The sequence below is a fragment of the Balaenoptera borealis genome (assembly GCF_965194805.1).
Source record: "Balaenoptera borealis genome assembly, contig: HAP1_SCAFFOLD_960, whole genome shotgun sequence".
Lineage (NCBI taxonomy): Eukaryota > Metazoa > Chordata > Mammalia > Artiodactyla > Balaenopteridae > Balaenoptera > Balaenoptera borealis.
In genome coordinates, this window is record NW_028123247.1 from 49,400 (window position 1) to 278,866 (window position 229,467).

The following is a 229,467-nucleotide window of genomic DNA, read 5'->3' on the forward strand; positions in this document are numbered from 1 at the left end:
CAAGGCAACCTACAGTGCAATCTACAAGGCAATCTACAATGCAATCCCTATCGAATTACCAATGGCATTTTTCACATAACTAAAACAAAAAAATTGAAAATTTATATGGAAACACAAAAGACCCCGAATAGTCAAAAAAATCTTGAGAAAGAAGAACGAAGTTGGAAGAATCCGGCTCCCTGACTTCCAACTATACTACAAAGCTACGGTCATCAAAACAGTGTGGTACTGGCACAAAAACAGACATATAGATCAATGGAACAGGAGAGAAAGCCCACAAATGAACCCATGCACTTACAGTCAATTAATCTATGACAGAGGAGGCAAGACTATACAATGGAGAAAAGACAGTCTCTTCAATAAGTGGTGCTGGGAAAACTGGACAGTGGAATCTAAAATATGACACAAATGAACATATCCACAAAACAGGAACAAACTTGTGAGAACAGACTTGTGATTACCAAGGGGGAGAGGGGTGGGGGAGGGAAGGATTGGGAGTTTGGGATTAGCAGACGCAAACTATTATATATAGGATGGATAAACAACAAGGTCCTACTGTATAGCACGGGAAACTATATCCAATATCCTGTGATAAACTATAATGGAAAAGAATATGAAAAAGAATATATATATGTATAACTGAATCACTTTGCTGTACATCAGAAATTCACACATTGTAAATCAACTATACTTCAATAAAATTTAAAAAATTAAAATAAAAGATGCCTTCTTCTGTATTTCCTTAGCCCTAGAGTCAAAAGAGACTTTTGCTTTTGAGTGGCAGAACCCTACACGCAATAAAAACAACAATACTGCTGGACAGTCCTGCCCCAAGGTTTCAAAAATTCCCCTACCATCTTTGGGGAAACTTTAGCTAAAGACCTAAAAGAGGTACATCTGGAAGAGGGAGCCCTCCATCAGTATGTAGATGGCATCCTGATCGTCAGCCTTACTAAGGAGGTCTTTGACAAAAATGCTATAACTGCTCTGAAACACCTAGCCCATAAAGGATCTAAGGTGTCCAAGAAAAAGGCTCAAATATCACAGACTTGGGTGACCTACCTAGGCTTCATTCTCACAGAAGGTCAGAGAAGCCTACCCCAGAAAAGAGAAGAAGCCATTTGTAGCCTCACCCCTCCTAAAACTAGAAGACAGCTTAGAGGTTTCTTGGGGATAGCCAGGTTTTGCCATATCTGGATCCCTAAGTATGGTATAATAGCTAGGCCTCTATATGAAAAGTTGAAAAGGAAGGATGATGATCCTTTTGAATGGAATTCAGAAGGCAAAGGGGCCTTTCAAGAATTCAAAAAGCAATTATTTCAGGCCCCTGCCCTGGTCCTCCCAGATTTAGCTAAACCCTTTGACCTTTACATTCATCAGAGAAGGGGAATCGCCCATGGAATATTAGCTCAAAAACTGGGACCTCTTAACTTGGGTGGTGTTTGTTTTTCTAAACAGTTAGCTTGAACCACTAAGGGATGGCCTCCTTGCCTACGAGAAGTAGCTGTTACTACAACCCTGCTAAAGGAGGCTGAAAAGTTAATGTTTGGTCAGCCAGTCACTATATGGACTCCCCACCAGGTTCGAGTAAGTTCTAAGGGAGCAGAAGGCCATCCCCTGGAAGGTCTATTCAAGTTCAGACTATGCTTATAGACAACCCAGTGGCTACAATAAAAATATGTCACATGATAAATCCTGCCACCCTGCTACCCATGGAAACAGAGCCCCTGGAGCATGACTGTATAGAAACCACAGACATGATCTATTCCAGTTGCCCAAACTAGGAAGCGAGCCTCTCCTGAATGCCAAAGAACAATGGTTCACAGATGCGAGCAGTTTTATGAGAGAGGAAAAAAGGTTGGTGGGATACATAGTGACCTCCCAGACCCAAGTCACAGAGGCAAGAAGCCTAACCCAGGGGACTTCTGCCCAAAAGGCAGAGCTGATAGCCCTCATCTGATCAGAGGTCTCATCTCTGGACCAAGAAAATCTTAAAGGTTTACACAGGTTTCTCGGTATGCCTATGCCACCTTACACATATACTGGGTTATTTGGAAGAAAAGAGGTATGCTTACTGAAGAGAATAAACAGGTATAACATGGCTTAAGCATGGCTTAAGCTTAAGTTTAAGCTCTTAGATGCAGCACAGCAAAAAAAAGGTGGCAGTGATTCATTGTAGGAGTCTCAAAAGGGGGATGCAGAGTTATTAAAGGGAAAAAACAAGGCAGAAGCAACTGCCAAAAAAGTGGCCCTAGAACCAGTCAGTAACTTGTCAACTACCCTCATACCTCGAAGGCTGGATCCATTCAATTATTCCCCAATCTACACAAAGGAAGAATTAGACAAAGCCCCCAAAGGCCATGGATGGCTAGTTAAGAACATGGGCCATGATTCTTCCCCCAAACTGAAGCTTGTCAAACCATCAGGGAAGCTCATCAAGGAACTCAGTATAGGAGGCAAGCCCTTAACAACTGGTTAGCTGAGGTCATCGTAACTCCTGTCATGAAAAGTATAATTAGTTGCATAGTTGAGACGTGCTTCATCTGCATAATGACCAACTCCAACACCAGACCCCCACCCCCACCCCCTCAGAAGCTCTCAGATAAGGCCCATTCAAACCAGAGGGACATATCCTGGAGAAGGTTGGCAGACAGATTTCACCATCATGCTGAGAGTACCAGTCAATTTCAGGTATCTCTTGGTGCTAGTAGACACATTTTCTGGGTGGATAGAAGCATTCCCTGCTAGAACTGAAATGGCAGCTGAAGTGGCTAAGGCATTAAAAGAAGTGGCTAAGCCTTAAAAGAAATAATTTCCAGGTTTGAGCTCCTAGAGTCCCTACAAAATGATAATGGTCCAGCATTTGTGTCTCAAGTGATGAAAGAGATAATGAGTATCCTGGGAATAAAATGGAACTTTCACTCAGCCTGAAGACCCCAAACATCAGGGAACGTAGGGCAATGCAATGAGATCTTCAAATGGGCCTTAGCCAAGCTATGTTAGGAACTTCAAGAAAATTGGATTAAGTTGCTTCCAATTGCCCTAATCTGCATGCAGTTAGCCCCAAGAGATAAGTTAAATCTAAGTGAATTTGAACTCATGTATGGTAGACCCATTCCCCAAGCCTAAGGGACACCTTAGCCCCCTTGAGCCCCCTATACCTCAAGTATGCCTACCAGGTAGGTGAAACCATGAAAGCTCTCATAGAATATGGTAACTTAGTGCTGCCTGCACCCACTGACCTGGCCCAACACCCCTTCTGGCCAGGAGACTGGGTGTACCAAAAAAACCTGGAAAACTGGCAGCCCACAATCAGTTCACTCCTAAGTGGAACGGACCACACTTCGCGATCCTAACCACCCATTCTGCCCTGGAATTGCAGGGGATTATTCCATGGGCACATCACACTCAAGTGAAGGGGGCCCCTGAGCCCCAAACTCCAGAGTGACAACGTGGGGCAATGGACTCCCTTGACTACTCATGTGAACCTCTCTCTGGCCTGAAGCTTCTTTTCCAAAAAACAACAAAAGTGTCACCAGAGATATTCAGTCCTTGGCAGTGAGCCTCAACATCAGGGCATACTTTTGCCTACAGGCAAAAGATCTAGATACCCTCATTTTTAAGAAAAATTTGACATATGACCATTATTCTCTTGCTAGTATTTGGGCTATGTGTCTTAAATTGTCTGGTGTCCTTTGTCTCCAAAAGGTTAGACAAATGGTAGTCCCTCAGGGGTAAGAACAGTTAGGGCTGAGGCCTGGTGACAATCAAACATATCTAAAAGTAGCTGGAGAGAAGTTCTGCTTCTCTACCCGAGGTTATGAGGACGCCCCAGATCAGCAAGAAGCAGATACAGACGACAGACTTCGCTCCCTCAGAGCTCCTCAAGAATGAGGAGCAGGACAAAAGACACAGGAGGGACTTTTCACCAACAAAGCCCATTAAAATTCCTGGGAAATAAAAATAGAATCTGGGTAATAAAATCTAACCTTTTTTTTTTTTCCTTTTCCTTTGTGCTTCATCCAGTTTTACTAGCTCATAGGGGGCCACATGCGGAGGCCTCACACCTGGCACCTCAGACAGGGTTCCTAGTGTGAAACGACTATGCTGACACGTCAGCTCAGGCTGGGACCTTGTACAAAAGTGCTGAGCACAGCACGGCAATTCAAGATGGCGGTGGCAGGCCACGTCAGAGACGCCGTGCTGGCACCGCCACGTGGAATGTGAGCAGTGCAGCGGTGCCCATCAGGAGAGAACTCTGCTCCCTCCTCTCCCCTCTGACAAGAACCCTGTAAAGCAGCCTGCTCACAGCCTTTCGGGGAGAGTGTGTCCTCTAGAGCTCAGGCTTGCACCTCTCCACTCTTTGATCAAAGAATAAAGCTTTCCTTCTGAACCAAACTCTTTCTCATTCTATTGGTTCTAAAGACACCAAGCAGGAGGACACTTTTTGGGGCCTGACTCAAAAGGGTTGGTAACAATCGCACTTATTTGCTCTTGCACTTATACCATCACCATGAGAAGAACATGGCTGGGCTAGCAGCCTGATCTCTCCCGGTATGGATGGATCCTCCTCGGAATAAAGACATGTGGAATGAGACATGTGGATGAAAGAGACATCCAGGATCACCCTAGATCAGGTGACCTAAGCCAGCTGTAAGTATGAAAATTATCTTAACCAAAATCATCAGAGCTGCCCAGCTGAGTTCAGACTAGATCAGTAGACTCTCCACCTATCAGCAGAGGCATGAAAAATGACTATTTAATGTTGTATGCCACTGAGATTTTGAGGTGATTTGTTATAAAGCAAAAGCTAATGAGTTCAGCAACATTTAATGACCAAAATTAGTGGAGTAACATCTACAGCATTCTCATGGGAATAAAGAAATTAATATCCAAGCTATTTGTCTTTTACATAAAATCACTACAGACAAATTACTTGAACATGCAATATCAAAGAGAATATTGTTAATATGAGACTTCTAAGAAAAGACAAAAGGAGTATTTCTTGTCATTCAAGTAAAACTTTGGAAATTTTAGCAAAATAAATGCCACAGGTTATTTAATATATTTAATTAAAGATCCTAGGTTCTCTTTTAGTTTTTTAAGGAACCTCCATACTGTTTTCCACAGTAGTTGTATCAATTTACATTCCCACCAACAGTGCAGGAGGGTTCCTTTTTTACCACACCCTTTCCAACATTTATTGTTTCTAGATTTTTTGATAATAGCTATTCTGATCAGTGTGAGGTGATACTTCATTGTAGTTTTGATTTGCATCTCTCTAATGATTACTGATGTTGAGCATCTTTTCATGTGCCTCTTGTCCATCTGTATGTCTTTCTTGGTGAAATGTCTATTTAGGTCTTCCTCCCACTTTTTAACTGGATTGTTTGTTTTTTTGATATTGAGTACCATGAGCTGTTTGTATATTTTGGAGATTAATCCTTTATCTGTTGTCTCATTTGTAAATATTTTCTCCCATTCTGAGGGTTGTCTTTTTATCTTGTTTATGGTTTCCTTTGCCGTACAAAAGCTTTTAAGTTCAATTCCCATTCCAAATGTAGAATAGTTGGCTGGTGGGAAGCAGCAGCATAGCACAGGGAGATCGGCTCAGTGCTTTGCGATGACCTAGACGGGTGGGATAGGGATGATGGGAGGGAGAGGTCCAAGAGGGAGGGGATATGGGGACATGTGTATGCATATGGCTGATTCGCTTTGTTGTGCAACAGAAACTAACACAGTATTGTGAAGCAATTATACTCCAATAAAGATCTATTAAAAAAAAAAAGATCTTAGGTTCTAAAACCAAAATGGGATAGGATGAAAGAATGAAATGCATACATTACAAACACTGACAATGTGGAAATGATATGTCTAAAAGAAAGAGGGAGAAAAATAAGAAAAATATATAGGAAAAAATAAAAATGCTTAATGCATGTCTCATTTATAATAACTGAGTCAAAGCTGACAAAACAAGTAGTAGAAATCTAAACTTATTCAAGAATACAGAAGTAAACTCTAAGAAATATAATACTAGCGGCAAAAATTAGGAGACGAAGCTAATTTTATTTTTCTTGTAGCAAGGATCTGATAGCTACTGTAAATAAAAAGGAAGAAAGTAGATCTATAAAATCCTAAGTCTAAAGTTATGGAAGACATCTCTCTTGCCCTGTCTCACACTTTCTGAGCCTATATTTTACTCTAATTATTGCTATGACAACTAGTTTAATGCCGTTGTAACCAGATAGGGCCTTTTCCTCAGTTTTACAACTATTTCTTTCTTTCTGTTCCAGCACTGTCTCTGAAATCTACAGTTGTGTTGTGATTTTTTGTTAAACTAACATTTATTAAGTAGAACCCTGAGGTGGTGGAGGGTGAGCCAAGTTTCAATACAAGGGAAAGTAAAATAGAGAAGGTTATTACTCACAGGTCCTGGAGGAGGTCCATGGCCTCAAAGGACCACACAGAAGGTAAAGGCAGGGTGCCGACAAGAGAGCTAGCAGCTGTACCTAAGGCACACATCTTTATTAGGATCCCTATTAGGTGGAGTGATTTGGAGTTTTCTGACTAAGAGTGAATTGGTTAATTCAAGCCCCAAAGAGTGGGGTTTTGGTAAGCTCAGTGGGGGTCTTTTTTTTTTTTTTAAGTATCTGTTGGGTGTTTTCAAGAACGTTCAGAAAGGAACATTGACAGTTACTTGTGTTTTAATTCACATTCATGTTTTAAACTTAAACTAGATGTTCTTGTAGATCTTTTTATCTCAAATCTATTTTGTGAGTGAGGGTCTTCTTTAAGGGGTGCACAAGAGGAAGGAGTCAGAAGGCAGGAGAGACTGTTTATCACCAGGTGTGCTGGGGAACTCACATCAGGAATTTACATTTACTTATGGCTCTGCCAACTGGGATCTAGGGAATGTGGGAAAGTCCCACATTCCCATTCAAGGCCCCTGCATTACTCTTGGCCACACAGAGTGGACGCCAAGGCAACAATATTATAGAGTAGTTTAACTAAACTCTAAACAGGTTGGGACTCCTGAGAAGTCACAGGACTCTCACTCATTGAAAATCTGGAAGTGTTCAGAGGTTAACAGTTAGCACACCCGGAAGCAACTGCTTGACCAGTAGGGTTTGAGTGTTACTAGATGTATCTTCAGAACACCCTGGAGGAACTGAGCATCACTGCCCATTGCTGTGTGTATTCTTCCCGTCACTCCTTGTTTCACTCTTCCCAAACCCCCACTCTTGTTCCCTAGGATCAATTTCCAAAACAAACCTGCATGGGAAGCCCTTGTTTTATATGCCAATTTCTGATGGGAATCTAGGCTTAAAAAAATCAAAAGATAAGCACTAAAACAAATATATAAATATGAAAATTTTGTGATTATATAGGGAAAAATGTGACAGTTGCTGTTTATGCTACTGTGGTTTGTTACCTACTTTTGTAATTGAAGGAAATGCTAAATTTAAGATCAAGGTTAAGAAAAACTAAAAATATTTTACTCCCATCCAATTTCATGGACTCACTGAATTCCATCTGTGGAACTCTAAGTTAAAAACTCCTGGTATAATAACTATTTGATTTTCATAACAAACCAACTCATGAGTTGATATAAACTTTAATACTATTAAAGAACTTAACATTGCTCACTCTAAGACAATTTTTATTATGTAGGTAATTTTTAAAGGACTCTGGTTCATCTTTTTAATAACATTGATCATATATACAAAGTGCATCTACGTATTTTCTTAAGTATATACGACTTTGAAATTTACATAGGACAGGTTTTGCTGTTCATTATTTACAGAGGGAGGAAAAGGCAGCAAATGAATTCAACACTTGTCTAAAATGACTTGTCTAATAAGTGCAGGAAGCTGGCATAGACCCAGGTTAGCAGAAAAATTCCTTGCCATAGGTGGGTACAGCACGCTATGGCGTTTTCACATCTGGTATAATATCCTAGATAACCCACTTAACTATATATACTCTTTGAACCTTATTTACAAATTGAAGATGATATAATCCTTTTACAAAATCATGTTGTAAAGATTAAATGAAAAAAATCATTTATCAGAGTGTTTTTATTTATGCAAGACTTCTGAGAGTATAGAGGTGGTCATTGTTTTAAAGAAAATATTTTATTGGTGAGATGAGAAACCTTTACATGAAGCAAATGGAGGACTGGAATTTGTATAGACACTGAATGTGAAAAATGTGAATAGCTCATTAAATAGCTAGTCATAGTCAAGTCTAGACAAAGGAAACTATCTCCACCTTCTCCCCAAAGAACTAAAGTAGCCTAGAGAATGTCCTTACTGGAGAAAGTTAGATAATCCCTCCTCCAAATAAAGAGAGGAATGGGAAAAATGGGCTGACAATGCAGGCTGAGTTCCCCCACATTCACCAGTCAGAAAAGTTGTTCCTTCTCCTCTAAAAAAGATGCCCTGAATGGAATACTCTTCAAGTTAGGAAAATGCAGAATTGGGGAATAAGCACGCCATCTATTAAAAAATGGGAATTTTCAAGTCACTTCACATATGTAAGAATCAGATCAGCATTACAAAGTGAAGTAAAACATACTAATATATATTAAATAGCCGAATGAAACAGGAAATGAGACACAAGAGAAAGAATTGGTAGAACATTAGTATCATAAACCAAGATCAAAGCAAAACTCAAGTTCATTATTTCAATCCAGTCATGGGTAGAAGAGGAAGATAGGGAGGACTTAAAGAAAGAGGTAAACTTGACATACAGAGGACATATAAACTATTAGTGTGATGGTGAGTTCCTAAATGATGATAAAATAAACGTCCTGATGGAACAGTAATTTCACTGTAGTCTGAGCAGGGCAGTGATTTTAGCATGCAAGAGAAATTAGAAAACATAGAATCTGGACAATGCAGTTAATGAACTAGGAATTTATACATGAGATTACAAATGTCACAAACCCAACCTCTGATAGTTTACAACACAAGAGCCAGATCAGATAAACAGCAAAGTCGAGTTGATTCAGAGTCAGTGAAGTATAAAGAAAGGCTCCTTTCCAAGAGCCAGAATTTTGACCATATTTTTGTAGAGCTAGGGTTTTGTTTAAGAGTTAAATTGGTATCCTTTGTAAGATAGGGCAAGGAGAAGAAAACAAGCATCTTTGACACTAAATAACACATTTATATTTTAAAATCAAAGAACTTCAGGTTTGGAAATGTCTTTAAAGGGCATATTCAATTCTTGCATTATGCAGGACTGACTCCAAGTTAAAAGAACATCATTGTGAATTGAAGTCTAGAGAAGGCATGAAATGAGTTCTTAAAAATAAAAACCTTTGGCTACATTAAAATAGCTTTTGAGTTATTTTTATATCCTGACTTAGCCAAAGAACTTCCAACATCAATAGATATAAAGGACTCAGGTTGCCATCTAACATTTTTACCAATTGAATATGCAATGATAAATTTCCTTTTGATAAAAAGTTAAGATACTTTCTTAGATATGCTCCATTCTTCATAAGGTATAACTTACTAATCATTTAAATAGAACAACATTCCCATCAATCCATGTCATTTTAAAAAATGAATTATGTCAGCTGCTCTCAGTAAAAGGGACATTTTACTCAAATTTGTGTTTTTATATATAGGCAAAGTAAAATGAACAAGGCTCAATTATATCTATGCAATCCATTTTCCTTAAAGTGGAGGATTATGAAGGAAATGAATGTCTAGTCATATAATATCTTTTATGTTCTGTATTCAGAACAGTAGAACAAAGACTTAATAACATTATAATGGTTGATCAATTGCAATTATTTGATATTTTCATACAAGCACTATTCAAAAGCAGAGTATAAAGAAAAGCCGGAATTTCTTGGGTTATTATGTTATTCATTGTGATATAATAAATATTGATAATAACTGTGTTCTTTGTCCCTAGTTCCTGACACAGAGCTTCAAAATCCCTTGGAATTTCCTAAGTGATAGGAGTTCTTTTGTTTTTCATAATGAGCCCCTTTAGATCATACTTGAATTTATGCTAAGAGATGACTCATGGTGAAACTTAGTTTCAATAGTTTTGAGGGAAAGGTTGGCCATGCCAGAAAGACCAAGCACTTCATTAGAGGGTTGAAACTTTCACTTTTATTCCTCAAACTGTAAATAGGGGAGTGGGACTAGAGATTAAGTTCAATCACATGGTCAATGATTTCATCAATCATTTCTAATTAATGAAACCCAAATAAAATCTCTGAATACTGAAGCTCAGTAGGTTCTGGCTTGCTGAACACATTGATGTGCTGGGAGGGTGGCATACCTGGATGCTACAAGCAGAGGGGATGGGAGTTCTGCACCACCTTCCTCCCTTGAGACCTTGCCTTACTGATTTCTTCCATTTGGGTGTTCCTGAGTGTATCCTTTATAATAAAACTATAGTCATAAGTGTAGCACTTTTAGTGAATTTTTTCTAGTAAATTTTATCACCTGAAGCAGGGTCATGGGAATCCAAGAATTTGTAGTCTAAAGTAAGTGTAGTCTTGTTGGATGCTTTGCCATTTAACTTGTAGGACCTGACACTAACTCCAAGGTATTTAGTGTCAGAACTGAATTGACTTGCAGGACACTCAATTGATGCAAAGAATTGGTGACAGTATGTATTCATTAATGTTAGATCATATACCAATATTTTATTGTTGGCAAACAAATATATCTTTGTAGGCATGCCAGCACTTAACAATTAATTTTTTGAAAATAAAATTGCAGGTGAAGAAATTAACTCTGTACTTGGCATATCATAAGAACACAGAAATAATGACATTTTTATGGGTTGGAGGAAAGTCCAAAGACCTCACATGAAAGAGCATAAAATGGTCTCAATAGGATACATAAGAGAAAAAAAAAAAGCACAGCTAGTGGAAGAGGGAGACACAATGTTAATGGCTTCCATGCATTGTTTTACATGCATAGCTTTATATTAGCATCACCTAGGGAATTTTAGAAATACTGCTTCAAAGGATGCACTGAAAATCAAATACATTGATTCCATGAGAACTAAACATGTTTAAAATGTCCCCTAGTGATGATTCTAAAAATTCAAACTTGAAAATAACTGTTCTAGAGGCAAAATGTATATCCTATAAAAATCAAGAATTATACTTCATCAATCATCTATCTAAAATACTGGATGAAAGAAGATTATTATATAAACCAAATATTGAAGAAAAACAACTTTGAACATAAGTTTCTATAATAAATCTTATGTTAAACTGGATACATACTTTCTTTAAAGTGCACAAGACTCAAATACATTATCTCATAGAAACATGCTCTGAAAAAAATTGCAAAAAGTACTTCAGCTGAAGTAAAATTAATCTAGGAGGAAGACATTATATGGGAAGCAAGATTAATAAAGATTTTATTTAGATTTACTTTTATCTAAATTGACAGAACACATATTTAAGTTTAAGATAATTCTTAGATTGGATTTCAAAAAGCACTCAACAATGTGTTGTTTGGAAGTGACACAAAGCAAAAGGAAAAAAAATTAAGCTTAAAAAGATGTATACAGAGATATAAGGCAAATGTGGAGCAGATACCCCAAGAGGGCAATTTCATATCAGATAAAATATAACTCAAGATTAAGAATAACATAGAAGATTAAAAACAAATAGCTAAAAGAATAATTTAGTAAGAATATATTACATTTATAACATAGTCTTGATATCTGTAAGACAAAATTTGTTAGAAATACAGACATTAATTATCCTAAAATAGTGGTTTCATCATAATTATCTTGAGAACTGATAGATGTAACTGATCAGAATAATCAAGGTGTTAAAAATGTGACTAAAAGAATAAAAATAAAAGAACTGTTTTTTTAATAAGATATGTACTATGTACTGCCTTGGACACATAGATTATTAACATTGACATTAAAAATAAAAACATTGTATAAGAAACACAGAAAGTCTCAATAAATCCCACAAAATCATTATAATCAATGATTACAAAGAAACTGAACTCATAAGCAGAAACATAATAGCTTGCAATATATGTTAATGTATAGATATGCTAGTGTCATGTTTTTAAATAACTCATAGCTTATACAGGACAGCAAGAGAAATTATAAAATATTTAAAACAAAAAATATTAAAAGTAATAAATTCCAGATTTCCAGACTGAATCCAAAGGGGTCATTGAAGAATACTGAGAGAGAGAAAGGGAGGGGGAGAGAGAGGGAGAGAGAAATTGATTTTAATGCTTTCATGAGAAAAGGAAGAATGAAAATAAAGGCAGTAATAGTGCACATTAAAAAAAACTTAAAAAGATGAGTATATCATATTCAAATAAATAAGAAGAAATGAAATAGGAGAATAATTTAAAAAATAAAAAATGATTATGTGATAAAACATTTTTTCTTTAAAATCTAATAAATCTTTGGCAAGACTGATAATGAAAAAAAGAAGAAATAATCATGTATCAGAGTTGCCTTTTTTGTTTGTTTTTGCAAGGATGAGAAATTAACAATGAATGAATTAAGTATAAAATATACATTGAAAAATATGGGAGAGTTCACAGAATTTACTTAAAGCACAAAAGAACAAGACTTAGAAATGAATGGGATAGAAGAGTCTAGATAGCAGGCAGGCCCACAGATTCGATTCTGCTGCTGTCAACACTAAACCCAAACAGCTACAGCTTGTATCACTGGTGCCAGTCCAAGATACTGGCACAACTGCTAAAGCCCTAACAGTTTGCCCCTCAAATTAATCACTTGGAGAATGAATCCTTTGCTTAATTTACTCCCTTGGCTTTCTGGCTCCTTATTCATAACCTACAATTAATGCTATTGATTGGATGAGGCTTCACTAGGTCAGGTTCACATGAAGGAAGGGCAAGCAAGACTGAAAATGAAGTACCTGGAATTTCCAATATCAGTAGTAAATGAAAGAGGTTCTGCTTTCCACCTTATCAAAAAATAGTTTTTCCATAAACCTCACGTCTACGCTTCATTATCTAACAGAAAATATGTTTCCCAACAAAATATATTCAAAATTTCCTTGCTTTCAGTATCTAGAAACAAATCTCGGATTTTTAGGTAAAGGAAAGTCCTTTTCCCATTCTGTCGTGATTTCAACTGGATTATTTGTAAACAGTAGCCATGTGATATTGTGATTTATAATAAGACATACATATTTGGTCTTTGTTCCCTTTTCTGGCACAAAGCTCCTATATCCCTTATAATTTCCTGAGCACTGAGAGAGACAAAGGTATCTTTTGTTATGTTAATGAGGTGACTAAATGTTGGGGGCTGGTTGCTAGGAGAACCAAGCACATGATTAGAAACTTGGAACTTTCAGTCCCGCCCCCCGACCTCTGGGGAGGAGAGGGAAGAAGACAGGGAGATTGAATCAATCTCCAATGGTCGATGATTTAATCTATCATGCAAATATAATGAAGCTTTCATAAAACCCCAAAGAGAGTTTGAAAAACTTCCAGATTTGGGGATTTGGTGAACACATGGAGATTTGGGGAGAGTGGTGCCCCTGACAGGGCATGAAAGCTCTGAGTCCTTTCCCCATGCCTTGCCCTGTGCATCTCTTCCATCTGGCTATTCCTGAGTTATATTCTTTTATAATAAACTGGTAATCTAGTAAGTAAATATTGCTCTGAGCTCTGTGAGCTGCTCTAGCAAACTAATAGAACCCAAGATGGGTTGGTCAGAAGCACAGGTGACAATCTGCACTTGCAACTGGCACCTGAAGGGAGGAGTAGTGGCAGTCCTGTATAATTGAGCCCTTAACCTGTGGAATCTGATGCTATCTCTTGGCAGATGACATCAGAACTGGAGTGAACTGTAGGATACCCAGCTGGTGTCAGAGAATTGCTTGCTGGATGTGCTGGAACCACCCCCCCTTTCCTCTCTACCCCTGCCCACGCCCATTGGCATTGGGTGCAGAATAGGAAGCCAAAATTGGTAATTTATATACCATGAACATATTTTATATAAAACTGTGTATACAAATGGGAGGAAAGAAAAGTGAAATTTATTTTAAATATATAAATATATTTTTATTACACACTTTGGAAGGAAATATATTCAGATAATGCTGTCCTTGTTTTTACGTATTTGTCAGGAGGCTGTAGGTAGTACTAGTAATTTTCCTCTTCAATTGTCCCTCAAGGCCACTCTTGAGGTTAGCCATAACACCGACACACTAACATACCTCTCCACATCTGAGTATGCCAGCATATTTACAGAATTCTCTGTAAAGCAGGCTTGATTTTTTTTTTTTCTTCTCTAACAGATATTCATAGAGGGAACATCCCATGTGACTATAGATAAATGCTGAAAACGCAGTAGCAGTATAGCAGATGTAAGCATACCAATAGTTAAGCCCAATGTCTGTGCACCTTCTTTTGCATGGCCCTTTGTGATAGTGGAATCTGCTTGTGTGCCCTACTTTTTGGCTTGATGATAAAAAAGCACTAGTTTATAAATAGAAACTTGGATTATACGGTCACCTGAATTTCCATAATCAGATCTTTGTTGTTTAACTGGAAACAGAGGAAGAACATTCCTCAGAGGTGAAGCAGTATATTGTCAAAGAGGGTATCATTTTGCTCAAAACCAAAATCCAAACTGGATTTTAACTAGGGATGCTCTAAGGGTCCTCACCCTTGATGATCTGGAATCTTTAATGCTGGCACTAGTATTTGTGATTCCCAATCTGCTTCTCTCCATCCCCACTCCCAGAATATAATAAATTTTTAGTTTAAATTTTGGTAGAGATGTAGCTTCATATTCTTGGCCCTTCACATAATAATACTCCTTAGTCTAAGGGCTGGAGTTGTTCAACATATTTATTCTTACTTTCTTAATCCCACCACCCTTCAAATACAGCTCCCTTTTTCTGCTCCTCTTTAGAAAAATATTTTTTGAAATAGTTGTCTGCATTCACTGTTCCTGATACATCTTCTATTTTCTCCTGAACTCAGTTTAACTGACAACAAAAAGAGTAAATTTAAGGATTAGGAATTAATTACACACACTCATCTGAAAAACTTTATATTGTTCAGGTATTAAAATACTTCAATGACTCCCATTAATTTTAAGATTAAAGCCAAACTTTTAAAAATGACATTTCAATGCTCTTAAACTTTGCTGCCCAAAATATATATCAAAATCAATTTCTTCCCATTCTTTCAATTGTTCTATGAACTTGCTATAAACAACCACCTGCCATACATTTCGAATGCTAACCTTATTACATTCTCTGCCATCATGCTTAATTTCTATAATTCCTATTTCTCCCTAAAGTTACAATTTATATATTGCAATTTATAATAAGAAATATATCTTTGATCTTCATCCCCATTTTTTGCAGAGCTCCTAAATCCCTTGTATTTCCTAAGTGATAACAGCTATGAAGGTATCTTGATATTTATAACCCCTTTCAACCACACCTGAGTTTATGTTAATGAGGTGACTTTTGGTATGCCCCTAAGGATAGGGGTTGGTTACAGTGATTAGAGGATTGGAATTTTCAGTTCCACTCTCTAATTTCTGAGGAGAGGAGAGAGACTGAAGGTTGAATCAATCACTAGTGGCCAATGACTTAGTCAATCATGTCTGTGTAATGAATCCTCCATAAAAACCAAAAAAAAATGGGGTTCTGAGAGCTTTTGGGTTGGTGAACAAGTGGAGATTTGGGGAGAGTGGCATATTCTGAGAGCATGGAAGCTCTGCGTCCCTCCCTATATAATTTGTCCTGTGCATCTTTTCCATCTCTCTGTTGATTTGTGTCTTTTAATATCAGTTGTAATAAATCAGTAATTTAGTGAGTAATTTGCTTTCCTGAGTTTTGTGAGATGCTCTAGCAGATTAATCAAGCCTAAGGAGGTGGTCATGAAACCAAGCAGAACCCTGTGGGGCTCCTGGACATGGAAGCCTTTCTGTGTTCTCTGTTTCTTGTTTGTAGGGAATAGACTCCAGCCTCCATGAACTTCCCTGAGTTCTGAAGGGCAGATTTGAACAGTTGCTAATCAGGGAAGGGAGGGATGCAGAGACAAGAGAGGAGCAGCCAAGAAACAACAGTGCAGCCTTGGGGCAGGGTCCTGGTTCCTCCTCAAGTGATGCCCATAACAATATCTTTAAGCTCTTCTGCAGAACTAAAACCCCTATCAAATGGAGGATGTTAGCATTCTTCATTCCAGAGAAAAGGTCACAGTTTGATAGCCTCAAGAATCAAAGAAGCTCATCAAGAGATGACCTGAGGACAGATTAAAGGAACCAGAAAAGCTCATCAGGAGACTACTTGAGACCAGATTAAAGGAGTGCAGGCCCTGCCCACACCCTGATCCTTATAAGCAACCCTGCCCTTGAACCATTGCTATAAAACTCCTCATCACATCCTCCTGGATTGGGACCCACAGTTTTGAGAGCATGAGCTCACTGTGTCCCTCTTTGCCTGGCAAAGAAATAAAGATATTTTTTTCCACTTCACCCAAAACTCTGTCTCCGAGATTTGATTAGGCACCATTGCACAGAGGCCGAGTTTTCAGCATCAGTCATGGGAACCTCTGATTTATAGCCAGTCAGAAACACATGGACTTGAGACTGGTATTGTAAGCAGATAGGGTAGGGTAGGGGGTCCCCAGAGAAAGAGAACCAGGTATGGCTTTCCTGACAGAAGAGAAGCCATTTTTGGCCTAAGCCATTTTGTGATCTAAGCCTGCCTACAATGCTTGTCCTTGGACAGGTCTCAGTAATTAATGATCTTAAGAGAACAAAAGAATGCAGAAACAAACAACTGTTGTCATGCAAGAGAAGTAAAAATAGCAAAGATAATATATCAGTTGTAAAGACTCTCAGTTCTGTTTCAGTGGTAGAGATTAGCCTGAAGCACTCAACCACCAGATCAACTGGAACTTAAGGGATGATGATGTTGACCTTTTCTGACCCTCCTGACTTCAATCAACTAAAGCTTGGACTCTGTCCACAGCCCAGGTCCCTCCATGAATATGCATGTACCTTTAGCTTTAAACTTCTCCAATTTTGCTGTTCAGGGAGACACTGCTTTAGGAAAGATTCCCAGTGTTCTCCTTACTTACTTCAAGTAATACATCCTTCCTTATCCTGATCTTTGGCTTGGTTATGTCTTTTGGCTCAACACCCACCAAGAGGTAAACCCAGTTTTTGGGTAACAGTAACTGAAGTGGAAGACAGTCCTGTGGTACTGAGCGCTTAACCTCTGAAATATGATGCTATTTCCAGGTAGATAGTGTCCAAATTGAGTTGAATTGTAGGGCACCCAGCTGGTGATGGAGACTTGCTTGGTGGTGTGGGGAAAAAAACCCACACATTGGAATTGGAATCAACATTGTTACATATCTAACTTAAAGCATATGTTTCCATAGAAGCCTGTAGTAGCCCTAACCCTGCATTAATTATAATTTCTTGTTTCCATTTTTATTTCTCTCCATAACAACAATAGCAACTATAATTATAAATAAAATCTTAAGCTGGGGTTCAATGTCAATCAATTTTCATTGCATGAACTAAGGAATATATTTGAGAGGAATTTGATTCTTTGATTCATCTCTTTAATTACACATTTGTTCATACTGGTTTCATGTACTAGGATATATACTACATATAAGAAAACCAATACTGTAAAAATTAAATCTGTGTGTATTTTGAAATGCCACCTTCTACCTTGATGTGTGTGTTTGTGTGTGTGTGTGTGTGTGTGTGTGTGTGCACATGATTATATAGAATGTGGTGATCCTCAAGGCAGGGGAAAGCATTTTAAGTCTAGAGGAGGGGTAGGTGCCTTCTTCTTGATTCTACTGTATCTTTGTCTCTTGTCTTGGGGAATCTCTGTTTTCAAAACTGATTTGGAATCTAGTTAACATGAAAATCTGATATTCAAAATAGGGTTTTTCAATTGCAAAGTTCCAGGGGACATGCAAGTAAATACACATACATATCTCCTGCACACCTCCCATAAAGAAGTTTATCTTAACAGTTTTGTTGTGGTCAGCTTTGCTTTTAGTAAGAAAATCAATAAAATCTACAAAAACAAAACTTACACACTAAACAAAAATGACAACAGTTAACAAGCACTTAACTAGTAGCTAGGCTCTGTACTAAACACTCGACATTTATATTATTGTAAGAATAATTGAGATAGTAAATGTATTATATATATTTAGGTTTTAGTTTGAGGAAATTGAAGCTTTCAGGTTGAGAAACTTTCCACAGATCACTCTTTTAGAAGGTAGTGGAGTTAAGTTTCTAATTCAGGCAATTTACCTTCAGAGCCTGCAAAACTGGTAATCGTATTGTGTTCTCTCCTATTAGACAAGACAGAGCATAGTTTCAGGTACTAGGAACAAAGCTGGGAAACCTTTATGAACAGTGAGTACTGAACAAGTGAAAGGGGAGGCATTTCCAACGGTGTTTCCAATTGAATGAGTGCCATACAACAAGTTTTACAGTTCATTAGACAATACATCCTAGCTGATTTAATTATCTCCTCCCTGATCATTTATTTTTTCCATCATGTTTTCACCAGAAGAGAATATATTTGATCTTGTATGAATAAACCATTTTATCAATAGGATGTACTACAGACAAAAGGTTTAGTTGATCTAGAAGTAGTGCATTTATTGGAATGTTAACTTTCATCCAAACTTGTCTTCAGTTAAGTACATGTAAAACTGGATCTGCAGATACTCTTTGTCAGCATTTCATTTGTGAGTCAGTGAATCTATAGAAAACATTTATGAATTCAATGTTCAGTGTTTATGCATTCACTTAATTTTATATTTTACCCAATTTATCATGATATACTAAAGGAAACAGAAGAGTATTAGCTTCTGTTCCAGAGGAATTAGAAATGTTAATATATAATTATAATGCAGTGTGATGAGAACCATAAAAGAATAAACACAAATAGATGAGTAGCTAAAAACATCTGCTGGAGAACAGAAAGTAAGTCTAATTTTTTAACAAATAAATTGGCATCAATTTTCAATGAAATGCTACACACGTACAAGTTCCCCCACTACCTCTCATTCCACCTGGAATTCAACTGATAAATAAAATATCTGATAAATATAGGAAATGTTTAAGAACTACTGGGCAAATATTGAGTTTATAAAGACAGCATTTCTTATTAATCCTGACTCATTTTCTCTCTCTTATAAATCCTAGTTAGCAAGATAAGTTACACTTAATTCTCTGTCTGTTCCTGAAATCTAGGTGGAAACGTGGACTGAAAAGGAAGTATTTATTTTGAGTATTTGGATGACTTCATTAGAATAAGAATCTGTTTTTTCGATGCACAACTTAGAAAAATAGGTGAATTTTTAAGTCCAAAGAGAAAGAACTTACTTTTTTAACTTTTTATTTTATATTGGAGTATAGTTGATTAACAATGTTGTGTTAGTTTCAGGTGTATAGTAAAGTGATTCAGTTTTTTTTAAGTGGCTGGTAATTTTGGTATCTCTATAGAATGACACAATCAAGATATTGTTTTGTTAAAGCTAAAAAATCATTTGGCAGAAGCCAAGAGAGGTAATTAGTGTAAGTTCTCTTTAAACTAACAAATTTATAGGGTAATGGTCTTTTTGTGAAAGAAGTTCCTTGAGTGATATCTGAAAGCATTTGACTGAAAATATGTACTATGCAATTTATCAATTTATGTTAATTTATTCAGCATATATCAAATATAGAGGTTGTTTCTGATTAGTTTGCATTATAATTACAACTTTTGATTTGTATAGACTTTAAAAGCCTTAAAAATAACTTTCTCATTAAACATTCTGATATACATGAAAAGAAATTGCAGTTTAAATTATTTTAATGCAGTTTGAAAAAATATAATAATATTTATATGAATATTACTAAATAGTGATTTAATACTACTTATTTGAAGGTATGTAAACTACAGTCTTACCATGAAATATTATCTTATTAAATTATGATAGACTAATAGTTTAAAGAATAAATCAATACTGTTTTTATTTTAAAATTTTGATCAGTTAGCAATGATGAAATATTTTTTTCCTTTTCATTGGTTATTTATTGCTCTTTCAAGAATTGTCTTTATATATTTTAAAAATTATTTTGTTGGGGTGATTGAAGGGTATTTAATTGATTTATCATGTCTCTTGTAATACTAAGACCATTAATGATACTTTTCTAGTATTTCTAGAAAGTATCTAGTAATGATACTTTTCTAGTATGTATCTTTCCATTTGCCACTTTACTATTTATCATTTACTGTTTTAATCATTTATATGGTGCTTAATCTAGAGATGTTTTCACTTTACATAGTTAACCCATCATTTTTTAGTTTGGAGTATTTTTTAATCCTTATAATTTCTTATTCTATATTTAGTTAAATTTTCACTAAAAGTGTCCTCTACCTTCAAATTTAATTTAGTTATATGTATTTTTATTAAATATTTAATCTATTGGAATACTTTTAGTGTCTGGCATAGCAGAGACATCACTGTTTGGGTTTTCAAACTTTATTTTTCTATAATTTTGATACCTTACAAATATTTCTTCTATTGCTTCTGTTTTCTTCAATCCGCTATTCCTACATGAGATCTTCTTCTTATCATTTCCCATTGCTAATATGCCAACTGCTCTCTTGCTGCAAATCTGTTTATACACATGTTGACTTTTCCCACTGTTAGGAGGGTTAACTTCTAGAAAATCAAATCAGATCATTTAATTCCTCTGGGGAAAATGTAATAGCACCATTGGCTCTTCATTAGCCAAAGAATAAATAGCCAAAGGGCTTATCTCTTAACATGGAATGTAAGGTTCTTCACAATATGATTATTCAATTACCTCTCTGGAGAATATTATTTCATTTTTGTACCCTATATAGCAAACATGATACATATAATATCATTCCAAAATGTGCAAATGCTACTCCATGTTTTTGGACATTGTCTTCCCCCTGCTTAAAATGTCTACTACAACCCATTTACAGCTTTCTTTTCTGCTTGCAAAAGGCTACTCATCTTTCAAACCTGAATAAAATATCACCCCTTTTGTTAAAACCAATAGCGACATTCTTTTACCCTTAAGTAGTGCCTATTCCCTTTAAGATATCAACTAATATTTGTTTAGCACACCATGCTATATGTGGAGCATTTTGCTAAAAGATATAAAAAACTGAAGGTAATTCTAATATATTGGCAATGGCATACATGGAGCATGACAATTTCCAAAATCAGTTGACCCTTACTTTCCTTATGAGGTATTCTTTTCAAAGTATAAGTGAACTTAATATATATCTGGCCTCCATTAAGTTGATTCACTTCTTTCATGAATGTAAATGTAGATACTGGCTAAGTTCACCAATTCTATAGAAAAAAGTTAGGTTGATATTAGCCTATGTTTAAAATCTAAGTTTCTCAGAAACAATGATTACAATTTCTCATTAAAATTCTATACCTCAAGAATGTACTTAGGCCCATGTTCCCACACAATCTCTCTTTATATGTTGATAGGCAGACCACATACTTATATGCTTATTTTCTTCATAATGTCTTATTTGCTGGATATTCTGGAGATACTTCAAATTCAACATACCCCAAATTGAATCTAGTCATTTTAAATCTCCAACTACTTCTTTTCTCTTTTGTGTTTGACATCATGAATCACAACATCATTTACCCTTAGACACCAAATCTTGAAACCTTGAAAGTTACTTATATTTGACCCATTTTCCCTCCCTCTCATCTTATACAACACAATCAAATAATCACCAAATCTTTACATTTTCTCCAGTAGTATCCTTCTAATTGCTTTCTCTGCTTTAAACCCTGCACCCTTACATAAATTTCCTCTGAGTAACCAGAATTGCTTTCCTAAATGACTAGCCCTACCAGTTCTTCTTAATCCTGTGGTGCTGTCAGGACTAGGTCTTTTCCATCTGGATACTCTCTATACTCAGAAGAACACCTGTAATATAGGAATAGTTTACAAGGGGCATTGGAGGTATACTTAGTATCAGAAAAGTATACTTTAGGAGTGTAATTGCATAAGACAAACATTTTATGAATATTAAGAACCAGCATGGACTGTGGGGAACCTCTGGAAAATCTTGGCTATTAAAAAAAATACAACTCACAGTAAGCAATTATCCAAAAATCTTCTCTCAGTGTTATGTTTGGTGAGGATTTCAAATCACATTCCCAGAGGTGGGACAAAGATGGTGGAGTAGGAAGATCCTGACTGCACCTCCTGCCCAAGACACACCAAAACTACAACTACATACAGAACAATTTTCTGAGAACAACCTGAAGTCTAGCAGAACAACTTTTCTACAATTAAGAATATAAAGAGAAAAACATATTGAGATGGGTAGGAGGGGCAGAAACACAATCGAGTAAAGACCCACACCTCCAGCAGATAACCCATAAACGGAGGGGATATCACACATTTGGAGGTCCTACCTAAGGAGTGAGGGGATTGAGCACACATTGAGTACCCCAGACTTGGGGACTGGCACTGGAAAGATAAGCCCCCTTAACTGGTTTTGAAAACTAGTGGGGCTTATGACTGGGAGAGCTGGAGAGCTATAGGACCAGAGACAGCGCTCTGAAAGGGCTTGCACACAAACTTACCATCCCGAGTTCCAGCACAGAGGAAGCAGAATGAAAAACACCTCATAATCTAGCTAGCCTGCAAAGACCACCCTAATATAACCGCCAGCCCATACCAAGCTCTGGATCCAGCCCCCACCCCAAGGTGATGGCCCCCAGCATACCCTGGAAGAGGCTCTGACCCACACCTGCTTCAGCTCCAGCCCTCCCACCAAAACCATTGAGCACACGTGGTGCATAGGTACAGTCCTACATAAGAATTCACCTTCAAGACTGAAGCTGTTTTGCCTAATTCATAGAAAAAAACACAGAAAGTCAAACAAAATGAGAAAACAGAGGAACCTTTTCCAAAGGAAAGAACAAGATAAAACCCCATAAATAAAACCTTAATGAAATGGAGGTAAGTAATTAATCTGATAAAGAGTTCAAACCAACAGTCATAAAAACGCTTACTGAACTCAGGAGAAGAATGAAGGAACAGAATGAGAACATCAACAACAAATAGAAAATATAAGAAAGAACCAATCAGAGCTGAAGAATACAATAACTGAAATGAAAAATACACTAGAGTGAATCATTAGCAGATTAGATGATACAGAAGATCATATAAGCAACTTGGAATACAGAATAGTGGAAATCACCCAGTCAGAAGAGCAAAAAGAAAAAAGAATTTAAAAAATTTGAGACTAGTTTAAGGAACCTATGGGAAAACATCAAATGTATTAATATTCACATTATAGGGTCCCAAGAGGACAAGAGAGAGAGAAAGTAGAAAACATATTTGATGAAATAATAGTTGAAAACTTTCCTAATCTGTGGAAGAAAACAGATCCCCAGTCCAGGAAGCACAGAGAGTCCTATACAAGATAAAACCAAAGAGATCCACACAAAGACACATCATGTTTAAAGTGTTAGAAGTAAGGGATAAAGAGAGTATTTTAAAATGGCAAGAGAAAAACAAAAAGTCACATACAAGGGAACTCCCATAAGGCTATCAGCTGATGTTTCAGCAGAAACTCTGGCCTGAAGGGAATGGCAAAATATATTTGAAGTCCTGAAGGAAAAACCAAAGACACATGGAACACTGTCCATGTAGATCACGTGCAAGGCCACAGAACAAGTCTCAAGGATATTCAGCAAGTTTATCATTCAGAATTGAAGGAGCTGTAAAGAGTTTCCCAGACAAGCAAAAACTAAAATACCTTATCACTAGTAAACCAGCCTTACAAGAAATGTTAAAGAAACTTGTCCAAGAGGAAATAAAAGACCACAACTAGAAATATGAAAATATATAAAAGAAAAAAAATCTCACTGCTAAAAGCAAATATATAGTAAAGGCATTGGATCAACCACTTAAAAAGATAATATGAAGGTAAAAAGACAAAAGTGACAAATTCAATTATAACTACCTTAAGTAGTTAAGGGACCCACAAAAAAGATGCACAATATGACATCAAAAACAAAATGTGGAGGGTAGGGTAAAAAATGTAGAGCTTTAGAACAGGTTTAAGTGTAAATGACTATCAACTTAAAGCAAATCTATCATCTATCTATCTATCTATCTATCTATCTATCTATCTATCTATCTATCTTTCTCATGGTAACCACAACCACAAATCAAAAACCTACCATACATACACAGAAAAACAAGGGAAAGGAACTCAAAACTAACGCTAAAGAAAATCATCAAACCACAAGGGAAGAGACTAAAAAAAGAAGAAAAAAAACCAAAGAACTACAGAAACGACCAGATAAAAAGTAACAAAATGGCACTGAGTACATACATATCAACAATAACTTTAAATGTAAATGGACTGAATGCCTCAATCAAAAGACATAGGGTGGATGAATGGGAAAAAAAGAAAACAAGACCCATTTTTATGCTGCCTACTTCAGAGCTAAAGACACACACAGACTGAAAGTGAAGGGATGCAAAATGATGTTCCATGCAAATGGAAACAAAAAAGAAAGATGAGATAGCAATACTCATATCAGACAAAATAGACTTTAAAATGGACACTATAACAAAAGACAAGGAAGGGCATTACATAACAATAAAAGTCAAACCAGGAAGAGGATAGAACATTCTTAAGCATATATGCACTTAACATAGGAGCATGTAAATATATAAAGGAAATATTAATAAAGGCAGAAATTGACAGTAATACAATAATAGTAGGGGACTTAATGCCCCACTTACATCAATGGATAGATCATCCAGACAGAAAATCAATAAAGAAACATTGGCTTTAAATACCATATTAGACCAAATGAACTTAACAGATATCTACAAAACATTTCATCCAAAAAGAGCAGAATATACATTCTTTTCAAGTGTACATGGAACATTCTCCACAACAAATCACACACTAGGCCCCAAAACAAGTCTCAGTAAATTTAAGAAGATTGAAATCATATCAAAGCATCTTTTCTGAGCACAATGGTATGAAACTAGAAATCAACTACAAGTAGAAAACTAGAAACAATACATTTGGAGACTAAACAACATACTACCCAAAAAATGGGTTAATGAAGAAATCAAAGAGGAAATAAAGAAACATACTGAGACAAATGAAAATAGAAACACAACTTTCTAAAATCTATGGGATGCAGCAAATGCAGTTCTAAGAGGGAAGGTTATAGAGATAAAGGCCTACCTCAAGAAACAAAAAAAAATGTCAAATAAACAGCCTAACTTTATACCTAAAGGAATTAGAAAAATAACAAACAAAGCCCAAAGTTAGTAGAAGGAAAGAATTAATAAAGATCAGAGAGGGAATAAATGAAATAGAGACCCAAAAAACAACGGAAAAGATCAATGGCACTAAGAGCTGTTTGTTTTAAAAGATAAACAAAATTAACAAACATTTAGCCAGACTCATCAAGAATAAAAGAGAGAGCACCCAAATATATAAAGTTAGAAATTAGAGAGGAGAAGTTACAACTGATATCACAGAATGCAAACAATCATAAGAGAATACTATCATGCTCCCTGACTTCAAACTATACTATCCATACAAAGCTATGGTAATCAAAACAGTATGATACTGGAACATAAAAATAGACACATAAATCAATGGAACAGAACAGAGAGTCCAGAAATAAACCCACTCATATATGGTAAATTAATCAATGACAAAGTAGGCAAGAACATACAGTGGGGAAAAGACCATCGCTTCAATAAGTGGTGTTGGGAAAACTGGACAGCTACATGTAAAAGAATGAAACTGGACCATTTTCGCACACCATATAGAAAAATAAACCTGAAGTGGATAAATACATCAATGTAAGACCTGAAGCCATAAAACTTTCAGAAATAAACAAAAAACACAGGTTTTACACTGTTTGACATTGATGATAGCAAAATTTTTTTGGATCCCTCTTCTTGGGCAAAGACAACAAAAGCAAAAATAAACAAATGGGACCACATCAAATGAAAAAGCTTTGGGATGGCAAAGGAAACCATCAACAAAATGAAAAGGCATTCTACTGAAGAGGAGAAGATATTTGCAAATGATATTTTTGATAAGAGGTTAATACTCAAAATATATAAATAACTCATATAACTCAATATGAAAACAACAAATAACCTGATTTAAAAATGGGCTGAGGACCTGAATAGGCATTTGCCAAAGAAGATATACAGATGGCCAACAAACACATGAAAAGATCTTCAACATCACTAATCATCAGGGAAGTGCAAATCATATATTACCTTACACCTGCCAGAATTATCATCATCAAGACAACAACTAAAAAGTGTTTGTGAGGATGTGGAGAAAGGGGAAACTTCCTGTTGTTGGGAATGTAAATGGGTGCAGCTTCTGGAAAACACTATGGGGGTTCCTCAAAAAGTTCAAAATAGAACTACCATATGATCCAGCAATTCCACTTCTGGGTATTTATCCAAAGAAGATGAAACACTAATGTGAAAAGATATATTCACCCTTACGTTCATTGAAGGATTATTTACAACAGCCAAGATATGGAAACCACCTAAATATCCATTGATAAATAAATGGATAAAGAAGAAGTGGGGTGTGTGTGTGTGTGTGTGTGTGTGTGTGTGTGTGTGTGTGTGTGTACTCAGCCATAAAAAAGCATGAAACGTTGTCATTTGCAACAATGGATGGACCTAGAGGGTATTGTGCTAAGTGAAATAAAGACAAATACATACAAAAAAAGACAAATACTATGTTTTCACTTATATGTGTAACCTAAAAATACAACCAATGAACAAATATAACAAAACAGAAATAGACTTATAGATACTAAGAACAAACTAGTGTTTGCCAAAGGAGAGTGGTTTGTGGGGATGGTCAAAATAGGTTAAGGGGATTAAGAGATACAAACTACTAGTTATAAAATAAGTCACAGGTAAGTCATTTTCAGCCCAGGGAATATAGTCAATAATATTGTAATAACTCTGTATAATCCATATTAAAATGTTGAATCACTATATTGTGCAATTAAAACTAATATTATATTGCAAGTGAACTATACTTCAAGAAAAGTAGAATTATTTTCCCACCCAGTTGCCAAGGCTATAATAATTGCATATTTGTTATCAAAGAAACATTTTCTCTTTTTAATTCTAAATTCAAATTAGTTTTTGTTTAGTAATGCTATCATCTTTTGTCAAATATGGCATGATTTAACATACCCTCTCCCCACTAACTTTAAATTGGTTGCTAAAGCAATACAATAGTTTGTATGGTGGATTTTTAAATTTATAGCTCATTAATATATTCTATTTATATAGCTATTGTTAGAAAGAATACATTTAAAATTTTTGATAGCTTTTTCATTTTTTTTTTACTTTCTTATATTTTATTTTATTTGTGCCATTTAGACATATTCAAAGGCAAATCCCAGAAAATATTAAGTTAAATTTGAAGTCTCAGTGGGAAAAGCATTTTAAAATTTAAAAAATTGAGGAATTAAGTCAGATACCCTTTGTTTCTCTCTCTAGTTCTTTTATGTTTAAAAATATGAGACTAATGAATGAATAAAAACTGTAGTTTAGTTTATGATTTAGCAATATTATTATTAGCAATAATATTATATATTAGCAATATTATTATTATTAGCAATTAGCAATATTATTATTAGCAATAATATTATGATTAGCAATATTTTTCGTAATGACAATATTTGATATCAAGTAACAAAAATAGACAGCTGTAAGCAAATGCATGTATACATACATGAATATATACACATAAATTATATATAACTATATGTAATAGTCCAAGAAAGCCAAAATAAAAATAAAATCAACATAGACTCCACTCAGTTTTTAATTTTGCACCTGTAGTTACATTGCTTTATTTTCAGCTTCTTCTCGTGGTTTTCTTTTAATTAAAAAAAAAAAAAAGTATATGTATTTTATATTCTCTGAGGAAAATAGAGAGATTGAGAAAAAGTAATCATCCACAATCAAACCACTGTAAAGATTTTGCTGCCTTTCTGTCCAGTATTTATCATACCCTTTCATTGCAATCTTTGAAAATTCCTTTGGTGTCAATTTGCTCACAACTGAGTGGCAACCTCATGGGTAAATTCAGCTTTCCGTAACAATTCATAGAGTTGAATTTGCTTTGTTTGGGCTTGCAATGTCCTACAGACCAAACAAGATTGAGAAATGAAATATTCTAATTGCATTGGTTTTGGATGTGTGCTAATGATGTATCTCCATTGATTTTACTTCTGCTTCAGGTTGACACCAGCTGTGCTTAATTGATAGACATCTAGTGCATTATTTGGGTACACTAGAAAAGAGATGCTTACCCCAAATAAAATGTTTAGGTGTTTCCTAAGAGTAATCCTAACATCTGGTCATTCCTAAGCCAGAAGGAGGTGTACTTCCAATTCTAATTACAGAAGTTCAATGACTTCTATTGTTTCACCACCATAAACATAGCTATATCCAATTTATCTTCCCTCCCCGTTTTTTTGCTACTCTATGTCAACACAGATTGTGACCTAGAGTCGGTGGCAGTAGAATGTAACACGCTCTTTTATTGAAAAATGATATCGTTTGTTTATGTTATATCCAACTAAATGGAATAATTCCTAATTATTTCTTAATGTCAATAAATGAGTAAAAGAGCCCAGTGGTTCAGTTAGGAACATACATATCTTCAAAGAGGAAAACAGACTCTACCTCATAGATGGTTAGAACAGCATGTCTGTACAAAGAGGGAAGGGATTGCTGGCTGCCCTCTTTAAAGACAACCTGCCTTTTGTTCTTTTAAAACACCAATGTGCCATCAATAGTTGTAAGTGCTTTATAAATATTGATTAATTTAATCTTTCTGAATACACTGTGGTAATTATTATTATCATGAATCAAGAATATATACATATACAATAAAATGGAAATAATGTTTAATTATATTTATCAGCTACTTTTCCAGCTTCTTCCCTTTTGGAATTGATTTTCTATATAACCCCAGGACCATCAAAACATCAGTATTGGCTATTAGAGAGAAAGAGAGGGAACAATAGGCATTTTTTTCTCGTAGGCTTAATAGCAAAGAGTAATGAAAGGGAAAATACATGGAGTCACTGGCTTTTGAGATTTTATCTAAAACACACCACCAGATTTTATTTATGTCACAATGTTGACAATTAGACTTTGGATTTATTTTGTTTTCGTCTAACTGAGCCTTTTTAAGTCATTTCAGGTCAAGTCAGAGAGAGTATAACATCATTCCAACATCACAGCTATATGATGTGGCTGTGTGTATGAGGATGTGTGTGCATGCGTGTGTGTGTGTAAATGTGCTTTCAGCCTCTGGTGCTATAGCCTCTGGAAGCAGTAATAATACATAGTCAAAGGTAATCTAGAAATGTTTTATGTTTCCACAACTTCTTATATTGAAAAAAAAGGAATTTTTGAATTTTGTAGTGTATTGTAGACTAATTCACATAGTGTCGGGATTGATGGACAATACCCCAACATGCACACATACATACATACACACACACATGCAAACACACACATACCTGCTGGGTTATTTCCTAGGAAGGGTAATTAAACATATTTTCTCATATTTAAAACATACTAGACCTATATTGAAGTCAGCAAAGAAAATGTGTGCAAACTGATATACAAAGTTTTACCAACTATCCACCAGAGATTTATTAGAATTTTGGACACCTAAATTTAATGCATAACATGTATTTGGAGAATAACCACAATGGTTTGGAAGAAGATTCAAAAAAATAAACTTAATAGAAATGATTTCTTTTAGCCTCAAGAATATAGGGCTTTGAAGTTTAATAATAGTTTTATATTGTAAAAACCCAAGTGTTTTTTGAAACATAATAGCAATAGATATTAATTGTCATAGGCACTTCAAAAACTTCTTTGTCCACATGCTGTCTATTGTTCTTTTTGTATCATCCAATGTAGTTCAGTTTATTAAGTAACATTTTTTTAATTGTATAGAATAAAAATTTCTTAGATTCAGACAACTCTCATCATAAAAACCTGACGATAACACCCAAAGTGGGTTAGTCTTTGACTGCAAAGAAGGTCCTACGTATATTTAAATTTGAGGAACTATCTTCTTTACTAAGTAAATCAATTTAATAATACAATATGCTACAGTGGTAATCAGGACCTTCTCCTGCCCAGGGAAATGGATTTGCCTTTGTGATGGTTAATTTTATGTGTCAACTTGTCTAGGCTACGATACCCGTATGTTTGATCAAACACCAGCCTAGATTTTGCTGTGAAAGCATTTTTAAAAACATGATTAACGAGTCAGCTCTACCCACCACCAGAGCCTCCCATCAAGCCTCTTAGATAACCTCAACCACCAGAGGGCAGACAGCAGAAGCAAGAAAAACTACAATCCTGCAGCCTGTGGACCAAAAACCACAGTTACAGAAAGATAGAGAAGATGAAAAGGCAGAGGGCTATGTACCAGATGAAGGAACAAGAAAAAAACCCAGAAAAACAACTAAATGAAGTGGAGATAGGCAACCTTCCAGAAAAAGAATTCAGAATAATGAGAGTGAAGATGATCCAGGACCTCGGAATAAGAATGGAGGCAAAGATTGAGAAGATGCAAGAAATGATTAACAAAGACCTAGAAGAATTAAAGAACAAACAAACAGAGATGACCAATACAATAACTGAAATGAAAACTACACTAGAAGGAATCAATAGCAGAATAACTGAGGCAGAAGAACGGATAAGTGACCTGGAAGACAGAAAGGTGGAATTCACTGCTGCGGAACAGACTAAAGAAAAAAGAATGAAAAGAAATGAAGACAGCCTAAGAGACCTCTGGGACAACATTAAACGCAACAACATTCACATTATAGGGGTCCCAGAAGGAGAAGAGAGAGAGAAAGGACCAGAGAAAATATTTGAAGAGATTATAGTCGAAAACTTCCCTAACATGGGAAAGGAAATAGCCACCCAAGTCCAGGAAGCGCAGAGAGTCCCATACAGGATAAACCCAAGGAGAAACACGCCGAGACACATAGTAATCAAAGTGGCAAAAATTAAAGACAAAGAAAAATTATTGAAAGCAGCAAGGGAAAAACGACAAATAACATACAAGGGAACTCCCATAAGGTTAACAGCTGATTTCTCAGCAGAAATTCTGCAAGCCAGAAGGGAGTGGCATGATATACTTAAAGTGATGAAAGGGAAGAACCTACAACCAAGATTATTCTACCCGGCAAGGATCTCATTTAGATTTGATGGAGAAATCAAAAGCTTTACACACAAGCAAAAGCTAAGAGAATTCAGCACCACCAAACCAGCTCTACAACAAATGCTAAAGGAACTTCTCTAAGTGGGAAACACAAGAGAAGAAAAGGACCTACAAAAACAAACCCAAAACAATTAAGAAAATGGTCATAGGAACATCCATATCGATAATTACCTTAAACGTGAATGGATTAAATGCCCCAACCAAAAGACATAGACTGGCTGAATGGATACAAAAACAAGACCCATATATATGCTGTCTACAAGAGACCCACTTTAGACCTAGGGACACATACAGACTGAAAGTGAGGGGATGGAAAAAGATATTCCATGCAAATGGAAATCAAAAGAAAGCTGGAGTAGCTATACTCATATCAGATAAAATGGACTTTAAAATAAAGAATGTTACAAGAGACAAGGAAGGACACTGCATAATGATCAAGGGATCAATCCAAGAAGAAGATATAACAATTATAAATATATATGCACCCAACATAGGAGCACCTCAATACATAAGGCAACTGCTAACAGCTATAAAAGAGGAAATTGACAGTAACACAATCATAGTGGGGGACTTTAACACCTCACTGACACCAATGGACAAATCATCCAAAATGAAAATAAATAAGGAAACAGAAGCTTTAAATGACACAATAGACCAGATAGATTTAATTGATATATATAGGACATTCCATCCAAAAACAGCAGATTACACGTTCTTCTCAAGTGCGCACGGAACATTCTCCAGGATAGATCACAATTTGGGTCACAAATCAAGCCTCAGTAAATTTAAAAAAATTGAAATCATATCAAGCATCTTTTCTGACCACAACGCTATGAGATTAGAAATGAATTACAGGGAAAAAAACGTAAAAAAGACAAACACATGGAGGCTAAACAATACGTTACTAAATAACCAAGAGATCACTGAAGAAATCAAAGAGGAAATAAAAAAATACCTAGAGACAAATGACAATAAAAACACGACGACCCAAAGCCTATGGGATGCAGCGAAAGCAGTTCTAAGAGGGAAGTTTATAGCTATGCAAGCCTACCTAAAGAAACAAGAAAAATCTCAAGTAAACAATCTAAGCTTACACCTAAAGAAACTAGAGAAAGAAGAACAAACAAAACCCAAAGTTAGCAGAAGGAAAGAAATCATAAAGATCAGAGCAGAAATAAATGAAATAGAAACAAAGAAAACAATAGCAAAGATCAATAAAACTAAAAGCTGGTTCTTTGAGAAGATAAACAAAATTGATAAGCCATTAGCCAGACTCATCCAGAAAAAGAGGGAGAGGACTCAAATCAATAAAATCAGAAATGAAAAAGGAGAAGTTACAACAGACACCGCAGAAATACAAAGCATCCTAAGAGACTACTACAAGCAACTTTATGCCAATAAAATGGACAACTTGGAAGAAATGGACAAATTTTTAGAAAGGTATAACCTTCCAAGACTGAACCAGGAAGAAACAGAAAATATGAACAGACCAATCACAAGTAATGAAATTGAAACTGCGATTAAAAATCGTCCAACAAACAAAAGTCCAGGACCAGATGGCTTCACAGGTGAATTCTATCAAACATTTAGAGAAGAGCTAACACCCATCCTTCTCAAACTCTTCCAAAAAATTGCAGAGGAAGGAACACTCCCAAACTCGTTCTATGAGGCCACCATCACCCTGATACCAAAACCAGACAAAGACACTACAAAAAAAGAAAATTACAGACCAATATCACTGATGAATATAGATGCAAAAATCCTCAACAAAATACTAGCAAACAGAATCCAACAACACATTAAAAGGATCATACACCATGATCAAGTGGGATTTATCCCAGGGATGCAAGGATTCTTTAATATACGCAAATCAATCAATGTGATACACCATATTAACAAATTGAAGAATAAAAACCATATGATCATCTCAATAGATGCAGAAAAAGCTTTTGACAAAATTCAACACCCATTTATGATAAAAACTCTCCAGAAAGTGGGCATAGAGGGAACCTACCTCAACATAATAAAGGCCATATATGACAAACCCACAGCAAACATCATTCTCAATGGTGAAAAACTGAAAGCATTTCCTCTAAGATCAGGAATGAGACAAGGATGTCCACTCTCACCACTATTATTCAACATAGTTCTGAAAGTCCTAGCCACGGCAATCAGAGAAGAAAAAGAAATAAAAGGAATACAAATTGGAAAAGAAGAAGTAAAACCGTCACTGTTTGCGGAAGACATGATGCTATACATAGAGAATCCTAAAACTGCCACCAGAAAACTGCTAGAGCTAATTAATGAATATGGTAACGTTGCAGGATACAAAATGAATGCACAGAAATCTCTTGCATTCCTATACACTAATGATGAAAAATCTGAAAGAGAAATTATGGAAACACTCCCATTTACCATTGCAACAAAAAGAATAAAATACCTAGGAATAAACCAAAAAAAAAAAAACTGGTAAATGAAAACAACATTTAAAATTGTGTTGTCATTAGAGTATACACAAAGTAATTGAAGCTGTAGGTATAGAAGTGGTTGCCTTGAGAAGACATGTATAATAAGGAAAGGAAGAAAGGAAGGAAGGAAAGAAGGAAGGAAGGAGGGGAAGAAGGAAAGCAAGAAGGAAGGAAGAGAAGGAAGGGAAGGAAAGAAGAGGTCTTCAAAAATAGGGAGATTTAAGTGGCATTTAAGTAAACCTGCCAAAGGGAGCAGTGGCAATCAAGGGACCTGAGTATTAATTAGGAATGACTGATCACGTGAGTCCCATGAGGGTAGGGATCACATCTGCTTCTCATTTCTGGAGCAGAGCACCTAGCACAGTACCTGGCCAGTAGATGCTCCATTCGCAATTGTCCAGTGTTGTCCATGGGGCAGGAAAGCTACAAATACCATTGGCTGCGGCAACTGGGTGACTGGGGATGTGTGCAAGCTGGATGGCAGGCAGTGAGTAAAGAAATGAATAGGGAACAGAAGTGCCCTTGACCGGTGGGGAGGGCCGCGCTGTGCACCCCTCTGCTCTCGCTGCAGGGAGATGGCTTAGCGACTTCTCCTGGGGAGGTTCCTGGCCTCCATAATCTGCAGGAAGCCCTCTCAGAGTCAGTGGGCGCCCCTTGCCTCCAGGGCCCTGCAGACCCCACAGCGCAGTCCTAATAACCTGACAGTAACACCCAGCCAAGCTCAGTCAATATACACCACCAGAGTCTGTACAATGACCTTTAACATCCAGGATGGACCAGACTTTCAAGACTGAGTTGTCAACAGTGAGACACCAGTGGTTGTGGATTTCCATGCACAGTGATGTGGTCCCTGCAAGATCCTGGGGCCAAGGTTAGAGAAGGTGGTGGCCAAGCAGCATGGAAAGGTGGTGATGGCCAAGGCGGATATTGATGACCACACAGACCTCGCCATAGAGTATGAGGTATCAGCTGTGCCCACCGTGCTGGCCATCAAGAATGGGGATGTGGTGGACAAGTTTGTGGGCATCAAGGATGAGGACCAGCTGGAGGCCTTCCTGAAGAAGCTGATTGTCTGACAAGCAGGGAAGCGTCCTGACTGCCCCTGCCCACCTGGGCCCCGTGGTCCCAGGGGACCCAGATGGAACTCATAGCCCTTCTGTGCCGGCCCTTCCTACCTCCTCCCTCTGCCTGGCCCCTGTGGGTCCGTGCTTTGGAGACCAGGCCTCCAAACACAGGAGCCTCAAGTGCTCCCAACCTGGTTGACCGCCAGGGTGGCCGCCCAAGGAGCGGTGCCGCCACCGAGCTGGGACAGCCATCTCCTCACCCACTCTCTGCTCCTTCTAGGGCTTGTTGCCGTGCTCCCAGGATGCTGGGACAGAGTCCCGGGGCCAGCCTGCAGTAACAGCTTGGTCTCCCTGCTCCCTTCTGATCTGAACCCCGGTGCCTGGCTCATCTGCCTCCTGCATTTTTCTTTCCTGCTGCTGTTTTGTAAAAAAAAAAAAAAAAAAAAAAAAAAAAAAAAAAAAAACAAACAGAAGAAGCAAAAAAGAAACCCAGGGCTTCCCTGGTGGCGCAGTGGTTGAGAATCTGCCTGCCAATGCAGGGGACACGGGTTTGAGCCCTGGTCTGGGAAGATCCCACATGCCGCGGAGCAACTGGGCCCGTGAGCCACAATTACTGAGCCTGCGCGTCTGGAGCCTGTGCTCCGCAACAAGAGAGGCCGCGATAGTGAGAGGCCCGCGCACCGCGATGAAGAGTGGCCCCCGCTTGCCACAACTAGAGAAAGCCCTCGCACAGAAACGAAGACCCAACACAGCCATAAATTAATTAATTAATTAATTACCAAAAAAAACAACCCATAGAATACAGTACCAACAGCGGACCGTAATACAATCCACGGTCGTTGGTGATAATGATGTGTCAATGTAGGTCCATTTATTGTAACAAATGTACCACTCTGGTGTGGGATGTTGATGATGGGGAAGGCTGTGCATGTGTGAGGGCAGGGGGAGTATATGAGAAGTCGCTGTACTTTCTACTCATTTTGCTAATGTTTTGTTATTTGTAATTTCTTCTAAAAAAAAGAGGATATTAAAAAAAAAAAAGAAATGAGTTATCAAGCCATGAAAAGACACGAAGGAACCTTAAGTGCATATTGCTAAATAAAAGAAGCCAATCTGAAAAGGCTGCATACTGAATGACTCCAACTATATGACATTCTGGGAAAGAAAGTAAAAAGATGTGATAGTCAGGGGTCAAGGGTCAAGGCGGGGTGAGGAAGTGATGATTAGGTGAAACACAGGAGATATTGAAGGCAGTGAAACTATTCTGTAGGATACCGTATTGATGGATACATGACATTATTTGTCAAAACCTACGGAACTGTACAACACAAAGAGCGAATCCTAATGCAAACTATGGACTTTAGTTAGTAATGCTATATGAATATTGGTTCATCAATTGTAATAAATTATAACTGCACTAAGGCAAGAGAACTAAGAGAGAACTAAGAACCGCACTAAGGAGAAACTGTGAGTGGGAAAAGGAGAGGATATATGGAAACTCTCTGTACTATCTGCTCAATTTTCTTTTTTTTAATTTTATTTTACTTTATTTCTTTATTTCTTTATTTTTGGCTGTGTTGGGTCTTCGTTGCTGCACGCGGGCTTTCTCTAGTTGTGGTGAGCGGGGCCACTCTTTGTTATGGTGCACAGGCTTCTCATTGTGGTGGCTTCTCTTGTTGTGGAGCACAGGCTCTAGGCGCACAGGCTTCAGTAGTTGTGGCATGCGGGCTCAGTAGTTGTGGCTCACGGGCTCTAGAGCGCAAGCTCAGTAGTTGTGGCACATGGGCTTAGTTGCTCTGTAGCATGTGGGATCTTCCCAGACCAGGGATCAAACCCGTGTCCCCTGCATTGGCAGGAGGATTGTTAACCACTGCACCACCAGGGAAGCCCTATCTGCTCAATTTTCTGTAAACCTAAAACTGCTTTAAAAAATTGTTTATTAATTTTGTAAAAAGTGCAACCCATGGCTTGACCAGTTCTGTATATACCACTTTCTTAGGCAGTAAGTTATCTTTGCAGAGCGCCTTTGGGCAACAAGCAATGATGCAGCATAGCCCACATAGACAGAAGGGTTTTGAAGACAACAAGCCTTCAAACTCATCCCCCCACTAGAGTGTGAGCAGGAATGACAGAAGGGGGAACAGAATGTGGTGTGTGGAACCCTGGGTCCCCCTTTTAGCTACAATCAAGGAGTCACTGAGCACATGAAGGCAGCCTCGCAGGGGCAGCACCGCTCTAAGAAACAAGCGACACTTCTGACTTGTTTTACCCAAATAACTTAAACAAGCAGATAATAACCAAGTGATTCATCCTACATGATCTTCAGTTTTCCCATTGATACAACTGACAGTATTATGCATTATAGATGCTGCTGTGTTGTTTTCAAGCCTTCCTTGAAAGCCTTAACAAAAACGTCAAAACATCCTCGCATATGATACTGATGATAAGGAAGTGGATATGTGTGATCACATATGAGATATCTTATTAAGGAAAGTGTGGGAGGGTTCTTCTTTAGAATATTTTCAAAAAGCTCTTCTAAACACTAGATATATTTTTTATTACTTTTACTGCTGTTATTCTCCTACTTGTTACCTGAAGTTTTGTCTAAGGACCGCAGGGGTTTTCTTAACCTTACAAGTAAGTTTCTGTTGAGTAGAACCTCGTCATGCTACTTGTTGCTGTTGATAGAGTTTGTTAAGCCAACAGTGAAAGCAATCTGTCCTCTCAATGCATGGTAGCACTTCAATACTGGAGATTCTGTAATGAATTTTAAAATCAGAGATGAGAAGCATTTCCCCCACCCACCTGGGATTGGAAAGAGAAAATTCAGTAAGACAAAACAGGATGCAGAGCTTAAGAAGTGGGTTAGAGCCCACGACGTTCTAAGAATCACAACTGTTGAAGAAATATTAAGCAGACCAGAAAATTAGTGAAATGAGTCCAGGTTGAGTGAGACTGAATGCTTTCCCCAAGTCCCACGTGGTAACTGCCTTTTTTCTTCTGTAGGGAGAGAAAGAATTGGGAAGAGATTTCAGATTTCTAGAGATTCACTTGAATAGTTCCTACTGCACTGCTCACTGGGACAATATTCTTTCTCCTCCCCAAGGTGGCCATATGCAGCAGCAGTTCACCCCATCCATTCACTCTCATCACTTAGAATGGAGTTGTCCCCATGCAAACATCGAGCAATGGCACCGTGAGAATTGATAGGCTCATGAAAGCAAGGCTGATGGGAGTCCTGGGGTGCACCCCCAAACTAAAAGGACTCAGGTTGCAAGACCTGTCACTTAACAGTCACAGCAGGATATATTTTTGGTAATTGAAGCCTAATTTGGATTGTGTTTTTGGAAAATGATAACATTAGTTTTCTAAAAACTAGAAAATTTTTTAGGGGGGAGTGGTGGTTCTCTCCAACTCCACTTTGAAGCTAAAATGGCAAACTGTTTAGAATACAAACTTTTTCTTCCCGTGGATTTATGTAGTAGATGTTTCAAAATGACTGGCAAATACATAGAATTCATACAAAGTTAGAGGCAAAAGGGTGCTCCAGAACCCTCTGGTTGAATCTCTTCACTCTACAGTTGAGGAGAATGAGGTCCAGAGAGGCTAAGTGTTATGCCCAAGGGCACACAGCTGGCTCACAAGATGAGACTTGAATCCGGATTGCCTATGTACTGGCCAATGCTCTTCCCTTTCTACTGTGCTCTACTTCCCAGCACCACAAGAGGACACCTACTGTGTCTTGCAGAATCTAGACTATTTTTTGAAAGCTTGGAACTAAACTTGTGACTAATTAGAATACCGTGTGCCACCACCTTTAAGTCACCAGCTAAAATCCACTGCTCCCCGTCGCAGCACGCCCGAGGCCTTCTGGGTAACCAAAGAAAGATTATTGTCTCAACTCAGTTCTCTGTGTCTAGGTACCCACAAAATGGAAATCACTTTACTTGGGGAAGAGCAAGAGGACAAGATGAGATGAAAAGGAAGCATGTTTAAAATGGATAGAAGGAGGCACTTTTTTCCCACTACACACAATTGAACTGGGGAACTCACTGCAGCAGGATATTAAGATCAATGGTGAAGATTTGTGTTTTAAAAGATTAGACATTTCACATGCATATCATCAACAGCGACACTCAATGGGATGAAAGTAAGATGGATGAAAGTTCTCAAGCTTCAGTGCGTAAGCTGATCACCAACTGGGTCAGGTGAAAAGAAAACAAGTTGTCGACTGGATTAAAATTTCACAGAATGGCAGATCTGGGGGGTTCCAGTCATTGCTGCTGTGTAACAAACCACTCCAAAGTAGTGGTGTGAACCAACAGGCATTTTATTATGCGCATGGATACGGTGGGTCAGGAATTTGGAGAGGGCACAGCAGGGATGGCTTGTCTCTGATTCATGACATCTGGGGCCTCAGTTGGGAAGACTTGAACAACTAGGAATGACTTGAGGTTGGGGGCTGGAATCATCTGGAAGCTTCTTTACCTAACCTGGGATGACTTGAAGGCTCACTCAGCTGGGACTGTCAAGTGGAGCGTCTATATGTAGGTGTCAAGAGGGAGTGTCCCAAGAAAAAGCACTTCCAAAAAACAAGTGTCCCAAGAGACCCAGGTAGAAACTACACGGCCTTTTATGACCTATCCATGGAAGTTTTAGAGCATCACTTCCAACACAGTCCATGGGTCAAAACCGTCACAAGCCCCCTGAGATTCAAGAGGAGGAGACTTAGGACCTCCTACATCCCTCCCCTATGGGGAATGGCAAGATCACATTGCAGAAAAACCTGTGGGATGGGAGAGGTTTTCGCAGCCATCTTTGGAAAATGCAATCCCCCAGGGAAGTGGTGGGTGATGTGAGGTTACAAGAACACACAATCTAGTGGAAAAAACTGACATATGAACAGAGAATCACAGTACAATAAAATAAATTTCAAGGTAGTTATTTCCCCCTCTTTTACAAGAATTCTTTTTTTTTCCCTTTGATAAGAGTCATCACATTAAAATTTTTACATTCATTGTCTGTCTTCTACTAGATTGGAATCTCCATGCATTTAGTTTCCTACTGTAACCCCTGTGCCTAAAACACTACCAAGCCCAAAATAGGCACTCAATAAATATTTGCTGAAAGAGTATATGAGTAAAGTGCTGTAATAGAGAAGTAGTGGGAGGGCTGTGGGAGTACAGGCAATAACAAAGCACTCAGCTTGACAGAAATGACATTTGAGTGGGTCTTGAATGCTCTTGAAGGATAAACAGCAATTTTTCTGGTGGAAAAAAAAGGGAATAAATTTTTCTCCGTAAATCTCCTCCAGAGACTTCATTAGCCAAGTTTAAGTGGGCAGATCTCATCCTAAGTGTACAGACTGCATGTAGTAGTTACAATGTTCTTGGTTGCAAGTGAAAGAAAAGAGGGACTCAAATGTATTAAAAAATAAGCAGCGTATCGTATCACATAACAACAAGTCTGGAGGCCAACAGTTCAGGCAGCCTCAATGCCATCCTTCTTCACTGGGTCCACTTAGCTCCTTTGTGGTTGCAAGATGGTGCCCACAGTGGTAGGCATCACAGGCAGACAAAACAATACCCAGCAGGGGAGAGGACTACTTCTCCTTTGGAGTAAGATCTTTCCCGTAAGCCCCTGACAGACTTAGCTCACACTGGCCCCCACACCACGCCTTATTGGCTAGGACTGTGTCCCATGCATGTAGGTAACCTAAACGCTGATAAGAAGAAGGGGAGAAACACGAGCGGTTAGACTAATCACGTGTTACTCCTTGGGGCTTGACCTGAAGCTCCTGCCTCTCCTGAAGCACAGGGCTATGCAGAAAAGGGTGGATTCCCCAACAAAACAGAACAAAACAAATAACGGGGGTTTTGTTAGGAAGGAAAAAGGGGAGATGACTCCTCGGCACATAATCAACAGTGTTTGCAACATTAGGCTTGGGGAAGGTTAATGTTCTGTTTTCTTTGTGGATGACTATTACCTAACAATTTTATTTATTCTTTTTCATGCTTTTTGCTCCTTTCCTTTCTCCTCTGCGCTAGTAGTCAGTTGAATAAATCAAGCGCTGTATCAACAGGAAAGAGTGTCATGTGTACAGTGTACATACGAATCTAATTAATCAAAAATATGTTGATTAGACGTGAGTGCACTTTCAGGTAAAAACCTTGATTCAGATGCTTCTGATAGCATAGCCATGCCCAGCTGTTCACCACTTGAATCGTGCTCTTTCATGGCCTTGTGCCCGTTACTTGTGCTGATTCCTCTGTCTAGGAAGTCCTTCTCAGTTTCCTTACCTATAGTGGATACTAGTGATTGCCTCTCCAGCGTCCATTCTATCCTTCTAGTAATTTGCTTGAAGAGATGGCGAACTGCCAAGCTACTTTTTTCAGACTCCCTTGCAGCTAGGGTCTTGATCTGAAATAAGTTCAGTCAATCAGGTGCACTTGTGTAAGATTTGGAGGCAGATGCAAGGAGAAGGCATCATTCTGTTGCTGTTGCTGTTGGCCAGCAAGGTTTGAGCAATAATGTTAAGAGGCATTTAATGCTGTTGGACTCAATGTCCTGTTTCAGTGTCTAGTCACCAGTTTCATGGGTGTGAAGAGCCCTTGCTGCAGCACCATCCCAACTTCTGGAACATAGCTACTGTGGTAGGCCCGTGAACTCAATAGCCCAGGGGTACCCCCCTGACTTCTGCCCCTCCAGCTCATCAATTTTGTAAGCCTCTGTTTGGTTCTCAGTATTAAATATTTCTCTGTTTGAAACACCTAGAGTGGTTTCTTCCTGTACTAAACCCTGACTCATAGATCACCTAATTCATATTCAGCCTTCCAGGCACAGCCTGGGTCTTCCCTGAGCCACCAGGTTGGGCCAGGTGCTTCCTCTGTGCTCCCACCACGTCCTGCCTGGTAAGCCCATGCCTCTTCATCTTTGCACCCCTGGCACCAGTGTTTGGCTCACAGCATGTGCAGCAATCAATATTTACCGAACTGAAGCTCCCTCTGCCAAGATACCAGACAGGTCCTGAAATCTAGTCTAAAGGGTGCCCCACCTCATGCCTGGTCTGCAAAGCCCAAAGAACAAGTGGCTCTAGACTTACACTGGATTCTAGATGAATCCAGAGCCCTCAGCTTTTCCGTACTTTAGTCCCCCACACAAGAGGCCACACCAGAATTGAAAATTTGACCTGGTCCCCAGGAAAAGGATGATAAGGAACAAGGGAAGTTGCTTATCTCAAGAGTTACCATCTGGTGGTTTTCAGGACCCTCTACTGCTGGGCCTACAACGAGGCCTGCCATGAATGGCAGCATAGTCTTTGGAGCGAGGAAAACCCAAGTTGGAAGGTGTGTGCCGTTGTGTAGCAAGTTACTTTCTGAACCTCAGATTCTTAATCTATAAAATGGGGTTGATAATATCAACCTCACAGGATTCTTGGGGGTAAAAGAGATTATATATGTAAAATGCTTAGCACAGTGCACGCACATGGGAAATGCCCAATACCCATCAGTTACTGTTACGGCCACCATTGTTGTTGACTGTGCCATCCCTGTACCACAATTCTGTTACATATTTTTTACTTCATATACATATACTTTCCTTCAGCCCAAACAGACTCACATGCAGTTAGACTAGAACGTACTTCTCTATACTTTCTCCCGAGGTGTTCCATTTTACATCATGATGTGATTAACCCTTTTCTGCAGAAGATCCAGCTAGGCCCAAGTTTGGGGCTGTGCTGAGGAAATAACAAAACCATCTATGTCAGTGGCTCTCGACCCTAGCTGAAAATCAGGATCACCTGGAGAGCTAAAAACAAAACGGCAACAAAAATAAACAAATAAAACGAAACCAAGAAACAATGTCTGGGTCCGTCAACCAGAGATTCTGATTCAGTAGGGCCCAAGCATCAGTAGATCTTAAGGCTCCCCAGGTGATTGTAATGTGCAGCTGAGAGCCATGGCTGAGAGTGGGAAAGATTAGCGCTTCCATCGCCTCTGGGAAAGAAGAAAGAAGCTCTTACTTTTCTATAATCGCCACCACAGTGGAGGAGGGGAGAGGACTAAAGATTACAGTTGAATGATTCCACTTATAATGTGAACAAGGCATTCTTATTATGAACCTGGATAAATGACTCATCATGTTAATCCTCTGATTAGTGTCTGGGTTTCTCATCTAGAGGTGTCTGATCTGATGAGAAGAGGAGTTATCAGAAATGCTCTAGGACATGGAAAAAGCTAGCCTGGAAATACCTGTGAGGGATTTCAAGTTGGCTTGTGGGTGTCTGTCCTGTGCCAGCCCTGTGCACACTCGCACACTTGCGGGCTGGTTGCTGATGTCAGGTGTACGCACTTTGATCCAGGGCAAGTGAAATGATCCCTGCTTTGGCATAAAATCTAGCTAATATCTAAATGCTAGAGATAGCTGGTGACAGCTGGGAGTGTGCTCAGACATAAAGTACAGGCATAGCTCATTTGATTGCGCTTTGCAGACTTTGCTTTTTCACAAATTGAAGGTTTGTGACAACCCTGAGTTGTCAGATGATGGTTAGCATTTTTTAGAAATAAAGTATTTTTAAATTAAAATATGTACTTTTTTTAAAGACAGAATGCTCTTGCACACTTAATAGACTGAAGAATAGTGTAAACATAAGTTTTATAGACATTACTGGAAAACCAAAAAATCCATGTGACTCACTTTATTGTGATATTTCCTTTATTGCAGTGGTCTGGAAGCAAACCCACAATATCTCTGAGGTATGCCTGTACATCTAAAAAATGTAACTTTTTTCCCATTATTAAAGTGATACACAAAAGAAAATAGAGTGAGAAAACAGAAAAATAGCATGAACCCAGTAGAAACTAATAACAGACTTACATAGAGTTTCGAGGTGCTAGACATGGTTTTAAGCTCTTCACCATATAAATTCATTTACCCCTCACTACAACTCTATGAGGGGTAACTCCACTTTACAGATGAGGAAAGAGGACCTGGAGCTGTTGTGTGACTTGTCCAAAGTGGCAGCTAGTAAAGGAAGAGCCAAGGTTTGGACTCATGCTGCATTTAACAGGGTAGGGTCAACCTCAGAGATATATATAGCTCATAAGGTAAGCTTTATCCAAGGATTCAATGCCACTTGCTAAAGTTTAAAAAGTTAATCTCAGTTGCCATTTATTCACCCATTTATTTCACAAATATTTACCAAAGGCATCTATGGGCAGCACACTGTTCCAGGCTTGATTATCAAGATACTGAAGAGTATACAGAGGCTACCTGTCCAGTCATTCCTAGAGCATTGAACTCTCAAGTGTCTCAATATGTATAATCAATACAAGTATAGTAAGATTAGAAATGCAATAACTATTCTCTGATTACAAAATCCAAAACCAATACTTCAAAACTTTCAAAATGTCACAGTCTTACTAGATGGAATGTTTGGCACGATCCTCCGTATTTTCATCAATTAATAAGTACACCTTGGACAGTAATTTAAGTTGAACCTCATGAATTCCACTTTGTAGCAACACGTTTAATATAACAGTAGTGTCTTCAAGTCAGAAATTTGGTGTTTTTGGATGGATGGATGGATGGATGGATGGATGGATGGATGGATGGCTAGATGGAAGGATAGATGAGTGAATTAATAGCTAAGAATGCCTGGCAATGTTCTGGTTGCTTAAAAATTGCATCTTTAAAAATAATTCAGTGTTTTCCAGTTTGTTAAACAATAACTATGACTCAGAAGAAAATTGTGATTTCTGTCCTTTCCATGGACTAAATATGTAACTTCAAGGAAGCCATTATGATGCCAGTCCCATCTGATTGTTGTGAGGATCAAATGAGCTAACTGAAATGAATTATGTAGCACCCTGCCTAATACATGTTAAACAGCATATTTTAAACTGCCTTTAAAGTGAAATACTATATGCAGAAAAGCAAAAATTCAAATGATACAAAAAGCTATACAATGCAAAATACGTTTCTTTTGGCCAAGTTTTCCCGCTATTATTACTACTATTATTAGAGATCTCCAAGCAAAAATAACATCTCCCTGTTGATTAAGAAGGGAGAGGTTTACAGACTAGGAGATAACATCCTTTGAGTCAGAACCAAGTGAAATAACACATGTATTCTGGTTAAATTCCAGCATGAGTGATTAACATTCTCCAACTTCAAATAATTTTTATTATTAGCCAACACTTGTCCATCCCCAATAATACACATGTTGCATACAGGCCACAGAATGAGGCAGCCTCTCTTGGCATGTTCACAATCTGTGCATACTTTCCACTGAGGGTTTCCCTTTCTTTTTGATTGCTATTCCATAGCTTTCCAACTCCCACTACTTTCAACCCTGGGATGTTTGCCGACACTGAGTGCCAAGTAGTTCCAAAAACACCAAAACAATATAAGCACCTGTAGAATCCCAGGGAATGAAAGAGGTAAAGTACATTTTAAACATATTTATTAACGGTTTTAATGTTTGTGAAGAGATTTATATTTATTTCTTTTAACTTTGAGGCTGGGATTAATACACGTATTCCTCATTATTTCTCACAAAGTCTTGTTGATAAGCAGGAGGAAGAGGGCTATTCTGCAATTTTGTCTCCCAGTCTGTGGAAGTGGGATCCAGGACACAAGAACGACTCAGCCCTAAAGTGCAGTCCTGAGTCCCTCAAGAACTCAGGCCCTCCTGCCTTTTTCCCGCCTTCTTCCAGTAGAAGGAAGGGGTGGGGGGAGCGGGAAACAATTCAAACCCTCTTTGTAAGCATGTGAATGAATTTCAAGAATGTTAAACACCTCAGTCTTCCAACCTAATTAGAACATGTAGAAAAGAGGCATTTTTAGGACATTTAAAACTTGCAGAGTAATAACCCATCTGGAGAGCGCCACAGTGCGTCCCAGTGGTCGAGGCGCCCAGCAGGTCTTCGCGCGGGCTCCCGCAGCTCCGTGCGCTCCGGATCCCCGGCGGCGCGCGGGTGCGCAGCTAAGCAGCGGGTAGCCCCCGGCGGTGGGGGTGGGGGGGCCGGCCCCTGCCCATCACAGAGCCCGGAGCCAGTGTTGCTTTTCTCTGCGGGCGACTTCGAACTGCCTGGATTTTTAACCCGATAAACTGATAAAGGACTAACATGTCTGGAGTCTTCCAAAGACAGAAAGAAAATCACTTTCTTGTCGCAACAGTAAGATTTTGTTACGAAATGCAAAAGTAAAGGTTAAAGCCTGGGAGATAACCGGTCGCATATGGGGGGAGGGGGGAGGAGGTGGTAAAAACTGTGGCTGTCGCGTCCCAACTATCTCGGTTCGAATCCCGGGTTTGCCATTTGAGAGCCTACTCTGTGCTAGGCGGTCGGAATACCGCGCTGAACAAGATTATCTAGGTTGTGGCTTTCTTGGGGGGAACTATCATTAGCTCGGTTCCCTTGGTATGCTTCTAAACTCTGTTTCTTCACCTATAAGAATTGTTGTAAGGATCTGAGACATCCTGTATTAAGATGAGAATGATTAACGCGCCGTCTGACACACAGTAGGGGCTCAGTAAGCATTTGTACTTCTCTCAATTTGAGCTCACCTGGTGAGGGCAGCGCAGAGAGGAGACAGGTGCCACGGTTAAGAATGATTCTTTGAGCAGTTCTTTTAAACAAGCGCTGGACTCTAAGGATGCTTAGCTGCAGATAGGAGAGCTGGTAGGTGCCCTGGAAGCTAGGGTTCATAAGCTAGAACATTACGGGAAAGTGAGCCCCGCACCAGTGGACGCCAGCAGAGAACTCAGGAGGGACTTCTAGCTAGGGTTTCCCGCTCCGGGTCTCAAGAAGGCGTGATTAGCATTCGCCCCGCCCCCCCATAGCTTCCCGGCCGGCGATTGGCCCACGCTCCTCGGCTGCCAGCTCCAGGCGGGGCCGGAGGGCGCCTGGGGAGAGGCTGAGCCCGCGGGGCAGTGGGCGGGGACGCGCGGAGAGCGTGGCGGGGCGGCCCACCAACCGAGCCCCAGCGCGAAGGGGCGGGGCCGGGGCGGAGCCTCCCGGCAGGCATTAGAAGCAGGTGACCCAGGCTGGGCGGGAGAGGCCAGTCAGTCCGAGGCCGTGACTCCACTGCGGCCAGCGCGGCTGCCGCCGCCGCCGCCGCCGCGCGCAGTTCAATACCCGCCGGAGGTGGGCCAAAGGGTGCTAGAGCGCAGGGGAGGAGCGGAGCCCGGCGCGTCCCGGGAGAACCGCCACCGCCCCCAGGAGTCCGCTGGAGCGCGGATCCCCCTGCAGGGGAGGAGAAGAGCGGCGGGCGGGACGCGGCGGCGGGCGCGCACCATGCAGTCCTGTGAACAAACACTGGCAGCGATGGGGGAAAATAAGTGTCCCTGGACTTTGGACTAGATTACAGCCAGATATTCCAAAAGCATCGAGACACTGCTCTCTGCGGCCTCTGAAAACAAATGAGACCCATAACACCCTTGCATAAGCTTTTAAAACATGGATCAGTGTAGCAAAAGGAAAGCTGTTCCCCCCCCCACCTCAATATATTTTTCTCTTCCTCCTCTTCTGAGAAAGCCTATATAGTGATGAGCACACACTTTACTGTTAGAGAATTCTGTTTGCTTTTCTAATCTGTTGAACCATTCCCTCATTTATATATGAAAGCCTATGTATTGATGAATACACACGTACACACACCACGCATACATACTTTACTGTTAAAAATTCCGTTTGCTTTCCTAATCTATTTAACCATTCATTCAAGAAGAGTGTGAGGCCATTACTGGGGAAGGGGGTGACAGTGCATTGGCCAGCAGAATACCAGTGACCAGGACTGAGTGGGGACTAAATTTAAGAAGCTAAAATGGCAAAAACAATTAAAATTTGAGGATGTCTCCCTAGAAAAACAGCAAGTGTAGGGATTTGCGCTTCATTTATACCAAAGTTGGAAAAGTCAGATTTAAGCCCAGGTCAGTTTTTACATTATGGATATTAAGTAAACAAGTGTATAGTTTCCATAGTGTATTTAAGCACTTTGCTGGTGGAAAGAAGCCTGGTGTTATAGTTTTCATGGACTTTCAGAAGCTATTCACGTTTATAAAAATGCACTGCTCTTACACACTCATCCTCTGAATCAAAATTTCAGTATATTCGACAAAACCTTGTACACAGAGCTCCAGAACTTTTTGCACATCTAATTCCTCTACTTGTTCAGAAGCTTCTTAGAACCTTGAAATAGATCCCCTGCCTGAGGGCCAGTTCCTCTCTTGTTTTTCAAATGAGGAACTTTTCTGATCACCTTGACCTCTTCCCTCAGTTAACATGTCTTCCCAGAAAGTACATAGATTATTCTGCTGCCTTAGGTCATTGTGCCTAATTTGGGTTTGTCCTCTTCCTTTTTTTTTTTGTTTGTGGAGGAGTGTAAAGATGATGCAGAATGTATCTAAAAGTCGTGGGATGATGTGGTTGAAGTGATTTAATTCTTCCTGTTAAAACAACTATTTTTCATTTTGGCAACATACCAAACCTAAAAAGAACAACCAATTTACTTTAAAAAAAAAAAAAAAAGACAGTTAAGACAAAGGATACTAAGCCAAGGAGAGGCAATACAGGTAATGCATTTGGAGGTCTAGGTCCAGGCCAACTCTCAGAGCTGCCTCTGTTTTCAGCCTCTGTTCTCACCGCTGCTCTCCCCCTCCCTTCCCTCAAAGATGAAGCCCACCTGCTTCCCTCAAGTCTTACCTCAGCCACCCCTCCCGCTACCCAGGGCAGAGAAGCCCATCTATTTATGGTCGCCCCCTATTTCCATCTCATATGCTGTTTTCTTCTGATTTTTATTTTTATTAGGCAAACAATCCACACTCATGAAAACAATTATAAAATGGAAGGTTGTGGGGTGGTTTAGCAGCTTCTTCACAGCCAGCTCTGTGATTTTAGTGAGGATTTAAGGCCCAGTTTAGTTTCACATGTACAGCTTTTGGGCTGTCCCTTTCATGGTTCAATTGTAAGCAACGTCTCCCATCACAGATTAGGGGGTAAAGATTTAGAAGGAACTAATATGTGACCTCTCAGTAAATCAGTTGATAAGACTTAGGAAGTCATTTTAATTTCTATTATTAACCTCACACTTTGAAGTTGTCTAAATTGGCTGAAAATAAGTATTCTTGGTGCCTTATTGGTTTATCCTTGCAAACCTTTGTCTTGTTTTCTCGTAGTCATTTCCAGTGATAAGCCTGTGTGTGTGTTGTGTGTAATTGTGAGCAATGTACAAGCTTAAGTAACGTGCTGACACCACTGTTTCCAAGTTGGTATTCATTAGGCCGTTTCCTCCTGGGCTAGGGCTGCACTAATCCTGACACCGGCTGCCAGGAGAAAACCTCATGGATCCCACACCGCACCTTAATAACAGCATCCGTGACCTGCAGTCTCAAGTACAGAATGGGAACCCCAGAGCTAGGAAATGTAGTTGTATATTTTAATGAACTGCTACCCCTGCTAAAGAGGCTTCTTTCACTTTTGTGCTCTACAGAAAGACCAAGGGGGGTAGGAGGGACAAAGCTTTGAATAACTGCTTTCTAACACCGAATGTGGCCAACAGGACAGAGAACATCACAAATCTAGGCAGGTGTGAGGTACAGTGGCTGAGGATTTCCTGCTCCCCCTGCATGCCCTTTCTTGCCTCCAAAGTCCGATCAAGTGATCCTGGGAAAGAAATACGCCTGGGTTGAGGAGGGTGGTTTTGAAAGAAAAAGCTACCAAGACATTAAAGCAGGGTGAATGAAGGGTAGGCAGGATGAAAGTAACTAAGTAACCTGGCTCAGAACTCTCAAAAGCTTCTAGCAGCTTGATGACAGTTACAGGATTTATTTCAGTCTGTGGTACATCATTTGAAGACAATATTACTTCATGTTGTTCCAAACTGTATGTATAGTGTGTATGTGTTGTGGGTGTGTATCTAAATAATATCTATTATCTATACGAGAGATTTAGTGACTGTTGATTCGGGTCTGGTGCAGGTGACTTTATTACTGAGCCGAGCGAGGCACATCCTGCGTCAGTAGTGCGAGTCCAGGGCGTTCAGCGCTTTTTCTGACTTCCACGTGTGTGTAGTGCCTGTCCCACGCGGTATTGTCAGTGTCACGTCAAACCCAGAACTCTCAAAGCAGAGCCAGCGATACTTTCTTTGTAGACAATCAACTAGAATCTATAAAATTATTACTGGCAGGTGATTATAATTCCAGATCCCTAACACTAGCAAAAGGAAACCCAGAGCACCTTGATAAGAAGTTTTCTGTTTTTGTTTTGTTCCTGGAAGTCAGTAGAATAGCAGTTGTATGTGGTTATATTAGTGTCAAGATACTTAATTTGCTGACCTTATTATTTCAGAAAAAAAAAATTGTATGTATTATATTTGTGGGAAGTTAAAATAATGCTTTGAGATTTTTATCAACTCTGGAGAGTAGTTATTTATGAAAAACAAAGAAATGTCTATTTTTGTTTCTTTGTTCCCAATTACTGTAGATAAATTTTAAAGTGCATTAAAGCAATGGTAAAGCAAATAAGATGCTGTACAAGTATTTTTCTCATGCTTTCATGGAGAGACACTGTTTTCTAAGAGTATCTGAAGGAGGTATGTGCATTCTAACTTCATGATCCGATTTCTCGGATGTACTTTGAATATAAGTGGCAACGTTTTTATTGATAATAAAATCAAAGAAATTCCAATCACCAGAAGGAGAACTAATGAAAACATGTTTTACCTGAATATACTTCCTAGGTTTCTCCTGCTGATCCTGTGATTGTTTCATGATTCACTTGAAGAAATGAAGGAAAATACACATAAGAACAGAGACATTACCTGAGATTGTGTTCTATTTTATCAACCCTCCATCTATACTCTGTACTGAAGCAATTTGGCTAGAAGTGCTGCTGTTGTTGTGTGTGTCTGGTTTGCAGTCAGAAACTCCCAAAACTTCATCATTCAGCAGTTAGATCCACAACTTTGTATTAAGGTCTAAATACAAGTCAGGGAACCCAGATAAGATAAGAGGATATATGGTTCTCCCTCTGTATTTGTGGGTAATTGGTTCCAGTCGTCTCCCTCCCCCCCGTGCCACCCCATACCAAAATCCATGGATGCTCAAGTCCCTTATATAAAACGGTGCAGTATTTACATATAACCTACGCACAATCCTCCCATCTTCCCCCGCACCCTCCTTTATACTTTAAGTCATGTCTAGATTACTTATAACACCAAGTACAAATCCTAAGTAAGTAGTTGTAAATATAATGCAAATGGTTGGTGGTGTGCAGCAAATTCAAGTTTTGCTTTCTGTAACTTTCTGAAATTTTTTTCCCTAAATATTTTCAGTCCATGGTTGGTTGAATCCACTGATGCAGAACCTGTGGATACGGAGGGCCAACTGTAAATTGATTTAGAGTTGGCACTTCCCTGACAATCTGGACAGATGCTTAGTAAACCTGAGATAATTAATTTAGCATCAAAGTGAGTACTATGAGCATTATTAGATTGGTACATGTTAGGGCATTTGGGAGAAGAGAAAATACAGCAGTTGAGCTGGATCCTGGTGCAAGAGCCACTGTGCCTTACCCGTACAGGTCTCTAGTTGGCACATCTTCCCAATGCTTTCTCATTGTTCATTCCCCCCAGTGGAAAAGGGGGGCACTGTTGGACTTAGGAAGTTGGAGAAATAGGTAATAATGCTTCTTTTAGTGATTTAGTTACAGAGCTCTTACGTGCAACAGAATGAGAGGAAGTAGAATGGTTCTGTGCATAGATTTGGGAGCTAGACTGATTAGGGATTCAACTCCCAGCTCCATCATTCATGGGCTGTTGATCCTGAACAAATTACTTAAGCTCTTAGTACTTCACTTGTGTCCTGCATCTGAGTACTTTCTCATCTGTGAAAGGGGGATAATGATAGTACTTATATTTTAGGGTTGAGAGGATCTAAAAGATTCAATCAGGTTAAGGTAAGTAAAACAAGGAGGAAGCAGCCATTCAGGCATGGAATGGAAAGGGAATTGAAAGACTAGTTTTCAAATTTGTGTCTGCATAAGAATCATTTGGGGTTCCTATTAGAAATGTAGATTCCCAGGCTTCAGCTCCAGGAATTGAGATTAATTTGGGATCCAAGAATTAGGTCTTTTTGTTCTGTTTTAGTAAACTTTTAGAATTATTTTAGGTTTACAGAAAAGTTGCAAAGATATATCCATTTTGCCCTAATACTAACATATTATCATAGCACATTTGTTAAACTAAGAAGTCAACATTAACGCACTACTGTTAACTCCAGACTTCATTTGGATTTCACCAGATTTTCCACTGATGTTCTTTATCTGTTCTAGGATTCCACATTGCATTTAGAGAAGCTTCATTTCTTACAGGGACTTTCAGCCCATGAGAGGCAGGTGGTCTGGAGACCACATCTTGAGAAACACTAGGACATGTCAAGGGCTGAGGAAGGTCAAATTGCCCCATCCTCACCACCATCCTGGTGGTGGGGGTGTTGGATATAGAAATTTGATTTGAAGAGTTGGGATGGAATCCTCTCCCTTAGATGAGAGGGGTTACCTTAAGAAGTGAGGCATCTATTCCTAACGCCAGATGAAATGAGTTTTGGAGTTTGGAAGGTGGGGTTGCTGCCTAGCCTGAGGAGATACATCTAGGGTTGTGGGCAGATCAGGGGAGTGAGTGCAGCAAATTGGGAACACCTACTTTGTGGGAACACAGGAGGGCTCAAGTAGTTGATTAAAGGGGATTACAAGGGGCCAGTTAGCCCGTGAGCCATATAAATCCTGTATTTCCTGGAACCTGGTGATAGTGTTTTAGAAATGGCTCATAGTAGTAACCAACATCAAGCACTGCCACATTGGACACGAGCAGAGAGTCAAAGGGTGAAGCTGAGATGACCTTGTTGAGAGAGGGCAGTGGGAGGTGGACAAAACACTGATGCCCTGCGTTTGGAAGAGTCGGTTCCCACAGTGAGGAGATAAAGGGCCACCATCTGGGGAGCTAGAAGTAAAGGTCAGTAGAATTGAGAACGGTAAGATGAAGGAATAGATGTTGTAAGAAAAAGCTAGCAGAGTAATTTGAGGTCTTGAAGTAGAGATCGACATATTCTTGAGGACCTTAGGTCCTGAGGCTGTCACTGACTTTCTCTAATCACATTCAAATTATTTAGCTGCCCTCACAGCAGTTAAGTAATCACCTAACCTGTTCCTTTTTTTTTTTTTTTTTTAAAGAACATTAACCTCTTCATTTGACTCTGGATTTCTCTTAATTTCTATACTACTTCACTTTCCTGGTTCTTTCTGCATGTTAGAGATCCTAAACCATAAACCGGTATTCATAACATTTCTTTCACATGAAGTACATGTTATCTCATCTGCCAAACCCATTTAAAATGGACTAGTGGAAATTGCCTCAGAAGCCAAACAGATTGCACCTGTGTACAAGGGACCAGGTGTCTCTGAAGGGCTCCTAGATCTTTTGTATTCTTGCTGGCACGGTGTCAGGCTGGCCAGGCTGGTGAGTGGCTAACAGTTAAGATTTTAGGTGATCTAATCCTTAACTTGATAGATGCTGGGTGTAATCTACAGATTCTGCATAGAAATTAGCACTTACCCCTGGGAGAGCCCCTACCAGCTGTCAAGTGCTTTACCAAATAGCTCTATACTCAAGAATGCGGCTTCTGGGTGAGGGAACAGTCGTAGTCATTTTACATGTGGTTAGAGAGAAGTCTTGGGTGATGAAAGATTTTAGCTAACCTACACGCTATAGGTAAACATTTCCAAAAACATTGCATAACTTGAATACAGAGTGAATTGTTTTCCAGTAAATACTGGCTTCAGCATTTTTCAAAAATCAAGGAATGGTATATTTTCTAGAATGGGAAAACTAAGAAATGAAATTTGACCTGTTGTAAAACTAGGATTTAGTGCTGTTGAATTTCAATAATGGGCATACAGGGTACATTAGGAGTAAATGTGAAAGAATAGGGTCATGATGGAATCTGATACAGGGTGGAAAACATTTCTCTTAACCAGAAACACTGGGCCCTAAGAAGTTGTCTTAGGGTCAACCACATGAATTTAACATACAAAAATGGCAATTTAATTTGGTTCAAACATACATTTCAAACTTTTGTCTTTTCCTTGTAAAGAATAAAGTTCAGTTCACGGTATACCAGAGTTAAAATTGCACAGATGTCAGTATTCCAATAGAGAAAAATCATTTTTTTTAAAAAGCGAAAAAGTAAAATTTGAGTTCAGGTAGTCAGATATCCTTTTATAGTCTTACTACTTTAGGGAACCAACCCTTCCTCGGTATAAAAATCTGGAAAAAAATGCCATAGTTGCCACCCTCTTAATAACTAGTTTCCATGCCCCATATTTGTTGGAGAACCTACTTTGTGATGTTTAAATTTTTACCTTAAGTTGCCTCAATTTCCCATTTATTAAAATGGCTGTATTGCCTCTAGAATTAAAGCTGAAGGGGAAAAGCAATTTTTAGCGATTCCCCTTATTCTACCAACTTGTTCTTGAAGCTACAGTCATGCCCAGTGTTCCTACCCCCAATTTTTTTTTTTTAAACCTTCGACCACTCGAGATATGTCAGCATTTCTGCTTAGTAACTGGCATATTACTACGCGGTGCAAACTATTGATATAAACAGTGACTTGTGATAGATTTTTTTTCCCTTCTGTACTAAATCAGATCATTTCTCCTCATCAGCAACTTAACAAGAACAAAGTTAAAGATGTGACCTCAGGAAGGTAACTAAGGTGGATGAAATACTACGGCAATACTATCAGGACTGATGGAATATTGCTCAAGTGCAGTGGCTAGGGTCTAAAAGAAACTTTAGAGATCTGGTATATTTCCAACTGAATGTTAAGTGAAATAGCATGTTAAAGTCAAATTACGTGGCTTGTTTAAAAGTCACCCTCTTAACAGCAACCACAATTCTACTGCTTCCTGTTCTTCCATTTTCTTTCCTGTTCAATTGCTTGAAACCCTCAAACAACAAGTTCTGATTCTACAGTATTCCTGTAATTCCTTTCTCTGTGTATTTACCTACTTTTATCTTTCAATGTGCATTTCCATCTTGGCACCATAACAAACAATTCAAAAATGCCATCTAATGCATTATGCCACTGAGCACTGTAGCCAGTGATTTTAAGTGTACTAGATTATCTTCAGGTTGAAAAGAGCGTAAGCTGAAGAAATAAATGTCTACATCTTAACTAAAGGCAAAACAACTTATGAATGGTTAGTTTGAAAATGCTTTAAGGCCCGACTATCAGAGCTGACTGAAAACATTTGAGTTAGGCAGAGTTGTAATGTTATGTGAATAGTGAGAAGTGTTACAAACACAGTAGCCATATATTTTAATTAAAACAGAGTTTATTAGCTTTTCTTTTAATATAAACATGAGGAAGAAAAACCACATAAGTTGTAGCATTCTTTTCAAAATAAAACTGCAATCAGTACTTGAATTTCCAAGCTCCAAACTCCATAAACAATATTTTTTGAGGTGGTAGATTGTAGTATTTTATATACCATAATTTATCATTTATGTCTCTGTCCCTTAAAAATGATGGAACCTGCAGCACTCAGTATAATGTGAAGCCTTGCTATAAAGAGAGAAAGTACTTCTGGCCCAGAAATGCTTTGTTTACAGGCAAAATTCCTAGGATTACATTTGAGAAGGTAGGAGGAGAAAGATTTCACATAGTTGAGAACACTTTTTTTTTTTTTTTTTTTTAATATTTCAAGTTTAGGTGACATCGTTACCAATCTCCAAAAAGACTGATTACTGGACCTCCCTGCCTTTTAAAGCCTGAGGTAAGGGTTCCTAAGGTTTATATGCTTCCTCTTAAATAGAACTTGAAGTGAGACACCTACAGCCAGGTTAACACACAGGATAGAAAAGCTGTTTCGTATCACTTGCTCTCCTGTCCCTACTATTAGGGTCCAGTTCCTTTCAATTTATTACATGTGAATTAACACTGTTGTTCATAATTCCTTTACCAAATCTAGAAAAAAGAAACTTAAGTGATCAAGCAGGTAAGCAGCCCAGCCTTGCAAAGGACTATTTTAAAAAGAGGAGGGGAGGTATCCCCTCAAGTCTTAGTGCAATTTTAAGCTTTGATACTTGTAGAAGTATAAATGCCACAAACTTACAAAACATCATTTGAAAGTTTAATCGAATTTCTTCTAAACTCATTTAGTTTTGTAAATTTTAAACGTTAAGCGTTTATTGTTTTACTTTTTATTTTTTAAAATTTATGTATTTATTTATTTATGGCTGTGTTGGGTCTTCGTTTCTGTGCGAGGGCTTTCTCTAGTTGTGGCAAGTGGGGGCCACTCTTCATCGCGGTGTGCGGGCCTCTCATTATCGCGGCCTCTCTTGTTGCGGAGCACAGGCTCCAGACGCGCAGGCTCAGTAATTGTGGCTCACGGGCCTTCCCAAGCCAGGGCTCGAACCTGTGTCCCCAACAAGAGAGCCTGCGACAGTGAGAGGCCCGCGCACCGCGATGAAGAGTGGCCCCCGCTTGCCACAACTAGAGAAAGCCCTCACACAGAAACGACCCAACACGCCATTAAATAAATTAATTAATTTAAAAAAATAAAAAATAAAAAAATAAAAGCTTAATGTTTAAAATGTACAAAAGTAAATGAGTTTAGAAGAAATTCGATTAAAGTTTCAAGTGATGTTTTGCCAGTCTAGCATTTATACTTCTGCGACAGTGTTCTGGAGTATCTAAGCACACTATATTAAAGCTTAAAATTGTTGTAAGACTTTTCGGACACCTTCTATTTCATCACCGGCTTGTTAATTACTGGACCACCATGTTGGCTGGAATTATGAAAATATCCTTTAATACAAGTATATAACAAAGAGGAAAATCATCACAAAATCAGAAGCACCATTATAGTTAACAAGAAATGCAGCACGGACCCAACAGAAGGAAATAACCTACTTTCTCTGTTTATGATCGCAAACATGCTAATACGCTAATAAGTACTGCCTGCAAAGAATTTGGATGACATGTGTTATTCAGCAGCTTTTTGGTTTAAATTGATTGCCAATAATGACTAGCAGCTTCAATGATATAGTAGGGAGGAAGAACCCTGCAAAACCTAACGATGCTACGACAGTCTGTTCCGAAGTTTGGCTTTATGAGTTGTTAGGAGTCCCATTTTTTTTATCGTTTTTTTTTTCTTTCTCTGTTTATGATCACAAACATGCTAATATGCTAATAAGTACTGCCTGCAAAGAATTTGGATGACATGTGTTATTCAGCAGCTTTTTGGTTTAAATTGATTGCCAATAATGACTAGCAGCTTCAATGATATAGTAGGGAGGAAGAACCCTGCAAAACCTAACGATGCTGCAACAGTCTGTTCCGAAGTTTGGCTTTATGAGTTGTTAGGAGTCCCATGTTTTTTTTTTGTTTTTTTTTCTTTTTTTTTTTTTTTTTTTTTGTTTTTTTTTCTTTTTTTTTTCTTTCTCTGTTTATGATCGCAAACATGCTAATATGCTAATAAGTACTGCCTGCAAAGAATTTGGATGACATGTGTTATTCAGCAGCTTTTTGGTTTAAATTGATTGCCAATAATGACTAGCAGCTTCAATGATATAGTAGGGAGGAAGAACCCTGCAAAACCTAACGATGCTACAACAGTCTGTTCCGAAGTTTGGCTTTATGAGTTTTTAGGAGTCCCATGTTTTTTTGTTGTTGTTGTTTTTTTTTTTGTTTTGGTTTTTCTTTTTTTTTTGTTTTTTTTGTTTTTTTGTTTTTTTGTTTTTTTTTTTTTTTTTTGTTGTTTTTTGTTTTTTTGTTTTTTTGGTTTTATTTTTCTTTTTTTTTTTTTTTGGAGTCCCATTTTTTGATGGTAATACTGCACTGATTCTAAAGGAATATGCAGCAGTATGGGACAATGAGGTAAGAAAAACATAAAAGTTATATAGTTAGTGTCTTTAAAGTCTAAAAATTTAAACTATTAATTAAAAAACCTCACATAGTTCACAGCTATCAGGTATCTGTAAGTGGATTGGGAGCAGATATCTGTGCGTGGATTGGGAGCTTTTAGCTTTGGAGTGGTTTTTGTAACTCTGTTTACAATAAAAAGGACAGACGAGCGTGTTACATTGACGAGGTCCCGTTCTTTCCTATGAGCATAATCTTTGCTTGTCCATGAGTCTCTTGAATTCAATGTCTTTCTTTAAGGTGAAAATACTAACTTTGCTGGTTTCTGAGCAGGAGAGGTGACATTTCTCCAGTCCTTGTTTCGAGGGGTTTATGATGTTACAACCCCTCACTTCTCCCTTAAGAGAGGATGGTATTGGAGCGCCGAATACCAATGAAATGATCAGCGCTGAAAGACCTTCTCATAGCAGCTCTACACACGTCTTTGTATTTGTCGTCACACAATCTGGAAACGGCCTAGGAAAGTCAATCAGGTAGAACATAGGTATAATTAGGGGGGAAAAAAAAATGTTCGGACCTTAAAAAAACAAAAAAAGCATCATTGATAAGCCACACATCTACATTCGTTTAGATAGTTCATAGTTACTGCTACTTTGGATAGCTGATATCTACACTAACTGACAATTCCCTAAGGTAATAACCTTTAAGGGCTATGATTAGATTGCTGGGGCAAGGGGTAACTTGCCCTAATAACTTAGAGTTACTTAAAAATTGGGTTCCTAATGATAGGCTCCTAATAGCAATATCATCTGTTACCTACACACGTGATCCTTAAACGTAATGGACATACACTTGGGCAAAATCAGTGTTTACTCAGCTATTCAACTTCTATTCAGTTTTCATTAGTTATTACATACTCTAAGAAAATTTTAATCAGGTAGGTATGTGCTGAAGGTAGGAGAGGTCTAATGACAAGCGCTGAAAGGTGCTATTTCACTTGCACATAAATTATGGTAGAAAAACATCTTATTCTAAAGTACCACCAAGGTACCACAGAAAGTATCAATTTTAAATGTGTTCATTTCAGTTGTGAATTTTGCTGTATACCCACCAAAAAATCATAAGCCATAAGTATTACTTTGTTCCATGTACGTTACCATTTATATTAAAAACTCATGTACTTTCTACATCCAGTATCTGAATCCACATTATACCTTCCAAGTATAGGTCTCTCAGGTTAGCCACGGATGCTTTGTCTAATAAACTCAGGGGACTGAACTGTGATACACATACACACACACACACACACACACACACACACACACACACACGAACTGCAAGCTGAGTAAAAAACAGTTAAGAGGGAATTCCCTGGTGGCGCAGTGGTTAAGAATCCGCCTGCCAATGCAGGGGACACGGGTTTGAGCCCTGGTCCGGGAAGATCCCACATGCCGAGGAGCAACTAAGCCCGTGCGCCACAACTACTGACCCTGCGCTCTAGAGCCCGTGCTCTGCAACAAGGGCAGCCACTGCAATGAGAAGCCTGCGCACCGCAATGAAGAGCAGCCCCCGCCCGCCGCAGCTAGAGAAAGCCCGCGTGCAGCAGCAAAGACCCAATGCAGCCATAAATAAATAAATACATTTCTTTATTTATTAAAAATATCAAGACAGTAGAAATAGTCCAAAACATCAATTATAAAAAAAAAAAAAAAGACAGTTAAGAGTGGTAAGTAGATTATGTAGGTACATATGATTAGGGATACAATTTTAAGAAATTATTCATGTATGGTTATATGTAAGTGTAGAGGTTCAAATGGAAAACCATTAAGAACAGATTAAATATGATTTAAAGTATTCTGAATTATGGTTACAGAAGAGACAATTTTTTTCTTTATAATGTGGGATCCCTGTATAAACCATAAAAGACACAGGAAATATGATGCCAACGGGTCAATAAGCTCTTCAAACTGTTAACAGCTTTCCATTTTCCTAATCACTGCTTAATATAATTTAGCTACAGATGTGGCTTCGGTGGCTGACAGAAAACCCCAGTTAGTGATTTCACAGCCTTACCTGTAAGTTCTGTGCTCTTTGTTTGGTAAGAGGAGTGAATAGAACATTCAGGTTGTTGTCATGTGCTAAGGAGCGAAGGTCAAAGTAGTATTTGGCATACACACTGACAGGAACACCAATATTAAACTGAAGTAGCTCCAGGAAGTGCCTTTCCATCTCATTCCTGGGGGAGGAGGAGAAGACAAAACCAACACAGGACAATTTTAGTCAACTGGGCTATCTTCAAAAATACCATTCTGAGCTACTAGGATGGCTCTAAATACTGTTTTGAAACAAATAATGGCTACCCAGCTGGATTAATACCCTAATGTTCCAACAAGGTACAGCTATTTGTGGTCCTTTCTGCGTCCCAGCACTTTGAGTCTGGGACAAGGGGGAAGAGGTTATGGCCCTCTTATGCACTCATGCTGCTGACTCAGGGGCTCATTCTTCAGAGTTCCATTAGTGCAGCTGTACGATTCATGCTCCACACTCACTCACAAGGCCCCGCTATAGTGATCAGATGAAAGGAATGATGTATGCTGTTTATTAGCTCTGAAGAACTTGCAGACATTTTCACCGGGCTGATGACACGAAGGGGCTTACTGAAGTAGAGACGAGCCAACAAAAGGAGTGGGCACATCACCACGGCAACAAATGGATCCATCGAGAGCCACTGCTATTATCTCTGAGGGGGGAAAACTCTTGAGGCAACAAGGATTCATCTCAAGTAAATAAATAAATAAGCTACATTCGATGGGAAAGGGAATCCCCCCACCCCCACCCCGTGCATGGGGCTGTGTCAAAGGGCATAATGCAAGTTTCTGTTCACCTTAAAACCTTACTAGGGTGAGTTGTCACCATGACAGGACAGGATGCACTTTTTAAGCTTAGGAAGGCAGTAAGATTATGTCTCAGCTAGACTAAACCCACTTTACGATACGACCTCTGATAGAGCAGTTGTTTCCCCCGGTGTTAGGAGAGCAGCCCAGAATGTTCAGACCTACCGCCCCTTGCCAGGACAGACTGCACACGCCCACAGAGGGCGAATTCAATGAAGTGGGAAAGTAGAGTGCTGGGAGCAGGCTTCTGCTCTATGACCACATCCAGCCATTTGCTTGCCAAATGTTTAAGTAAATAAATATAAAATTAGAGTAAATCTTACCACTTTTCACAGCAATCACTTTAGAGAGTTGATTATATAAAAATGATAAATACCCAAACAAACATGCAAGTGGCTTATTTTACAATACATTTGGTTTCTTGGTTTTAAAGTGTTAATATTTTATCCATTGGATAAATCAACAAATGCTCCATGTTCTCCTGCATGGAGAGCAGAGTATGAGCAGAAATGAGGTTTCTCATTTGTTGAACTTTAAACCTAACTGAACCTACTTCCAAAATTCATTTCCTGTTCATACGGCCAGAAGTCTATAGAAATGTAAATCAGATAATGTTTTGATAATCAGCTAATCAGGACTTAATTTACTACAGGAATAAATGCACTTCACTATCCCTTTTATATTTTCTCCACTAATACATTTTAATTGTGTGGAAATACAGTACTTCATAGGATTAACATGTCTATTCATAGAACTTTAATCACTGAAGAAAAGCATTATGCCTACAGAATATGCATCTTCTGTGTTTTTTGCTGTTTTTAAATGGCCAGGTGGCTGAAGAGCCTACCACTTACAGGCGCAGCAAACTGTCTGAACAGCAGCTGCTCAGTTTAACTTACTCTTTTGAAGGGAAATATATATTTAACAAGACACAGAGATGTTAGAAAGTTTTAAGGAAAAGCTGATAGACAGCAATTTTTCAATTCAGACTCAAAATGAGACCATTACAAATAGTAGTCAACAGCAGAGGGATGAAACAAATGTGTATTAAACACTTTGTTGTAATGCTTTCCAACTCCCAAAGATCATAAACAAAAGCAGCCTATTATAAACATAACTCCTGGTGATTCTCCGTTCTACACAGAAAAGCGTTGTTTAGAATTAGTTTCTTCATAGCTGGACAGTGCCGCCAATGCTCCTGGGCTCCATGTCTATGAACACCCACACGTTTCCCTGCATGTTCTCGGATGTTGTCCCTGGAACCAGAGCCCCAGTCAGCTCAGTTGCAGATTCTGAGAAAATTTCAGCTGCCATCATGGCAGGGGTGGTGTTCACGATTACAAATTTTCCTTCCTTCAAGGGACCAGTTTAAAGACTGATGATAGTGTTGGTCAACGTCACTTTAGTTTCTGCAAAACTTCCAAAAGTACTTCTATTCATTTCAAATTCATTATCTGCTGTTACACTGTTTGCTAAGATTGCTACCAGCAATATCACCATGACCACCTGGTTTACATGATCACCAAAGTGGGCATTTTCACCAAAAGCCACTTTGACAGCTACTGACAGTCACTGGTCCCTTCTCTTAGTCACAACTTTCCTCGCTTCAGCTGTAAATATGCACTTTGGTAACTGTGAATTATCTAGAGTAAGGGGCAAAGGTAACAAAAACAAACTCTTGCCCCTGCCTGCCATCTTGATCGGCCTCTGCTGTCCAATATAATCAAGAGGTGTCCTTTCCCATTTTCCTGAATGCCACCCACAAAGACAGGTTCACTGTCAAGCGGGCACTTAGAGAGTCTGCTGGAATTACCTCTCTGGCTCATCCTGCTTCCCACCCTTGGGGCCCTTCACCAGAGCCAGATTGGAAGCCTGGCGTTTCATGCCAATGTGAGCGTGCCATCTGTGAGGAGAACCTGCCTAGTTAACTCAAGGCCCCACAAAGTGCCGCTGTGTTTGCTGAGTGCCCTGGGTGAGGCCCCAGGGATGCTTCCCGGACTACCTGAGAGGTAGGTGTTTCCTAACTCAGCAGACTTTAGGGGAGGAGACAGGAACACAGGGATCTGAAACCTTTATATGTGGCTACCTGTACATCATAGTTTCTGTAACAACAGAACCTCAGATAAAAAGGAGAAAAAGACCAGCAAAAGCAAATACACAATGTGTGACTCAGGTTGAAATTATAACCTGTCAGTAGTCTAGAGGCCCTAAGACCTTAAGAGTGGCCACTTGCTTCAAAGACCAGGCATGTGCCCCTTAAAAATGGACTGGACCTGGTAGACAGCTTTAAGAAAGCTGTCAAGTTACTGACTGTACCATGTTGTTCTGGTAGTGAGCTTGTAAAATGTTTGGCAAAAACCACCAGAAAAATAATTTCAATTTATCAAGCAGAATATTACAACAATAACACATCAAGACCTACCAATTAATGAGGGGAAATACAAATTGTTATACTACAGCTAGATAGAAAGAAGTCTGTACTTTTATGTCTATTTCAGCTCTCTGCACAAGGTAACCTTTCTTAAAATGTAACATTTCTTAAAAATGTAAACTTTATGAGAGCAAATGAGGTATTGGGAAATGGTTAGAAAGTTCACGGTAACCTTACAAACTCACATGTCCTCAACTGTAACGTCCTTGAGGATCTGGCTGTAGTCCACATTCCGTACAGCGTCATCGTCCCAAAGCTTGGAGGCAAGAAGAATGGCTCCCAAAACAATTCTTTTCCAGTTAGTGGGGCAAATGTCGATCTCAGCATAAGTTAAAAGCCTTTCTAAGTAAATCTGCAAAAGTAGAGCACTGATCTTTGATTTTAGTTCAGTTTAAGTGCTGTGATAAGAATTGTTAGGAATGACAGATTTCATCTCTTCTTGACACCCCTTTTATTCCTAGGTTCTACAAAGACTTTGCTCAGCCAAGCCAAGGCCAGAGGCCAGGTCACAGTTGTAAGTCAGATATTTCTGTTAGTCTGATATTTCTACTCTGCCCGTGTGAATTTCCAACCCAATTTTGGTCACAGGAATGAAAGGACATCTCAGCAAAGGGCATTCTAAAGACACGCATTGTATTATTACCTTCCCACTTGTCAAGGGCAGCACATACAGCCCAGTGTCGACTTCAACTGTTCAGTAAATGCTTGAGTGCCTATCACGTGCAATGTTAACTACAAGACTGGTGGTGGTTGCATGGCGATTTTACATAACGCTTGAGTGTGTAAAATTCTGGTAAGACTGAGCACATCTTTACCTTCTCTTCAGAGTCACCAGTCCTTTTGTGGCATGAACTTGAAGATAAAAACTGGTGGTCAAGAGAGCCTCCCAGTGGCTGCTGCGTGGCACAGCAGGACAGGCAGTACAAAGGGGCTTTGCAGCTGTCAAGTATTCCCATATTTGAGTGCCCTTTTCAGGAACACACATGCATACAAAGGGTAGTCCTTTTCATATCCCCAATTTTTCACATCTCCATTATCATTTCATTATTCATTTCTGTCTTACATAATCTGCAGCTTAGTCAATTCTTTTGGTTTTAAGGTGGGAAGACCTGCCTGTGTCTGTATCCCTGGGGCTCCTCTAAACCTGCCGGTTTGTGAGATGATTTCATGGTTTCTTTTACATGTATCAAATGTCTACCCTACAAAGAACTGGATGGAGTTAACAGCTGAGCGAAGATTAGAGAGGTAAGCTGTGATTTGTTGTTACCTCTGTAGAAGAGTGTATATGCCATTTGACAAAAAGAAAAATGTCCAGTTTTAAAGAGTCTGTTTACTCTCTGAAGGGTTATCAGATTGACAGCTCAGATTCGCCCATGCCCTCCAAACTCTACTGTGTTTTCAAACACGGGTATTGAGATTATATGTTCTTAGTGAAATTCGGCTCCCATTCCCCAAAGAACTCAGCACTCTCTAGTACCCTAAGAACGACTCTCCCCGCAAGGTTCAAATCTCTACTTTATGGGACTAATCAGAGGCACTGAAACGACACTGGCAATCTCTCAACTTCCTCTCACCTTTGTACTGGCAAACTTGGTACACGTGCCGCTATTCATTTACCCCACTTGCCCTCCTGTCTCGGAGGAAGCGAGATGTCTTTCTTTTCACTGAAGCTCACTCTCCTGTGACGTTGATCCCACCTCGCTTCTGCAGAGCACTGTGCCCACAGTTAGTCTCTTTTGGAACAACTTCTCCCTCTCTGTCAGAGGCTTCCTCCCGTGTGAATGCTTCCATGTCCCCAGCCTGTCCCCCACTGCCCCTCGACGGCGTCCTCAGGGCTGAGGCCAGCTCCTCATCTCCCATCCTCTCCTTAACCCACTTCAGTCAGCCTCCTGCTGCTACCACTCTACAGAGACTACTCTTGCCGTGGTCACCGGTGCCTTCACACAAACCACCCAGAGCTCTTCGTCCCAGAGCTCCACTCCCCAGGCCTTCCCTCATAAATGAAAGAGCACTGCCACACGCCCAGTCGCTGAGACCAAAAACCTGCACTTGAGTGTATCCTGCTCCAATCTGTTAGAACTTCTTGTTATCTCTACCTTCACTGGTACCCTGACCGCTTTTCTGTCTGTCACTTCTGACTTGTATCGCTGCCACTGCCTAACTTCTCTGCCTCCCAACAGACTACAGTCTGTTCTCCCCAAAGCAGCCAGGAGAGCCTCTTAAATTAAGAGTACTTTATGCGCCTGCTCCAGATCTGCCAGAGGTTTCCCATCAAACAAATACCTTCTTCCCGTGGCCTGCAAGTTACGAGGCCCTGTGCGGTACGGCCTTGTCCTTCCGTGACCTCATCACCTCTGCTCTTTCCCTCATTCCCCGCTCGGATCACAATGGCCACCTTGCTTTTCCTTGAACACACAGAACAAGTTCCTGTCTCAGAGCCTTGCACTTGTCCCCTCTGCCCGTAATGCCAGCGTACCTGATCTTCCTCAGTTCAGCCCGGTCCTGGGTTCAAACATTACCTCTTTAAAGAGGCTCTTCCTGAGCTTTCTAGTAAGCCCCTCTAATCACTTTATCCCTTTACCTTGCTTTCTCTTCATGGTTTTTACCACTACTTGAAATAGTCATCTTTTAAAAAACACTCATTAAAAAAAAACACTTATACTTTGCTATACACCTGAAACTAACACAACACTGTAAATCAACTGTACTCCGATTAAAAAAAAAAAAAAAAAAAAAAAATTTACGTCTTCCACACTTGCTCCATAAAGGCAAGAACTTTATTGATCCAACTTGTTCTCTCCTCCGCCCCCCAACATGTAGAAAAGTGACACAGAGTAGGTATTCAGTGACATGGTATTTATGACATGAGCAACTTCTTGGTAGCATTTAGCGTTTGGACCATACTCTCCTTCTTGAACCTCTCCTGGTGTCTCTTAGGGTTCTCTGCTGGGTTTCCTACCACTGTAGCCACTCCTCTGGGGGTCTGTCCCTTAAGTGCTGACAGTCCCTACAGATCTATCTTCTACCCACTTTTTATTTTACATACTTTCTCTGCATTTGAACAGCTACACTTAATTCCCTCCCTCTAGCTCAGATTCATGCTCCAATCCCATATATTCAAATGATTACTAGACACTGCCATTCTGCTGTCTCGCAGGTACATCAAGCTTAACTTGTCTACAAAGAAATGCCCCTCTTCCAACCCAAATACTCTCCTTCCTGCAGTTCCTAGCTCTCCATATGCAAGCACCATTCCTGCCTCTCTCAAGCATGTGCTAAGCACTCCAAGTGGCCTGTAGCTCCAAGAAAAGGCCTGTGTCTGATCCAGTACCCGCTGAGGGGTCTCTTTTCAAAAGGACACGCCTCCCGTCCTCAATTCTGCCTTGACAGGCGCCGGCAGTGAGGGGCCTAAGTATTCCTTCCCTGCAGACCACGCAGCTGACTTCCCCCCACAGGTTTGCTATAGGGAGGAGTAAAACAATCCCAGCTACCTCTCACTTGAATATGATTTAGTATTCAAATGATAAAATCTTACCATAGGAAATAGGAATGGATGACAAAAAGGTCCTTACACAGCTGTAGCTTAGCAGGCTAACTAGAGGAAAGCCTTCTGAAGTCCTACTGGCACCCTAGTCCTGGGCAACTTCACATGCAGGCAATAAGAGGACAGCAGGGATGGTTAACACCGTTATCCATTACCCAAGGAACAGAGAACTGAGGGCAGTAGTTCTCAATCAGGACACACATCAGAACTGCCTAGGCAGTACAGTCTGGGACTCAGCTTCAAACTACCCGGAACCTGTTTCTGCCTGTGGACCAGAGCGTTCAGTTATGGCCCCGCCCTAGCACCACAACATGCGTCGTCTGTGTGTGCGTGTGTGCACTGTGCGTGCATGTGTCCCCTCAGGTGTGGAAGGAGAAACCAGAAATCTCTCCTGCTGCCTTTAATAGCAATTGTTTTGTGATGAGAAAAGCAATGGCAACATTGTAAATCATAATGATTATTAAAGCTCAAATGTGTATACTTTACTTTCTTTTGATAGGTTTCTCTTAATAAAGTTCTAATGATCATTTCAGGAACCTACTTTCATTTGGGAAAAACAGGACCATACCATGTGTACAAGACAGAAATTTCTACAGATGCTTTATGAAAGAAAAAATATCTTACCAAAGTTACTATTGCACAGTCAGCAGTTAGCAGTGCGGCACTAAAAACAGTATGAACAAATCTGTAAATGAATTCGTGTTCAGGATCATGCTCGAAGTATTCCTCTGGAATCTTTTCTCGCTGAAAGGAGAAAAAATGCAATTTAAGTATCCATGGAAGAAAAATACTTAAAAGTACCCTTAAGATAGCAGTCTTCACACTTGGGCCCACGTGCCCCTTAAAATAATTTTGATTGGGTGACATGTCTTGTAGTCTTTTAAATATAAACAATGGGATCCTAAAATACCACAGTGATCCAGTACTCACCACCATTCATTAAAGAAAAATACAGGCACAACCGCAGAAAATTTATGTATTTCCACGTTCCTCCCCACAGAATTCTAACCAAATGTAAACTATTGGGTTGGCCAAAAACTTCATTTGGTTTTAAGTAAAAATAAAAGACACAGTTTTCATTTTCACCAAGCACTTTATTGAACAATATATTCACTAACCAAACAAACTTTTTGGCCAACCCAATATTTTTAGGCTCAAAAGTCTTGCTGATCACCATATGTCATACTTTTCTGTAATCAACTTTGAAAACACATTTCCAGTGTCCTGTAACCATAAGGCTCTAAGAATGTGCTGTCCTGTACAGCAGTCGCCAGCCACGTGTGGCTACAGAGCACCCGAAGAAGCGAATTTTAAAACTTTGTCATTTTAATTCGTTTAAAATTTAAACAGTTTTCTAATTTTCTTCTTAGAGGCCTTATCATATTAGGTTTATTTACAAATATTTATATTGTTTGATGCTATGGAAAATCATCCTTTAAAAAGATCCATTTTCTGTTACTTGGGTATGTTTACTTACCTGCTCACTATTCATACAAAGTGCAACTCGGTTCATATCCATCAACCCCTTATACAACACGCCTTCGGGAAAATGACTAGACACAACATGGCGTGGGGAAGAAGACTTAAAGGAAGATGAATTTGACTTCGAGCTGGAGGAAGTAATTTTCTTCTAGTAATTAATTTCAAAGCAAATCAGCATGAAATAAACACAACTGTATAAGAGAAAAATACCACTTCAATAAAACTGACACTCACTGTGAGTGGATGTAATCTCTCATCAAAAATATCCAAGGATCTATCTGCATCTCTATAAAATAAGAATGTGCATTTAAAAAATTAATTCAGGAGTTACTATCTTAGTAAAATATCTGCTAGGAGTAGAGAGAGGGGTAGAGGAAGCTTAACCTTCAACAAAGCAAACAGTTTTATAAATTCTTCTCCTGGATTCCACCCTTAGAAAGGTTTCCTGACCTATTTTTACTCAGCACATCAAGTTCTGTGAAATCTTTTCTACAACAACCAGCCAGAGTTGCCTCTATAAGCACTGACCCTCCCTAACAGGCAATGCTAGTAAACCAATATATTTTCACTCCTCTAACCTCACACTGGAATATGCAAGAACATTTTATAAAGCAGTGGTGGTGGGCAATAAATTCTTCTAACTTCAATGAATGTGAATATGAGATTCATGGTTTTTTCCCGTTTTTTTTCCTCTTTAGTTCTTTATATTCTTATTGTGTATTTCTTCTTGTCTCTTTTAAATAGTTTGAGTTAAAAATGTAATTGTCTTTTTATTTTAAAAGAAACCAGGCTTTTTGATTTAAAATTTCACCACACTAATACACTGCGCTCATTTGAACAGCGGTTCTCTAAATGTGGTCTGCAGGCCTCTGGGATTCTCCCCTATCCCCTCCTTCAGGAGGCCCAAGAGGTCAAAACTGCTTTTATAAGAATACTAAGACACTACCTGCCCTTCACATTGTGTGACATTTGCTATGGATGTATAAAAGCAAAAGTGGGTAAAACTGCTGGTTTCTGAGCATGAATCAAGGCAGTGGTACCAAACTGAATTAGAAGTCATTCAATTATTCACTGCCACTTGCAGTTAAAAATCTGCTTTAAGAACATCCTTGATAAAAGAGTAAAAATTAATAGTGTTCTTAAACCTTGGTCCTTCTTTTTAATATTCTGAATAAGTGGAAAGTATGCATTAAGCACTTTTACATACTGAAATATGGCTGTGTTAAGGAAAAGCACTTGTGACTTGGCGGTAAGTCATTTTTTTCATAGAACACCATCTTTATTTGAAACACTTTTTTCATCGAACACCATCGTTATCTGAATGTACAACTGACACAGTCATTCTTTCAAAAATGAACAAAGTGAGCCTGTCACTTCAAGGAAAATAACTCTAAAGTTATTTGTTGCCAATGATAAAATTCAAGCCATCAAGCTAAAAATATCAGGATTTTTGGAAAACTTCTACCTTCTATTGTGAACTTGACAACTTCTCAACACTTAAAAGACTTTTCTGGTAAGACTGGTGGTGATACTAATAACAAAAGTGAGTTTTTGACACTGTCTAAAGAAATGTGAACCAATACTTTCCAAATGACCAACGTATAATATTATAAAGTCAGGTACAGGTAAAAAGATCTACTCAGTATGCATGACAGATTAATGGGTATTAATTTAACATAGTATTTATTACAAGTTCATTGATATGATTTAGAATTCCATTTTAACTAATTTAAGAAACTAGCACATGCAGACTTTTGGTACAGTATCAAAGAATATACCAAATTATCTGAAGGCTTTAAAAATACATCTTTTTCCAACTATATATCTGCAAGCGGCTGGATCTTCTTCATATTGTTTCTTCAAAACAAATGACTGAAGACAGAATCGATAGGAGAATCAGCTGTCTTCTATTAAGGAGATACTTTTCTCTCAATATTTTTTGTTGTGGAAAATAGTTATTATTCATTAAAAAAAAATGACTTATGTTAAACACTGGGGTTCCCAATCAGGGGTGATTTCGTCCCCCAGGGGACTTCTGGCCATGGCTGGAGACAGTTTTGGTTGTCGTAATGTGGAGGGAAGAAGGTGCTACTGGCATCTAGTGAGTAGAGGCCAAGGGTGCTGCTATATATCCTATAACACACAGGACGACACCCCACAACAAAGCATTATCTAGCTCAAAATTTCAATAGTGCTAAGGCAGACCCTGTTTTAACATACAATGGATTTAATTTTTTTAATTCTCAATTTCAATTTCTAATACAGTAAATTATCAATATAACCCATATAAACAAATACTCTTTGGGATGCTCAGTAACCTAAGAATTAAGGGTCCTAAGATAAAAATAAATGATTCACTTCTATATTGTAATAAAAGCACTCTAATAATAAAAGCTTATGCCAGTAACATCTATAGTTATTACCTAACACTAAACTTGATACCTTGTAAATTAATTAGCTGGAATAACAAGATAGGTTTTAAAAGAGCTCACCTGTTCTTTATGTGGTAATATATTGCTAAGGTCATACTGTGGAGGAAAAAAAATACATTGTAATAACTGATTTTTATCATATCAGGCCTGAAGACATTTTTAAAAAGGGGTTAGCAAGGAGGGAAGACCTTCCAGAGGCCCAGTGGCCCCGAAATCCTCTAATTCAGAACAGTACCACATGGGTGCTTTCCCCCTTGTTTTAGGTTCTTCAGCTTTTAGCAAAATTAGGAGACCCAAAATGCTAGATATGCTGTTAGAAGGCATGTTTTGGTTGATTATTATAATATATAAATTATTACATATTTCCCCTGTCATTTGTCCTTCTACCCACAAAACCTTCTGTCCTGTACAAGTTATATCTATCTATACACATGCTTAAATTTAAGCCATATAGTAGTTGTTTGTGTGTGTGGGGGGGTGTGTGTGTGTGGTTTTTTTGTTAGCCCCTGCATTTCAGTTGATTTAGTTCGCTATCCACCTACCCATCCGTTTTCCATTATTTCCCTAAAAGTAAATAATAAAACTGCTCTATACCAAAATGATTTAAAATCACTTTTACATAATTATTAGAAAATTTAACAGCAAAATTTTATAGCCACAAAACTGATGATAGGTCTAGCTATCCCGAAATAAGCAGTGCTAATAATACACCATAATACTACACAGTATACTATTAATGACAGGTCTTTCCAAATTATTTTAAATAAAGTATTAATGAACAGATAGATACAAGTCCTTAGGTAGTCTTTTTTTTTTTTTTTTTAAAGACAATTTTTTTTAAAGCAGATATTCATTTTTAATTATTTATTTATTTATTTATTTATTTATTGGCTGTGTTGGGTCTTCGTTTCTGTGCGAGGGCTTTCTCCAGTTGCGGCGAGCGGGGGCCACTCTTCGTCGCGGTGCACGGGCCTCTCACTATCGCGGCCTCTCTTGTTGCGGAGCACAGGCTCCAGACGCGCAGGCTCAGTAGTTGTGGCTCACGGGCCTAGTTGCTCCGCGGCATGTGGGATCTTCCCAGACCAGGGCTGGAACCCGTGTCCCCTGCATCAGCACGCAGACTCTCAACCACTGCGCCACCAGGGAAGCCCGGTAGTCTTTTTTAAGTTACTATATTCCTAAGTTATTCACAGATGTTGTATATTAGGCAACAAAGGGGTTCTCTGGTTAAGTTATATGCTCCCCTTTGTTCTCAGTGTCTAAAATGAAACTCAAAATAATTGAGGGAAGGCAAATCTGAATTTTATAATAGGTCTATAGAATCTTAGCACTTGTATAAAGGCCTGTAACACTGTTAGCATCAAAGATGGATACTTCTATAGTGCTTCAAAGTTTCATCTTCAAATTGATTTTAAAATCACAGCATTAGAAGTTTTATGATGGAAAGGACCACTGAACCGTAGATGACATTTAATTAAACAACCCATTTTACAGATAAGGGAACCAAGGCTTAAAACTGACTTACCTAAGGTCCCACTAATTATCAGAAGCAGTTCTCTTTCTCCTGCCCTCTAACCAAATAGTGGCTCCCAAGCCCAGCTGCACACTGGGATCATCTGAGAAGCTTTAAAAACTGCCTGGCTTCTGCTTCAAGATGTTCTGATTTAACCGGCACTGGGTATGACTTGGGCATCAGGACTGTTTTTAAAGATCCCCAGATGACTACAGCGTGCAGCAAAGTTTAGGGATGAATGAGTTAGGGTTAAGATCGGAGAATCACTCGGGATGCTTTTGTCCATATAATCATGCTTCACATCATTCCCCATCTTGTCAAAAGGTGTGTGTCCGTGGGTGAGAGAGAGACAGACAGACAGACAGACACACAGACACTGTGTCTTGGAGGCGGGGGCAGGCGGGTGGACTTTGTGCATCCAGAAACATATATCTTGAAAAGTTGCATAAGTGATTCTAATAAGGCTCACCTACCCCACTGAGAACAACTACCCCACTGAAAACTAACCCCATGATAAACATTTTCAAAATCATTCCTAAAAGCCAATTGGCCCTATTAATTTTCTCAGTAAACCTTTATTTCACCAATAATGAATGTGATGAATGATCATTTTTAAAACTTAATGAGAGCAAATTAAAATTTACTGTACTTCCAAAAATTAGACTAGGTCGGGAAAAAAAAGGATGAAACCTACTTGTCTGAGCAAGGTTAATCTTTTTTTTTTTTTTTTAAATTTTATTTAATTTTACTTATTTTTGGCTGCATGGGGTCTTTGTTACTGCGCGCGGGCTTTCTCTAGTTGCCAAGAGCGGGGGCTGCTCTTTGTCGTGGTGCGCGGCCTTCTCACTGTGGTGGCTTCTCTTGTTGCACAGCACGGGCTCTAGGTGCGTGGGCTTCAGTAGTTGTGGCACACGGGCTCAGTAGTTGTGGCTCGCGGGCTCTACGGCACAGGCTCAGTAGTTGTGGCGCACGGGTTTAATTGCTCTGCGGCATGTGGGATCTTCCCAGACCAGGGCTCGAACCTGTGTCCCCTGCGTTGGCAGGCAGATTCTTAACCACTACACCACCAGGGAAGTCCCGGAGCAAGGTTAACCTTCAAAGTACTTTTGAATTATATACTGGGCATCAGACTCTTTTGAATTCAAAAGAAGCTGCGACTCTAGCCAAAGTAGAGTGGTTTTGGTACCCACAGATTCAGTGTCTTGGCTGAATAAAAACATTCAGTGATGATGTGATAAGTGCCCAAACTCAGGACTTTAGAGATGGGGCTCAGTTTTTGCTGAAACATGATTTGACTGCAACTATTCTTGTAAGCAAGAGAGGAAAGTTACATTATTATGACTGTGAACTTGCTGTCTTTAATTAAAGTAGAAGTTACTGATAATTTAAACAGCTAAAAAAAAAGCTGGCACATTAAAAACCAATTAAAAATATAATTAGCTTATAAAATTAAGACAACAAACAAAATTAAGGATAAGGACATTAATATTTTCAAATAGCATTTCCCAAACTGTGTTCTGGAAAATCAACATTCATATCCTAAGGAGATGTTAATGTTTCGTGGACAACCGCGAGGGAGGAGGCAAGAAGCTCTGCATCCCGTTTGGTTTTTTTCTCTTAAATAAGCTTGAAAGGTTCATCATTAGGGTGTTTTGAAAGTACATCTCCAATTGTGGACTATGAGGTGCTCCCAGAAATTAAAGAATAGTTTCCATCATCATGACACTGTTCGTGTCTCCTTAAGTATAAGCCTGACGACAGCCATGTTTCCGAAACCTCACCTCTTTTATTGTTCTCTGCTGTGATTGATACAGTGTGTTGGAGATATATTTATATATGTAAACAAAAATTAAATGTGTCTATTAAGTTAAAACCTCAGTTGAACAAATTTCATCTACAAAGAAATTAAGCTTGAGTGTGTATTTCTTAAGACTGGTTTGATATATTCTCCCCCTCTTTGGGGGACAGGAAGGAGAAGTAAAATTTCATACAGAAATAGTGCAGGAAAAAAAAAAATGCACAGTGGGATAAATCTGACAAAATCCAATTAAATTTAAATGCAGATTCGCTTTGGTGCCAGTAGGGGACAAGCTGTTCCTTCTTCTAAGAGTAGCTTCCAAAGTAGTGTACATTGTTTGAGGACTACAACTCATAAAGAAATAATTTTTTCTAGAAATAGCCAATAAAAAGTACCTCTCTTTCTCATTATGTTCAACAATGGCTTAACAACAGAAATGCGTCAAATAAAGATTTATACTTTTTCTGGGATTTCTTATTTGCTAACTGGCTTTTTTCCCTTCTATCATGCGCTCTAAGATTAAAATGGAAACTGAAAATTCATATTTAGGTCCTTGAAATCAATCTATAGTTGACACCAGTTTTTTAACCTGATCACTGAAAAGGACAATTCAAATGAATGAAATTATGTATGGCTAGGATGCTTTTAGCGATAAGGGGGTCTGTCACTCAGCCCTTGGCAACCTAGTTGTACTCACCGTTTTAGTGTGGTTCTAAAATTAGGCAGGCTGACTATGCTGTCATCTAGAAATATTGTTGAGCATGAGTTATACTTTTTAGTAAGCTGCCCTGGAGATACCTGAAGGGGAAGGGAAATAGAAGAAAATGTCACAGTAAGTTAAACCTATAAAGTGTGTTTTTTTCCTTGGTTAAAATGTCAAACGATAAAGCATTAAGATTTTTCTTACACTCCATGAACTGCCTGAGTGTGATGTCATGTGCAGCTCTATGGGAAACCTCTATACTCTGACTTCCACAGACGAGCTTTGAGAAATGGGTTATAAAATGCTGCCTTGATATAGTACCTATAATCAAACCTGGCAAGCACCTATTATAAATTACCTTTATAATAATGTAAAAAGTTTAGAATAAGATTTCAGGGTTTTTTCCTTAAGCAATGAAATGCAGCTGAGATTTCCTATTTCTATTCATTTACTACAATAACACGTAATGCTTTCTGTAATACCGATGTCGGAGCATTTCACTGCAGTCAAGGCACACCGATAACAAATGTATTCGTTCAGGAGACAGTGTGACGAGACAAACGTTTTCGAATCAGAGGCTGGGCATGCCAGGGCTGCTCTATCACTAAAAAGCTGGGGGCCGTAAGTCTCTCTGGGCCTCAATTTCCTTATCTGGAGGACAAAAAGGTACTGCTTAAAGATTCTCTCACATCCAAAAAAACGGATAAAACAACTCGGAGAATTTAACTTCTCACTTCATGTTTAAGTAAGACTGCCATTACATTACTCAAGTGAGAACCTCAGAGAATACTTTCCATTCATTTCAAAATTGTACTAATTCTCTTCTACGTGTTATTTGACACTCCTGCCTCACCCATGCTGCTCTCTGCCTGCAATACCTTTTTCTTCCTCCTGTCCCAGCAAGCTTGACCCCATCTTCCTCTAGGATCCCTTTGCCAGCAGGCACACCACAAAACTTCTCACTTTCTGCACACTCACACATCTAATTTACCAACTGTTCCATGGTCTCAGCTGCTTGCATAGTACCACCCTCTTTAGTAAACAAGCTTCTCCAGGTTAGGAAGATTCTTCTCCTACCTCCAGCTACTGAGCACAGAATCTGGGACAAATTAGGATTCAACAAGTGTTTGAGAAATTATTTAAGATCAGTTACAACTGGAGGTAAATCTTACTAAAGATACAAATTCGTGAGAATTTATCTACAGTGGTGTTGGATAGGTGACAAAGAACTTTTTGAGACCCTCTAGAGAATGAACTATCTTTAAAACACTTTAGAAGTATCCATTTATTTGTGAAGAGCCCATGAACACGGCAATAGTCAAATACTAAAATGGCCTAAACTATGTTAGGACAACTCTCTTCCTTAAAGTAAGGCCAATAACCAAATCCCAATCACTGAAAGCCACTGGAAGGAAGAGTAGCATTCTTTAATACCACAGAATACAAACAATTTTAAAGCTGGGTTTTGTTTTTGGTTTTTGTTTGTTTACTAATTCAGATGAGCCTTCCTTCCTCCTATTAATATAAAACAGTTTTCACCATGCTGTCACACTCTCCCATCAATGTCCGCCACAAATACATGAAAGGTGAGGCAGGGAGAAAATCTAGTTGATGCTTTTTAAAATACAGAGCATTTAAATAAAAATTGCCAGTATCCAATAATCAGAAATATCCAAATGGCATATATAAAACACCATTTTGCTTGTTTCAGATGCTTTATGCAAAGCCACTTATTCCTTATTAACAAAAAGTTCTAGATGTAACATATTTGAAAAGTATCACTATTTGGAAGACTAATTTCTCCTTCAAGCTAGAAATGTTTTAAACTAAAACTCTGATATGGTCCTTAAGCTATTTGGTTAATGTGTAATTTTAGAATCTCAAAAAACAGATACAGCATGAGAAATGAAAATTCACTCATTCAAATACTTTGATTCTAAACAAAGCAGGTTATCTTTTAAGGTCACTACTATTAGGGTATAATATGACATACACTACACGTAATAAAAGTCAATTCTGACCAAAAATCTATATATATGAGGGGAATAAAAATAGTAAGGAAATGTACCAAAATATAGACTAGTTGGTAGAGCTTTGGGTGCTATTTATCCTGTTTTCCTCTATTAAAAACTTTTTTTTTTTCTATTATGAATGTATATTGATTTGTCTTTGGAAATATTACTGCTAAAACATTTAAAATTTTTAATTAGATGTGGTCTATAGTCCTATGGGGGCTCATTTAACGTATCAGCAACTTACAGTCTACTGGCTCGATCCTACAAAAGAAACACTTCCACAGGCCTACTCCTGAAACTATTCAAACTTTCCAGCATCTAGGGTTCACTAAAGGATGGCAGAATTGAAGCCTCTGAGCAAAGCCTAGATATGTTAGCTGCCAGCAGATTACTTTCCTCTCATCTTGCTTGAAAATTTAAGATAACTGTCCTTTATGATTAAAGCCTTACCATTGCTGGCTCACAACCTCAATAAACTGCACTGACACACATAAGGGTATAAAATGCAAATACAAAAAAAAAAAAAACCAAGTAGCAAAAAACACTACTGACAGTTTAATGTTCATAGGTATTATTTCAATTGGTCACTGAAGAAGAGTATTTATCTTCATTCAGCACTAAGGACAAAATACATGGACTTTTACAATCTTTATAAGGGGAAAGGTTGCTTAGTAGACTTCAGGTTTAATGGTGAAGACTAGAAAATAATCATACCTAGGAGGCTAGTAAGTAACAACCCTCAAAGCTTATCATTAAAGGTCAAGTACCTGTTGAAATCCCGCCCCCACCCAATGACTCTTCCCATTGTGCCTACTGCCTCTGATTTTAACCCATTAAAAGAATAAAGCTGGAGAGAGCGAGAGTACGAAGTGCGGCAACCCGAGTCATGGCAGGACAGGCATTTAGAAAGTTTCTTCCCCTCTTTGACCGAGTATTAGTTGAAAGAAGTGCACCCGAAGTTGGAACCAAAGGAGGCATTATGCTTCCAGAAAAATCGCAAGGAAAAGTACTGCAAGTAATGGTAGTAGCTGTTGGATCAGGCTCTAAAGGAAAGGGTGGAGAGATTCAACCAGTTAGTGTGAAAGTTGGAGATAAAGTTCTTCTCCCAGAATATGGAGGCACCAAAGTAGTTCTAGATGACAAGGATTATTTCTTATTTAGAGATGGTGACATTCTTGGAAAATATGTCGACTAAAATAAGTCACTATTGAAATGGCATCACGTGAAGCTGCCCGTTCCCCCAATGGCATCACGTGAAGCTGCCACTGAAGTTCTGAAATCTTTCATCCTGTAAATAATTTCCGTGTTTCTTTTATAATAAAGTAATGATATCCAAACTAATGATATTCAGTGTCTCTGAAATTTAGTTTTCTCTGTATTGATTTAAACATTCCCAAACAAAAGTATATAAATGAAAAAAAAAAAAAAAGAATAAAGCTGAAGTTCACTTTTTTCTTCCCCCTTTTCACAAGTTTTGGATACGTTTATTAAGAATCAATGACTTTAACTGAAAAATCTGTAATACTCCATCTATGTTGCACATTAATGGACAATATGGTAGGGTGAGTGGTTTGAATAGAATTCATACTCAAGGCCTTAGTAGAAAAGTATAATATTCTAATTATAGGTATAATCAAAAATATTGTCTGAATTAATATCGTTAATTATATTGAATTAAACTTCAAACTCAGAACCTATATTCAAAGAATAAATCTAAGTTTGAGTAGACTGACCACAAATCTATTTCCTCTCCCCCTTCTTTCAGATATCATCTCATTCGAATTAAAGGCATTTTTTAAAAAAGCTATACATAAGACAGGATAAACAGCAGATGATTTTTAATGTTTGAAAGGTGAAAAGACTAGATAAAGGAGTGGTAACTGACATGGCAGAACAGAGGAAGCACAACCTTGGTACCTACAGAGAGTGACTAGGACAGGAACAAGAAAACCAGTTTGTCTTACCGAACCCAAGGCAGGCTCAGAGTTCAGAGGCGTGGTCCCCAAATCCTTGCAGTGAGGCCCATCGGTTAACGAGTTGTCCAAGTGATGCTTCCAATTAGATCTTAACAGACAGCCAAGGACCATCACACGTTTGAGGGAAGCCCCCAACACATAAGAGATCAAAACAGGAAGAAGGAATGGGACTTCCCTGGTGGCGCAGTGGTTAAGAATCCGCCTGCCAATGCAGGGGACACGGGTTCGAGCCCTGGCCCAGAAAGATCCCACATACCACAGAGCAACTGAGCCCATGCGCCACAACTACTGAGCCTGCGCTCTAGAGCCCATGAGCCACAACTACTGAAGCCCACACGCCCTAGAGCCTGTGCTCCGCAACAAGAGAAGCCACTGCAATGAGAAGCCCACGCACCCAACAAAGAGTAGGCCCAGCTCACCGCAACCAGAGAAAGCCCACGTGCAGAAACCAAGACCCAATGCAGCCAACAAATAAATAAATAAAATAAAATATAAGGATGCTTTAGAAAAAAACAAAACAAAACAGGAAGAAGGAATTGATGGGAGTGATAAAAACTCAGGAGCAAATGAAAACTTGAAATTGCATCAGTGAAAAAAAGAATGACAGGATATAAGAGAACTCTATAAATTGAAAATAAGGTAGACAAAACAATATATTCAATAGAAGGATTAGAGCACAGTCAAGGAAATCTCCAGGAAGCAGGACAAAAAGACAAAATGCAAAGCAGGAGGGGAAAAAAGTTAGCGATCTGCTAAGTCTAAGACTTCCAACATCTGAATAATAGGAACCTGGAAGAAAAAAACAGAATATCAAAGAAACACACAAAAAAGGTCTATACCAAACCAAATTATGAAATTTCAAAATCCCAGGGAGAGGGAAGGTACTAAAAGGTTCCCGAGAAGGAAGGGATGGGGGAAAATGACTAAAATCGGTAATGTACAATGTACCATACAATGTCAACAGGTTTAAGAGCAACAGTGTAAATGAGAAGATGAGAGGGAAATGTCTTTAGAACTGCAAAAATTAGTTTCAACTGAGAATTCTATACTTTATCAAATAGAAGGAGTTTCAGAGAGGCTAGATCTCTATAAACTTTCTGCCCATGTGCCCTTTTCCCAGGAAAATGTGCTCCAGTAAAACAAGGAAGTATAACAAGACAAGAGGGAAACAGAATCTAGGACATAGGGGATCCAACATAAGAGAGCAGAGTTATGTGAGATCCCAGATGACTTCAACTTCACACAGATATCCCAGGAAAAGAGGCATAGAGCAGGCCTAGGGGAACACTAGTCTATATGGGAGTAGGAAGACAAAAGATTGGGGAAAAGTGTCTCCAAGAAAAAAAATGGAACAGATGTGGCTTAGTAGACGGAAAATATTTTTGATAGGCATGTGACAAATGTTAAAACATTTGGGGAAAAAAATAGCTGTTAGAAAACAGGCAAGTGAATAGAGTCAGGAAATTAATTCCACAGAAAAAATGAAGAATGTGAAAGCAGGGAGACCGGGCAGGGAGCTACTTACTGCATTTGGCTGTGTGAGATCACGTTGGCTAGGAAAAGGGGGATTGGGTTATCCTAGAGAAGTGCAGAAGTGCTCCAATTTCATTAATATTTAAGAAAAAGAATGAAGGGTGTACAAGGAGGAGGCACAGTCAGAGAACTATATGGCTCAGCAATGCACAATATTTGCAGAGTCGTAGTAATGTAAACATTGATTCTGATTTAATAAAAACTGATACATGTTGAGGGAACACAGGGAGGGAAATAACGTCATGGTGGACAGAAGAAGCTAAGCTTTCACCTGCTATGACAAGAAGTCAATGGACAGTGCTAAAAATTAACTTACCTGTCATACTTTTATTACTTTGGTTAAAAAATAAGATCAAAAAAATAAGGCAAAAGAATTTAAGGCAGATCTGTATACTACAACCATATTAGTGAAATTTAACTTAAATGTCAGAACCCTTCAAAAATGGGCACTACTAAGTCAAAGACTTTCCTGAATACATTTGATAATTAGGAAAATAGAGATTTAGAAAATCTACAAAAAAGAGGTCCATGCTAACAGTATTGGATCCATCATATTTTTAGGAATCATGGCAGACATATTTTTAATTCAAACTATTAATTTCTTAACTTTTCAACTGTTTACTTACATGGTTTAAATGGTTGCTCTTCCTCTTTTCCCGCACTAAGAATAAAAAAAATTAACTGATGAATTCTGATACAAATGCCATAGAAAAATAAAAGTAGTCACTAATTATTTGATGGATTACCAATAACACAATGAGATAAAATTCCATTCTATTTTTTAAAATAATTTCCAACAAAATATATCATTTAAATCACCCAGCAAGATGAGTCCTATAAATAAAATCTAAAAACTTAGTTTCACTTTTTTGACCTAATAGATATTCTGTATTAGGTACAAATGAAAGACTCCCCATTTACAAAAGAAAAGGACAAAGCAAGTTAGGCCAGGTGAGAAACTTAGCTAATAAAAAAATTTACCTGCTGCATAGCTGAACTACTAGCCAGGAGTATTTTCTAATTCTTCATTTACACACAGCTTACTTTAATTACCACAATCTACAGATGACAACTCTAAGAACCAGTTTCTGGCCAGGCACTCATCTCCGAACGCACCAGTATCTCTGGAAGCATCCTGAACCACTTAATGGTAACCTACTCAAATACCTTACTGAAAAAATACACAACTGGAAAGTAACCTACGTTAAACGTAAATTGTAAAATGAGTGTGCTGACCTAAATGAACATATCTACAGCACACAAAACTGTTTTGCTCCAACAAAGGCCAGAAGAATAAAAGCCTGAAGAGGGTCTTAGGCCACACTCTTGCTCACATTGCCTCCTTTAACTCCAGACAGGCATCACAGGCGCGGATTCCTTAAGGCTGAAGAGAGAGACAGGCATGGGACAGCTTTTCTTTTACTGTCTCCAGCGCCCCTCTACATGTGAGCAGCTCATGGCTCTGGAAGAAACTGAGAAATAGAGCAATCCTAACCAGAAATGAGTGGCTCAAGTACACACACTAGAAAAATGCAAGTTAGAAACCCCAGGAGCTTCCAGGTTGGTGAACACGTAGTACCCTTGCAGAGGGCATCAAAGCTCTGTGCCCTGTCCCCATGCCTGGCCCTATGCATCTCTTCCATCTGGCTGTTCCTGAGTTATATCCTTCTATAAAAACCAGTGATCTAACGGAAAAAAACAAAAAGCAAAACAACAACAACAAAAAACCAAACCTCCGTTTTTTATTGTGCTGCATCACTTTAAATATTATGGAATGTTCACTTCTTGTATTCCTGCTCTCGTAATCAACTGAAAAACTTGGTCACGTTTGGCTTTTTAGCAAATAAACTAGGATTTAACATAACATTAAGGAAGACAGGCAGGCAAGCAGGAGTGCAAAAAATTCCACGGTTCTGAGTCTCATCTTAAAACAAGGAGGACACAGGAGATTTATATGAGTTTCACATGCTGAGGATAATCTTCTGGAAAACCCCATATGGCATGTTGCTCTTATTACCCTGGCACAGCACTACATTAGGATGAGAAAGTTTTGAATAGCTTAAAAGTTCTGAGTAGCATAAATCTGGATGTGAGATAGGCTCGTCTGGTTGAACACTGTGTAAAACAGGGCCAAAATCACAAGGCTCAATTCCCATATATAACAACTGATTTTTCTGATTTGATCAAATGAAAACCTAACTGTGACCTAAACCCTATCATTTGTCTTTAACATATGTGCTCTTCGGAGCAAGGGGAAAAGGACAAAGTAGCATGGAGAAATAGACCACATCTAAATCATGTGGCCAGTTGACTATGTTGATAAAGAGGTGGCAAAATGTATAAACAGATAGTCTAAGTGTTCTCCTCCCTAAAACACTGACAACTAAAGGAAACTGTATCATCAACATATTAAAATAAGACAAGTGAATACATAAAAAAGTGAAACATTTAAACCACTGTAAGAGTTTTTCTAAATACCTCCTATAATACACAAAACAAAAACAGTTTTCACTCTTTTTCTCAGGGAAAAAAAAGCATTGTCTTACCATCTGTTTGAGATTTGCTCAGAAAGATTGTGCTTGCTCTTGGGTGGTCAGAAGGGTTTGGTTCCAGCGCTAAGTCTGTATAGGAAGAAGAGAAAAAGGTGTGGTGATTTAGTTGAGTAGAAAAATACATGATTTTAAAGATAGCTACACACTGATTGAAACCACTTTTAATAGTCTTGAGAAGAGCTTTTAGTAATGACAAAAAGGCAATTTTAGTAAAGGCACAATATAAAAATTCTATTGGGAAACAGCAAAATGGTAGAAACTCTCCATACATGTGGAATAAAACCATGGCTATGTCTTAGACTTCTTTAACTTGCACCTAAATAATCTATGCCATTTTTAGATGAATCATATATGTGACTCCCCTCCTATTTATCAATTAAAAATTCAGTCACCCTCTTTTAAAGCTGATATTACTAGCACATTCCAGGAACAGTCTCAAGAAGCAAGTTATGCTGTGGCCAACTACTGTCAGATACCAGCTCAATATATCAAATATGCCAAAACGAAGTGAGTTGCTTTTGGCAAATGTTCTTCAGACAATCAAATGGCTAATTCTAACTCCATTCAACAAATGAACTCATTTAATTGGCTGTGGTTTATCTGGGGGCTATTCATCATGGCAGATTTAAGAGGACTACATAAAAGTTCAATGTTCTAATCTAGAGGAACACTTCCATGATAGTGATTTTTAACTTTGCCCTCTATTTCCAAAGCTAAACTCACTTCTTCTTCATTCCACGCTGCATGATTAATTGGGGGCTTCAATAAGAGTACTTTCTGGAGCAGATCATAGGGCTACTAGAAAAAAATTTTGGCCATACCTACACGAAAAGGTGGGTCTGCCTGTAGCCCACCTTGCACCAAGGTGGGATAGCGTCTTCTATTTAGGCAGAAATACAAAACAAGCACAAGCTACCACACAGGATAGTAAGCGTTGTTGTTTAAAACAACCAACCAAACATAAAAGCCCTATGACACTTCCTCAGCAAAGTCCATCTCAAACCATTTAACCAATCGTTTAAGAAACTGGACCAAGATTCAGATAAAGAGTAATGGTTAAGGCAATTATTTCCCAAACCACATAATAACTGATCTGTTTTTGAAAGATGGCTTTGATGGTCAAAGTGAAATACAAATATATCCCTGCCCCTTAGAGAATCCAAAGAATACACACATTGATATATTAAAAACTAATTAGTCTAGTAGTGAATTCTGTCTAACCCAGCATTTCACAAATGTATCTACCTAGAATCCCCTTTTCCCACCCAGAAAGAATTTTGCACAAACAGTAATTTGGGACTTCCCGTTTTAACAGGAATCTGAGCCATCCATTTTAATGTCATTGCCAGCACTAGTAATTTACATAGCTAAACCAACTGCTTTGTTCTTCATGAAAATTCCTTCACTGAATTTGAAGTTTATCAAGCTGCTTTTGGAGAAAATATTCTATTCAACATTTTTATGTAAAAGACCCATATAATTATTTTACAGTTTTTTTCTCCTACATATTTGAAAAATTAAGACAATGGGAAAATAAATTATTTCAGCTGTACACAAAATGGCAGGCAGAGACTTTCACAGCTGCCTCTAACCTATAGCTTCCGAAAGAATTCATGACTACTTACCTATACCAAAAAGAAAGTAAATAGACTACATTTGAATCTAAAAAATAAGCAGAAATGTTTGCAAAGTAGCTGTATTATTTATCAGTGTCTATGGCATGGTAAAACTTAACAATTTTCAATGGAAGTCCAGGAAAATTAAGTGCCAGAATCAAAGAGAAGCAAGCTTTAACACACACACACACACACACACACACCCGCCAAACCAAGATGTGCTACTACAGATCTAAATACAAAAATCAAGAAGGCCGGGATAAAAGAAATGACAACATGCAAAAAAAAAAAAGTAAACTTAGCCCAAGTGACCAGAAAAAAGCTGGCACTCTCCCTACTCTATCCTAGGGGGTTCAAAGGTAGGCACAGGACCCAGGACCGGCCAATCAATCACAGCTGTCCTGGGACTTCCCAAGAAAAGAGAAAGGCAGAACTGTACTCTAGGATCCTTAGCTAGTCTTGAGCTGCTGGACACTCCCCTTGCTATCATGAGGGGAAAGGCTTTTCAGGAGACATCAACAGAGGAGAGCAGAACTGAGGAGATCATTTAACTCCTGGGTCAAGTAGTGCTTAACGCTGTGATGTTCTTTTAACTTGCAACTGAAGGAGACCTGGTTAATCGGCAGTACTGATGATCACACTAAAGGTGGGGAAAGGTAAAAGTCACTTGCTCATTCCTTTAACAAATATCATGAACAAAAATCTGCATGAGACAAAACGATGCTCTGTTTAAAAATTACACACAACCATTCACAATCATTAACACACAATGATTCACAACCGTTACTTTTAGTTGCTTTTCTTATACGTTAAAAAAAGCTCTAATTAGTGTACAATTTATGTCTTCTTGTTACTAACAAGCGCTCTCCACCCCACTGTTGCATATTTATTGTCTAATGAATACACACTGGCCCATCAAGTGTTATTCCTATCCTGGACTTAGCCAATCCCCTATTGCTGGGGATTGGTGCTTACAAAGTTCTATTCTTAAAATATTATGAGGAAAATCTTCATGTACATAGGTTTTTAAAATAATGGTCTTATCTCCTTAGCAAAGATCTTCGGAAGTGGAATGACTAAGCCAAAAGGTTAGATCACTTTCACGGCTCCATGTACAATGCTAAATTGCTTCCTAAAGAAGGTGGGGGGCACATTAGGGTATAATGCTACCAATCATGACATTTTGAGTTCCTACCCTTGCTTTGGATACTTGAAAAAAAAAAAAAAATTCCTACTGATATGAATGAGGAACCTCACTGTAGATCTAATTTGTATTTCTTTTGATTACACAGTTTGACCATTTTCCCACAGTTATCAGTGTTATTTCCACTTTGGTGAGTTGGCCTATCATTTGAATGTACTGTAAACACCAGGGCCCTACTGCTGTCAGTTTGCATGAGGTTTTCAGAAAATATTAATCTTTTGTTTATAGTCTATATAACTAACAATTTTCTATATAACTTGCACTTTTTGCTAATGAAAAATACCACATCACTATCTTATAGAATGGACATGTGAGCCATTAGACAGTAAACTCATACATACACACAATATTTCTGCACTTCCCATTAACTATCTTCCCAAGAGCCTAAGGAGACTATGATAAAACCTACCACACTCTTCACTATCACAAAGGTAAGACTGCCAACTATTAAGCAAAGCTTTACCACCCACCATCCCTCTCATCCCTCTCCCCACCACATGCACACACAGTAATTTAGAGACTTCAGGAAATTACTGTGCATTCAGGAAATTACATGGATTCTTCCGAAAGTTATTTCTTTAGAAACCTCTAAGAATGTTTTACCCAGGAGAAATATTCTTGAGCTCATGATTAGGGGTTATGATTAAAACTGTATTTTAAGACCCATCATTTTTGTATTATCAATTTAAATTGCAACTTATTTGACAGCACGATAGGTCGATGTAGAAAAAGTATGATTAAAAAAAAATTCAACTCGGTCTTAATGTAAACATTCCTCAGAGGAAACCTGTAAAACACCACCGACACTGAATACTGTTTTTCCTCCAATCTAAGATTCTACCAGTTGTTAAGATCCATCTCGACTGCAGTTGTTAAAAGTGTGAAAACATAGGCAACTTAGAACAAATGAAATGCATTACTGAAGGCTAAAAGTGTTAAAACTATGCTATCAAACTGTCGATAAATGATTTTTCCTTGTTAAAATATTAGAGGGAGAGGGAAGTGACCAAGAAAGCATCTGACAGAAGCAGCATATTTCAGAAAGCGATTAATATCAACATATTGATTTCAATATATTCCAAATAAACAGGAGATGTCAGCAGTTTCTGGGCCAACTGCTGAGCACCAGTTCACTTAACGGTAACCACTGCATTTACTGAACTGCCCTAGCACCCCTATACTGCACAGTGTATTAGTTTTATGGCTCATAAGACAAACATTACAGTCCTTACAATTACCACGGAAACTGATGGCTTCATCTCTCTGAGTCCACACTTGCCACCGCAGTCAGGGAGTTCCCGCCAGCCGGCCCCGAGCTGGGCTGCCTCACCAGCGGGGACACAGCAGGCTCCTGCACCTGCCAGGCTACGGCTCACCCACGCCTTGACCCTGCTTCCCTAGCTTCTGACCATCCTGGCTTCCCAACTTCCCAGCTCTGGTTTCCAACTGCTTCTGTACCTGCCTCTACCCTGGTTCTCAGTTTTGCCTTATTTTAATCCTCAATCAGTGTTACAGTGATCATGACTGAGAGGTGACACATAGGTAAGTACACCTGGCTTTATATATTTCTAAAGAGTACTTTACTCAGTTTCTTGGACTTTTAAGAACCTTTGTGGGTTGCAAGTTGCCTTCATTTCATTTCACATTACGCAGTGTTACTGTTTTAACTCTTAAGTTTTATTACTTTAATACACTAAACCAACAACAACAAAAAAGGGTGAGAAAAAAGGTAGTATTCCAAAGAAGCTCACATAATGTCAACAATAAATTCTGTTCCTATATGCCATGCATTTGGAATTTACAGTCCTACTCTCTATCAATACTCATTTTTAAAACCTTGGACAGCTCAATTTATACCTAAGAGAAGAATTCCTACACTACCTAACTCAGAACATGGTGAGAATCAAATGAAATGCAAGAGCAATCTATATACTACAGCCTATTTTAGACCCTTATTAATATCGCTTTTTTGTTCAAGCCACTGTTGGCTCTCACCTGAGCTACCGCACCAGCCTCCTAACTGGTCTCCCTCTCTGCTTCCTTCCACCCTTACAGTCTATTCTCACACAGTAGCTGGTCTGATCTCCCTCCACCCTCTCTACCCCCCTTCCCTTTTTCTAAGAATTAACATCATTCCCCTGCATATAATCCTTCAATGGTTTCCCATTACAATTAGACTAAAATTCATATTTTTGTGTCAAGGCCCACTAGGCATACAAGGTCTTAATCCCCCATATTCCTCCTGCCATTCATTCACTCAGCTGCAGCCACCCATCTTTCTGTCCTTGGCACGCATCAAGCACATTCCCTTCTTAGGAACTGCACAGAAGCCTCTTCTCCCACAGCCTCACATGGCTCTCTTAGGACTGCTCATGGGTCGCTAAAGGAGAGAAGCTGTCTTTAACCACCCCTTGTAAAACTGTCCTCCTCCCCAGCCCATTACCTTCATTTTCTTTCTTAGTGTTCTCACTACCTGATGTTATTCTTGTGTCGTCAGCCCCCAGGCACCTCTAGAAAGTAAGGACCTGAGTTAGGCTACGGGTTTTGTCTTGTCTAACCACTGTTTGTCCTGCCTCTGGAATGGTGCCTAATAATCATGTTTCAGTGTACCCAAAACCAGTTAAGTTTCTCCCAATTTTCCCACATCATCTAAGATTTCTTCTAATGCTGTCTTTTGATGTGTCTGTCACCTAAGACCAGAGTTAATTTCAGATCTCTTAGAGTAGTAGTTTAGTTACTCAGAATCAAAGACACAAGACAGGTTACCAAGAACCACGAAAACCTAAAAGAGGAAATCTAATGTTCAGTGAAAAATCAATGGTAACTTTAATTTGGGAAAAGAACATTTAATGTTAAAATACCTTTACTACAAAATGACTCACCCTATGAATTTAATGAAGTCGTAAGACAGAGTGTACAATCAGAATGCTATAGGGAAGTATCAATACAATGCATCAGTTTTTACCTGTGTCCCCTGAATAAAGCATTATAATGGGATTATAAAAGATGCTCAACCATAAAGGCTGGGTAAATGAATTATGCTCCAACCATTCGATGGCACAGTAAACAGCTGGTAAAAGGCAGGCTGTAGAGCCATGCGCAGTTGCATGGAATACGTCACCCTGGAGCACTCTCTAGGTGCCAGCACGGTTCCCGGAGCTGCATGCCGTTACTTTTCTTTACAACAAAAAGTGACAAAGTGGCACATAAAGAACAGTCCCATCTTTGTAAAATAAACACAATGTTATGTTTATATGCATACAAAAGGTTCAGGAAGAATCAACACCAAAATATTCATAAAAATTCTGGATATTCTGAGTGTGAGTGCAGGACTTTTCTGTGTTTTCTAAATCTTTTACATCAAATGTTTATTAATACTGTCACCAAAAAAAGGAAAGATCTGTTGCTCAGAGGTTTTTCCACATCATATTGCCAATTCCTTCCCTACCCACTCTTCAGGGGGATGGGAGGTAGGGGTCACTTGAGAGAGCACCTTTCACCAGAAAATTAGCAAAGCTCCTAAGGTCAGAACATAAAGGCTGTATGAAAAGTTGATGAATAAAAATAAAATCAGATAATAGGACCGTAGCATCTTATTTTCTATTATGACACTACCATCAGTTATATTAGATATACTGTTAAAGACAAAGTAGTAAAAAATTCTTTTGAGTCTATCTGAAATCTATACTACGTTCTTAGGAGTTACTTTTTTGAGATGGCTTGAAGAAATCATGTTCTTCTCCAATGTTTCTGAAGAACAAGACAGAGCATCATTTATGTACGATTTTCTCTAAGTAACCAAATAATTCTTCACTGTAGAAAAGCCCAAATGTTTTATATCTGAGTAGGTATTTCTCAGTTTCCAGGGAAACTGATACAAAATTGTCTGAAATAAAGACATAAAGAGCAAACTTCCAATGTGCCTGTGCTTTATATTTGGTGTTCTGACCTTGTTTCTATGGAAACTTCATTAATAGGCAAATGCTGAAATTGAGGTTTCTCTTATCACTTTATTGAATGCCCCCCCAAAAAAGACAAATTGAAATGAAATTTTAACAATCCTGTTAAACATAAAAAGGTAAGTCCTGTACTCATGAACTCTATTTTTCCAGTTCCTGATTGAGCACTCCTTCCTTAGCATACATAGTCGTGTGCTACATGCTTAGTACCTCACCTGCCCGCTTACCAGCTGCCCCCAGTGTCCCTCTGTGCAGGGCATTCTCGGCTTCAATTGGATTTCACCAGAACAAACTCTTTAAATTATATCAACGTGTTTACCTGACTGATAAATTTAGGCTATTTCATGACTTCTACTTTTATTCATATCCATTGCAATGTATGTACAGACAGAGAATGGAGAGGTAAATGTTGCTTCTGAGTTGTGTACAATCAACTGGAACGGCAATAATCAAAACTGGAGTATGCTGAGATAGGCCTAACTTATGGATAAATTATCAAATATAAGGTGCACTCTAAACAGTTTCTTAAGCATCCCAAGAACTGAATTTGGCATATCTACCACCTCCCAAGTCTGTCTCTTTTGTTCAGTAGCTGTGTTACACAGTCATTTCAGATCTCTAAGTCTTGGCTTCTTCATCGGCAACAGAGGGAGAACATATACGGGCCTTATTTGTAGATGGAAGGGCCAAGTGAAATACACAAGAAAATGCATTGTAAATCTTAAAAGAATTCTATAAAGGTCCAATTTTCGTCTCTCATCCTACACTAGCCAACTACTAACTGTTTTTAAAAATCATTTAGAGGCTTACCTTACAGCAACAAGCAGAGCAGTTTTCACAAGTACTTACATGCTTTGTGTTTAAAGCTACAATTAATTCACATAATTTGTTCATTCTTTCACAATATCTAACTATTCTGAAAAGGGAGTACTTTCCACTTACAAAGCCACGTCCATCATAAGGGTGAATCCACAGGCTTAATTATTCTAACTTTTAAAGAAATTAAATAAACCCAACTAAAATTTAAATAGAAGAGCTGTAAGACATTTCGTCTATGAAATAATGAAATAATCTCTGGCATTTCAATGAAACAAATGGGCCAGTGGAGCTTTAACATCTTTATGATACAATGTTTTATACTTCAAAGAACAGTCTTTATTAAAGTGCCACTATGCTACCCAGAAATTTTTTTTTTTTAACCTAGAGCCATCCCTTTCCAAAATTCTAGAGGCAAAAATCAAACATTTCCTCTCTTCTCTCTCTCCTCTCCTCCCCGACAACACCCACCCCCAGCCACTTAGTCTTCAGAACTTTTACCTGAACATTCTTAAAGTTAAATAGTATTCTACTGGGGGGGGGGGCGGAGGAGGGAGCCATGGAGACATTTTTCTGCAGGATGGATGTGGTATGTTAACTCCCAAACCTTTATATTACAAATTACAATCTGAATTTGTTTTTTCTCCTTTGAAACTTCTGTCCAGCAGTCTCAGGAACCACCTCACCCCTCCCTTAGAACAGGCAACGTGCAAAAGAAGTCGGTTAAGGCCGTGCAGCTGAAGACATACTTGTGTCAAAGTGGGAATGTAAAAGTAATCAGAACTCCATGGGGTCTCCTTTGGTAAAGAAAAAAAACCCAACAACTATTCTCTGCAGCCGTGGCAGTAACGTTTCACACCGTTCACAGTTATTTTAAGCCCCTCTCCCACCATTTTCTTTCCTATCGTGTTCAAATTATAGTTAGAAGGGATAAAGTAGCTTCTATCAGGGCGACTGAAAACATTAAAATCCAAAGAATTTTAGTTAAGAACACCACACTGACTCTGTCCATCTCTATTTTGAATTTAAATGACAAATCCTCTAATGTTTGTCTTAATTGTCTCAAGTATCAACTACCTTAACGAACAGAAGTCTATCATCAGGCCCTTACCTAGTTCCTTTGCTTAGGTACCATCTGGATAGGGAGACGGGATGGATACGCCGAAGTTAGAGTATTTAAGTTTTCATTAAGAAAAGAGAGAATACACCAGAAAGTCTCTGCTAAGTCCCACGAGATGTTAAATAGAACCACGAACAGGAAGGGCCGCGGATTGGAGGGTCTCAGGCCGGGCTGGGAAATGGGAACGGGGGAAAGAATTGGGCATTCGGGTAGGGAAGAGGGAAGGAGACTGGCCGGACGCGACTGGTAAAGAATAAGGGGTGGGGACGCCAAGCAGAGCCAGCCTTCGTCCCCGGTGCCCAGCCCTGGGAGAGCCAACTCCGGGCAAGAAGGAGCCCTAGGCGGCGTCTCCCTCCCGGGGGACCCTGGGGGCGGCGGAGGCCAGAGGTAAGCCCGAGAGCGGACGGCGCCTACCCCGCGAGGGGCGAGGCGCGCCCGCCGCTTCTTACCTTCGGGCATCTCCCGGTCGCTGATGTGCTGCAGGTGGTGGCCTTCGCCACCTGCGAAATCCAACTCGGCGGGTTCCACGGTAGCCGCCGCCGGAGCTACTGCCACCGCGTTCCCGGCCGCCGCCTTGTAGACCTCAGACTCGCAGTCCGGCTCCGCTGACCCCCTGCGCCGGCCCAACTTGGGGCAGGCATTGCGGGACAGGCAACAAGACAGCGAGTTCCCCATGGGGCGCCTTCACTCCTCGCCGCCGCCGCCTCCGCTCGTCCCCCGACTCCGCCGAGCTCAGAAGCCGCCCCCTCCCCCAACAACGGCGCGGCGGGCACTGGCAGCCCCGGGCTATGCCGGGGCTGTGCCGCACATGCAGACGCGACTTCGCCCGCCGCTCTCCTGTCCGCCCAGCCGCCGGGCCCCGGGCAGGGGCGGCCGCACCCCCGCCGCCGCCGCCTCCCTGGAGCCAACTAGTCTGTGAGGACGGTGACCAGACCGGCTTATTTAAAAGGGGTGGGAAAAAAAAAAAAAAAAAAAAAAAAGGGGTGGGAACCAGACAAGCGCTGAGACGCGCAGCCACTGCAGGGAGAGAGCGCAGCCGGACCTCCTCCTCCTTCCGCCACCGCCTCCTGACTGAAAGTAGCTAGCCCGGCCGGCCCTTGCCTACCGGAATGTGTCCTTTGGTCACCTGGTTACGACGGACCAATCACGACCAGAGTTCCCTCCACGCGCCCTCCTCAGAGCGCAGGCATGGAACTCACAATGCCCCGCCCCCGCCCGCGGCTGCCCCGCCCCCCGAGCGGCGCGCCCCGGACTCTGGTTTCCATTCACCTCTCGCGCTCCGAGCTTTCGGGTCCTGCGGGAAGCACCGCGGGAGTTTGTTAATTGAAGCCGTCCTGAGTCAGTGGGCTCTGTAGAAAGCCCCTATTCGTAAAATGCCAGTTCAGTTAGCAACTCGGTTTCACCGGGCCAACAGTTGACTCATTTGATGTATTGCTCAACGAACTTAGTTTCACCCCAATTTTTGACCGTTTTTTATAACTGAATGCTCCTCCTGTCTTGCCTTCCAAAGAGTGTTAGTTTCCGCCTACAGTTTAACCATAGCAACCCCCGGGGCCCTGGTCCTACTCTCAATAAAGAGCTGTGGCTGTGTCTTGAATGAGACTCGAGGACACGTCACCCCTCCACTTCCTCATCAGTAAATTAGGTACCGAACTCCTCCCTCCCACCTCGGAGGCGCTGGGATTCAGCAACTCGCTTTTCTCGCCTGTTTCTCTCTTCCATGGCAGGAGTTTCCAGGTTTCCCTACTTTAGCCAACAACAACGCATAAAGTACGATTTTCTCATACAAACTTGAGAGTCACAAAGTGAGGTACCACGGTCTTGATTTGATGAAGATGATAACGATAGTTAACATTTGGCAAACACTATGCGCCCGCCCCCGTTCCAAGTGAGGTACTCATTTAACCCTCGGGAACAAAATCCTCAGAAACCTTCATTTTACAGATTTTACAGAAGCTAAGTAACGTTCCCAAGGTCACATGATTGCTCAGGGGTGTGGCCAGGATTTGATCCCTGATTGTGTGGATCCCCAAAGGCACCTTATTGTGATCATCAGAAAATAAAGGTAGAAGTCAAATTTGGTTGGAAGTGGCATAGTGTATCAGGATTTTCTTTTTTTAAGGAGGAACAATGTTTTGATGTGGATTTTAAAATACTTTCCCTTCATTCAACATTGATTAGTCCCTCCTACATGCCAGGCACCCGTGTGTGAAAAATAGTCCTGCCCTCAGTGACCTCAGGCACGGTGAGAAAACAAAGGCTTAGAAAGCCCAATAGTCTGAGGTCACACTGCTGCAAAGTACTTAAACCTGAAATTCAAACCTAGATCTATTAACCCCAAGTAGATGCTGGGGTAAAGAGCTTGGTTTTCTTCCCAGAAACATGAGAGCCATTGAATGTTGTGAAGTTAAGGAGTCACTATCAGGTGGTTTGTAGTGAGGTCACGCTTGAGAATAAGTAGGACTGATGGAAGCAACAAAACCCATTAAGAGACTTTATATTCATCTAAGAGAGGAGTGAGGGTTCAAACTAAAGGCAGTGGCAGAGATTGGAGTGGAGGGAAAGGATCTGAGGTCATTTGGGAGGTAGACTAGAAGTGCTCAGTGACTAGATATGGAGCGGGAAGGGGAAAAGAGAAGCAAAAATGGCTGCTAGGGTTCTGGCTTAGGGAACTATGTAGACTGTGGTTACTTTTTCTTAGATAGTGCAGGAAAAGGAAGAGGTTTGGGAAGGAAGATCATTTTGGGTTCTGTTAAGCGGAACATGGAAATGGAGCTCTCTGGTTGAAAGTAAGCCTCTGCAGGCTAAGTCCATTTTGTGATATCCCAACTTATGTTTTCAAAAATAACACATTAAATCAATTTAAAAATGTGATTGGGGAAATTCCCTAATGTTGACAGCTAAGAATATCACATTTTTCATGGAGCAACTTGGAATCTATGGTTTTAGTAAATGAGGCATCCTATGTAAATTAAAACTGGTAAATGAGAGCTCTACCCACCACCAGAGCCTCCCATCAAGCCTCTTAGATAGCCTCAACCACCAGAGGGCAGACAGCAGAAGCAAGAAAAACGACAATCCTGCAGCCTGTGGACCAAGAAACACAGTTAGAGAAAGATAGACAAGATGAAAAGGCAGAGGGCTATGTACCAGATGAAGGAACAAGAAAAACCCCCAGAAAAACAACTAAATGAAATGGAGATAGGCAACCTTCCAGAGAAAGAATTCAGAATAATGATAGTGAAGATGATCCAGGACCTCGGAATAAGAATGGAGGCAAAGATTGAGAAGGTGCAAGAAATGATTAACCAAGACCTAGAAGGATTAAAGAACAAACAAACAGAGATGACCAATACAATAACTGAAATGAAAACTACACTAGAAGGAATCAATAGCAGAATAACTGAGGCAGAAGAACGGATAAGTGACCTGGAAGACAGAATGGTGGAATTCACTGCTGTGGAACAGACTAAAGAAAAAAGAATGAAAAGAAATGAAGACAGCCTAAGAGACCTCTGGGACAACATTAAATGCAACAACATTCGCATTATAGGGGTCCCAGAAGGAGAAGAGAGAGAGAAAGGACCAGAGAAAATATTTGAAGAGATTATAGTCGAAAACTTCCCTAACATGGGAAAGGAAATAGCCACCCAAGTCCAGGAAGCGCAGAGAGTCCCATACAGGATAAACCCAAGGAGAAACACGCCGAGACACATAGTAATCAAACTGGCAAAAATTAAAGACAAAGAAAAATTATTGAAAGCAGCATGGGAAAAACGACAAATAACATACAAGGGAACTCCCATAAGGTTAACAGCTGATTTCTCAGCAGAAACTCTGCAAGCCAGAAGGGAGTGGCATGATATACTTAAAGTGATGAAAGGGAAGAACCTACAACCAAGATTACTCTACCCGGCAAGGATCTCATTTAGATTGGATGGAGAAAGCAAAAGCTTTAGAGACAAGCAAAAGCTAAGAGAATTCAGCACCGCCAAACCAGCTCTACAACAAATGCTAAAGGAACTTCTCTAAGTGGGAAACACAAGAGAAGAAAAGGACCTACAAAAACAAACCCAAAACAATTAAGAAAATGGTCATAGGAACATCCATATCGATAATTACCTTAAACGTGAATGGATTAAATGCCCCAACCAAAAGACATAGACTGGCTGAATGGATACAAAAACAAGACCCATATATATGCTGTCTACAAGAGACCCACTTTAGACCTAGGGACACATACAGACTGAAAGTGAGGGGATGGAAAAAGATATTCCATGCAAATGGAAATCAAAAGAAAGCTGGAGTAGCTATACTCATATCAGATAAAATAGACTTTAAAATAAAGAGTGTTACAAGAGACAAGGAAGGACACTACATAATGATCAAGGGATCAATCCAAGAAAAAGATATAACAATTATAAATACACGTGCACCCAACATACAAGCACCTCAATACATAAGGCAACTGCTAATAGCTATAAAAGAGGAAATCGACAGTGACACAATAATAGTGGGAGACTTTAACACCTCACTTACACCCATGGACAGATCATCCAGACAGAAAATTAATAAGGAAACACAAGCTTTAAATGACACAATAGACCAGAGAGATTTAATTGATATTTATAGGACATTCCATCCACAAACAGCAGATTACACTTTCTTCTCAAGTGCACATGGAACATTCTCCAGGATAGATCCCATCTTGGGTCACAAATCAAGCCTTGGTAAATTTAAGAAAACTGAAATCATATCAAGCATCTTTTCCGACCACAGCGCTGTAAGATTAGAAATCAATTACAGGGAAAGAAAACGTAAAAAACACAAACACATGGAGGCTAAACAATACGTTACTAAATCTCTTCACCAAGAGATCAGTGAAGAAATCAAAGAGGAAATTAAAAAATACCTAGAGACAAATGACAATGAAAACACGATGATCCAAAACCTATGGGATGCAGCAAAAGCAGTTCTAAGAGGGAAATTAATAGCAATACAAGCCTACCTCAAGAAACAAGAAAAATCTCAAATAACCAAGCTAACCTTACACCTAAAGGAACTAGAGAAAGAAGAACAAACAAACCCAAAGTTAGTAGAAGGAAAGAAATCATAAAGATCAGAGCAGAAAGAAATGAAATAGACACAAAGAAAATAATAGCAAAGATCAATAAAACTAAAAGCTGGTTCTTTGAGAAGATAAACAAAATTGATAAACCTTTAGCCAGACTCATCAAGAAGAAGAGGGAGAGGACTCAAATCAATGAAATTAGAGATGTAAAGGAGAAGTTACAACGGACACCGCAGAAGTACAAAGTATCATGAGAGACCACTACAAGCAACTCTATGCCAATAAAACGGACAACCTGGAGGAAATGGACAAATTCTTAGGTATAACCTTCCAAGAGTGAACCAGGAAGAAATAGAGAATATGAACAGACCAATCACAAGTAATGAAATTGAAATGGTGATTAAAAATCTTCCAACAAACAAAAGTCCAGGACCAGATGGCTTCACAGGTGAATTCTATCAAACATTTAGAGAAGAGCTAATACCCATCCTTCTCAAACTCTTCCAAAAAATTGCAGAGGAAGGAACACTCCCAAACTCGTTCTTTGAGGCCACCATCACCCTGATACCAAAACCAGACAGAGATACCTCAAAAAAAGAAAATTACAGACCAATATCACTGATGAATATAGATGCAAAAATCCTCAACAAAATACTAGCAAACAGAATCCAACAACACATGAAAACGATCATACACCATGATCAAGTGGGATCTATCCCAGGGATGCAAGGATTCTTCAATATACGCAAATCAATCAATGTGATACACCATATTAAGAAACTGAAGAAGAAAAACCATATAATCATCTCAATAGATGCAGAAAAAGCTTTTGACAAAATTCAACACCCATTTATGATAAAAACTCTCCAGAAAGTGGGCATAGAGGGAACCTACCTCAACATAATAAAGGCCATATATGACAAACCCAAAGCAAAACATCATTCTCAATGGTGAAAAACTGAAAGCATTTCCTCTAAGACCAGGAACCAAACAAGGATGTCCACTCTCACCACTATTATTCAACACAATTTTGGAAGTCCTAGCCACAGCAGTCAGAGAAGAAGAATAAAAGGAATCCAAATTGGAAAAGAAGAAATAAAACTTATTGTTTTTAGATGACATGACACTATACATAGAGAATCCTAAAGATGCCACCAGAAAACTACTAGAGCTAATCAATGAATTTGGTAAAGTTGCAGGATACAAAATTAATGCACAGAAATCTCTTGCATTCCTATACACTAACAATGAAAGATCAGAAAGAGAAATTAAGGAAACAATCCCATTCACCATTGCAACAAAAAGAGTAAAATACCTAGGAATAAACCTACCTAGGGAGACAAAAGACCTGTACTCACAAACCTATAAGACACTGATGAAAGAAATCAAAGATGACACAAACAGATGGAGAGACATACCATGTTCTTGGATTGGAAGAATCAATATTGTGAAAATGACTATACTACCCAAAGCAATCTACAGATTCCGTGCAATCCCTATCAAAATACCAGTGGCATTATTTACAGAACTAGAACAAAAAACCTGAAAACTTGTAGGAGACACAAAAGACCCCAAATAGCCAAAGCAGTCTTGAGGGAAAAAAACAGAGCTGGAGGAATCAGACTCCCTTACTTCAGACTATACTACAAAGCTACAGTAATCAAGACAATATGGTACTGGCACAAAACCAGAAATATAGATCAATGGAACAGGATAGAAAGCCCAGAGATAAACCCACACACCTATGGTCAACTAATCTATGACAAAGGAGGCAAGGATATAAAATGGAGAAAAGACAGTCTCTTCAATAAGTGGTGCTGGGAAAACTGGACAGCTACTTGTAAAAGAATGAAATTAGAACACTCCCTAACACCATACACAAAAATAAACTCAAAATGGATTAGAAACCTAAATGTAAGACTGGACACTATAAAACTCTTAGAGGAGACATAGGAAGAACACTCTTTGACATAAATCACAGCAAGATCTTTTTTGGTCCACCTCCTAGAGTAATGGAAATAAAAACAAAAATAAACAAATAGGACCTAATGAAACTTAAAAGTTTTGCACAGCAAAGGAAACTACAAACAAGACGAAAAGACAACCCTCAGAATGGGAGATAATATTTGCAAATGAATCAACGGACAAATGATTAATCTCCAAAATATATAAACAGCTCATGCAGCTCAATATTAAAAAAAAACAAACAACCCAATCAAAAAATGGGCAGAAGACCTAAATAGACATTTCTCCAAAGAAGACATACAGATGGCCAAGAAGCACATGAAAAGCTGCTCAACATCACTAATTATTAGAGACATGCAATCAAAACTACATTGAGGGCTTCCCTGGTGGCGCAGTGGTTGAGAGTCTGCCTGCTAATGCAGGGGACACGGGTTCGAGCCCTGGTCTGGGAAGATCCCACATGCCGCGGAACAGCCGGGCCCGTGAGCCACAATTACTGAGCCTGCGCGTCTGGAGCCTGTGCTCCGCAACAAGAAAGGCCGCGATAGTGAGAGGCCCGTGCACCGCGATGAAGAGTGGCCCCCACTTGCTGCAACTGGAGAAAGCCCTCGCACAGAAATGAAGACCCAACACAGCCAAAAACAAATAAATAAATTTCTTTAAAAAAAAAAAAAAAAACTACATTGAGGTATCACCTTACGCCGGTCAGAATGGGCATCATCAGAAAATCTACAAACAACAAATGCTGGAGAGGGTGTGGAGGAGAGAGAACTCTCTTGCACTGTTGGTGGGAATGTAAATTGATACAGCCGCTATGGAGAACAGTATGGAGGTTCCTAAAAAAACTAAAAATAGAATTACCACATGACCCAGCAGTCCCACTACTGGGCATATACCCACAGAAAACCATAATTCAAAAAGACACATGCACCCCAATGTTCACTGCAGCACTATTTACAATAGGCAGGATATGGAAGCAACCTAAATACCCATCAGCAGACAAATGGATAAAGAAGATGTGGTACATATATACAATAGAATATTACTCAACCATAAACAGGAACGAAATTGGGTCATTTGTAGTGACGTGGATGGATCTACGTCATACAGAGTCTGTCATACAGAGTGAAGTTAAGTCAGAAAGAGAAAAACAAATATCGTATATTAACGCATATATGTGGAACCTCGAAAAACCAGTTTGCAGGGCAGAAATAGAGATACAAGTGTAGAGAACAAGGGGGGAAGAGTGGTGGTGGGGTGTTCTGGTGGGATGAATTGGGAGACTGGGAGTGACATGTATACACTAATATGTATAAAATGGATAACTAAGAAGAACCTGCTGTATAAAAAAATAAATAAAATAAAATACAAAAATTAAAAAAAAAAAATAGAGAAGTCACCCTGCTCCTTGTGTGTATCCTGCCTTGTGGCTGAAGCCCCTGGCACCACGGGGCAGAGCATGCCTGGACCATGTTGAATTGCTGAGAGCTCTTGGGGCTGGCAGGGACATATGACAGGGGCAGGGACTGGGGTGCTGGGGCAGCTGGGACCAGGAGTTCCGGAGATTTCAGGAGTTGCAGGAGTGAGCTCAGCCAGCTCCCCACGAAGAGGAGCCTTGGTCCCAGGCAAGGGAGAGAAGGTACGAAATCAGGCTCAGACCTGCAGTCATTTCTTGAAGTTTGCAGCTCATGGCTCACCATCACCTCTCTCTCCATCAGTACCCCTGACCTGTCTTGAGGGTTTCCGTTTCTGCACAGATGATATTTCCAACAAACTGGCCTTGAAGTTCTCATGCCTCACTTCCAAAGATCTTGAACTCTATGCCACACACACCCAAGGTCATACACTAGGCCCATGCTGGCCACTATAGGAACCACTAGCCATGTGTGCTATTTAAATCTTAGTTAATTAAAATGAAATAAAATTTAAAACTCAGTTCCTCAGTCCCACGGCCCACATTTCAGGGACTCGATAGTCACATGTGGCTAGTGGCTACCATACTGGATCACGCAGAGAGCATGCTTACCACCGCAGAAAGGTGTATTGGACGGTGCTGCCCTAGACCCTGTCACTAACAGAAACTGCCCCCTTTCTATTACCAGTGTCCAGCACCCCCCTAGAGACTCCCACCTCCTCCTTGTATAGACTCTGACTCTAATGCAGCCTTCAACCACAATGGGATTTTCAATCTCTGTCCAGGGACACCTCAGAGATACTGAGGGGTCGGTTCCAGACCACCGCAAGAAAGCGAATATCACGTGAAGTTTTTGGTTTCCACTGCATATAAAAGTTATGTTTATACTATACTGTAGTCTACTAAATGTGCAATAGCCTTTTGTTTAAAAAGACAAGGAGTATACCTTAATTTAAAAATACTTTATTGCTAAAAATGTGAACCAATATCTGCCAATGCTAGGTTGCTACAAACCTTCAACTTGTAAAAAACGCAGTATCTGCAAAGTACGATAAAATGAGGTCTGCCCATATTAGTTTCCTGAGGCTGCTGTAACCAACTACCACAAACTGTGTTGATTCTCTCATGGTCCCTCACAGTTCTGGAGGTCAGAAGTCCAAAATCAAGGTGTAGGCAGGGCCAGGCTCTCTCTGAAAGCTCTAGGGGAGGATCCTTCCTTGCCTCTTTCTAGCACCATTGTCTAGGGGTTGCCAACAATCCTTGGCTTGTGGCTGCATGACTCCAATCTGTCTCTGGCTCCACCACTGCCACCCTAGTCACCATCACCTCTATGGAAAATGTACGGCAGTTCCTGAGAAAATTAAAAATAGAAAACCATATGATCCAGCAATCCCATTTCTGGATATATATCCAAAGAAATGGAAAGCGGGGTCTTGAAGAGATATTTGCACCCCCGTGTTCACAGCAGCATTGATCACAATTGCCAAGAGGCGGAAGCAACCCAAGTGTCCATCAACGGATGAATGGATGATCACCATGTGGTATACACACACAATAGAATATCATTCAGCCTTACACAGCAAGTTCTGACAGACAGGTGAACCTTGGGAACCTTATGCTAAGTACAATAAACTAGTCACAAGAAGACAAACACGGTATGATACCACCTCCGTGGAATTTAGATTAGATTAGTCAAATTTATAGAGCCAGAAGGAACTGTGGTTGCCAGGAGCTGGGGGCAGGAGGATATGGGTAGTTAATGTTTAATGTGTACAGAGTTTCACTTCGGGCAGATGAAGAGAGTTCTGGAGGTTGGCTGCATGGTAATGCGAAGACAGTCAACACTACTGAACTGCACGCTGACAAATGGTTACCTTGGTAAATTTAATGCTGTGTCTATTCTATGGGCCCCCCCCCCCCCCCCCCGAAAATAAAACAAAAAGCCTGTGTCTTTTGCTGCCCTGGCCCCAGGCTAGCCCCACCCTTACACGTGACACTGCTCTGCGAGGGTGTGTCCTGGGTGGACTTTAACAACCAGGCCCTGGGGCATCACGGGAGGAGCGAAAATGGAGAAATGGTACTCACCCGCCTTGGGTGCTATGGGGCCAAAAGGTCGAGCACGGCCAGTGGACTTAACCGGCAAGGAGCCGTGCCTGCGCCTGCGCCTGCGCCTGCCGGCTGCCCTGGAGCCTGAGCAGCGCCTCGGTCCCTCCTAACAGAATCTGACCTGGCTCTGGGAAAGCCCTGAGAGGGACCTCATCCTACCCTGTGCTTCAAAGCAAACCATTCAAGGCCCAGAGAGGGCAAGTGACTGGTTCTGGGTCACTCAGCAAGTCAGAGGCAGAGCCAAGTCCTGAAGTGTGGCTCCTCTGATTCTAGAGCGTCATTTAGTTCATCTCTCATGTATACTGTGCCCTTTTTCTGACAATGTGAGTGTCAGAGCGATTCTATCAGGAACGTGGGCCTGACACTGACAACTCAGAAGGCTGAACTAAGCAGTGGGGAGTTGGGTGAGGGCCCGTGGATTGATGCTCAGGGATCAGTTACCTGCTTTACGGGAGAAATTGCTGCCTCCATCCTTGGGTGGGTCTCTGGGGGTCAGAGCCAGATCCATCTGGCCCCTGGGGTGGCCCCTGTGGTGGCTTCCCAGGAGAACCATCAGAGGCCTGGTCGGATGACTGGGAAGGTTCATCCTCCTCTGGAAAAACAAAAAAAAAGAGGTGGGGGAGCTCCCAGTGGGGTGGGCAGCTGAGGGACCAGAGGCCCCACACGGCGCCCTCCACCATCTCCCGAAACTCCCAAGAACTCTGATGTTGGGAGGGGACCTCAATGGCAGCTGTGCTAAGAGGTGACAAAGATGCTTGGAGGTGAACCCAAGGAGAAGACAGAGAGAGGGAGACCCAGCACCAACGCGGAGCTGGCAGGTTCCAGACTTCACAGAGCAGGAGTGTGAGGCCCAGGAGATTAGAGACCTGATGGGGCACAGTGCACCTGGTGGCAGCTCCAGGCCAGAACCCAGACCCCCTCCGCCCTCGTTCAGGTACCCCAAGCCCTGGGCCACCCCGCCCTCTGGAGCTTCCCTAGGGCACTCACCATCAGAGGGGGATTCCGGCCGGAAGGGGTCAGTGGCATCTCCTCCCCCGCTCTCTATGGCTTTAGCTGACATCTTGGAGGCAGTGTGGGAACACTAGGTGCAGAGCCAAGGACACCACTATCTTTCTGAGAAACAGAGTGTGAAAATCAGAAGTGCTCTGCCTGATTTATGATGGACTGGCGGGGGGAGGGCAGGGGCACCTCTCTGTTGCCCCAGACTTGTCCTCTGTCCTACAGGAGCCTGCGGGCACTGCCAGCCTGCCCCCCAAATCTGCACAGACCACAGATTTTAAAGTTAATAATGACTTTGCTTGGCTCCCTGATCTCCAGAATCCTGTTCACCTCTAATAATCCATCTTTCCCCGCCCACTGCCCACCCAGCCTAAGTCTTAGGGCTTCAGAGTGACCTGGGTTGATACAAGACTGGAGGTTCCCAAAGTCTCCTGGTAAAGGTGGGCTCAAGCCCCTTCCCAGCACACTCACCTCTGGTCACAGTGACAGCAGCCCTGGATGGAAGCAGAGAGGGATACAGTGAGTGGAGTCCTGTTGCTCTCTCCCCTCCCCCACCTCCTACGGCCCTGCCTACCCTGCGAGGTCACTGTCTGGGAAGGAAGAGCAGTGTCAGAAGTTCTGCAGGTAGTGAGGCTGCCGAGGACGCCAGCTGGGTGTTAACGTCCCCTACTGTGACTGTGTTCCTGTCAGCTTCCCCTTTCATGGCCGTTAGCATTTGCCTTATGTATTGAGTTGCCCCTATGTTGGGGGCAGAAATATTTACAATTGTTATATCTTCGTCTAGGACTGATCCCTCGGTCATTATGTAGTGTTCTTCTTTGTCTCTTGGAAGAGTCTTTATTTTAAAGTCTATTTTGTCTGATATGAGAATTGCTACTCCAGCTTTCTTCTGCTTTCCATTTGCATGGCAATCTTTTTCCATCGCCTCCATGCTGGATGACGTCTAAGCCCAAAAGGCCAAGGAGGAAGTGAGTCTCTCTCTTCCCAGGCTTGGTGCCAGGTAGAACTCACCTTTGCACGCTAATGCAAGGGTGAGGCCCGCGTGGTGAGTCTTCCGCGGGAGCGTTATTTCCCCTCTCAAAATCCCTTCTTGGATATGTGACAAATCCATAGTCCTCCTTTTCATAAAACTCGACTGCAATTCTTGTGAACTTTATTTTATATGAGATCGTCCTTCCCCTGCCTGCCATGATTTACAAATTTATAGCACAAAACATTTTACCTTGGCTGACAAATGGCACAGAGCCCTAATCTCACATCTGTAATAACCAAGGCGGCAGTATGGGTTGCTGGTTAACAGCATGATCTCTGACCAGTGCCTGGGTTGGAATCCTTAGTTGTGACCTTTGGCAAGTGAATTACCCTTGATGTGCCTTAGTTTGGACGCACATAGGCACTCACAAAATAGGTGCTATTATTACATTTACTTCTTTCTGTTCCTTACCCCTGGTGGAATAAGTCTCATGAAAAGTGTAGATTTGTCTGTCATCTTCCCCTGGGTCAGGAGCTCAGTAAATTTTGTTTTTTTAAGATTTTTTTTGATGTGGACCATTTTTAAAGTCTTTAATGAATTTATTACAATATTTCTTCTGTTTTATGTTTTGGTTTTTCTGACCGTGAGGCATGTGGGATCTTATATCCCCGACCAGGGATCGAACCTGCACTCCCTGCCTTGGAAGGCGAAGTCCTATCCACTGGACCGCCAGGGAAGTCCCAGTAAATGTGTTTTGAATGAAAGAATGAATAAGGAGAAAAAAGGGGAAAGTGAGAATCTCAGTGTGAAGCTGGGGGGAAAAGGAGGGGCAGGAAATGGAAGAAGGGGCAGAATCAGGGGTGGAAGAGGCCTCTGCTTGGAATATGCTTGAATGTCCTGGGAAATGAGGCTTTGTCCCTTGTGCAATACAAGGACATGAGGGACCAGACCTAGGACCTGTCTGTCCCCCACCCCCACCCCTGCTTAGCTTTAGGACAACAGCCCCAAACAGCTCAGCAAAAACTGCTCCAGTTTCCCCTGGGATACTGGGTGACACTGTCCATGGGACACAGAGGGGAGAGGTTTTCACAGCAAGGTTGCAGGAGCCCCTCCTCCACGTCACTTGGTATCCAATCTACTTTCCTGGCAGAATTCAGGGCATGAGGGACATCCCCCTCCTGGAGAAACAGGCCTATTGGTTTCTCTGAATTTCCTGTCACTAGAAGACAGCTAGAAAGACAACCTATGGAACAGTAGAGATTGGTACCATCAGACCACATGTGACATTAAAAACACCACAAACAAGGGTAAGAGACATGGAATCTACTGAGGGGAAAAAAAAAAAAAAAAACCCAATACCCTTTGCATCACTAGAATCCCCAATGTAAAGAGAGTTCTTATGAAACAGTTTTTCAAAAGAACTGTCTTTAAAAAGGAACTCAGATTAGAAGAGGTGGTTCCTAAAAAAAGAATTATACACGGCCAATAAATATTTGAAAACGTGTTCAATCTTGCTAATACTAAAAATCATTTTTAAGAGATAACTTTGTGCGTGTGTGTGTGTGTGTGTGTGTGTGTGTGTGTGTGTTCCATGCATCTATTAGTCAGGGTTTGGCTGCAGATAACAGAAGTCACTCTAGGTAACTTAAGCAGAACAGGTTTTTTGGGTTGTTTTGGTCGTGCAGCGGTCTCCATGGGTCACCGACCATGGGACCGGCCTCTGTCTCGGCGGCCTGAGGAGCCTGAGGGCCCTTGGGGTTCTGGGAGCCTGGGTCCCTCAGTGATGACAGCTGGCAGCGTTTGGGGACCTGGCCCTGCGGGCGCCAGCAGCTGAGATCTGCCTCCTTAGCGGGGCCTGGGCACTGGCGGGAGGACCCTGACCGGCTGCTGGACTAAGGCTCCCGGGCAGGGTAACCTGTCTGCACAGGGAACCCCTCCTCTTAGGCAGTGCCTGGACCTCGAAGGGTGAACGTTGTGCCTTGGGACCTTGCCCTTCCTTGTCAGAACAGAGAATAACATTTGTTTGGTGGAGGCTAACAGGAACATGGTAACCTGACTGTGACCTGACCTCAAGAACAAGGGATGTGACACCAGCAAGTTTGCAACCACTAACCACGCCCCTCCCTCACCTTTCCTATAAAAGGGCTTTGCTGAAAGCTTGGGGAGTTCTGGGTTTTTAAGGCATGAGCCACCCGTCTCCTTGAAGGGCCCTGCAATATACCTTTCTCTGCTCCAAACTGACGTTTTGGTATTGTTTGGCCTCACTGTTTGTCAGGCACACAGACTTGCGTTCCGTAACATGACCTCTTCCTTGGGTTTGATAATTTGCCAAAAGGCTCACAGATCTCACGAAAGCACTTTACTCACCACTACTGATTTATTACAAAGGATATTAAAGGATACAAATGAACAGCCAGATGGAAAAGTACCTATGAGGAAGTCCGGAGCACAGGAAGTGCAGTCCCCGTAGACTTCAGGCACCAGTTGGGCACAGACTATGCCACCCAGACTCTTGGGGACACACTGGCAAGTTCCTCCAAGAAATGAGTTAAGCTGTGTCCCATGGTGGCTCCAGGGTGGTCGGGAGGCTCACTCGACCTAAGCTTGGTGAATTCCCCCATTGTCCTTTAGGACTTCCCAAAGTCACCGGACATAGAGACAGTGCGTGGGAAAGGTTTCCCAGATGGTCTGGTGATCCCCACATCGAAAAAATGATTAACTACCGTGAAGCTGATTTCTCTGCATATAACAAAGGACCCAGTTTAGCTTGATTATTGCAGGCAGCCCGACCTTCCCCAACCATCAGTGAGCAACAGGCGAGGCATGAAAACCTGCGGAAAACAACACCTCCAATACAGGCTGGTTGAGTTGTAAATTAAATGCTAAAACATTTGCGAGGCTCCAGGCACACAGCCAGTACGTAAACAGCCACTGCGCTAAAACCAAAGCAAGAATACAAGAACTTACGTTCCCACACATGAGCTAGAACAGAGCCCCTTCAGAGGAGGTACGGCGGGCTCCACCTGTTGCTCCTGCTCCCTAAGCCCGAGAGGAGGACCTACCCGCGCAGCCCATTGCCCCAACCGTTCGCGCTCTCGGTACCTGGACTGCGAAAGCCGCCCCGCGCAGCGAATTAACGGCGGGGTCTAGAATGGGGGCGGGACTTCCTTCCCAACGCGCAGGCGTGCGTGAGCGCAAGCCCCTCCCCGGAACTGCGGTGGACGCTGCCGAGGAGGGCTGGTGCAGCAGTGTCTGAGGCGGTTGGTCGGCGCCCCTACACGGTGAGTACCGAGGCCGTAGCGGGGCCGAGCCCGGAGCCGGCACCCGAGAGGAGCTGGAGGCGGCCTCCCAGCGCGTGGCTCTCCAGGCCGTTGTGTTCTCGGGACCAGAGAGGGCGGCCGCCGGCCTCGTCAAGCGGCCTGGCCGACCCTGCGCCGGGGGCCCCTCGGTTTCTCTGCTTCGTGAGCCGGTTCGTGCCTGACGCGAGGCGCCAGCGCCGGGCTCCTGGCCGGGCGCCAGGAGGAGCGACCTCCCCCCCACCCCCGCTTGCTCTGCGGGTCGCAGTCCGCGTCCTCGCCCCCATGTGCCTCCCCTCTTACCCCCGTCGTTGATCCGGGTTGCTTGTGATCGCGGCGTAGCCCGTGCTGGGGGTGAACCTTCGTTGCGCTCTGGGTTGCTTTGCCGGCGGGGCGCCATGCTGAGCGGTTCTGGACGTGCGTCACCTTTTTGTCTTCGCGTGACGATCCAAGGAGACACACACCGTCATCATCCCCGTTTTCCAGACGAGGAACTGAGGCTCACAGTGATTAATACGTGCACCGCAGACCCAGAGCTGGCCAGTGACGGGTCCAGATTTGAACCAAGGTTTCCCTTTGTCTTTCCACAGGATCTATTTTTCTCGGCCTTTCTGAAAGGGGAGAACGTGGCTCGAGTTCCAGTCTGACGACTTGTGCATAGATCACTTGTTTTTAAATCACTTAAAAGGTAATGAAAAAGCTGGTTGGGTTTTAAGCCATTTGGCAAAGGCCAGAGTGGTGGCAAAGGCATCTGCCCTCTTGGGGCAAGGCTTGAGAAGGAAGAAGGCTCTGTGCACTCTTAATAAAGCTGTCCCCCTCACCCACCCTCCAGCGACCCCCTCAGATTCTTATTCAGCCTTCAAAATGGCTTGGGAGTGGCAGGCTTCACCCACCACGCTTTAGAGAATGTTATTTATTGCAGAGAACATTTTGTGACCTAGCTAGTAAACCCCTCCCCCCTTTTAAAAATATGAGAACGTTGTGGTTCAGAGAGGATTAAGCAGGAGCTGCCAAGGGCACACGAGCGGTCGGCATTGGATCTGGAATCCAGACCAGATCTCGCTCATATGTCTTTGCCACACCTCCTGTGTCCCCTCTGTTGCAGGCCAAGCTGCCCGCTCTGCGGGTACAGTTCTTTCCTTCTTTGATCTTCTCTAGCTGGCAGCATCAGCGTTAGAGCCATCTTTGTGTCTTCACTTCTTTGCAGGGCCTGATACTCTGTAGGCTGCTTAGAAACTATCTGTTGCCTCAGAACCCTGTGCTTCTCAGTTGCCAATCTAATGGAACATTTCTCTCCTTTTCAGCAACCATGAAGCTGAAAGAGAAAAAATCGAGGCCAGAGCCCCCAAACTATGGCAGAATTCAGAGGAAGGGCATCAAAGTTGTGGGAAAATGGAAGCAGGTGAAGATTGACCCAAATATGTTTGCAAACGGACAGATGGATGACTTGGTGTGCTTTGAGGAACTGACGGATTATCAGTTGGTCTCCTCTGGGGAGGGTTCCTCCAGTCTCTTCTCAAAGGAGGAGCCCAAGAAGAGAAAGTCACAAGCTGTTTCAGAAGGAGAGGAGGAAGGAGAGCCTCCCTCCTCAAAGAAGAAGATGAAGTTGAAGAAGAGTAGAGATGTGGAAACTGAAGGAACCAGTGCCCAGAAAGTGTTTGAGGGCAAAGATACTGAGCCAGGGCCCCAGGGAGATGGCACAGTTTGTCCTGATCCAGAGGTAGGGGAGATGGCATCAGAAAGCCCGGCCCAGACGGTTCCAAAAAAGAAGAACAAGAAAGGGAAAAAAAAATCAGAGCCTCCCCAGGGTACTACTCCAAAGGTGCCCAAAAGAGCAAAGACGTGGATGCCTGAAATGCGTGATCACAAGGCAGATGTGTCAGCTTGGAAGGATCTGTTTGTACCCAAGCCAGTTCTCCGAGCGCTCAGCTTCCTAGGCTTCTCTGCGCCCACACCAGTCCAAGCTCTGACCTTGGCACCTGCCATTCGTGACAAACTGGACATCCTTGGGGCTGCTGAGACAGGTAAGGGCATCCTTATCTGGCCAGGGCAAGATTGCTGCTGGATTGAGCTGTGGCTGCTAACAGGCTGGTTGGCTGGGAGACGGGAATGTTGGGGGCATGACCACAAAAGCACTGTTGAGTGAAGGTTTTCAGAGGTCGGCTAGCTCTGGGTTGAAAGAGGCCACTTCCTGATTGGTGCCCTAGGCAGGTCACTTTATTTCTCTGCGCCCTGTAGACCCTATTATAAAATGGAGATAGACAACTGCAGTACCTACTTCTTTTGCTATGTGGGTTAAATGTAAGTGCCTACTAAATTTATACATTTACACAATAGTAAACTAGTAACAAAGAGCAATAGTAAACTAAAATTTACACAGTGCATTGTAAGTGATCTGTAAATGGTAGTTTTTTTTCCAGGTCTTGAGCCTTTTCTGAATGGCTCAGAGGTAAAGTAGGGCTAAGATCAGCCCTCTGGAGAGGTAGATCTTCATTAGTATGAGGAAGAAGTGTCTCATTCGCAAGAGGTGTCCAAAGATAAAAAGGGCTGCGTTGGGAGTTGGTGGGTTTATTGGTATTGGAAGGATTTGAGTTTGTGATGACCATTGGGTGGATTTGGTAGGCAGATTTGGGCAGGAGGTGCCTGTTGGGACTGGGCATTGTTTGAAGATCCCTCATTCCTTGGGCCACCTAAGACTTTGTGAAGCCAGGACAGGTTGACTCACCCTGGGGAGACTCAACTACTGATGGGGGAAAGAGCAATACAAGCCTGGAACTATTAGTCTAACTTGACCAGCAATAACCAATAGAAATATATATGTAATGTGAGCCACATATGTAACTTAAAATTTCCTAGGAGCCATATTAAAAAAGGTTTTTAGAAAGTGAAAATTAATTTTAACAATATATTTAACCAACTACATAGCATATTTCAGTACGCAATGAATGTAAAATTATTGAGATATTTTACATTCTTATTTTTATACTGTTTTCAGACTCTGATGTGTATTTTCAACTTGCCGCCCATCTCAGTTTAGAGTAACCACATTTTAAGTGCTTGACAGCTGTGTGTGGCTAGTGGCTACTATATTGTATGGCATAGAACTGTAACCAAAAGTGGGGTCCAGCTGCTCGCTGCTCAAAAGCCAATAAAGAGGCCAGGTTGGTGGAAAGGAAAGTTTGCTTTATTTTGGATGCCGGCAGTGGGGGCGGGGGTGGGGTGGGGTGGGGTGGGGTGGGGGGTGCTCCTGTCTGAAGGCCGACCCCCGCCCCCATCCAGTGGACAAGAGCTTTTATAGATGGAGGGGAGGGGGCCGCATGCAGAAACAGCAGAGTCAGCTGTTGACAGTCATCTTGAAATTGGTCATTGGTGGTCTGACCAGCATCGTCTTCATTGTTTTAAGTACAATTAATCTTCAGTTCCCAGGGTCGGTTTGTTTCCATTTTCTTGAGGCCAGTTCTCGGAATGGCAGGTTATGTCATGGCTACAGTCTGGTCATCATGTAGTTAACTTTTTCCCCCTGGTGGGCGTTTTATCTGTAGATACACAGAAGGTATCTACAAGACAGCTCACAGGATATGGCACAGAATATTATCTATAGCCCTTGAGAAGGAACTAAAGGTCCTTAGCTATGCTTATTGACTAAACTTTTATCATTTGGTCTTGTTGGACTGCTTTCCTTTGCTTCTGCATTTTCTCACTTCTCTGATTAAACTTATTCTTTGGCTGAAGTTTTTCCACAGACAAAGGCAGGCAGAGGACATGGGAGGTGAGGACCATAGGGTCCTGCTCCATTTCAGAGCTAGACCATGTAGACCAGCGGTCCCCAACCTTTTTGGCACCAGGGACCGGTTTTGTGGAAGACAGTTTTTCCACGGAAGGGGATGGGTGGTGGTTTCAGGATGATTCAAGTGCATTACATTTATTGTGCACTTTATTTCTATTATTGTTAGTTACATTGTAATATATAACGAAATAATCATACAGTTCACCATAATGTTGACGGGAGGCCAAGCTCAGGGAGTAATTTGAGCAATGGGGAGCGGCTGTAAATACAGATGAAGCTTCGCTAACTCACCGGCCGCTCACCTCCTGCTGTGCGGCCTGGTTCCTAACAGGCCACAGACCGCTACCGGTCCATGGCCTGGGGGTTGGGGACCCCTGATCTAGACACTCTGTGCCTTGGATTTCTGGAAGTGTGGTCAGGAAACTTGAGGTGAGGTCCTGTATAAGAGTCATAAAAATGGAAGGGGGAGAAAAACCCAGGAAAGGGGCATAGAGGTAATAGTAATACCTTAGAACATTTATTTAACATTTAAAATACGTCACGCCCTGTGTTACCTGCATGAACTCAGTTTCTCAAAACCACCCAGAGGTAGGTTCCGTTATTATTCCCATCTTACTGAAGAGGAAACTCGGCCTCATAGAGGGTAGACAGTGTCCCTAAAACTGCCCCACTGAAAAGCGGTAGTGCTTGAATAGTTCTAGACTAGGTCTCTGTGCTGTTAAGCATTCAGCTACACTACTTTGGTATGTGCAGAGAGGCCTGGAAGTCTGTTTCCGGAAGGCAGAGGAGAGATGTGAGCCACTGTGGCTCGAGAGTGACATTTGGATTTATACCACAGCTCCTATCAGGCTATTTCTATGGAATGCTGTGAATCCACAGGTCCTAGTCTCAAAGACTTTTGGGGCTGTGGGCAAACTGCTGCCAATGCAGATAATGAATATATCCATCACCCCCAAAAGATGTTTGGGCCCCTTAATAATCCCTCCTTCCCTACCTAGGCTCCCCTCCTTGTTCCTCCCCAGGTAACCTCTGATAGTCTTTCTATCGCTATCAATTAGTTTGCATTTTCCAGAATTTTAAAATGGAATCATACAATATGTATTTTGGGGAGGGAGAGTGTCTGCTCTTTAACTCAGCATACTTTGAGGTTCAGCCATGTTACTGCAAATACCAATGGTTCGTTTCTTTTTATGGATGAGTAGTATTCCACTGTATGGATAGAGTACAGTTTGTTTATCTGTCTATTGATGGATATAGTTCTGTTCTTCCTAGTTTTTGGCATTTACAAGTAAAACTATCATAAATATGGGTGTATCAGTCTTTGTATGGATATATGCTTTGATTTCTGTTGGGTAAATACCTAGGTGTGGAATGGCTAGGTCTTATGGTAAATGTAACTTTTTAGGAGTTTTCCAAAGTGATTGTACCATTTTACATAATCACCAGGTTATGAGAGTTCAGATTGCTCCATGTCCTTGCCAGTACTTGGTGTGGTCAGTCTTTAATTTGATTTAGACTTTAAAAATTTTAGTGATATTTCCTTGTGGCTTTCATTGGTATTTCCCTAGTGACTCGTTGAGCAGCGTCTTTTCCAGTGCCTAATTGTATCCATATTATCTTCTTTGGTGGTGTCTGTTTAGTTCTTTTGCCCATGTTTTAATTGGGTTGTGGTTTTCCTATTATTGAATTCATAATATATTCTAGATACACCTCCTTTATCAGATATGTGATGTGTTTTTTTTCTCCCAGTCTGTGGCTTATTTCTTCATTCTCCTTACAGTGTCTTTCGAAGAGCAAGAGTTACTTATTTTGATGAAGTTTAAGTGATCACTTTTTCTTTTACAGATGTGCTTACCTAAGAATCCTTTGCCTAACACAAGATCACAAAGATTTTCTCCTATATTTTCTTCTAGAAGTGTTACTAGTTTTAGGTTCTGTGTTTCAGTCTGATCCTTCCTGTGTTAACTTTTATGGGGAGAAATACAGATCAGAGGTTTGGTTTTGTTTTGCATGTGGCTACCTAATTATTCCAGCACCGTTTGTTGAAAAACTACTCTTTCTCCACTGAATTGCCTTTGCATCTTTTTTGAAAATCAGTGACCATATAGGTGTGGGTCTATTTCTGGAGTCTTTTCTTTGCCATTGATCTATTTGTCTATCTTTACTGTTTTCCCAATACGTCACTATGTTGGATACAGTAGCTTTAGAATCAGTCTTAAAATCAGGTAGCATAAGTCCTCCAGTTTTGTTCTTTTTAAAAGTTATTTTGGCTATTCTAGGCCCTTGGCGTTTCAAGGTGAATTTTAAAGTCAGTTTTTCAATTTCTACAAAAAAGTCAGCTGGTATTCGGATTGGGATTGCATTGGTTATAGAGCCAACTGAGGACATGACATCTGGACAATATAGAATCTTCCAGTCCATGAATGTGGTATAGCTCTCCATTTTTTTTAGGTCTTCAGTTTTTCTTAGCAGCGCTTTGTAGTTTTCAGTGTATGCACATCTATTAGATTTATCCTTAAGTACGTCATATTTTCGATGCTTTTGCAAATGGTAATTTAAGATTTCCTATTTCTGATGCTAATAAATAGAAATCTGCATATTTGTATATTGATCTTGTATCCTGCAACTTGGTACCATCAACTGGTTTCTTGAAGATTACATAGGATTTTCTTCAAAGATGATTATTCATCCAGTCTGGGTGCCTTTTGTTTATTTTTGTCTTATGTGTTGCACTGGCTAAAACTCCAGTACAGTTGGAATTGAAGTGCTATAGTGGGCATCATTGCTTCGTTCCTGATCTTTGGGGAAAGATATTCAGTGTTTCATCATTAAGTGTGATGTTAGCAGTAGGTTTTTTCCTATTTGTCCTCTGTCAGGTTGAGAAAATTCTCTTCTGTTTCTAGTTTGCAGAAAGATTTTTGTCAGGAATGGTTACTGTGTTCTTTTAAATGCCTTTTCTGCGCATATTGAGATATATGTTTTTTTTATTTTCAGTTTGTTGATAATGATGATAAACTGAACTTAGTCGCAGTGTATTATTTGTACATTGTTGGATTTGATTTGCTAAAATTTTGTTAATGGTTTTTGAATTTCTGTTAATAGGATATTGGTTTGTAGTTTTGTCTTCTTGTAATGTCTTTGACTGATTTTGGAATCAGAGTAATGCAGGCCTCAGAGTGAGTTGAAGTATTCCCTTCAATTTTCTGAAAGAGTGTGTATAGAATTGGCATTTTCCTTCCTTAAATATTTGGTAGAATTCATCTGTGCTTGCACTTTTCTGTATAGGATGGTTTTTAATTATGAACTTAATTACTTTACCATATTAGAAATATTTTTATTTTTTCTTGAGTGATAGTTTTCTACTTGCAGTTCAGTTAGTTTTTGTTTTGTGAATGTTGAAACCCTGTTATTAGATGCATAAATGTTTAGGACTATTGTATCCTCTAAACGAATTCACTTTTTTCATTATGAAATGGCCCTCTTTTTCCCTGAAGTATTCTGTGTTCTAAAATCTCCTTTGTCAGGTTATTAATGTAGCTTTTCCAGCTTTATTTTGATTAATGTTAGCATGGTGTGTCTTTTTCCATACTTGTACTCTTGTCCTATTTATATCTTTCTATTCAAAGCGAGTTTCTTATAGGCAGCATACAATTGGGTCTTGCTGTTTAATCCAACTATCTGTCTTTTAATTGTGTTGAGGTCGTTTACATTTCATGTGATTATTGATAATGGTTGGGCTTTAATCTCTTTTGCTATTTGTTTTCTATTTTTCCCAACTATTGTTTATTCCTTTGTTACTCTTCTACCTTCTTTTGGATTGAATATTTGTGATACCATTTTATCTTTTTATTGTCTTATTAGCTATAACTCTTTGTTATGTCCTTTTGGAGGTTGCTTTTGGGTTCGCAGATGATGTCTTTAGTATATCATACTCTACCTTCAAGTGATAATATACTACTTTACATATAGTACAAGAACGTTAACAAGAGTATAATTCCATTTTTTCTTTGCTTTGTGCTTTTTGTTTTATACTTTATGTGTTAGAAATCCCCAAACACATTTTTATTATTTTTGCTTTAAATAGTCCATTATTTTTTAAAGAAGTTTTAGTAAGAAAAAGACATTTTTTATATTTATCCATGTCACCGTTTCTGGTGCTCTTCATTCCTTCGTGTTGATCCAGATTTTCAGCGAATATCATCTTTTGTTTTACATGAAAGACTTCCTTTAATATTTCTTGTATACCAGGTCTGCTGATGATAAATTCTTTCAGCTTTTGTATACCTACAAAAGTCTTTAGTTTGCATTTTGTTTTGAAAGAGATTTTTGCTAAGTGTAGAGTTGTAGATTGTCAGATTTTTTTCCCCAGGTCTTCAGATAAAGATGTTATTGCACTGTTTTGTAGCATTTGTTGTTTCTGATGAAAAGTGCTGTTTTTCTTATCTGAAGTTTTATGAGTTTGTTTTTGCTTTCTTTTTTGTTGTTGTTATAGTTCTTGCTTATAGTACCTCGTTCCTGAGAGATGCTCATTTTCCTCTGAAAATTACCTCTGAGAGTTCTTTGAGTTCTGTGATAAAAGTTTCTTCATAAAGAGATCACTTATTTGCTTCTGCTTGGGGCATTTTAATTTTGGAACCACTTTAAATTCTCAGCTTGAAGTGTTTTGTTTTGTTTGTTTGTTTTTGTCCACACAGATGGTGTGAATACTTGGGCTCCATATACGTTCAAAGGCTAGTTTGAAAATGTTCAAGCATAGACAGAAGTTTTAACGTTTTCTCGAAAACTAAGAAAATTTTCTTTTACTCCCTCCTTCCCCACCAGAGAAAGGTTTTGGGAAAGTATTGTACAGATGTTCATTCCTTACCCTTCAATTTTGTGTTCCTTCACAACAGCAACAAACACACACACACACACACACACACACACAACTTGCCCATCTCTTTAGGGTTTCATTGTTTGGACATTTGTCTGTAGTTTATTGGTGACCTCAGCCCGCAATGCCAGTCTGTCAGACTTTTCCTCAGACTCCTAATTACAGGTGCCCTCTGATTGCAGAGCTGTAGGGGTACCGTACCTGTGTAGGGTAGAAGGAGCTTTGGATTGGTCAGGGTGGCACTTGGCTATGTCAGGGTCCCTCATTCCGTGTAAAGGATAGAACCTCAGGCAAAAGTATGTACGTCTGTTGATTGACACTGTTTTTGTTTGTTTGTTGTTCTGCTTCTAAGGAAGTGGGAAAACTCTTGCCTTTGCCATTCCAATGATTCATGCAGTGCTGCAGTGGCAGGTGAAGAAGAAGCCTATCCCAGCTCTAAGTAACACAGGAGCACCACTTGGGGAGACCAGTAATGAGGCTGGAGTTGAGACCGGATCACCAGGCAGGGCTGGAACTGAGTCTGGAGCTTTGCCTGTTGAGATTGGAAGCACTGCCCAGGGAGGCTGGAGCGAAGGCTAGAGCACCACGCAGCCAGGCAAGAGGCAAGATTGGAGCTACAGTCTCAAACCAGGTGCTGCCCTCCTGTGATGATGATGATGATGATGCCGGTGAAGGACCTTCTTCCCTGATCAGGGAGACGCCCATTCCCAAACAGGATGAAAACAAGGAGGACAAGCTTGATGAAGAGCAGACTAGAAAGTTCAAACAAGAATTGGGTGGCAGAATTGCACATCCAAGGCGTCCTCCGCTTGGACTGGTTCTGGCTCCCACTCGAGAGCTAGCCGTTCAAGTCAAACAACACATTGATGCTGTGGCCAAGTTTACAGGTGAGGTTTAATTCCGTTTAATAAATGTTGCCTGAAAGGATTCCAGTAGCTGGGGTGGCAGAGGTGAATCAGCTGTGCCCGCCCTCTAGGGGGAATCTTTCTCTCCTGCCAGAGAATTAAGCCCGACAGAAAACTGTCTGAGTGACACATTCTTTATTCTCCCAAGGATAACACATAGCTAATGCTATTCTAGCTGCATAGGAAATTGGTTAACTTACTGGATACAGTAGATACTTGGGGCAGCGTTTGGCAAACCACTGTTTGGGTTTTCTTTTTTGTAAATAAAGTGCTGCCACACCCACTTATTTACATATGTCTATGGTCACTTTTGCATCACCAATGCGGAGTGGAATAGAGGTAGTAATTGTACAGAGACCATTTAGCCCACAGGGCCAAAAATGTTTACTGTTGGAAAGGTTTGCTGACTCCTGCCTTAGGGCATTAGAACTTAACTTTTTCAGGGAATTCTTTGGGAAAGGCTGCAGAGTCGGGGTTTCAATTTTATAGTAAAAGGAGCAGTTACTTATCAAGCTCTGACCGTGTATTACAAGGCACTTTACTAAGCGCTTTGCTTGCATGATCCTTTGTGTTCCTTCCATACTGTCTACCTTGCGCAGTCCTCCACTAGAGAGGAGAAGAGAACACTAGCCATCAGAGGAGATTCAGTTTAATTTTAATTGAGGGGCATGGGCAGGAACTCCTAGGGGAGGTGTGTCACAGCTACAAGTTACATCTTTCCCAGCACTGTGGTGCACCACTGCTCATTTTTTCCAGAGCTTTGGATGTCACCATGCCTTGGTTCAAATCCAGCCCTACTGGTGTGGTTGGAGGGGAAGGAGTAGAAAAAAATGAGGTTGGGGAAATAGTGAGGGCCTAGATCATGGAAGACCTGGTAAGCCCTCTAGCAATGGCATCAACAGGGCAAGCCAGCTCTTAGCACCCCCCTGGAGAGGGGAGCTGTGCTGGTGACTGGCAGCCTTTACTAATCTGGGGGCGCCTGTGTCAGCGTTGGAAGAAATAAGCAATCAATCTGAATAACAGTGTCCCTTATATTTTGTGTACCGTAGGCATTAAAACTGCTATTTTGGTTGGTGGACTGTCCACACAGAAACAGCAGAGGATGCTGAACCGTCAGCCTGAGATTGTGATTGCCACTCCAGGCCGGCTGTGGGAGCTAGTTAAAGAAAAGCACCCTCATTTGAGCAACCTTCGGCAGCTCAGGTGAGAAACAGTACCTCCCCCTTGCCCCCACCCCCTGTTCTGAAGCGGACCTGAGGTGACATGGTACAGTGTGCAGTGCCTTCTCCCTGTTACAAAGTGCCATGGTGTGGTACTAGCCAGACTTGGGCCTTTAGAAAACCGAGCATGTGTGAGGGAGATTGGTTGAGGGCCCTGGGGGTGGTGGGGTGGTAGAGTATGCTGTGGATGACTCCTCTTCCCTGCTGCTAACCAGGTGATGTGGGTCTGTCTGGATCCGTAGGTGCCTGGTGGTCGATGAGGCTGACCGCATGGTTGAGAAAGGCCACTTTGCTGAGCCCTCAAAGCTGCTAGAGATGCTCAGTGATTCCCAGTACAACCCAAAGAGACAGACACTTGTTTTTTCGGCCACGCTGACCCTGGTACATCAGGCTCCTGCTCGAATCCTTCACAAGAAGCACGCTAAGAAAATCGACAAAACTGCCAAACTTGACCTCCTCATGCAGAAGATTGGCATGAGGGGCAAGCCCAAGGTCATCGACCTCACAAGAAAGGAGGCCACGGTAGAGACACTGACAGAGACCAAGATCCATTGTGAGACTGATGAGAAAGACTTTCATCTGTACTACTTCCTGATGCAGTATCCAGGCCGCACCTTAGTGTTTGCCAACAGTATCTCCTGCATCAAACGCCTCTCTGGGCTCCTCAAAGTCCTGGATATCATGCCACTGACCCTACATGCCTGCATGCACCAGAAGCAGAGGCTCAGAAACCTGGAGCAGTTTGCCCATCTGGAGGAGTAAGTCAGGCCTGTGCACAGATTAGCCATTGGGTCTAGGTCACCAGGATGGTGGGAAGCTACCTTCTCTCGTGGGAGCCTTATCGGTAGAAGGTAGCCTTTTTTTTTTTGCACAGCGTGAGGCAGGCTTACTCTCATCTAGTACATTTGGTTGCTGGGAATGCCCAACAGAAACTTCTTTAATAATGAGTAATGGTGACAATAATACCTATTATTATTGAACACTTAACAACAGATTAAGTATTGTGCTTGCATTTTAGATACATTATTACATTCATTCACTTGTAACATCCTTGAGAAGAAGAATAGAGTCATGGTTAAGAGCACAGACTGGAAGCGGACTGCTTGAGATCAAATCCTGGCTGTGTCACTTCTAGCTGGTCAGATTACTTTGTGTTTCAGTTTTCTCATAATCAGTATAATAATAGAAGTTATGGCAGAGGGTTGCTCTGAGGAGTAAGTGAATTTATGCATTTGAAGTGTTTGGAACAGTGCTTGGCACATGGTATGAGCTTGCTAAATGTTAGCTTTAATACTTACCACTTGTCATTATTCTTATTTTATAGATAAAAAAAGTAAGGTTTAGAAAAGCACATAAACTTGCCCAAGGTTTCTCAGCTTGGAAGTGGTAGAGCTGGGCCTCAGACCAGCCTGTCAGACTGTGGAGCTCACCCTGTCGTGTCCATCTGCTTTTGGGCCAGACTGATGGTCAGGCAGGCAGCACGGGGCAGATTGTCAAAATGAGGGCCTGGGAAGCTTGGGCTTTAAATTGGCTTCTGCCCACATTGTTTTGTAAGGTTACCGGTTACAGATTAGCTTCAAGAACAAGTGGTTCACTTCCCTCTGAATGTTAGTAAGTAGAGTTAGTGGTTCATTGGATCAGGAGTTGGCAAACTATAGCCCATGGGCCAGATCTGGCTTGTTGCCTGTTTTTATAAGTAAAGTTTTATCGGAACACAGCGAGGCCTATTTATGTATCGTCTATAGCTGTTTTTGTGCTATAATGGCAGAGTTGAGTAGTTTCAACAGACGTCACCCATGAAGCCAAAAATAGTTTACTCTCTGGCCCTTGACAGAAAAAGTTTGCTGACCTTGACTTAGAGCGGTGGTTTAATATTTTACAAACTTTAGTTTGCATCATATGCCGCAGCCCTTTCTCAGAGATACAGGAAGTGGGGACCCTGAAGTGCCTAAAATCTTAAGTTTTTAAGACATACCTCAGGTGCTTTTGACTCCCCTCAAACTACACATACATTAAGAAACATCACCCAGTACATATTATTGAGTGCTTGCTGTGAACCTGGCAGTGTTCTAGGGGCTGGTAATAGAATAGTGAGTAGTGCAAAGTCCCTGCTCTCATGGAGTTTACATCCCAGGGGAGGGAGGTAATAAACTGAAAAGTAAGTATGCAGTTCGTCAAGTGGTGCTAAGTGCTAAGAAGTAAAGTTATATAGGGAGTTGTGCAGACTGTGGGTGTGTGGTCTGGGAGGCTTTTCTCATAAGGTGAGATTTGAGCAGAGAGTGGAAGAAAGTAAGGAAATGTGAATATCTGAGGAAGACCTTTATGGCCTAAGGTGCACTAAGTGCACAGGCTGGGAGGCAAGAGCAGGTTTGGCATGTTTGAGGAAGAGCGAGGAGAGCAAGGACGCCTGTGCGACTGGAGGGAATTAAGTGGGAGGGTGATAGGAGATGAGGTCACCGACCTAGAGTATGGCCCCATTTAATGCACTGGAGGTAGTCTTTATTATTGCAGAGTGTGGCTTGTCGATTGCGGCCAGTGAAACCCAGGTTTGGATCCTGGCTCCACAACTGAACAGCCATATATATACCTTGGGAAGTTAATCTCTCTGAGCCTCAGCTTCTTTATCTGTCAAAGGGACATATGTAATAGTATTGTCTCGTAGAGTGTTTGTAAGGATTGTTGTGTTTAGAGTACTCAGTTGGTGGTAGAATTTGATTAATGATAGCCGTTAGTTATTATTAATGAGCTTTCTCTCTCCACCACAGTTGTGTTCTCCTGGCGACAGATGTGGCAGCTCGGGGCCTGGATATTCCTACAGTCCAGCATGTCATCCATTACCAGGTTGAGACATCAGGGAATTTGTAGGCATCTCCCAACATTGAGTGGGGAATTTTTAAAGCAAGGCTTGAGGGAGGGAGGAAGGGGAGGGAGGAGTAATTGTTGGTCCCAAGGCCTCATGCAACAGAGAATACCACGAGCATCTAGTGACCAACTGGCTGCTGCCACTTTTGGAACACTGTGGTGAGAGTTGTTCTCCAAAACCTCTTGACACTGTCTGATGTCAAATATCAGATAGCCCCTTTCTTTTTGACTTGGGCAGGCTACTTAATATTGGCAGGTTAGAGTCTTAGTTTCTTCCATGAAATGGGCATAATAAGTTTAGCATGTAAAATGATTACCCTGCTTGTAGAGAAATAAAAGAGTGTGGTAATTAAGTCCTGCCTGGGCTTAAATCCCAGCTGTGTACCCTTGAGCATGTTATTTAGTGTCTTTGTGCCTCAGTTTTTTCATTTGTTAAATGGCAGTTATTACAGTAGCGATTTCTTAAGTTCTTATTAAGGTGAAATAAGTTATTACGTGTGAGGAGTTTAGAAAGCCAGGTGGCACTTCCTAAATGTTAGCTGCTGTTGATCCTGACATTAATATCAGCACATGTACCTGGTAAAGATTAGCATAGAGTGGCGGTTAGGCCTATGGGCTCCGGGACCACACTTCGAGCGTTTGAATGCTTCTTGGCTGCTGCTTAGTGGGTTAGCTTTCGGCATGTTACTTAGTATCTCTGGTTTCAATGTCCTCATTTGTAAATTGGGAGTAATAACGCTACCTACGCCATAGGGTAATCACCGAATTAAACGAGCTAATGCTGACGGATCGCCTAGCGAGTGTAAGTACTCAATAAATGGGAGCTATTCTGGCAAGATTATTTCCCCTTTAAATCCTTCATGCTTTTAACCATCTTTGAGGGTGCCAATTCAGTTTAGCAAATCTTTATTCTTCCTCTTTTTGGGAAAGAGTCTGGGTCAGTCTCCAGGAAATATCCAGATGAACAAAATACCGTTCTAGCCCCTAAGAAGTATCACATCCACCAGAGGACGTGAGATGACCATACCCATAATTTAAGGCAGAAGATATTAGAAAGTTGCAAAATAAAATCAGAGAGAGAGATAACTGCTAGTTTGGGAGGTTAGGAGGTTGGAATGTGCTTTCTAAAAGGTGCTTGGCATTTAGGGATGGAGAGGATTTGGGCATGTAGAGGTAGAGAAGGAAGGAGGAGAAAACATGTGGAAGTGGGCAGCTGACAGGGAGTGAGAAGGGGGTGTGTGTAAGAAGAGGAAAGTGAAGAATGGCATGATTTCCAGCACCATTATGAACCACTGATGATCGTGCTTGGAGCACTGCATTGGAAAAGATACGGAGCCTTACTGGGGCTCAGTGGAGAAGACTGTTCTTGATTAGTGGTGTGTGCCGCGGGCGGGGGAAGGGAGGGGTTGTCAGCTCCCATGCCACATCACCCCTCCCCTCCCCTCCCCTGCCCTCCCCACCCCACCCCTCCCCTGCCCTCCCCACCCTACCCCTCCCCTGCCCTCCCCACCCCTCCCTCACCCCTCCCCTCCCCACCCCTCCCCACCCCTCCCTCACCCCTCCCCTCCCCATGCCTCCCCACCCCACCCCTCCCCCGCCCCTCCCCACCCCTCCCCTCCCCCGCCCCTCCCCACCCCTCCCCTCCCCCGCCCCTCCCCACCCCTCCCCTCCCCCGCCCCTACCCCACTCCCACCTCAGGACTCTGAGAAGATTTTATATGTGGGGCTTGCAGTCCGGGATATATGATAAGCATCAAAACAGTGAAGGTCTTGCATTCTTCTTCTTCCTGCATTATTTCAAAACAGTCACAACTGGCATCAGACAGCCCTGTAATTGGGTCCCTTTGTCTCAGCGTTATTGGCAGGTGAACTTCTTTTTGAAATGCAAATGCTACAAGGGGTGATTTGCTACAAGGCAGGCCAGGATGTAATTCACATAGTGTTAAAGAGTGATAGATTAGCTTTGTGAATTACAAATCTAGTTTTAGTAACAGTTAAAATAAAACTAGGCGTGATTAACTCTTTCAGGCCAGGTTATGTTTCTTCTCTAGCCTGTTCACTGTTGCCTTTATTTTCCTTGTTCTCAGGAGAGGGGAGACTTTATTTCTATTTTTGCTGCAACAAACGGAGGGCAAGGGGACCACTCTGGGCGGGGAGCTGCTCCTTTAGAGCTCCTGACTGTTTCCCGTGGCCCAAATGTGGAATCAGGCAGGCAGAGCTGGAAGAGCTGAGAACTCGGACATAAACACAGCCCAGAAGGTCGAGGGGAACCCAGGATGGGTGGATTGCTGGAGAGCGGTGGCCGGAGACAGAATTGGAGGTGTCCAGCCAGGGGAAGCTTCCCCTTGGCAAGGACCCTGTGGGTGAGTGAACCCTGCTGACCGGAGGGTCCAAGAGCCTACAGAGAGCTGGCACTTTGAATCTTCCCCACCAGAGGGCGCCAAAGACAGATTGCCACAGCATCGGCAGAGCTCTCCTACAAGGGGACACTTTTGGGCCCGACTCTTGCTCTGGGCCAAGCACTGTGCTTGCGGGTATTAAGTATTTTAATCCTCACAACAACCCCCTGAAGAGGTCCTGTTATCCCCATTTTACAGATGAGCTAAAGAGTCATGCAGGGAGTTCTTTGCCGACTCCCCGTGGGGCCCTCCCATTTTGCTCTTTACCTGAGTTCTCTGGACCCTTTCTCTTTCTTTCCCCGTCCCCCTGCCCACTGCGCCCTGCCGCTGCTGCATCCATTTCTTCCCGGGTCTCCACACCTAGGCAGGCACCCTCCTGGCTGAGTCTTTTGAAGATGGTTCGAACCCCATTGCCTCTCCAAGCCTCCATGTGACCCTCAGGAACGCAGCTTCCTCATACTGCCAAGCTCCAGTGGTCCAACCTCTCCTCCACTGCCCACTCTGTGGGTAGACAGCCCTGGATGCACCCAACTGTCGCATGTGTGAGAGATCTCATACTGCATACCGCTGGGGCTCTGAGATCCGGACCAAGAAAAGCTAAAGCATCCTCCAGGCCCCCATCAAAGCTCCATGAGGACAGAGGTCTCTGTCCCATTAAACCCTGTGTCACAGCACTCAGAGCACGAGTGGGCATTCAGCAAATATTGGTTGAACGAATTGCTTTTAAAGCATCTTTTTCAATGACTCCCAAGCCCTCCCACATATAGACTGGATATAGGTGCCAGGGGCTGATAGTCACAGAACTGTTAGCCCCAAGGGGCATGGTCAGCAGCGCTCTTTGGAAGTAAAGGTCCTTGTGCCCCCCTGTTCTCAGCTCTGAAGTTTCAGTTGAGATTTCTCCAAAACAGGAAACTTCTTTTTTTTTAACATTAAGCTACACGAATATTAGTAAAATGAGAAAAGGCTAAATAAAATATGGTGTATGATAACCATGGAATGCCAAACAGTAGTTAAAAATAATGAGAAAGACCTATAGAATAGAAAAAGGCGAGCTGCACAACAATATGTATGAGTTAAAACAAAACTATATCAATAAAAAATGCATATAACAGCACTACATTAAATGTATTCTCTGGGGCTTCCCTGGTGATGCAGTGCTTAAGAATCCTTCGAGCCCAGGTCCGGGAAGATCCCGCATGCCGCGGAGCAGCTAAGCCCGTGCGCCACAACTACTGAGCCTGCACTCTAGAGCGCGTGCTCCACAACTACTGAGCCCACGTGCCACAACGAATGAAGCCCGTGCTCCGCTTCGTTCAAGGGAAGCCACCTTAATGAGAGGCCTGCACACTGCAACGAAGAGTAGCCCCCAGCTCGCTGCAACTAAAAGAAAGCCCGCGTGCAGCAACGAAGACCCAACGCTGCCAAAAATTAATTAATTAATTAAGAATTTAAATAAATAAATATGTTCTCTGAAGTCGTCTGTCTCTCACGTCTATCTACCTATCTATCTATATCATCTATCACAGGAAGTCACTATAAAAGAGAATGGAGGGCTTCCCTGGTAGCGCAGTGGTTGAGAATCTGCCTGCCAATGCAGGGGACTCGGGTTCGAGCCCTGGTCTGGGAAGATCCCACGTGCCGCGGAGCGACTAGGCCCCTGAGCCACAATTGCTGAGCCTGCGCGTCTGGAGCCTGTGCTCCGCAATAAGAGAGGCCGCGATAGTGAGAGGCCCGCGCACCGCGATGAAGAATGGCCCCCACTTGCCACAACTAGAGAAAGCCCTCGTGCAGAAACGAAGACCCAACACAGCCATAAATAAATAAATAAATAATTAAAAAAAAAAGAGAATGGAAAGTATTGGGTTGGCGAAAAAGCTCGTTTGGGTTTTTCTTTTTTTGAAATTCCCGTTCTTTTATTTATTTATTTATTTATTTATTTATTTATGACTGTGTTGAGTCTTCGTTTCTGTGCGAGGGCTTTCTCTAGTTGCGGCAAGTGGGGACCACGCTTCATCGCGGTGCGCGGGCCTCTCATCATTGCGGCCTCTCTTGTTGCGGAGCACAGGCTCCAGACACGCAGGCTCAGTAATTGTGGCTCACGGGCCCAGTTGCTCCGTGGCATGTGGGATCTTCCCAGACCAGGGCTCGAACCCGTGTCCCCTGCATTGGCAGGCAGATTCTCAACCACTGCGCCACCAGGGAAGCCCCGTTTGGGTTTTTCCATAACATCTTGCGGGAAAAACCTAACGAAATTTTTGGCCAACCGAATACTTATCCAATTGTAGCAGCACTTACTTCTGGGAGTGGGAGTGAGGGACTGTGATGATAAGAGAGGATGGTTGTCAGACCCAAATCAGCTTTAGCCTAATCTGTAGTCATTCAGATGGTTAAGAGCAAATGTGTTTATTAATGAATAATATTTCTCAGGTGTGAATGTATTATTAGAATGAATATATATTAGGTAAATCTTTACTAGGTAATTGTTTTAATAGACTTTATTTTTCAGAACAGTTTCAGGTTCCGAACAAAACTGAGGTTCATAGCAGAGATTTCCCCTATACTCCCTGCTCCCCAACATGCACGGCCTCCCCTGTTATCAACGTGCCCCACCTTAGGTAATTTAAGTGCAGTAAAATGTTAGTTTTCATTAGCAAGTCATAAAAACCCCGTTTTGTAACATTAAAGAATAAAAAGACAAAAACCTACCGATGGCCTGGCTTCAGGTCCATCATGCTCTTCCCTAATTGCTGAAGCAGTAGGAAGATTTTTAAAAGACAGAGAAAGGCACAGCCAGCCTGGCCGGGAGACTGCTCCGGTTTCCCCTACAAGGGCCAGTCTTCCGCCAGAGGACAAGCCTTGTGCTGTCTGTAGGGGACAGTCACTGTCTTCGGCCACGTAGCGTCCCAAGTTCCTGTCCTCTTAGAAACAGGAACTTACTTCTCTTTCGGGTACTGGAGCCCCTGCCCTGAGTCTGGGTTTATCAGAGGCCTGGGCTCTCCTCCCAGCCTCCAAACGCGATCCCAGACTGAGTGAAATCAATCATCACATCCATCCCTTGGGCCAAAGTAACCAGTTTAGGAATAAATAGATGACTCCGTTTAAGATACTTACAGGAACATCTGTTTTTTAAAAATAAAGACTCATATTTAGCTTATTTTTTTTTAATATATTGATTTATTTATTTTTGGCTGTGTTGGGCCTTCATTGCGGCGCGTGGGCTTTTCTCTAGTTGAAGCGAGCGGGGGCTGCTCTTCGTTGTGCTGCGCGGGCTTCTCATTGCGGTGGCTTCTCTTGTTGCAGAGCACGGGCTCTAGGCGCGCGGGCTTAGTAGTTGTGGCTCGTGGGCTCGAGAGCGCAGGCTCAGTAGTTGTGGCGCACGGGCTTAGTTGCTCCGTGGCATGTGGGATCTTCGCGGACCAGGGCTCGAACCCTTGTCCCCTGCATTGGCAGGCTGATTCTCAACCACTGCGCCACAAGGGAAGCTCCTCTGTATATTCTTAAAACTAAAAATAGAACTACCATATGATTCTGCAATCCCACTCCTGGGCATATATCTAGAGAAAACCATAATTCAAAAAGATACAGGCACCCTAATGTTCATTGCAGCACTATTTACAATAGCCAAGACATGGAAGCAACCTAAATGTCCATCAACAGAGGAATGGATAAAGAAGATGTGGTGGAATATAGAACATTACTCAGCCATAAAAAAAGAATAAAATAATGCCATTCGCAGCAACATGGATGGACCTAGAGATTATCATAATAAGTGAAGTAAGCCAGACAGAGAAAGATAAATATCATATGATATTGCTTATATGTGGAATCTAAAAAAAAGAAAAAAAAGATACAAATGAACTTATTTCCAAAGTAGAAAGAGACTCGCAGACACAGAAAACTAACTTATGGTTACCAAAGGGGAAAGGCGGGAAAAGGGGGGGAGGGATAAATTAGGAGGTTGGGATTAACATATACACCCTGCTATATAAATAATAAAATAGATAACCAACAAGGAACTACTGTATAGCATAGGGAACTATACTCAGTATTTTGTAATAACCTATAAGGAAAGAGGCCCTGAGGAAGAATATATGTATAACTGAATCGTTGTGCTGTGCACCTGAAACTAACACAATATTGAAAATTAACTATACTTCAACTTAAAAAAAAAAAAAGATCTTTGTATATTCTGGATACAAGTCCTTTGTCAGGTATATGTAACATGAATATTTTCTCCCAATCTGTGTCCTGCCTTTCATTTTTTTAATGCTCTATTTCAAAGTGCTAAAACTTTAAATTTTTATGAAGTCCAATATGTTAATTTTTTTCTTTATGGTTTGGAAAAACTTTTGTCAATTCCAAAATCACAAAGACTCCCTTCTATATTTTCTTCAGAAATGTCAGAGTTTTAGCTTTTATGCTTAAGTTTAGAATACATTTTGAGTTAATTTTGTATACAGTTGTGAGATAAGAATTGAGGTTCAGTTCTTTGGGTTTTTTACAGATATCCAACTGTTCTAGTATCATTTAAAAAAATACAATCACATCACCTTTGTTGAAACTCAGCTGACTATGTATGTCAGAGCAGGGCACACAGTCTTGAGTACTGAAGCTTTAGTAGTAAATGATGAAATCAGGTAAGTGACATTCTCTAACTTAATTTTTTTCCAAAATACTCAGTTCTATGAATTTGAATACACAGTAAATTTCAAAAAGACTGTCAAAATTTTTATCAGGATTGCACTGAATCTCTGGCTCAATTTAAAATGAATTGACATCATAACAATATTAGGTTTTCTAATCCATAAACATGGTACAGCTTTCCATTTATTTATGTCTTCTCTAATTTCTTTCAGCAACATTTTGGAAGTTCTGAGTGTGCATTTAGCACACATTTTGTTAAATTTATCCCTGAGCATTTAAAATCTTTGAAGTTATTTTAAATGTTATCTTTAAATAGACAATTTTTTGAAGTATTAGATTTACAGAAAAATTGAGAAGAGAGTATAAAGAATTCCCACCTACCTCTTTCACCTAGTTCCCCTATTATTAACCCCTTACATTTACATAGTATACTTGGTACAATTAGTGAGCCAGTGGTGACACATCATTATTAACAAAAATCCACAGTGTGTTTGGATTCTGTCAGTCTCACCCAATGTCTGTTTCTGTCTCAGGATCCCATCCAGGGCACCACAGTACACTTACTTGTGAGGTCTCCTTAGGCTCTCCTTGGCTGGGACAGTTTCTTAGCCTTTCCTTGCTTTTGATGACCTTAACAGTTTTTAGGGGTACTGGTCAAGTATTTTGTAGGATGTGCCTCTACTGGAATTTGTCTGATGCTTTTCTCACAATTAGACTAGGGTTCCGGGTTTGAGGGAGGATGAGACAAGGTAAAGTAGCATCTTAATCACATCATGTCAAGGAGGAACACTGTGACAAATTTTTTCTCGTTATATGTGTTTTATTTATACTTCATGACAGATCACTAGAAATGGGATTTTTTGAGGCATAGACTATTTTTTAAAACTAGGATTCTTGATGAACTTGACCAAACTGCTTCCAAAGGGTTCCACTAATTTTCATACCCACCAAAAATGGATACATTGCAATGTGTTTCCCTGAATCCTTACTAGAATTCCCTTTACATTTCCCCCAGTCTGTGGTGCCCACATAGCTTTGGAATGCTGCAATTGATGATGGATGGATTCACCTTAAGTAAAAAGCATCAATTAGATCTTCCGCTCTACACTTGACCTTACCTTTATTTTATTTAACACTACTCCCCCCTCCACCCTCTCCGTGCTACAGCCAAACAGCCTGCTGTTGCTGCCTGAAGACACAACAGTCAGCTTTTGCTTCTGACAGGTCCTCTGCATGGGACAGTATTCCATACCCATCTCTGCCTGTCAAAATCCTAGCGTACTTTAAGGTTCACCCCAAATGATAATCATCCTGAAGCCCGTCTTAAGCCTCAAAAGTAAATAAAATCTCTTCTCTCTGTGAACACTTAATACTTTTGTTAAGAGACATTTTGCTCCCATTTTCTCTTTGTAGATTAGATATGTAATTGTATAGTGACTTTTTCCTCAGTCTGTAATTCAATAAGTAATAAATAATAAGTAATAAGCACATTTTTCTAATCAAGAAACCTAGGAGATATTTCATTCAACCTATTCCCTCTCCCCAAAATAATACCGAAATTTTAAGATAGAATACTTTTCAAATATTTTAATAAATAATTTACCCTTATGAGAGACATGCTTTTATTTAAGGCTTTGGATGTTAAGTTTTAGAATCTGCATATCATACACAAGCCTACCTTGTTTTATTGCTCTTCACTTTACTGCAGATAGAACAGAAAACGCGTTTTTTTATAAATTGAAGGTTTGTGGCAACACTGCGCCCAGCAAGTCTAACAGCACCATTTTTCCAACAGCATTTGCTCGCTTCTTGTCTTCATGTCAGATTTTGATAATTCTTACAATATTTCCAACTGTTTCATTATTATTATATTTATGGTGGTCTGTGATCAGTGATCTTTGATGTTACTATTGCAATTGTCTTGGGGCACCATGAACCACACTCACATAAGATGGCAAACTTGGGCTCCCCTGGTGGTGCAGTGGTTAAGAATCCGTCTGCCAATGCAGGGGACACAGGTTCGAGCCCTGGTCCAGGAAGATCCCACATGCCGTGGAGCAACTAAGCCCGTGCACCACAGCTACCGAGCCTGTGCTCTAGAGCCTGTGAGCCACAACTACTGAAGCCCATGTGCCACAACTACTGAAGCCCGCGTGCCTAGAGCCCGTGCTCCACAAGAGAAGCCACTGCAATAAGCCTGCACACTGCAACGAAGAGTAGCCCCCGCTCACTGCAACTAAAGAAAGCCCACACAGCAAGGAAGACCCAACGCAGCCATAAATAAATAAATAAAAATAAAGTTCCCTTTAAAAAAAAAAAAACACTTGTCAAAAAAAAAAAAAAAAAAGACGGCAAACTTAATCAATTTATGTTGTGTCTGTTCTGATTGCTCCACTTACTGGCCATTCCCCCATCTCTCTCCTCCTCAGGCCTCCCTGTTCCCTGAGACACAACAATATTGTGCCCAATAAAGGCCATACCTCCTTGTTATGTGTTGTCTATGGCTGCTTTTACTCTGTCACCAGAGTTGAGTAATTGTGACAGAAACCAATTGGCCAACAGAGCCCAAAATATTTATCATGTGGCCCTTTACCCCTGGTATAAACTTTCAAATACATAATATTGTAACTGTTTAGCAGCATATGATCCACAGTGAAGCCCTGTTGTTTTTAACTTCCTTAAAAATTATTGCAAAAACTTTTAGTCTATGCCTCATTAGGTCCTCAGACCATGGTAAAACCTATCTTATTTTGTCCTTTTCCTCTTTTGCAAATATTGAACTCTGATTCTTGACACAGTGAAAACAAAATAGTATTGTTAAGCATCTTCTTAATTGCTAGGGAAAAGTTTAATTTCTTTGCTATTTGATAAAGATATAAATTTAGGGAAACTGTATCTAGAAATAAAGAAATGGGTCATTTAAGGAAAATCATATTTTATTAAATTTAACAATTTTTTGAAGAGCTCAGATTTCTACTTACCAGTTAGTGAAATCACAGAAGTCTTTGTTAACCCTGAGACAGAAGGTGTATATGCTGCTGTAGAACTTTTACTAGAAAAGAACATGATTTAGTTAAAATACAAGAATATGCTTCTTTCAATCCCAGTCATCTAGCACTAGGTCTTTCCTAATCTTTTTTTTAATGCTTTCCTCTACTTCTTATGAAACATGCTTGCTATTTTTATTTCTCATTTATTTTTTACATTCCATGCCTCACAATAATTACTTTGTCTTTAACTTAAAATCATTTCCTTAAGCTTCTGCTACATCAAAATAACAGGTTTTCTATTGATGCTCAGCCAAAACAGGTAATATGGATAAAATTTTCCTGGAAATAACTTATCTTTAGTTCTAATCTCTTTTGTCCATCTGGAGATCACCTTATTGGCTAGGAACTTTAGAAGGATCTACCAATAATGTCCAAAAACATAGCTGAAAATCTAGAATAAGCTTTTTATTTAATCTTTTATAAAAAAAAAAATAATAAAAGAAAAACATTTTTCCTGTAACATGTTATTTTTTTTGATAAATAGTTTTGAAGACATTTATGTTCCCTTAAAATTACTTTGTTTGCCACTTGATATACAGCTGTTATATACTATATGTGTACAATATATATAAAATTCATGGTCATTTAATTTATGCTGATTCTCCCCTAATCTTAACTGTTTATAATTTTGTGTTCTGGGCCAAAAGGGAGACTACACATTCATCTACCATCAGGAGAACTCTGTTGTCACCACTTTACCACAGAAACAGGCCAGTGGCTTCTTTACGGACAGAAACAACACTAGCAGCAAACGGGTGTCCACATCCATTTAGTAAATGGGGCACGTTCATACCCATTTAGAAGTTGTGTGGCATAGGTGATATAGCATAAACAGTACACGAACTCCATGATGTTGTTATAAAGCATCAGGGCAGTAGTCTTCCTAGAATTCCAGGATACCTATTTCTTATGCAAATTCGTAGACTACTTTTTTTTTTTAACATGAAATCTTTATAGAAGATAACTTAGAAATTACTGACCTATAAAAACCTAAAAATTAATCCTGATTTTATTTAATAATGTAAACATTTCACATAAAGATGTATGACTATAAAATGAAAATTAAGTCAGAACAAGACCCATATATACGCTGTCTACAAGAGACCCACTTCAGACCTAGGGACACATACAGACTGAAAGTGAGGGGATGGAAAAAGATATTCCATGCAAATGGAAATCAACAGAAAGCTGGAGTAGCAATATTCATATCAGACAAAATCGACTTTAAAATAAAGAATGTTACAAGAGACAAGGAAGGACACTACATAATGATCAAGGGATCAATCCAAGAAGAAGATATAACAATTGTAAATATTTATGCACCCAACATAGGAGCACCTCAATACATAAGGCAAACGCTAACAGCCATAAAAGAGGAAATCAACAGTAACACAATAATCGTGGGGGACGTTAACACCCCATTTATACCAATGGACAGATCATCCAGACAGAAAATTAGTAAGGAAACACAAGCCTTAAATGACACATTAGACCAGATAAACTTAATTGATAATTATAGGACATTCCATCCGAAAGCAGCAGAATACACTTTCTTCTCAAGTGCACATGGAACATTCTCCAGGATAGATCACATCTTGGGTCACAAATCAAGCCTCAGTAAATTTAAGAAAACTGAAATCATATCAAGCATCTTTTCAGACCACAACGCTATGATATTAGAAATAAATTACAGGAAAAAAACTGTAAAAAACACAAACACATAGAAGCTAAACAATATGTTATTAAATAACCAATGGATAACTGAAGAAATCAAAGAGGAAATCAAAAAATACCTAGAAACAAATGACAACGAAAACATGACGACCAAAAACCTATGGGATACAACAAAAAGCAGTTCTAAGAGGGAAGTTTATAGCAATACAATCTTACCTCAAGAAACAAAAAAAATCTCAAACAACCTAACCTTACACATAAAGCAACTAGAGAAAGAAGAACAAACAAAACCCAAAGTTAGTAGAAGAAAAATCATAAAGATCAGAGCAGAAGTAAATGAAATAGAAATGAAGAAAACAACAGCAAAGATCAATGAAACTAAAAGCTGGTTCTTTGAGAAGATAAACAAAATTGATAAACCATTAGCCAGACTCATCAAGAAAAAAAAGGGAGAGGACTCAAATCAATAAAACTAGAAATGAAAAAGGAGAAGTTACAACTGACACCACAGAAATACAAAGGATCATAAGAGACTACTACAAGCAACTATATGCCAATAAAATGGACAACCTGGAAGAAATGGACAAATTCTTAGAAAGATATAACTTTCCAAGACTGAACCAGTAAGAAACAGAAAATATGAACAGACCAATCACAAGTAATGAAATTGAAACTGTGATTAAAAATCTTCCAACAAACAGAAGTCCTGGAGCAGATGGCTTCACAGGTGAATTCTATCAAGCATTTAGAGAAGCGCTAACACCCATCCTTCTCAAACTCTTCCAAAAAATTGCAGAGGAAGGAACACTCCCAAGCTCATTCTACGAGGCCACCATCACCCTGACACCAAAACCAGACAAAGATATCACGAAAAAAGAAAATTAGAGGCCAATATCACTGAGGAACACAGACACAAAAATCCTCAACAAAATACTAGCAAACAGAATCCAACAACACATTAAAAGGATCACACGCCATGATCAAGTGGGACTTATCCCAGAGATACTAGGATTCTTCAATATATGCAAATCAATCAATGTGATATACTATATTAACAAATTGAAGAATAAAAACCATATGATCATCTCAATAGATGCAGAAAAAGCTTTTGACAAAATTCAACACCCATTTATGACAAAAACTCTCCAGAAAGTGGGCATAGAAGGAACCTACCTCAACATAATAAAGGCCATATAAGACAAATCCACAGCAAACGTCATTCTCAATGGTAAAAAAACTGAAAGTATTTCCTTTAAGTTCAGGAACAAGACAAGGATGTCCACTCTTGCCACTATTATTCAACATAGTTTTGGAAGTCCTAGCCACGGCAATCAGAGAAGAAAAAGGAATAAAAGGAATCCAAATTGGAAAAGAAGTAAAACTGTCACTGTTTGCAGATGACATGATACTATACATAGAAGCCATCAGAAAACTAGTAGAGTTTACCAATGAATTTGGTAAAGTTGCAGGATACAAAATTAATACAAAGAAATCTCTTGCATTCCTATACACTAACAATGAAAAATCATAAAGAGATATTAAGGAAACAATCCTATTTACCATTGCAACAAAAGAATAAAATACCTAGGAATAAACCTACCTAAGGAGACAAAAGACTTGTACTCAGAAAACTATAGGATACTGATGAAAGAAGTCAAAGACGACACAAACAGATGGAGAAACATACCATGTTCTTGGATTGGAAGAATCAATACTGTGAAAATGACTATACTACCCAAAGCAATCTACAGATTCAATGTACTCCCTATCAAATTACCAATGGCACTGTTCACAGAATTAGAACAAAAAAATTTTACAATTTGTATGGAAACACAAAAGATCCTGAATAGCCAAAGCAATCTTGAGAACGAAAAACAGAGCTGGAAGAATCAGGCTCCCTGACTTCAGACTATACTACAAAGCTACATTCATCAAGACAGTATGGTACTGGCACAAAAACAGAAAAATAAATCAACGGAACAGGATACAAAGCCCAGAGATAAACCCACACACCTATGGTCACGTAATCCATGACAAAGGAGGCAAGAATATACAATAGAGAAAAGACAGTCTCTTCAGTAAGTGGTGCTGGGAAAACTGGACAGCTACATGTAAAAGAATAAAATTAGAACACTCCCTAACACCACACACAAAAATAAACTCAAAATGGATTAAAGACCTAAATGTAAGGCCAGACACTATAAAACTCTCAGAGGAAAACATAGGCAGAACACTCTGACATAAATCTCAGAAAGATCTTTTTTGACCCACCTCCTAGAGTATGAAAATAAAAACAAAAATAAACAAGTGGGACCTAATTAAACTTAAAAGTTTTTGCACAGCAAAGGAAACCATAAACAAAATGAAAAGACAACACTCAGAATGGGATAAAATATTTTCAAACAAAGCAACTGACAGGGGATTAATCTCCAAAATATACAAACAGCTCATGCAGCTCAATATCAAAAAAAAAAAAAACCCAATGAAAAAATGGGCAGAAGACCTAAATAGACATTTCTCCAAAGAAGACATACAGATGTCCAAGAAACACATGAAAAGGTGCTCAACGCCACTAATTATTAGAGAGATGCAAGTCAAAACTACAATGAGGTATCACCTCACACCAGTCCGAATGGCCATCATCAAAAAATCTACAAACAAAAATGCTGGAGAGGATGTGGAGAAAACGGAACCCTCCTACACTGTTGGTGGGAATGTAAATTGGTACAGCCACTATGGAGAACACTATGGAGGTTCCTCAAAAAACTAAAAATAGAATTACCATATGACCCAGCAATCCCACTACTGGGCATATACCCAGAGAAAACCATAATTCAAAAAGACACATGCACACCAATGTTCATTGCAGCACTATTTACAACAGTCAGGACATGGAAGCAACCTAAATGTCCATCAACAGAGGAATAGATAAAGAAGATGTGGTTCATATATACAAGGGAATATTATTCAGCCATAAAAAGGAACGAAATAGTGCCATTTGCAGAGGCATGGACAGACCTACAGACTGTCATACAGAGTGAAGTAAGTCAGAAATAGAAAAAGGAACATTGTATAATATCACTTATATGTGGAATCTAGAAAAATGGTACAGATGAACTTATTTGCAAAGCAGAAATAGAGACACAGATGTGGAGAACAAACTTATGGATACCAAGGGGGAAGAGAGGTCGGAATGAATTGGGAGATTGGGATTGACATAAACACACTACTATGTATAAAATAGATAACTAACGAGAACCTACTGTATAGCACAGGGAACGCTACTCAATGCTCTGTGGTCACTTAAATGGGAAGGAAATCTAAAAAAGAGGGGATATATGTATACATATAACTGATTCACTTTGCTGTACAGCAGAAACTAACACAACATTGTAAAGCAACTATACTCCAATAAAAATTAATAAAAAAATAAATAAAAATTAAGTCAAAATGTGAGTAGCTGACAGATCATACCCAGCACACTTGTCTAAGTTGCCATATTTTGCATGAAAAGCTTGATTATTAAAAGAGTGGCTTCGAATCTATTTGGATTTCTTGATTTCTTTGCCTAGAGTAACAAGCAAAAGGAAAATGCAATTGTTTAGTTCATCAGTTCATCCTTAGCTGCCCCAACCCCATTTCCTCTCCAACTCCCACAATTTTCAGTAAAACACTGACAGGTGTAGCTTCCTTTCCTTAGCTTGACCTGACTGGTGTATCTCTTACCCCTACTGCCCATTAAGAACCATCAAAACAACTAACAGTAAAAGGCAAAAGGTGCCTTCAAATAATATATCTCAGCTCATGGAGTGACTTCCCTGTAATTATTGTTTAGGAAAGGAAAAAAGGAGACACAAAAACAAGTTTCTTACTTGTGGATTGGGTGCCAGAAGTGGGTCCGGGGACAGAAATGGGGATGTTCTTGGGCAGAGTTGTTGGTGTCTTGGTGTCTCTACCTAAAACAAACTCTGACTTAAGTGCTATAATTTCCTCTGAGTTCTTATTAATCCCCATACACATACAAGGCAATGCAGAGAATATGAATCACTATCCCTAGTGAAGCAACACTCTTTTCCAAATCTTACTTTTTATATATTTAAATATTTCAGTCTTAGTTATTCAGTGATCAATTTCACAATCTTATTGCTGCTACCAAACTTCAAACTTTCCTTAGAAGGATCTGAACCTCCACATTGATCCTCACCATTTATTCATGTACTCCTAAATCTATATCACAGTTAGCAGCCAATTTTTGAAAACAACTTTGATAAATGAAAGAAAGTGAAGTGATTTTTCATATTAAATTAAAAACTAAGCATGGTCTCTCAGCATGCTAGGATGCAACATCAGTTGGGTACCTTGGTGATAAAGACATGCGAAAACTACTTACGTTTCTTTTCAAAGGTTTTATCACTCATGGGCCTTCCATCATTTTGTTGCTTTTCTTTTTCTAATTGTTCCTATTAATAAAACAGTATCTTAGCATTAAAAGTAAGCATTAGATTTAGAAAATTGTTCTAATCAGAAATTACTCTAAGCTTTAGAGGTACAGATACAGTTCACAAAAATATGTAACAGAAGTAATTTGTTTTTCCAAATTAGTGTCTAAAGAAGTCACAGTTCTTTCAGATTTGTGTTTTTTTTTAACATCTACAGAATTGTGCCCTTGGAGGCTTGTCAAACTAAAACAATGAGTTTAGTATCATTGTTGTGATGAGCCGTTAATTTCTACAACATATTTACTAATTCTCATCAGCAAAATGTGTTACTACTGGCCCTTTCCATTTCTGACTGATACATGGCAAAATAATGTTCTTCTTTTAAAAGAATGAGAGAAAAGGAAATGATCTTTTAGATATTATTTAAATGTTCTATTGAAGTATAATACATACAGAGAAAGTGCACAAATATAAGTGTACAGCTCAATAAATTTTCCCGAAGTGAACACACCCATATAATCAGCTCCCAGACCAAGAAACAAAATGTTACCCAAACTCAAAGAGTTCTTTATCCCAACAGTATAGCCAAGAAAAATCAATAAACATATCAAGTTCTGAACAAACATGGCATAACTGACATGTACAGAACACTACAATCAACACTGGAGAACATACATTCTTTTCAAGTGCACATGTAAAATAAAAAGGCAGAGAAAATAGACAAGATAAAAAATTTTCCACATAGAACTGGACTGCATAAAAAACTATTAAATAAAAATTCTAAAACTGAAAATAAAACATGCAAAACTGAAAAATATCACTAAGTGAGCTTAACAGTAGTGTTACCTGCTTCATCTTTTCCTCTACTATCTTGATCATATTAATCACAGTTGTCTTGAAGTCCTTGTCTGCTAACTCTAATATCAGGATCATCTGTGGATCTTTTGCTATTCTCTGATTTTTGTCTTGGGTTTAGGTCATTAAGTCCTAAAATTTTTTAGAGTCTGCTTATTCTCTACATCTTCTACCACTGGCAATCCTGAACTCTAATCTTTGGCTTAGACTGCTGAAATAATGCAATTTGCTTTTCAGAGGATTTCCATTTAAGTTTTTAATCTCACAGCATAATTCTCTGCAGAAAAATAGACAATATAAAAAATCAGAATTTTAGAACTGACAAATAGAGTAATGGAAATTTTAAAATCAGTGGAGAGGCTCAGCAGCCAAATGCAGAGGGCAGGAAAAGAACTGGTGACACTGAAGATGGATCAACAGAAATTATTCACTCTGAGTAGCAGAGTTTAAGGGAAAAAAAAAAGAAAGAAAGAAAGAACAAAGCCTCATGGACCTGTGGGATAATATCAAAAGATTTAACATATGTGCAATTGGAGACCCAGAGGTATAAGGGTGAGGAACTGGGACAGAACATATATTGAAATAAATAATGGCTCAAACCTTCCCAAATTTGGGAAATGATACACATTTACAGATTCAGGAAGCTCAGCAAATCCAAGACAGAACAAATTTGAAGCTAATCATGCCTAAAAACATCACAAGCAAACTGCTAAAGACAAAAAAGAAAAGAAAAAATCTTGGAAGTAGCCAGAGACAACATTATATAGAGAAGAGTAATAATTCAAATGAGAACAGATATTTTATCAGATGCTATGGAGACCACAACACAGACAGAAATACTTCTTAAAGTACAGTATAAAAAAGGCTGTAAACCCAGAATTCTGTATCCAATAAAAATATCCTTTAGAGAGAAAGGCACAAATAAGACATTTTAGATAAAGGAAAATGAAGATAATTTGTTACAAAATACTTGCACTCCGAGAACTTCCAAAGAAAGTTCTTCAGGCTGAAGGGAAAAAATAAGAGGGAAATTTGGGTCCTAAGCAATGAATGAAGAGCACTGGAAATGGTAAACATCTGAGTAAACACACAGGTTTAATCTCTTAAGTTCTTCAAGATACATATGACAACTTAAAGCAAAAATTATCACACTGACTGGTGGGGTTTTCAGTGCAGATGTAATTCACATGACAAGTGTAACATAAAGAACAGTATGGAGCAGGTAAAGGGTTCTGTATCACTGTTAAATAAAGTGGTACAATATTAACAATAAGAAGACTATAAAAGGTTAGGTATGTCTGCTGTAATCTCTAGAGAAAACACCAAAAAGCAATTCAAAAGAAAAGGGGGGGGGGGACCGAAGAGACAGAGAGAAACACCAATCACTGAGATAAAAATATAACAGGGGGTATCACCATAGATTCTATATACATTAGAAGGATAATATAAGAATATTATAAACAACATATGCCAACAAATTGGACAGCTTAGATGACATGGACAAATTGGGGGGGGGGGGAGCAACTTATCAAACTGACAAAAAAGAAAGAAAATCTGAATCGTTTTATAGCTATTAAAGTAATTGAATGAATTATCAAAATCCTTCCAAAATGAAAACTTTTTGAGTTTCACTAGTGAATTCTATCAAACACTCAAGGAAAAAAAAAAAACCAATTTTATACAAAATTTGTCAGAAAATAGAGGAAGTGGTAATACTATCCATCTCATTTTATGAGGCCAGAATAACTCTAACACCAAATTTAAAAGACCCAAGAAATTACCCCAAAAATTATAAACCAGTTTCCACCATGAATTTATGAATACAACGGCAAAATTCCTTTAAATAAATTAGCCAAGCATCCAACAGCGGAGAAAAGGACAATATATCATCACCAAATAGAGTTTAATCCCAAAATATAAAATCGGTTTACCATTTGAAAAATCAGTGTAACTCAGTGTTTTAACACAATGAAAGTAGAAAAACAAATATCATTTCAGGAAATGCAGAAAAAGCATCTGACAAAATTCAACAATCATTCATAAAAACTCTCAGCAGACTAGGAATAGAAGCGATAAATGGCATCTATATTAAACCTATTGGTAACACCATACCTAATGATGAAAGATTGAACTGCTTCCCCCTAAGATCAATAAAAAGACAAAGATGCCTACTTGCATCACTTTTATTAGTCAGAGGTCTCTTATTATACTGGAGGTCCTGGACCTTTTAATACGACAAAAAGAAAGAAATAAAAGGCACAAACACTGAACAGGAAGAAGTAATCCTACTGTACTAAAAGATGACATAATGGCTCAGGTAGACTGTCTTATTAAATCTAAAAACCAACTTCTACAACAAATAAGCAAACTTAGCACATTTGCAAAATACAAGGTTAATATACAAAAATCAATAGTATTCTTAAGCTCCAGCAACAAAAAACTGGAAAGTAAAACTTTAAATTACACTTCCATTTACAATGCCAAGACACGTAATATACTAGAAATAAATCTAACAAAAGACTGCCTTGAACTCTACACTTAACTCTACCAAAACTAAGTAAAGAAGACTAAATAAATGAAGTGATAGACAATGTTCATGGATTGGAAGACTTATATTGTTAAGATGGCAATTCTCCAAATTGACCTACAGATCAATGCTAATTAACACAATCCTAACTAAAATTCCAGCAGGCTTTTTATAGAAATTGATAAACTGATTCTAAACTTTGTTTCAAGATGAAAAGGGCCTCTACTGGCCAAAGCAATTTTTTAAAAAGTTGGAAAAGTTACCCTACCTGATTTTAAGAATTACTATAAAGTTATAGCGATCAAGATAGTTTGGAATTGCCAAAAAGATAAACCTATAAATTACTGCAACAGAATGGGAGTCAAGAAACAGACATATGTATATATGGACAATTGATTTTTTTAAAAAAGGTGCTAAGGAAATTCAATGGGGAAAGTAAAGTTTTCAATAAATGGCATTAGAATAATTGCTCATTGAGATGGAAAAAATAAACATATATAAAAATTAACCTGAAATGAATCATAGACCTAAATGTAAAACCTAAAACTAAAATTCCTAGAAGAAAACATAGGAAAAAGTCTTTATAATTTGGGGCTAGACAAAAGATTCTTAGAACAAAAAAGCATGAACTATGCTAAAAGAAAAAAAGGATAAGTTGGACTTCATCAAAATTAAAAACTTCTTCTCTTCCAAAGACACCATTAAGCACAGACTCCAAGAAAATATTCATAAAATGTATCTCTGACCAAGGAGTTGTATTCAGAGTTTATAAAGAACTCTCACAACTCAGTAAGAAGATAAACAAAAACCACTTTAAAATCTGAAAAGAGACTTCATCGACTAAGATATAAGGATGGCCAATACACAAAGGAAAAGATGCTCAGCCTCCTTAGGCATCAGGGATAAGCAATTAGAGATAACATTACATACCCACCCTCTCGAGCATTAGAGAGGATACGGGGTAACTGAAACTCTCCACCACAGCCAATGGGCATGTAAAACGGCACAGGCACTTTGTAAAACAGTCTTTGTTTTTAAGTTAAGTGTAGTTTACCATATGATCCAGCCATTCCATTCCTAAGTTATTTCCCCAAGAGAAATGAAAACTTATGTCCACTCAAAGACTTCTTCACTAATGTTCCCAAGCTAGAAGTAACCCAAATGTCCGTTAAGACGTGGATAAACACGTTGTGGTATATCCGCAGTATGGACTACTACTACTCAGAGATAAAAAGGAATGACCTCTTTATATGCACAAAAACATGGATGAATCTCAAAGTAATCATGCTGATGGAAAGAAGCATGACCCAAAAAGGTACTAACATATGATTCAATTTATATAAATTCTAAAAAATGCAAACTAATTTACAGTGACAGAAACTAGATTAGTGGTTGCTAGGGACTAGAGTAGAAGATGTGAATCACAAAGGGGGCATAAGGAAATTTTTGAAGGAATGGCAACATTTGGTATTTTATATTCTGGTTTCATGGATATGTCTATATGTCAAAATTCACCAAATTGCACACTTTAAGTATTTGCAGTTAATCATAAGGCAATTATACTTCAATAAGGTAGTTTTTTTCTAAAAGGCTCTCAAATGTAGTTTTCCTTACAATTCATAAAAGAACATATTTCAAAAGGTCAGGATTCTTCTTCAGTCATTTAGGGAAAATAAAAGTAGTATGAAACTAAAAGAAATTATTGATTAGATTTAATAACAAAGCACAGTTAATACTGGTCAGAAAAGAGTATGTCTGTGTGTGTGTGAAAACATACCATTTCCAAAAGAAGTAGCTCTTCTCTTTCTTTCTCTTGATCCAACAAATCTTTTTCATAAAATTTTTTCTGAAACTAAGTTTAAAGTTTAAAATGAAATTGTGAAACATTAATGATGAGTCTCTGCCAATTTTTAAATATTCCTTTCAACATAAGGTAAAGAGAGTGTACTCACAGCGTCCATGGACATTTCCATTCTGTCCAACTCTAACACAGTCTGCAAAGAAAATGTCTGAAATTATTCAACAGTAATTAAATTAAATCAACTAATGATTTCTCAGAAAGACTCCTTTTCCAGAGGGAGGATCAAAGAAGAGACTTCTCCACTATGTGAAAGGCTTTCATATAACATGTGATTGATTTAAAAAAATTTTTTTCTCCATTGTAAGAATTAAGTAGAATTTCAATTACATTTTGAAGTTAATGAATAAAAAATCAAACAGCAAAAAAAAAAAAAAAAAAAAAAAGAAAGTCTCTAAAGTTCTTCCCAACTCTACGTTGTGTTTTTAATCAACCTCTATATATTAATACCAGGATCCACTTAAACTTTTAAAAGTTTTTCAACTTAAGAAAAGCAAGTGTAGGGCTTCCCTGGTGGCACAGTGGTTAAGAATCCACCTGCCAATGCAGGGACCACAGGTTCGAGCCCTGGGCTGGGAAGATCCCACATGCCGTGGAGCAACTAAGCCCGTGCCCCACAACTACTGAGCCTACGCTCTAGAGCCCACGAGCCACAACTACTGAGCCCGCGTGCTACAACTACAGAAGCCCGTGCACCTAGAGCCCATGCTCCGCAACAAGAGAAGCCACCGCAATGAGAAGCCTGCGCACCGCAACAAAGAGTAGCCCCCACTCACCACAACTAGAGAAAGCCCGTGCACAGCAACAAAGACCCAACACAGCCAAAAATAAATTAATTAATTTTTTTTAAAAAAGAAAAGCAAGTGTAGAGGATTATTTTAAATACTAAACACATGCAATTTAGTTTCTAATAACTTCCTGTGCCACTCTTTTCTGAATCTTCAGAAATACAATATAATTTTTGAATTTTTAAAAAAATCTTTTAGCTAAATATATACAAAGCTAGGTATCATTGGGCTTAATATCCTTAGTTCCCTGCCACAGAAACTTTTGATTATTATGACATTTTAACCAATAGAAAAAAGCATTCTCTTAATTTAGTATTTGTCTTTCAGAATACATTGGTCTGCAATAAATTATTTCAATCAAACAATGGCCCATCTAATCCAGGGTTCTGTCTCTGATAGAGGACAGTACTTTTTTACAGGAGTAACTTTGATGGCCAGGATAAAGTACATTTATTCATATGCCCAAAGCTATCCATTGCAAACATAATATTTATTTGAAATTTTATTTTTATGCTGAAATTTATGAAAATGTTATAATTTATGGCATGAAATAGCCCTTTTAAATGAAATTACGTTTCATCTTAAAAAACTGACTAAACTATTTCATTTTTAACCCAAAGCTTTGAATAGCTTCCTGAGAGTTTCCCATACCAATACATCAGTTTGATAAACATTATACTATAGAATTTTCATGGGACAGACTGACTTCCTCATGTGACATGTTCTTAAAATAAGGGCTGTACTCCAGAATAATCCATTGAAAGTTAATAATCTATCAATTTAATTATATCATTTTTGCCCCTATTTATGGGGTCAGCTTGAGTTACCTCTTCAGTTAATAAATTCTCTCAAAAAAGTAAGTAACTGTCTCATGTTTACTATTTTGAAAGTTAACTCCATTGCCTATACTTCTGTAATTAAACGGTAAAGACAGAAATATCTGATAGAAACAAATGTTATGTGTATCTATGTTTTTAGATTTAGATGCATGTCCAGACTCTGGGTATTTCTGATTATTTCAGTTAATGAAAGAAGAATTTACATTTCAGTAAAATAAAATTATACTAATTAATACTAAGTTATCAAATCACTTTATTAAAAAGTTCCTTATGCAACATCTGGCAATGATCTCTAGAGGAAAAAAAAAAAAAATCAAAGGACTCTTTTTTTTTTCCTCACCATCGACACCAAGTTACTTAAGACATTAATAAATTAACTTCTCTCACTACAAATAAATGCCCAAAAACTATGTGTCCTGAACTTCACATTCAGATTCATAAAAGTAATGATTTTTTTCTTGAATTTTATTTTATTTATTTTTTTATACAGCAGGTTCTTATTAGTCATCCATTTTATACACATCAGTGTATATACATGTCAATCCGAATCTCCCAATTCATCACCATAAAAGTAATGATTTTAATTTGACATAACCTTATAAAAATATTAGTTACATACTCAACCAAAAGGTTTTGAAGATTATAAAGTATTTTAAGGTTTGACTTCACTAACCCAAATGTTTACTGTGTTAGTGTTCCAATATTGCCAAACAATCCATATAAGATCACAGGCTAAAACAAAACAAACAAAAACCAATAAGACACAACGTTACATAATTGAAAAGTGGTAGGGATCTATATTCAGCCCTGGCTCTGCCACTTACCAAGAAGATCTGAAGCAAACATTTGAACATTTCTAGGTCTAGAGCTTCTGCAAAGTCCAACAGATCACTGAAGGCCCTTCCAGCCCTTTCAGGGCTAAGTTTCTATCAAATGTGACTTTTCCAATTATACCAACAAAGTTTTCCCAATTCTAATCACTTATAAAGAGTTTGGTGAATGAAGTACTCATTCATTATGAGCTGAACAGTATTTACTGAGTACCTAAAATGTAAGCTCTCTCATAGAGCTTATATCACCAGTAATAAAAGATTAATGTCTCAGTGCCCTCTAGAAGGAACTTCCATATCCAGTTGGAGCACACATCAACCAAGTCAGTTACTAATTCTTACTACTCTAGCAGTGATAGAAATATTTTAACATATTGCTATCCCATCAAGCTAAGATAGTGAGGCTGTGATGAACACTGCAAGAAAGGCAAAGGTCGTGGCAAGAGGGACGCTTACTCTTTTCACAGTGGCCAGAACATCTTTATCTTTTTCTTGACAGAGGAGTTTTCTCACACACATTTCTAACTGTTGAAGTAGATGTTTATCTGCAGGGATCTTCAGGGTAGATTTCACTTTGGGCAACAAGTAGCAAAGTTTCATTCTGCAATAAATTGAAAGTATTAACTTGGGAGTGAATTTAATAAATAAGAATGACAGTCACATGAAATTGAAAGAAAACTCAAGCTTTGGCTAGCCTGACAGTTAATTTCTTATGCAACAAATGTCTACGGAGGGCCTATGATGAGTCAAGCGTTCATTATTCTGGGTGCTGAGATACTGCAGTGGATAAAACCAACAAAATTCTCTGCTGTCACAGAGCTTACGTTCTAGTACACGGGTAGGGAGAGAGGATAAACAAATACGTAAAATGTCTGTCAAATAGTGGTAAATGCTGCAGAGAAAAATAAAGCAGGGAAAGACGACGAAGGAGTACAAGGAGGGGGATTACAAGTTCAAAACAGGTGGTCAGAGAGGCTTTTAGTCAAGATTTCACTGAAAAGATGACATTTAAGCAAAGACTTAAAGTAAATTAGGGACTAAGCCTTGTGACTATCTAGAGAAAACCATTACAGTAAGAGCAAGTGCCCCGTCAGGGGAGCTTGCCTTAGAAGTTGCCCCAAATTAACAAATTGGCCAAAACTGGCAAACTGGCTAGCATGGCTAGAACAGAGCAAAAACGAAATTAGCTGGAGGCCTCAGAGTGGAAACAGGAGGCCAGTTCATCCGGGGCCTTGCAGGTCACGGTTTGGAGACTGGTTTTTATTTTGAGAGCAATGAGAAGCCATGGAGGGTTTTGCACAGCAGAGTGAAATGATGTGACTTAACGTTTGGAAAGTATCATCTGGCTACTGTATTGAGATTAGACTGTAGGTGGTCAAGGACAAAAGGGACAGGGGGTGGCAGGGGGCTCTTTCAGTAATTCAGGCAAGAGATGATGGTGGCTTGAACCGGAGTGGCAGCAGTGAGGTGGTGGGAAGTGGTTTGATTCTGAATATATTTTACAAGCGGCAGGATGTGCAGAGGGCTTGGAAGTGGAGTGACACAAAGGAAGTCACGGCTTTGACCTGAACAACTGGCAAGACGAAATGGTTATTTACTGAGACGGAGAAGACTGCAGAAGGAGCAAGTGCAGATGAGGAAGATGGGGATTAACTGGACAGATGAAGTCTGACGAGCCTGTTAGGTAGTCGATGGAAATCCTAGTGGGCAGTTGGCTCAATGAGTCTTCTGTCCAGGGTGAATGTCCATGCTGGAGATTTGCAGTCAGGAATCTTCAGCACACAGTTGATACAGAAGCCATGAGACTGGAGAATCACCCAGGCAAGTAAGTGCAGTTTGAGAAGAAGAGATAAAAGGAGAGCATCTACAGCACCACCACAGTCTAAATGGGGCTGATAAAGAAGCAACAAGCAAACTGAAGAATTCCAGAGAGGTGAAAGGAAATCCAGGAAAGTATTAAAAAAACCAACCAACCAAACAAACAAACAAAAAAACTTCTTAGGAAAAGATGGTGCAGGAAATGTTCTGCTTTGCTAAGCTAAAATTCTACTGCTTTGCCAGGGCTGGTTGTCTAACTTGGGGCTGCCGTCTTCATTCATTCATTCATTCATTCATTCATCTAAGAGCTCTCCAGATACTATTTTTTTATTTCTATGCCAAACCTTGAGACAACTAAGTCCCATTCCTGGAGTTCCCAGGATACCTTCTCAGCTGAGCCTTCAGTTGAGGATTCTTATACAATAAAATCTGCTTTTTATTCAACCAAAAAGGCAAAAGAAGCTCCTCCTCTAGAATTTTCATCTCTGTACATAGCAATAATAGTCCCAAACTTATTCAGCACTCACCACGGATACTGCCAAGCATGGTAATGCTTTCTCTAATTAAGGGGTCCCAATTACCCCAAAGAGAATTGTTTTCATTTCTGGCAGCTGAAGAGAAGGCTCCTTTGAATACCAATAGTCTTTTTCTAGCCTTGGTATTGTCTAGACTCAGTGAATTTAAATTTTAAACATTCACTTAAGGAAAAACAATCAACAGTCCACGCACACTTCATTCTTTATAACCCAAGGCAGATCTAGAAAACATACATTCAACAGAAGCTACAGAAGCCTTAGCAGTGATTTATCTCTGTGAGAATCCTGGGCCCAGGAGATTATAAAGATTTAGAGATTAGGGATCATACTTTTCAGGTAAACGAAATTCTTTATGTACACTACCTCAAGTATTTATTCCTCAGAACACCCCATGAATTAGGTACCAAGGAAATTGATGCACAGAGAGGTTTTGTAAGTTGCCCAGACACATAGCTGGTGTAGAGCTGGAAATCAGCTCAGGGAGTATGGCTCCAGAAACTCTCCTCCTCCCCTGCATGATCCTGCCACTCTCGCCTGTAATGGCTTTCATTCTACCTGCCTATTTCTAAAAGTGTTGAGCAAAGGCTTTCGTATCCAAAAGCCAGTTAGTATATGGTGTTGCTGGACCCATTTGTTAGGCTGGCAGCTGCCCAAGCAGGAGAGTGAGAACCAAGACAAACTGCTATACGATCATCTCTTACTCAGAAAAACCACCAAAATTCATAGAGCAATATTCATCTTCATCTGGTTTTTGAATTAACAGGTTGCTTTCCCTTAGAGTCAATGCTATGCTATTAGTCACACTGACTCGAGTAGAGATGATTTCACTTCCTTTCAAATAATTTTTGGGAACTGCTTGATAAATGACAATTCAACACATTGGAAGCTATTTTTCTAGAATCACAACTTCAATTTGCTAAATGTTAACAATGTGGTTGGATCCCTTAGTTATTTACCAAGAGGTAAATTCTAAAGAATTATCAACGGGGTCTTTCAATTTACTTAAAATCACTTTAAATTTGCTTTAAATCTCAAGTCAAGGAAACCTCAGCTCTAGTTTATACAGCACAGGTAAGATGCACAAAATACTAAAGCCAATGCAGTGGTACTTTCTGTATTTTCTCACCCTAAAAATACAAAACAAAACCAATGTCTAGATGTGTTCCCCTTAAATAACGCTCACAACATTCTTAGGCTGAACTTTTCAACATCTTTTGACAATTCTTGGTATATTTTCTCTCAACAGCCATGCTATCAGTCTATGCTTATTGCCTGGCCAAGTCTTCCTGTTAAAAAGTATTAAATGTTTGCATGTTGTCTACAATGCACATTAGTTATTTGTAAAAGATACAAATATGTCACACAGCATGAAACTAGCATGAAGCATGGCTGGCATGTGAAAGCTCAGCAGGGAGCTCTGGAGTTCTGTTCAGGAAGTCTTGGCCAACTGACTCTGTGTCTCCTACAGATCTGAGTTCCTCAAATTCAGAACAGAGGCATAGAGCACAAATACGAAATCTAATGGCTGAGGGTTTAAAATTCTCTTCAACTCATTATGCAATATACAAATAACTCAAACAGTATGCATGTGTGCTTAATGCCACTGAATTGTACAAAATAGTTAAAATGGTAAATTTTATGTTATGTATGTTTTACCACAATTTTTAAAACAAATTAATATGCTTATTTGGGGAGGAAAAAAAGGCAAAATACATTTATTCTTTTTTTCAGTTTCCAAGCAAGCCATTTTCAGGCCTGTTTCATTTAACTTCACAGTTATTTAATCAACTCCAATTACCATTTACTGGATTTTGAAAATGTGAGACAGCTAAAAGACTTGGAAACAGCCTTACTTCTCTGAATAAATGGGCCTGTAAAAATGGACAGATCTTCTCCAAGCCAACTTTCAACTATTTTTTCCTTTAGTCTTAGAAGATATAGATAAATTAATCACATCTACTCAATCTTCTCTTGATGCCAATGTGTGTATCCAAGTGGCTGGAGAAGCCTGCCAATCTGGCTGTGACTACTGCTGTCAACCCAATAAACTAAAGACCTGAGACAGTGTTAAAAGATCACGCTTCCAGGTCCTACTGAGGCTCAATTAAGTCTACCAAGAATTTCAAAACAAGTATAAATTCTTCACTTGATTATTTTTAATTGACTAAGAAAATGCTTTTGCATATATTCATTACAGTAGATACATAAAAAATACAATTTTTTCAAATATTTTCTTGGATTGGTACCATACCTCACATTTGCTACTGGATCATGTGTCAGTTCAATAGCAGGTAGAAAGAAATATTTACAGAAAAATGATTTGGAAAAGATCTCTATAATAAATTCACAGGTATCCAAAAATCGGAGTCTATTCCAATAACTTTTTCCTTGGCCCAGTTCTAGAAACAACAACAAAAAATTATAAGTTTAATTTTTCCTACATAAAATTTCATGTGAAAAAATCACTAAGTCCATGACAATCTTTTTTATATCCACAATTTGTTTAGCAAAAACAAGAGATAAGGGGGAAAAAAACATATTATATACCCCCAAATTAATAGCACCTGAAAAAACAGAAAAAATGTATTAAACATTGCATTCAGTTCCATGAGCATTTATTAAATATTGAATGAACATATCTACTATTTTTTGATTACCCACCATGTGCTAAGTACTTTACACATATTATCTCATTAAATCCTGAAAGTCAATCCAATGGGATGAGAATAAATTTATTCCTCCTAAAAGGTAAGGATACTGAGATTCAGAGAGGTTAAAGCCACAGAGCTGGAAAGTACAGAGCTAGAATTCAAATGCAGGTCTGTAAAACTTCAAAATCTTTGACCAATGAAATTAACTGTTTTCTTCTTCTCGTTTCCTTAAAAATGCTTTGAAGTAAAATCATATGTAAACACGATATCACTGAAAATAATTCAAGTCAATGTTGAAAGGATAATTTTCTCTCCCTTATTACAGAAATGTTCAGAAGCAAAATTCTTAATATTTAAAACCAAATAGAGGGCTTCCCTGATGGCGCAGTGGTTGAGAATCTGCCTGCCAATGCAGGAGACACGGGTTCGAGCCCTGGTCTGGGAAGATCCCACATGCCGCGGAGCAACTAGGTCCGTGAGCCACAATTACTGAGCCTGCGCGTCTGGAGCCTGTGCTCCGCAACAAGAGAGGCCGCGATAATGAGAGGCCCGTGCACTGCGATGAAGAGTGGCCCCCACTTGCCGCAACTAGAGGAAGCCCTCGCACAGAAACGAAGACCCAACACAGCCATAAATTAATTAATTAATTAATTAATTAATTAATTTTAAAAAAAACCCAAATAGAATCTCCATTCAAAATAAAACATTCTAAAGGTCAGGTCCTACCACTAAAAAAATGAAAACTGAATTAAAATACAGTAAAAAAAGGAAGATTAAAGTATATTGAGCATTATTTTTTCTTAAATGGAATTTTATGTACTCTCATTTTTTGAAAAGTGGTGATCCATACTTAAAATGGGAAACTCCAATAACCAGAAAAATTCCATTACCTGCCTATGCTGGATAACAGAGTTTAATTAAAGCATTAAGACACTACAGTCAAAGCAAGTACACAATAATTAACAAATTCACTAAGTATATATAGGTGTGCACCACTACTTCTAGAATTAACACTTTAACAAAAGGTTTTTGTCTTGATTTTAGCCCACAGCAAATTAAATTTGCATTTGTTAATTGACAATTTTTTAAGACATTATAAACCACCTCGGCTTCCCAGATTCACATTCATGTGTACCATCAAGTCTATTCAAGGGAACAAAACTCACATTCTGTAATATTTAAAATAGGAACATAAAACAAATTATTAGATTCAAGGATAGCCTACTTATATCTTAGTTCCAAATTGTATTAATCAGGATAGAAGCTGGGCTTTCAACAATAAGTATACATATTTTAATATCTCAAGTGTAGAAATTCACAAAAGGCAGCCTAGAGTAGTCATTACTCTCATTCATCACAAATCTGATCCTGTCAAAGATTTCTAAAACAAGCCAAAAACATTAGCCTACAAAACTCAAATGCAAATATATACCAACATTGGCCTAATTATTCATGGCAAAATGATACATAAGTCAGATCTCACTAAGGCCAACCAGTTTGTTTACTTTCTATTTTTCAAAATGAGAGACAATGATTACTTACGTTCAATTAATTTTTGAATGACCTCGTGTCTCTGTTCTTGTTTACGATTATAACGTAGAAAAATGCATAGAGTTCGTGAAGCGGCCTTTTGGACAGGTAAGACATTCTTAAAGAAATAAGGAAGACAATTAAACCAGTCTAATAGTATATACTCTGAATAATTTGGCCCCACAAATCTATTTTAAGTTATTGACTAAAAGTAAAAGCAGTATTGCCTACCTCTCAAATCACTGTGGAAGTGTCTTCATAATTTAATGTTACCATCACTCAGGCAAATCAACTAATCTACTATCACACTACAAAGTTAACGCAATTTGGCAGTCATTTCCAAATCATCCAGATTTGATTTATATTTGACTCTCATTTCCTTGCCACTTCATCTTAAGTGATATTCTCCCCAAATTATATCTCAACCACCTCTGGACCTTGTCACTCATTTATTCAACAAACATTTGTTAGAACATACCCTGTGTCAGGTATCTCACCAAAGATGTGTAACTTCTAAAATATAAACTCAGAGATCCCATGACCAGGTATATGTCATATCCCTCAGGCTTAGTTCTGCCTCTTTCACCTCAATGCCATTCTTTGAGGTCCCCGGTCCATGACACAGATAAAGCTGAGAATCCAAGGGACACCATACCAATTACTCTTACCAGTGTTTTAAACTCCTTTGTCCTTTGAATTTCTGTCACACCACTGGGCAGAACCTTAATTCTAAATGAATTCAACCATTCATCTTTACTGGATTTGGGTTCAAACGATGTATTAGAGAAAAATCTCTCAATCGGATATACTGTATCCAGTATAAATTCATGTTCACCATCTTGACTTACATATAAATATTATAACATTCAATTCTTGACGATTCAGACTATTATACTAAGATCCTTGAAATTCAAGTAGGAAAAACTATACATTGCTCAGAGAGTACTGCCTGCTACCTCCTCTCATATTTTATACAAGTTATTTCCATTCTATTGAGTACCATTTCATGTGGTGCTTTTAATCCAATATAAAAAAAGAATATTCACTATGAGTTAGAACAGAAAATTTAAGAAATGTACATAAACAGAAATATCAGTGGAATTACAGAAAATGAATTTTAGATAAATGAACTAAATAAAAGGATGTTACTCTTTTCTTTCATTTTGTGTATACTAATAGAATTTCAAATGCATAAACACTAGTCATTTGAAATAAAAATAGTTTAAAATACGTATATTTTATACCTCACAGTATAAGGTAATGTCTCTTGGGCCAGAAATCAAAGATAAAGGTAATTATATCAAAACAAGTAAAAGCCGGTTTAAAGAAGTTGTGACCACTTAAGCATGCGAATAATGACTGCAATTGATTAAAAGATTATTTAATATAAAATGATGAGTCTAAAAGAAAGAGACAAAACCAAAAACAAAATTCATTCATCATCATTGGAAGTGGCTACTGCACCACTTCAGAGTTTTCCTAACTCTGAAAATTGATAATTAGAGGGAAAGAAATAAGAATTCACCCTCTCTTTACATTAGGAAATATATTTTAGGGTAAATATATTACCCAAGTAGATGTAAAAAAAAAAGGCATTTCTCCTGAGAAGAATGCCATCAACAATGCAGACGAAAAGACAGAATTTAAAAAATCATTTTTCTGCAAGTTCTAATGAAATAACTGATCAGGCAAGGATCATCAATGGATGCTAAAACGAATGGGTAAAAGCTTGGTGGGAAACTGGGTATTGCAAGTGTTGAAGTGTCAGCTTCAGATTGTGACGCAGATCACAAGGGAGAAAACACAATTTTGCAGTAGACTAACAGAGCCGTCCCCATCTGCACAACCACTCCTAGCTCACTTACGGAGGGACAGCCGTCCAGACACAATGCAACATAAAATACACAGCAGCATTTATGAAGTATTCTTGCCAAAAACGTTTAACCTAAGACTTGGCAAGCCCTTATCAAACCTCCAGTTTAGAAGAAATATGGAGAAGAGATAAACAAGTTAATCCATGAAGACATTCTACAGAACAACTGACTAAGTCTCTTCCTCAATTCAATGTCATGAAAAAGTGGGGAAGGGCCAAGAGGGAATCTGTTCTGGATTAAAAGGGAACTAAGAGATGTAACCACCTAAGGCAATGTATAGGTCTTAGTTGGATCCTACATGGAATAAAACAACTGTCACACATATTTGGGGCATAACTGGTAAATTTTAATATGAACTTTAAATGATATTAAAGATAATTGTTCATTTTGTCAAATGTAATAATTGTATCATGATTATATAGGGCAATGTCCTTTTTCAGAGATGAATACTGAAATGTTTAGAGATAAAAATATAATGATATCTATAATTTAAATTTTTCAGCACAATGAAATAGAAAAGGCCAATATGTCAGAATGTTAACAACTGTTAAATCTAGGTGATGGGTGTGTGAGGGTTCATTATAGTATTTTCTCTGCCTTTCTGCGTTTAAAATTTTTTTCATAACAAAAGCAGGAAAAAAAGTTAGTTTCTGTCATTCCTCTACTCAAAACCTTCCAAAGCCTTCCCCTGTATCACAGAATACAATCTACGCTCTACATCATGGCCTTCAAGCACCTGCGTGTTGTGGGCCCAGCGACCTCTCCAGCCTCACCTCTCGCTAACGACCGCCACACGGGCTTCCTTGCTGCTCCTCACACAACCAAGCACACCCCGTATCACACCTTTGCATCCACTCTTCCCTTTGCGGGGACCACCTGTCCTTCAGACCTCCACATGGTCACTCCCTTACTTGGTCCAAGTCTCTGCACAAAGCATATTTGATCAGAGAGGGCTTTTTCCTGACCACTATATTCACAATACCATCCTAAGACCCTCCATCACTTTCTTCCCCTCTACCCTGGTTTTTAGTTCCTCCTTGTACTTTTCATCCCTGGTGTACGATGTATGTATTATATGTGTTGGTTTTCTGTCTCTAATTGAATTTAAAGTTCTATGAGAACAGGTCCTTTGTCTTTTCATTCACTACTGTGTTCCTAGCATCCAGAATAGTACTCAGCACACAGTAAGTGCTCAATAAATTTTGTTAAATGAATGAATATTACAACCATTAGATACGGAACTAAATATATAATCTTTTTTCCAGAGAATATTGAAACAGAATATAAGTGTCTTTTTAGATCATGGAAAATGTGCTATAGTGAATCACGTATATCCTTTTAAGTGTGGAATTACCTCCTTGTAAAAGAAAACATAAAGCAGATCCCTTAGGCTTGAAAGTATTTTGTTCACACTATGTTGTAAATAATTTCTCTTTCCTGATAAGGGAAAGTACAAATATGGAATAATTATGTATTCTTAGCTTTCTAAACACAAAGACACTTACTAAGTAATCAGGTTGAGACAATTAAGATCAAGACCACCTGTTAATATATTTATTTTATTTTACTATTTATCTCTTCCCACATGACCACCATGTAAGAATGCAAGGCCTTTTAGAGCAGGATTCTGTCTGTCTTATTCACTCCTATATCCCCAGCTCTTAGAACAGTGCCTGACACACAGCAGAGACTCAAATAACTAACTGCTGAATACAGTAATTAATAAATTCTGCTTGATTTCATGTGAAATTTTCTATGTGGTGCATTCATGTATTATCCTCTGAGAAGGAAGTTATTTTTGTCAATATCACTTTTTAAGATGATTACATCTATAAAATAACCTTCAACCCCTACACTTCGCTTTGATACATGAAACAAACTTCATGTAGCGATGTTAGGTCATAAGATATATGCCTTTTTTCTTTTTTTTTTAGTTAAGTTGTAAATGACACCAATAATGTCATTTTTTCCCTCTTTGAAGCTAAACCTGATTTTGGGTTTTTGAGATAGCTACTAGATTTCATTATCTCACTTTTTTTGAGAACAATAAGAATTCAAAGTACTTTTTAAATAGTTTCTAAAACATATACATTATGTAGAACTTTTTTATACTTCAAAAAATGGTAGTATGATGTCATATTCAATGTACAGTGAACTGAGGGTTAAACAATCCTCTCTGGAAATTTTAAGGAAAAAGGTAGACAACTTACTCTATGGGGAAATTTGAGTACAAGTCTTTTTTTTCCCCCCCTACTTTGACTCTAATTTTGAGGTTATCCATAGTAGGGCATCCGTGTTTTTTGTATACATTTTATTTGTAACAAGTCACTGCTCAGGTACTATAAAAGAAAAAGAAACCAAACTAGTATTAAGGGGCTTAAGGGATACCCTTAAGGCAACAGGGCACAGCTGAGGCCATGAGACATGAAAGGTGTACATGAGAGCAAAAGGCACTTTGCAGTTGAGATCACTGACTCCTGCCAAGCTCTCCCTTGAGAAGAACAGTATCAAGCTTGCAGTGTATGTGTTTACACTCTCCCTGTGCATCCCTCTCTCCAGCTAGGCAGAAGCTGATGAAAAGGAGAACCGGTGGGGAAGCAAAGGTAACACCCCTCCAGGCAGAAGGGCATGAACTGAGTTTGTAGTTCTATTTCAAGAATGTGGAGAATTTGGTTCATTCCAAAACAGGAGCAAGTTCAAGAGAAAATCAGATAACAGGTATTGGGCTCACATTTGTCATCATGATTGTGAACATTCTTTGCAAGAAACGATAATAAATCTGATCACTTGATATGACGTGCGGCAGACAGGCGTATTTCTGGAGCAGCTTCTCGTGAGTTCTCCACTTTAAAGAGGCTGCAGCTCGCTGCTCAGCAGCTGTGAGAGCTGGAATCAAGTCAGGGAGAGATGATAACTAAAGAAGAAAACACATCAAGAGAATCAAAGATAATTAAAGAAATCAGCTTCAGCACTCAGCCAAATTATTCAGTCTTACAATACACTGGGGAGGGGGAACTCTTAATCTTTTCTGAAATTAGGAGGCACCTTAGTTGTCACAGGGAGGTAAGTATTTAGTAAAATCAAATACTTTTTTAAAAAATCTATAAATAAAATTTATGATTACCGGAAACAAAATTTTTAAAGAGACTGGGATTCACAACCCTTCTAAAGTAAAATGTATTCTATTTCACTGTCAGCAAACTTTGACCTTCTAAACTCCCACCCTTCTGTCCTCAACAGTTGCTATTCTTTGCAGTAATAATTAATGCTAATAAGAACTGAAAATATGAACGTAAACTCCAAGGACAATAAATAAGGATTGTGTGGTAATGTAAGAATGGTAGAGGACAAATGTAAAATAGATAGCTAGTGGGAAGCAGCTGCATCTCACGGGGAGATCAGCTCCATGCTTTGTGACCACCTAGAGGGGTGGGATAGGGAGGGTGGGAGGGAGACGCAAGAGGGAGGGGATATGGGGATATATGTATATGTATAGCTGATTCACTTTGTTAAATAGCAGAAACTAACACACCATTGTAAAGCAATTATACTCCAATAAAGATGTTTAAAAAAAAAAAAGGGAATGGTAGAGGAAATTCAAGCTGTTCAAACTCTAGCAGACATTTACTGAGCACCTACTATGTGGCAAGCACTATTTTAAATGTTTTTCATACATTCTTCTGTTGATTCCTCACAACAACTCTGCAGAGTAAGGTAGGCCATATAATGTCCAGAAACTTTTTTGATACATGGGATTTACCTTATTTTCTTGAACACTGCTTTCTCCACCAGTAGACATAAGTTCCAGGATTTCTGGAAGATGATCTATGAGAGCATCTAGTACCTTTTAACAGAGATATTGATTACTCTTCTTGTGATGGCAATGTTTTTCTAATCTTAGATTAACTAACATGCCAATTTCTACACAGAAATAGTATGAGTTACCAAACAGCATTTTGGGGGTTTCTATTTTCTTGCTCTGTCATCTTCTTGCTGCAAAGTCTTAGAAACAAAATCAGCTACCTTGATCAAACTACCTTTGAAAAGAGATTAGTATGTCTACCTCTTGATAATATTCAAATCGTCTAGATCTGAGACAGCCTGACAACATACTCAAAACTGCCTCCCAACTTCTAAAAAGCAGTTTAAGTCAGATGACACCGTCAGTGATGTCTAATGTTGAGGAGTTGAGCTTTGGTAAGCTAGCAGTCATTTGGGCGAATAGGATATAGTAGATAAAGCATCAAAATAAAGTATTCCAAAGCCTCCACAAGTATACTCCCCAAACAATGCTAAGAGAAATAAAAAGATATAAAATGTGATATAACATATGATCACAATTGTGTAAAGTTTTAAAAACTTTATATAGAAAAAATAGAAAATGAAAAAATATAAGACAATAGAAACAGTGATCAGAACTAAAACTATTCTTTTGTCTGTCTACTTTTTGGCCTTTCCAAAATTTTCCGTAACAAACAAATATACATATATATTTTAAAACCTACTATTTTTAAAAGATATTCCCAATTTCTAGTCTATAATACAGTGGCATATCGACTTGAAGCTTCTAGGGCTAGTCAGCTATTAGAATTCATGCAATTCCCAAGAAGCAGGAAAATGAAAAAAGGCATTGATATATTCAAACTTAATATAACAGAAGTAAAAAGCAAAGAGTAAGAAGATATTACCTCCAATGATTCATCTTGTAATAATGTTATTAGTTCTTTATGTATGAAATACACTCCAGAATTCAGAAATTTAGACACCTAGAATGGAGCAATGAAGTCTCTCAGACTTGAGACTACTAGACATACAAAGGTTATAAAAACAATTTTAAAAAAATAATCCCTGTTAGATTTTCTTCTGAAATGAGACTTGGTTACAACACAACTATAAAATTGGATTTCTAGAAAAATTACTTGCATACGTAAGCTTTTCAGTCTGCGTCCTAACACGCTGGAGTGTGTGAACATATTGAGGGTCGGGAGTGTGTGAGAATGGATTTATCAGTCATGACTCCCCTCTCACAGGCACTAATAAGCTCATGGATGCCTGTGGTTCATATTTTAAAGCCTTAGAGCAGCCAACAGGGTCTTTCAAGGGAGCCCAGCCACGGGAGCATTCATCTCGGTGCAGAGCTCCCAGAGAGGGCAAATTCTACTGAAGGCCAGTAGCCACATAGGGATAGAGAAAACTCCTAAGCAAGCAAAACTTCGAAGACTTTTCCCATCAAAGACTTCAATCAGCAAGAGAGGAGTTGGGAGTTGGGAGAATCGAGACTAAACCAACTCCTTTGTGAACCATTTTTTTCTTCCCCTCCAGACAAGCAACAGTAAAAATCTGCAATGGTAGATTCACCAGTTTCTACTTCAACTTTAAGGTTTTGGGGTTTTTTTCCACATACTGGGTTTCTGAGTAAGGTTTTACTTGAAAAGGGGGCTCCTAGACAAATAAGGTGTTTTAAAAGTCTTTGCTCTACAGGGTGGTTTTTGACGTTTTGAAAGTATTTTCAAAATACTATTTTTCTGAAAAACAAGAATGAACTCAGAACATACTAAAGTAATGATCAGAATCCAACAATAACACTGTTAAGGAAATTTAAATCCACCAGTGGATTTTCGTTATTTAAAAGGACAAACCTAGACTAACCATTCATTTATGGAGTCAAGTATCATCTTAACCTACCTACATGGTATGATTGTAAGAATACAGAAATTAGCTACCCATCAAATAGTTAAATCAATGATTTCCAAACTCACTTCTACTGGTGAAATATTTGTGTGTACATATTTCAATATGTTTATTTCTATGGTGCTAACACATTATGTCCACTTATAGTGGACATAAATACCATGAAATATTAAAGGTATGAGATAAAAATAAACATAAATAGAAACTCTCGTATTGTGTAAATATTGCTTTCTCAGACTCTAATCTCATGCAACCATCTCTGGAGACCACCAATCTAGACAAATACAAGCGTGCATGGGAACCATGCCTAAATGCCCACTTAATACATATTAGAGACAAGTAGTTCACTCAGCCAGCCAGTGCCCTCTGCCCTCTCTCCTCCTCCAAAAGCATATTCCTATATGCATATTTACAAAGATGACTTAATTGTTCAACACTGAATTATTTTAATTAATTATACCATTTAAAGGGAATATTTTCTGGACTTTGCACAATGAACATTTATTTCATGCACACTAGAAAAAAAATGTTATTCAAAAGAAGCAGAGACTATCATTCGATAGTCAAGAGCCTTAAGTAACATTTCTAACGCTGCTGTGGACATCCTGCACACTTTCAGCTAACGTGACAGTGCTCTGAACACAGTGCAAGGAAGGGGATGAACTATCCTCGCTGAGAATAAGAATATTTATTATGCCTCTCATAAAGGAAGGAAATATTTTATTAACCCACACAGATATTTTTATGTGACAGTCCTAAAGTTGGCAAGTTATAGGTTATACATGTAAACTGCAATTATAGCAACATGTACTTACTGCAGTCACTCAAGAAACATGCCCTAAATTTCAACCTCAAGGGTTAAGAAGTTAATTCTATTCATCATAAAGTTTAAATTCACTTTTGCTCTTACACTATGGAGAGTTGTTGTAACAGCTGAATCTAAAAGCTGTGCTCACGAAACATGATCCATTTGCAGTAAAAACCATATATTTAAATAATCTATCTCTCAATTTTCCATTTGTACTTAAGTTCTTAAGTTTAGGTGTAAAGCTAAATATAAACATTATAGGGCTTCCCTGGTGGCACAGTGGTTAAGAATCCGCCTGCCAATGCAGGGGACACGGGTTCGAGCCCTGGTCCGGGAAGATCCCACATGCCACGGAGCGACTAAGCCCGTGCACCACAACTACTGAGCCCATGCTCTACAACAAGAGAAGCCACTGCAATGAGAAGCCCACGCACCCCAACGAAGAGTAGCCCCACTCGCTGCAACTAGAGAAAGCCCGCACGCAGCAACAAAGACCCAACTCAGCCAATAAATTAATTAATTAAAAAAACAAAACAAAAACATTATAAAGCATATAAAAACTGATTTTACTTCCAGATCTGTAACAGCCACATCCATACCACAATGTCTGGCTTAAAGTAAGGATTTACTAGAGATATACTGAACGAATGGATTAATACCTGCTAAACGAATATAATGTATTTATGTAAATGAATTCTGTGTAACATTCTAAACAGAATTACGGGAATTTTTCAATATTTAGGACTAGAATATGAGAGCAATATGGAGCCTGTAACTTTTAATAAATCTGTAAACAGATGTGTACAAAATATCAAAAAATCATCTAGTACATGTAGGTAGAATTAACAACAAATGTAAAGTGGTATCACTTTTTCAGACTTACTTCATAAAAGCAAATAGCAATAGTGTATCTGACTGGTACTTCAGGGTCATGACAAAGGCAGAAGAATGTAGAATAGAGATCCATGTGGAAATTTTTAGGATCAACAAAAACAATCATGGCCTGGTGGAGGTGGGAGGGAGAAGATGAGTGGGAAGGAGAGAAAAACATGAATCAACACCTCTTATTATAATCATGTCACTTAAACTGAATCATGTCCTCTGAATCATAATTTAGCTAGAAACCATATTTGGAAGATCCAAATGTATGCATATAATTCTAATATATATACTTACACAGAGATAAATATAAATTAACCAATATACACCAGTCATAATGCTAAGTAGCAAGTGTCAAATATGGCAATATTTTTCAATGCAATCCATTCACATGTTTTTAAGTTAAAATTAAAACGTTTAGCCAATACAAACGTATAATTTATTACCGGAAAGTTATAAGCACAGTTCTTCCGTACTGAAATATATTTCTTCTCCTGCTCTAAGATTTGGGGTGGAATCTGGTTTTCATTGTGTCCATTTTCCTGTTGCAAACCCAATGTACAAAGTTTCTTATAAAACTCCAAAAATCTCAAGTGTTGATCTGGAGTAAATATTCCTAAAACAAATGCAAAACCTTTGCTCAACATTTTAACTGAAAACAATAACTAAAAAGGGAAAAGCAAAGTGCACTAAAAACATAATTGGAACCAAATATTTAAATAAATGGTTGGAAATCATAAATAAAAGCAACAATGAGAAAAGAATAACTATTGTGAAGAAATCTAATGGTTCTTCACCTTATGTTAATTTTAACAATATTTTCATTTTAATTTCGATAGTATAAAACTATGCAATGCAGGAATTACACCTGCATTAATTTCTGCAGCATGTACCATTGTATATACCACTAGTGAGTCACTACAATAATAATATGGCAGCCATTATTGCTATTTACTTATGGTAAATATTCTAAAGTTGCCTACAGAAAAGACATGCACATATGTCTGCAGAGAAGGAGCTTAAAAATGGAATCTGAGAGAATTCCCTGGCGGTCCAGTGGTTAAGACTTGGCACTTTCACTGCCGTGGACCCAGGTTCAATCCCTGGTCGGGAAACTAAGATCCCAGAAGCGGTAAGGCACAGCCAAAAAAAAAAAAAAAGGAATCTGAAAGACGGCGAAGTAAACTCAAAATAATTTTGATCAATGGAATGGACTGGTTCCACATTCATACACCGTCTTAGGAAGCTAGTAGCTCAACATATATTGCCATACTTTTTTTCAACAGTCTATTAAAAGTCCACAATCTGCACAAAAATATGTTTTTCTATGCTAGATTGTTATAATTGAATTAATGCTTACATTATTTTAGTAAGCTAAGAACTGAGAAATATGTTCAGCATGCCAAGAGTTACAGGTATTATTCTGCATTCTAAGCTGAACTGCTCATGTGATATATTAATTATTCCACAAAAAGTTAATAAGAGTATACTTACTATGCACAATAGTTAATATACCTGAGCTTCTATTATCATATACCAACTAATACATAAAGATAAAATATTCAGAAATTTAAAAGGCTATGCCTACTTCACTCTGCCATTTTTTTTTTAATAAGTTTATCTATTTTATTTATTTATTTTTGGCTGCACTGGGTCTTCATTGCTGTGCGCGGGCTTTCTCTAACTGCGGTGAGCAGGGGCTACTCTTCACTGTGGTGCACAGGCTTCTCATTGCAATGTCTTCTCTTGTTGTGGAGCAGGGACTCTAGGTGTGCAGGCTTCAGTAGTTGTGGCACACGGGCTCAGTAGTTGTGGCTCACGGGCTCTAGAGCACAGATTCAGTAGTTGTGGCGCATGGGCTTAGTTGCTCCGTGGCATGTGGGATCTTCCCGGACCAGGGCTCAAACCCGTGTCCCCTGCATTAGTAGGCAGATTCTTAACCACTACGCCACCAGGGAAGCCCCTGCCATTGTTCTTTCATATAGGTTCTACTAGTGAATACGTCATTTCTAACTGTGTTCTAAATTATGCTATCAAAATTCTAAGATCTCTTAAGATTTTACACATTTAAAGGGTAGGCTTTACAACTGAAGAGCTAAAGTTTAGTGGCTAAGGTAAAAGAAAAAGGAAAAATTATCTATAATCTTGACATTCTTAGGACATATCATACCATATAGTCCATGGCATAGTTTTCCTAAATGGAAAGATAAGGAAATAAGAATTGATTCATCTGCTTTGAAAGATTTTTCACAAAACGATTTCACTAAGGGAAGTATAGTTTGACTTCTGTCATCTGAAAAACAAGAATAAAACGTAGTTTAGATCCAGTTGCCCACACTGCACATGTGGAAATTAATGCATATACACAAATTCCAGAAAGAAAAATTACTATGTTAGTCTCAGAGTAACAGAAAATATCTGAAAACAATGATGATGGAGGGATGACATAAAGAATAGGTGAGAGATAAGTGGGAAACATCAAAAACTTTTATGCCAGGCTAAGGGGTTTGGACTTGACACTGCAGGCCATAGGGAATAAACTATAGAGTGACTACAAATTAAAAAGCTAAGATGATTGAGGCTTTGAGTCTGAATAACTACAAGAATGCTAATACTACTAGTATAAATAGATGAGCAGCAGGAACTCTCTTCTGCATACATCTCACACCATGCTGCATTTTGTCATTTCAGTTTTGATTGAAATTAAGTTAGCTTATATTACATTCTGTATAATGAATTTCTTCGCTTTTACTTCCTATACAACTCTTTTTTAAAAAGTGAATTCACTCTTTGAATATGCCAGCTTAGGTCATAAGTTTCTGATATTAACAATATTTACGTTTTGATTCCAAATGCTCCCTGAATTTCCCACAGTTCTCTTAAACTTTCAGAAATAAATCACTACTTTATTAAGGGTCTGACAATATTAAGTAAAATCCTGTAACAGGTTTACTGGTATTATTATTATCACTGTTATTATTATCATCACATTTCAGTACCATAACTACTGTTTTTACTAAATAACATTCATTCGACATTTATTGAATTTCTCAGACAACAAGCATTAACAGAAGTAGAAAGATGAATAAAAAGTTCTCTGAACTTGAGAAACTCAGACCAGCAAAGAAGTCAAACTCAAAAAGTATCATAAGACAATGTGATCACTATTTTAATAGTTAGTATAAGGCAAGAGTCTGCAAACTATTTTTGCAAATATTCTAGGCTTTGTAGTTTATCTGTCCCAAGTATTCAACTCTGTCACTTTGGCACAAAACAGCTACAGACAATACATAAACAAATGGGAGTGGCTGTGTTCCAATAAGCTCTATTTACAAAAACTGGTGGCAGCAGAATTTGGCCTGTAGGCCATAGTTTGCCAACCCCTGGTATAAAGGGATTTAGAAGATGTCAGAGAAGACACTGTTTTGAACTGGGCACTGAAAAGAAGCAGCTGGCTAGGAGAAAAATAGAGGGAAGGGTGAAAAAAGTGAACATGAAAAGGCTCGAGGTTGAAAGAATTTGGTATGCCAAGATAACGGCAAATGGGGCTGGAGCACCAGATCCCAGAGGAGTGGGAAAGAACGGGAGGAAATAAAGCCATGAACACAGGTTAGGACAGATCTGTGATAACCGAGTGTGGGGCAGGAAAAGCCCCAGATCAGAGATGATGCCCAGGTTTCTAGTTTGGATGCCTAAGGGTGCCCCATTATTAGGACAAAGAGATTCATTTGTTCACTCATCAGATACTGCTGTTTCTACTCCTCTGGTTCATCCAATGGCCTAAATTATTATTCTGTAACATCCACACATCACAATTGTCCACACTGCAATAATCTTTAAGAGGGTCTCCTAGTTCAGTTAAAATATTGTTAATCCAAAGTAATCTTACAGGGGCTTCCCTGGTGGCGCAGTGGTTAAGAATCCGCCTGCCAATGCAGGGGACACGGGTTTGAGACCTGGCCCGGGAAGATCCCACATGCTACGGAGCAACTAAGCCCGGGCACCACAGCTACTGAGCCTGTGCTCTAGAGCCCGTGAGCCACAACTACTGAGCCCGTGCTCCACAACAAGAGAAGCCACCGCAATGAGAAGCCACCACAATGAGAAGCCCGCGCACCGCAACAAAGTGTAGCCCCCCTGCTCTCCGCAACTAGAGAAAGCCCACGCACAGCAATGAAGACCAAATGCAGCCAAAAGTAAAATAAATAAAATAAATTTAAAAACAAAAACAAAGGGCTTCCCTGGTGGCGCAGTGGTTGAGAATCTGCCTGCCAATGCAGGGGACACGGGTTCGAGCCCTGGTCTGGGAAGATCCCACATGCCACGGAGCAACTGGGCCCGTGAGCCACAATTACTGAGCCTGCGCGTCTGGAGCCTGTGCTCCGCAACAAGAGAGGCCGCGATGGTGAGAGGCCCGCGCACCGCGATGAAGAGTGGTCCCCACTTGCCGCAACTAGAGAAAGCCCTCACACAGAAACGAAGACTCAACACAGTCATAAATAAATAAATAAAGAAAGAACGTGAATTTCTAAAAAAACAAAAACAAAAACAAAGGAATCCTACAATTACACAACAGTGTTTTGCACCTGAGTACTTGACATTTGCCCTTCCAAATTTCACCCTATCAAAATAGTTAATTTGCACTGATAAACTAATGTCTAACATTGGCTAAGAATCTAGTCACACATTCAGTAGAGCAACTAATTTAATTGTCTTTGTGATTTGATTTGCACAACACTAAGAAACACCTCCTTACCCATTCCCACCCAAATATCCCATCCCAGATTTCTCCTGTGGCCATGAGATTTCCAGCATTAAAATATTAAGTATAGGAAGCTAATTAGATACTGCTTTAGTCAAGATCTGTCTTAGGGTCAATTAGTTGAGCAAGTTAAAAACTAATCACCAACCCAAATTCTTAGCCCTACATACGAGTCAGTTAAATGTTGATGAAAGGAAAGAGAAGGGTAGGAAATATTCAACAACACCAGCTGCCAGGAGGGGAAAAGTGGCAGCAGAGAAGGCACCAAAAGAGAAAGGACCACAACAGAGAGAGAGAGAAGGGAAGTCTAACATTTATCATGAAAAGTTAACATGAGAAACTCCATCCTGCAGCTACCTTTGCTCCTTACTAGTGATACAAAACATGGAAAAACAATGCTTTCAGAAGCAAAGATGTGTCCACATGAAGATTTACCTGTATCAAATATGTCGAGCAGATTAACCAAAGTTTCAAAAGCTGCAAGCCGCACACTGCTGCCTTCATCCCTAGAAAGTTCTATTAATTCAGGGAGCACCACACTTTTTGTAAGTTCTGTCCTGCACAATAAGCAATAGAAGAAAATAAATCAAACCAATACATTTTTATCAAGAACTTACTAAGAACAAGTCACTGAGCTAAGTGTTACAGAAAATAGGCAAAATCATAAAGATATGGCTCCTGCTGTCTGGAATCTTGCAGTCTGGCTGGGAAAGCATGATAGTATGAATTCAAGAAACATCGATAGCAATTGCATATTAACTTATGCAACTTATGGTAGTTGCTCAATATACTCGTTAAGTGAATGTATTGTTCTGACAACTAACATGGTTGAACAATAAGATTGAATAGATGTTTATTAGCCACTCGTACTTCTTCTTTATGAAGTATATGTTCATTTTCTTTGCCCATTTGCCATATTATAAAAGTTGAGGGGAAATAAGGCATTATGGGGGACTTACATGTATGATACAAATATTTTCCCTTTTTCAGTAGTTCCTCTTAGCAAACTGGATTATAGGTAATTTTTTTCAGGAAGTGGGTGCAGATTGCATATCGCCTAAACTAATATAATTATAAGAATATCTTTCTCTTCCCTCACATGTAAATTCTGCCCCAGCCAGACGTATATGGAATAGAAGTCTAAGGCTCTAAGGATCTAAAGATCCTAATCTCTGTACAAGCCCAGTTTTATCAGTCTAGATGCTAGTAACTACAACCTAACCCTTTCATGATGTCAAAAGTGGGTAAAATACAGGGTCAGGAATAACAAGATGAACGAAATAAGCAAGCTTGCCCAGAGAGCCATCCAGGAATTCTGGGGTCTGGCTGTGTGATAACAAATCTACCCCAGTGCTGGCTATGATTTGGAGTCATCTGATGGTAGCTGTCTGCTTCAGCTTAAATACTGATGATGATTCTGAGTTCTATGGTCAGCCGGGACAGCAAAATCAATTGGAGGAACCCTCTCCTTTGTGCCTTCTCCACTGACCTGTTCTAAGGAGACTGGGTCTGAAGAAACACTGGGGACCTACTCATCTCCAGCTCTCTTTTCACAAGTTGCCTCTAGCGTTCTGGCTTGGCCCTCCCCTACATGCTCCCCCTTCATCAACAGACTTCCAATCTGACAAAAGACAAAAATAAGGGCAGAGGACAAGAACCAACCATCAATCCCATTATATCTGAATTTTACAATCTGCGTCTGACAAAGGCAATCATGGGTCTGCTTTTTGTCACTATATATTAGTTTGTATTTGACATACGGTATATATCCTTTTGTGTCTGACTTATTTCCCTTAACATACTGATTTTGAGATTCATCCATGATATAATATCACATGTATCAGTACTTCATTCCTTTTTTTTTTTTTTAATTTATTTATTTTTATTTTTGGCTGTGTTGGGTCTTCGTTTCTGTGCGAGGGCTTTCTCTAGTTGCGGCGAGCGGGGGCCACTCTTCATCGCAGTGCGCAGGCCTCTCACTATCGCGGCCTCTCTTGTTGCGGAGCACAGGCTCCAGACGCGCAGGCTCAGTAGCTGTGGCTCGCGGGCCTAGTTGCTCCGCGGCATGTGGGATCTTCCCAGACCAGGGCTCGAACCCGTGTCCCCTGCATTGGCAGGCAGATTCTCAACCACTGCACCACCAGGGAAGCCCCTTCATTCCTTTTTATTGCTGAATAGTATTCCATTGTACGGACATGCCACATTTTATTTTTCCATTCACCTGTGGATAGACATTTGAATTGTTCCAGTTTTACGTAAAACAAATAAAGCTGCTATAAACTTGTGTATATAAAACAATTCTTGTTGTTGACATATATTTTCACTTCTCTTGGGTAAATACTTTATAGTAGAATAGTTGGGTCATATGGAAGATATACATTTAACTGTTAAGTAAATGCCAATCAGTTTTCCAAAGTGGGTTCCACCATTTAACACTTCCACCAGCAGTGTATTAGAGTTCCAGCTGCTCCAAATCCTCATCAATATTTGATTCTGACAGGCTTTTTACACTACACATTCTAGTTAGTGTGTAGTAGTATCTCACTGTGGTTTTAATTTGCATCCCATTTATGACTAATCATGTTGAATATATTTTCATGTGCTTTTTGGTCATGTGTTATATCTTCCTTTATGACATATCTGTTCAAACATACTAATCATTTCTTAAGTGGATTGTTTGTAAGAGTTCTGTATCATCGAGTCATAAGAGTTCTTTATATATTCTGGATATAAGCTTGATATATGTATTGTGAGTATCAGTAGTTTTCCATTCTGGACTTGACTTGTTTTAAAGAGTAAACAGATTTTTTTTTTAATAAAGTTTAATTATCACATTTTTCTTTCATAGTTCATGACTTTTATTTAAACAATCCTTGCCTACCCCAAAGCCGCAGAGATTTTCTCCTATATTTTCTTTAAGAAGTTTATAGTTTTTTTTTAAATTTATTAATTAATTTATTTATTTTTGGCTCTGTTGGGTCTTCATTGCTGCGCTCGGGCTTTCTCTAGTTGCAGCGAGCGGGGCCTACTCTTCGTTGCAGTGTGCAGGATTCTCATTGTGGTGGCTTCTCTTTGTTGTGGAGCACGGGCTCTAGGCGTGCGGGCTGCAGTAGTTTTGGCACGCAGGCTCAGTAGTTGTGGCGCACGGGCTTAGTTGCTCCACAGCATGTGGCATCTTCCCAGACCAGGGCTCGAACCCATGTCCCCTGCATTGGCAGGCAGATTCTTAACCACTGCGCCACCAGGGAAGTCCCAAGTTTATAGTTTTAGCATTCATATTTAGGTTTATTATAGATTTCAAGTTAGTCGTTGTGCATGGTGAGAGGTGAGAATCAATGTTCAATTTTTTTCTCTTATGAATATCCAGTTATCCCAGTATCATGTTTTGAAAAGACTTTCCTTTTCTCATTAAATTGCTTTGACACTCTATTGAAAAATCAATCCACCATAATCTGTTTCTGGATTTTCTCTTCTCTTCCACTGATACGTATGTCTATCCTTTTACCAACATTACATTCTTTTGATTACTGTAGTTTTATTATGTCTTGAAAACAGGTAATGCACAGTCTTTGTAATTTTTTTTTTTTTTTAGACTGCTTTGGCTCTTCTAGGTCACTTGCATTTTCATATAAATTTTAGAATCACCTTCTACAAAACAGCACAGTTTTGGTCGAGACTGCATTGAATTGCTAGATCAACTTGGGGAGAATTGACATTTTAACAATATTAACAATATTGAGTCTTCCAATTCATGAATATGGTATATATCTATTTGCTTTTAAAAATTTCTCTCAACATTGTTTTATGGTTTTTCAGTGTAGAGTATAGAGTTTTTGGTGTAGGTCTTGTACCTTTTTTGTTAAGTTAAATAAGTGGAATTTTAAAATTTCATTCAAATTTTTAAATTTAAATTTTCATTCTCTAACTATCTTTTGCTAGTATACAAAAATACAATTGATTTCTGTATGTTAACCTTGTATCCTGAAACACCCTTAAATCCATTTACTAGTTCTAATAGCTGTTTTGTAAATTACTGAAGATTTTCTATGTAAACAGCGATGTCATCTACGAATAGAAAACAATTTACTTCTTCCTTTCAGATCTTTAGACCTTTTAGGTTTTTGTCTTCTTGCCTTATTTCAATGGCTAGAACCTCCGGTACAGATTGAATAAAAGTGATGAAAACTATCCTTGCCAGCTGTTACCATAGGGGGACAGCATTCAATATCTATCATTAAGTATGATGTTAGCTATAGGTTTTTCTTTCATACATGCCCTTTATCAGATTAAGGAAGTTTCCTTCATCCCTAGCTTCCTGAGAGTTTTTAATCATGAATGGATGCTGAATTTTGTCACATATTGTAATGGGAGGATTTTCAGGTTATCTTGTTTAGTATATCACCATAATTAGAAGTCTGAACAACTTTTTCAAAAGTATGTTCTTTCTTTCCGATCTTAGTGCTGTATGTTCTTCCCCTCTAACACTGAAGGATCATTTTGTAGATCCCAAGTCTGTTTTTCTTTTCTCTTTGGTCATCCCTGTACAAGGAGAAGTCTATTCAGCACACTTGTTTTCTTGTAATGATTGTGTATGACCTCTTCATAATACTATTCGCTATTAATCTGATAGTCTAAGAATTGTCCTCTTTGATCCTAAACTGGTGCACAATCCATAGTGGCTTTCTAGTGTTTTGCAGCTTTTATTTCATATGGATATGCTAGCTTGAGGAGAATCTCTTCATTTTGCTTCCTGATCATCTTACTAATAAATAATAGTGCTCACTTCTGGTTAAGCTAAAATGGTCAGTAAATCTTCCCTTGCTAGCCACAGCAAACACAAAATTACAAACCCAGTTCTGTTCTGTTCTTGGGCCTCTTCCCAGCACATCTCAATCCCAAATGCCTTAGGAACATAACTCCCAGTGCAGTAGTATCAAACGACTGCCAATCTCTGAAGTTTTCTCTTCCTAATTCCTTTCACCTATCTCAGGGCCTCATCTAGCCTTGACTATAAGAAAATTTCTCTTGGTAACTATCAGATCTTAACAATATTCCTAATTTTCAATGCTGAAAGAAAAAAGCCTGTGTACCTCTCTTTAGTTTTATGTATTTATCAAAGGGAGAATAAAGAATATGAATCAGGTCTTAGTAATTTTCAGCCAGCATAACACAAAAGTCCTATAATTATGTCTTTAATAATATGTAAGAACTCAAAATTAAATAAATATTATATAACCAAGCATTCTAACTTAACAAGTGCATTCTAACTTAACAAGCTAGGTAGATTCTTTCTAGTTTTACTTTTATAAATTAATCCTTAAGCAATAATCATATATTAATTTTCAGAAGACCCATCCATTGTGTCAAAATTTCAGTGACCAAAAAAAAACAGAATACAAAAAGACAACAGCATGTTCTCCTAATAGGTTCTGATCTTGGTTAAGGGGCACAGATCTGGGCAAGACTGAATTAATTATGGTCCACAATGATCCAGAGTCAGCCTAGCCTTAGAAGACCTAACAGAAGGAAAGAAGCTGGTTCTGAGATCAAGGTTAGGGAACTGATTATTCTGTTGAAGTGTTAAGCTTCCACACAATACTTAAATTCTACTCAGCAAGGGTGGACGCAGGACAGAGGACACTACTCTACCCTGAATCTCTATGACACTCTAAAGTATTTCTAAAGCCTTCAATATTGGCCCAGATTTTTTTAAACTTAGCAATTTTAATGGCAACAACCTGATTGTCCTTGCTTGTGAAACAAAGAACCAGGAGAAATCACTGCAATTTCTAGTTTAAAATGAGAGGTTCCAAAGTTTTTTGTACCAGTTTAGGATACTTGGGAAAAAAAAACTGTTTCCAAAGATGGTTTTTAGATAAAATTCCCTTTAATATCATACTTACGCCTTGACATGAGATTAGTTTTTACAGGTGAAGAGAAGAGACTGCCCTATCCCTCTCCTTCCTGAGCTTCACACACCCCGAAGACAAGGAGACCAACAAAGCAGACACTGGAAGCACAGAGCCGCACAGGAGACAAAGACTTCCACTGAGTAATTTCATCTGAAATGACCCAGTAATACAGCTGCCAGCTAAAAGATATGGTACAGCTATAGTCTGAGCATGGTATATTATATTCAAAGCACGGACATTTTTCCCTTCCTGGATCTAGGGGTTTGGAATGATAAGTAAGTAACTAAGGAAAAAAAGGAAAGAAATTAACATTAACCCACCATACTAAACATCTTCACTTTTATCTCTTTTAATATAAACACATCAGAAGGTACTTATTATCATCATTTTTAAAGATCATATAGAGTTTAGCTCTTTAAAAGCATGCTTTCATGGAATACAGAACAGGATACACATGTCTGACAATCCAGAAATAAAACTGTAACAAAAGGTATTGAAAGTATACTTACCCAATGCCCTGAGCTATATTTTCTAATTGCCGACACATACAAGATCGAACTTCGTACTCTACATCTTGACAGAGTGATTTTACCAAGGGAAGAATTTCTCTTTTAATGCTTAGAGAGAGAGGAAAGAAACATGCAAATGGGTGAGTATTTTAGAATAATTAATATTTTCAAAAAATTATCCTCAAAATCTTAGCTTAATAATAACAAACATACCTTAATAAAGAACTTTATCATTTACAATGTATATTTACATATGTTATTACATTTGGATGTTAACAGCTACTTTTAAATTATGTATATGACTGAGTCTTTTTAAAATAATGGTTAATTTGTAATTGGCAGCTAAAACATCTTAGCTAAGATAAAAGGCTATAAGCAAGTGGACTATCTGATTCTAGCAACCATCAACCAAAATATTCGTCAATTTTATATCTTCCTCTTGTGTCATAATTACACAACATTCCATTCTTTCCACTTGGTATTTATCATCTGGGCAGAGTGTAGCATATAAATTATAAACATTCTCTATAAAACCTCAAAGTAAGATAAATTATTCAAGATAATGAATTCATAGCAATGACGGAAAAAAGCTGATGGAAAAAAGCAGAAATCTATCTCTATGTCAATGTTTACCAATTTTTGAAGTCTGTAAGATAATTTTATTTTATCCTCAAAACTACACAAGGTATGTGACAGAGATGACTAAGATGGGAAATAGAAAAAAAAGTTACCCTTATTGATTTTGAAAGGCCATATCAAGAAGAAATGCATCTGAATAAGTAGACTTCTGAGAATTCTATATTCTGTAAATTTAAATCAGCTAAACTGTATACAGTATGGAATAATACAAATCTAATATAATTATTAATAATATAGTCATTATACATTTTAAATCAATTTAATAAAGTAGACAAAAAATTATATACAAATACTCACGCAAGGGCATCAAATTTGTTGGTCAATTTTCCTAAAATTTTACAACTAACTAAACGAGACTGGACTGTTTGGGAAAGTTGTGCCTTGGAAACAAGTGGATTCAAAATCTAAAGAGAAAAGATTTAGAGAACAAATTCACAAAATTTTATATATTCTTGACACTAATGTCAGCTATTTTCTTCAAAGAATATTTTAATGTTCTAAATGTTTTTATAGAACCTCAATTACATTTTGAGGTGCATGTTTGTTCATCACCTGGATCTCATTTTATTTGCCTTCTTGGATTATTAAGGTAAAGATGATGATAAATTATGCAATCAAAAACAATTAGGCAGGGCTTCCCTGGTGGCGCAGTGGTTGAGAATCTGCCTGCTAATGCAGGGGACACGGGTTCGAGCCCTGGTCTGGGAAGATCCCACATGCCGCGGAGCAACTAGGCCCGTGAGCCACAACTACTGAGCCTGCGCGTCTGGAGCCTGTGCTCCGCAACAAGAGAGGCCGCGATAGTGAGAGGCCCGCGCACCGCAATGAAGAGTGGCCCCCGCTTGCCGCAACTAGAGGAAGCCCTCGCACAGAAACGAAGACTCAACACAGCCAAATAAATAAATAAGTACATACATAATAATTAAAGGTGCTAATAATTAAAAAAAAACAACAATTAGGCACCAAAAAAATTGAATTAAAGCTTATGTTGAATTCTTTAATGATCTGTTTGCGCATATAGTTGTGAAATATACATTTTTCAAAAGAAAAAAAGCAAGTTAATTATTAGATACCCTGAAATTTGTTTTTGTTCCATGTAGATTAATTTTTACATTTGTTCTGAAGCAAGCAAAACATTATAACTTCAAAAAGATTCTATTAAGGTAATTCTGTCATTTGAATACAACAGCCCAACTCTGATACTGTATTGTGTATGCCCTGGGCACTCGAACTCAACAGCATGACAGACTGCAAAGAATTATGAAGATCAGACCCTGATTCTGGTCCCAGCTATTTAATTTGTCTAAGTAATCTTGCTATTTCTCATCCCAAGGTTTCTCATCTACTTAAAATGGAGATCAGAATACTAGGTGGTACTACGATCCCCCCAGGTTCTAACTATAACTCTAATCAAAGGGTCAACTTTTTTCCTCTCAACAGAGTAGCCAGAATTACTGAATGTATAATGATAAATATAATTTGAAAGTCAAAGATCTGAAATAAAAGGCATATTTAAAAATCTTAAAAATCACATGTTAAATAATATGCGACATTCTAGAGTAAAAACTGCATTCTCATACACCACTAATCAAAAAGTATAAATATGTCAACATTACGTTCAATATTTAAATATGTGTAATCATCTAGATGTTTGGCATCAAGTATACAAACATCCTTATAACTGGGTAGATCTTCCCATTTTCAAGCAAGTGTTTTGGCACTGAGCTAGGGCCATAATCTGTACGAGGGCAAAGAAGGGCAACGACACTTAATGAAATCCACAGAGGACATTTTATTGACTGATAACTCTTTTCAAACAGGACATACTTGAAAGGAAATTCATATAGAAATAATGTTCAAAGAATGAAAAATCATTTCTTTAAAGAATAAATTTCCTAATTTTCCTGTTCTCTCATCTTAATTTGCTAAAACTTTAGAGAAGGGTCTGTTGAACAATATTGAACATTAAAAAGCAAACAACAAATTGGTAACATTATTTGCAACAAATATAACAAAGGATTGGCAACCCTGACAGATAAATAGCACATAAAAACAGTGATCAAAGGATATGATCAGACAATTCCAAGAGAACAGAGGTGAAATATAATAATATATGAGAAAATATTCAACAGCATAATAATCAAAAAATGTCCAATTAAAATGTAATTCCATTTTTGGCCCATCAAATTTAACTGGAATGCTATTGCTGATGAAAGCCCAGGAAAACAGGCATTTTCTCATATTACTACTCAAGAGCCTTAAGAATATTAATGCCCTCTAACCTAGTAATTCCACTTTTTTGGAAGTTACAGTTAAGGAAATAATCTGAAAAACAGGAAAAGCTCTACAGAGATGTTCATTATTGCCTTATTTTGATAATAAAACACTGAAAACAGGCTTAAATGTTTAATATGTAAGTAAAATATTTGTAGCTACTACCAAATGAGTAATATGAGAAAATAATAAAGAAAATAAAGCTAAGTGAAAAACAACCATATATAAATTCAATATGATCACTAACACGGCAAATAGCACCATATACAGGGGAAAAAATCTGAAATGAAAATACGTCAGAATGTTAGAAGTAGCTAAGTACAGAACCATGATTTTTCTTCCTTCTATATTTTGTACTACCCAAATTTTCTGTGATGAATATGTGCTGCTTTCAGAGTAGGAAATAACTTTATTCTTTTTTGAAATACCGTTTCTATCAAAAATGAAAACAACAAAAACCTTAGAGTGACTTAAATACTAGAATTTACAAAAAAAAAAAAAAAATGTATTACCTCATGCCTTAGGGTTTCTTTGGGCAATACTTCTATCACAGACAGAAGAGTTTCCAGCCATGCGTTGCTGACACCTGATTGACAAAGATAAAACATGCCAACTTAACTATCTCACTTACAAATTCAGTTTCAACTTAGCCACTAATATTTACAAGAGTATTTAATAGTAAAATGGCAATAATTATTTTTATTACTATTATAAGAAGTTTCTCTATTTTTCTGTCTTAGCCAATATCTGGAAAACATTTATATCTTTAAAATTAATACTGAGGGGCTATCTTTAACCCAAAGTGTGCATTTTTCTTGTACTACAATACTATAAACACAGATGTTGTAAAAGAAACAAATCTAAGAAAAAAGTATATATCATAAGATGAACTAATGGGTCTTCAGGCTTCAAGGGCACTGAATTTTGCGGTTTTTGTACAAAAATAATCACTGCTATTTTTAGTCACACCACTGATCAACTCTTAGGCAGCACAGTCTCATTCAGTTATGGTCATCAGCCTAACATAATTCAAATACCATCACAGCCACATAGAAGAAACAATAAGTACATATACGATGAAGCACGTCAGGCCCCTGACCTGCGTCCCTGTGCTCCAGATGCAGTAGAATGACTTGGAGGAAGGAGTGGGCATATGTATGAATCGACACTGATTCTTCCTGTAGAATGGTCAAAAATGATACCGCAGCCGTTAACTGCATTTCCACTCCTGCAACGTGCAGGACCTCCTGTATAATCAGAAAGAGTGTGCTATTATATAGATGAGAGATCAGAAATTACAAATTTTTAAAAATCCAAGGTCGTAGAAACCAAACATAGTCATATTGTACAAAATAACTATATATGACCTTTAAGGATATGTACTTCCTTTTATTACTTTGAGAAAACTATATTAATCTGCTCCTGATTGTTTAACTTATTAGACCACATAACATTTATATCTATTGGGTTGGCCAAAAAGTTCGTTCGGGGTTTTCTGTACCAGCATATATATATATATATATTCAATATGTATAATTTTTTTTGGCCACGCCACGTGGCATGTGGGATCTTAGTTACCCGACCAGGAATAGAACCGGCGCCGCCTGCGTGGAAGCGCAGAGTCTTAACAACTGAACCGCCAGGGAAGTCCCTAGACCACATAAAGTTTAAATGTCTTAGGAATTTGTGAAATAACACTCCATTGCTTTATTGCATAAAAATTTTAAAAAGTACATAAACATTTAGATAATAGAATAGTCATTTTTAATAGATCTCAATTTCTGTTTTGCTCTTTGTATTGTACAGTTTGCCATTCCCACCTATAACAATAATGTCAAAGCTCAATCGCATGTGTTTTTATTACTTGTATTTCTGCTTCAAAAAATAACTATTATGCATTCCACTATAAAAAAGGAATACACTTAAGCTTGTGCAAATGTATTTTCCCCTTTAAACAAGTGACAAGAACACAAATTACTACAAAGTAAACTGTATTTTTAAAAAGGAGTTTTTTAAAATATAAGAATGCTTTTAAAAATTAATTATATTCATAGCCATCTCCACTCACCTTTTAAAGTCAAAGCCTACATCAGAATAGTTTAACACATCAAAGAGTCAAAAAAAACCCTATCTTTCATATACACCTCACCAAAGATATCATCTGTACTTCTCTAGAAGACTGTGTGGGTGTGCATAATGCAAAGGCAGCTAAAAGTCTTACTTTGTTTAATCAATTGTGGCAACTACTGGAATTTCCCTTGTATGCCTATTTTATAACTAATAGAGTAAAGTTGGTAGAACAAGGTGGAACTTGCAACCATAAAACAAAGTTTCATATCTGTGATCTTAGGAAAATTAGTCTTTCTGCATTATTTCCTAATATATAAAATGTAAATTATGGCTTTATCTTCTTAGAGATTTGATTGAAATCATTTAAATAGCACTTTTATGACTTACCAACTTGTGCAAACTGAGCATTTACATAATGACCATTGTACATCCAACTGTCTCCTCTCCACTACCCTTGGATATCTGGTAGGAATCTCATCACCTTAACAGACCTCTCCCCAAAACTGGCTCTTCCTCCCACCTTCTTCTAAACAATCAATGACAACTCTGCCCTTCCAGCTTTCAACCCAGAAACTTTGGGGTCATCCTTAACTCCTCTCAGTCCCTCACTTACCATAATCAAATGACCAGTCAATCCTGATCCAAAATCTGACCACCTATCACCTCCACGGCTACCACTCTGATCCAAGCCACCATCATCTCCCGCCTGAATTACTCCAATAACCTGCTAACTAGTCCCTGATTCTATCACTGCCCCTCTATTACCTATTCTCTACAGCAGCCAGAGAGATTCTTTTTAAAAAGTCAGATCATGTCACTTTTCTGCTCAAATCTCTCCAGTGGCTTTCCAACCCACTCAAGGAAATGTCAAAACCTTTTCAATGAATTACAAAGATCTGTTCCCAATTCCCTTTTCCCAGATTTCCATATGGTTGGCTCCCTGATCTCTTTCAAGCCTCTATTCTAATGTCACCTTTTCAATGAGCCCTTCCCTGATGACCCTATTTTAAACAGAAAGCCACCCCTTTGCCCCAGCCCTCGCCATGACCCGACGGGTTTATCATCTCCATTGTCCAACATACAACAAGTCCATCTGTTTACGGTCTACCTCCCACATCTAGAACGTGAGCTTCATGACTGCACAGTTTTTTGTCTGTTTTGTTCACTACCATTATCCCCGACTCCTACAGCACATGGCAGGCGCTCAGTAGGTAATTGCTGGATGACTGAGTATCTCACCCTTTCACCTAAACTTTCTGCTCTTGACGCTCTCTCCCTGCACACACTTTTTCCACGTCTCCTAAGAGGTGGCTTCAAGAGATTCTGAAGTGAGTCCTAAAGATTAGGGATTGGTAGAATTAGACACAAGGCAAAGCAAAAATGGATCATATAGAAATGCATTCTCAATTCTCTTTCTGGCACGTCAATGAGGAGATATTCCTGCCATCTTCCACCCCAGTGTCTCTGCAACCGTGATTTAGACCATGTACCCAGAGTCCTTGATTCAGCACGGTGGGACCCCTGCCAGTCACCATGACATATATCATTCTACAGCAGAAGGAACAGACCCAGAGCTGTCAAGTATTTTGCTGAAGGCCAGCAAGCTTGTAATTGGCAACTCTAAGACTTAACCCTTTGTCTGCCTGATGCCGAAGCCAGGCAACAAATTCTTCTTCACAGACTCTGCACTTCCATTCACCATTTATTAAGGCGTGGCTTCCATCAACCCTAAGATCTGGCAGTGGCTTTAGTGTGGCAGATGTTTATGTGGTGGGGTTAATTCCCAGAAAACTGATCACATATTAGGGTGGCTGATTTTTGTGCTGTGTTTTGTTTTAAACTTTTGTATCATACACACAAATGTCATTTTACAAGTTTTTTCAATCAACAGTCAATTATGTATCTTAAGAGTCCTTAGCTGAAAAGAAAAAGAGAAGGAATGATAAGGTGTAAAGCAGAGCAGCAACTGGTCTCTGAAATCAACCCTCCCAAATTCCCCGGTTTTACTGTTTCCAAAACAAACATTTGTTCCACACTAACAATTCTGGATTTGGAAAACGCTTTTAGAAGATTTGATGTGGCCAGGATACATCACTTACAGGTTTCAGAAGGCATAGCTTTTCTTTAGAAACAGAGTGCTTTGCAAAGAAATATTTAAATAAATTGTGAGGGCCACAATGTGCATTCCAGTTCACATGAGTCTGTTGTTTTAGGTTCCAAGAGATGTAATTCTGCCCCTCTTAAAGTCATTAAAGTCCTGGGTTTTGTACGTATGCAAACTTTATGCAAAGGAAGAACATGAGAAGCTCTCCAACTTCATATCTTCTTACTGTATTACTTAGTCTTGACTGCCGCAGCAACATTTGCCCCAACTATTTTGCATTAATTTTCGAAAAATCCTCAAGTCTTATCAGGATTTGGGTTTTTCTCTTGTTGTGCTGACTTCAACATCTGGGACTGTCCACTGTTAAGAAACCAGCACAGACTAAGAGATTTCATCACTGCTAAAATTCAATTGATTTCTAAACATAGTTTTCTGAAACAGAATACAATAAGAATTTGATACTTACCAGTTAGTGTTCTCCTCCACAGAGTCACACCCTCTGGACAAACACAGTGAGATCCATACTCTCTGGGTAAATAAGTGTGCATCCTCATGGACCTTGGAAGACACTGAAAAGTAAATTCCTCTATTGCTTAAGTGCATGCCTTAATGCCAGTTACCATTCCTCTTACGTACTATCGTATGGCTGGCATTCCAACTTGAATTCCTCAAAAATGAAATAAGACATTTTATAAATGAGTTAATGATACATTTCCGAATTTAAAAACCATTCCCACTCAAGGAAGGAAAATGTACTAGATGCTTCTGTGTTTAAATTCATTCTTAAGTTAGCATGAATGGTGCAAGAAAGCATTTTGTAAAACAATGTAATGTCCTTGCAGAGAGGGAAACCGCTGTCGCCAATAAACCCGCATTATAATGCATCAAGAAGATCTTTCTCTTTACAATACACAACATAGAGAAGCATAAATAAATCACTGGCTTACTCCGAAAGAGCAAAGATTTTGGGTTCATGCATTTGGAAACTAGACTTATTAAATAAAACTGGTAAACATATCTACCATAAATAGTGCTGGTTAAAGGTAAAGGAATCCTAAAATTACAAAGTATCTTTGTATATTTTTAGAGATAACATCACTGGTTATTTTGAAATTAAATAATAGGGATTTATATATTAAAATACTAAAAACCTAGGACATATAAAATATCTGGGGTTTTGAGGGTCATAAGTGTGGGAATTTTTAGTACCTAACACTAATAGTGAACAACTCTTTTCACTATAAAATTACACTATTTATAAAAGACTTTACAACTGAGTTAAATATGAATAATTGGAACATGCCAGCTCTAAAGTACCTTTAACAATTAACTACGGTATCTCGTTCTCTTCCCTATCACTGACTGCCACGTTCCACACTTAAGTAAAGGGTGGAGAGAACTAGTTGAGAGCACTGAAGATCAAAATCGGAGAGGGAAAATAAAGTGAAGGCAGTAGACAAGGATAAAAAGGGTGTGTTTTACCCTTCTTTTAATCTGTGTTTCAGTGATTAGCAAGGTTCATGAGGAGGTACACATAAAATATCCCAAAGATCTCTTTCCAAAAAGGAAATACCAATACCAATAGTAACTATCATGTGACTACTGCAAACATGCAATGAAGTATCCAGCCATGCAAAGTCACAAGGACACCAGAAGAAATCAATATATTTCAATACCATGGTTTTGAAACTGAACTTTGAGCTGGACGACCCAGCCAAGTCATTTTTACACATGATAAATTAGAATCATGGGTAATTTAGGCTTGAAATGTAAATAAAGTCATTTAAAACATTGCAAAGAAAGGATGTGCTTATCAAAGAAATAACTACTTAATGGACACAAGAGTTACAAATAACCATTTCAAATGATCCACTGTAGTCATATTTAATTAAACATTTTTTGAAAAAAATTAGAAACTGTTTTCGGGGGCAGGAGAGGCAGCACTGGAAAGTATGGCAAATTTCTGTAAGCAAGTAAGGCTTTCTTTTCTCTCTAGTCAGTCACAGTACTTCTCCCTTCTATCCTAATCTCCTTCTAATGTAGCCCAATGAAAATCTAATTCTGATAATATAATTTTAATTTCATTCTCAGCTATTTATTAAGTACCAACATCATACTAAGTATTCTGGGAAACTGGAGAAAAGTCAAAGACATGGTTCCCTACCTTTGAGGGACTGCTATTGATTATATACATTCAAATATTGAACAAATAACCATTTAGTTACATTCAAGGCACTGTGCTAGGAGCTGGAGACTTAGCAATGAGCAGGGCTAGCAGTGTACCTGTTCATCCTGTAATTAAAAGTGTGGTAAAATCTAAGGATAGGAAGTACAAGGTGCCATAGAGCATCTGCTGGGTGAACTAATCTCCTCTGAGGAAAGGGGATCACTGAGAAGTGACAACTGACCTTGTGAAGAGAAAGAGATAACTAGACAAAAGCTAGGATAAAGGAAGGCAGGAAAGCAAGAGGAGTAGGAAGGCAAGCATTCCCGGCACTGAGGAGTGAGGAGGAGGATGGTAGATTCCAGGAGCTGAGAGAAGGTCAGTGTGCCTGGAGCAAATAGTGAAGGGGATGGGGCAGAGGCTAGTGAAACAGACAGAGCCCAAATTACATAGGGCCTTAGATGCATTAAGCAACAGAATATTCAAATTGTAGTTTTAAATGCTTTGAAATAGCATGCTGATTATAAAGTTGAAAAGGATTAGAAAGGAGGGAGGATGGAAAGGGAGGGAGGTAGTGGGTGAGGATCACTTGAACCCTCATAATAGTTTGGACTAGGGTAGAGGTAGTATTGCTGGAGAGAGGTGGGTGGACTCAATATTTAAAACATAAAATAAACAGGATTGTATAAACAAGTAGTAAAAGACAGGTGGTATCAAGGATGACTCCCCACATCCTGGCTTGAAAGCCAGGTGGATAAGAAGGTTACCCATTAGGATAGGGGACTCTGGAGGGAGCCCAGATGTCGAGAGGAAATAGCAGGGGCTCAGTTTTGGACTCGTTAACTTTGAGGTGACTTTGAGGCATCCGAGGAGAGAGTACAAACAGGGAATTGTATATACAGTTCTGATACTCTGAAAAGATCTGCTATAAATAAGAATTAATATAGAATAGATAAAATTTATATAGATGATATTTAAAGCCAAGGGTGTGTGGATAAGACTGCCTACAGAGCAAATATAGACCAAAAGTGGAGATCTGCTACTGCAAAACAATTTCATCCCAATAAAAAAAAAAGGGTGTTGAAGAACTCAAAGTTTAAAAAAGAGATCCATCACAAGTGTTTTGGCAGAATATTTAATTTTAGGTTCTGGACTATTCCTAACACATCATTAGAAAACAATCAATTGATCTGTGTAGGGGTAGAGGTGATGACAGAGTATATGCAAGTATATAAAAAAAAATTATTTGGGATTAATATTGTTCTGAGATTAAATCAAGAAGGAAAAAAGAAAGGAAAGGGAACTTCCTCTTTCAGTAACAGCAGAGTAGGTAATTCTAATCAGCTCTTATGATGAGGATAATTTAAAAAGCTGGACAGGGCTTCCCTGGTGGCGCAGTGGTTGAGAATCTGCCTGCCAATGCAGGGGACACGGGTTCGAGCCCTGGTCTGGGAAGATCCCACATGCCGCGGAGCAACTGGGCCCGTGAGCCACAACTACTGAGCCTGAGCGTCTGGAGCCTCTGCTCCGCAACAAGAGAGGCCGCGATAGTGACAGGCCCGCGCACCGCGATGAAGAGTGGCCCCCACTCGCCGCAACTGGAGAAAGCCCTCACACAGAAACGAAGACCCAACACAGCCAAAAATAAACATAATAAATAAATAATAAATAAAAATTAAAAAAAAAAAAAAAAGCTGGACAAAATGTAATAATCATCTGCACAAAGGCATATGGAAACTAACAAGGTAGTGAAAAAATTTCGCATCCAAGATCTAAGAGACAATGGAAATCCAGAAAGGTAAGCATGTAATTTGGGGCCTGGTTTTCCCCTGGAAGCATCTGCTGATTCTAGAAAAGGCTCCTGAGAGGCTGAAAACTTAAGCAGCCTTTCTGACAGCCTTACAGAGGCACTGGTAAGCCCCCCCGGATAAGACAAGGGTAATCCTAAAGTAGCCCAGAGATTGGTTCAAGATGGCGGAGTAGAAGGACGTGCGCTCACGCCCTCTTGTGAGAGCACCGGAATGACAACTAACTGCTGAACAATCATCGACAGGAAGACACTGGAACTCACAAAAAAAGATACCCCACATCCAAAGACAAAGGAGAAGCCGCAATGAGATGGTAGGAGGGGCGCAATCACAATAAAACCAAATCCCATAACTGCTGGGTGGGCGACTCACATACTGGAGAACAATTATAACACAGAAGTCCACCCACTGGAATGAAGGTTCTGAGCCCCACGTCAGGCTTCCCAACCTGGGGGTTCGGCAACGGGAGGAAGAATTCCTACAGAATCAGACTTTGAAGGCTAGGGGGATTTGATTGCAGGACTTCGATAGGACTGGGGGAAACAGAGACTCCACTCTTGGAGGGCACACACAAAGTAGTCTGTGCATCGGGACCCAGGGGAAGAAGCATTGACCCCACAGGAGACTGAACCAGACCTACCTGCTAGTGTAGGAGGGTCTCCTGCAGAGGCAGGGGGTGGCTCTGGCTCACCGTGAGGACAAGGACACTCACTGGCAGCAGAAGTTCTGGGAAGTACTGCTTGGCGTGAGCCCTCCCACAGTCCGCCATTAGCCCCACCAAAGAGCCCAGGTAGGCTCCAGGGTTGGGTCGCCTCAGGCCAAACAACCAACAGGGAGGGAGCCCAGCCCCACCCATCAGCAGACAAGCATATTAAAGGCTTACTGAGCTCTGCCCACCAGAGCAACACCCAGCTCTACCCACCACCAGTCCCTCCCATCAGGAAACTTGCACAAGCCTCTCAGATAGCCTCATCCACCAGAGGGCAGACAGCAGAAGCAAGAACTACAATCCTGCACCCTGTGAAACAAAAACCATATTCACAGAAAGATAGACAAGATGAAAAGGCAGAGGGCTATGTACCAGAGGAAGGAACAAGACAAAAGCCCAGAAAAACAACTAAATGAAGTGGAGATAGGCAACCTTCCAGAAAAAGAATTCAGAATAAGGATAGTGAAGATGATCCACGACCTTCAAAAAAGAATGGAGGCAAAGATCGAGAAGATGCAAGAAATGTTTAACAAAGACCTAGAAGAATTAAAGAACAAACACCTCAAAGAATTAAAGAACAAACAAACAGAGATGAACAATAAAATAACTGAAATGAAAAATACACTAGAAGGAATCAATAGCAGAATAACTGAGGGAGAAGAATGGATAAGTGACTCGGAAGACAGAATAGTGGCACTCACTGCCGCAGAACAGAATAAAGAAAAAAGAATGAAAAGAAATGAAGACAACCTAAGAGACCTATGGGACAACACTAAACGCGACAACATTCGCATTATAGGGGTCCCAGAAGGAGAAGAGAGAAAGAAAGGACCTGAGAAAATATTTGAAGAGATTATAGTCGAAAACTTCCCTAACATGGGAAAGGAAACAGCCACCCAAGTGCAGGAAGCGCAGAGAGTCCCAGGCACGATAAACCCAAGGAGAAACACGCTGAGACACCTAGTAATCAAACTGACAAAAATTAAAGACAAAGAAAAGTTACTGAAAGCAACAAGGGAAAAATGACAAATAACATACAAGGGAACTCCCATCACATTAACAGCTGATTTCTCAGCAGAAACTCTACAAGCCAGAAGGGAGTGGCACCATATATTTAAAGTGATTAAAGGAAAGACCTACAACCAAGATTACTCTACCCAGCAAGGATCTCATTCAGATTCAGTGGAGAAATCAAAAGCTTTACAGACAAGCAAAAGCTAAGGGAATTCAGCACCATCAAACAGCTCTATAACAAATGCTAAAGGAACTTCTCTAAGTGGGAAACACAAGGGAAGAAAAGGACCTACAAAAGCAAACCCATAACAATTAGGAAAACGGTAAGGAACATACATATCAATAATTACCTTAAATGTGAATGGATTAAATGCTCCAACCAAAAGACACAGGCTTGCTGAATGGATACAAAAACAAGACCCATATATATGCTGTCTACAATAGACCCACTTCAGACCTAGGGACACATACAGACTGAAAGTGAGGGGATGGAAAAAGATATTCCATGCAAATGTAAAGCAAAAGAAAGCTGGAGTGGCAATACTGATATCAGATAAAATAGACTTTAAAATAAAGAATGTCACAAGAGACAAGGAAGCACACTAAATAATGATCAAGGGATCAATTCAAGAAGAAGATATAACAATTATAAATATATATGCACCCAACACAGGAGCACCTCAATACATAAGGCAACTGCTAACAGCTATAAAAGAGGAAATCAACAGTAACACAATAATACTGTGGGACTTTAACACCTCACTTACACCCATGGACAGATCATCCAGACAGAAAATTAATAAGGAAACACAAGATTTAAATGACTCAATAGACCAGATAGATTTAATTAATACTTATAGGACATTCCATCCAAAAACAGCAGATTACACTTTCTTCTCAAGTGCACATGGAACATTCTCCAGGATAGATCACATCTTGGATCACAAATCAAGCTTCGGTAAATTTAAGAAAATTGAAATCATATCAAGCATCTTTTCCGACCACAACGCTATGAGATTAGAAATCAATTACAGGGGAAAAATGTAAAAAACACAAACACATGGAGGCTGAACAATATGTTACTAAATAACCTAGAAATCAAAGAGGAAATCAAAGAGGAAATCAAAAAACACCTAGAGACAAATTACAATGAAAACATGACAATCCAAAACCTATGGGATGCAGCAAAAGCAGTTCTAAGAGGGAAGCTTATAGCAATACAAGCCTACCTCAAGAAACAACAAACATCTCAAATAAACAATCTAACCTTACACTTAAAGAAACTAGAGAAAGAAGAACAAACAAAACCCAAAGTTAGTAGAAGGAAAGAAATCATAAAGATCAGAGCAGAAATAAATGAAATAGAAACAAAGAAAAGAATAGCAAAGATCAATAAAACTAAAAGCTGGTTCTTTGAGAAGATAAACAAAATTGATAAACCATTAGCCAGACTCATCAAGAAAAAAAGGGAGAGGACTCAAATTGATAAAATTAGAAATGAAAAAGGAAAAGTTACAATGGACACCGCAGAAATACAAAGTATCCTAAGAGACTACTACAAGCAACTTTATGCCAATAAAATGGACAACCTGGAAGAAATGGACAAATTCTTAGAAAGGTATAAGCTTCCAAGACTGAACCAGGAAGAAATAGAAAATATGAACAGACCAATCACAAGTAATGAAATTGAAACTGTGATTAAAAATCTTCCAACAAACAAAAGTCCAGGACCAGATGGCTTCACAGGTGAATTCTATCAAACATTTAGAGAAAACTTAACACCCATCCTTCTCAAACTCTTCCAAAAAACTGCAGAGGAAGGAACACCCCTAAACTCATTCTATGAGGCCACCATCACCCTGACACCAAAACCAGACAAAGACACTACTAAAAAAGAAAATTACAGACCAATATCACTGAAGAATATAGATGCAAAAATCCTCAACAAGATACTAGCAAACAGAATCCAACAACACATTAAAAGGATCATACACCATGATCAAGTGGGATTTATCCGAGGGATGCAAGGATTCTTCAATATACGCAAATCAATCAGTGTGATACACCACATTAACAAATTGAAGAATAAAAACCATATGATCATCTCAATAGATGCAGAAAAAGCTTTTGACAAAATTCAACACCCATTTATGATAAAAACTCTCCAGAAAGTGGGCATAGAGGGAACCTACCTCAACATAATAAAGGCCATATACGACAAACCCACAGCAAACATCATTCTCAATGGTGAAAATCTGAAAGCATTTCCTCTAAGATCAGGAACAAGACAAGGATGTCCACTCTCACCACTACTATTTAACACAGTTTTGGAAGTCATAGCCATGGCAATCAGAGAAGAAAAAGAAATAAAAGGAATACAAATTGGAAAAGAAGTAAAACTGTCACTGTTTGCAGATGACATGATACTCTACATAGAGAATCCTAAACATGCCACCAGAAAACTACTAGAGCTAATCAATGAAGCTGGTAAAGTAGCAGGATACAAAATTAATGCACAGAAATCTCTTACATTCCTTTATACTAATGATGAAAAATCTGAAAGAGAAATTAAGGAAACACTTCCATTTACCATTGCAACAAAAAGAATAAAATACCTAGGAATAAACCTACCTAGGGAGACAAAAGAACTGTACTCAGAAAACTATAAGACACTGATGAAAGAAATTAAAGATGATACAAACAGATGGAGAGATATACCATGTTCTCTGATTGGAAGAATCAATATTGTGAAAATGACTATACTACCCAAAGCAATTTACAGATTCAATGCAATCCTTATCAAATTACCAATGGCATTTTTTACAGAACTAGAATAATAAATCTTAAAATTTGTATGGGGACACAAAAGACCCCGAAAAAACTAAAGCAGTCTTGAGGGAAAAAAATGGAGCTGGAGGAATCAGACTCCCTGACTTCAGACTATACTACAAAGCTACAGTAATCAAGACAATATGGTACTGGCACAAAAACAGAAATACAGATCAATGGAACAGGATAGAAAGCCCAGAGATAAACCCAGGCACCTATGGTCAACTAATCTATGACAAAGGAGGCAAGGATTTACAACGGAGAAAGACAGTCTCTTCAATAAGTGGTGTTGGGAAAACTGGACAGCTACATGTAAAAGAATGAAATTAGAACACGCCCTAACACCATACACAAAAATAAACTCAAAATGGATTAGAGACCTAAATGTAAGACTGGACACTATAAAACTCTTAGAGGAAACATAGGAAGAACACTCTTTGACATAAATCACAGCAAGAACTTTTTTGATCCACCTTCTAGAGTAATGGAAATAAAAACAAAAATAAACAAATGGGACCTAATGAAACTTAAAAGCTTTTGCAAAGCAAAGGAAACTACAAACAAGACGAAAAGACAACCCTCAGAATGGGAGAAAACATTTGCAAATGAATCAACGGACAAAGGATTAATCTCCAAAATATATAAACAGTTCATGCAGCTCAATATTAAAAAAACAACCCAATCCAAAAATGGGCAGAAGACCTAAATAGACATTTCTCCAAAGAGGACATACAGATGGCCAAGAAGCACATGAAAAGCTGCTCAACATCACTAATTATTAGACAAATGCAAATCAAAACTACAATGAGGTATCACCTCACACCAGTTAGAATGGGCATCATCAGAAAATCTACAAACAATAAATGCTGGAGAGGGTGTGGAGAAAAGGGAACTCTCTTGCACTGTGGGTGGGAATGTAAACTGATACAGCCACTATGGAGAACAGTATGGAGGTTCCTTAAAAAACTAAAAATCGAATTACCATATGACCGAGCAATCCAGTACTGGGCATATACCCAGAGAAAACCACAATTCAAAAAGACACATGCATCCCAATGATCACTGCAGCACTATTTACAATAGCCAGGTCATGGAAGCAACCTAAATGCCCATCAACAGATGAATGGATAAAGATGTGGTACATACATACAACGGAATATTACTCAGCCATAAAAAGGAATAAGATTGGGTCATTTGTAGAGACTTGGATGGATCTAGAGACTGTCATACAGAGTGATGTAAGTCAGAAAGAGAAAATCAAATATCGTATATTAATGCATATGTGTGAACCTAGAAAAATGGTACAGATGAACCAGTTTGCAGGGCAGAAACAGAGACAAAGATGTAGAGAACAAACATATGGACACCAAGGGGGGAAAGTGGCACGGATGGGGGGTGGTGATGTGATGAATTGGGAGATGGGGGTTGACATATATACGCTAACATGTATAAAATGGATAACTAATAGGAACCTGCTGTATAAAAAAATAAAATTTAAAAATTAAAAAAAATAAATAACATAGCCCAGCCTTTGCAGAGAGGATAACCCAGTTTCAAGTCATCTGATGCATGAAACTGGATTAAGTGAGACTTTATTGCTAGTGCAGTTAAGTGGCTGTCAGAAGAAAACATATTCCTTTCTAGAGGAAGATATTACCCTAGGTCTCAAACTACTTCTATGAAAAATTTGTCAAAGACAAGATCAAGCACACAGTCAATAATATCCAGGCACACAAAGAGATAATATGAATGAGAACCAGCAGACGCAAAAGGAAATAGAAAAGTACCAAAAGGAGCCCCAGGTATTGGTGCTATCTGATACATACCTGGTTCAAAAGAATAAAAGATACAATTGAGAATTTTGACAGAAAAATCAAAGGTACTTTTTTTTAATTTTTTTTTTTATGGCTGTGTTGGGTCTTCGTTTCTGTGCAAGGGCTTTCTCCAGTTGCGGCAAGCGGGGGCCACTCTTCATCGCGGTGTGCGGGCCTTTCACTATCGCAGCCTCTCTTGTTGCGGAGCACAGGCTCCAGACGCGCAGGCTCAGTAGTTGTGGCTCACGGGCCTAGCCGCTCTGTGGCGTGTGGGATCCTCCCAGACCAGGGCTCGAACCCGTGTCCCCTGCATTAGCAGGCAGATTCTCAACCACTGCGCCACCAGGGAAGCCCCAAAGATACCTTTTAAAAAGGATATGGCAGAATTTTTCAAGAGCTAAATAGAAATTCCAGACCAGAAAAATACAATAATCAAAAGCAGCTTAGACACAGATGAATTAGTGAACTGAAACATGGGCCAAGATAACACTCAGAATGAATCACAAAGAGAAAAGGATGGAAAAGAAGAAAAAAGACATAGAAGATACTATGAAAAGGTCAAATATATGTGAAATTGCAGTCCTCGAAGGAGAGAAAAGATTAAGCAGAGCATTATTTTAAAAGATAATGTCTGAGAATTTTCCAAAACTGACAAAGTAAGCCACAGATTCAAGAAGCCATACATATGCTAGAAAGAAACCTCCATATAGATAGGGAAAAATCTTGTTCATAAAACATCTATTTACAAACAGCCCAATCAAAAATTGAGCGGAAGATCTAGATAGACATTTCTCCAAAGAAGACATACAGATGGCCAAGAGGCACAAGAAGAGATGCTCAACATCACTAATTATTAGAGAAATGCAAATCAAAACTACAATGAGGTATCACCTCACACCAGTCAGAATGGCCATCATCAAAAAATCTATAAACAATAAATGCTGGAGAGGGTGTGGAGAAAAGGGAACCCTCCTACACTGTTGGTGGGAAGGTAAATCGGTACAGCCACTATGGAGAACAGTATGGAGATTCCTTTAAAAACTAAAAATAGAGCTACCACATGATCCAGTAATCCCACTCCTGGGCATATATCTGGAGAAAACCATAATTTGAAAGGATACATGCACCCCAATGTTCATTGCAGCACTATTTACAATAGCCAGGTCATGGAAGCAACCTAAATGCCCATCAACAGAGGAATGGATAAAGAAGATGGGGTACACATATACAATGGAATATTACTCAGCCATAAAAAGAATTAAATAATGCCATTTGCAGTGACATGCATGGACCTAGAGATTGTCACACTGAGTGAAGTAAGTCAGACACAGAAAGGCAAATATCATATGATATTGCTTATATGTGGAATCTAGAAAAATGGTACAAATGAACCCATTTACAAAACAGAAATTGAGTCACAGATTTTGTAGAAAATCTGTAGAAAATCTGTAGAAAACAAATTTATGGTTACTAACGGGGAAAGGGATAAATTGGGATTGAAATATACACACTACTATATATAAAATAGGTAATTAATAAGAACCTACAGTATAGCACATGGAACTCTGTTCAATATTCTGTAATGACCTATATGGGAACAGAGTCTAAAAAAGAGTGGATATATGTATATGTATAACTGACTCACTTTGCTGTATAGCAGAAGTTAACACAACATTGTAAATCAACTGTATTACAATAAAAAATTAATTTAAAAAACTGAATGTGAAATACATTTTCAGGCCAAAAAAGAAAAAGAGAATTTGTCACTAGCAGATTTGTACTAAAGGAAATACTAAGGGGTATTTTTCTTCAGGCAGAAGAAAAATGATTCCAAATGAAAACACTACAGGCAACAAAAAATGACAAATATGTGGGTAAATCTGAATAAATATTGATTATATAAAACAGTAATAACTGTGAGTCTTGAAATACATAAATAATTAAAATATCTGACAACAATAACACAAAAATAAGAGCACTTATATTATCAGAAAGAAGGTAAAAATACCAATGAACATTCAACTTCGGTAATGTGTCTTTGTTATAATCCCAGAGGTCACTAACAAAGTAAAAGAGAGTTCCAAGCTAATGGGAGGGGGCGGAAAATAAAGTAATAAAACCACTTCATTAATTCATAAAAAGGAAGTAATTGACAAAAAAAAACACCAAACAGAAAAAACAACTAAATAGTAAGATAATATATGCAATTAAAAGTAAATGGATGAAATGTTCTAATTAAAACAGAGTCAGATTGGATAAAAAATAAAACCCAAACATGTTGTTTACAAAATTAATCTAAAACATTAGGATAAACCACAGAGTGGAAGAAGATATTTCAATACATAACCAACAAAGGACTTGGATTCAGAATACATAAACGTTAGTTTGTGGTATATTATATGGATATACCACAATTTGTTTATCCATTCACCTGTTGATGGCCATGTGGATTAGTTTTCATTTCGACTATCACAAATAGAGTTGCAATGATATTACTGCAATAATTACAATTGTAATTATTATTACAATTATATACAAGTCTTTATATAAACACTTGCTTTAATTTCTCTTAATCCTTAGAAGTGACCTGGTTGAGTGATTCAATAGGTGTATGTTTAAACTTCTGAGAAACTGCCAAACTGTTTCCCTAACTGATTGTACAATTTTATTGATACATTTCCACCAACAGTGTATGAGAGTTTGAGTTGCTCCACATTCTTGCCTATACTTAGTATTATCAGGGTTTTGTTAGTACATATATTCTAACAGGTGTATAAATTTATTTGCATTTATCTAATGACTAATGATACTGAACATCTTTCGTTTATTGGCTATCCACAAATCTTTGGTGAAGTATCAGTTTAAATTTCTTGCCCTTTTTTAAATTGGGTTGTTTTATTACTGAGTCTTGAGAGTTCTTTGTGTATTCTGAACACATATGCTTTATCACGCATGTGATTTATATTTTCTCCCATTCCATGACTTATTTTTTCATTCTCTTAACTGCCTTCTGAAGAGCAAAAGCTTTACACTTTCATGAAATCAAATTTATCAAATTTTTCTTCTATGGATCATGCTTTTAGTATCAATATATAAAGAAATCTTTGTGTAACCCAAGGTCACAAAGATTTAGTCTTATGTTTTCTTCTAGAAGTTTTTACGATTTTAGTTTTTAACACTCAAGTTTATGATCTATTTGGGGTTAACTTCTGTATATGGTACAAAGTATGGACTTTTTTCTCAACTGACCCAGCCCTATTTGTTGAAAGGACTATCCTCTCTGCAATGAATTGCCTTTGTACCTGTGTTAAAATCAACTGGGAACATATCTATGGGCTTTTTAAAAATCTCTCCATATGTCCCACTGATTTGTCTTTATACCAGTATTCATAGTCTTAATTGCTATGCTGTATATTATGTCTCAAAATCAGGTAATAGAAGTCTTCCAACTTTCTCTTTTTCAAAATTGTTTTGGCTATTCTAAGCCCTTTGAATTTTCGTATGAATTTGAGAATTCACTTACTTTCTACAACAGAAAAAACCCCTAACCTGCTGGAATTATTATTTTTCATTAAATATATAGATTTATCTGAGAAGAACTGACATAATAATATTGAATCTTCTGATCCATGAACGTGGTGTATCTCCATTCACTTAGTTCTTTTATTATTTCTCTCAGCAATGTTCTATAGTTTTCAGTATACAGGTCTTAACACATTTATCAGATTTATCCCTAAGTATTACATACTTTCACTGTTTAAGAAAAACTTCAATTTCCAATTGCTTATTGCTAGTGTGTAGAAATACAATTTATTCGTACATTTATCTTGTACCCTGCAACCTTTCCATACTCAGTAGTTCTAAATATTTTTCTTTTGTAGATTGCTACATAGATGATAATGTCATCTGACAGAAAAACGCAGCCTCATTTCTTTCTCTGAAATGTGGATACCTTTCACTTCTGTTGCCTTTCTGCACTGGTTACAATACCTAGCACAGTGTTGAACAAATGCAGTAAGGAGTGTACACTCTTGGCTTGTTCCTGATACTAGGGGAAAACATTCAGTCTTTCACCTTTAAGTACGATGTTACCTGCAGGTTTTTCACAGAGGAAGTTCCTATCTATTCCTAGTGTGCTGAAGTTTGGGGTTTTTTCTCCAGGAATGATGTTGGGTTTTGTCAAATGTTTTTCCGAAATCTACTGAGATGATCAGATGGTGGCATTTTGTTTTTTGTTTTGTTTTAGTTTGTTGATATGATGGCTTATATTGATTAGATATGGAATTTTAAACCAACCCTAAGTTACTGTGATAAACCCTGACTGGTCATGATGTATTAGCCCTTTTATATTGCTGAATTTGATCTGCTGTTTTTGAAAAGATGTTTGCATCTAAGTTCATAAGGGATACGCACCTATAGTTTTTTTGTAATGTCTATGTCTTATTTGGGTATCAGGATAATGCTGGCCTCCTAGAATCGTTTGTGAAGTTCTTACTTTATCCTCTATTTTCTGGAAGAATCTGTGTAGAACTGTTATTATTTCATTTACATTTACCCTAATTTTTACCACTTCTGGAGCTCTGCATTTCTTCATGTAAATCCAATTTCCATCTGGTATTATATTACGTCTGCCTTAAAGAACCTCCCTCACCATTTCTTGTAGTGTAAGTCTAGTACAATGAATTCTTTCAATTTGTTTGTCTAAAAACAAAATAGTTTTTTGCCTCCATCCTTGAAAGATATTTTCACTGGGTACAGATTTCTTGCTGACCTTTTTTGCTGTTGTTGTTGCTTTTGCTTGCAGTACTTTTAATACAACATTCCACTGCTCCCTAGCCTGCATATTTTCCGACCATAAGGCTGCTTAATTCTCACATTTGTTCCTCTATATTTAACGTTTCTTTTGTCTCTGGCTGTTCCCAAGGCTGTCTCTTATTTTTCATTTTCAGCAGTTTGATCACGATGTGCCTAGGAGGACGGTGTGTGTGTATTTACCTTGCTTGGGGTCCTCCGAGCTTCTTGGGTCTTTGGCTTGTTGTCATTAGTTAATCTCAAAAAAGTCTTGGCCATTATATCTTCAAATAGTTCTTCTCTCTGCTCTCATTCTGAGACTTTGATTGCCCGTGTATTATACCACTTTATACTGTCTCAAAGCCACTGAATGCTCTCTTGTATTTTTTCATTCTTTTTTATCTTTGTGTTTCCGTTTAGATAACTTCTACCTTCAAGTTCACTGATTCTTTCCCCAGTTGGCCCTGTTGGAGAAACGCTTCATCTCTGATATCCTTTTTTTATTTCTAGGATTTCCATTTGATTCTTTTATAGTGCCCAACCCGCTGCTGAAACGCCCTGTGTGCCCGTGCACGTCACTGTGAGGCAGTGGGCAGCGCTGTGCCCCTGCTCCCCAGCAGCAATCATCACCGCACCTACATCACCAGAGCAGGTCCTGTCCAGTCTCCTACCCCGGCCACGGCAAGCAGGCCTGGGGAAACGGGCTCACAGGTGAGTGCAAAGCTCCCTTGTGCCGGCAGCTCTGAGTCATTCCAAACTGACACGCGAGCCCACAGATCAATCTTTAAAAACTTGTCAAACATTTAGCTGATTTCTTCTAACAATCCTTTGGGGGTGGCCACGCCTTCCTCTTCCACTCTTGTCAAAAGTCGGTGTCTCTGTGTCCCATCTTTCCTCAGAGAGCTCTTCTGAATACAGTTCACTTGATTGCTTTGTGACCACTGCTGACGGGCTCAAGAAAAGTTACGATGATGTGAATTTTGTGAACAAGCCATTGTTGTTAGAATGGGAGTGATGTTTTCTTGCACACATCTATATCCTAAGTAGAAGTGGAACTGATTCTTTTGCTTCTGAGCCCTGAATATTCCTTACTCTCTTATAAGCTTAACCATACATTTAAAAGAATGCTTATTTTACTTTTTCTAGAGTTTCTAGATGTTCTGATTTGGGAACATTTTCTAGGCTATCCACTTCACCACACTGCCAAAAGGCTAGCTAATCCATACAGTTTTAAATCAAACATTTCAGACCTTTATTCCAGTGGAGTATGTGAATATCTTCTTTGTTTTAGAGTCTTGCAAGGATTGTAAATTAAAATATCCATAAATTATCCTTTGTATCATCCAAATGCCTAAAGTCAGAAACAATATTCAAATATTTCTGTGATAATGGTGGCCCCGTTATCACAGAAATAAAAGATTTTCTAATTAAGAAATTCAGAAGTTCCAGCTCATTTTTATCATAGGCAGGATAAAAATAACACATGATTGAATGACTAAGAAGCACATGTGAGAACACTGGTCTCCACTAGAATTTAGCTTACTGAAAGGGAATATTTTTAGATCTATTAAGAATATTAGCTTATGTAACTTTTTATAAATGCCCAGAAAAAACTATATTTGCAGCCAGTGTTTCCACTGAATTTACTATTATTGTCTAATAATTAATGATGTTACTCTATTTTGTCCTTAAACACAAATGGATATACATAAAAAGATATAACACAGACATTATCTTCAAAATGCATTGTGATCAATGTATTTTTATTTTTGAGCTGTAAACCATAGAAGAAAGAGTCATTTTATCCCATCTGTCCATGCTCTCTAATTCTTTTGGTTAATACTACTTCTTTTTTTCTTAGTGAACTGGAAGAATAAGTTACACAATTTTATGCTTCCTATCCCACAAAAACTCCTCATAAGGTCAACTCTGACCCTGATGATTTTTCTCCATCAATCTGACATTATAGGAGTAACTTCACTTTCTTCTTCACCTTACTTCACATCAGAGTGGCCTTCAATGCTAAGCCTGTCAGTAGAGTCCTACTCTACTGCGGGCTTTTTATGACCTGTAGGGAGTATGGAACATCATGTTCCGGAACATCATGTTCTGCTTATTATGTATAACTGTGTTGCCTTTACAAAATCCTTGTGCTTTTTTCAGAACTTAACTTTTAACTTATCTCAGAAAACATCACCTAGAGTGAGGAAGACAGGTACTTTTATTTTTGAACTGCAAACCAAAGGAAAAAGCAATTTGTATCATCTGTTTGTGCTCTTTAATTCTTTTAGTTAAGACTATTTCTTTTTTTCTTGGTGCACTGTAAGAATAAATTATATAATTGTATGCTTCAACAAAATATCATAGTCAAACGCTGAATTTTTTAAGCCTAGATTTTCTTAACTGTCAAATGAGAATAAATACGTGGTGTGGAGTTGTTATAAGAGGTTTAAAAGGATGTGTCTAAAGCACTGAGCACAGGGCCTGGCCCACAGGAAGGGTTCCTCACATTATTATTATTGGTTATCCACATATCTGTGCCACTTGAAATAGGCCTTAAAAAGTAAGTAAAGTTAAGCTTTTAGTAACAAATGTATTTATTTACATAGTAAAGGCTATCTATAAAAATTTAAAAATAAACTTTTAAAAATCTACCTCTATTCAGTAGATACAAAATGCTCAAATAATCACATTGGGAAAAACTTATAATATAATAAAAGTAGAACTAATGAATCTTTTCAGAATCAAAAGATTCGTAGACATCTACTGATCTCAAATGATTAAGTTTCATATTGATGAATTATGTCTCTTTTATCCTTTCCCTATTATATATCTTTCTCCCACTCCTCCCCCAAAAAAGGTCTCTCTAGAAACGTAAGTCAGCATTATATCACTCCACTGACATCCTGTTTTTACTTCTCATCCAAAAATGCCATTAGTGGATCAAGTGTCACTGGTCTTTCAGGTAGACACTTACTGTCTCAGAATATCAAGCTCAATCAATGCTCATTTTAAAATTATTTTTGAGTGCCTATTTTTGCCAAGCACTCTTCTAGATTCTGGGGATACAGTGATAAATCAGACCGACAAGCCTTCTGCCCTTATGGAAGAAAGAGAAAAGAAGGGTAGGTGATGAGGTCAGAAAGCTAGTCAGGGTCATTTTAGGGCATGGTAAGGAGTTTTACTCTATCTGAAATGGGAAGTTACTTGTATTACTTTCCTGTGGTTGGTATAATAAATTAGCACCAACTGAGTGGCTTAGAACAACAGAAATGTATTCTCTCACAGTTCTGGAGGCCATCAGTCCTAAATCAGTATCACTCAGCCAAAATCAAAGGGTTGGCAAGGACACACTCCCTCCAGAGGCACTAGGTAGAATCAGTTACTTGCCTCTTCCAGCTTCTGGTAGTTGCTGGCATTCCTTGGCTGGTGGCCTCATCACTGCAATCTCTGCCTCTGTCTTCACACTGCCTTCTCCTCCACGTCTGGGTCAAATCTCCCTGGGCTCTCCTCTTATAGGGATACATCTGATGGCATTTAGGGCCCACCCAGATAATCCAGGATAATCTCCCTGTCTCAAGATCCTTAACCACATCTACAAAACCTCTTTTTCTAAATAAGGTAACATTTACAGGTTCCAGGGATTAGGACCTGATATCTTTGGGAGGCCACTGTTCTGCCTACCACACCACTTTAGTAGTTTTCATTCAAGAAGAAAAGATATGACTGATCTCTCTGAAAGATCTTTAAGAGATCTCACTGAAGAAAAAAATTAACTATGTGAGATGATGGAGGTATTAATTAATTTGATGGTGGTAAGCATTTCACGATGTATACGTATATTAAATCATCACACTGTACACTTTAAATGTATGCAATTTTATTCATCAAAGTAATGTGTAACTTGATCCTAAATAAATAAATAAATGAACAATCTCTCTGGCTGAATGGGCTCCAGGGAGCAAAGGGGAAGCAACAGGTCCAGTAAGGAGGCCTCTTGCAATAACCACACGAGAGATGACTCAGGCTGAGGAACTAAACTTATATATTACATATTTGTTGCAGTCACGATGAGCTAATGAAGAGGTTGCATAGCAGTTTAGAGAGAGGGCCCAGGAGTCAGACTCCCTATTCAAACCTAATTATACCACTTGCTAGCACCGTGACTTTGGGCAAGTTACTCACCTAAGTTGCTTCTTCCTCGATCAAGTGACCCTTACAGAACTGCCATGAGCATTCAAAGAGATAAAAATGTGTAAAATGTTTGACAGAGTACAGTGCCTGACACATCGTAAGACCTCAATAAATGACCTACAGTTATTTTTATCTCTTCCTGACATTGCACATTTTCTAATAGACAATTTTACACCTTATTTGGTTCCCAAAATAAGTGAAAAAACAATAACAGGGTTCAATAACTCAACAGGTAGAGACTTTTTTTTTGCACTTCATTTATAAAGGAGTCACTGATATTACATGGTTAATTATATCATTACTATTTTACATTTTACAAAGGACCACAGTATTTTAGAAATTTATCCTGACAAAACAAATTCTTTCATTTCTAGACAACCAGAAGTTCAAGTCAAATCTAACATCCAATATTAATTCAACTTAATATATTGTGGAAAGAATTCAAACTTAATCAATAAAGACCACAGAAAAAACCTGTTTTCTTTTTCAAAAGATACCCCAGGATTAAATCATATAAAATAGATATAACTACTACAGTTGTTCCTTGAACAATGTGGTTTAGGGGCGTCAACCCTCCACACAGTGGGAAATCCACATATAACTTTACGGTTGGCCCTCCCTCCATATCCCAGATTCCGTAACCACAGATTCAACCAACTTCTGATCGTGTAGTACAATGGTACATATGTATTGAAAAAGTCCAAGCACAGATGGGCCCAAGCAGTTCAAACCCGTGCTGTTCAAGGGTCAACTGTATATTCAGAAGTGTCTCATATCTATAATTAGATAGAGAATTTAAATTGGAGGTCAAAATATTTCCTTTCTGGATTCTTATTTAAATTAACCTTGAGATGAGTGATCTAACTGCACTATCCTTCATCATCTACTTTGGATATAACTTAGAAAGTAAACTGAAGAAATACTGTGGGTTAGCTCAGTTCTAATCCTGCCTCTCTTTCTGCCACTTTATTTTTAACCTTAAATTCCTTCATCTCTAAAACAGTGAAAAATAGCAACCTATTTTTTAAACCATTTTTCAGTTAATTCATTATTGTAAAGATAAAATGCAAATGCAAAGAAAACAACAGAAACAAAAACAAAATCAAAAACATTTTGTTTGGTGAATTTTTATAATACATAAGCCCAGAAATATCTCCATCACTTTATCTGATGTTCTTTAAGGTAAAGATAAGGTACAGCAGGAGTTCTAAAAGCTGCTAATACTACTGTTATAAATGTGAAAAGAACCTGGGCAATGATTAACTTCTTACATAAAATAATTATTATTCATGTCTTTAAATTCTCTAAAAATAAATCATTCACTGAAGATTAGCATTAGAGCGTATTCAAACTATTTTTCCCCATCGATTTAATAAATTATCAACCAAGACACTCAAAAACCAGCAGAACCATACGGAAGCTCAAGCCAGAAATAATCTGGAAGTCATCCCTCGCTTTCCACATCTGATCTATTATGTAGTTCATTCTCTCCCAATAAGTGCATCTTGGATATATCCACCAGTCTCTATTGTCCCAATTAGCCGCCCTCGTGCTGCAGCTTCCCAACTCCCGCTCCAATCCACCCTCCACACAATTAGCAAATGATCATTGTAGCCTGTCCGTGGGATAAGTCACCGCCCTGCTTAAAGTCTTCAGTGGCTCTCCACTGTCCTAAGAAAGAGCAACACTTGCATATGCTCCGTCACTGTCCTCTCTTCAATTCACAACCTACCCCCACCCACTGGACTCCAACCACGCTTACCTCTTGCAGTTCCACCAAACTCTTCCTGCTGTCTCTGCCTGGACCACTCATTCTTGACTCCTCAAATGGCTGTTTCCTCCTATCCCTTCAGTTTTCAGTTCCTCAAAGATGTGTCCTTGACCTCCCAAAGCACAGTCAGTATCCTCCCACTCTCCCAGCTCCCCCAATGCCCCCCTCACTTTATCCTGTTCTTTACACTCACTCACTTGTTAAATGTCTGTTTCCCCCCTCTGGAAACGTCCTTGCGGGTAAGTTCTCTGTTTTGTTCACCTCTGTTTTCTCAGTGCTTAGAACAGTGCCTGGCACACGGGAGGTACTCAGTAAATTTTTATGAATGAATGAGAAGGCCGTTATTACTAAATGCTCATTTTGAGACACAAGATTGCTTTTTTAATAAAATTAGCTAAGAAATTATGGCCATGGCAAGAGTGAATAAAGTGGCTATGTGCAATTTTTGTCATACTTCTATCACTTGGAAGTAACCACTCACAGAAGCAAGGCAGAATTAAAGAAGGTGTTGTGAGTACCAACAAGTCTTAACAATATCTGAATACTATGATTTTAAATGATTTGCTCATAGGTTTTAGAATTTGATGTGGGGTTGCTTAAATGTTTAGCTGCCTACATTTTATATTAAACCCTCTATAAAAGTCATTATTATTGCCCCATAAAGAAGTCTTTCCCATTTGCTTAATTCTTCAGCATTTTTACATAAATCAGAATCACACAATTAAATACTCTCCTATGCTTGTTCTTTAATTGTTTTCCATAGTCTTTATGTCTTCCTGATACAGAATCTAATCTGGGGCTGTTTTCTACCTTTTTTAGTACAGGGCAAAATAAGTCCTAGATAAATGGCTGCTACGAAGATTGTCTTAGTAAATATTCATTAGTATACATTTTCTTTACATCCCTTTCTTCAGTTAATCTTCTGTATTATGAATTAAACTTAATAACTTTAAAAGCTTAATAAAATCTTACCCTCTGTAACTCAGTTATATAGTTTCTGCAGAGACATTTGATTCTTTGTACAAATATGCTCTATATGTGAGTGTATAATATTCTTTATACATTCCCATGAAATTAAGATTTCTCAGGAGTTATTATTTAGTTAAGTTTATTGTGAACGCATTAGCAAAGGATTTTTTTCAAAATAATTTAGAGACTTCCTAAAGCTCACTACTGTCTATCCTTCATCTTTTACTCTTGCTTTATGAAACTTTTAACTTGCAGTATGCGGCCTGTGGCCTGGATTTAGCCTGCTCAACACAGAGTGTACACCATGCTCAATATTTTTAGCTTTAAATTTAATTTGCTTATGTACAATAACTCCTTAGTTAAGAGGACCTAACCACCTGTTCCCTTCTACTACTGTTTAACTGGTACTCCCAGGTGACATGCTAACAAGCTTAGGTCAGTTAATATCACTTCAGTTGAATGTGAAATTAAACCTAGACTGTGTAGACATAAATCCATTGAAATTATGGAATGATTTGGGAAAAACAGACATGAAAAAGCTTCATTCACTTTTGAATCACACGTGATACTAAAATAAACATCTTCTCAATTCACCACTGTAATCAGTAAAAAAAAAAAAAAAATCCATATTGCCTGCATAGAAATGTGAACATCTTATAAAAATAACATGGTATATCCCTGATCTACATCACTGGAAACATGCCATATATGCCTAAAAATAAAACCCAAGGACACACTAATAATTACAGTATTTTAAACACATATAAATTAATTTAAAAATTATAAAAAAGTTAAACCAAACAGAAAGCCAAAGCAAAGTCTACAAAACTCACTATTAGCAAACAGAATCCCCGTTAGTAGGTAACCTCCCTGACCCCATTAGTAGTGTAAGCTCCCTGAAGACACAAAGACATCATCTGTCCTGTTCATTCAAGTTCTCATACAGAACAGCACTTTGCATATGGTACAAATAAATAATAAATAGCATGTATTAAATATTTAATATTATATATTAATAATGAATAAATATTAAACAGTCGGAGAAAAGAAAGTTCTAGTAGATCAAATATTTTGTTTACAGCAGGAAAACTAATTCTGAAGGAATTTAGGAAGTAATTAAATATAAAACTAAAACTGCAATGGCCACAATTCAATCTTTAGCAGGCACCACGGTGATTATTAGGACTATCAGTTAAACTATATTATCAGTGTTCTAGAAACACTATTAATATATATTTAAGTCAACAGAATACCAAATAAGATAGCTATGATTTTATAAGACTAAGATTTTTTTTGAGCTACTGAAAACATTATAATGTCTCTACTGAGAAAATGATTAACGAAAGAAATCTTTATAGTTTAAGATCTAGATTTGTCCATTTCCATCAGCTAATTTCCTTAAATATTTTCAACATAATTCAAAATGTTTATCATAATACTTCCTCCACTCAAGGATTAGGTACAAAAGATCAGCCATCAAAAGCTCTGAAAATTTCTCCTGACAATGACAACGTACTACTGGGAAAAAATGGTGAATTCAAATCTTATTTCACAGCAACTTACTCTGACTTTTGGCAAGATTCTCCGAAGTGTCTCAGTAGGGTTCTGTCGCATCAGAAATGGAAGATTCGCAATCACGCTTGTTCCTTGGATATCTTGACCAGCACTTACAAAGAAAACACAAATTTAAAATTTGTAACTATAAATTTGTATTTATAATTTACATTATAAAAAGCAGGGATTAACTTGAAAACAACTGCTTTTTAATAACGAACACTCAGACTTCTGACAGTTTTAAACTTTAAACACATCATCTAGATATACAAATAAAGCCAGAACTGAAATTTCTGGCTTTAAGTCAATCTTATAACAAATGCATGAAGATATTAATTATGCTTATGCTAAAACAAGGTTCTCTATCCACACACACGTCTTGTTGAAGTCTAAAAATTTTGAGACCATTATTAGTTACTTTAAAATTCTACCTTATTTTTTCCTGTGACCTGCCAGTTTGCTATACTTTATAAAAATATAAATGATAAATTTCATTATGGTAAAATATTAATAATCATAACAACAGCAGGGACAGCAACAAAATCTACAGCAGAATCATACAACTTTCTTCTAGGACAATGAAACTACCTATTGCACTAGATTGAGTCACCAGAAACTTAACGATATATTCTATATTCTTAAAAGTCAGTAGGGTGTATTTATATGGTACCTTTTTAACAGAACATTCATTAGGTCACTAAGGCTTTACCAAAATAATCTGTGATACTCTAGTGGCCTAAATACCTCAGAAAAAGTGTTCCGATTCTTCCAAGAAACCACTTCCATGCAAAAAAATTATTTGTTTTTAAAACATAAGCTGGGCTTCCCTGGTGGCGCAGTGGTTGAGAGTCTGCCTGCCAGTGCAGGAGACACGGGTTCGAGCCCTGGTCTGGGAGGATCCCACATGCCGCGGAGCAACTGGGCCCGTGAGCCACAGCTGCTGAGCCTGCGCGTCTGGAGCCTGTGCTCCGCAACAAGAGAGGCCGCGATAGTGAGAGGCCCGCGCACCGCGATGAAGAGTGGCCCCCGCTTGCCACAACTAGAGAGGGCCCTCGCACAGAAACGAAGACCCAACACAGCCAAAAATAAATAAATAAATAAATAAATAAAACATAAGCTAACCAACATAACTTGTGCAAGTACTTGAAATATATATATATAAAAGATGCTAGTAAATGTGGCACCACCTCAGAGGGAAATTCCACCTGTCGTTAACTGATACCAATTTAAATGTTAATTACTGATGCCGTAATATTTATTTATCTTAACTAAAATTATTTTTACTTAACTCTTCAAATGGAATTATTTATTATATGTATATAAGACCTTAACATGGTTTTCTAAAGAGTTTTTAAAGTATTATATTTATTTGCTTCAGAGTTTTATAAGTTCTGTTAATAAGCAGCATATTCTGATTAAATGAAGCTGCACTGCTGTGACAAAGGCTTTTTCCCTGCTGCAGTACGGTAGGCTGTGAAATACAGGTCAGCACAATCATTCCACTATTCTCATTACTCTCTAAGTGAATACTTTAAAAGACAAAATCAAGAAGGAAAAGAGAAGGGAGGGAAACAGGAGACCCATGCCAAGGTGAGGAGAAGATCAAAAGAGGGAAATTAAAACTGCATATAAGATACTACTTGTAGTGGATTGAATGGTGGCCCCCCCCCCACAAAATATGTCCACACCCTAATCCTGGAAACTGTGAATGTTATCTTAATTTGAAAAAGGATCTTAAAGAGAAATGCAAATCAAAACTAGAATGAGGTATCACCTCACACTGTTAGAATGGACATCATCAGAAAATCTACAAACAGTAAATGCTGGAGAGGGTGTGGAGAAAAGGGAACCCTCTTGCACTGTTGGTGGGAATGTAAAGTGATACAGCCACTATGGAGAACAGTATGCAGCTTCCTTAAAAAACTAAAAATAGAACTACCATATGACCCAGCAATTCCACCACTGGGCATATACCCTGAAAAACCATAATTCAAAGAGTCATGTACCACAATGTTCACTGCAGCTCTATTTACAATAGCCAGGACATGGAAGCAACCTAAGTATCCATCAACAGATGAATGGATAAAGAAGATGTGGCACATATATACAATGGAATATTACTCAGCCATGAAAAGAAATGAAATTGAGTTATTTATAGTGAGGTGGATGGACCTAGAGTCTGTCATACAGAGTGAAGTAAGTCAGAAAGGGAAAAAGAAATACCATATGCTAACACATATATATGGAATCTAAAGAAAAAAAAATGGTTATGAAGAACCTAGGGGCAGGACAGGAATAAAAACGCAGATGTAGAGAATGGACTTGAGGACACGGGGAGGGGGAAGGGTAAGCTGAGACAAAGTGAGAGACTGGCATGGACTTAATATACTACCAAATGTAAAATAGATAGCTACTGGGAAGCAGCCGCATAGCACAGGGAGATCAGCTCGGTGCTTTGTGACCACCTAGAGGGGTGGGATAGGGAGGGTGGGAGGGAGACACAAGAGGGAGGAGATATGGGGATATATGTATATGTATAGCTGATCCACTTTGTTATACAGCAGAAACTAACACACCATTGTAAAGCAATCATACTCCAATAAAGATGTTAAAAAAAAAAAAATGGGCAGAAGACCTAAATAGACATTTCTCTAAAAAAGACATACAGATGGCCAAGAGGCACATGAAAAGATGCTCAACATCACTAATTATTAGACAAATGCAAATCAAAACTACAATGAGGTATCAGCTCACACCAGTTAGAATGGGCATCATCAGAAAATCTACAAACAACAAATGCTGGAGAGAGTGTGGAGAAAAGGGAACCCTCTTGCACTGTTGGTGGGAATGTAAATTGATACAGCCACTATGGAGAACAGTATGGAGGTTCCTCAAAAAACTAAAAATCGAATTACTATATGACCCAGCAATCCCACTACTGGGCATATACCCTGAGAAAACCATAATTCAAAAAGACACATGCACCCCATTGTTCATTGCAGCACTATTTACAATAGCCAGGACATGGAAGCAACCTAAATGCCCATCAACAGAGGAATGGATAAAGAAGATGTGGTACATATATACAATGGAATATTATTCAGCCATAAGAAGGAATGAAATTGGGTCCTTTGTAGAGACGTGGATGGACCTAGACTGTCACACAGAGTGAAGTAAGTCAGAAAGAGGAAAACAAATACCATATATTAACGCATGTATGTGGAATCTAGAAAAATGGTACAGGTGAACCGGTTTGCAAGGCAGAAACAGACACAGATGTAGAGAACAAACGTATGGACACCAAGGGCAGAAAGGGGGGGAGGTGGTGGTGGTGGGATGAACTGGGAGATTGGGATTGACATATATACACTAATATGTATAAAATAAATAACTAATGAGAACCTGCTGTATAGCACAGGGAACTCCACTTCACTGTACAGTAGAAACTAACACAATATTGTAAAACAACTATACCCCAATAAAAAATTAATTAATTAATTTTTTAAAAAAGAACTGTTTTCCAAGTCTCTGCATGTATGGAGGATGGAAGCCCGGCTGTGGGCGGCAAGCAGCGGCCCTGGGAGGCTTCAAAAAAAAATCCTTAACAGAATATTAGCAAATAAAATATAGTAATATATTAAAGGAAGAATTATACACCATGATCAAATGAGATTTACTCCAGGGATGCAAGGCTAGTTCAATACTCAAAATCAGTGTAATCCATCATATTAACAGGTTAAAGAAGAAAAATATCACATGATCATATCAATGCAGAAAAACATTTGACAAAATTCAACACATGAACACTGAAATTACAAATACAATATCATTTACAATCACTCAAAAAACGAAATACTAACAAAATTACAGGACTCGTATGCTGAAAACACAATGTTAATGAAAGAAATCAAAGGACATCTAAATAATTAGAAAAACCTACTCTATTGAAATTAGAAAAGCTATCCTGAACCACACGTTCTTATAAGGGTTATGAAACGAATTTCACATAAATACAAGACATATACAAGGACCATGTTCAAATTCCATATAGTTATTTTTTTAAAAAAGAGAAGGACTGAACTAATATTCTTAAAGACAATGAAAGACAGACAAGCCCACAAAACAGCTAATTATAACCTATTATTTTTCCACAAGCAAAGGAAAAAAATTAAGAAAATGTATAAGACACAGGAAAAAAACACATGAATCATAATTATGAAAGCTCAGAAATACGGTGATAAAACTCAGGAAAGAATTGAAAGAAAATATCTTGAAAAAGACGAAACTATAAAGAACACAAGGTTGAATAAATAAAATATATAATGCCTTAAGAAAAATAAAAGGTGAAGAGAATAAAAATTTTAAATTAAAAAAGATTAAAAAGATTTGAGAGAAAGTGATATATAAGACAGGCAAAGAAAATCCAACATACTTTTAATAGGAGTCCCTAAAGAAGCAACCAAATCAAGGGAACCATCAAAAAAAACATTACTTGAAATGAAAAAAGATTCAAAAGGGCACCCTGTGTACCTGAGAAAATCGATCCAGCATAACCAACACTGGACTATATTAAAGGACTTTAAAAAAATCCTTTGGGCATCCAAGAAAATGAGCAAGTTACTTAGTAATAGAAAAAAATATATGGACTGTCATTAGACTTTGACAGCTATAAGATGTTAGAAAAGCAAAGAATAGTCTATTGGTGACACTGCTTACTATAAAAAGGACATGAAAAAATATAAAAAGAAAGTACAGCTAAATTGTAATCACCATAATCTCTATCAAATATAAAATCTAAACTTAATTTCTATAATCAATATATGTATGGCCCTTTTCCCACCAAGGGAGAAAAATACATACATTTGGGTATTGTGTTAAGTATCATTGCTTAGAAGGGAAAGCAATTGAGTTAGCTAGTGGTCCTCGGCCGAGAGCGATCCCCTCCTCCCCAAGGGCACATATGACAATGTCTGGAGACATTTTTGATCATCACAACTTGGGAGATGCTACTATAATCCAGTAGGTAGGATCAAGGGATTTTGCTAAAACATTCCACAACACACAGAACAGCTACCCACAACAAAGAATGCCAATGTCTCAACCACAAAAAATGTCTAAGAAACCCTAGTTTACACAAAGTAACAATTAGTTGAACCATATGAAATTGCCAACATTAGATCATTATTGACCTACAACAACAGTAATTTCATATTTTCAATCTATGCATTAAGCTTAGCAGAAATATACTGTCAGGGCCTTCAAGGAAATGTATACAGGTTGGTAACCACAATATGCTAGAGCAATGGTTTCCAAACTTTAGCATGTATCAGAATCATCCTGCAGCACTTGTTAAGACTGGGTCTCACCCCCAGAGATTCTGGGACAGTAGGTCTTGGTGAGGCCTGAGAACTTGATTTCTAACATGTTCCCAGGTAATGCTGATGCTGATGGAGATAATACTCTGAGAGCTGCCATGACAAGAGGAAGGGTCAAATAAAGGAAAGAGGAAACCTCCTATTCTCCTTTTTTAGACTACACGTGTGAAATCAGCCAAGCGCACAGAAGCAGTTTGCCCAAATGAAGCACAAAGTCCATTTGACCTGAATGCATGTGTGCACTACTTCTGTCTACAGTTCTGTCTACAGTTCTACAGTTCTGGCACTGCTTCTGTCTACAGTTCACAAAAACAATGTTAAAAGTGATGTGGCAAAGAACAGGTAGCAGAGACGGAATAACAGGTAGTCTACTTAAATGCACATTAGAGGCAAGTTTGAGGAGGAGTTGGGAAAGGGTAACAGACTTGGAGAAGAGTAAACTTGGGTGAACATGAAAGTGGGGTACTGAGTCCCCCATGCCCGGGAATTTCTCAGGTGCTGTGGACCTGCTGTTACCTCCTGCTGACTTTGGTCAAAGGTAGTATAAATAAGCCAAATATGTGTGGATCTATGCTATCATCACTGAATGCAAGGGACCCAGAAATAATCAGCACAAGTTTAAGTCAACAATATAAAATTAAGTTTATTGCTACGTGATATGGTGTATGTAATTTTAAAATAAATGTTTGATCAATGTTAAACTTTCTTTTTTTTTTTTTTTTAACAAAATAAGCTTCCTACACTTCAAAGCCTACAACTTTCAACTGAAAGGCACAAGGAACAATCCTCCTGGCTACAATATGAGCTGCTCCTTTTTGCCCCAACTCTGCTATTCTTTGGGGCATGTTCCTTTTCTAGGATACTCAGAAACAAAAAGGACACAAGCCCACTCAGCAAACCATTCCTCTAAAACTAAAAAGAACTGGGTTAATCATCTGATCTGTACACTAGTGGCTAAAAGGGAAAGACAGGGGGAAAAAAAAGACTACTGAAATAAATGAATTTAGGACAGCTATCTCTTAAATTAATGTTACTAATTATTTTATTCCCACTGGGGGAAGCACCTATTTTAAAGAGCCATTTATAGTAATATCTTAAACCAATGAAAAACAAGTCAATCCACTCAAGCATTTTTTGCTAAAATAAAAGGTTTCGCAGTCTTCGTTGTCATCCCAGGCCTGCCACTGTCATGGGCAACTTCATTCAGCTGAATGAGGAACAGCTAGTTTTTGGCCTCCTCTAATTCAAGGATGTCTGGCACAAAGTTTACATTCCGTGATGCTTAGCATGGTATCTAGCACACAGTAAGGGCTCCATAAATATCTGTTGATTTAAATTGAGTCTGTCTCCACATCAGCAACCATTGTCAAAGGCTGGATCATATCATTATCTAGAAACGCTCCATCTGTATAATCTCAAATTCAGTGATCTCCTTTGCTGCTCATAAACTCTTAACTATTTTTCTGTTGCTAAACCCATTTTTACCCTCATCACATTTCTAATCCCTTCAATTCCTTCTTATTCTCCAGTTTCTAATATTCATCCTAGTTTCACTTTCTTCCTTGGCAGCCTGAACCTCCCTATTACTTCAATTACACTCTCACCAATAAACTTACTTCTTCAATTCTCCTCCTCCTAATTACAACAATAAAAATAGTATCTTATATACTATATGCTAGGCCTTATGCTAATAAACACCTTCCTTGCAGTATTAGATACTATTACTAGCTCCATTTTATAGATGAGGAAATTAGGGCTTAGAAAGTTGAAGGTACTTGCCCAACATTACCCAGCCTGGACAACTCCAAAACCCATGCACTGACCATTACATATACCACCTCTCTTCCAACCTGGGCACCCAGCTAATACCAAACTCATCCATCTGCTTTTCCATCCCACTCCTGCTCCCAAGCTATGTAGCACTACTAGAGAGAACTGCGTAATAATGCTGCTTTTAAAAACATACAATTTCAAAAAAAAAAAAAAAAAAAAAGCCTGTCCTCAATGATACTGGAGGCAAACAAAATGATAACTAATTTGTGGGAGATCAAGAAAAGGAGTAAAAATTCTTAGTATATTATATTTGCTTAAAGCACTTTCAGAAGCATTATCTTGGGTCTCTAAAAATGAGGCTATCTGTGCTAGTTTATGAAACCCATGCCCTTGCCCACAAAGAATAAGCTGCATGTTACAACAGACCTAGATACTGACAATACTGTCTTTCTCTATTCTTATACCTTGTTTCAACCTTCTGAGAGGTCAAAATCTAAAGAGTAAGACAGATTCACATGTTAAAAATTCTAACTGTACAGCAAAAAGCCCTATCCTCTTTTCATAGCTAGACAACCCTCACAGTTTACTGAATCCTAAACCAATTAGAAAAGGAAGAGGGGAAGGAGCAGATGCTATCCAAAGTTGATGACGTCACATAGTCAAAGGAGCAGATGCTATCCAAAGGTGACAACATCACATAGTCACCACTGGAGAAATTAACTTGAGAACTCTAGCTCTGCTGACTGTTCAACTATGTGTGGGATCCTAAATGATCTGTATACACAGAGCCTGTGATCCTAATCCTAGCGGCTCTCACTTCAAATTCCAAAATACAACACAAACTGCTGATACTATGTTTGAATTTGTAACAATGAAGCAGATGTCACACAGGCCTTGCTTTGAGTTCCCAATGAAAACTAAACGTTACATAGTTGATATTTAATTATTTCTTTACTCAAAATAAATTAAACATTTTGTTTTAATGAATAGAACAAAATTAATTAAATGATTAGCCTAGAGAATTAAACTTCCAAGAAAGACAAAACCTCCTTTTAAGAAAAAGATGACTCAAGAATCTAAAGCAGGGGCTTCCCTGGTGGCGCAGTGGTTGAGAATCTGCCTGCCAATGCAGGGGACATGGGTTCGAGCCCTGGTCTGGGAAGATCCCACATGCCACGGAGCAACTAGGCCCGTGAGCCACAACTACTGAGCCTGCGCGTCTGGAGCCTGTGCTCCGCAACAAGAAAGGCCACGATAGTGAGAGGCCCGCGCACCGCGATGAAGAGTGGTCCCCACTCGCCACAACTAGAGAAAGCCCTGGCACAGAAACAAAGACCCAACACAGCCAAAAATAAATAAATAAATAAGTAAATTAAAAAAAAAAAAAAAGAATCTAAAGCAGAAGATACCAAATACCAATCCATAACATCAAGAACTTTTCAAATGTGGTGTATTTTCACGTTAGTACTATAAAATTGAGTCCTTAATAATGTTAAATCCTCAAAACATCACCTTAAAAAGTTTACGTAGTTAGAGACCCATTCAACTCTACTTACAGTCATCATGCTTAGAATCGTAGAGAAACAAATTATATTTTTAATAGCACCGAAGGAAGGTAAAAGAAAACAAACATTTAGACTCACGTTGACTTCTCCAAGTATCTCCGTAAAACTCAGATCTGGAGATTGGTTCAAGATGGCAAAGTAGAAGGACATGCGCTCACTCCCTCTTGCAAGAGCACCAGAATCACAACTAACTGCTGAACAATCATCAACAGGAAGACACTGGAGATCACCAAAAAAAGACACCTCACATCCAAAGACAAAGGAGAAGCCGCAATGACATGGTAGGAGGGGCGCAAACACAATAAAATCAAATCCTGTAACTACCAGGTGGGTGACTCACAAAATGGAGAACAATTATACCACAGAGGTCCACCCACTGGAGTGAAGGTTCTGAGCCCCACGTCAGGCTTCCCAACCTGGGGGTCCCGTAACAGAAGGAGGAATTCCCCGAGAATCAGACTTTGAAGGCCAGTGGAATTTGATTGCAGGACTTCTACAGGACGTGGGGAAACAGAAATGCCCTTGTGTCCACTCTTGAAGGGCACACACAGGGTAGTGTGCGCATCGGGACCCCGGGGGAAGGAGCAGTGACCCCACAGGAGACTGAGCCAGCCCTGCCTGCTGGTGTTGGAGGGTCTCCTGCAGAGCAGGGGGTGGCTGTGGCTCACCAAGGGACAAGGACACTGGCAGCAGAAGTTCTGGGAAGTACTCCTTGGTGTGAACCCTCCCAGAGTTCACCATTAGCCCCACCAAAGAGCCGGGTATGCTCCAGTGCTGGGTCACTTCAGGCCAAACAACCAACAGGGAGGGAACCAAGTCCCACCCATCAGTAGACAAGCGGAATAAAGGCTTACTGAGCTCTGCCCACCAGAGCAACACCCAGCTCTATCCACCACCAGTCCCTCCCATCAGGAAGCCTCCACAAGCCTCTTTGATAGCCTCATCCACCAGAGCGCAGACAGCAAAAGCAAGAACTACAACCCTGCAGCCTGTGGAACGAAAACCACATCACAGAAAGACAGACAAAATGAAAAGGCACAGGACTATGTACCAGATGAAGGAACAAGACAAAAGCCCAGAAAAACAACTAAATGAAGTGGAGATAGGCAACCTTCCAGAAAAAGAATTCAGAATAAGGATAGTGAAGATGATCCAGGACCTTGGGAAAAAAATGGAGGCAAAGATCTACAAGATGCAAGAAATGTTTAACAAAGACCTAGAAGAATTAAAGAACAAACACCTCGAAGAATTGAAGAACAAACAAACAGAGATGAACAATACAATAACTGAAATGAAAATACACTAGAAGGGAATCAATAGCAGAATAACTGAGGTAGAAGAACGGATAAGTGACCTGGAAGACAGAATGGTGGAATTCACTGCTGTGGAACAGAATAAAGAAAAAAGAATGAAAAGAAATGAAGACAGCCTAAGAAACCTCTGGGACAACATTAAACACACCAACATTCGCATTATAGGGGTCCTAGAAGGAGAAGAGAGACAGAAAGGAACCGAGAAGATATTTGAAGAGATTATAATAAAAAACTTCCCAAACATGGGAAAGGAAACAGCCACCCAAGTGCAGGAAGCGCAGAGAGTCCCAGGCAGGATAAACCCAAGGAGAAACACACCAAGACACATAGTACTCAAATTGACAAAAACTAAAGACAAAGAAAAATTATTAAAACAAACAAGGGAAAAATGACAAATAACATACCAGGGGACTCCCATAAGGTTAATAGCTGATTTCTAAGCAGTAACTCTACAAGCCAGAAGGGAGTGGCAGGATATAATTAAAGTGATGAAAGGGAAGAAACTACAACCAAGATTACTCTACCCAGCAAGGATCTCATTCAGATTTGACAGAGAAATTAAAAGCTTTACGGACAAGCAAAAGCAAAAGAATTCAGCACTACCAAACCAGCTACAGAACAAATGCTAAAGGAACTTTTGTAAGTGAGAAACACAACAGAAGAAAAAGACCCACAAAAACAAACCCAAAACAATTAAGAAAATAGTAATAGGAACATTCATATCGATAATTACCTTAAATGTGAATGGATTACACATTCCAACCAAAAGACACAGGCTCGCTGAATGGATACAAAAACAAGACCCATATATATGCTGTCTACAAGAGACCCACTTCAGACCTAGGGACACATACAGACTGAAAATGAGGGGATAGAAAAAGATATTCCATGCAAATGGAAATCAAAAGAAAGCTGGAGTAGCAATACTCATATCAGATAAAATAGACTTTAAAATAAAGAATGTTATAAGAGACAAGGAAGCACACTACATAATGATCAAGGGATCAATCCAAGAAGAAGATATAGCAATTATAAATATATATGCACCCAACACAGGAACACCTCAGTACATAAGGTGAATGCTAACAGCTGTAAAAGAGGAAATCGACAGTAACACAGTAATAGTGGGGGACTTTAACACCTCACTTACACCCATGGACAGATCATCCAGACAGAAAATTAATAAGGAAACACAAGCTTTAAATGACACAATAGACCAGAGAGATTTAATTGATATTTATAGGACACTCCATGCAAAAACGGCAGATTACACTTTCTTCTCAAGTGCACACGGAACATTCTCCAGGACAGATCCCATCTTGGGTCACAAATCAAGCCTCAGTAAATTCAAGAAAATTGAAATCATATCAAGCATCTTTTGCGACCACAAGGCTATGAGATTACAAATCAATTACAGGGGAAAAATAAAAACACAAACACATGGAGGCTGAACAATATGTTACTAAATAACCTAGAAATCAAAGAGGAAATCAAAAAATACCTAGAGACAAGTTACAACGAAAACACGACGATCCAAAACTTACGGGATGCAGCAAAAGCAGTTCTAAGAGGGAAGTTTACAGCAATACAAGCCTACCTCAAGAAACAACAAACATCTCAAATAAACAATCTAACCTTACACCTAAAGGAACTAGAGAAAGAAGAACAAACAAAACCCAAAGTTAGTAGAAGGAAAGAAATCATAAAGATCAGAGCAGAAATAAATGAAATAGAAACAAAGAAAACAATAGCAAAGATCAATAAAACTAAAAGCTGGTTCTTTGAGAAGATAAACAAAATTGATAAAGCTTTAGCCACACTCATCAAGAAAAAGAGGGAGAGGACACAAATCAATAAAATCAGAAATGAAAAAGGAGAAGTTACAACGGACACCACAGAAATACAAAGCATCATGAGAGACTACTACAAGCAACTCTATGCCAATAAAATGGACAACCTGGAAGAAATGGACAAATTCTTAGAAAGGTATAACTTTCCAAGACTGAATCAGGAAGAAATAGAAAATATGAACAGACCAATCACAAGTAATGAAACTGAAACTGAGATTATTCTTCCAACAAACGTAAGTCAGGACCAGATGGCTTCATAGGGGAATTCTATCAAACATTTAAAGAAGAGCTAACACCCATCCTTCAAACTCTTCCAAAATACTGCAAAGGAAGGAACACTCCTAAACTCATTCTACGAGGTCACCATCACCCTGATACCAAAACCAGACAAAGATACTACTAAAAAAGAAAATTACACACCAATGTCACTGAAGAATATAGATGCGAAAATCCTCAACAAAATACTAGCAAACAGAATCCAACAACACATGAAAAGGATCATACACCACGATCAAGTGGGATTTATCCCAGGGATGCAAGGATTCTTCAATATATGCAAATCAATCAATGTGATACACCACATTAACAAATTGAAGGAAAAAAAGCATATGATCATCTCAATAGATGCAGAAAAAGCTTTTGACAAAATTCAACACCCATTTATGATAAAAACTCTCCAGAAAGTGGGCATAGAGGGAAAGTACCTCAACATGATAAAGGCCATATATGACAAACCCACAGCAAACATCATTCTCAATGGTGAAAAACTGAAAGCATTTCCTCTAAGATCAGGAACAAGACAAGGATGTCCACTCTCGCCACTATTATTCAACACAGTTTTGGAAGTCCTAGTCACGGCAATCAGAGAAGAAAAAGAAATAAAAGGAATACAAATTGGAAAAGAAGTAAAACTGTCACTGTTTGCAGATGACATGATACTCTACATAGATAATTCTAAATATGCCACCAGAAAACTACTAGAGCTAATCAATAAATTTGGTAAAGTCGCAGGATACAAAATTAATGCACAGAAATCTCTTGCATTCCTACACTAACAATGAAAGATTAGAAAGAGAAATTAAGGAAATAATCCCATTCACCATTTCAACAAAAAGAATAAAATACCTAGGAATAAACCTACCTAGGGAGACAAAAGAACTGTACTCAGAAAACTATAAGACACTGATGAAAGAAATCAAAAATGACACAAACAGATGGAGAGATATACCATGTTCTTGGGTTGGAAGAAATATTGTGAAAATGACTATACTACCCAAAGCAATCTTACAGATTCAATGTAATCCTTATCAAATTACCAATGGCATTTTTTACAGACCTAGAACAAAAAATCTTAAAATCTGTATGGAGACACAAAAGACCCCGAATAGCCAAAGCAGTCTTGAGGGAAAAAAACCGAGCTGGAGGAATCAGACTCCCTGACTTCAGACTATACTACAAAGCTACAGTAATCAAGACAATATGGTTCTGGCACAAAAACAGAAATATAGATCAATAGAACAGGATAGAAAGCCCAAAGATAAACCCATGCAACTATGGTTAACGAATCTATAACAAAGGAGGCAAGGATATACAATGGAGAAAAGACAGTCTCTTCAATAAGTGGTGCTGGGAAAACTGGACAGCTACATGTAAAAGAATGAAATTAGAACACTCCCTAACACCATACACAAAAATAAACTCAAAATGGATTAAAGACCTAAATGTAAGACTGGACACTATAGAACTCTTAGAGTAAAACATAGGAAGAACACTCTTTGACATAAATCACAGCAAGATCTTTTTTGACCCACCTCCTAGAGTAATGGAAATAAAAACAAAAATAAACAAATGGGACCTAATGAAACTTCAAAGCTTTTGCACAGCAAAGGAAACTGTAAACAAGACAAAAAGACAACCCTCAGAATTGGAGAAAATATTTGCAAACGAATCAATGGACAAAGGATTAATCTTCAAAATACATAAACAGCTCATGCAGCTCAATATTAAAAAAACAAACAATCCAATCCAAAAATGCACAGAAGACCTAAATAGACATTTCTCCAAAGAGGACATACAGATGGCCAAGAAGCACATGAAAAGCTGCTCAACATCACTAATTATTAGACAAATGCAAATCAAAACAACAATGAGGTATCACCTCACACCAGTTAGAATGGGCATCATCAGAAAATCTACAAACAACAAATACTGGAGAGGGTGTGGAGAAAAGGGAACCCTCTTGCACTGTTGGTGGGAATGTAAAGTGATACAGCCGCTATGGAGAACAGTATGGAGGTTCCTTAAAAAACTAAAAATAGAATTACCACATGACCCAGCAATCCCACTCCTGGGCATATACCCAGAGAAAACCACAATTCAAAAAGACACATGCACCCCAATGTTCATTGCAGCACTATTTACAAGAGCCAGGTAATGGAAGCAACCTAAATGCCCATCAACAGACAAACGGATAAAGAAGATGTGGTACATATATACAATGGAATATTACTCAGCCATAAAAAGGAACGAGATTGGGCCATCTGTAGAGACGTGGATGGACCTAGAGACTGTCATACAGAGTGAAGTAAGTCAGAAAGAGAAAAACAAATATCGTATATTAACACATATATGCGGAATCTAGAAAAATGGTACAGATGAACCGGTTTGCAAGGCAGAAATAGAGACACAGATGTAGCAAACAAACGTATGGACACCAAGTTGGGGAAAGCGGGTAGGGGGACAGGGTGGGATGAATTGGGAGATTGGGATTGACATATATACACTAATATGTATAAAATAGATAACTAATAAGAACCTGCTGTATAAAAAAATAAATAAATAAAATAAAATTCAGAAAAATAAAAAAAATAAATTATCTAATAAAAAACCATTTTCCAAAAGAAAAAAGAAAAAAAACCCAACATTTAAGGGTCTATTGCCACACAAGATGCTTTACATACATTATCATGTTAATCTTGACAATACATATGCAATATATTTATATCCTTAATTTAGAGTTGAGGAAACTGAGTCCCCCCCAAAAAAAATGTGACTTCCCAAAAGTATTCCAACTACTAAAGATTGGAGCCAGGATTCCAACCTATGATTTCTAAGTCCATACCCTAGGGCTACTAGACCACTAAGGGTCATCGTTCCATCTATCATAAGAAGTGGCTGAACTGTCAGCCTAAAAATGTCTCTAAGGTGATAATTTTGCAAGAGAAAAATGTGCACACAAATTATTTAGTAATATTCATGTGACAACAAATTCTTTTACTGAAATTTCCACTATACATATTTTACCATCCCAATGTCATGTCAACATAGCATACAGAAGTATCAGGCATTCTGAAGAGGAGACAAACTCCTCTTCTGACTAAAGCAGTGTCACCAGTAATAAAGAGAGCATTTCCTTTTGAATGGCTCTTCAACCTCACATATGAAAACTTGAGCTCATTTTTCCCCTCCCTCCTTTTATCAACAGAGGTACACACAGCCCTCTGCTTCTCCATGGACACATCTTAGAACTACTCTAACCTTTCCTCTCTCCCTCACTCCCCACGTCAAATCTCACAACGGTACGCAAGATGAGCGTTATCCTCAAGTGTTCTGGGGTGGAATGAACATATTAAGGAGCAAACACACCTGCTGCATTAATAAATCTTTCCTTATTTTTGTTTTTGTATTGTTTATTTTGGGTTTTTTCCATATATTTCAATATTAACAGGATAATACTGCATGGTAACTTCGATATGTTTTTAATTTAGTATACATAGAAGGATAATAATTATTAAAATTTAGTTCCAATTATATATATATTAATTCCCACACACAAACACGTGTGTATATACTAGGTCACAATTTTAAATGTATTCCTTACTAAGAATCATGGTAAAAAAAAAAATTGAAAATCATTGTTCTACAGTATTTTGCAAAGAGTAAAAGGGAAGATTACTAATGTCTGCCCTAAATACATGAGCTCTAACAGGAATATTGAAAGGTACGTAAAAAATGAGTTCAGGAATAACTACACAAACTTAGAAGATTCCTGGAAACATTGTAATATCTCCCATTATTCTTTTTAATCAGCTTATTTCCCCATTAACAAATGGTAGTAAAAAATCCAATGAAAAATATTTTTTAAAAATATATAGATATAGGACATAGCAAGGGAAAGGGGATAGCTAAGAGGACTGGGTTTACATAGCAGCCAATCTAGTAAGCGAGGAACCCAGGAGGAAAACAGAATAGTAACTGACAGCTATAAAAAAAAGAAAGAGAAAAAAAATCACCTGCAGAAAGAAAAAAATCACCCTGGCACCTGCAGAAAGAAAAGACGATAAACAGCTATCATAGGAAGGGAAGGAGACCTGCTTACTTAACCTATAGAAGACAGGTGGGCTGATATGTTCAATAATTCAGCAAGTATTTATTCAAGAGCTGCTGGGTACCAGGCACTGGTTCTGGAGTCTCCAGCACAATCTAATAATGCTTTATGCCTAGCCAGAGAATTTGTCAGATGACAAATATGGACTGAGTGCTTATTATATACTGGACACTGAGCTAAGCCCTGGCAGGGACATGGTGGTACAGACAGATACAAACCCTGCCCTGTTAGAGCTTCACAGTCAGAGAAGACACGAGTTAAAAAAAACAACAAAAATCAACGAAATCATCCTAAGTGTACAAAGACCTACACAGGAACAGTACACGGTACTATCAAGAACATTGCTTAGTTCAGAGGTAAAGGAGGCCTTCCCTGAAAAGTCGAGCCCTGAAAGATGAGTAGGAATCAGTGACAAGAGAGAGTAGAAGGAACAGTGTGTTCAAAGGTCCCAGGCTGAGGGGATTTATTCAATCACTTCATAAACACTCACTGAACATTCTGGATCTACCAGTCACTGTGCTCTGCACGTAGAAAGAAAACTATAAAAGCAAAGCACTCTGATTCTGTGTATCTGAGTGGCTTCTTGCAGAAATAAAATCAGTAGGACTTGATACAAAACTAATTACTGAGAGAAAAAGAAAGCGTACAAAATTATTACCAGGTTTCCCTCCAGTACAATTTAAAAGGATGGTCAGGCTTCAATAACAAATGGAGGCATATTTAGATAAAAAGTGATGAATTCAGTTTTGGGCACACTGAGTTTGAATAAACCAGCAAGACATTCTGGTAGAGACATGGTGGTGGCAGCACCCAGCAAGCAGCCCTGGCCCAAAGTCTGGGAGAAAAGCCCAAGGCTATAGACACGTATTTGGAAATCAGGTCAGGGAGATGTTAAGTCTAGGAGCGGAGAATATGACACAGAAAGCGAGTCCCTAACACAACACGCATGGATCCTGTCTACTCATTTGACTGATATTACTGTAAATGGGGCACCAAATCCGAAGAAATGGAGTACAAACAAATCAATTACAAAATGTAAAAGCTCATCAGTCAACCCCAAATCAACCTGTAAAAGCTGTGTGAAACAATGATTCCTTTTCTCTAATGCTAATGATACGATATAATGGAATGGTGGAGTTGAAGAGGGCCTTAGACATATAATTCACCCCCTTACACTATGACAATAAAGAAACCAACATCCACAGAGACTATGGAAGTTGTTCAAGGTTAACTAGCTAGCTATTGCCAGGGTCAGGATACTACCTCCACAAAGCAAGAATCTAATTTAAATAAAACAACAAAATTAAGATCCCTCATGCGTTCCTAAATAACTATTAATTTAATTTCACACGAATATTTTCTTCTTTAAGAGAAACAAAGCCAATTTTCTCCCTACTGTCCCTAATAGTAAAAGATCTATTTCAGACATTCCTATCATTCCTTTCAGCAATATATGAACTACCAGTCCTCCAGTTATAGTTACCTTGAAGAAAAATATCGTCTAAGGGGGCTTCCCTGGTGGCGCAGTGGTTGAGAGTCTGCCTGCTAGTGCAGGGGACACGGGTTCGAGCCCTGGTCTGGGAGGATCCCACATGCCGCGGAGCGGCTGGGCCCGTGAGCCACAACTGCTGAGCCTGCGCGTCTGGAGCCTGTGCCCCGCAACGGGAGGGGCCGCGATAGTGAAAGGCCCGCGCACCGCGATGAAGAGCGGTCCCCGCACCGCGATGAAGAGTGGCCCCCGCTTGCCGCAGCTGGAGAAGGCCCTCGCACGAACCGAAGACTCAGCACAGCCAAAAATAAATAAATAAATAAATAAAAATAAAAGTAGCTATAAAATTAAAAAAAAAAAAAATCCAAAGTCTTCAGTTTGTTTAAAAAAAAAAAAAAAAAAAAAATCGTCTAAGGAAATATAATTGCTACTTACACCATTTGTAAGTCAATGAGTAAATATGGATCTATAGGAGTAAATAATGATGTATATATCCTACCTAAATTATAAATATATCTCAAGATTTTATTTTTAAATTTTTTAAATAAATTTACTTATTATTTTATTTATTTATTTTTGGCTGCATTGGGTCTTCATTGCTGTGGACGGGCTTTCTCTAGTTGCAGCGAGTGGGGACCAGTCTTTGTTGCAGTGCGCGGGCTTCTCTTGTTGTGGAGCACGGGCTATAGGCACGCAGGCTCAGTAGCTGTGGCTCGCGGGCCTAATTGCTCTGCGGCATGTGGGATCTTCCCAGACCAGGGCTCGCACCCATGTCCCCTGCATTGGCAGGTGGATTCTTTACCACTGCGCCACCAGGGAAGCCCTATCTCAAGATTTTAATATGTTGTCCAGACTAGGTCCACATGCTTTTCGTATGGGAATCATGAAGAAACTAAGCAGTATAATGGACTTTTAAAATCACAATATGTAGTGACTTTTACTATGAAATAATGATTAAATAAAATAACAAGTCATTCTATTCCTATGTATATTCTGTTTACCTACACAAAACAAAAGGATTTAGAGCAGCACACATGTTTAAACATGCAAAATATTGAACACTTTAGTATTTTTTTAGAAAATACTAGTCAAAAGAATCAGAGCTGACTAGTATATCCTGAGTTTGGGGGGTTTTTTTTAGCTAGAGAAAAGGAAATAATTTTGAAGGAGAAGAGAAATGTATGTACTAACCACCTGAGGAAAGCTGATAACCAGGGTGAGCAGGGAGTTAAGTTTACAGAGTCACAGAGCAAGGAGGCGTCTCGGCAGCATGACTAGTACAGCTCCCTCACTTCACTGACAGAATTCAGAGGAGCTAAATGATGCTCCCAAGGTCACACAGCTGGTTTGTGGCTGTGCTCTGTGTTTCTTAGCAACAGGGATTAAAAGAAAAATGCAAGTTACATAGCTCTCACTACTGAATAAAAAGAAACATAAAATTAGCCTAGAGACGGATTATATATATACTCCTGTATAATAAATAAGAGACTAGAGTTAACTAATAAAATATATGCCATTTTGGAACATTAAGAAATATTTTTCTTGAAGAAAAAAAAAAAAAGAAAGGCGGTCACATCTACTTACCCACCATTATACCGAAAGAAATGAGTAAAATGCTAGAATTTCTGACCCTCCAGCAGGTTTCTGCTAATCCAGTATTTGAAAACCATCTTGACGAAACAAATGTTTTTTAAACAATGTGTATCTCAGAAAACTACGGAAACCGTGTGAATGTGCCTACTTCGTAAAAAAAAAAAAAGATTTAATCTGCTTAAATAGCAGAGATGAGGAACAGGAAAAACTGAGGATACTCCCAGGTTTTTAACCTGTGACATTAAGTAGATGTTGGTGCCATTTATCCCAGATAAGTAGACAACCCAAATTTGAGAAAAGATCTGAAGGAAGTGATAGAGCTAGCAATGCAATGCTGATATCTGAGGAAAAAAACATTAAAAGCAGAAGGAACAGCAAGTGCAAAAGCCCTGAGGTAAATGTGTATTTGGTGTATTTAATGAATAGCAAGGATGGCTGGAGTACACACTAAGCGAAGAAGGGAATAGTAAGAAATGAAGTCAGAGCTGTAATGGGGAAAAAGGGGAGGTCACAGAAATCAGAGCAAGTACATGCTCAAACCATAATGGAACTAAATTAGAAATCAGTAACAAAAAGATATGCAGAAAATCTCCAAATATATGGAAATGAAACAACACACTTCTAAATGACTCATGAGTTTCATGAGTCAAAGGAGAAGTCTTGAGATAAATTTAAAAACTTTTTCAACTAAATGATAATGAAGATACAACATATCAAAATTTGTAGGATGCAGCTAAAGGGAAATTTATAGCATTAAAATGCATATACTAGAAGAACGATCTAAAAATCAATAACCTGAGCTTCCTTTTAAGAAACTAGAGAAAGAAGGGACTTCCCTGGTGGCGCAGCGGTTAAGAATCCGCCTGCCAGTGCGGGCGACATGGGTTCAATCCTTGGTCCGGGAAAATCCCACATGCCACAGAGCAACTACGCCCGTGTGCCACAACTACTGAGCCTGCGCTCTGGAGCCCGCGAGCCACAACTACTGAGCCCAAGTGCCACAACTACTGAAGCCTGCGTACCTAGAGCCGGTGCTCCACAACAAGAGAAGCCACCACAATAAGAAGCCCGCGCACTGCAACAAAGAGTAGCCCCCGCTCTCAACAACTAGAGAAAGCCCACATGCAGCAATGAAGACCCAACGCAGCCGAAAATAAATAAATAAATAAATTTTTAAAAAACTAGAAAAAGAAGGGAAAACTAAATGTAAAGCAAGCAGAAGGAAGGAAATAATAAATGAGAAGAAAAATCAGTGAAATTGAAAACAGGAAAACATTAAAAAATAATAATAATAAAACCAAAAGCTGGTTCTTTGAAAAGATCAAAAAACTGGTAAACCTCTAGCCATGTTAAACAGGAAAAAAAACTGAGAAGACACAAATTACCAATATGAGGAATAAAAGAGAGGACATCACTACTGGTCCCATAAACATTAAAAGGGGATACTAGCATAGCATAATATGATGCCAATAAATTCAGTTATCAGATGAAATAGCTAAGTACCTGAAAGACAAAAACTACCAAAACTCACTCAAGAAGAAATAAATGACCCAAATACCCATACATCTATTAAATAAATAGAATTTTTAGTTAAAAATCTTTCAAAAATAAAATTCCAGGCCCAGATGCTTTAATGGGTGAATTCTACCTAGCATTTAGGGAAGAAATAATATCGATTCTAGACAATCTCTTCCAGAAAAATAGAAAACCACTTCCCAAGTCATCTCATCTCATCTCAAGTCATCTCATGAGCATTCCCCTAAAACCAAAAACTAGGCACAGATATTATAATAAAACTGCAAACCAATATCTCTCATTGAGGGCAAAAATCCTCAAAAACATAGTAGCAAATAGAGTCCAGAAACACATAAAAGACTCATACATCATGACCAAGTAGATTTCATCCCAAGAATGCAAGGCTGATTCATCATTTGAAAACTGATCAGTGTAATTCACCATATTAAGGACTAAATAAGAAAAGCCATATACGATATCAATAGATTCAGGAAAAAAACCTTCAACAAGATTTAATCCTCATTCATGATTTTAAAAAAACTGTCAGCAAATTAGGACTTGAGGAAACTTCCTTAACTTAATAGTATCCGTAAGAAACCTACAGCCAACATCATACTTAATGACTTAATGATGAGAGACTGAATGTTTTCCCCCAAACATCAGGAACAAGGCTGGGAGGTCCTCTCTCACCACTCAAACAGTGGAGGAATCTGGCAGATGCAACTTCAACCAAGTGATCAAGATTAACATCACCAGTGATAAGTCATGCTGATGTCATGTACCCCTGAAATGATGGGATGAGAGAGGCACGTCTCCTCTATGGTATTCTTCCCAAAAGCCCATAACTCCAATCTAACAGTGAGAAAAACATCAGACAAACACAAGTTGAGGGAAATTCTACAAAACACCTGACCAGTACTCTTTAAAACTATCAAGATCATGAAAAGCAAGGAAAGACTAAGAATGTGTCATAGCCCAGAGGAGACTAAGGAGGTGGGATAACTAAATGCAATGTGATATCCTGGATTAGATTCTGAAACAGGAAAAAAAGGACATTAGTGAAAAAACTGGTGAAATCCAAAGTCTGGCACTTAGTAAATAGTGTTATACCAATGTTAATTTCTTACTTTTAACAAATATACCATGGTTACAGTAAGATGTTAGCTTTAGGGGAAACTGGTAATAGGCATATAGTAACTCTAAACTATCTTTGTAACTTCTCTGGAAATCTAAAATAATTCCAAAATAAAAATTATTTTTTTAAAAATGTAAAAGGGCATTAAAAGATATACTGTGTAAACACTAACCAAAAGAAAGCTGGAGTGAGTATATCACTATCAGATAAAGTAGACTTCACACAAGGAATATTTCTAGGGATAAAAACAAACATTACATAGCTACGAGGGGGTACTTCACCAAGAAAATATAACAACCCTAATTGTATATGTGTTAATTACAAATATCAAAATACATAAACTACTGGTAAAAATGATATATTTGAAAGGAGTAGACAAATCTGCAATTATAGTTAGAGACTTCAGTATTCCAGTTGTTTAGTCAGTAGAACAAGCAGCAAATATCCTTAGAGATACAGAAGATCTGAAAAATATCAACCAAGTTTACTAATTGACATTTATAGAACATTACACCAACAACGGGAGAATACACATTCAAATATACATGGAATAATCACCAAGATCGACCCATGTTCTGGCCAAAAAACAAACCTCAGCAAATTTAAAAGAAATAAATTCAAGCAAAGTCTGTTCTGTACCCATTACAGAATTAAACTAGAAATGAATAACAGGAAGGTATCTGGAAAAACCCCGCAAATAATTGGAAAATTATGTGAGATACACACACACACAAACTGTATGTGTAAATCATTCCCCCCTCTCTTCCTCCCCACCATCACCAGAGCTACAAAGAGAGATGCCCAGGCTGTACTTTTGTGAATCCTTTTCCTCTTCAACAATGTCTACTACTCAAGGAAATATAGTTTATAATTTTATTACCAAAAGTATTTCCAAGCAAATACAGTTTACAAGCTTATTACCAAGAGAATTTCTATGACAATTCTAAATCCATCAGACTTCTCAGTCTAATTTTTCACCTGAATATGTAAATATTTTTATGCTAGCCATATAACTCTCATTCTGCCCAAAACATATTAAAACCAAATATACAGAACTCTTTAAAGAAAATATTGTTCTACTCTAATATTTTTTCGGTGATAAATGGTATTTTCGGTTTTATTATAATATTATTGCATCTACTCCTTAATGAAACACAGGCACTTTCTGAATTATGAATATCTTCTTCAAAGCTGACCTTTTTTAAAAGCTCTGAAACTGTTCACCTATCCAAGGAGTTTTTGCCCTTACAGGGATGTCCATTAGCACCGCCTAGTGGATGAAATAAGAAACTGAGGTTCAACATCTTTTCCTTATCTTCTTTCTTAGACTTGAAGACAGCCTGCTGAAGCAAGATGGAACTTTAAATTCTGAGGCCCAACCCATCATATCGTCTGGAGAGAAGAGGGGGAAACGATGTCTGGAGAACTTAAGTGACTTGAATGTGATAGCAGAGATAGACACCAGGTCCCCTGATTCTTACAGTAGCAAACTGGCCCTTTCCACTGTACACTACAGCTATGTGGAAAAAAAAAATTAACCTCAATCCTTACCTTACACTGCATACAAAATTTAAGTGGAAATGAATCACAGACCTGAAATTAAGAGCTAAAACCTCAAAACTTCTAAAAGAAAGCACAGGAAAAAAATTTAATTGACCTAGATTTGGCAAAGATTTCTTACATATAACACAAAAAGCACTAACTATAATGAAAAAATTCAATGAATTAGACCTCATCAAAATTAGACCACAGCAATCTGACTCATAATCACATGTAAAGATGTTCAATGTCCACTGGTCATTTGGGAAATCCAAATTATAAATACAATGAAATACTACTACACTAGACCGCTGGTAATACCACCAGAATGACCTAAAACCAAAAAGACTGATCATACCAAGTGTCAGTAAGTATATGGAGTAATTCAAACTCTCATACTCTGCTGGTGGAAATGTAAAACTGTATAATCACTTGAAACAGTTAGCAGTTTCTTGAAAATGTAAACATATGCCTACTATATGACACAGCCATTCCACTGCTAGCTATTCACCAGAGGAAAGAAAGCACATGTCCACACAAAGATCTATACATGAATGTTTACAGGCACTTAGTTTGTAATCGCCAAAAACTTGAAGTTACCCAAATGTCTATCAACTGGTGCATGGATAAACAAAATGTGCTATATCTTTAAAATGGAATAATTAACAATAATAAAAAGGAATAAACTATTGATACATGCAACATCATGAATGAAATTCCAAATAATTATGTTGAGTAAAAGAAGCCAGACGAAAGAGTAGCTACTGTATGATTCATTTCTATAAAATTCTACAAACTGAAAACTAATCTGTAGTGTCAGAAAGCAGATCAGTGGTTGCCTGGAGTGGGAGAGGCTATCAGAAGAAAGGGAGAGGATATTACAAAGGAGCACAAAGTTACTTTGGGGAGTCATGGGTATGTTCATTATCTTAATGGTGATGATAGCTTTATAGGTATATACATAGAGGTCAAAATTCATCAAATTGTACAGTTTAAATATGTGCAGGTTATTAGATGTCAATACACCTCAACAGAACTGAAATGAAATGTATATATACACATCCAGTGATCCAGCATTCCATTCTTAGGCATTTATCCAAGAGATATGAAAACATGTCTACATTCTAGAACAGAAGAATCTGTCACTAACGTATAGTGACAAAAAGCAGATCATTGGTTGCCTAGGGTCAGCATGGAGAATTAACTGCAAAGGGGCACCATCTGGAGAGAAAATTTTATAACTACATGAAGTTTCTGGCTAGGAAGTTGCCTATGCATCCAAAGTAAAGGATGCTCTGAATTGCCAACAGTTGATTTAAAAGACCAATAACAATGATCCTTTACTGAACACAACTCTACACCAAGCATTGTGTCCTCTGCATGCACTTCCTCTAATCTTCTCGACAATCCTGCAATGTAGGTTTTACTCTTCTCAGTTTAGATTAGGAGGCTTGGACTCAGATAAGCAACTTACCCAAGGTCTCTCAATAGATAAATGAGCAAGCCTTGGCCTCCAAGAATACATCTGGGCATGTCTTAAGATAAAGTATTTCCGACACTACATACTGCCTTCTCAATGCCCAACATACTTATTAACTAGAGGTGACTTCTATTCTAGTGAAACTTCAGAAAAGTGCGTTTGCTTCCTTAAACAAGTACTTCCTTGAACACAAGTATCTGCTGGTACAATGCCACTTGTTCTCCAGGAGACGCCTAACACATACTAAGTACTCAATATTTTGTATGTTTTTACCTGAACTCCTAAGATTCGCTCTAAAGTAACTATTAGTTGCATTATAAATCTCCATCATTAACATCTCTGATTTGGAGGGAAAATTACACTGTAAGGCACAGCCACAGACAAGGATATAATAGATTTTGCGATTATGTCTGACCTGATTACCACATACCAGTATCATAAAGCCAAAAAGGTGGTGACTGTGAAGAACTAAGTCTGAACACTTTCTCCCTGCCTCCCACATTTGGTGGCCACCATGGACAACAAAAGGCACTGCAAAAAGCAAAATATCCAAGTTGAAAGAGGTATAGATATAAAGATCCCTGGACTTTCCTCTATGGTTTAATGGTACTGGAGGTGGTGCCCATGAAAGAAGACCTTCTAACCAAGCAGTCTAGCAGAATAAAAACTAATTGTAGGGACTTCCCTGGTGGCGCAGTGGTTAAGAATCCACCTGCCAATGCAGGGGACACGGGTTCCATCCCTGGTCCGGGAAGATCCCACATGCCGCGGAGCAACTAAGCCCGTGTGCCGCAACTACTGAGCCTGTGCTCTAGAGCCCGTGAGCCACAACTACTGAGCCCGCAAGCCACAACTACTGAAGCCCGTGCGCCTAGAGCCCGTGCTCCGCAACAGGACAAGCCACCGCAATGAGAAGCCCGTGCACCGCAACGAAGAGTAGCCCCTGCTCACCGCTACTAGAGAAAGCCCGCGAGCAGCGATGAAGACCCAACGCAGCTGAAAATAAATAAATAAATAAATAAATAAAAACTAATTGTAAAAATTTATTGAAACTCTCTTATAGGGAAAGAAAAAATTTATGTGACCTAAGTAAATCATGCACAGAATAACAGAAAATTCTATGGGCTATTAGGTAGGTAGTTCATTATGGATATACTAGAAATTTATGTACTAGGAAGTTTGTCACTTTTGTTTCCTAAAAAATATAGGGTGGGGCCACTCATGCACTGCTGGTAGAAGTATAAAATGGTACAAGCACTTTGGAAAATTGTTTAGCAGTATCTTCTAAGCTGGACATATGCATATGCTGTGACCAACAGTTCTAGTTCTATGAAGACACCTAAAAGAAATGCCTACATATATTCACCAAAAGACTTATACAAGAATGTTCATAGCAGCATTATTCATAATAGCCAAAGACTGAAAACAAGAGAAATGTCCACCAAGAGTTAAGTAAATGATACGGTATATTCATATAATGGAATACCATACAGGAATGAGAATGAACAATCTATTTCTCCACACAACAATATGGACAGATCTCTTTTTTAAAAGGCTGAGCAAAAGAAGCTAAACACAAAACAGTATATTCCGTGGTTCCTACTATATAGAGTTCAAAATCAGGCAAACTAACCTATGGTGTTAGAAGTTAGGATAGTATACTTACCCTTTGCGGGGAATGGGGGAAACTGGACAGGGGTACATGGGAAGCTACTAGGCTAATACAACAGGTTATGTCCTATTTCTTAATCTGGATGTTGGTTAGATGGGTGTTTTTTAACTTGTGAAAATATAACAAGCTGTATATTTACGATGTGTGCTCATTTCTGCATATGTTCCAAAAGTTTGTTTTAAAAAACAAATAAAATATATGTTTATGAAAGTACCTCTTTAACTGAGATTCTTAATCCATTAATTTCTTTTTTTTTTTTTAAGAATAGAATGGTGAAGGAAGAACAGACCAGACCATGGACCAAACTCAATGCAGAGACAAGAGAGGAAT

The 229,467-nt window shown here is 38.8% G+C and overlaps 3 protein-coding genes, 1 long non-coding RNA gene and 2 pseudogenes across 34 annotated transcripts; 4 read left to right on the top strand and 2 right to left on the bottom strand.

The window, feature by feature from the left end:
* Window positions 1–34,116: 34,116 nt before the first annotated feature.
* Window positions 34,117–40,024, top strand: LOC309621755 (thioredoxin, mitochondrial pseudogene; annotated as a pseudogene). The gene is made up of 2 exons: window positions 34,117–34,128; window positions 34,413–40,024. The product of its transcript is annotated as a thioredoxin, mitochondrial pseudogene (transcript).
* Window positions 40,025–55,277: 15,253 nt separating this feature from the next.
* LOC309621758 (cyclin-Y-like protein 1) lies at window positions 55,278–107,798 on the bottom strand. 27 transcript variants are annotated; one of them, XM_082409090.1, is made up of 12 exons: window positions 107,532–107,798; window positions 103,431–103,453; window positions 102,948–103,069; window positions 102,402–102,552; window positions 82,684–82,758; window positions 80,764–80,798; window positions 74,608–74,708; window positions 70,660–70,695; window positions 68,402–68,453; window positions 67,310–67,429; window positions 63,327–63,493; window positions 55,278–60,052 (listed from the first exon to the last, which is right to left on the bottom strand). In XM_082409090.1, exons 3-12 carry the CDS (start codon window positions 102,984–102,986, stop codon window positions 59,878–59,880), a joined length of 951 nt encoding a protein of 316 aa, XP_082265216.1. In that variant the 5' UTR covers window positions 102,987–103,069; window positions 103,431–103,453; window positions 107,532–107,798; the 3' UTR covers window positions 55,278–59,877. The 27 variants fall into 27 exon arrangements, 24 of the variants coding, with proteins under 24 accessions (XP_082265216.1, XP_082265233.1, XP_082265215.1 ...); XM_082409107.1 differs by having other exon boundaries at window positions 102,948–103,073; window positions 107,532–107,796; XM_082409089.1 differs by lacking the exon at window positions 107,532–107,798 and adding an exon at window positions 107,017–107,123.
* On the top strand, window positions 61,973–67,277 carry LOC309621763. Of its 3 annotated transcripts, none has more exons than XR_014240258.1 (4): window positions 61,973–62,719; window positions 63,603–64,087; window positions 64,241–64,386; window positions 67,219–67,277. It is a non-coding gene; the product is annotated as an uncharacterized lncRNA (long non-coding RNA). The 3 variants fall into 3 exon arrangements; XR_014240259.1 differs by having other exon boundaries at window positions 61,975–62,719; window positions 64,349–64,386; window positions 67,219–67,233; XR_014240260.1 differs by lacking the exon at window positions 67,219–67,277 and having other exon boundaries at window positions 61,978–62,719; window positions 64,241–64,666.
* Window positions 76,545–77,972, top strand: LOC309621761 (10 kDa heat shock protein, mitochondrial pseudogene; annotated as a pseudogene). Its single transcript has one exon. The product of its transcript is annotated as a 10 kDa heat shock protein, mitochondrial pseudogene (transcript).
* Window positions 107,077–124,747, top strand: LOC309621757 (ATP-dependent RNA helicase DDX24-like). The gene is given in 9 exon segments (XM_082409084.1): window positions 107,077–107,213; window positions 107,819–107,916; window positions 108,533–109,252; window positions 116,241–116,449; window positions 116,451–116,775; window positions 117,843–117,996; window positions 118,256–118,771; window positions 120,779–120,854; window positions 122,962–124,747. Coding segments are annotated over 7 exon segments (2,139 nt in total). The 5' UTR covers window positions 107,077–107,213; window positions 107,819–107,916; window positions 108,533–108,537; the 3' UTR covers window positions 123,106–124,747.
* Window positions 124,748–128,704: 3,957 nt separating this feature from the next.
* Window positions 128,705–202,572, bottom strand: LOC309621762 (serine/threonine-protein phosphatase 4 regulatory subunit 4-like). The gene is given in 22 exon segments (XM_082409109.1): window positions 128,705–130,969; window positions 136,116–136,183; window positions 136,187–136,209; window positions 136,514–136,597; window positions 137,032–137,101; window positions 142,240–142,314; window positions 142,415–142,456; window positions 145,234–145,378; window positions 149,383–149,530; window positions 151,325–151,430; window positions 155,918–156,100; window positions 156,947–157,030; window positions 157,875–157,952; window positions 160,569–160,688; window positions 161,011–161,180; window positions 162,735–162,857; window positions 165,762–165,883; window positions 171,748–171,855; window positions 172,684–172,790; window positions 175,173–175,246; window positions 175,760–175,907; window positions 202,461–202,572. Coding segments are annotated over 22 exon segments (2,208 nt in total). The 5' UTR covers window positions 202,512–202,572; the 3' UTR covers window positions 128,705–130,890.
* Between the last annotated feature and the right edge of the window lie 26,895 nt (window positions 202,573–229,467).

Excerpts from the sequence above, each read along its gene's own strand:
- LOC309621758 (XM_082409085.1), bottom strand. The coding sequence starts at position 92,079 with ATGGGGAACTCGCTGTCTTGTTGCCTGTCCCGCAATGCCTGCCCCAAG. Across the intron at positions 80,799-82,683 it reads GAGCAAATCTCAAACAGATG|TGCGGGAAAAGAGGAAGAGC; the intron begins GTAAGACAATGC and ends TTTTATTCTTAG. Across the intron at positions 70,696-74,607 it reads TTTAGAACCACACTAAAACG|TATGACCTTAGCAATATATT; the intron begins GTGAGTACAACT and ends TTTCCTCCACAG.